The sequence below is a fragment of the Stigmatopora nigra genome, chromosome 2 (genome assembly GCF_051989575.1).
Source record: "Stigmatopora nigra isolate UIUO_SnigA chromosome 2, RoL_Snig_1.1, whole genome shotgun sequence".
Taxonomy (NCBI): domain Eukaryota; kingdom Metazoa; phylum Chordata; class Actinopteri; order Syngnathiformes; family Syngnathidae; genus Stigmatopora; species Stigmatopora nigra.
The window spans coordinates 19,204,309-19,488,705 of NC_135509.1; the positions used below are offsets into that span (position 1 = coordinate 19,204,309).

Below are 284,397 nucleotides of genomic sequence, written 5' to 3' on the forward strand. Positions count from 1 at the left end.
TTAAAAAGATCAAATCACACAACTAAATTCTCTAAAAAATAAAAGCTCCAAGTGCATTTTAAGGTCCTACCTCAAAGACAATTGTAAAGTTCTCAGGGTAATTGAGTCTTATCTGGCTGGACCCAAATGATTAGCCATTGTCAACAGGAGTGTACAATGGACAAGAAGCTTTCAACCAATGAACCAACTCTCAGTCACATGCGCAAGCTCCACCCAATAATCTTGTATTTGCAGGAGGGTTTGATCATACAGATCCTCAAAAGCAGCTATGTGCACTGCCAGGCTTGTTATCGTTTCTGGGTGGATTTGAACCACCAGCCTCTCGGTTAACAGCCGAGCGCGCTGACCGATTGCGCCACAGAGACCCTGGGCAACAAGAGATAGGTCCATCTGAAAAAATAACCAACAACTAGCTAAAGGGACATTAAAAAAGGAATACAATTCCTATGTCTTAAAAAAATATTCTGCTCAAATACCGGATCTTGAAAAAGAAAGGAGTATATGTGAGATGTTGAAAAACAGTGGTAAAAAGGTAACATCGACATGTCTTCTGATTTTAGAGCAAAGTTAGGGTTCAATCTTGTAATGTTCAAGTGGAACTACTAATATTAAGAGCTAGAGATATGTCTCTGTAGCAACCTTTTAGTTATTACACAATGCAGCATGAAGGGCTAATCAGGTACTGCACAGAGTTGAACCCAGGATCACCTGATTACAAGACAGGTACTTTGACCAGCTAAGCCACAGCACCGACTAGTGTGCAGGAACATTAAAATTAAAAAGATCAAATCACACAACTAAATTCTCTAAAAATAAAACCTCCGAGTGCATTTTAAGCTCCTACCTCAAAGACAATTGTAAAGTTCTCAGGGTAATTGAGTCTTATCTGGCTGGACCCAAATGATTAGCCATTGTCAACAGGAGTGTACAATGGACAAGAAGCTTTCAACCAATGAACCAACTCTCAGTCATATGTGCAAGCTCCACCCAATAATCTTGTATTTGCGGGAGGATTTGATCACACAGATCCTCAAAAGCAGCTATGTGCTCTGCCAGGCTTGTTATCGTCTCTGGGTAGATTTGAACCACCAGCCTCTCGGTTCACAGCCAAGCGCGCTGACCGATTGCGCCACAGAGACCCTGGGCAATATGAGATAGGTCCATCTGAAAAAATAACCAACAACTAGCTAAAGGGACATTAAAAAAGGAATACAATTCCTATGTCTTAAAAATATATTCTGCTCAAATACCGGATCTTGAAAAAGAAAGGAGTATATGTGAGATGTTGAAAGACAGTGGTAAAAAGGTGACATCTACATGTCTTCTGATTTTAGAGCAAAGTTACGGTTCAATCTTGTAATGTTCAAGTGGAACTACTAATATTAAGAGCTAGAGATATGTCTCTGTAGCAACGTTTTTGTTTTTACACAGTGCAGCATGAAGGGTTAATCAGGTACTGCTGGGAGTTGAACACAGGATCTCCTGTTAACTAGACAGGCACTTTGACCAGCTAACCCACAGCACCGACATTTCCAAGAGGACATTAAAATCAAATAGATCGAATCACACAACTAAATTCTCTAAAGATAAAACCTTCAGGTGCATTTTAACCTCCTACCTCAAAGTCAACTGTAAAGTTCTCAGGCTAATTGAATTTTATCTGGCTGGACCCAAACAATTAGCCATTGTCAACAGCTGAATACGCTTCCAACTTATTAGGGATAAGTTTGTTAAGCCCACCTGTTGCACAGTGGCCCATGCGTACTTTGGTGTCTGTATTGTTGAACTGTTGGTTCAAAGTAATAGATGTTAACGGATGACTGTCCTGGCTCTCTTCTTCAATGCGGTACAGGTGAAAAGATATCCTCTTGTACGTTGGAAGCAAAAAACCTGCACCCACTGCGCCCCTTTGTGGATTTATTTTGCCCAGGTTTGTGTGCAGTTTTCAATCTCCTTCACTTCAAACCTTTTACGTTCAAACTGTGCATAGTCACAATGGCTAAAAAAGTATAAATAATAAAATCTTTGTACCTTTTACGTTCAAACTGTGCATAGTCACAATGGCTAAAAAAGTATAAATAATAAAATCTTTGTCTTGTTTTTTTATGAATCGTTCGGTGAACATGACTGCCTCATGTCAACCCAGACGGTACTAGAATTGCATTTGAACCGTTTACACTAATTCTTATCAGAACAAAAACAAAACAAAACAAAAATCACCACCTGATAATAACCAATTTACTCCAGTATATTGGTCCCATGTTCAGGTTACCACCTCTGGAATCTGGAAGATACGTAATGATTTCGTAGTTACTTGAATGCATCACCGGTGAATGGGCGTGTCTCCATTTGAGCCAAAATGTCGTCGCCCGATGTGGAAAAGTTCTTATGAATCTTTTGGCCCTTTAGCCACTACTCGTTACGATGTTTAATCGAAACGCGGATGCACTCGTCTCTTTTTATCCCACTTTCCCCTGTGTTTATTTTGTCGTAGTTTTATTTTTTAGTTTTCATCTCGCCAAGTGTGAAAAAATTAACCCAGAAAGTTGCCTCATCTGGGGTCCAGGACTTCATCCCAATGCAGTTCTCCCAGTGCGCTACTTAGTCATCCAGGCCGTCAATTTTAAAGGAGAAAATCTGAGTTCATCTCCAGGTAATTTACACTAAATAAATAAATTGCCACGGAAATGATAGCTTTCTTTGAGATACTATCGATTGCCAAAAGTCGCTATTTTCGTTAAAATTACTCGCTTGTTCATTGCGTTATGAACTGGTTTATATTTCTCGGTACCATTTATATTCTCAGATAAAAATTACAGGAAAATGTCCCAGACCTAATCAACGTTATTACATACCTGAAGCTTTTTTCCTTCAGCGTGAAAGTATAGTACTAGTAGCGCTGGCTTTATGACAGAGGTGGCCAAATCCGGTCCTCGAGAGCCCCTATCCAGTCTGTTTTCCATGTTTCCCTCCACCAACATACCTGAATCAAATAATCGGGATTGGTGTGAAGGTTGTGGACAGCTTGCTGATGATCATTTGATTCAAGTGTGGTAGAAGAGGGAGATATGGAAAACAGACTTGATAGGGCTTCTCGAGGACCGGACTTGGCCACCCCTTCTTTATGGACTTGGCACTGAAAATCACTGTTTGGATCAAGGCAAAGACACCTTTAAAGTGAAGATAACCTCACTGGGAAATAAGGAGCATGTCCGCATCCACGTCCCTGCACCAATGGACAGAGGAGATGGATCCTTCTTAGTGAAGTACCGCCTGTACAACAGTGCACAATCGGGCCTCAAAGTTGACATCTTCCATCATGAAACGGCTGTTGCCAAATCTCCCTACCTCATCCAAGGTCAGTATTATTAAATTGAATTTAATTGAATGCTTTTATTATATTTATTCAAGTATAATGTGATTCAAAACATTCAGCGCTAAGTGCACAGATAACAAAAACAAATAGACAAATTAATAATCAATAAATAACTAACAAATAAATATGTAGTCCAAGTCAGATCAACAGAGCAAAGCAGCCTTGTTCCGTCTGAAATCCAGGATTTGTTCCATGGTTTGTCAGATGTTCAGCGCCAAGATGTTGACTGTGAACCACTCGCTCGCTAAATCTATGGACTCATCAACAATCAAACAAACACATTGATAATATCGAGAAATGATAAATAAATAATCACTATATATGTTGGGGCTACTGGCCAACACTTAAATAAACTCAAACACAGGAACACACACTGAGGCAGATGGAATGAAAGTTAAAGGCCGCGTCTGGAGAGGCGGGGGAGTGGACCATCCTGAGGCCCGAGAGTGTGACTACTCTCCAAGCTCCTCGAAGCTATCTCCCGCCGAAAAGCTGCTTCAACGGTGGTTTTATTAGAGATAAAACAAGTCATAAAAATGGGAGGCGTTAATACAAATGAAGGAGGTGGAGTGCAAAAGGTGTAGTGCACATTTTAAACAATAGGTGTAAGTTAAATTCTATTCTAGTAACATTTAATACATCATAGTGAAAAGGGTGCAAGACTAAATATAAGAATACAAATATATTTCACAATATAATTAATGGATAAACAAGTGCCGTAGCAGCCCGGTGGTGCGAGTGGTTAGCGTGTCGGCCTTACAGCTCTGTGGTCCTGGGTTCAAATCCAGGTAATGTCCATCTGTGTCAAGTTTGCATGTTCTCCCAGGCCTGCATGGGGTTTCTCTGGGTACTCTGGTTTCCTCCCACATTCCAAAGACATGCATGGTAGGCTCCCTGGACACTTTAAATTGTCCCCAGGTGTGAGGGTGAGTGTGAATGATTGTTTGTCTCCTTGTGCTCTGCAATTGGCTGGCCACCAATTCAGGGTGTCCACTGCCTTTGCCACGAAGTCGGCTGGGATAGGCTCCAGCGACCCTAGTGAGGATAATGCACCTGTTTATGTTTGTTGGTATAAAATATGAACAGAAAATGATTACTCTACATGTGTCGTTGTTGATTAAACATGATCTCTATTATCAGAGGAAATTTAAATTTGTGATTTACATAAATATTTTAAACAATCATCTTTCATATGGTCATTTATATACTAGGTGTTGTCTGTCCCTATGGCTATTATTGAAACAAAAGATTAGAGTAACGAGGCCGGGCCGCCTCAAAAACATGTTAATTTTGGGTCTTTCTTATGTTGCATCCCTCCCATTTACACAAACCACACCTTCAACAAACATTACCTGAACCATGAGATAAATAACTCTTCTGAGACCAAAAAAACATGTGGCACAGGAACTCACACATGCAATGATGAGCGTCAATCACTGGCTTGAAAAATCGCAACTACATTTAAACATATCTAAGACTGTCTTCATGTAGTTCTCAAGAAGAGTGACAAAAAACAGCAACCCCAACATTTTTATCCAAGGATAACCAATCAATGTAGTCCAAGAATTGAGACACTTAGGAATCACTCTAGGCCAGTGGTTTTCAAAGTGGGCGGTACCGCCCCTCGGGGGGTGGTGTGAACTTTCAGGGGGGCGCTGACAAATAAACAGGCGAATGGGGGGCGTTGAAATAGTGAAGGGGGCGATGGAGCAATTACAGTAAAATGTGACGTTGGTGTTTGTAGAAAGACCGGAAAAATTGATTGTCTGTAATAAAAAGTCGACAAAAAACAAACTTTCCAACCCTATGGAAAGCCATCAAGTTGTTTTTCATTGCTTTTCCGACTTCCTACCTGGTTGAAAGGGGGTTCAGCGCTGTGACAAGGCTCCTCACCAAACAAAGAAACAAACTTAACATCACAGAGCGCGGTGATCTGAGACTGCTCCTGACAAACCTTCATCCTGATGTTGACAGTCTGATTGCAATGCACCAAGCCCACCCATCTCATTAGGCAGGACAGTTGTTAATGGTTACTCGTTCAGTTTTACAATTTATTTCAAGTTCAGTTCAAGGTGTTGTAATTGAAGAATAAATGATAACCATTTTTGTTTATTAAAATTGTTTTTTTTAGTCTTCAAACTGTTTGTGATTGAAGAATCAACTAATTCTTGTGACATTTAGCAATATAGTCGTTCTAGCGTTCGTTGGAAAGGGGTAAAGAGGGGGGCGTTGGCATTTTGGCCCAGCGGTGAAGGGGGCGGTGGCCAAAAAAGTTTGAAAATCACTGCTCTAGGCTCTCAACTAGCATTAAAACGTCAAATAAAATACAATTCTACTCGTCTAATTTTAGGTTCATTAGAAACAATCTAACACCTGAGTCAGAGAAATTATATTTTGACACAATGATCATATCACACATGACTTACTGCCTAACAAGGTGGTCCTTGGCCTGCAAAACAACGCTGAAACCAATTAAAACCATTTATAAACAGGCTTTGAAAGTACGACGAAAAGCCGAAAACACACCACCACTGTCAGATATTAAAGAAACACAAAAGCCTGAACTGGAACAGTACTGTTAAATATGCAGATGCCACCGTAGTCTACAAATTATTCCAATACAAAGCTTCTCCCCCACTGCAAGATGTGGTACAAAAAAATTCCAATGAATCAACAAGGCTGGCTTTAGAGGTGACTGTTTAGTTCCCTTCAAAAACAGTGCTTTCAGCCAAAGCACCTTCTCTGTACGGCCCGCACATACCTGGAACTTAATACCAATTAACATACATAAACTCCTGTCTCTGAAACTCTTCGCCAATCATCTTAAAGCTTGGCTGTTAGATGAACAAAATTGAGATCATAGTGCTGCCTAAAATTGTGCTATTTGTATGTGTCTAGTGTGTGTTTTTGTTTATCTTGTACCTACACAAAGGACTAAAGATTGAAATTACCCGGCGGCTACAACCTTACATATTTACATATTTATGTTCACTAACATGAATATAAATATGTTCATTAACATGTGCTGTCTCTTATCAGATCAATCAATCATTCATGGTACCAGAGTCATGCTAACTGCTTCATATTTTGATGTTATAGGTCCAGTGTATCATGAATACTGTGACTGTCCTGAACCTGATACCTCCATCTGGCAAAGAATCATGGAGTGTCCACATGATGAACCTCAGATTGACGCGGACTTCCATTCTTTTCCGACTATTAACCTTCAGTTTCTAAGAGAGCAAGGGCCTCAAAGATTTGGAAACAGAGGTGGTATTATTCACTATGCCATCATCAAAAATCAACTGTTCCGCCAAACGCTGGGAAAATACACCGACTTCAAAATGTTCTCTGACGAAATGTTGCTCTCGCTGACAAGGAAGGTATGGATTGCAGAATGTTTTTGCACTATTCCCATGAAAGTCTTTATACAGTGGTATCTCAACATACGAGCACCACAACCTACGAGCATTTTGAGATACGAGTAAATTTCGAGAAAACAATTATCTCGAGATACGAGAAAGCCAGGTGGCCAAGACATTAGAGGCTATTTCCGATTTTAGCGCACTGTCTTTCTTGCCGCATCTCTTTCGTGTATAACAGATATCTACGAGCACTTTTTTTGTGTTTTTTCCCCGTCACTCAGCGCGAATGGCCGAGCGATCGCTAATACGAGGAGTATACATTACTTCTCGTTGGCAAGTGGTCGTGCGTTATCCAATTGTGAGGACATTTGTGTGCATCATTTTCAGAATATTTTGAAGGGAATACAAAAGCAAACAGCCCATCAATAGTTAAAGTCAGGGTGGAAGCGGGTGTTTGCCCGGGTGTTTGCCAACCTGGCCGGGAGAAGAAAGTTTTAAAAATGTAAAACAAAATTAGAATTAAGTTTAGTGTAAGATTAGATTACATTTATTTCTGAGTGTGTCTGCATCGTAATTCAGGTTTATTTAAATGTGTTTATGTTATGAAATGAGTGTGTTGCCGCGCAAAAATCGCCCTCCTCTCTTGCCGTCTCTCTCTCTTTTCCCCCTTTGAAATCCTTATCATTTTAGTACTATTATACATATTATAGTAATATTAAACCACTATTTATGTGTTACTTTGTTAATAGATGGCGAATTAGAAGAAATCTAACTTTTTTCAAATTGAATACCTTGTTTTGGTATTTCTTCAGAGGGTTGGAACAAATGAATTTGTTTTTATTTCATTTCAATGGGAAATGTTCGTTCGACTTACGAAAATATCGACATACGAGCTCAGTCCCGGAACGAATAAAGCACGTATCTCGAGGTACCTCTGTATTTGGAATTTCAAAGTGACTCTTGTAACGTTATTTCATAACTGGCTGTATCGAAATCTACTACGAAGGTGATGGTGCCAGATGTGGAGTTTTACCTCAATGTTGGTGACTGGCCCTTGGAGACAAGATTGGCAGAGGCAAGTCCTATTCCAGTCTTGTCATGGTGTGGTTCCATAGACACACAAGATATCGTCCTACCTACATACGAGGTCACACATTCCACCCTGGAGACCATGAGAGGTGTCACCAATGATCTTCTTTCCATTCAAGGAAACACAGGTAATGCACATTAGCCATTGTTATTGACAAGAGAAAATGGTCACATTTTTACTTAGAGTTGTTTTGTTGCATATTTTCAAGTTACATGAACCAGATGTTGATCATTTTCACATTCTTCAACATTTGGTGACATGAGGTAGGTGTGAGGAATTAAATTTTGATATACCGTGATCCTTCACCATTCCACGGCTTAAAAATGTCCGTTTATTTTTTTATATTAAGTAAATAAAAATGTTCTTAAAAATTTGAAATTTCATTCAGAAACTCACAAGCGGAAGTCAGGGCACTGGTTCTTCTTCAGCGCTAACATGGGTGGCACTGTGCACAGAAGAAGAAGCGAAATTTCTTTACATGAGGAATTGATTCTTGGGAGTGTGTAAATTCTTTGCAAAGAGATAGCACCTTTGTTCCTCACATTCCCCACTACATGAAAGTTTACATCTCTAAAATGTCATGGATGATGTCTGAATGCAGAAACACTTATGTATCATTACTTAACCTAAAGATGAATTATATTTATGAGGTAGGGGTTGCTTTTTTCTGTTTGGACAATGCATAATTTCCACTGTGACCGGACGTTTGGTCGATGGACGTTTGGTCGATGGACGTTTGGTCGATGGACGTTTGGTCGATGGACGTTTGGTCGATGGACGTTTGGTCGATGGACGTTTGGTCGATGGACGCTTGGTCGATGGACGTTTGGTCGATGGACGTTTGGGCGACGGACGTTTCGCCGAATGGACGTTTCTTTGCCGCGGGATTTGCGCGCTCGCCCCACCCCCATCGTGTGTGAACATGCTTTTAAACCTAGAGCCCGTTAGGATTTTTCATTCGACCGTCCCGGCGTTGTCCAAATTATAGTAACAATCAATGACCTTATTCATTTCCCTTACCGTTCATCGTTCAATTTAAAGACTGCTCTTATTCGTTCTTAATGTTGAAAGTAAATTTGAAAATACATTTTCACGTTCAATTGTCTTTTTTTCTTATATTTCAATCCCCTACCTTTGATAAATTACATTGCGTGTCCAAATGCCATGGCGGCGAAACGTCTTTTTGCCCAAACGTCCGTTTGGCGAATTTGTTTGCCCAAATATCCGTTTGGCGAACTGTCCGGTCGCTTAGACGTCCGTTCGGCGAACTGTCCGGTCACCCGAACGTCCGTTCGGCGAACTGTCCGGTCACCCAAACGTCCGTTCGGCGAACTGTCCGGTCGCCCAAACGTCCGTTCGGTGAACTGACCGGTTGCCCAAACGTCCGTTCGGCGAACTGTCCGGTCGCCCAAACGTCCGTTCGGTAGACTGTCCGGTCGCCCAAACGTCCGTTCGGCAGACTGTCCGGTCGCCCAAACGTCCATTCGGCGAACTGACCGGTCGCCCAAATGTCCGTTTAGCGAACTGTCCGTCGCCTGAACATCCGTCAACCAAACATCTTTCGCGAATCGTCCAAGTACCAATTTCTATATACATTAAGGCCTCCCTATTTGAATTTCTCGAAGACCAACAGATCAAAGAAAAATTATAAATTACCCCCAGTTTTGAATTACTAATTCACAGTGCCTTCATTACTGAAAGAGAAATGTCTTTAGAAGTGTATTTGTGTTTTCATAAAATTTAGAAGATCTGAATATTGAATATTTGGTGTAACATTCAAGAAATGTTATCGATGCCATTGCTTTTTATTGACATTCTTCAATGAGACCAGGCAGGCTTGATGTGTTTGAAGGGGAATTACCTCAAGTGGTCGAGTGCTCGCTTATCGGAAAATTATAGTTGTTCTCTTTGTCAAAGCACCAAGTGTGTTTGTGTTTTCAATTTGTATTACTGAAAATAGTCTAAGGCAGTATCAATTTGCAGGATTTGAGTATGTCCATTGTTGATGCATTTTTAGTAAAAGTAAAAAATCATAAGTGAAAGAACTGCTCACACATTGGATTAGCTAGCAGTCCATCACCTTAACCTCTTGGAGAGGAAGTGGGGTTTAATAACAGTCAAGGTATTTTAACAATAACAACAGGAAACTAAAACCAACCCTCATTTGTATTAAAACAATCACGCTTTCATTTGACCTAACAATCATATGACAATTACATGAAGAAGCCCGAAGTGCGTCACGAGGTATGCACACCATATGAGTGTTATGGAAGTGGCAGATATCCCGAGTCCTTGCTGCCTCCCGATCAACAGCCCTCAGGGCCCGATACTGGGTGAGATGTAGGATAAATAATCCTTGAATAAGAAGTCCACGTGAGACTGGACCAGGCGGCTGGCTGTTTATGACCTCGAGCCGAAGAATTGGAAGAATGATTTAACAAAAAAATGAATTAATACACATATATGTATAATACTAATACAAAATAAACCCAACAGATTCTTATTTCAGAAAAAAATTCAAAGACGCAATGTTTTGCAACAAAGTCTCTTACATAAAGGTGAATTGTATTTAAAAGACAGGTGCTGTTTTTTTCTGTTAGGACAATGCAGCATTTCCACAAACATTAAGGACTCCACATTTGAATTTCTAGCAGACCCACAGATCAAGGAAAGTGGCAAATTACCCCCAGTTTCAAATTGCTTATTCACACTGCCGTCATGACTGAAAGAGACAAATCTTTAGAAGCATGTTTGTGTCTTTGTGAAATTTATAAGATCTGGACATTGAATATTTGGTGTAACATTCAAGAAATTTGATCATTGCCTTCATTGAGTTCCTTCAATAAAATGGCCAGACAGGTCTGGTGTGTATGAAGGGGAATTAGCTCAAGTGGTAGAGAGCTCGCTTAGCATGTGAGAGGCAGTGGGATCAATGCCCACATTCTCCAATGGAAAGTCTCAGTTTTAATCTTGGTCAAAGCACCAAATGTGTTTGTGTTTTCAATTTGTATTTCGGAAAATAGTCGAAGGCAGCATCAATTCGCAGGAATTGAGTAGGTCCATTGTGGATGCATTTTTAGAATTGTGGGCACAATGAAACAGAGTAAAATTCATAAGCAAAAGTAACACTCACACTTCATAAGTGTAGGTAAGTCGCTTTCTAACATAGTGTTATGTTGTCAAATACCAAACTTCACCCATTCATACTGGCACAAAAAGACATTGCAGGGATCACACGATGAGGATGAGATTCGAACCCATGCGTGCAGAACACAATGGATTAGCAGTCCATCACCTTAACCTCTCGGTCACCTCATCGCCCGTGCCTTCGAGGTACGTGGGGTTTCAATGGCAGTGACATATTGTGCTTGAATCCATAGAATTTAATAAACTTTTATTTCCTTTGCAAAATATGTACATATCAGAGGAATTAGCTGGAGTGATAGAGCATTCGCTTTGATCGTGAGAGGCAGTGGGGTTTATGCCCGCATTCTCTAATCAACTCCTTGTTATCGCCAGGATGATTTAGCAAGCTTGGGTTTTTTGAAAATTTGACTTTCAATATGTCTTATAAATGTATCATTCATTCATTTTAACAATGTTTTTTTTTCTGTTCAGGGTAGCAGGGTTCTTGAGCCTATCCGTGGAGACTTTTTACGATGAAAAACGATACCCTAATCTCGTGACTAGGCTAAACTATTCCTGTTATGAGGGTTTTTGAGCCTATTCCAGCAGACTTTGCACAATGAAAAACTATACCCTAATCTCATGACTTGGCTAAACTAATCCAGTTTTTGGGCTTTTATGATTATTATATCTGAAAGCATTCAAAGACAAAATGTTTTGCAAGAGTTCTGTTGCCCCATAAAGTGGCCATCGTTGTTAAGCTTGGCAATTTGGACCAGAGTCAATACCTTGGTTAAAGTTAGCACCCATGCTAAACAAAGTATGTAATTTATGTAATACTTTGCCTTACCAAGTATCTGTACTTGAGGAGTTGATTATTGGGAGAGTGAAAAGTCATTGCAGAGGAGAGATAATACCCTTGGTCCTCACATTACCCACTACATGAGAGTTTACTTGTCTAAAATGTTGTTAGGAATGTCTGAATGGAGAAATGCTTTTTGTATCATTACTAAACAAACATAAAGGTGAATTGTATTTAAAAGGCAGGTGCTGTTTTTTTCTGTTAGGACAATGCAGCATTTCCACAAACATTAAGGTCTCCACATTTGAATTTCTAGCAGACCCACAGATCAAGGAAAGTGGCAAATTACCCCCAGTTTCAAATTGCTTATTCACACTGCCGTCATGACTGAAAGAGACAAATCTTTAGAAGCATGTTTGTGTCTTTGTGAAATTTATAAGATCTGGACATTGAATATTTGGTGTAACATTCAAGAAATTTGATCATTGCCTTCATTGAGTTCCTTCAATAAAATGGCCAGACAGGTCTGGTGTGTATGAAGGGGAATTAGCTCAAGTGGTAGAGCGCTCGCTTAGCATGTGAGAGGCAGTGGGATCAATGCCCACATTCTCCAATGGAAAGTCTCAGTTTTAATCTTGGTCAAAGCACCAAATGTGTTTGTGTTTTCAATTTGTATTTCGGAAAATAGTCGAAGGCAGCATCAATTCGCAGGAATTGAGTAGGTCCATTGTGGATGCATTTTTAGAATTGTGGGCACAATGAAACAGAGTAAAATTCATAAGCAAAAGTAACACTCACACTTCATAAGTGTAGGTAAGTCGCTTTCTAACATAGTGTTATGTTGTCAAATACCAAACTTCACCCATTCATACTGGCACAAAAAGACATTGCAGGGATCACACGATGAGGATGGGATTCGAACCCATGCGTGCAGAACACAATGGATTAGCAGTCCATCACCTTAACCTCTCGGTCACCTCATCGCCCGTGCCTTCGAGGTACGTGGGGTTTCAATGGCAGTGACATATTGTGCTTGAATCCATAGAATTTAATAAACTTTTATTTCCTTTGCAAAATATGTACATATCAGAGGAATTAGCTGGAGTGATAGAGCATTCGCTTTGATCGTGAGAGGCAGTGGGGTTTATGCCCGCATTCTCTAATGAACTCCTTGTTATCGCCAGGATGATTTAGCAAGCTTGGGTTTTTTGAAAATTTGACTTTCAATATGTCTTATCAATGTATCATTCATTCATTTTAACAATGTTTTTTTTTCTGTTCAGGGTAGCAGGGTTCTTGAGCCTATCCGTGGAGACTTTTTACGATGAAAAACGATACCCTAATCTCGTGACTAGGCTAAACTATTCCTGTTATTAGGGTTCTTGAGCCTATTACAGCAGACTTTGCACAATGAAAAACTATACCCTAATCTCATGACTTGGCTAAACTAATCCAGTTTTTGGGCTTTTATGATTATTATATCTGAAAGCATTCAAAGACAAAATGTTTTGCAAGAGTTCTGTTGCCCCATAAAGTGGCCATCGTTGTTAAGCTTGGCAATTTGGACCAGAGTCAATACCTTGGTTAAAGTTAGCACCCATGCTAAAGTATGTAATTTATGTAATACTTTGCCTTACCAAGTATCTGTACTTGAGGAGTTGATTATTGGGAGAGTGAAAAGTCATTGCAGAGGAGAGATAATACCCTTGGTCCTCACATTACCCACTACATGAGAGTTTACTTGTCTAAAATGTTGTTAGGAATGTCTGAATGGAGAAATGCTTTTTGTATCATTACTAAACAAACATAAAGGTGAATTGTATTTAAAAGGCAGGTGCTGTTTTTTTCTGTTAGGACAATGCAGCATTTCCACAAACATTAAGGACTCCACATTTGAATTTCTAGCAGACCCACAGATCAAGGAAAGTGGCAAATTACCCCCAGTTTCAAATTGCTTATTCACACTGCCGTCATGACTGAAAGAGACAAATCTTTAGAAGCATGTTTGTGTCTTTGTGAAATTTATAAGATCTGGACATTGAATATTTGGTGTAACATTCAAGAAATTTGATCATTGCCTTCATTGAGTTCCTTCAATAAAATGGCCAGACAGGTCTGGTGTGTATGAAGGGGAATTAGCTCAAGTGGTAGAGAGCTCGCTTAGCATGTGAGAGGCAGTGGGATCAATGCCCACATTCTCCAATGGAAAGTCTCAGTTTTAATCTTGGTCAAAGCACCAAATGTGTTTGTGTTTTCAATTTGTATTTCGGAAAATAGTCGAAGGCAGCATCAATTCGCAGGAATTGAGTAGGTCCATTGTGGATGCATTTTTAGAATTGTGGGCACAATGAAACAGAGTAAAATTCATAAGCAAAAGTAACACTCACACTTCATAAGTGTAGGTAAGTCGCTTTCTAACATAGTGTTATGTTGTCAAATACCAAACTTCACCCATTCATACTGGCACAAAAAGACATTGCAGGGATCACACGATGAGGATGAGATTCGAACCCATGCGTGCAGAACACAATGGATTCGCAGTCCATCACCTTAACCTCTCGGTCACCTCATCGCCCGTGCCTTCGAGGTACGTGGGGTTTCAATGGCAGTGACATATTGTGCTTGAATCCATAGAATTTAATAAACTTTTATTTCCTTTGCAAAATATGTACATATCAGAGGAATTAGCTGGAGTGATAGAGCATTCGCTTTGATCGTGAGAGGCAGTGGGGTTTATGCCCGCATTCTCTAATCAACTCCTTGTTATCGCCAGGATGATTTAGCAAGCTTGGGTTTTTTGAAAATTTGACTTTCAATATGTCTTATAAATGTATCATTCATTCATTTTAACAATGTTTTTTTTTCTGTTCAGGGTAGCAGGGTTCTTGAGCCTATCCGTGGAGACTTTTTACGATGAAAAACGATACCCTAATCTCGTGACTAGGCTAAACTATTCCTGTTATGAGGGTTTTTGAGCCTATTCCAGCAGACTTTGCACAATGAAAAACTATACCCTAATCTCATGACTTGGCTAAACTAATCCAGTTTTTGGGCTTTTATGATTATTATATCTGAAAGCATTCAAAGACAAAATGTTTTGCAAGAGTTCTGTTGCCCCATAAAGTGGCCATCGTTGTTAAGCTTGGCAATTTGGACCAGAGTCAATACCTTGGTTAAAGTTAGCACCCATGCTAAACAAAGTATGTAATTTATGTAATACTTTGCCTTACCAAGTATCTGTACTTGAGGAGTTGATTATTGGGAGAGTGAAAAGTCATTGCAGAGGAGAGATAATACCCTTGGTCCTCACATTCCCCACTACATGAGAGTTTACTTGTCTAAAATGTTGTTAGGAATGTCTGAATGGAGAAATGCTTTTTGTATCATTACTAAACAAACATAAAGGTGAATTGTATTTAAAAGGCAGGTGCTGTTTTTTTCTGTTAGGACAATGCAGCATTTCCACAAACATTAAGGACTCCACATTTGAATTTCTAGCAGACCCACAGATCAAGGAAAGTGGCAAATTACCCCCAGTTTCAAATTGCTTATTCACACTGCCGTCATGACTGAAAGAGACAAATCTTTAGAAGCATGTTTGTGTCTTTGTGAAATTTATAAGATCTGGACATTGAATATTTGGTGTAACATTCAAGAAATTTGATCATTGCCTTCATTGAGTTCCTTCAATAAAATGGCCAGACAGGTCTGGTGTGTATGAAGGGGAATTAGCTCAAGTGGTAGAGCGCTCGCTTAGCATGTGAGAGGCAGTGGGATCAATGCCCACATTCTCCAATGGAAAGTCTCAGTTTTAATCTTGGTCAAAGCACCAAATGTGTTTGTGTTTTCAATTTGTATTTCGGAAAATAGTCGAAGGCAGCATCAATTCGCAGGAATTGAGTAGGTCCATTGTGGATGCATTTTTAGAATTGTGGGCACAATGAAACAGAGTAAAATTCATAAGCAAAAGTAACACTCACACTTCATAAGTGTAGGTAAGTCGCTTTCTAACATAGTGTTATGTTGTCAAATACCAAACTTCACCCATTCATACTGGCACAAAAAGACATTGCAGGGATCACACGATGAGGATGGGATTCGAACCCATGCGTGCAGAACACAATGGATTAGCAGTCCATCACCTTAACCTCTCGGTCACCTCATCGCCCGTGCCTTCGAGGTACGTGGGGTTTCAATGGCAGTGACATATTGTGCTTGAATCCATAGAATTTAATAAACTTTTATTTCCTTTGCAAAATATGTACATATCAGAGGAATTAGCTGGAGTGATAGAGCATTCGCTTTGATCGTGAGAGGCAGTGGGGTTTATGCCCGCATTCTCTAATCAACTCCTTGTTATCGCCAGGATGATTTAGCAAGCTTGGGTTTTTTGAAAATTTGACTTTCAATATGTCTTATCAATGTATCATTCATTCATTTTAACAATGTTTTTTTTTCTGTTCAGGGTAGCAGGGTTCTTGAGCCTATCCGTGGAGACTTTTTACGATGAAAAACGATACCCTAATCTCGTGACTAGGCTAAACTATTCCTGTTATTAGGGTTCTTGAGCCTATTACAGCAGACTTTGCACAATGAAAAACTATACCCTAATCTCATGACTTGGCTAAACTAATCCAGTTTTTGGGCTTTTATGATTATTATATCTGAAAGCATTCAAAGACAAAATGTTTTGCAAGAGTTCTGTTGCCCCATAAAGTGGCCATCGTTGTTAAGCTTGGCAATTTGGACCAGAGTCAATACCTTGGTTAAAGTTAGCACCCATGCTAAAGTATGTAATTTATGTAATACTTTGCCTTACCAAGTATCTGTACTTGAGGAGTTGATTATTGGGAGAGTGAAAAGTCATTGCAGAGGAGAGATAATACCCTTGGTCCTCACATTACCCACTACATGAGAGTTTACTTGTCTAAAATGTTGTTAGGAATGTCTGAATGGAGAAATGCTTTTTGTATCATTACTAAACAAACATAAAGGTGAATTGTATTTAAAAGGCAGGTGCTGTTTTTTTCTGTTAGGACAATGCAGCATTTCCACAAACATTAAGGACTCCACATTTGAATTTCTAGCAGACCCACAGATCAAGGAAAGTGGCAAATTACCCCCAGTTTCAAATTGCTTATTCACACTGCCGTCATGACTGAAAGAGACAAATCTTTAGAAGCATGTTTGTGTCTTTGTGAAATTTATAAGATCTGGACATTGAATATTTGGTGTAACATTCAAGAAATTTGATCATTGCCTTCATTGAGTTCCTTCAATAAAATGGCCAGACAGGTCTGGTGTGTATGAAGGGGAATTAGCTCAAGTGGTAGAGCGCTCGCTTAGCATGTGAGAGGCAGTGGGATCAATGCCCACATTCTCCAATGGAAAGTCTCAGTTTTAATCTTGGTCAAAGCACCAAATGTGTTTGTGTTTTCAATTTGTATTTCGGAAAATAGTCGAAGGCAGCATCAATTCGCAGGAATTGAGTAGGTCCATTGTGGATGCATTTTTAGAATTGTGGGCACAATGAAACAGAGTAAAATTCATAAGCAAAAGTAACACTCACACTTCATAAGTGTAGGTAAGTCGCTTTCTAACATAGTGTTATGTTGTCAAATACCAAACTTCACCCATTCATACTGGCACAAAAAGACATTGCAGGGATCACACGATGAGGATGGGATTCGAACCCATGCGTGCAGAACACAATGGATTAGCAGTCCATCACCTTAACCTCTCGGTCACCTCATCGCCCGTGCCTTCGAGGTACGTGGGGTTTCAATGGCAGTGACATATTGTGCTTGAATCCATAGAATTTAATAAACTTTTATTTCCTTTGCGAAATATGTACATATCAGAGGAATTAGCTGGAGTGATAGAGCATTCGCTTTGATCGTGAGAGGCAGTGGGGTTTATGCCCGCATTCTCTAATCAACTCCTTGTTATCGCCAGGATGATTTAGCAAGCTTGGGTTTTTTGAAAATTTGACTTTCAATATGTCTTATAAATGTATCATTCATTCATTTTAACAATGTTTTTTTTTCTGTTCAGGGTAGCAGGGTTCTTGAGCCTATCCGTGGAGACTTTTTACGATGAAAAACGATACCCTAATCTCGTGACTAGGCTAAACTATTCCTGTTATTAGGGTTCTTGAGCCTATTCCAGCAGACTTTGCACAATGAAAAACTATACCCTAATCTCATGACTTGGCTAAACTAATCCAGTTTTTGGGCTTTTATGATTATTATATCTGAAAGCATTCAAAGACAAAATGTTTTGCAAGAGTTCTGTTGCCCCATAAAGTGGCCATCGTTGTTAAGCTTGGCAATTTGGACCAGAGTCAATACCTTGGTTAAAGTTAGCACCCATGCTAAACAAAGTATGTAATTTATGTAATACTTTGCCTTACCAAGTATCTGTACTTGAGGAGTTGATTATTGGGAGAGTGAAAAGTCATTGCAGAGGAGAGATAATACCCTTGGTCCTCACATTCCCCACTACATGAGAGTTTACTTGTCTAAAATGTTGTTAGGAATGTCTGAATGGAGAAATGCTTTTTGTATCATTACTAAACAAACATAAAGGTGAATTGTATTTAAAAGGCAGGTGCTATTTTTTTCTGTTAGGACAATGCAGCATTTCCACAAACATTAAGGACTCCACATTTGAATTTCTAGCAGAACCACAGATCAAGGAAAGTGGCAAATTACCCCCAGTTTCAAATTGCTTATTCACACTGCCGTCATGACTGAAAGAGACAAATCTTTAGAAGCATATTTGTGTCTTTGTGAAATTTATAAGATCTGGACATTGAATATTTGGTGTAACATTCAAGAAATTTGATCATTGCCTTCATTGAGTTCCTTCAATAAAATGGCCAGACAGGTCTGGTGTGTATGAAGGGGAATTAGCTCAAGTGGTAGAGCGCTCGCTTAGCATGTGAGAGGCAGTGGGATCAATGCCCACATTCTCCAATGGAAAGTCTCAGTTTTAATCTTGGTCAAAGCACCAAATGTGTTTGTGTTTTCAATTTGTATTTCGGAAAATAGTCGAAGGCAGCATCAATTCGCAGGAATTGAGTAGGTCCATTGTGGATGCATTTTTAGAATTGTGGGCACAATGAAACAGAGTAAAATTCATAAGCAAAAGTAACACTCACACTTCATAAGTGTAGGTAAGTCGCTTTCTAACATAGTGTTATGTTGTCAAATACCAAACTTCACCCATTCATACTGGCACAAAAAGACATTGCAGGGATCACACGATGAGGATGGGATTCGAACCCATGCGTGCAGAACACAATGGATTAGCAGTCCATCACCTTAACCTCTCGGTCACCTCATCACCCGTGCCTTCGAGGTACGTGGGGTTTCAATGGCAGTGACATATTGTGCTTGAATCCATAGAATTTAATAAACTTTTATTTCCTTTGCAAAATATGTACATATCAGAGGAATTAGCTGGAGTGATAGAGCATTCGCTTTGATCGTGAGAGGCAGTGGGGTTTATGCCCGCATTCTCTAATCACCTCCTTGTTATCGCCAGGATGATTTAGCAAGCTTGGGTTTTTTGAAAATTTGACTTTCAATATGTCTTATAAATGTATCATTCATTCATTTTAACAATGTTTTTTTTTCTGTTCAGGGTAGCAGGGTTCTTGAGCCTATCCGTGGAGACTTTTTACGATGAAAAACGATACCCTAATCTCGTGACTAGGCTAAACTATTCCTGTTATTAGGGTTCTTGAGCCTATTACAGCAGACTTTGCACAATGAAAAACTATACCCTAATCTCATGACTTGGCTAAACTAATCCAGTTTTTGGGCTTTTATGATTATTATATCTGAAAGCATTCAAAGACAAAATGTTTTGCAAGAGTTCTGTTGCCCCATAAAGTGGCCATCGTTGTTAAGCTTGGCAATTTGGACCAGAGTCAATACCTTGGTTAAAGTTAGCACCCATGCTAAACAAAGTATGTAATTTATGTAATACTTTGCCTTACCAAGTATCTGTACTTGAGGAGTTGATTATTGGGAGAGTGAAAAGTCATTGCAGAGGAGAGATAATACCCTTGGTCCTCACATTCCCCACTACATGAGAGTTTACTTGTCTAAAATGTTGTTAGGAATGTCTGAATGGAGAAATGCTTTTTGTATCATTACTAAACAAACATAAAGGTGAATTGTATTTAAAAGGCAGGTGCTGTTTTTTTCTGTTAGGACAATGCAGCATTTCCACAAACATTAAGGACTCCACATTTGAATTTCTAGCAGACCCACAGATCAAGGAAAGTGGCAAATTACCCCCAGTTTCAAATTGCTTATTCACACTGCCGTCATGACTGAAAGAGACAAATCTTTAGAAGCATGTTTGTGTCTTTGTGAAATTTATAAGATCTGGACATTGAATATTTGGTGTAACATTCAAGAAATTTGATCATTGCCTTCATTGAGTTCCTTCAATAAAATGGCCAGACAGGTCTGGTGTGTATGAAGGGGAATTAGCTCAAGTGGTAGAGCGCTCGCTTAGCATGTGAGAGGCAGTGGGATCAATGCCCACATTCTCCAATGGAAAGTCTCAGTTTTAATCTTGGTCAAAGCACCAAATGTGTTTGTGTTTTCAATTTGTATTTCGGAAAATAGTCGAAGGCAGCATCAATTCGCAGGAATTGAGTAGGTCCATTGTGGATGCATTTTTAGAATTGTGGGCACAATGAAACAGAGTAAAATTCATAAGCAAAAGTAACACTCACACTTCATAAGTGTAGGTAAGTCGCTTTCTAACATAGTGTTATGTTGTCAAATACCAAACTTCACCCATTCATACTGGCACAAAAAGACATTGCAGGGATCACACGATGAGGATGGGATTCGAACCCATGCGTGCAGAACACAATGGATTAGCAGTCCATCACCTTAACCTCTCGGTCACCTCATCGCCCGTGCCTTCGAGGTACGTGGGGTTTCAATGGCAGTGACATATTGTGCTTGAATCCATAGAATTTAATAAACTTTTATTTCCTTTGCAAAATATGTACATATCAGAGGAATTAGCTGGAGTGATAGAGCATTCGCTTTGATCGTGAGAGGCAGTGGGGTTTATGCCCGCATTCTCTAATCAACTCCTTGTTATCGCCAGGATGATTTAGCAAGCTTGGGTTTTTTGAAAATTTGACTTTCAATATGTCTTATAAATGTATCATTCATTCATTTTAACAATGTTTTTTTTTCTGTTCAGGGTAGCAGGGTTCTTGAGCCTATCCGTGGAGACTTTTTACGATGAAAAACGATACCCTAATCTCGTGACTAGGCTAAACTATTCCTGTTATTAGGGTTCTTGAGCCTATTACAGCAGACTTTGCACAATGAAAAACTATACCCTAATCTCATGACTTGGCTAAACTAATCCAGTTTTTGGGCTTTTATGATTATTATATCTGAAAGCATTCAAAGACAAAATGTTTTGCAAGAGTTCTGTTGCCCCATAAAGTGGCCATCGTTGTTAAGCTTGGCAATTTGGACCAGAGTCAATACCTTGGTTAAAGTTAGCACCCATGCTAAACAAAGTATGTAATTTATGTAATACTTTGCCTTACCAAGTATCTGTACTTGAGGAGTTGATTATTGGGAGAGTGAAAAGTCATTGCAGAGGAGAGATAATACCCTTGGTCCTCACATTACCCACTACATGAGAGTTTACTTGTCTAAAATGTTGTTAGGAATGTCTGAATGGAGAAATGCTTTTTGTATCATTACTAAACAAACATAAAGGTGAATTGTATTTAAAAGGCAGGTGCTGTTTTTTTCTGTTAGGACAATGCAGCATTTCCACAAACATTAAGGACTCCACATTTGAATTTCTAGCAGACCCACAGATCAAGGAAAGTGGCAAATTACCCCCAGTTTCAAATTGCTTATTCACACTGCCGTCATGACTGAAAGAGACAAATCTTTAGAAGCATGTTTGTGTCTTTGTGAAATTTATAAGATCTGGACATTGAATATTTGGTATAACATTCAAGAAATTTGATCATTGCCTTCATTGAGTTCCTTCAATAAAATGGCCAGACAGGTCTGGTGTGTATGAAGGGGAATTAGCTCAAGTGGTAGAGCGCTCGCTTAGCATGTGAGAGGCAGTGGGATCAATGCCCACATTCTCCAATGGAAAGTCTCAGTTTTAATCTTGGTCAAAGCACCAAATGTGTTTGTGTTTTCAATTTGTATTTCGGAAAATAGTCGAAGGCAGCATCAATTCGCAGGAATTGAGTAGGTCCATTGTGGATGCATTTTTAGAATTGTGGGCACAATGAAACAGAGTAAAATTCATAAGCAAAAGTAACACTCACACTTCATAAGTGTAGGTAAGTCGCTTTCTAACATAGTGTTATGTTGTCAAATACCAAACTTCACCCATTCATACTGGCACAAAAAGACATTGCAGAGATCACACGATGAGGATGGGATTCGAACCCATGCGTGCAGAACACAATGGATTAGCAGTCCATCACCTTAACCTCTCGGTCACCTCATCGCCCGTGCCTTCGAGGTACGTGGGGTTTCAATGGCAGTGACATATTGTGCTTGAATCCATAGAATTTAATAAACTTTTATTTCCTTTGCAAAATATGTACATATCAGAGGAATTAGCTGGAGTGATAGAGCATTCGCTTTGATCGTGAGAGGCAGTGGGGTTTATGCCCGCATTCTCTAATCAACTCCTTGTTATCGCCAGGATGATTTAGCAAGCTTGGGTTTTTTGAAAATTTGACTTTCAATATGTCTTATAAATGTATCATTCATTCATTTTAACAATGTTTTTTTTTCTGTTCAGGGTAGCAGGGTTCTTGAGCCTATCCGTGGAGACTTTTTACGATGAAAAACGATACCCTAATCTCGTGACTAGGCTAAACTATTCCTGTTATTAGGGTTCTTGAGCCTATTACAGCAGACTTTGCACAATGAAAAACTATACCCTAATCTCATGACTTGGCTAAACTAATCCAGTTTTTGGGCTTTTATGATTATTATATCTGAAAGCATTCAAAGACAAAATGTTTTGCAAGAGTTCTGTTGCCCCATAAAGTGGCCATCGTTGTTAAGCTTGGCAATTTGGACCAGAGTCAATACCTTGGTTAAAGTTAGCACCCATGCTAAACAAAGTATGTAATTTATGTAATACTTTGCCTTACCAAGTATCTGTACTTGAGGAGTTGATTATTGGGAGAGTGAAAAGTCATTGCAGAGGAGAGATAATACCCTTGGTCCTCACATTACCCACTACATGAGAGTTTACTTGTCTAAAATGTTGTTAGGAATGTCTGAATGGAGAAATGCTTTTTGTATCATTACTAAACAAACATAAAGGTGAATTGTATTTAAAAGGCAGGTGCTGTTTTTTTCTGTTAGGACAATGCAGCATTTCCACAAACATTAAGGACTCCACATTTGAATTTCTAGCAGACCCACAGATCAAGGAAAGTGGCAAATTACCCCCAGTTTCAAATTGCTTATTCACACTGCCGTCATGACTGAAAGAGACAAATCTTTAGAAGCATGTTTGTGTCTTTGTGAAATTTATAAGATCTGGACATTGAATATTTGGTGTAACATTCAAGAAATTTGATCATTGCCTCCATTGAGTTCCTTCAATAAAATGGCCAGACAGGTCTGGTGTGTATGAAGGGGAATTAGCTCAAGTGGTAGAGCGCTCGCTTAGCATGTGAGAGGCAGTGGGATCAATGCCCACATTCTCCAATGGAAAGTCTCAGTTTTAATCTTGGTCAAAGCACCAAATGTGTTTGTGTTTTCAATTTGTATTTCGGAAAATAGTCGAAGGCAGCATCAATTCGCAGGAATTGAGTAGGTCCATTGTGGATGCATTTTTAGAATTGTGGGCACAATGAAACAGAGTAAAATTCATAAGCAAAAGTAACACTCACACTTCATAAGTGTAGGTAAGTCGCTTTCTAACATAGTGTTATGTTGTCAAATACCAAACTTCACCCATTCATACTGGCACAAAAAGACATTGCAGGGATCACACGGTGAGGATGGGATTCAAACCCATGCGTGCAGAACACAATGGATTAGCAGTCCATCACCTTAACCTCTCGGTCACCTCATCGCCCTTGCCTTCGAGGTACGTGGGGTTCAATGGCAGTGACATATTGTGCTTGAATCCATAGAATGTAATAAACTTTTATTTCCTTTGCAAAATATGTACATATCAGAGGAATTAGCTGGAGTGATAGAGCATTCGCTTTGATCGTGAGAGGCAGTGGGGTTTATGCCCGCATTCTCTAATCACCTCCTTGTTATCGCCAGGATGATTTAGCAAGCTTGGGTTTTTTGAAAATTTGACTTTCAATGTCTTATAAATGTATCATTCATTCATTTTAACAATGTTTTTTTCTGTTCAGGGTAGCAGGGTTCTTGAGCCTATCCGTGGAGACTTTTTACGATGAAAAACGATACCCTAATCTCGTGACTAGGCTAAACTATTCCTGTTATGAGGGTTTTTGAGCCTATTCCAGCAGACTTTGCACAATGAAAAACTATACCCTAATCTCATGACTTGGCTAAACTAATCCAGTTTTTGGGCTTTTATGATTATTATATCTGAAAGCATTCAAAGACAAAATGTTTTGCAAGAGTTCTGTTGCCCCATAAAGTGGCCATCGTTGTTAAGCTTGGCAATTTGGACCAGAGTCAATACCTTGGTTAAAGTTAGCACCCATGCTAAACAAAGTATGTAATTTATGTAATACTTTGCCTTACCAAGTATCTGTACTTGAGGAGTTGATTATTGGGAGAGTGAAAAGTCATTGCAGAGGAGAGATAATACCCTTGGTCCTCACATTACCCACTACATGAGAGTTTACTTGTCTAAAATGTTGTTAGGAATGTCTGAATGGAGAAATGCTTTTTGTATCATTACTAAACAAACATAAAGGTGAATTGTATTTAAAAGGCAGGTGCTGTTTTTTTCTGTTAGGACAATGCAGCATTTCCACAAACATTAAGGACTCCACATTTGAATTTCTAGCAGACCCACAGATCAAGGAAAGTGACAAATTACCCCCAGTTTCAAATTGCTTATTCACACTGCCGTTATTACTGAAAGAGATAAATCTTTAGAAGCATGTTTGTGTCTTTGTGAAATTTATAAGATCTGGACATTGAATATTTGGTGTAACATTCAAGAAATTTGATCATTGCCTTCATTGAGTTCCTTCAATAAAATGACCAGACAGGTCTGGTGTGTATGAAGGGGAATTAGCTCAAGTGGTAGAGCGCTCGCTTAGCATGTGAGAGGCAGTGGGATCAATGCCCACATTCTCCAATGGAAAGTCTCAGTTTTAATCTTGGTCAAAGCACCAAATGTGTTTGTGTTTTCAATTTGTATTTCGGAAAATAGTCGAAGGCAGCATCAATTCGCAGGAATTGAGTAGGTCCATTGTGGATGCATTTTTAGAATTGTGGGCACAATGAAACAGAGTAAAATTCATAAGCAAAAGTAACACTCACACTTCATAAGTGTAGGTAAGTCGCTTTCTAACATAGTGTTATGTTGTCAAATACCAAACTTCACCCATTCATACTGGCACAAAAAGACATTGCAGGGATCACACGATGAGGATGGGATTCGAACCCATGCGTGCAGAACACAATGGACTAGCAGTCCATCACCTTAACCTCTCGGTCACCTCATCGCCCGTGCCTCCGAGGTACGTGGGGTTTCAATGGCAGTGACATATTGTGCTTGAATCCATAGAATGTAATAAACTTTTATTTCCTTTGCAAAATATGTACATATCAGAGGAATTAGCTGGAGTGATAGAGCATTCGCTTTGATCGTGAGAGGCAGTGGGGTTTATGCCCGCATTCTCTAATCAACTCCTTGTTATCGCCAGGATGATTTAGCAAGCTTGGGTTTTTTGAAAATTTGACTTTCAATATGTCTTATAAATGTATCATTCATTCATTTTAACAATGTTTTTTTTTTCTGTTCAGGGTAGCAGGGTTCTTGGGCCTATCCGTGGAGACTTTTTACGATGAAAAACGATACCCTAATCTCGTGACTAGGCTAAACTATTCCTGTTATTAGGGTTCTTGAGCCTATTCCAGCAGACTTTGCACAATGAAAAACTATACCCTAATCTCATGACTTGGCTAAACTAATCCAGTTTTTGGGCTTTTATGATTATTATATCTGAAAGCATTCAAAGACAAAATGTTTTGCAAGAGTTCTGTTGCCCCATAAAGTGGCCATCGTTGTTAAGCTTGGCAATTTGGACCAGAGTCAATACCTTGGTTAAAGTTAGCACCCATGCTAAACAAAGTATGTAATTTATGTAATACTTTGCCTTACCAAGTATCTGTACTTGAGGAGTTGATTATTGGGAGAGTGAAAAGTCATTGCAGAGGAGAGATAATACCCTTGGTCCTCACATTCCCCACTACATGAGAGTTTACTTGTCTAAAATGTTGTTAGGAATGTCTGAATGGAGAAATGCTTTTTGTATCATTACTAAACAAACATAAAGGTGAATTGTATTTAAAAGGCAGGTGCTGTTTTTTTCTGTTAGGACAATGCAGCATTTCCACAAACATTAAGGACTCCACATTTGAATTTCTAGCAGACCCACAGATCAAGGAAAGTGGCAAATTACCCCCAGTTTCAAATTGCTTATTCACACTGCCGTCATGACTGAAAGAGACAAATCTTTAGAAGCATGTTTGTGTCTTTGTGAAATTTATAAGATCTGGACATTGAATATTTGGTGTAACATTCAAGAAATTTGATCATTGCCTTCATTGAGTTCCTTCAATAAAATGGCCAGACAGGTCTGGTGTGTATGAAGGGGAATTAGCTCAAGTGGTAGAGCGCTCGCTTAGCATGTGAGAGGCAGTGGGATCAATGCCCACATTCTCCAATGGAAAGTCTCAGTTTTAATCTTGGTCAAAGCACCAAATGTGTTTGTGTTTTCAATTTGTATTTCGGAAAATAGTCGAAGGCAGCATCAATTCGCAGGAATTGAGTAGGTCCATTGTGGATGCATTTTTAGAATTGTGGGCACAATGAAACAGAGTAAAATTCATAAGCAAAAGTAACACTCACACTTCATAAGTGTAGGTAAGTCGCTTTCTAACATAGTGTTATGTTGTCAAATACCAAACTTCACCCATTCATACTGGCACAAAAAGACATTGCAGGGATCACACGATGAGGATGGGATTCGAACCCATGCGTGCAGAACACAATGGATTAGCAGTCCATCACCTTAACCTCTCGGTCACCTCATCGCCCGTGCCTTTGAGGTACGTGGGGTTTCAATGGCAGTGACATATTGTGCTTGAATCCATAGAATTTAATAAACTTTTATTTCCTTTGCAAAATATGTACATATCAGAGGAATTAGCTGGAGTGATAGAGCATTCGCTTTGATCGTGAGAGGCAGTGGGGTTTATGCCCGCATTCTCTAATCAACTCCTTGTTATCGCCAGGATGATTTAGCAAGCTTGGGTTTTTTGAAAATTTGACTTTCAATATGTCTTATAAATGTATCATTCATTCATTTTAACAATGTTTTTTTTTCTGTTCAGGGTAGCAGGGTTCTTGAGCCTATCCGTGGAGACTTTTTACGATGAAAAACGATACCCTAATCTCGTGACTAGGCTAAACTATTCCTGTTATTAGGGTTCTTGAGCCTATTCCAGCAGACTTTGCACAATGAAAAACTATACCCTAATCTCATGACTTGGCTAAACTAATCCAGTTTTTGGGCTTTTATGATTATTATATCTGAAAGCATTCAAAGACAAAATGTTTTGCAAGAGTTCTGTTGCCCCATAAAGTGGCCATCGTTGTTAAGCTTGGCAATTTGGACCAGAGTCAATACCTTGGTTAAAGTTAGCACCCATGCTAAACAAAGTATGTAATTTATGTAATACTTTGCCTTACCAAGTATCTGTACTTGAGGAGTTGATTATTGGGAGAGTGAAAAGTCATTGCAGAGGAGAGATAATACCCTTGGTCCTCACATTCCCCACTACATGAGAGTTTACTTGTCTAAAATGTTGTTAGGAATGTCTGAATGGAGAAATGCTTTTTGTATCATTACTAAACAAACATAAAGGTGAATTGTATTTAAAAGGCAGGTGCTGTTTTTTTCTGTTAGGACAATGCAGCATTTCCACAAACATTAAGGACTCCACATTTGAATTTCTAGCAGACCCACAGATCAAGGAAAGTGACAAATTACCCCCAGTTTCAAATTGCTTATTCACACTGCCGTCATTACTGAAAGAGATAAATCTTTAGAAGCATGTTTGTGTCTTTGTGAAATTTATAAGATCTGGACATTGAATATTTGGTGTAACATTCAAGAAATTTGATCATTGCCTTCATTGAGTTCCTTCAATAAAATGACCAGACAGGTCTGGTGTGTATGAAGGGGAATTAGCTCAAGTGGTAGAGTGCTCGCTTAGCATGTGATAGGCAGTGGGATCAATGCCCACATTCTCCAATGGAAAGTCTCAGTTTTAATCTTGGTCAAAGCACCAAATGTGTTTGTGTTTTCAATTTGTATTTCGGAAAATAGTCGAAGGCAGCATCAATTCGCAGGAATTGAGTAGGTCCATTGTGGATGCATTTTTAGAATTGTGGGCACAATGAAACAGAGTAAAATTCATAAGCAAAAGTAACACTCACACTTCATAAGTGTAGGTAAGTCGCTTTCTAACATAGTGTTATGTTGTCAAATACCAAACTTCACCCATTCATACTGGCACAAAAAGACATTGCAGGGATCACACGATGAGGATGGGATTCGAACCCATGCGTGCAGAACACAATGGATTAGCAGTCCATCACCTTAACCTCTCGGTCACCTCATCGCCCTTGCCTTCGCGGTACGTGGGGTTCAATGGCAGTGACATATTGTGCTTGAATCCATAGAATGTAATAAACTTTTATTTCCTTTGCAAAATATGTACATATCAGAGGAATTAGCTGGAGTGATAGAGCATTCGCTTTGATCGTGAGAGGCAGTGGGGTTTATGCCCGCATTCTCTAATCACCTCCTTGTTATCGCCAGGATGATTTAGCAAGCTTGGGTTTTTTGAAAATTTGACTTTCAATGTCTTATAAATGTATCATTCATTCATTTTAACAATGTTTTTTTCTGTTCAGGGTAGCAGGGTTCTTGAGCCTATCCGTGGAGACTTTTTACGATGAAAAACGATACCCTAATCTCGTGACTAGGCTAAACTATTCCTGTTATGAGGGTTTTTGAGCCTATTCCAGCAGACTTTGCACAATGAAAAACTATACCCTAATCTCATGACTTGGCTAAACTAATCCAGTTTTTGGGCTTTTATGATTATTATATCTGAAAGCATTCAAAGACAAAATGTTTTGCAAGAGTTCTGTTGCCCCATAAAGTGGCCATCGTTGTTAAGCTTGGCAATTTGGACCAGAGTCAATACCTTGGTTAAAGTTAGCACCCATGCTAAACAAAGTATGTAATTTATGTAATACTTTGCCTTACCAAGTATCTGTACTTGAGGAGTTGATTATTGGGAGAGTGAAAAGTCATTGCAGAGGAGAGATAATACCCTTGGTCCTCACATTCCCCACTACATGAGAGTTTACTTGTCTAAAATGTTGTTAGGAATGTCTGAATGGAGAAATGCTTTTTGTATCATTACTAAACAAACATAAAGGTGAATTGTATTTAAAAGGCAGGTGCTGTTTTTTTCTGTTAGGACAATGCAGCATTTCCACAAACATTAAGGACTCCACATTTGAATTTCTAGCAGACCCACAGATCAAGGAAAGTGACAAATTACCCCCAGTTTCAAATTGCTTATTCACACTGCCGTCATTACTGAAAGAGATAAATCTTTAGAAGCATGTTTGTGTCTTTGTGAAATTTATAAGATCTGGACATTGAATATTTGGTGTAACATTCAAGAAATTTGATCATTGCCTTCATTGAGTTCCTTCAATAAAATGGCCAGACAGGTCTGGTGTGTATGAAGGGGAATTAGCTCAAGTGGTAGAGCGCTCGCTTAGCATGTGAGAGGCAGTGGGATCAATGCCCACATTCTCCAATGGAAAGTCTCAGTTTTAATCTTGGTCAAAGCACCAAATGTGTTTGTGTTTTCAATTTGTATTTCGGAAAATAGTCGAAGGCAGCATCAATTCGCAGGAATTGAGTAGGTCCATTGTGGATGCATTTTTAGAATTGTGGGCACAATGAAACAGAGTAAAATTCATAAGCAAAAGTAACACTCACACTTCATAAGTGTAGGTAAGTCGCTTTCTAACATAGTGTTATGTTGTCAAATACCAAACTTCACCCATTCATACTGGCACAAAAAGACATTGCAGGGATCACACGATGAGGATGGGATTCGAACCCATGCGTGCAGAACACAATGGATTAGCAGTCCATCACCTTAACCTCTCGGTCACCTCATCACCCGTGCCTTTGAGGTACGTGGGGTTTCAATGGCAGTGACATATTGTGCTTGAATCCATAGAATTTAATAAACTTTTATTTCCTTTGCAAAATATGTACATATCAGAGGAATTAGCTGGAGTGATAGAGCATTCGCTTTGATCGTGAGAGGCAGTGGGGTTTATGCCCGCATTCTCTAATCAACTCCTTGTTATCGCCAGGATGATTTAGCAAGCTTGGGTTTTTTGAAAATTTGACTTTCAATATGTCTTATAAATGTATCATTCATTCATTTTAACAATGTTTTTTTTTCTGTTCAGGGTAGCAGGGTTCTTGAGCCTATCCGTGGAGACTTTTTACGATGAAAAACGATACCCTAATCTCGTGACTAGGCTAAACTATTCCTGTTATTAGGGTTCTTGAGCCTATTCCAGCAGACTTTGCACAATGAAAAACTATACCCTAATCTCATGACTTGGCTAAACTAATCCAGTTTTTGGGCTTTTATGATTATTATATCTGAAAGCATTCAAAGACAAAATGTTTTGCAAGAGTTCTGTTGCCCCATAAAGTGGCCATCGTTGTTAAGCTTGGCAATTTGGACCAGAGTCAATACCTTGGTTAAAGTTAGCACCCATGCTAAACAAAGTATGTAATTTATGTAATACTTTGCCTTACCAAGTATCTGTACTTGAGGAGTTGATTATTGGGAGAGTGAAAAGTCATTGCAGAGGAGAGATAATACCCTTGGTCCTCACATTCCCCACTACATGAGAGTTTACTTGTCTAAAATGTTGTTAGGAATGTCTGAATGGAGAAATGCTTTTTGTATCATTACTAAACAAACATAAAGGTGAATTGTATTTAAAAGGCAGGTGCTGTTTTTTTCTGTTAGGACAATGCAGCATTTCCACAAACATTAAGGACTCCACATTTGAATTTCTAGCAGACCCACAGATCAAGGAAAGTGACAAATTACCCCCAGTTTCAAATTGCTTATTCACACTGCCGTCATTACTGAAAGAGATAAATCTTTAGAAGCATGTTTGTGTCTTTGTGAAATTTATAAGATCTGGACATTGAATATTTGGTGTAACATTCAAGAAATTTGATCATTGCCTTCATTGAGTTCCTTCAATAAAATGACCAGACAGGTCTGGTGTGTATGAAGGGGAATTAGCTCAAGTGGTAGAGTGCTCGCTTAGCATGTGATAGGCAGTGGGATCAATGCCCACATTCTCCAATGGAAAGTCTCAGTTTTAATCTTGGTCAAAGCACCAAATGTGTTTGTGTTTTCAATTTGTATTTCGGAAAATAGTCGAAGGCAGCATCAATTCGCAGGAATTGAGTAGGTCCATTGTGGATGCATTTTTAGAATTGTGGGCACAATGAAACAGAGTAAAATTCATAAGCAAAAGTAACACTCACACTTCATAAGTGTAGGTAAGTCGCTTTCTAACATAGTGTTATGTTGTCAAATACCAAACTTCACCCATTCATACTGGCACAAAAAGACATTGCAGGGATCACACGATGAGGATGGGATTCGAACCCATGCGTGCAGAACACAATGGATTAGCAGTCCATCACCTTAACCTCTCGGTCACCTCATCGCCCTTGCCTTCGAGGTACGTGGGGTTCAATGGCAGTGACATATTGTGCTTGAATCCATAGAATGTAATAAACTTTTATTTCCTTTGCAAAATATGTACATATCAGAGGAATTAGCTGGAGTGATAGAGCATTCGCTTTGATCGTGAGAGGCAGTGGGGTTTATGCCCGCATTCTCTAATCACCTCCTTGTTATCGCCAGGATGATTTAGCAAGCTTGGGTTTTTTGAAAATTTGACTTTCAATGTCTTATAAATGTATCATTCATTCATTTTAACAATGTTTTTTTCTGTTCAGGGTAGCAGGGTTCTTGAGCCTATCCGTGGAGACTTTTTACGATGAAAAACGATACCCTAATCTCGTGACTAGGCTAAACTATTCCTGTTATGAGGGTTTTTGAGCCTATTCCAGCAGACTTTGCACAATGAAAAACTATACCCTAATCTCATGACTTGGCTAAACTAATCCAGTTTTTGGGCTTTTATGATTATTATATCTGAAAGCATTCAAAGACAAAATGTTTTGCAAGAGTTCTGTTGCCCCATAAAGTGGCCATCGTTGTTAAGCTTGGCAATTTGGACCAGAGTCAATACCTTGGTTAAAGTTAGCACCCATGCTAAACAAAGTATGTAATTTATGTAATACTTTGCCTTACCAAGTATCTGTACTTGAGGAGTTGATTATTGGGAGAGTGAAAAGTCATTGCAGAGGAGAGATAATACCCTTGGTCCTCACATTACCCACTACATGAGAGTTTACTTGTCTAAAATGTTGTTAGGAATGTCTGAATGGAGAAATGCTTTTTGTATCATTACTAAACAAACATAAAGGTGAATTGTATTTAAAAGGCAGGTGCTGTTTTTTTCTGTTAGGACAATGCAGCATTTCCACAAACATTAAGGACTCCACATTTGAATTTCTAGCAGACCCACAGATCAAGGAAAGTGGCAAATTACCCCCAGTTTCAAATTGCTTATTCACACTGCCGTCATGACTGAAAGAGACAAATCTTTAGAAGCATGTTTGTGTCTTTGTGAAATTTATAAGATCTGGACATTGAATATTTGGTGTAACATTCAAGAAATTTGATCATTGCCTTCATTGAGTTCCTTCAATAAAATGGCCAGACAGGTCTGGTGTGTATGAAGGGGAATTAGCTCAAGTGGTAGAGCGCTCGCTTAGCATGTGAGAGGCAGTGGGATTAATGCCCACATTCTCCAATGGAACGTCTCAGTTTTAATCTTGGTCAAAGCACCAAATGTGTTTGTGTTTTCAATTTGTATTTCGGAAAATAGTCGAAGGCAGCATCAATTCGCAGGAATTGAGTAGGTCCGTTGTGGATGCATTTTTAGAATTGTGGGCACAATGAAACAGAGTAAAATTCATAAGCAAAAGTAACACTCACACTTCATAAGTGTAGGTAAGTCGCTTTCTAACATAGTGTTATGTTGTCAAATACCAAACTTCACCCATTCATACTGGCACAAAAAGACATTGCAGGGATCACACGATGAGGATGGGATTCGAACCCATGCGTGCAGAACACAATGGATTAGCAGTCCATCACCTTAACCTCTCGGTCACCTCATCGCCCTTGCCTTCGAGGTACGTGGGGTTCAATGGCAGTGACATATTGTGCTTGAATCCATAGAATGTAATAAACTTTTATTTCCTTTGCAAAATATGTACATATCAGAGGAATTAGCTGGAGTGATAGAGCATTCGCTTTGATCGTGAGAGGCAGTGGGGTTTATGCCCGCATTCTCTAATCACCTCCTTGTTATCGCCAGGATGATTTAGCAAGCTTGGGTTTTTTGAAAATTTGACTTTCAATGTCTTATAAATGTATCATTCATTCATTTTAACAATGTTTTTTTCTGTTCAGGGTAGCAGGGTTCTTGAGCCTATCCGTGGAGACTTTTTACGATGAAAAACGATACCCTAATCTCGTGACTAGGCTAAACTATTCCTGTTATGAGGGTTTTTGAGCCTATTCCAGCAGACTTTGCACAATGAAAAACTATACCCTAATCTCATGACTTGGCTAAACTAATCCAGTTTTTGGGCTTTTATGATTATTATATCTGAAAGCATTCAAAGACAAAATGTTTTGCAAGAGTTCTGTTGCCCCATAAAGTGGCCATCGTTGTTAAGCTTGGCAATTTGGACCAGAGTCAATACCTTGGTTAAAGTTAGCACCCATGCTAAACAAAGTATGTAATTTATGTAATACTTTGCCTTACCAAGTATCTGTACTTGAGGAGTTGATTATTGGGAGAGTGAAAAGTCATTGCAGAGGAGAGATAATACCCTTGGTCCTCACATTACCCACTACATGAGAGTTTACTTGTCTAAAATGTTGTTAGGAATGTCTGAATGGAGAAATGCTTTTTGTATCATTACTAAACAAACATAAAGGTGAATTGTATTTAAAAGGCAGGTGCTGTTTTTTTCTGTTAGGACAATGCAGCATTTCCACAAACATTAAGGACTCCACATTTGAATTTCTAGCAGACCCACAGATCAAGGAAAGTGGCAAATTACCCCCAGTTTCAAATTGCTTATTCACACTGCCGTCATGACTGAAAGAGACAAATCTTTAGAAGCATGTTTGTGTCTTTGTGAAATTTATAAGATCTGGACATTGAATATTTGGTGTAACATTCAAGAAATTTGATCATTGCCTTCATTGAGTTCCTTCAATAAAATGGCCAGACAGGTCTGGTGTGTATGAAGGGGAATTAGCTCAAGTGGTAGAGCGCTCGCTTAGCATGTGAGAGGCAGTGGGATTAATGCCCACATTCTCCAATGGAACGTCTCAGTTTTAATCTTGGTCAAAGCACCAAATGTGTTTGTGTTTTCAATTTGTATTTCGGAAAATAGTCGAAGGCAGCATCAATTCGCAGGAATTGAGTAGGTCCATTGTGGATGCATTTTTAGAATTGTGGGCACAATGAAACAGAGTAAAATTCATAAGCAAAAGTAACACTCACACTTCATAAGTGTAGGTAAGTCGCTTTCTAACATAGTGTTATGTTGTCAAATACCAAACTTCACCCATTCATACTGGCACAAAAAGACATTGCAGGGATCACACGGTGAGGATGGGATTCGAACCCATGCGTGCAGAACACAATGGATTAGCAGTCCATCACCTTAACCTCTCGGTCACCTCATCGCCCGTGCCTTTGAGGTACGTGGGGTTTCAATGGCAGTGACATATTGTGCTTGAATCCATAGAATTTAATAAACTTTTATTTCCTTTGCAAAATATGTACATATCAGAGGAATTAGCTGGAGTGATAGAGCATTCGCTTTGATCGTGAGAGGCAGTGGGGTTTATGCCCGCATTCTCTAATCACCTCCTTGTTATCGCCAGGATGATTTAGCAAGCTTGGGTTTTTTGAAAATTTGACTTTCAATGTCTTATAAATGTATCATTCATTCATTTTAACAATGTTTTTTTCTGTTCAGGGTAGCAGGGTTCTTGAGCCTATCCGTGGAGACTTTTTACGATGAAAAACGATACCCTAATCTCGTGACTAGGCTAAACTATTCCTGTTATGAGGGTTTTTGAGCCTATTCCAGCAGACTTTGCACAATGAAAAACTATACCCTAATCTCATGACTTGGCTAAACTAATCCAGTTTTTGGGCTTTTATGATTATTATATCTGAAAGCATTCAAAGACAAAATGTTTTGCAAGAGTTCTGTTGCCCCATAAAGTGGCCATCGTTGTTAAGCTTGGCAATTTGGACCAGAGTCAATACCTTGGTTAAAGTTAGCACCCATGCTAAACAAAGTATGTAATTTATGTAATACTTTGCCTTACCAAGTATCTGTACTTGAGGAGTTGATTATTGGGAGAGTGAAAAGTCATTGCAGAGGAGAGATAATACCCTTGGTCCTCACATTACCCACTACATGAGAGTTTACTTGTCTAAAATGTTGTTAGGAATGTCTGAATGGAGAAATGCTTTTTGTATCATTACTAAACAAACATAAAGGTGAATTGTATTTAAAAGGCAGGTGCTGTTTTTTTCTGTTAGGACAATGCAGCATTTCCACAAACATTAAGGACTCCACATTTGAATTTCTAGCAGACCCACAGATCAAGGAAAGTGACAAATTACCCCCAGTTTCAAATTGCTTATTCACACTGCCGTCATTACTGAAAGAGATAAATCTTTAGAAGCATGTTTGTGTCTTTGTGAAATTTATAAGATCTGGACATTGAATATTTGGTGTAACATTCAAGAAATTTGATCATTGCCTTCATTGAGTTCCTTCAATAAAATGACCAGACAGGTCTGGTGTGTATGAAGGGGAATTAGCTCAAGTGGTAGAGCGCTCGCTTAGCATGTGAGAGGCAGTGGGATCAATGCCCACATTCTCCAATGGAAAGTCTCAGTTTTAATCTTGGTCAAAGCACCAAATGTGTTTGTGTTTTCAATTTGTATTTCGGAAAATAGTCGAAGGCAGCATCAATTCGCAGGAATTGAGTAGGTCCATTGTGGATGCATTTTTAGAATTGTGGGCACAATGAAACAGAGTAAAATTCATAAGCAAAAGTAACACTCACACTTCATAAGTGTAGGTAAGTCGCTTTCTAACATAGTGTTATGTTGTCAAATACCAAACTTCACCCATTCATACTGGCACAAAAAGACATTGCAGGGATCACACGATGAGGATGGGATTCGAACCCATGCGTGCAGAACACAATGGATTAGCAGTCCATCACCTTAGCCTCTCGGTCACCTCATCGCCCGTGCCTCCGAGGTACGTGGGGTTTCAATGGCAGTGACATATTGTGCTTGAATCCATAGAATGTAATAAACTTTTATTTCCTTTGCAAAATATGTACATATCAGAGGAATTAGCTGGAGTGATAGAGCATTCGCTTTGATCGTGAGAGGCAGTGGGGTTTATGCCCGCATTCTCTAATCAACTCCTTGTTATCGCCAGGATGATTTAGCAAGCTTGGGTTTTTTGAAAATTTGACTTTCAATATGTCTTATAAATGTATCATTCATTCATTTTAACAATGTTTTTTTTTTCTGTTCAGGGTAGCAGGGTTCTTGAGCCTATCCGTGGAGACTTTTTACGATGAAAAACGATACCCTAATCTCGTGACTAGGCTAAACTATTCCTGTTATTAGGGTTCTTGAGCCTATTCCAGCAGACTTTGCACAATGAAAAACTATACCCTAATCTCATGACTTGGCTAAACTAATCCAGTTTTTGGGCTTTTATGATTATTATATCTGAAAGCATTCAAAGACAAAATGTTTTGCAAGAGTTCTGTTGCCCCATAAAGTGGCCATCGTTGTTAAGCTTGGCAATTTGGACCAGAGTCAATACCTTGGTTAAAGTTAGCACCCATGCTAAACAAAGTATGTAATTTATGTAATACTTTGCCTTACCAAGTATCTGTACTTGAGGAGTTGATTATTGGGAGAGTGAAAAGTCATTGCAGAGGAGAGATAATACCCTTGGTCCTCACATTCCCCACTACATGAGAGTTTACTTGTCTAAAATGTTGTTAGGAATGTCTGAATGGAGAAATGCTTTTTGTATCATTACTAAACAAACATAAAGGTGAATTGTATTTAAAAGGCAGGTGCTGTTTTTTTCTGTTAGGACAATGCAGCATTTCCACAAACATTAAGGACTCCACATTTGAATTTCTAGCAGACTCACAGATCAAGGAAAGTGACAAATTACCCCCAGTTTCAAATTGCTTATTCACACTGCCGTCATTACTGAAAGAGATAAATCTTTAGAAGCATGTTTGTGTCTTTGTGAAATTTATAAGATCTGGACATTGAATATTTGGTGTAACATTCAAGAAATTTGATCATTGCCTTCATTGAGTTCCTTCAATAAAATGACCAGACAGGTCTGGTGTGTATGAAGGGGAATTAGCTCAAGTGGTAGAGTGCTCGCTTAGCATGTGAGAGGCAGTGGGATCAATGCCCACATTCTCCAATGGAAAGTCTCAGTTTTAATCTTGGTCAAAGCACCAAATGTGTTTGTGTTTTCAATTTGTATTTCGGAAAATAGTCGAAGGCAGCATCAATTCGCAGGAATTGAGTAGGTCCATTGTGGATGCATTTTTAGAATTGTGGGCACAATGAAACAGAGTAAAATTCATAAGCAAAAGTAACACTCACACTTCATAAGTGTAGGTAAGTCGCTTTCTAACATAGTGTTATGTTGTCAAATACCAAACTTCACCCATTCATACTGGCACAAAAAGACATTGCAGGGATCACACGATGAGGATGGGATTTGAACCCATGCGTGCAGAACACAATGGATTAGCAGTCCATCACCTTAACCTCTCGGTCACCTCATCGCCCTTGCCTTCGAGGTACGTGGGGTTCAATGGCAGTGACATATTGTGCTTGAATCCATAGAATGTAATAAACTTTTATTTCCTTTGCAAAATATGTACATATCAGAGGAATTAGCTGGAGTGATAGAGCATTCGCTTTGATCGTGAGAGGCAGTGGGGTTTATGCCCGCATTCTCTAATCAACTCCTTGTTATCGCCAGGATGATTTAGCAAGCTTGGGTTTTTTGAAAATTTGACTTTCAATATGTCTTATAAATGTATCATTCATTCATTTTAACAATGTTTTTTTTTCTGTTCAGGGTAGCAGGGTTCTTGAGCCTATCCGTGGAGACTTTTTACGATGAAAAACGATACCCTAATCTCGTGACTAGGCTAAACTATTCCTGTTATTAGGGTTCTTGAGCCTATTCCAGCAGACTTTGCACAATGAAAAACTATACCCTAATCTCATGACTTGGCTAAACTAATCCAGTTTTTGGGCTTTTATGATTATTATATCTGAAAGCATTCAAAGACAAAATGTTTTGCAAGAGTTCTGTTGCCCCATAAAGTGGCCATCGTTGTTAAGCTTGGCAATTTGGACCAGAGTCAATACCTTGGTTAAAGTTAGCACCCATGCTAAACAAAGTATGTAATTTATGTAATACTTTGCCTTACCAAGTATCTGTACTTGAGGAGTTGGTTATTGGGAGAGTGAAAAGTCATTGCAGAGGAGAGATAATACCCTTGGTCCTCACATTCCCCACTACATGAGAGTTTACTTGTCTAAAATGTTGTTAGGAATGTCTGAATGGAGAAATGCTTTTTGTATCATTACTAAACAAACATAAAGGTGAATTGTATTTAAAAGGCAGGTGCTGTTTTTTTCTGTTAGGACAATGCAGCATTTCCACAAACATTAAGGACTCCACATTTGAATTTCTAGCAGACCCACAGATCAAGGAAAGTGACAAATTACCCCCAGTTTCAAATTGCTTATTCACACTGCCGTCATTACTGAAAGAGATAAATCTTTAGAAGCATGTTTGTGTCTTTGTGAAATTTATAAGATCTGGACATTGAATATTTGGTGTAACATTCAAGAAATTTGATCATTGCCTTCATTGAGTTCCTTCAATAAAATGACCAGACAGATCTGGTGTGTATGAAGGGGAATTAGCTCAAGTGGTAGAGCGCTCGCTTAGCATGTGAGAGGCAGTGGGATCAATGCCCACATTCTCCAATGGAAAGTCTCAGTTTTAATCTTGGTCAAAGCACCAAATGTGTTTGTGTTTTCAATTTGTATTTCGGAAAATAGTCGAAGGCAGCATCAATTCGCAGGAATTGAGTAGGTCCATTGTGGATGCATTTTTAGAATTGTGGGCACAATGAAACAGAGTAAAATTCATAAGCAAAAGTAACACTCACACTTCATAAGTGTAGGTAAGTCGCTTTCTAACATAGTGTTATGTTGTCAAATACCAAACTTCACCCATTCATACTGGCACAAAAAGACATTGCAGGGATCACACGGTGAGGATGGGATTCAAACCCATGCATGCAGAACACAATGGATTAGCAGTCCATCACCTTAACCTCTCGGTCACCTCATCGCCCTTGCCTTCGAGGTACGTGGGGTTCAATGGCAGTGACATATTGTGCTTGAATCCATAGAATGTAATAAACTTTTATTTCCTTTGCAAAATATGTACATATCAGAGGAATTAGCTGGAGTGATAGAGCATTCGCTTTGATCGTGAGAGGCAGTGGGGTTTATGCCCGCATTCTCTAATCACCTCCTTGTTATCGCCAGGATGATTTAGCAAGCTTGGGTTTTTTGAAAATTTGACTTTCAATGTCTTATAAATGTATCATTCATTCATTTTAACAATGTTTTTTTCTGTTCAGGGTAGCAGGGTTCTTGAGCCTATCCGTGGAGACTTTTTACGATGAAAAACGATACCCTAATCTCGTGACTAGGCTAAACTATTCCTGTTATGAGGGTTTTTGAGCCTATTCCAGCAGACTTTGCACAATGAAAAACTATACCCTAATCTCATGACTTGGCTAAACTAATCCAGTTTTTGGGCTTTTATGATTATTATATCTGAAAGCATTCAAAGACAAAATGTTTTGCAAGAGTTCTGTTGCCCCATAAAGTGGCCATCGTTGTTAAGCTTGGCAATTTGGACCAGAGTCAATACCTTGGTTAAAGTTAGCACCCATGCTAAACAAAGTATGTAATTTATGTAATACTTTGCCTTACCAAGTATCTGTACTTGAGGAGTTGGTTATTGGGAGAGTGAAAAGTCATTGCAGAGGAGAGATAATACCCTTGGTCCTCACATTCCCCACTACATGAGAGTTTACTTGTCTAAAATGTTGTTAGGAATGTCTGAATGGAGAAATGCTTTTTGTATCATTACTAAACAAACATAAAGGTGAATTGTATTTAAAAGGCAGGTGCTGTTTTTTTCTGTTAGGACAATGCAGCATTTCCACAAACATTAAGGACTCCACATTTGAATTTCTAGCAGACCCACAGATCAAGGAAAGTGACAAATTACCCCCAGTTTCAAATTGCTTATTCACACTGCCGTCATTACTGAAAGAGATAAATCTTTAGAAGCATGTTTGTGTCTTTGTGAAATTTATAAGATCTGGACATTGAATATTTGGTGTAACATTCAAAAAATTTGATCATTGCCTTCATTGAGTTCCTTCAATAAAATGACCAGACAGGTCTGGTGTGTATGAAGGGGAATTAGCTCAAGTGGTAGAGCGCTCGCTTAGCATGTGAGAGGCAGTGGGATCAATGCCCACATTCTCCAATGGAAAGTCTCAGTTTTAATCTTGGTCAAAGCACCAAATGTGTTTGTGTTTTCAATTTGTATTTCGGAAAATAGTCGAAGGCAGCATCAATTCGCAGGAATTGAGTAGGTCCATTGTGGATGCATTTTTAGAATTGTGGGCACAATGAAACAGAGTAAAATTCATAAGCAAAAGTAACACTCACACTTCATAAGTGTCGGTAAGTCGCTTTCTAACATAGTGTTATGTTGTCAAATACCAAACTTCACCCATTCATACTGGCACAAAAAGACATTGCAGGGATCACACGGTGAGGATGGGATTCAAACCCATGCGTGCAGAACACAATGGATTAGCAGTGCATCACCTTAACCTCTCGGTCACCTCATCGCCCTTGCCTTCGAGGTACGTGGGGTTCAATGGCAGTGACATATTGTGCTTGAATCCATAGAATGTAATAAACTTTTATTTCCTTTGCAAAATATGTACATATCAGAGGAATTAGCTGGAGTGATAGAGCATTCGCTTTGATCGTGAGAGGCAGTGGGGTTTATGCCCGCATTCTCTAATCACCTCCTTGTTATCGCCAGGATGATTTAGCAAGCTTGGGTTTTTTGAAAATTTGACTTTCAATGTCTTATAAATGTATCATTCATTCATTTTAACAATGTTTTTTTCTGTTCAGGGTAGCAGGGTTCTTGAGCCTATCCGTGGAGACTTTTTACGATGAAAAACGATACCCTAATCTCGTGACTAGGCTAAACTATTCCTGTTATGAGGGTTTTTGAGCCTATTCCAGCAGACTTTGCACAATGAAAAACTATACCCTAATCTCATGACTTGGCTAAACTAATCCAGTTTTTGGGCTTTTATGATTATTATATCTGAAAGCATTCAAAGACAAAATGTTTTGCAAGAGTTCTGTTGCCCCATAAAGTGGCCATCGTTGTTAAGCTTGGCAATTTGGACCAGAGTCAATACCTTGGTTAAAGTTAGCACCCATGCTAAACAAAGTATGTAATTTATGTAATACTTTGCCTTACCAAGTATCTGTACTTGAGGAGTTGATTATTGGGAGAGTGAAAAGTCATTGCAGAGGAGAGATAATACCCTTGGTCCTCACATTACCCACTACATGAGAGTTTACTTGTCTAAAATGTTGTTAGGAATGTCTGAATGGAGAAATGCTTTTTGTATCATTACTAAACAAACATAAAGGTGAATTGTATTTAAAAGGCAGGTGCTGTTTTTTTCTGTTAGGACAATGCAGCATTTCCACAAACATTAAGGACTCCACATTTGAATTTCTAGCAGACCCACAGATCAAGGAAAGTGACAAATTACCCCCAGTTTCAAATTGCTTATTCACACTGCCGTCATTACTGAAAGAGATAAATCTTTAGAAGCATGTTTGTGTCTTTGTGAAATTTATAAGATCTGGACATTGAATATTTGGTGTAACATTCAAGAAATTTGATCATTGCCTTCATTGAGTTCCTTCAATAAAATGACCAGACAGGTCTGGTGTGTATGAAGGGGAATTAGCATAAGTGGTAGAGCGCTCGCTTAGCATGTGAGAGGCAGTGGGATCAATGCCCACATTCTCCAATGGAAAGTCTCAGTTTTAATCTTGGTCAAAGCACCAAATGTGTTTGTGTTTTCAATTAGTATTTCGGAAAATAGTCGAAGGCAGCATCAATTCGCAGGAATTGAGTAGGTCCATTGTGGATGCATTTTTAGAATTGTGGGCACAATGAAACAGAGTAAAATTCATAAGCAAAAGTAACACTCACACTTCATAAGTGTAGGTAAGTCGCTTTCTAACAGTGTTATGTTGTCAAATACCAAACTTCACCCATTCATGCTGGCACAAAAAGACATTGCAGGGATCACACGATGAGGATGGGATTCGAACCAATGCGTGCAGATCACAATGGATTAGCAGTCCATCACCTTAACCTCTCGGTCACCTCATCGCCCTTGCCTTCGAGGTACGTGGGGTTCAATGGCAGTGACATATTGTGCTTGAATCCATAGAATGTAATAAACTTTTATTTCCTTTGCAAAATATGTACATATCAGAGGAATTAGCTGGAGTGATAGAGCATTCGCTTTGATCGTGAGAGGCAGTGGGGTTTATGCCCGCATTCTCTAATCACCTCCTTGTTATCGCCAGGATGATTTAGCAAGCTTGGGTTTTTTGAAAATTTGACTTTCAATGTCTTATAAATGTATCATTCATTCATTTTAACAATGTTTTTTTCTGTTCAGGGTAGCAGGGTTCTTGAGCCTATCCGTGGAGACTTTTTACGATGAAAAACGATACCCTAATCTCGTGACTAGGCTAAACTATTCCTGTTATGAGGGTTTTTGAGCCTATTCCAGCAGACTTTGCACAATGAAAAACTATACCCTAATCTCATGACTTGGCTAAACTAATCCAGTTTTTGGGCTTTTATGATTATTATATCTGAAAGCATTCAAAGACAAAATGTTTTGCAAGAGTTCTGTTGCCCCATAAAGTGGCCATCGTTGTTAAGCTTGGCAATTTGGACCAGAGTCAATACCTTGGTTAAAGTTAGCACCCATGCTAAACAAAGTATGTAATTTATGTAATACTTTGCCTTACCAAGTATCTGTACTTGAGGAGTTGATTATTGGGAGAGTGAAAAGTCATTGCAGAGGAGAGATAATACCCTTGGTCCTCACATTACCCACTACATGAGAGTTTACTTGTCTAAAATGTTGTTAGGAATGTCTGAATGGAGAAATGCTTTTTGTATCATTACTAAACAAACATAAAGGTGAATTGTATTTAAAAGGCAGGTGCTGTTTTTTTCTGTTAGGACAATGCAGCATTTCCACAAACATTAAGGACTCCACATTTGAATTTCTAGCAGACCCACAGATCAAGGAAAGTGACAAATTACCCCCAGTTTCAAATTGCTTATTCACACTGCCGTCATTACTGAAAGAGATAAATCTTTAGAAGCATGTTTGTGTCTTTGTGAAATTTATAAGATCTGGACATTGAATATTTGGTGTAACATTCAAGAAATTTGATCATTGCCTTCATTGAGTTCCTTCAATAAAATGACCAGACAGGTCTGGTGTGTATGAAGGGGAATTAGCATAAGTGGTAGAGCGCTCGCTTAGCATGTGAGAGGCAGTGGGATCAATGCCCACATTCTCCAATGGAAAGTCTCAGTTTTAATCTTGGTCAAAGCACCAAATGTGTTTGTGTTTTCAATTAGTATTTCGGAAAATAGTCGAAGGCAGCATCAATTCGCAGGAATTGAGTAGGTCCATTGTGGATGCATTTTTAGAATTGTGGGCACAATGAAACAGAGTAAAATTCATAAGCAAAAGTAACACTCACACTTCATAAGTGTAGGTAAGTCGCTTTCTAACAGTGTTATGTTGTCAAATACCAAACTTCACCCATTCATGCTGGCACAAAAAGACATTGCAGGGATCACACGATGAGGATGGGATTCGAACCAATGCGTGCAGAACACAATGGATTAGCAGTCCATCACCTTAACCTCTCGGTCACCTCATCGCCCTTGCCTTCGAGGTACGTGGGGTTCAATGGCAGTGACATATTGTGCTTGAATCCATAGAATGTAATAAACTTTTATTTCCTTTGCAAAATATGTACATATCAGAGGAATTAGCTGGAGTGATAGAGCATTCGCTTTGATCGTGAGAGGCAGTGGGGTTTATGCCCGCATTCTCTAATCAACTCCTTGTTATCGCCAGGATGATTTAGCAAGCTTGGGTTTTTTGAAAATTTGACTTTCAATATGTCTTATAAATGTATCATTCATTCATTTTAACAATGTTTTTTTTTCTGTTCAGGGTAGCAGGGTTCTTGAGCCTATCCGTGGAGACTTTTTACGATGAAAAACGATACCCTAATCTCGTGACTAGGCTAAACTATTCCTGTTATTAGGGTTCTTGAGCCTATTCCAGCAGACTTTGCACAATGAAAAACTATACCCTAATCTCATGACTTGGCTAAACTAATCCAGTTTTTGGGCTTTTATGATTATTATATCTGAAAGCATTCAAAGACAAAATGTTTTGCAAGAGTTCTGTTGCCCCATAAAGTGGCCATCGTTGTTAAGCTTGGCAATTTGGACCAGAGTCAATACCTTGGTTAAAGTTAGCACCCATGCTAAACAAAGTATGTAATTTATGTAATACTTTGCCTTACCAAGTATCTGTACTTGAGGAGTTGATTATTGGGAGAGTGAAAAGTCATTGCAGAGGAGAGATAATACCCTTGGTCCTCACATTCCCCACTACATGAGAGTTTACTTGTCTAAAATGTTGTTAGGAATGTCTGAATGGAGAAATGCTTTTTGTATCATTACTAAACAAACATAAAGGTGAATTGTATTTAAAAGGCAGGTGCTGTTTTTTTCTGTTAGGACAATGCAGCATTTCCACAAACATTAAGGACTCCACATTTGAATTTCTAGCAGACCCACAGATCAAGGAAAGTGACAAATTACCCCCAGTTTCAAATTGCTTATTCACACTGCCGTCATTACTGAAAGAGATAAATCTTTAGAAGCATGTTTGTGTCTTTGTGAAATTTATAAGATCTGGACATTGAATATTTGGTGTAACATTCAAGAAATTTGATCATTGCCTTCATTGAGTTCCTTCAATAAAATGACCAGACAGGTCTGGTGTGTATGAAGGGGAATTAGCTCAAGTGGTAGAGCACTCGCTTAGCATGTGAGAGGCAGTGGGATCAATGCCCACATTCTCCAATGGAAAGTCTCAGTTTTAATCTTGGTCAAAGCACCAAATGTGTTTGTGTTTTCAATTTGTATTTCGGAAAATAGTCGAAGGCAGCATCAATTCGCAGGAATTGAGTAGGTCCATTGTGGATGCATTTTTAGAATTGTGGGCACAATGAAACAGAGTAAAATTCATAAGCAAAAGTAACACTCACACTTCATAAGTGTAGGTAAGTCGCTTTCTAACATAGTGTTATGTTGTCAAATACCAAACTTCACCCATTCATACTGGCACAAAAAGACATTGCAGGGATCACACGGTGAGGATGGGATTCGAACCCATGCGTGCAGAACACAATGGATTAGCAGTCCATCACCTTAACCTCTCGGTCACCTCATCGCCCGTGCCTTTGAGGTACGTGGGGTTTCAATGGCAGTGACATATTGTGCTTGAATCCATAGAATTTAATAAACTTTTATTTCCTTTGCAAAATATGTACATATCAGAGGAATTAGCTGGAGTGATAGAGCATTCGCTTTGATCGTGAGAGGCAGTGGGGTTTATGCCCGCATTCTCTAATCAACTCCTTGTTATCGCCAGGATGATTTAGCAAGCTTGGGTTTTTTGAAAATTTGACTTTCAATATGTCTTATAAATGTATCATTCATTCATTTTAACAATGTTTTTTTTTCTGTTCAGGGTAGCAGGGTTCTTGAGCCTATCCGTGGAGACTTTTTACGATGAAAAACGATACCCTAATCTCGTGACTAGGCTAAACTATTCCTGTTATTAGGGTTCTTGAGCCTATTACAGCAGACTTTGCACAATGAAAAACTATACCCTAATCTCATGACTTGGCTAAACTAATCCAGTTTTTGGGCTTTTATGATTATTATATCTGAAAGCATTCAAAGACAAAATGTTTTGCAAGAGTTCTGTTGCCCCATAAAGTGGCCATCGTTGTTAAGCTTGGCAATTTGGACCAGAGTCAATACCTTGGTTAAAGTTAGCACCCATGCTAAACAAAGTATGTAATTTATGTAATACTTTGCCTTACCAAGTATCTGTACTTGAGGAGTTGATTATTGGGAGAGTGAAAAGTCATTGCAGAGGAGAGATAATACCCTTGGTCCTCACATTACCCACTACATGAGAGTTTACTTGTCTAAAATGTTGTTAGGAATGTCTGAATGGAGAAATGCTTTTTGTATCATTACTAAACAAACATAAAGGTGAATTGTATTTAAAAGGCAGGTGCTGTTTTTTTCTGTTAGGACAATGCAGCATTTCCACAAACATTAAGGACTCCACATTTGAATTTCTAGCAGACCCACAGATCAAGGAAAGTGGCAAATTACCCCCAGTTTCAAATTGCTTATTCACACTGCCGTCATGACTGAAAGAGACAAATCTTTAGAAGCATGTTTGTGTCTTTGTGAAATTTATAAGATCTGGACATTGAATATTTGGTGTAACATTCAAGAAATTTGATCATTGCCTTCATTGAGTTCCTTCAATAAAATGGCCAGACAGGTCTGGTGTGTATGAAGGGGAATTAGCTCAAGTGGTAGAGCGCTCGCTTAGCATGTGAGAGGCAGTGGGATCAATGCCCACATTCTCCAATGGAAAGTCTCAGTTTTAATCTTGGTCAAAGCACCAAATGTGTTTGTGTTTTCAATTTGTATTTCGGAAAATAGTCGAAGGCAGCATCAATTCGCAGGAATTGAGTAGGTCCATTGTGGATGCATTTTTAGAATTGTGGGCACAATGAAACAGAGTAAAATTCATAAGCAAAAGTAACACTCACACTTCATAAGTGTCGGTAAGTCGCTTTCTAACATAGTGTTATGTTGTCAAATATCAAACTACACCCATTCATACTGGCACAGAAAGACATTGCAGGCATCAAACGATGAGGATGGGATTCGAACCCAATCATGTAGAACACAATGGATTAGCAGTCCATCACCTTGAGCTTGAGGTACGTTCAATGGGAGTGGATATTGCGCTTGAATCTGTAGAATGTAATAAACTATCTCTCGCTCAAAATTTTAATCATGAGAGAGAGAGTTTGTAATTGTCAGCATATTAATATCTAAATATCTAATATCAAAATTATCAAAAAGTTGAGTATTATTGGCGTGTGTGTACATGTTATTCGTCGCCGGATCCGCGCGCTCGCTCTCAAATTGATCAATAAATTGCGTGATATTGGCGTTTGTGTTCGTTTTTCAGAGTACGGCCCGTTAAGCTTATGGAGAACCACTACCAATTTCGACATACGCAGTTTCTGGGTATGATGAAAATTAGGCTTTTGTCGAGTCAATGATGATGACAAAGCCTATGTCCGATTATTATAATTATAAAAGAGGCAAGTTTGTCTATACTAGAGGTGGGCAAACTTTTTGACTTGCGGGCCAGAATGGATACTAAAATTTGACAGCATTTGGACACGCAATGTAATTTATCAAACCTAGGGATTGAAATGACATAATTGAAGGTGAAAGTTTATTTTCAAATGTACTTTCAACATTAAGAACATATTATTCAACGAAGGAAAGCAGTCTTTAAATTGAGAGTGATGAGCGGCACGTAGTTCTCCAAGATACACTCCAGCAAAGGTCTAGACCAGTGTGTCATCTATCAGGAAAACGAGCGTATTGCAGGGCAAAGGGAAATGAGTGAGGTCATTGATTTTTACTATAATTTGGAGAATGTCGGCGGGCCGGATTAAAAAGCCTAACGGGCCCGTCTATGGCCGTAGGTTGAAAAACATGTACACACGCCAATAATACGCAATTTATCAATAATTTTGAGACTGAGCGAATCTGGGAGCGAGTGAGCAAATTCGGCCATGAATAACTTGTACACACGCCAATAATACGCAACTTATTGTTAATTTTCATATAAGATATTTAGATCTGCTGTGACATTTCAAAACTCTCTCTCTCATGATTATAATTTTGAGAGTGAGAGATTACCTGGTTGATCGCTTTCAACAGTAAACTTTCTGTCTCACTCCCTCTCTCCCTCTCATGATTATAATTTTGAGAGTGAGCGAATATGACGTTTTTTTTCCTGTCAGATTTGGTGATCCATCTGTGGTAACGTTGGATAGCGCACTCCAAGGTAACTTGTGCCTCTGTATGACAGCTGACACATTCTCATTAATCCCTCTGATCAAAATTCAAAGCTGAGCGGTGTCATTTATATCATTGCTTTCGTGCAGTGCCAAAGAATATAATCTAAATAACTCCACTTTTTTATTTTGCTTACTTACTAGTGTTTGTGAATTTCTTAAATTTTTCAAATGTGTTCTTGCTCTCAGTACATAAAATACTTGCTTTCTCTACCATGCACTTTTTAAGAAACTTCCCTTCGGAGATAGGTTTGCTGTCTTTTGCTAGGTTGAATGAAAATAAATAACTTGTGTTTGTGCTTCCTCCTCGGATGGAAGTTGCTCGAATAAAGTTGTTTTGCTGAGCATGCAAACTAACCAACTTGTCAGTGGTGGTCGCATGTTCTTGTGCTGAAAGGTTGCTGGCGTATTTTGAATGCTTGGTGGAAAAATGATTTCTTGGCAAATAAGACCATGGACTGGATTTCAGTTTAAAAAAAAAGTATTTAGGTGTCCATTCTTTGTTAAACACCGGCTCTCACTGTCGACTTTTCTTTTCTTTGACATTGCTGCAGATGGGTACTGATTTGAGCAGTAGAAGAGCAGTAATTAGAAATGGGTCTTTCAAATCACTGTGCCTACATTCCACCCAGTTTTGAAATGCCATCATTTACAATTCCAAATGAAATAAATGCAACCATTTACATCAAATTTTAATTGTTACCAATCTTCCGCGGGCCAGATTAAAAAGAACAACGAGCCGGATCTTGCCCACGGGCTATAGTTTGCCCACCTCTGACCTAGTGGAAGAAGATTTAATGTGTGACACTCACACATTGGAAAATACAAATGAAATATCATTATAATCCAATTTAAAATGAACAAGTTTTAATTTTGGTTGTTATTCTGTTTTTATTGTTATGCCAATCATTTTACTCCTTAAGATTAGATGATAGAAACGTTGCGAAGGAGACCAAGTTTCTGTGATTGGTTAGAACTGAAGAAATTCCCATTCTTTATCTTTTCCAGGTCCTCTTTGGGCAAACAAAACCAATCGGGCATTTTTCCGTGGTCGGGATAGCAGAGAGGAGCGTCTCCACCTGGTATCTTTGTCTAAGAAACATCCAGAGCTTCTTGATGCTGGCATCACAGGATGGTTCTTTTTCAGAGACAGAGAGACACAAATCGGAAAATCACCGCTTGTTGGATTCTTTGATTATTTTAAGGTGAGACTTAAGCCACTGAAACCACCCGTGAAAGGATTTGAGTTGCATATTCATATATATTTTTCATACATCTTTTCTTCTCAGTTCAAGTACCAAGTAAATGTGGATGGCACAGTGGCAGCCTATCGTTTTCCTTATCTGATGCTTGGAAACAGCCTGGTTCTGAAACAGGATTCACACTACTATGAACATTTCTATAGTAGTCTTCGAGCTGGCACCCACTACCTTCCATTCAAAAGAGACCTTTCAGACTTGTTAGAAAAAATCAAATGGGCCAAAGAATATGATGCGGAAGCACAGAAGATTGCCGTCGTGGGGCAGGCTTTGGCTCGCGAACTACTGCAGCCAAGCAGACTCTACTGTTACTACTACAGAGTGCTGTTGACTTACGCACAGCGGCAGTCAGGCCAGCCCAGCCGCCTTGCAGACATGGAGCTGGTGCCTCAAACCGATGATCACACGTGCGAATGCCATCTTAAAAGCCACAAAGGCAAAAAAATTGTCAACAATGAACTCTGACAAACAATTACTCAAGTGTCCTAAACAATTGAATTTTATACTTTACTAAGAAGTCATATATACTGTAAAACCTCTATTTCAATGACATGCCTTTCTATTTTTAAAACATTCCCTGTTGTAGGTGTCCTCGTCATTCACATCACCTTCTGCATCAGCATTGAGTTTCTGAGTAAGTTCACGTTGATCGTCGATTCAATAGCCATGCAGCCACGCTACCTTTCTCCTCGATTCCACTCGTTCTACTGTTTCTGGTTTGGTTTCGTTTTCCGTTTCACAAGTCCTCGTTGTTTTGTAAGATCTCTTCCAAGTTATTAAAGTTTTTTGAAGCTGATTGCCTCTCCTCATCTTGCATACCCACGACTGGGTCCAAATCCATTCACAATCGCGTCACGACGATGCGGCGCGATCATAACAATCTAACACACCGGCTGCTGCCTATCAATAAGAGCACTCATTTAACACATCGGGTGCTGCCATTGACTGACATTGACGGCGATAGACGTCCAATAAACCTCCATTCTCTTTAAGAGAACTTGCAATGCAGAAATGTTGAAACATCAAAATATCAATAAGAGCACTCATTTAACACATCGGCTGCTGCCATTGACAGTAGTAGGCGTCCAATGAACCTTCATTCTTTTTGGGAGAACTTGCAATGTTGAAATACTTTAGATCAGGGGTCTCAAACTCAATTTACCTGGGGGCCGCTAGAGGCAGAGTCTGGGTGAGACTGGGCCACATGAGGATTTCCACAAGAAAAGCGCTGATAAAGCATTCCAACGTGTTAGGTTCATTAATAATTACCTTCGTCCGTAATTATCAATAACTGCAGGCAGACATCTTATTCAATTATTGACATTTAATTAAATAGAAATGGATAACAACAGGTAAAACCTCCGAAGGGGAGAGTTTCAGCAAGTTCCTCTTACAACTTCCGAACGTCTCCCCGAATAGACGTTCTCGTACGACTCTTATTGCCATGAATCAAAACAATTTACAGAGTTGTTGATCATTCCATCACGTATGAGTAAAAACAACATCTGGGACTACAATAACAATCAAATTATTTTACCAATAACAAAAACAGGAGACTAGACCTAAACAACATTTAGATTAGAACAATTATGCCTTCCTTGACCTGAGAATCATATAATAATTACATAAAGAAAAAACCCAAAGTGCGTCACGAGTGTTATGGACGTGGCAGAAACAATATCTTTGTTATGGGCTCCATTGCTGGAAATGGCAGATATCCAGTCCTTGCCCGATCAACAATCCTTGGAGAAGTCCATGTGAGAGTGGACTAGGCGGCAGTTCATGACCTCGCAACACTTTAGGAATAACAAGAGAATGATTTAACAAAGAAATGACTTAATACAACTATATTTATAATAGTAATACAGAATAAACCCAACACAACGTTATCAAATATCTTTATTTTTTAACAAAAAATAATGAATTAAATAAATTAACTTAAAAATGAATTAAAAAAAACAATCAATCAGTAATAAAAAAAATAATAATGAGCATACAGTAGATATACATTGACTGGCTGAGTAAAGAAAACTAATTATTTTTATTCCGTTTCAAATGCCTGAATTAACTGCTCTTTAACCTTTAACCTTCTGAACTTGATTGGAACATTGAACATGAAATATTCTGAACACGGCTTATCTTGCCTACCTCTTGCTGCTAGAGACCTGGCAGCGCTTCTTCTCACATAGCTGAGTCACATTTGGCTTGAGGGGGAAGCAGAGGAGAGCCTCAATAGAGCTTGAAGATGCTCATCAGTAAGTCTGGACTTATATTTGGACTTATTGAAGTTCAAGGTGGAGAAGAGCTTCTCACACAGTCATGTGCTCCCAAAAAGGCACATGGTCCGCTTGAACATTCGGGAAAGTTCAGGTAAGCTGGAGGTCAACTCTCTCAAAAAATGCCCAAGCTTGTCTGCTTCTCCACTCACATCCCTGAACTTGGATTTGAGTGCAGAGTTGCACTACAGGTCAATGAGCTCCATTTGAAGCTCAGGAGGGGCATCTTGCACATCAAAGGAGAAGGGGTTCGCAAAAATTTGAAATGTGGCTTTGTGTGTCTTGAAGTCTGCAAATCTGTGATCAAATTCCTCCTGCAGCTTCGAAATGGCCTCCACATATTTCTCACCACTGATTGGTGTGACTGTATCCACAAGAGCCTTGCATGCTTGGAAATGGCAAACATTTGTCTGAGAGAGCTGGGCTTTCCATAACAAGTTTAGTGCAGAATGCTCTCATGTTGTCATGGGCAGCACTGACAAGTTGCCCATGGCCTTGTAGCTTCTTGTTCAGTACATTAAGCTCATGTGTGATGTCAACAAGAAAAGCTAAGTCCATGAGCCATTTGGGATCACTTAGCACAGGAACAGCAACCCCGTCTATCTCCATGAAGTCTTTTACTTCTGCTCTCAACTCAAAAAATCTCTTCGACACATTTCCCCTGCTGAGCCAACGTAAAAATTCACAGATGGTGCTTTTATTAAAGCAGTAAAACTTACAAATTCTAGGAGTAAAACTTACAAATTCTGTACAAAAATTACAAATACAAACTTAAAAATTATGTACAAAGGACAGTTGGGAGTTTTTATTAAAACAGTAAAACTTACAAATTATACGCAATGGCTTGTAAGTACTGTACTTTGTTTGCAAATAGATTTGGGTTTTCAAAGTCCTCCGAGACCTTTTTCAACCGCTCATTAACAGCTGTGTATGCCTTTTTGGTGTCTCTGGGCATAATACAGCATGAACCCTATTGTATTGTTACTTCCCAGTCATTTTGCTCTAATTTGAGTTTGTTTATAAGACGACATAAATTTGGATGGACGACTGACATTCTACAATTGAAATGCACAGTTCCAACCTTCAACTAAATTATTTTTGCATGGTAATCCCATTAAGGTCTTTTCTCTATCATTCCATAAGGGGATAGCAAAATCTGGACGGTGTTGCCTTCCACTTAAAACAGCACCTAGGCAAGTAGCCTCAAAGTAGAGGAGAAATTCTGCTAGGACTTCATCTGTTTTTCTCCAAAGGCATTGACTGAAATGGAAAAAGCATCCAGATGTGTGAGAGTTTTGAAAAATTATTTTCTATACTACTTTAGGAGCCTTTTCAAAATCAACAGTAATTGAACGAGGCTCCATAACATGCCCCTCTTTAATCTTAGAAAATATAGTTTCATATGTTCCTTGAGTTTTTGATTTTGTAATACAGTATACAAGCGCAACCGTATACAGTGTTCCCCCGCTACTTCGCAGTTCAGCTATCGCGGACTCAGCTAAGCGGATTTTTTTTGGAAAAAAAAATACAAATATTACATTGAGACAACATATTTTAGTTTTTTTGTATTTTTTCCCTCATAATTTATTGCAGTTTCCCTTTAGTTCAAGTAGATGCTTGACAACAATAGGGACAGCAAAGATTTGTTGTTGAATTGGGATTGTTTGGCATTTCTGCATCCTCACCCTCTTGCTACGGTGACAACGAAATTTCCCAAATACGGGATGAATGAAGTTATCCAATCCATACACCCACCTCAGCCGACAAACAAAGCCTGAGAAGCATTATCAATTGGCCTGATGACGCCCTCCCCCGACTCCAAGAGTGCGTTGAACGGAGGCACTGGGAAACTTTCCACCATAAAGACCGGGACACATTCACAGACATAGTACTGTTTTACATTAAATAGAAGACCATCCAGGTGTACCCAAACTGGAAATCATGGATGATCAGCCAGGTATGATCACTCCTCCGGGACCATGTTGCAGCCATCAGATCCAGCAACAGGGCACTTTACAGCGCAGCTCACACCAACCTGAGTAGAAGTATACAAGGGGAAGATGGGAGGGAAACTCGACAACCCCTGAACGATGTGGTAGAACATATGTTTCCTCACCAACTATACAAAGTCTGTGCTGTGACTCCTGCAGACTCAGTTGTCTCATTATACTTGTATAATGACAACAAAAGCATTCAATACAATTCAACATGTCTAGAATAACATTACATTGACTTCTACCTCACATTTAAGATGCTGAACATATATTATACAATATTTCATCTGGCAATTGAAAAAAAAGAAAAAAAAATGAAAATGAAAATCAGACATAGGCATTGTCGTCATCATTGACTTGACAAAAAAGCTTAGTAGTCATCATACCCTCAGCAGCGTATGACGAAATTGTATAGTGCTGCCAGATTTCACAAACGGAGAAATGCTTGATTTTTTCCTTTTCGCAGTGGTGACACAGGTGGACACGGGAGGCAGAGATAATGGGTATGCAAAGCATTTATTTGCCAAGGAATTGAAAAAATATGGAAGTCCATAGAAGCTGTTGAACAGGCAGGTCGGCGGTCATAGAATCGAAGGAGGGCAAACAGAACAGGTCGGATAAAACAGATGGCGTTTGTCAGACTACGTGGTGGTGCGTTCACTGGACCTTTAAAGATGGCTCATCTCATTTTTTGAACCGCTTTATCCTCACCAGGGTTGCGGGAGGGGTGCTGGAAGCTATCCCAGCTGACTTCGGACCCTGAATTGGTGACCAGCCAATCGCAGGGCACAAAGAGATAACTAGGGCTAATTTATAGTGTCCAACCAGTCTACCATGCATGTTTTTGGAAAGTACGATGAAACCATCGTACCCAGAGAAAACCCACACCGGCCCAGGGAGGACATGCAATCTCCACACAGGTGGAGTGACCTGGATTCAAACCTAAGACCCCAGAGTTCATTTTGCGTCACTTCCTGTACATTTTAGATCATCAAATATTATTTTGGGGAATTCAGTGAATTATCTGAAATTAACAACACCGTTTTTACTCCAGGGGGCAAAAGAACAAATGTACTGGCGGATAAGAAATTGAACAAGTACAGTCGTGCACGCAATCAATTATGCAAATCACAAAATTCAGGTTTTATGGTGACTGTGCCAAACATTATTAAAGCATTTGATTCTGTATTAAAGAGCTGCAATTGCCTGTCAGGCATAAAAATTATCGTGGGCCGAATCTGGATTGGTGACAATGCAGCCTCTTCTTGGGTTGGAATTAAAACTGCTCTCGATACAGCCCTTCAGGACCGTAATTTTGAGTGTTCAACCAGCCTACCATGCATGTTTTTGGGATGCGGGAGGAAACTGGAGTACCTGGAGAAAACCCAGGCAGGCACGAAAACGACAGCGAACCACACAGGAAGGTCGGAGCCCACCAGTGATTGAACTCTCAATTTCAGAACTGTGAGGTAGTCATGCTAACCAGTGTCACCTCAAATAAAAAAGAAAAGACAGACAAAAACATCATAGCCCTGATATTGAATTCTAGCTGGTAGATGCATTGATTAAATTCATTGAAATAATAACCACTCAATACTCAACCAGAATTTTCAATTTTTTTTTTTTTTTTTTTATTTGAAAAACCTTTCTACAGTTATTTGCTCCACACCACTAAAACGTGACTACAATGTTTATTCACTAGCAGGTTTGGCACTGCATTGTAAATATTAGTAACCCTGTGGTCACATGCTAACGGGTTATTTGTATTCTCTCTAGGTAAACACTGCCTGACGCATTAGTCTTGTGTCAGGCGGAAATACAATGTGTCCTATTCAAATTTTCTATTTGAATTAAAGTCATGTTGTTGATATCTCTGCTCAACTTGAAAGGCCCACTATTCAAAGCAGTTGGACATTTACAGTCATACCTTGACATACAAGTGCCCCAACATACGAGGAATATTCCGAGCAAATAACGTGGGGCGGATAAGTATTTAATTTTTATCTTAAAATTAAAGTGAAAAATGTGAATATGGTTATCTACAAACAAGCAGGATTTCTGGCTAACTCCTTTTAACAAGGTCTCCACTCGTTACCTATATTAATGGCATCTGTTTTAACTCTATCGGTATAAAAGATACCTGTCCACAACCTCAGTCGCTCACACTCCAAACTCCACTATGTCCAAGACCAAAGAGTTGTTTAAGGGCACTAGAGACAAAATTGTAGACCTGCACCAGGCTGGGAAGACTGAATATGCTATAGGTAAAACGCCTGGTGTAAAGAAATTAACTGTGGGAGCAATTATTAGAAAATGGAAGACATACAAGACCACTGATAATCTCCCTTGATCTGGGGCTCCATGCAAGAACTCACCACGTGGCGTCAAAATGATAACTAGAATGGTGAGCAAAAATCCCAGAACCACATGCAGGGACCTAGTGATGACCTATAGAGAGCTGGGACCACATTAACAATGCACCGCCAGGGACTCAAATCATACACAGTCAGACGTGTCCGGCTGTTGAAGCAGGGGGTTGAAACATTATGTTTTTGGGCTGTTTTTCTGCAAAGGGACCAGGTCGACTGATTTGTGCAAAGGAAAGAATGAATGGGGCCATGTATTCGAAAGATGTTGAGTGAAAATCTCCTTCCATCAGCAAGGACATTGAAGATGAGACGTTGCTGGGTCTTTCAGCATGACAATGATCCAACACACAGCCAGGGCAACCAAGGAGTGGCTTCGTTCGAAGCATTTCAAGGTCCTGGAGTGGCCTCGCCAGTCTCCAGTTCTGGAGCCCATAGAAAATCTGTGTTGAAAGTCTGTGTTGCACATCGACAACCCCTAAACATCACTGCTCTAGAGGAGATCTGCATGGAGGAATGAGCCAAAATACCAGCAACAGTGTGTGAAAACCTTGTGAAGAGTTACAGAAAACGTTTGGCTTCCGTTGATGCCAACAAAGGGTACATAACAAAGTACGTATTGAGGAAGTTTTGGTATTGACCAAATACTTGTTTTCCGCCATTATTTGCAAATAAATTCTTTAAAAATCAAACAATGTGATTTTCTGGAGGGTTTTCCCACAAATTTTGTCTCTCATGGTTGAGCTTTATCCATGTTGACAATTCAGTGGCGGGCCGACAGCGCCTTCAAGGCCTTCTCTGCTGGTCTAAGAAATCACAAACTGGTGTTAATTATATTTTGTCCATAAAAAAATATTAAATAATTCCAAATTGTTTGTTAGATTCCTTTCATTGCTTTTCCACCTGGTTGCGCTGCTTCCAAATATGTGTTCTCATATTGAAGCATTTAACCAATCACATTTCAGCCATTATTTGTTGCCAGGGTCAGAAATCAGCAAGTTTGTCTATACCAGGGATGGGCAAACTTTTTGACTTGGGGGCCAGAATGGATACTAAAATTTGACAGAGGGGACAGCCATGAGCATTTGGACATGCAATGTAATCTATCAAACCTGGGGATAGAAATGTAAGGAAAAAAAGACAATTGAAAGGGAAAATTTAATTTCAACATTAAGAACATATTATCATTCAACGAAAGAAAGCATTCTTTAAATTGAGAGTGATGAGCGGCATGTTGTTCTCCAAGTTACACTCCAACAAAGGTCTAGACTAGTGCGTCATCTATCGGGGAAACGAGGGTATTGTAGGGCAAAGGGAAATGAATGAAGTCATTGATTTTTACTATAATTTGGAGAACGTCGGCAGGCCAGATTTAAAAGCCTAACGGGCCCGTCTATGGCCGCAGGTTGAACATGCCAATAATACGCCGGCTGGCCAGATTAAAAAGCCTAAGCCATATATGGCTGGTGAGCCGTAGTTTGAAAAACATGTACACACGCCAATAAGAGTCCGGGAGGGAGTGAGCGAATCCGGCGACCAATAATATGTACACACACACCAATAATACGCAACTTATTGATAATTTTGAGACCGAGTGAATCCGGGATCGAGCGAGCGAATTCGGCGACGAATAAGATGTACACACACGCCTATAATACGCAACTTATTGATAATATTGATATAAGATATTTAGATATCACTGCTCTTAAATTGTCGATGCAATTACAAACTCACTCTCTATCATGATTATAATTTTGAGAGCGAGAGATTACCTGGTTGATCGCTTTCAACAGTAAACCCTCTCTCTTATGATTATAATTTTAGACGAAATGTCTGGCGGTGAATCCGTCAACCAAACGTCCGTCAACCGAACGTCAGTTCGATGAAACGTCCATTCGACGAAACGTCGGGGGACCAAGTGTCCGTCAACCAAACGTCCGTCGACCAAACGTCCGGTCATGTGTAGATTCAGTCTAAACTTGTAGTACTTTGCATCCACACTATGGGCCAATATCATTAAAAGAATCAATTCAACTTATTGTTTGTAATATTCATTAGAAAATGTAGAATTTAGGGTCAAATTTGCATCCATTTGTATTGCAACTGGAACGGATTTGGCCGATAAGTACTAGAGAAGACAATGTCTCCTCACAACCAAGGACCCAATGTTGTACTTTCTAAGGATTCCATTGGGAACACAGTAGAGTTTTAATCATTTGAAGCTCAGCTAAATTTAATCATGAGAGTGAGAGGGTCTCCCTCACTCTTGGAGATGATGGCCTGCATCATTCCAGATGGGGTGTGCAGGTACCGAGACCCCTTGAAGAAATTCTCAAGGAGAGCTCTGTCGATCCTGTGGCACTTCCCAACAGCTGCTTCAAAGTTGTTGCTGAGAACGCCGTAGATATTGCCTTTGTCGTTTTTCCTACCTAAGAACAAAAAGAGTGCATAGCAGTCCTTGCCAACGGATGTGCAAAAGCCCACCATCCTCTCGTAAATGTTTTTGTCACTGGTCTCTCTCTGGGCCATTTGGACAGTTTCACTGCACGTCTCCTGGGGAGAAACACATTCTTCACCGCCCTCCTTGTCGGACAGGTGGATCACCTGTACAGCGATCTGAACACGAGGATTTTTTGTGGGTTTCTCCAGCACAGCCCACACCCAATCGGCCCCCAGCAAGATGCGTTGCTCAGGTGTCATGACCGTGCAATTGAAGATGTCGGTCAAGTTGAGATTGACGCTCTGGGAGATATAAGTCATAAGGAAGATCTGTGGGAAGAGAATAGTTTAGTTTTTTCTTAATTCTGTTGCTGACCATGAGCATCCGCCACCAGATGGGGAAGTGTGTCTTCCGCCTGACTTTGGTGCGGGGAGTCTGGGTTTGATTCCCACTCGGTGACGACATCAATCTGAGCATGGTGGTCTGTTTCATTGTGACCTGTAATTAGCTAGCAACCAATTCAGGGTGACCCCGCCTGCTCCCTGTAGTTGGCTGGGATAGCCGCCAGAGCCCCCGGCGACTCTCGTGAGGATAAGTGGTATGGAAGATGAATAAATGATGAGCACCTCTTGTTTTTCATTAGGTTATTGTTATTCATTTTGAAGTTAAATGAGTTGATTGTTGACAGTTCTGAGGTCGAGGGTTTGATCCCAGGTCGGGCCTCACTGTGAAGGTCACATGTTGTTCCACCCAAATCCCACAAGCTTGCAGGGTAGGCTAGTTGAAAACTTTGAATTGCCTCTAGGTATGAGTGTGAGCATGGATAGTTGTTAGTCTAGTTGTACCCTGGCAATCAGCCTGGCCACCGATACACACTGATACAGGGGGTACCGGGACGTTTGGTCGAGGGACGTTTGGTCGACGGACACTTCGTCCCCGGAATCACTCTCTCTCATTATGATTTTGTGAGCGACCGAATCCAGTGACCAAACGTCCGTTTGACGAAACGTCCGCGCGACGAAACGTCCGGGGACCAAGTGTCCGTCGACCAAACGTCCATCGCCTAAATGTCCGGTCACGGATACTGGGTGTCCCCCGCCTGGTGCCCATAGTTAGCTGGGATAGGCTCCCGTACCCCCCATGACTCTTGTGAGGATAAGCGGTTCGGAAAATGAATGAATTGATTGGAAAAGATCCTTCCTACCTGAGTGAGGGCCTCCGAGCTGGGGTGGAACTTGTCCTCTGGGTCTTTGAAGAGAAGGTACTCCTGAGTTTGAGATGAGGCCGCAGTGATGCAGTCACTGAAAAGAGGTATGAAATCATTGGGCTTGGAGGGCGGGGGACGTCTCAGCGTGGAGAAGATCGAAGGACGAGGGGGGTTGCTGTTATTGGTGACAGTAGGGCTATAGGGCTTGAAGGATGTGAAGAGGGCAAGGTCTTCAAAGGGCTGAATAGAGGGTTTACTCATGTTCTCCCCCATGGCAGATGGTCACAAATATGCTAGGAGAAAAAAAAGACTATGAATTTGCATAACTGGAAAAAAGCTATCTTCATTACTTTCATTTGTTCATGGGTGATTCCCTTTTTTTCGTGGCCGGTCTACTTGCGGAAACACATTTAGCCGACTGACGTCTGGGCGAGGGCCAACTCGCCGAGGCGGCATCTGGCCAAACGTAGAATTAGCCGAACGACTAATTAGCCGACTGACTAGCCAGCCGAAGGACGTTGTGCCGACGCTCTCCCAAATTCCGTCGGGGCAAAGAGTACCATTCTCTGGATGCAAGTATAATAATGGGTCATTTGGGAGTAAATAGACATGGTTCAAATGAATTAGTCAAGAGCCAGTACAAAGATAATCATTTTACTTGCTTTTTAATATTAAACACATTATCAATAAGCTGCGATTCTAAAAAATATTTCATAAAAAAAGGCAAAGTAAATACACAGATGATGTTTTATTAAAGCTGTAAAAAACTTACAAATTATGTACAAAAATTCCAATCATGTTGACAATAATGTTACTTTACAGTGGAAGCCATCTCGAAATTTACTGCCACCCGCTGGACATATTTCTAAATTCAAGTACGTAGTGCAATGTGCTGGCCTCAATTTTTATTCCATATTCTTATATATGTACTCATAGACATGCTCTTGCAACGTGAGAAAAAAACCTCTAGAAGACTTACTAAAATACAGACTAGAGGGCTTAGAGAACAATACCTGAAAATGCTATTGAACACACTAACTTCTAGTGTTGTGTGCCAACAATATTTTAAATTTAAATAATTTCCCATTAATCTAGGAAATATATATTCAAAATGATTCGCTGAGAACCTTGATTCAAATATTAATCTCAATGTTTTCTATGCTGGTGTAAATTACAGTATTTACTGTTATAACTACTTTTTTTCTTCTGTCATTATGGTACTTACTGTTATACCTACTTTTTGGCCGTGAATAAATGTCCTTGTTATTCTAAATGAATGTTGTTATTTGTAACTTGTTATTCTAAGTGAATGTTGTTATCTGTAACTTGTTATTCTAAATGTATGTTGTTATCTGTAACTTGTTATTCTAAATGAAAGTTGTTATTTGTAACTTGTTATTCTAAATGAAAGTTGTTATTTGTAACTTGTTATTCTAAATGAATTTTGTTATCTGTAACGGGCCATATATGGCCCGTGGGCCGAGGTTGAAAAACATGTTCAGTGTTCCCTTGCTTATCGCGGTGAATGGGGACCGGGACCCCCCACAATAGCTGCAGTTCCGCAAAGTATGCGTGTCCCTTCAAAAATGCTTAAAGAAACGTATAACACGTGCACAAAAGCACCACCAAGCAAAAACATCATAGTAGTCCGGATGGAAGATCTTCTGCAGTTTTTTTGCACGTTAGAAACATCGTGTTTGGGAGTTGTGAACATTGTTTTTTTGGGCGGTGAAGATGCGCCTGTAAACAGCCATGACGTCATCAATACGATTCCTGAACTCTCACCATGTTGTTGACCATTTCTTTGGCCTTTTTTGATGCAATTACTAATTCTTATTGAATATTTTGTTTCCACCTCTTGTAAAATGATGTAATTTATAATTTTAACTTAATATCTTAAAAAAAAAAATCCTGAAAAAAATCTGCGAAGGTCTGAGTCCGCGATAGCTGAAGCGCGAAGTAGCGAGGGAACACTGTACACACACGACGCGGGGTGAGCGCAACGGCAAAACATCCTTCGGCTGGCTAGTCGGTCGGCTGATTAGTCGTTCGGCCAGAGACCCCCTCGGCCAGATGTCAGTCGGCTAAATGTCTTTCGTCAAGGAGACCGTGTGCCCCCTTTTCTGGGCATAAATGTAGTCAAATGATTTTGTTTTTACTATTCGTCCTATATTACAGAAGTATATTGATTTACTTTTAAACCAAAACCCTCACCGCTTTTCAAATTATTATTTTTTTTCAGGTGGTTGCAACAACTAGCAGATATGAATGTGAATTTCTCGAGAAAAAGTTGCCTGCATAAGATAGACAAACTATAATAACAATCCCATTAATGTGCCATAATAACTAGGCTATCTCCCACTGTATTAGCCCCTTACCTAAATAAAACTTCATTGCGCTATATTGAAGCGACCAAGTGTCTTTCAGTCTAGAATTTGCCGAACGCAGCTCTCCAATGTAATTTCTAACAGCTGCTAGCTTTTTTTTGAATTTTTTATCTTTGCTGATGGCCAGAATAAAAAAATATATAAAATATGAAAAATGAGGGGGAAAAAGTACAAAAACTACTCTCATAATAAATTCATATGAAAAAACTAAAGTTCATTTAAAAAAATACCTTTAAAAAAGTTACCAAAGTATTAAAAATATTTCAAAAACATCTGATGAAATAAATTATTTAGAAAAACTGAGTTTTAAAAAATATTTCAAAAACAACTGCTAAAATAAATTATTTAGAAAAACTGAGATTAAAAAAAACTGCTAAAATAAATTTAGAAGAACTGAGCTTAAAAAAATAATTAATTCAAAATATAACCCCAAAAATAAATTAATTTGAAAAGGGTCAGTGATTTGTTTTTTATTTTCTAAAGTGAATGCAATATGCTTCCATTTAAACAGGTATGTAAAGATGCTAAGGTAGTTTTTACAGTGAAATGCTTCAAGTTATGTTCCACTGGACTTCATGACACTAAATAATGTCGCTATTAACTCGATGCATTACACATCTTTGTCCTGTCTGCACAGTAAATTTGCAAATCTGACATTTTCAGTAATAAAACGAAAATATATCTTAGATTCAGATTTTTTTTTTTACATCTTTTCAGGTTTGATTTGCTAAAACAGCTAATTTGAACATCTTGGAAGAGGGAATTATGAAATGTAAAAGTTGATTTATACCGTCATATGGACTGTTGCTACTGATACTTTCACTATCTTCGGTGTCAACAAATGAAAACAAACATACTACCCACATAAAAGAAGGCTTCGCATACCATATAAATCACTCACCAGAATGTACCTGGATGTTTTCTTTCGTTCCAAGTCCACTTCCTACACTCGGCTCCTTCTTCCCTGCCTTGCTCACCTTGCTCAAGGTTTGTGTGTTCGGGGTTTTGTCACATCAAGTTCCTGAAGTACAGCCCAGGACAACTACTTTCAAATGGGATCTGACAAATTTCGCATAGGTGCGGTGTTTGCAATCTATGACATTTTTGATTAAGTCAACAAAAAGTTATCTTTCCAGTTCGAAAGTCAAAGAAGCATTTTGTGGACTGGTTGGCCGGAGGGCGAAGGCTTTGAAGAGTAAGGACGTTTTCTTCCTCAGTTTTTAGAGTGCCCTTCGAATGAGGATCTTTCTTTTCAAAAGTGGAATAAAAGTTGTACTAGGGAGACTGGAATTTTCATGGCTTCCAAAGTTGATTTTGCAAACTGGCATAGGAAAGTAGTGATAACAACCTGGATCATTTCATCGATCGTAAAATGATCTTCAAATATCCAACTTCTCATTCACCAAACCATCGCCTTCGTCTTTATTGGGACAGGTAGCAGCTACAGCAAGAAAGCCCAGACTTCCCTCTTCTTTCTATTCATTAAGCTCCTCAAGGGGATCACGTGGCATTACCAGTCCAGTCCAGCTAGGGCGATGAATGGCGTCTTGGATCGTCCTACCAGTGGGACATGCCCAGAATGCCTGCATTGAGAAGGCATATCAATCAAATACAGAGGCCAACTCATCTGGCTGCTCTGAATGTGGAAGAGCACTTTTCATTTGGGCTGAGAACAAAGTTACAGGAGCAATCAGGATAAAATAAACACATTCCCTTCTGTTCAAATTCCCAAATGCCCATATCTGCTCAGCACCATATGAAGGGATATTTTTTTAACATACTGGTTAGACATGCCTACTTCTATTGCTATAGCACAATAAATAAAGATGTTAAAACCATAGCGCAGAGGTGGCCAACTCCGGCCCTCAAAAGCTGATATTCGGTCTGTCTTCTATATCTCCCTCCTCTACCACACCTGAATCAAACTGTCAACTCATTGGCACACTGTTCAGAAGCTTGATACCGATCCTGATTATTTGATTCAGGTGTGTTGGTGGAGGTTAATGTGGAAAATGGACGGGATAGTGCATCTCGAGGACCGCAGTGCCACCAACAATTTAAGAAATATAAGTGCATGACAAGAATATTTGTGGGCAGAGAAAAGAGTTTGTGTCCAAGAAAATGAGTAAAAGGTAAGAACAACAGTATGCTTTCCATTAACCAAACCATGTAGACATGATAAACGATAGACATAACGTTCTAAGACAGGAGTAGGAAACCTATGGCTCGGGAGTTACATATGCCTCTTTTGATGGGTGCATATGGTGCTGCGCCAAGGCTGCCAACTACTCCAGAATTTCAGGAGTTTCTCCGGAAATGCAACGCAAACTCTGGGCCTCTGGATAACCTCCCTAAACTCCGGAAATCCCCCCAAAAAATTACTTAAAGGTTTTTTAAGCAACCATTTCATAAAAGTACCAAATTTCCAATTTAAATCCCTCGAAATTCACACCATCAATATGGCTTCCACCATCTTGATTCAACTGTACGGTAAACCAAAATAATTCGGTAACACAGAAGCATTGTGAAATATAGAGTTAGTACGCATGATTCGTCTTGTGCGACCTAGCTTCTATCCAACATTTTTGTTTTCATTTTTTTTCACAAAGCTTTTTATTAAGGCTGACTAAACCACAAGTCTTTTGTTTTGATACAAATCCTATAATTTCTGGGGTTGTTCTAAAGGAAGTAGGCGTACACAGCACTGGTAAGTCTTATCAATATGCCTGCTCTGGTGAAGTGCAAAATGGATGGAAATTTGGATAAAACTTTTAATAAGAAACCCAGACATTCGCAGAAGTTTATTGGTTTATTGCGACTTCAGTGTGACACATGTTGGAATTACTGAATGTAAAATGCTCGTAGAAGGACTCACTCACAAAGTTAAACTTATTTTCATTATTCTGTACTTTTTATTTTTTTTGCAAAAACAATATTTCAATTAATGTAAAAACATGATGAGAAAAAGTCTGATTGAAATTGTCCTGTGCTGATTTTTTTTACACTTTATATGGATTTTGCATGAATCGCAATCACTCCGGAAATACTCCGTAAATGGGACAAGGGTACTCCAGAAACAGGGTCGACGGAGTTTAGCAGCTCTGCGCGCCGCTAACATGTGAAGTAAACTTCGGAAACGACTGGTGAGAAAGGGCAGGAATAGGAGTGTTAAGTTGGTATTCATGGAGTTGTCACCACCTCTAGCGTCTTTTAGTCATAATTTTCATTACACTCTTCTGCATGAATATTCTCATTGATACTCATTGAAAAGCAACAACGTAACAATTTTGTCTAAAGAATTTAGACTTTGTGTACTTTAAAAGCGGTGAAGTGACATACATTTTCATGTATGTTGACTTTTAAATTCGGAGAATTATTCTCAAGGATTATCATTTAAAAATAATATGAAAATGTTTATGGCTCTTTTCATCAAAAAGGTTCCTGATTGTTGTTCCTGGTTTAGAGCTTTTCTTCAGATCATAAAAGTTTGTGTATCTGGAGTAAGATAGTGGTCAGAATAAAATGAACACGGAACTTTTGGCTAAGAGACCTATCATCAATGCAGTGGGTTCAGGCTGTTTTTTAAATTGATCCAGCACAGGCAGTTTAACCAATGAGGTTTCTGCTGAAACGTGCAGCACCTGACTGAAATCAACTGATTGGTGAACATTTATCATCATCAGTTAGAATGAAAATCTGCACACATTGCGGCCCTTTAGGGCCGGTTTGAACACCCATGGTGTAACCCAGGGGTATGAAACTATACCACAGGTCCAGGTTTTTGTTCCAACGGATCCAGCACAGGCACTAACCAATAAGGTTTCTTCTGAAGCCAACAGCACCTGTCGGCAATCAACTGATTACACTTTAAAGATGCCAGATTGGTGTACCCCTCTTCATCCTTTGAAGAGACTACGGCCCTGGGAGAACAGTTTGGGAAATTATTTCCACAAAGTGAGTACAGGTTTTCAATCCAACACATAAGAGGAAACCTTTCCAGCAATAACGTACTACATATGAATCTGTTCAGAATTATAAACTTAGCCAACGCTTTAAAACAGGAGTCTCCAAACTATTCCAGAGGGCCGCAGTGGATGCAGGTTTTCGTTCCAACCCACCTATCTGGTATCTTAGAAGTGCAATCAGTGGATTGCATTCAGGTGCTTCTTGTTCCAGCAGAAATCTAATTAGTTAAACTGTCTGTGCTGGATAGGTTGGAACAAAAACCTGCGAGGACTGGATTGCCCAAGTCTGGTCTAAACCCTCTTAAGGCGGCTGGTGCCAGGGCCTCCGTAATGAGTTGAGTCAGAATCAAAACTGCCCAACCTTTCACACTAACTCAGACTTTCCTATAAAGAGGTGAAATGTCACCACCTGAGAGCAGGCTACTGATTGGACCACCGAGGTCTAAGCCTTTGGTTACTACCTAGCTCGATAAATTCCTAACCCATCTGGCCCAACCCACAGATTGTTGCTCAAAAGAATAGGAACCCACGTTGCCTCATTTATTGAATTCATCATAGGGTGTTATTGCACACAAAAGTATGTCAAACAAGCGCCATCTGGGATTGCCTCAGGTCCTTCTGCGCCTCATCGTGGTTGAGCAGGTACTGGAAGCAAAGCTTGGTGAGCCATGTTTCAAAGATTTCAATGAAGAAAGTCAAAGGTGTGCTGCTGCTTACTGTCATGTTGTTGATGCTTTCAGAGAGAATTCCAATTTCCAACATAGTGTCCCTTGTGATCTCCAACTGTAACACACATGCACCCATCGGAGCATGCACAAATAGTTGAGAATTATAATGAATTGATCTGTGAGTGAACAGCCTCCTCAGCTAATATGATAGTGATGAGGTTGGAGTGAGGATGTGTTTTGCTCGGCTTCTCTGCTCTGGGAACAACAGTATGGGATTTTTTTAATGCACTGCTACTTTTTTTTATACTATACTGGGATCAGTATGTATTTCGAAAAGCTCAGGTTTTCTTTGGTTCACCCATGCTGTATGAAATAGAGCTCTTTAATGCGTTTTAAATGAACAAAGCTGCAGCTCTGAAAGATTTTAATTATATTTGCTGACACTGGCAAGGCTTCTCATCTCACTGGCCTCCAAAGGTGAGTAGTATCCTACCGAGTGTCCAATCAGCCTACCATGGATGTTTTTGTGATGTGGGATGAAACCGGAGTACCCGGAGAAAACCCACCAAAGCCAGAGAACATGGAAACTCTACAAAGTGAAGACCAACCTAGGATCGAAACCTCGGCCCAAAAACTGTGAGGCCTATTTGCCAACCATTCGGCCGCCAGACCTTCCCAATGGTGTGTAAAAAGAACAAATGTGAGCATTTTAATGTGGGAAAGCACATTTTCAGTGTTGTAGCCAAATATAAAAATTGAGTAACTAAAAGCAACTTTTACTTGCATTTTTTTCATCATTAATTAAAATGTGTTTAAATATTTACATATACATCTCTATCTATATATATATCTCTCCCTCTCTCTCGCTCTCTCTCACTCTCTCTCGCTATCTCTCGCTCTCTCTCGATCGATTGATATCTCTATCTCTCAATATCTATCTCTATATATCTATGTCTTTATATCTTTGTCCATCTCTATATCTATATATCTCTTTATATATAAATATATATCTATATATATATAGGTCATTTAGTACCAGATAAGAACATTGTAGTAAAGAAAAAACAACGCCAGTCTTCTATCTCATATTTATCACTGCAATTGTGTAATAAATACAATTTTGTAAAGATAAAAGCAACTATATCACAAGTTTATTAAAACCGTATAGAATTGCATTTAAGATGGAAAATCAAAAGTATAAATGTTACTCAAGTGATGTCACATAAATATAAAGTCACTTTGTTTGAGCACAATAGTTAATACAACTACTTAAAACTAGGAATAGTGTCTGTACACTGAGGCCTGGTTTGTCAAGGACCTGATAAAACATGCGGACTAGATCCATCATGACTTGACTGCTGGCTGCGATTGGAGCCATCAGGCAGCTCACAGACACCTCTTCATTTGTCAAGGCACTATTTCACACTGTTGAGGAGCACAGGAAAGGGGTGGGATTATGTGCTGAGTTATAGAGGGCTGCAGGCAAAGGAACGGACAAGGATTGTGGTTGGCTAGTGGTAAATCAGGACATTATCCATCTTTCTGATTCATGGATGTCTACCTCGTGCACGGAGTGATCGGCCTCTCTGTCCAGGATAGGGCTGAGACCTCTGAAGTTGTTATTGTAGTGTTGTATCTGGGCCCCGTTTACCGTTGAAAGTCGCAGTAGATGACCGTCCGACTCCACGGGGCAAACATAGTCCGTGGATTCATCAGGACGCCTTCGCCGCAAATGTGTCAGGTTAGAGAAGCCCAACTTTTTGGGCTGCAATGAAAAGAAAAAAATGGCATTCTTTTACACTGTGCTGCTTGATACATTTCAAGACATTTCTATCTCAAGTCTTTTTCATACATTGAAACAACCTTGGTACCTCAACATACGGAATTTTCATGTTATGACACCCTTTAATATGCAAATTACTGTTGCAATCTATACAAAACCAAAGCCAAATTACAAAATCACCTAAAAACATAAATACATTTCCTCTATCCGTTATTTTATTTTGAAATTAGTGCTGTGTACAACTTTACTTGCTCCTTTACACTTAAGTCTTAAATTTCTGAAATAGACGGGGTGCCTTATAACCTAGTGCACTTTATACATGGACCAATACTAAAATTGTTATCACGATAAAATAAAGTAAATCAGTCGATAAGGTACACTATCCTCTACAGCTCTGACACCTACGGCCAGTGGCCCCCAACTCTACTATTTTCCCCACAGAAAAAGTACTGCGCAGTGACTGCTGGGATGTATAGTTCTTTTGTCAATACACCCAGTATGACGGCGAACACACTCATTTGGTGCTCGAATCATTTCTGCTGGATTTACAATAGAACTCCTGCCGCTAGCTACTAGCGATCTCTCTCTCCAACTCTCTAATGAATGTATACAGTAATGTATGTATTCTCTCCATTTTATTAAATGTTTTTTTCAGTACAAACCAATCCTGGTTACTTATACAAGCCTTAGACATACAAATGCACTTGTATAAACCTTCAATATACTTATATAGGCCTTAAACATAAATTAGAATACTAAATATAGCACTGAATCAACTTCAATTTGAACAATTTCAACTTATGAACACTTTCAACTTATGAACAAACGCTCGGAACCTAACTTGTTCGTAAGTAGGGGAGCGTCTGTATTTTGTATTTTGAGCGACGCATTGTTATGCGACAAAACACATGAATGTAACGTTAGATTTAGTACATTACACATTGAAAAGGAAAGTTTAGTTAAAGATAGCAGGGGTCGACTTTTTAAAATTACCTTCAATGAAAGGAAAGTGACAAGTCACAATCTTGAATCAACAAGACAAAAAAAAAATACGAATCAAATAAAACACAAAATGAAATGGAAAAAAATATATAGAAAAAAGAAAAAGGTCCATGAAAGATGGAACTAGCATTCATATTACTACATGCAAATTAGAGTTCATCCCAACCTCCTGGTCCGAGCCATAGAATCGCACATGATGGAAATGTACTCACCGCAAGTGCAAAGTAAATCATGAATTCCTACTTCCTTTTATTAAATGTTTCCAGAAAAGGGAGCAGCTGCTTTTGGGCACGAGTGCAGCATAGCAATGAACAAATTTGTATAATTATACATGATTATGTGGAATGTGGAAATATAATCTTTCAGTGTTCATTTTAAAAATGGTTGCAAACGTTGGCAAGAAAATGATCAAAAGTTAAATACAACACAATGAGTCAAAATTGTGTGTGCTACTTTCAGAAGGAACAGCAGTGGGGATTTCAGCTGAGCCTTCAAGCTATGAGGAGGAGGAGCAGAGAAGTTCCCGCCTTGCTCTATCACATTGCAAATATATGCAGCTTAAACTGAGTTGACACATTAATGGCTCATCCCTTCCTCGTAACAGGAAGCAGAATTAGGTTTGTCTTATCCAATTGGGTTCTGATCTTTACTATCAAATACAGAATTTCCTTTTCTAATGTCTCACCTTGACTTTAGCAGTGATGCTGAGGGGTGTGTAGCTCACTGCCTCTGTGTAGTCTTGCTTCTCCTGTTGGGCCTGCGGTCCCACCAGGTTGCTGAAATTGGTGGTTAAGTGGCGTCTCAGCAGCGTTTTCTGAGGAGGGATGTTAAGTAGCATGGCCAGTGAATCGGAATTAAACCGAGGCTCCAGCATCTATCACATAAGAAAGAAGGAGAAGTGAATTCCTGGATTTTTTGTCAAAGCAGACCGCATAAGCCTACTCACTATTAGTCCACCATGAACGCCACTTCCCCTCAAGTTTGGTGCGTACTCTGCCAGATCCACAGATCTTAACCACTCCATTACTCTGTGGTTGGACCACTGGATGACCTCATTTGGAGTAAAATTGTTCTGAATCATAAACATAAAGAATAACTATTTACTCAGTGACCAGTGAATCAACACCAAATTCCATGAGGACATATTTATTCATGCTCACATCAAGTCTCTGAAAATGTATAGAAAACACATGCTTCATTTTTAAACATGCATGCTCAGGAAAAATGAAGAGCGAATACTACTTGAACCAAAATAATATTGCAATAATGTAGACGTCAGCATACAATGTAAAATAAATGCAATATACACCTCTTTCTTACTGACCTCAGTGCCGGGTCTGCGCTTGAGGCAAAAAGGGTTGAACTTGTTAACATGTAGAACATGAATTGCACACTTGATGCTGAGATGATGTAGCTGGCTGGTCACTTTTAGGACTAACAGGTCATTCTGAGACAAACAAGGTGGATAGACAAGTAGAACATAAAGACATGAGAACTGACTGCTCTCTAATAGTGATCGACTGATATGGGTTTTTCAGGACCAATACCGATTATTAGTAGTTAGAAGAGACCAAAAACCGATATCTTGAGCCGATATTCATTTGCAATAAAAGTGTTAAAAAAATGCAAGAACATAGAACTTTATTTGATCAGACTAATGTAGAAGGGACAAAGTCAAAATGATCTATTATAACCCTATATTCACCATATTTTCTAACATATAAGGCTAAAAAAATGACTCATGGGTACGGCTTATATGCTCACAAGACTAGATATACTTATTTTCACCAATAGATGTCAGCAAAGGAACATTTACTATTTGTTTTTGTTTGGCAGTAGGAAAACAACTATTAGTGGATTAATACATTCCTTATGATATTGATGCTAAGAATGTGCATTTGATTTCTACAGTATCTCAGAAATACCTTGTGTGATGATTTTCTCAAGATTTTCCCTTCAAAGTAAAACATTCGTACTCATTAAAACTATGAATATGGAAGTGAAAATTGTGAATCAAGGGTCGGCTTGTACACGAGAAATTGTAAAATTCAATGATTTTAAGACAATTCTAAGGGTGCGACTTATACGCGGGCGGGTGGCTATATGCGAGTGATTATGGTATTGAGAAACATATTGATGACTCTTAGAATTTATGTTGATGTGTGTTATTGAATGTACAATTTGAGTTTATTTGAATGGCGGCAAGGCAACCGAGGGTTAAGGGGTTAAATTTGCATTGGTGCTGCTATGTCTCTGTGTGTGTTTATCGCCAGTAAAGTCCACCACGGAGTGAGGAATAGCAGCCGCAACAACATCAACGCTATACGCACTAGCTAAACATAAATTATGGCTTTGGGGACTAGAGACCAGACAAGGCATCAGTGTCAAACAAGCAAGTCAAGATATCATAGACTGAGGATATAACCCGAGAACTAACTTAACTTTCTATAAAACTTACCACAGTAAGGTACTGCAACATCTGTCCATCCACTCTTCCTTGATTAAATTGGTCCTTGTACTGTGGAAGTCCGATATCATCCAGCCAGCCTTTGGGACAAAATGTCACATTCATTTTCATGTATTATGTTCACAAATTTTAAAAATCTGAGTTATTTTATTTGGTACATACGAGTGACCCAGAGATAATCGAGTTCTGCAGACTTTTCGTGGCGCTTGCTACTAAATGTCTTGATTGTTAAATGCAGTTTCTTCCTGTGCAATGGATTTTTCATTCCCATTTCCTAGAACGAGGTAAAAAGGGGGTGGAATTCAATTTTGGGTCATAAGTATATTTGATGGTTAACACATTAAAACTGCACCTTCAAAAGAAAAAAAAACACATCTTGATGAAAAAGACCAAGCAGATGAAGCGTAGCTTCCTAGGTTTCATTTACTTGGTCTTTTGAAGGATTTGACGTGACATTTTTGAAGGCGGAACTAAAGTGCAGGTTGAAAATCAGAGACAGGTGTTACTAAATACCAAGTAGACAGACAGACAACAACAGTGAGGAGACGTGTACAACTAAAAACAATTAACACGCCCTGCAGAAGACTGGTCTGACGGCTAACCAAGCAGATCTTTCAGAAAAAAATGTGTGTGTACCTTTTCTAGGTCCTGGGGAGAGGCTGAAAGTAGCGTCTGACCGCTGGTGACCCACTGGTGAGCCATGATAGCGTACTGGCCAAGTCCAATGTCTTCAATCCACTCACACACCTGCTCTGTATTCCACTTAGAAAAAGGCAATTTCAGCTCTCTGTGATTCAAATTGAAGAAATAAAGAAAAACATTGTGGTACTGGATCATGATGCTATTGAAATAAATGTAGTCTCCTGAAGAATGAAAGGCAGTTTAGAGAAGTTTTGAAAACGACTAATATTTAATAAACTAGTATTCACCGCTTTTTCTGACAAGCGTCGCGGGGGGTGCTGGAGCCTATCCCAACCAACTACGGCCACCAGGCAGGGGGGGACACCGTGAATTGGTGGCCAGCCAATTGCATGGTACAAGGAGATGGACAACCATTCACGCTCACACTCATACCTAGGGGCAATCTAGAGTTTTCAACCAGCCTACCCTGTGGGTTCTTGGAATGTGGGAGGAAACAACGGGACTACCCGGAGGAAATCCACGCAGAGAATTTTCAAAATCCAAATAGGTGGACCGACCTGAATTTGACCCCAGGACCCCCACCATGAGGCCGACGCGCTAACCCCTCAGCCGCCGGGCAGCCCAGTGTAGAAATTATGATATTTAATTTTCTAATGAATGTATAACTTCCATACCGATATTTTGCTGAACGTAGTCCAAGTCTTGGTGCAGCTGTGGCTCTTGTGCCTCCCCTCTTGAAATCGCCTAGCTCCGGATCATTTATCTGGACTGCATTCCCTGATTGGCCACGCCGAATTCTGCAAAGAAAAAAGCCCACATACAAAAAAACTTTAAGAAAGACGCAAACTTTAAAAAAAAAAATAATAATAATAATTTGCAGGAGCTTTTTTTCTTGTGATTACTTACAACCCCCAAAGTTTCTTTAGTCCTCTTTGACTTTTCCTGTTTTCTGTTGAAATAGGAGAATGCAGTCCAGAGTCCATTTCATAGGACAACGGAGACTGATCTGATAATACACACTCTTGTAGCTGCTCCGAACATTCTATCAGACAAAGAATGGATAAAAATATTAATTACACGTCTTCTCGATGCATGTTTAATGCATCAGAGCCTGCAGAACTGATTGTGAAGGCCTTGGGGCAGATTTCTGACCCTGGCAACAAATAATGGCTGAAATGTGATTGGTTAAATGCTTCAATATGAAAACACACATCTGGAAGCAGTGCCACCAGGTGGAAAAGCAATGAATGAAAGGAATCTAACAAACAATTTGGAATTATTTAATAATTTTTTATGGACAAAATATAATTAACATCAGTCTGTGATTCAGATATTTCTTAGGCTAGTAGAGAAGACCTTGAAGGCCCTAACGGCACACCACTGATATATATATATATATATATATATACACACAAACACACGTGCATGCATGCACACACACATACATAAATATAATACTAAATCCTATATAAAGTCATTTATTGAAGATGCACCTTATAGAGTGGAAAATAAAATAATCGAGATATATAGATAAGTGTACAATACCCACCCGTATAGTAAATATCATACTTTACAGGAGTTCCTGGCCAGGTTAGTGAATAGTGAGAAGAAAACAAAAGCAGGAATTAATCACATTCCAAATGGCCAGTGTTGCTCACTTGATTAAAACAAACAAAAAATAAATAAAACAAAAAAGACGGTCAAAATTTTTAAATAAGGTTTCGGCCACGGGTAATAATGCATCGATACGAATTTACAAGTAGTGTGTCAACAATGGTCAAGTTCTTCATGAATAGGACTATTTAGTACAATGAACTGCTCATGTTCTGTTTGTATTTAATTTGTCTGTTCAATCATATTCATGGTCTAAAAGATTACTAGTTTAACCTCCTCAGACCCAAACTCTTGCAAGGCATGCATTTTTATTTCCTTTTTGATATTTTAGGCTAATTGGGACCTGTGGAGTGTAAAAACAAGGACTTTTGCATGATGTAGTTTCTGAGAAAACGCCAGGCCCTTGTAGACCTAAATTTAACATTGTAGTCTTGTCACACCAGGGTCCCTAGGAAGTTGATAAGGGGCTGCTGTAAGAAACTCAAAAGCGTCCATTACTTGAATAACTCCGGAAATGTATATGTTAACAGTGCAATGTTTACTACTTTGTATTTCTGTAATGTCTTTTGCAACGATAATGCCACATTATGCATTGTAAGCGGGCAAGATATCACATTACATGATTTTAGTTTACTATTTATACTTGGGTAAAGATGCAGTGCACACTTTTGTAGGCATTAAGGCGGTCGTCCCATCAAAGAGCTCATGAGAAACCTCTAGCCTCAAGCTCACCCTTGTTGAGGGAGACTCATATTTTCGCTGAGTCTTCTTAAATGCGTAGCCAAAAGAAAAAAATAAAATTATAATAACAATAAAAAATAAAATTAAAACAAAATTCTTTAAATTAAATTCAAATTAAGCATTTTTGAAGGGGCATCCCTACTTTGCGGAAATTCACTTATCGCGGGTGGTCCCGGTTCCCATTAACCGCGATAACGAAGAGAACACTGTAGAGTGAATTAGGAGTTACAATCGAGATGTCAGATTGATTTCTAATATGCTAACTAAACTTCTGTGTGAACATTCAGTACCTAAAACTGGAACACTGGCACTCCTGAAGCGAACTTGAGCCAGAAAAAAAGACAGGGAAATGGACAAATACAAAAGTAGAGCAGGCAAAAAAGAGAAGGCACAAAAAAGCTGAAGTTGAATCCACAGGTAAGCAACAGGCTGATTACAATTGTAGTTTTTCTTTTTAAAATATTGAGTAGATCATCAAGTTGCAGGACAGAAAACAGACTAAATTAAACCAAAAGATAGAAACTCACTTTGACTGTAGTCTTGGTCATGGCTATGCAGAGGTGAAAGTATTCCGGGAGATAAATACTCCTCTTCCATTTCTCTGTCACCATTAAAATTGCTTCTGAGCTCACTTCTTTGACTCAACTTTCCTGGTAGCGTCTGGTATTTGCTCAGCTCCATCTGGGGATTCTGACCAAAGACAAATGCATTTGTTTCGTTTTATAATTGAGACTCCCAATTGAGTGAATTTATATACTGCAACATCAAATGGTTTCAAGATGAAGTTTATGTAAAGTGATGTGGGAAAAGTGTTTGCCAGGTTTCAGATCCCCCTACCCATTTTACATGATCTAACAACTTAAATTATCAGTCAGAGAGAAAACAAGCAAAATGTAGCTCTTAAGTGAACTCATAAGACCCTGAGTGGAAAAATTATTCCCCCTAAATTTAAGCATATTAGGCCACCCTTCAATGCATCAACTGCCATCAAGTCTTGTTGAATTTCCACCGCTATGGGGATCATTCTGGTTTTAAGCATTAGCCAAATTTTTCGGTCATCACATTGCAAATCTTTTTGGTCGGGACTTGGACTGGTCCACTCCAATGTCTATACATTCAGAATTGGACCTCCTACAAAACCCAAGTTTGTTTCAGAGACCACAAACAAATGCATAAATATTTTGCTCCAGGATGTGTTTTTGTGAATAATAGAACTTCTGGTTCCATTAAAAGCATCAAGTCTTAGCGGCGCTAAGGTAGTTAAACAGCATAATACATAACTACACTACGTGCTACCATATTTTACTGATGATTTCATTCATTCATTGATTTTCTGAACCGCTTTAACCTAGAGTCGTGGGGGGTGCTGGAGCCTATGCCAGCCGACTTCAGATCAGAGCGGGGGACACCCTGAATCGGTGGCCAACCGATCAAGACCACGAGGTCCATAGCTTGCTTTCTTTGATCTGGACCAAAATACATTTGGTCTGGATTTTTAAAAACTGTCATTTCACATTGCAGTTTTAACAGGAGCCACAGAATTTGACAACAATCCAATGCATGTGCAAACCAAACATCATTTAATCATCGGACAAAATGGGAAAGGAGCTCAAGCTTGCAGCAGCCGAGCTCATATTGTCCTAGCTAAGTGGAACATTTGGCAAATAAGTCTTAAGTGCATCAACAAAAGCTAGAAAAACATTCAAATAAAAGCTGCATTTTGTTTATCTGTGTTGCCTTAAACTAATATTTAAATTATTTTGATGAAGTAAAGTAAATGTATGGGGAAAGAGCAAACACTTTTCCACATTGCTGTATCTTTCTTTACGATGTGTGGTTAATATGCTCTTATGTTAATTCTGATGACTGTAAATATACATCAAGTGTTCGTCTACGGGTCAGCGAGCAACACATCACATTTGATCGTGACGATGATTCGATGTTGTACTTTGTTCTGTTGCATAACGAGAAGGTTGAATGTGGGATGCGGCATCAGAGTCATCGGGGCTATGAAGAAATAACAGGAGAAAGGCCAACTGGAAAAAAAGAGCTGGGAGGAAACTTTGACGCTAAGCATTTTTGACAGCTACTTCATGTGGATTCTGCCTCTATGCGTGTGCATAGAAGATAATAAACAAGATCATGAACTGTACAGATGAGAAACAGAATTTCTCATGATTTGTTAATGTAAAAATAGATATATAAAAATCTTAATACTAATCTAATCATCTAATAACATGAGATGGAAGGTGTACAGTATGTGGGTGCAGTATAAGCTATGTAAGAAACACCTGACTTTATCCATTAGTTCTGGCATGGTTTTAACTGACTAAACCCAACTCATTTTGTCTCTCATTTTATGAATAAACATTCACGCTTCCTGTTTCAAATGGACAGCATCTGAGTGCACGGTTAGGTTAGTCCATTTTAGCATGAGCAATTATTTTGTATATCATTTTTAATTTTCTGAAACTTGGAAGGAGGAACTTGAGCCATTGGAACATGAAATGCACATGACCTTAAGTCGTGCATAATATGTCCCAGGGCATTCTTGTACAACAAATTCAGTCATAACTTGACCTGATAGTGTAAGTTGCTCTTTTGTGTTTTACAATGAACAAATGTATATTCTCTGTTTGGGTTATAAAGCAGTGTGTTAGAATGTGTTATGTCATGCAGCAGATAAATACCTCTCCCGCTATGTCTGATTCATTTTCATCTGGCAGGATCTCTACACACTAAGAACCACACAGATACACAAATGCACATGCAAGCATAAAGAACACATTCAGTTAAAAAAAGAAGCAAATCTGTTAGAACAATAACAATGCTTTATATTGATTAGTTAAATTAGATAAGAGCAATATGGAAGCCAAACATGCGGAGTAATACATCTCAAGAACCTTTTGTAAAGATCTGCTCTGCAATTCCTCAAGACTGCTTGACTGCAACCTGCGCTGATGCCTGGAAAAATAACGCAGTATTATCGATTCATCCACATGGAGTTGATGCTTATTTTTCTTGTAGATGTATACATAGGAGTCAAGCAAAGAAGGTTCACCATGATCCATTGAAGAAGCTTGAATCAGCAGTAGAAAGTGATACATCCATAGAGTTCTGAAAACTGATACGCAGGGCACAGAACAGTTGAGATTTGCATTGTACCTGGTGGAATGTTTAATATTGCAGTATGTGTGTTCTTTTTTTGTACATGTATTGTACCATGAATCCAGTTCTCTCTGGAAAGGTAAAGTGGATATAGGAGAAGATCCTCTAGAAGAAATCTATGGACAAATAAAATGTCTTGTCATTTTGTACACCGCTTAACCTCGTCAGCATTACAAGAGAGACTAGAGTCGGTCATAGCCGAATGGCGGTGAAATGTTGACTGCTCTGTACCAATCCTTTGAAATTGAGTTTAAGTTTGATTTATTTAATAAGGGACAGCTTATATTAATGAAAATATTTATATTCATGTTAATGAACATACTATATAGATATAAATATGTATGATTGTAGCAGAGGCCTAATTTTCATCTTTAGTTCCTCTTGTAGGTTGAATAAACAAGGACACATACTAGACCAGAGTTGTTAAACCGATTCCGCAGAGGGCCGTAGTGGGTCCTGGTCTTTGTTCCAACCAAACCAGTGCCGTCAGTTTAATCAATGAGGTGTCTTCTAAAATAAGTAGAACCTGACTTTAATCAGGACGGACTGGCAGCTGAATAATTACCGTGTCACCCTCTAATTGGGAGACCTGGATTCAAATCCTGGTTGGTCCAACTGTGTGGAGTTTGCATGTTCTCTCTGAGCCATCGTGGGTTTTCTCTGGGTACTCCGGTTTCCTCCCACATTCCAAAGACATGCATTGTAGGCTGATTGGACACTCTTAAACTGCCCCTATGTATGAGTGAATGGTTGTTTGTCTCCCTGTGCCCTGCGATTGGCTGGCCACTAATTCAGGGTGTTGTCCCCTGCCTCTGGGCCAAAGTCAGCTGGGGTAGGCTCCAGCCTCCCACGCTGCACTAGTGATGATAAAGTGGTTTAGAAAGTTAGATGAAATAAGGAGACTATAATCAACTGATTAGCCTTGCAAAAGGTATCCTCAGCTCAGTTGTAATGAAAACCTGCACCTATTCTGCCCCTTTAAGGCGGTATTGACAAACAACTTGCAAAAACACGCAAAAAGCAAAAAAAGTAAAAAATTAGCGAGCGTTTGAGGCTACGTGCATTGCCGCCGCCATCTTGTATCTTTCCTTGATTGTTATTGTTACTGTTATTGTATTGTCAATGTATTGTAATCTTTTGGTGGGATCTGTGTGACCTTACCTCTGACCTATTGATATCACAATGGGCTTTGTGTGTGATGGCTCTGCGTCCTTTTAAACAGCCACTCAGCTCTTCTTCACTACTTGCTGGAGTACAAGATAATATTTTAACATTTGTGAGTCAATTAGTCAGTTTTAGCTACTAAAAAAATAATTTTAGCCAATGGGTAGATGAATCTTTTACCATGTGTGAGTGCCATGAGCTCGTTGATCTTTCTGTATTGGCCAAGCAAAGTTGTCAGTTCCTCAATGCGTCGTGTCTGTTTGTGCAAAGAAGGTAGGATTTTTAAGAAGCCAAGCATATCCTAATTATCATTATTTGACTCTTAACACTGTAAAAATATGTTTGGTCACCTTTTCGTCGTTTGAAGCTAAAAGAGACTCCATCCCCACTTTTAGTCTTTGGTATTCCTGGTCTGAAAACATGAGAACATTATTTCATACATCTTTGTTAATGTCAAGTTCATTTAATGCATCCAATGAGCTCTTGACAGGATGATATTTGTGACAGACATGACAACCATGCCAATATGATGCAACAAACAAGAAATGCATGCTGACAGGAAGCGCAACCGCCTGTCATCTGAGACAAAAGACATTTCATAAAAGGGGTGGCATTTGGTCAGGAACAAAGGTACACTAGATAATGCCAGAGATGTTCATTATTTTGGTGGTCAGCAATATAAAAATCAAAGCTGCCAAATTCCGTCGACACTATTTCAGGAGTACCCTTATCCCCTTTACGGAGTATTTCCAGAGTGAATGCGATTCACACAAATTTGAAAAAAAATGTATTAAAAAAAATAACCTTAGGACAATTTAAATCAAACTTATATTATCATGTTATTATATTAATTGAAATATTGTGTTTTTGCAAACTATTGTAAAAGTACAGCACAATGAAAATAAGTTTATCTTTGTGTTTGCATTTTACAGTCAGTAAATCCAACATGTGTCACGCTGAAGTCGAACTTGCATGTTTTGCAATGCGCAAATGTCGGTCCAATTGGAGACGGCTTCAACATGGGATATTTTGTCGAATACAAACCATAAAATTTCTGTGAATGTCTGGGTTTCTCATTAAAAGTTTCATCCAAATTGCCATCCTATTTCCACTTAACCGGAGAAGGCATATTGATAAGACAGTGTATGCCTACTTCTTTTAGAACAACTGCAGAAATGATAGGATTTGTTCAAAAACAAAAGACAGGTGGTACAGTCAGCCTTAATAATACTTACTTCCCTTGTGAAAAACAAAATGAAAACGAAAATGTTAAAGCGATAAAAGCTACCTATCCATTCCGCCTCCAAAGCGATTACCATACTTAAGTCGCACAAGACGAATCATTCGTCAGAACTTGTAATTTGGACGATTCACAACACATTCATTTTACCAAATTCTTCTGGTTTACAGTGCAGTTGAATCAAGATGGCGGAAGCCGGAGCCATGGTGGGAATTTTGAGGAATTTAAATTGGAAATGTGGTACTTTTCCGAAATGGTTGCTTAAAAAAAATGTAAGTGAAATTTTTGGGGGATTTTAGTGAGAGTTTAGGGAGGTTGTCCGAAGTCCCGGTGTTTGTGTTACATTTCCGGAGAAACTCCTGAAATTCTGGAATAGTTGGCAGCCCTGAAAAATCAACAGCATGTGGCTGGTCTTCAAATTTTTGATCATCTCATTTACCGTACTATGGGAATCTTAATCGCACTACTCAAAAATTGCATCATGACGCATTAAAAAATCAAAGAAAATATTTTGGTGCAAATGTAAGTGTCGGTCATTTCTCCTTGTCAATTCCAAATAATCACTCGTATTACTTTAGCAACAGAAGAGCAGTTCAAAATTAAAGAATAGTTAGCAAAATAAATGCAAAAAAATAGCAAAGCCTCCTGAGCACCCGGGCCACATCCAGCCACGCATCATGCTATTCTTATACTAATATAATTGTAAGTAATCTTAACAAGAAACGTTACAGCAATTCTGCCTAACAGCTGCCATTTAGTCCACTTTCAACTTTCATAGCATGCACACCAGCTTTTACTAGCTGTTTTGGATAATACTTCGCTCATCAACAGTTTAATTAGTTTAGCTAGCTAGTTTAGCTTCACCAACTTCGCGTTTTCTTCCGGTTGCAATTTATCTGCTGCAGCTGAAGGGTCATATCTTCTTTTGGTCGCTTACAGAAACAATTAAAAGCCATTCAGACTTCTATAGCTGCTTTATATATCTTTAACAAATTCCCTGTGACCGTTTGTCAAAAAAAAAGGTATAACTGTAGCCATCATTTTTTTTCTTTTTAAAACAAAAGCCAATGATCGATCACAGACTTGTTTACAGAGGCTAGGATTAGAAATGAAAAGTAAAAATGCTCAAAAATAAATTTTAATGAGGTAAATGCAGCTCGTAGCCCGCTCACTATACGCATATACTGTACAACCTCTTAAAACATTTTTAAAAAAACAAACCAGTCCAAATTGATAATCCTTAATTAATTTAATTATTATTTAATGTATAAATATAGTGGTTTGATTCAGATCTGTAATATAAACGCTCAATTTAAGGTTCTTTTCTCCATACAACTCCTTGTTCACTGAATGAAAGGGTAAAAAAAAATATGTTAAAAACATGTTAATTTCTACATTTTAATCACGTCCATATCACAGTTCCAAGAATTGTGAAATAAGCCCGCTTTACTCTGCTGACCTCACTTGGACTACTTATATATTCATTTCATATGTATTGATTATTTATTTGTTTGTCTGTTGTTATTTGTGCATTACTTTGTTGCGGGCAGACACGAGCTTGATTTTCGCATGGGAGTGCGGACGGTCGTTTGTCTCTCTGTGTGCCTGCCGACTGACTGGCGACCAGTCTAGGTTGTTATATGCCTTTCGCCCGAAGAGAGCTGGGTTACCGGCCAGCAACCCCCGCAACCCTTTTGAGGATTGGCGATATGGAAGATGAATGAATGAATGAATGAAAAAAAATAAAAATGTCCCCAGTAAAAAAATCTGCGATGTAGTGAAGTAGCGATAAACGAAGTGAAATAGCGAGGTGCCTCTCTATATTGAAATTGCCACTCTGGTGATGGGATATTGACAAAGAGACACAATTTACAGAGGCAGAACCTCATGAAAATTCTTCATAATGGATAATTAGACCAGTGACATGATCAAAGCATCAAGAGGAAAACACAAAACATTGTTGATACAACAGGCAGATGACCTGAATGAAAATGAATCAAGAACAAAAACAATGCGTGTCTTACATTTGTTTATCAGCTGTTTGATATGCACCTCCTCTACAGCAGAGGGAGGGCAAAGTTGTTCTTTGAAACACAAGATATTAAAGTTGACAGATGTAAAAACACACACACACGCGCATTTACAACATTCTCACTGTACTGTAGATGTGATGTGACAGACAATCTGACATCGGCATGTACCTCTCTCTTCGTTGTGATTGGCTAATATGCTGCCTCTGGTCAGAAGTTGGGTCTGGAGGCATTGAATCTCGGCATCTTTAGAAGCGAGAAGCTGCTGAAGGTCAGAGATTTCTGTCTGTGGATGGAGTAGTAGAACAAAATCAGAAAGTTTTCCACGTATTTGCGCACAGTATGTACATACAAAGATGAAATTATGTGCTTCCATACCGAAGCATAAAAGAAATAAAAACCCACATTAGTCAGCACAAATTGTCAACTTGAAAAAACTAAGTGTAGGAGGCATATTCAAGTGTAAAAAACAACATGAAAATATGTTGAGCTAATATAGATTACATAAATCTTGTGTAATCATACTTTAAACAAGAAAACCCCATTCTAAACTGAATTTGAGTACAGTGTTCCCCCGCTACTTTGCGGTTCAGCTATCGCGGACTCAGAGCTTCACGGATTTTTTGGGGGGAAAAAAAAATAAAAAATACAAATATTACATTGAAACAACATATTTTACAATTTTTTTTGTTATAACATGAATTTCACTCTCTCTACCCGTATTCTATATGGTGTACTGTATTTTTTTTAATTAAATTCAAATTAAGCGTTTTTGAAGGGGAATCCCTACTTTGCGGAAATGCACTTATCGCGGGTGGTCCCGGTCCCCATTAACCGCGATAAGCGAGGGAACACTGTATCACTATACTCCATTCTATTCAAACATATTTCTCTATGTCAGTGTTATTGGAGAATTGGAATTGGTAAATTTACAAATATAATTGTGTCTTCTGTTGTGTTAATTCTGTAATACTATTATATATGTGTGCAGTTAATCATTTTTGTATGAAAGCTTCTTCAAATTGTCTGAAGAGAACTCGGGATCGTAACAAGTTACCGAGTCCTCGTTCCAAGGACTGTTTACTGAACTTCTACCCAGGGAAAGCAAATCTTAAGAAGATGCTAATGCAGCCTAATTGCTATCCAAACAACCTTCGGGATTACTCGCATATATATTGTCGTCTATAATGACGCTCTTTTCGCATCTTTATGAAATTGTTTTGTCGAATGAAGGCTTGTTTGTTTAAATTCCAATGGCGTTTGTTTCTAGTTTCCCTTAATTGTTATTATTGAATACCTGATATGTTATGATTGTTGCAGGTGTTGTTTTTGATTAATCAATAACATTGTAATTGTTTTGATTTATGGCCTTAAAGCTGTACGAGAAATGATTGCACGGGAGAATAATCTGGGACGGAGACGAGGTCAGGATGTATTCTCACTTATAAATTTGCTCATCAGAGAGGCTAAATTAATTAAATGTCAATAATTGAATCAGATGTCTGCCTGCAGTGTTTTATAGTTATATTAAAGTTTAATTATTGATGAATCTAACATCTTTTGTGTGTGATACTTTAAATTTTACATCAACTAAACATATGAGCAAGGCAGTGGTGACCCATCAGGGCCTACAAGGCATGTTTATTTGATGAGAAAGACCATTATCCAGAGGCTATTAGGAGAAAACCTGAATGAATAAAGCTTGGATTGTCACCGAAGAATGGATTCCTTGGCTTGCCAAGTGGTTTATGTACCAAAGCAAAAAAAAAAAAAAAAAGTTAAAGAGATTAAGAAAAGCACATACAGGAATCCCTGGATTATCCCGACTTCAACTATCGCGGCTTCACTACATTATGTTTTTTTCCTGGGGGAAATATTTTTTTCTAAGTTCATAAAAATGTGAAAATCCACGCTGAAACTCGCAAGCGGAAGCCACTCTCCTGTCCTCTGCTTGCTACTAGAACTAAGGTAAAAAATAAATAAATAAATAAATAATAAATAAATAAATAAATAAATAAATATATATATATATATATATATATATATATATATATATATATATATATATATATATATATATATATATATATATATATATATATATATATATATATATATATATATATATATATATATATATATATATATATATATATATATATATATATATATATATATATATATATATATATATATATATATATATATATATATATATATATATATATATATATATATATATATATATATATATATATATATATATATATATATATATATATATATATATATATATATATATATATATATATATATATATATATATATATATATATATATATATATATATATATATATATATATATATATATATATAAATATATATATATATATATATATATATATATATATATATATATATATATATATATATATATATATATATATATATATATATATATATATATATATATATATATATATATATATATATATATATATATATATATATATATATATATTTATTTATTTATTATTTAACCGTGATAATTGAGGATTACTGTAACAGTGAAAAGTTAAAAAGGCAACAGAAACAGAGCAAGAAGAGGAAGCTCACGAAGGAGAAGAGGAGGCACCTGTGCATTGCGCCACCGCTCTTCCCACTGTTGCTTCTCCAGCTGTGTGTGCCCCACAGTCATCTTGAGACTGGCGAGCTGAGTCATGAGTGACTGGTAACACGCATGGAGAGAGTAAGAGATAGAGAGCTAAAGGGGAGGGACACGTGCATGCACACATAGCAAGAGGGTAATGATGGAAAAGATATCAAGATGGCAAGAATAGTGAAGCAGAAAAATGACAGCAGGCAACATGGAGGGGTTCAGAGAGGAGACAGTAAGTAGTCAAGGAAAAAAAGGGGGAGCAATGTGAGTAAAGAAGATGCAAAGGCAATAAAAAATGTGTCAGCTGGGTGAAGGCGAATTGCACGTGTGGTTAACTCAGTTTCAGCTTCTTTCCTTTTTTAGTGTTTTTATAATTGTATTTTAATGTTTACATTCGCGACTGAGTAGTATTTTACAGGAAAATGAATCAGATTTCAGAAGACAATTATTTTAAAATTTTCCATAACATTATGCTGATACATTACAAAAAAAAAAACACGTTATACCTCTTTTTGGTGCTTTTTTCAGATAATCGCGCCCTGGATATTGAATGTACAATTTCATAATGAACGATTTATATCATGCCCGGTGGTGTTGCAGTTTTGTAATTATGTACTGTTCTGTACTGTACCTTAGTCACTTGTAGTTGCCGTTTATACTGTCCCTTCTCCCCCTCCAGCTCTTCTACTTTATTCTTGAGTTGCATAACTTCTTCTAGTAAATCCTGCTGGGATGTTAAAGAAAAAGAAATGTATTATTTAAAAAGATTACGGCACATATTTACCTTTGAAAATTGAATCAAATGGTTAATTCTGATACCAAACGGTGCACATGCTCATATGGGGAAGGGGTATCTTGAGTTTAGCACTTATAGCAGTCACACTAGCCAGAAACATTGGTTAAAACAGGTAATCCGATCTCCTGGAAAGAGACACCGCAGCCTGTGGTTATCAAAAAGAAAGGAAAGTTTGAACTGTAAAAGTGGTAAAAAAAAAATTAGGAAGATGAGGCTGCAGATCTTAAACACCAAAAGCAAGCTGTAATTATTATATGAACCATGCTATTTCTATATCAATACATTTCATGAATCTGTTGGCAAACAGTGAACATGCTAAAATGAGCTGGGAGGGATGGTTAAATCCAGCTTTATATCACTTAATGCAGTTATAGAAGTCACCCTAGCGAGAAAATTAGGTTGATACAAGTAATGCGATCTCTAAGAAAAAGACACCAGAAAGCGCGGTCATCAAAAAACAGGACAGATTGAACCCCAGAAGTTGTCATAAGAATGAGGAAAATGGGACTGCACATCTTAAACACCAAACGCAAGCTGTAATTATTAGATGGTCTTTCTATATCCATTCATTGCCAATAGTTTTTCCTTTCCCCCATGAATCTGTTTAGTATGAAAATTGTGTCATGGAACTTGGACATAAGTACAGTAAAGCCACACAGTTGTATTATCTATTTTTTTTTTTTTAAATGACCTCAAGTTACCTGGTGCACTAAAACTACATTTCAAGTGATACTCTTTGGACCTCGTACAGCCATTTGCCATCAACCCCAAGAATGAAAGCATTTGGGAAACCTCAAGTCTCAATTTTTGCAAGAACCAGAGCACATCTTGACCCAACCATCCAACAGAAATGAACACTACAGAATATGACAAGAGTTAATAGTTAGGTTTTCTGGAAATGTTGAAATACCAGGTGCAGAGTGGACTGGTTAAAGTAGAACGGTGAGGATGTAAGGAGAGTTTGGGGTGCAGCAGGGAGTAAGACACAGTCATGCATGAAGTCTCCCTACATTTGCACTGAGTCCTCCATTGTGCGTCCAAGCACGGGGGCCAGACAAACTCAGGTTTGGGCCACTTAGCCTGACCATCTGTCTGTGACCCTGGACCTGGTCAACTTGAAGCTCTCCAAGCTGGCCACCATCATTTTCCAGAGCCCGTTTTTCCTGAATGCGTGTGCTGATTTCCTCTTGAAACCTGCACATCTGCTCCTGGAGCTCGCTGATGAGATTTACCACACACTGGCATGAAGCAGTTCATGAACCATGGCAGGTCAAGGTGTGGTTGAGGAGAAAATTATGTAGCCAAGGAAAAATATGAAAAAAGCAATCAGTTATATTTTTTTCTGCTTTTTTTGCCCCTTTCTTTCCAAAAGACAACAAACAAAAATATAGTATATGCCAAAAACATTCAGTAAAAGTTTAAAATAATTGTTGATATTGAATGAATAATTTTCCACTCCAATCTATAAATGTGTTTAAGGGCAGGAGCAGGAAAAAGGCGGTATAAGGAACATTTCATATGCAAAGAAAATAAAGGCAAGAGACTTAGCTTAAAACACACAAATACCATCTGGTATTTCATTTCTCAATAAGTCAGAAATGAAGAAAAATCAGATAAATAGTGGTACTTTTACGTACGATTGATTCTACATACAAAATATTCAGGTTAAGAAAGGCCTCAATTGGGAAATTTTGTCTCGGGATAATAAATTCAAAGTTACAAAACTGGAAATCGGGAAATCTGAAAATTTCAAACACCCTTTTGTAGCATTCTTTATTTTATTTGGTTAAATGGTTGTGATAGAGTTGCTCTCCTATCGCCCAACACTCAGATGGCCTCCCGATTGTTAAAGGGAGATGAAACCTCTCCATAATGCCAGACCCAAGGTTAGGGCACTATAGACAGATGCTAGATGTAGCAGACACTGGCAGATTATGAGTGCGATCATCCAACAACAACAAAAAACTTTCAGGGGAGCTTTTTTCTTTCTATTACTGAATAGCTGAGTATTCAGCCCGAATGAAAAATGTTTTTACAGTAATACCTTGAGATACAAGCTTAATGCATTGCCGGACCGAGCTCGTGTGTCGATTTAATCATAACTCAAATCAACGTTTCCCATAGAAATGAACTAAATACTGAATTCAAGATTTTGTAGACGCTGTATGACGCTGACCGCTTGATTGATCGTAATGATGCACACAAATGTCCTCACAATGCGATAACGTACGACCACTTGCCAACGAGTAGTAGTATATACGCCATTCGCACTGATCAACAGGACAAAAGAAACACTGAAAAAATGCAATGCTCCGCCCAATGCTCGCAGAGATATTACACAAGGGAGTTGCGACCACAGAGACACGAGGGAGTTGCGGGTAGATAGGAGATAGTGTCCATGATATTCTTATGAGCAGCCTCTCACGTCCGCTGTCTGCTCGTATATCAAAATTTGTCTCGTATCTCAAGATAAATATTTGCTCAAAATATTAATCATATGTCAAATTGCTCGTATGTCGGGGCACTCATATGTCAAGGTACCACTGTACACACATACAAAGACCAGCAGGCAGAGTTGGGCCAGTTATGCGACAATATGTTAATAAATTGTGGATGCCTGGTGTCGGGCAACACAGTTGTTCGAGCTTTTGCCAAAGCTGGCATCAAGTTCCCGGAATACCACGGCGACTCTGACGCTGAGATGGAGCCCGCTTGGCCGAACTCTTTATATCAGATACAGAAGATGAGGAGTTTTTTGGTTTTGGAGATGTTTAACTGCTTTGACTTCTATTAGCGTGACTACCTTTTACCTCAATAAAGCACAATCAAACTTACAATATTTTGCTGTTTAATATATACCTGGATATATTAAATGGCACACAAATGGGAGGCTCAAAAAAGCAAAAATCATTTAATATACCCGGTTATATTAAACAGCAAAATACAGCAGTTTTGCTCAAGGTGCCTTTAATAAAATACACTAGAATAACATACGCTAGCATAGCGCCCTTTGGGCCAAAGCGCCTTATCTATAGGCAAAAAACAGAACATACACCCACCCACAACAGAGACAGTGCGTCTTATTGGTGTGAAAATACAATACTGCTGGGCGCAAATCAATTTAAAAAAGGGGAAAATCTCGCCTTAATCATTGAGAATCGTGAACTATTTCCAACAAGAATGTTTCTTTATTATTTATTGAAATAGTAGGGTCATAGGGTCATTATTTGGTAATCGAGTGCAAATTTGATATTCGTTGGCTAACGTATCATCTGGATGCCATGTGATCTTTGAACATTCACACACTTCCACACTACAAGTGAGGCTTTGTGATGGAGGGATACAGCAACTGGGTGTCACGATGAGTAAACTCCAGATAAGACATGCACAACAACTTAACCATTTTGTACAAGGCTGATTTTACTCTGTTACATTAAGTGAAATTTTAAGATCAAATGTAAATTCAGGGTGGATAAGGTGCAGTTGCAGTATGAAAGAGTTTCTTTATAAAGTCGCATCACACGTTGAATTGATTAGATTGAACATAAGACTATATTCAGACCATTGAGTGAAAAAATCTTTTCAGTTTTTGTTATTCTATTAATGATAAACCATGTAGTCAAGGTTGATACCTTGTATTTCTGCATATAGCTAAATTTTGATTAAATGAATCTGGAACTTAGTAAAAAATGACTTTACTATGGTTGCTTTAAAGTGGCAATACGGAAACATGCATTCACAGACCTTTTATTGTTACCTTTGACTGTGATGACAGGGACATTCAATGGGGGAATATGGCAGGCTGGGGGCCATCTGCTCATTGCTTGTCTGTTTAGAATTTGGCTGACGCATTTGGCTTCCAGCAAATGTGTGCTTGGGAAAACTATTCATCAGGTGAATGGAGGATTTTAACTTTGGCCATGACTAGGGAGAGCATTGCGCAAAAAAATGTTTGCGACTAGTATTGCCAAACGTTTCGGGTTTACTAAAAGTGCATAGTGGAGCTAAAAAGATCAAATTTGAACACAACATTTAGGATGCAGTGTCAAATATAAGGTTTACTTGCCAAATTGGCAAATGGTTTGATCTTCCATCATAAAACAGGTGACATCAAGTAAACATGAATTACTATGTGTGGAATTTGTGCCAAGCATTCCAATATTACTCGGCCATTTGGCCCCCATTAAGTAAGACTTATACTAAGCTTAATATATAAAAAGAGCATGTTGTTGTGAGAACACCAGGATCACTTTTAACCGGGTTATATTTTATTTTTACACATTTATAACTACAAAAACATTCATTAAAGTGGTTCTGCACTTGAAAACCCAAGCAGATACACTCACCACCTATGGCTAGAGCACAGACACAATTTTCCTACCTCTGCCTTGTTCTGATTTGTGTCCATGGAATCTTTCAGGTGTGTGTTGTGGGTTTCCTCAATGCTGACAAACTTCAGCTTCAGGCACGAGACTTCATCTAAGAGATCTAATTTCTGCGTTTCAAGAGATGTCCTGCTCACCAGCTCCTGAAAAAAAAGGGATATCTTGATTAAACAGCACAGCCATAGTATATATGCAAATTACAACATAATAAAATGTACGGTTGCAGCGTTGAGAACACTTGATGAGTTTAGTGTCCTTCCCTCACCACCAGATCAGCCTAGACTAGAGGTCCAGACTCCACCAAGCTAAATATACACACACTAGCATTCAGTGGAAGGCGCTATTAATACAACTCAATGCCTCCGTGGTGGGGCAAGAGAAAAAGATGTAAGAATCAAAACTTGACAGCAATATATACTTTCTAAGCCTTGAGTCAGCATACACACCATGTATTGCTAAGTGTTGCTTTCGTTTCCCCTTGAAAAGTAATCCCAATTCCTCTTTTAAATTGCAGTAGAAAATACTTTGAAATGCTATAAGAACTTTAAAATGATAGCAGCTTATAGCAATGTATATATTATATGGGCTGCTATCATTTTATAGTCCGTATATAATTTCATAGCATTTTCTACTGTATAGGTACACACCACACACACATCAGCCATCAGCCTTTACAACCCTATATTGGTCGACCTCTATGAATACTTGTTTGACGCTAATGCAATGATTGCTCCACAGGTCTGCAAGTACAATAGTGTTCACAGTGAGACTTGTAGGTATTAATACTAACATAAAAAGATGGGTCCAATGACCAGTTAACCTTTAGATGCATTTCGGCTTGGTTATAGCTACACCACAAAATATTATGTCAAGATGTCTGTGCCATTCAAAAATTATTATTATTATTTTTTAATGTTTGAGAAAATTTAGTTTTTATAAACATTTGACATGGTTGCGCGTCTAGGGAAATCTGTCTGCCTCTAGCTAGCTATGCCAGTATTAGAAGTTGTCTTTAGCATGAGAAAATGTTTGAGTTCTAACACCAAATTGTCACTTCACATGGCGCATCTCCAAGGTAACAGTTTCACCGCATCAGAACACGCAGCTTGGCAGAAATTGTTCAACCAAACTAGCAAACACATGCAAGGTCTTGCTTGTATTGCATTTGGGCAAGGGTTCAAGTGTGTACAGTACTAAACAAAATAGTTCTCAGTAAATGCACATACAGAGGCTCCCCTACTTACGAACTTTCAAATTACGAACAAACGTTACATACGAACATTTCTGCAAATTGCGTTTATGTCGAAAAATGTTTGTTAGTTTGATTTTGTATTGCGCGCCTTTTTTGGATTGGATTGGATTGGATAACTTTATTTATCCCGTAATCGGGAAATTTCTTTGTTGCAATAGGAAGAGGGTGAGGATGCAGGAATAGGAAAGGCATTATACACAAATAGGTACTTAATAGTAAGTTAATTCCCGAGTAGTGCTTCATTCCGCCGCTAATACCGACGCCTGGCGCTGTGAGCTCAGCTCACCCAGCATCTACCTTCTTCTGCCCAGTTCGTTGCAATGCGGAAGTGCGTGACGTATCTCCAGTGGGCAAAGAACCCTTTTCATTTCTATTATTAAATATCTTGTGCATCCATTATTCAATATGGTTGATAAAAACCGAAAGGCTTCTAGTGAGGGAGGTGCATGGAAGAGGCAAGCCATTTCATTTGAAATGAAAGTGGCAATAATAAAGAAGCTTGATGCGCATGAGAAAGGGGTGAGCGTTGCACGGGAATACAACTTGAATCGTTCGATCGCCAGTACCATTTATAAACAGAAAGATCGGGCAGCAGGACCCAAATATTGAACGTTGCACAAAGGTTGCAAATCAATTGCCATACAGTGCTACCGCATCATTTATGATGAAACGGTGCAATCGTTAGATAGAGAGCTTCTTTTGGCCAGTTTCTAGAAAATCTCTCTCTCTCTCCCTCTCTCTCTAATGTATGTATACAGTACTGTATGTATTCTCTCCATTTTATTCAATGTTTTTTACAGTACAAACCAATGCTGGTTACTTATACAAGCCTTAAACATACAAATGCACTTATATAAACCTTCAACATACTTATATAGGCCTTAAACATTAATTATAATACAAAATATCGCACTGAATCAACTTCAATTGGAACAATTTCAACTTATGAAGAAGTGCTCTGAACGTATCTTATTCGTAAGTAGGGGAGCGTCTGTACTTTATATGTAAATACTCTATTTCGTTCCACAGTACCCATAAATTATCAACCAAATCTTTAAAAAATCATGAAAGCGTCCCGATTTTGTAGGAGAATGGTGAAGAGACACAAAAATTAGAGAAAATGATCATAAAATTATTTAATAAGCCTTTAAAATTCTTAAACATGCAAAATCTATTGTGTCAGGAAGCTAACATTAGGTGAAAAAAGCATAAAAGAATCTTAAAACATGAAGAATTGTTGTCAACTGTGAGTTTGTGAAAGGCACTCGGCGGCCACAGCTTCCTCCAAGAAAAACTTCAAGACAACAAACAACGGTGAAAAAAAACATAAAAGAATCTTAAAACATGAAGAATTGTTGTCGACTGTGAGTCAGTCAAAGGCACCCGGCCACTATATGGCCTAATGTATTGTCTTCGATACTTGAATTTCAAACAATTTTATATTTTCTTTTTCTTGATTAGACTAATGTATTGTATAAATGTTGAAGTCATTTTGTTCGGAGGGAACATTATAGGCTCAGAATTTGACATTTTAATTTGCTATCAATTATTTAGTGGTTTGGGTTTTAAAGGCATAAAATGGAAGGAAAACTTCCCAAGGATGATTTTTAAGTCTGATTCAGTGGAGTGTCAAGTAAGGTAACGCCCTAAAAATTGGTTGAAGTCAACATTTTTCAGGCTCTTTTACTAGAGTACTTTTGGATGTGTGGGTGTGGACATGAAACAGATTTATATTATAGCAAAGTGGGCTCACTTATCCTCCAAATGGGGAGCACATGGTAAACAAACAATGTCAACACCACAGCCACCCAGACAGACAGCTAATCCTCCCTCCCCCTCACAAATTACCCCAACACTTCAGCCAAATGACCCCCCACACACAGCATTCATGTACGTAATAATGACAGCTGACTATTACTTTGCAATCTGACACCAGTCTCACTTAGAGCAGGATAAGCAACAGTCTTAAGAAATAATTGATAAAGTCAGCTGCCCTCATGAGAAAAAAAAGCATGAAGTTAATTGAACTCTTACCAGCATTTAGAGTTCTAGGAAATAGAACAGATTATTCTATGACACTTTATTTATGTTTTACAGATTACTGAATTACATGATCCGAGCACCGACTAAAAATATATTGGCGTAGAGATTGTGTACCTTTTGTAGCAATAAGCTATAGGTCAAAACAATGAGAAAACAACACAGAAACCAACTTTATTACTTTCTGCCAACTACTCCGGAATTTCAGGAGTTTCCACGGGAATGCAACGCAAACTCCGGGACTCTGGACAACCTCGCTTAACTCCAAACATGCTAAAAAAAATTTCACTTACATTTTTTTAAGCAACCATTTCGCAAAAGTACCAAATTTAAAATTTAAATCCCCGAAAATTCACACCATCACTACTGCTTCCGCCATCTTTTTTCAACTGCACTGTAAACCGGAATAATTAGGAATAATGACTGCATTGTAAATGATTCAAGTTACGCATTCTGATGAATGATTCGTCTTGTGCGACTTCAGTGTGGCAATTGATTCGGAATCGATTGAATAGGTAGCTTATAGCGCTTTAACATTTTCATTTTCAGTTTTTTTTCACAAGTATTATTAGGCATACTAAACCTGTCTTTTTTCTAAACAAATCCTATCATTTCTGGAGTTATTCTAAAGGAAGGAGACGTACACAGCATTAGTAAGTCTTATCAATATTCCTGCACGGCTTATATTTTTCTGTAACGTGACTCAGAAGTTGTTTGGTTTCAAAAGCATCCACTTTTGCCAAGACTGTGAGCAGAATGTTGCTTTTCGCGTAAAATTAGAGGATTTAGGGTGGACTGTGGGGCGAATGGTAAGCGCGTCGGGCTCACAGCTCTGGGTTCAAATCCAGGTCGTGTCCATCTGTGTGGAGTTTGCGTGTTGGTCCGTCTCCTTGTGCCCTGTGATCGGCTGGCCAACGGTTCAGGATAGGCAGTTATTCTTTTCAATACACCCAGTATGACGGCGAGCACACTAATTTGGTGCTTGCCGTCATTTTGCCTGGATTGACAAAAGAACTCCAGCTGCTAGATTGGCGTCAACAGACCATTCAAAGCTAGACTGCGAAGTATATATATAAATATTATATATGGATCAATATTGAACCGCAACAGCTCTCGCAACTACGGCAAGCAGTCCCCGACTCTATTTCCGGTTGACAGACGCTCCCCACCTTACGAACGAGTTACGTTCCGAACGATCGTTCGTAAGGTAAATTTGTTTGTGTTTAAGGCCTATATATGTATATTGAAGGTTTATATAAGTATGTTTAAGGCTTGTATAAGTAACCTGTATTGGTTTGTACTGAAAAAACCATTTAATAAAATGGAGAGAATACGTACAATACTATCCTACGTATGTTAGAGAGAGAGAGAGAGAGAGAGAGAGAGAGAGAGAGAGAGAGAGAGAGACAGTGTGTACATGTACATAAGATAAATAAAATGAAGTTTAACTTACTTTTGGAAGATGTAGTCGATGCTTAAGGAGATGATGGAGGAGGAGAAGGAGGAGGAGAAGGAGGAGGAGGAGGAAGAAAAGGATTTTATATCATGAGGATCGAAACTGGCCGAAAGAAGCGATCTATCGACGATTGCACAGTTTCCTTCTTTTTTCCATCATAAATGATGTGGTAACACTTTATGGCAACGTTCAATTGATTTGCAACCTTTGTGCAACGTTCAATATTTGGGTCTTGCTGCTCGAAGAGTGCAATGGCTTTATCTATGAGCGAAAACCCCTGCGTTAATCAGTGCAGAATTAAGTGAAAAATCACTGGTTCCAAAGCAAGCCGGTGCAATGAAGGGTAGTGAGAAGAAAAATTATACGATGACAATCGATATCAAGTATGGAATAATAGAAAAACATGAGTGATGTACGCGTGACTGAGCAGGCTCGCTAACCTAAGATTAAAACTTATTTTTAAGTGTGTGTATTTAGTAACTCGCGAGTTTGAAACCCCTGATTTAAGATAAATTTAAAATGTGTTACGTTACGAGGGTGTTGCCATCAAGTCTTTCTCTCTTCCCGCACACCGTTACCCGCTACCGTCTGTCTAGAACAGTGGTCTCAAACCGGTCCTCAAGGGGCCGCAGTGGGTGCAGGTTTTCATTCCAACTCAACAAGGATACCTTTTGCAAGTGCAATCAGTCAATTAGAGTCAGGTGCTACTTATTTTAAAGACACCTGATTGGTTAAAATGTCGGCACTGGATCGGTTGGAACAAAAACCAGGACCCACTGCGGCCCTATGTGGAACCGGTTTGAGACCACTGGTCTAGAAGGTAAGAATTCCATACAGTACCGTACATAACAATGTCACATTTTATTGCAAATCATAACTACTAAATAGGTATTTGTTACTTTGTGAGCGTAGGTGATGAATTAGAAAAAAAATACATGTTTTTTTCATTGTAATGTCCTATTTTTAAGTATTTTTTCAGCATGCTGAAGGGTAACACATGAATATTTCTTTAGTTTTGGTCATTTCATTCTCATAGCCAACTGCCACCCTAGCTAAATAAAAGATCTGAGTAAAATCTGATCTGCTGAATGCACTGTGTTTCAGAGGGATATTTATTATTTGGCTGTTACTTTTACTGCTGACAATACAGAAGACAAAGGGTCTCTTGAGAAGTTTGAACAGAGAGTAGATTCACTACAACACTCTGTTGTGGTATTGTTGAGCCTCGGCTGGCTTTGATCAAAGGCTTGCCCTAATGCCGAGGTCAAAAATAACACTTGCAACGATAAAAGTAGCAAACAACATTTAAAAAATCTAACAATTCAAAAGGATTGCCAGAAACCGATTTCAAAAATCCAATAATTGTCCATATCGGCATGTATTATGACTATTGTACTGGTATACGATATAATGTTTTTTTGTTTCTTTGTTGTTTTTCAGAAATGAATGACTTCCAGTGAGAGTGTCACCTGTTGCAGCATTTCCTCAGTGGATGCTAGTTTTCGTCTGTGTTCCTCTAAGGAGCTTTCTAGATCTTGGATCTTCTCCCCTTGTGCCTCAACCTGGTCGGTCAGTACACTCACCTAATAATTGACAAAGTATAGGAAATAAAGTATGAAGAAAAGACAGGAGTAAAGTGTAATAACATAATGCAATATGACATTAAATTGCATGACAACACCCTTTCATTCTTTTAATCATTCAGAATTAGCAAACATGTACACAATTTAACAACACCACTTAGCAGGTCTGCCACATTGGAATCCGTCAAACATTTACAATAATCCCCTTGACATAGCACCTCCTGCCAAAACTAGATGGAAAGAACAAGCATGCACACAGACAGACACACTTTTTCCTACTAAATTATGTTGCACTCCTCTGACAGCAGCTGATTCACTGTCATCTTAACTCCCATTGCATCTCACCCCAAAGCCTTTTCCTATCTTACAGCTGTCTTGTTAAATTGAGACTACTTTTTCTGAATTGTCTCATGGCAGACAACCAAAAATCTACAATGAACTGCATATAAAATGTTGCTTCCTTGTAAACACTAGCCGACAATTTAAGAAAAAACATTCTTGTATGACATCACCAACACAGATGTTAAATGACGCAATGCAGTCGTGAAGACATTTCAAATTTAGATAAAAACACCACGATTATAAGTGTAGTAGTAAAGGTGATCTAAGAAGACACATTGTGTTGTTGCGCAAGGCTACAGTATATAATTTTCTCCTGTTACAGCACCGGCTGAGTGTGAATACTTGTACATGGTTGAATGGATCAAATTAGTTCAGGCATGTTGTATTTGGAAACACGTGATACGCATCTTCAAAAACAGGAACTGAGATACCACGGCAGCAGCCATTACGAACTAGTCCTATTTCCGGTAACAAGGACTACATCATTGCAAACAAGCAAAATAATGTTTTTAGATGTGGATCAAATTAAAAGGAAATTCATGCAAGAATGTAAGCACAAACACATACACACACACCCAAACACACATTCCTAACACATCCAAACACAAAATGTTTACCTGTAACACTAAAGACTCTTTGTCCCCCTCGAGCCGGAGTAGTCTCTCTTGGTATGTTTCATTGTTGGCAGGAGGACACAAGTTCACCTGAAATACCACAGGGTAAAAATATTCTTGTAAACATGTCAGTTGAGTTGACTTTGTACTCCGAGGTCACAAAGACAGGAACCTCCGTTATCTGTAAATCAAAGTAGCTAGTCTACTATTACTACTAATACTAATAATACTACTACTACACTTTTTGGCTTGTCCCTGGAAGGGTTGCCGCAGTGAATCATCTACTACTATTATCAAAGTAGCTACTCTAATTAGCTTTCAACCTGGTGCACTAAAACTTTCCCATAGAAAAGAAATTACTCGTGAAAGCATTAAACTACATTGAGAAAGAGGTGCTCTGTTATAATACATTTTAGTTTAGAAAAAGTTAAGAAGAAAAAAACTCAATGAATGTTTCAAACTTTCATTAACAGTGATGTAGGGCTGGGTTATAAATCCTAATCTGAGATATACATTGTGAAATGACTTTTTTTAAATTATCTGCTGCTTTTTAGCGGAAATTGTTTTTTGTTATGCTGATCTTCCGCTCATAGGCATTAGCATTTTATTTGTATGAAATGTTATATAAAACGTTAGCTGTGCTGCTGCCTTTTGTTGCAGAGGGCTATACACAAATTTAACAATTTGCAGCCACTTCAACTACACGTGTACGTAAAACTATTTTTCTTGTTGGCAGACAGGCAGGATGCTCGTTGAATGTCACATGTGATGTGCATTTAAGACCCACAGTCACAGTTGGAGTGCTGTTGCATATGTCTTTTTCAATGTATTTAGAAAGCAACACTATAAGAAACTACTACAAAGTCATATTTCTTTATACATACACACACACACACGCACACACACAGACACACACACACATGCAGCTACAATAATGGTATTATGTGCAACACTACGTATTTGAAGCCAATTTTTAAAGAAACGCTCATATCTCAAATTGTACTGAATTATGCAATATTGAAATTCCTAAACTATCACAGTCATGTTCGTCCAATGCCTTTAATTATGTGCTTTCCGACTTTATTTATCAGAACAATCATTATTTCAAGGTCCCCATCATCATAGTCATTAGCAATGCTTTAACTTGCCACTGGCTCATAAAATGTGTCCAATTTAAATAATAAAGCCCCCAAAGCTCTTCATCAGACAACATTGTGCTAGAGCGCTCAACAAATACGATTCTCAGTCAACAAGAACACACATTTTGTGTTTAGTGGTGAAATCCAGCAGTATCAGATGGTGATTCAGCAGAAGTCAGCTGATGGATAGTTTGCGGAATCTAAATGCACAACCCTTGTGATACATGCCTTCCAAATACTCTGACTATTCCACTAAGTAAAATGTCGTACGAGCTAAAAATAAAATCCAGTTTATTGAAACCAATTGAATAGTAGTCCAAGCTATAAAAAAAATAGTCATCTCCAGCCAGAAAAAAACTTCCTAAAACCATATTCTTATACAGTTATCTTGTCCACACATCGATTATAGCATAAGAAATCAAGTGATAAACATGACATTAAAATGACAAACTCAAGCACATACCTTTCTGAGCCAGGAGAAGTGCTTGTAGACATCAATTGAAGTCTCCATGCTCCCAGCCCATTTCTGCTCTGTCTATTTCCTCTAGGATTTTATCTCAGCCAGTCAGAATGTGATCCCAAATGTGTCTGTTTGTCGCTCCCATACCCTCCCTTCCTCGGTGTGAATTTAGACCAAGCCTACATTGAGTCTTGAGTTTACAAAAAGTATCATCAAGTGTGAAAACGCATGACTGCAACTTTCACAGCTGTAGTGTTTTTTTCTTTTTTTCTTTTTTTTTACAATCTCTACCGCCGTCCTAAGGGAAAGCCCCCTCCCAGTATTTTGCCTCCTTTCGACTGCTGCTTGCTTCACTTATTTGTTTTACAAAAACAGATTTCTTTCTTCTACATTCTGTCAGTTTTTCCCACAGTTCATTTTCAACTATTGTAACAATAAATACTGTTTCTTTGTTGTTTCTCGTTACATGATCTCTTTTCTCAGCTCCCTTCTCTCACTGTTGCTGTTACAGCCAAATGGCCAAGCCCAAAAAGAGGGGGTGGTCTAAAATGTTTGCCTGTTTTGTCATCTGTTTTGTGTCTATCTACGACTAATTTCTGTCCATCCCAAACTCTCACACTCACGCGCACACACGCACCCACACATACACACGCACACACACGCCCACAGGCAAACACAGGCACAAACAAACATCTATTTTACTTTATATATTGTAAATTGGCGGCCCAACAGCATGAGTGGTTAGCATGTCGCCCTCACAGCAGGGTCCTGGCTTCAAATCCAGGTCGGTCCACTTGTGTGGAATTTGCATGTTCTTACTGGGCCTATGTGGGTTTTCTCCCGGTACTCCGGTTTACTCCCACATTCCAAAAACATGCATGGTAGGCTGATTGGACACTCTAAATTTTCCCTATGAATGAGTGTGTGCATGATTGCCTGTGTCCTCGTGACCTGCGATCGGCTGGCCACTGATTCAGAGTGTCCCCTGGCACTGGCCCTAAGCCTGCTGGGATGGGCTCCAGCACCCCCACGAGCCTAATGATGATAAAGCGGTTCAGAAAATGAATGAATTAATTAATACTGTAAATCTTTGTCATCTCTACAGTCTATGCATACATAATTTTGATTACATTCCGCCCACATCCTCTGGGACAATTCACAAGAACTATTAGTTATTAATCTCAATGCATTAGGGAGAGAACCTGCATTCATAAATTGCCTGTAAAAAAATCTTAAAAATATATATTTACACGCGTATAAGCTGCCATCGGGTATGAGCCGCACCCTTAAAATTGCCCTGAAATGGCCTTAAAATTGTTGAATTTTACAATTTCTCATGTGTAAGCTGCCCCTGATTCAGTACAAGTACAAATGTGTTACTTTGAAGGGGAAATCTTAAGAAAAATCATCGCACATGGAATTTCCGAGATACTATATGAATTAAAAGCCCATTAATAGGGTCAATGTCATAAGGACGTTAATATGCCTCTTTTGAAATGCACAATATCAAATTATTCAATTTGAAAAAAAGTAACAAGTCTATCTTGATGAGAATCTGATGCTTTTTACTGACAGAAATTACATTTTTTTTAGGAAAAGTTTAGGAGGTTGGGGTGGCCAAATTGCTTCTCATGTCGAAATATCACTTTTTTTTCAATGGTTCATATTATTGCAATAGTTGTCACTTTTGAATAAGAAATAAAAAGAAATATAATCAAAGCCATTGAGAGCATGCTGACCTATGCTGTGTCAGTGTGATACTCGAGCTGCACAGAAGCCGGCAGGAAAGGACTGCAAAAGGTGATCAACACTGATCATCAACTGCCCCCTACCTCCTCTGGCCACCATCTACAAATCCCAGTGCTAAGGGGAGGGCAAAGAGCATCACCACTCTTCAACCTCCATACTCAAGTCGAGTTCTGCACCTAGGGGGGCTTAATCAAAACTCATCTTGTACTGTACTAAAATGCCATAGGCTGCTAACCACTTGAGTCACTTTTTGTGAACACTAATTCATGTTGACTATTTATTTATTAATTATATTAATTGATTATTTATTTATTATTATGTATTGATTACTCATCAGTTTATTTGTTGCTGTGTTAACGACTAATTTATTTATTACGCATTTGTTGATTATTTATTATTATTCATTGATCATTTATTTGTCTATTTGTTTGTTGTTGTAATTTGTGCACTACATGGTGAAGCTTTAAGTCTAAAATTCAATGCAATTCAATTTAATTACTTACATCTCCACTTTGGAGCCAGTCTTTCAGGGCCTTTGCTGTTTCTTTCGGCAATTTTGTCCTGAGGTACTCTCTCTCTTCCTGGTTAGGCTGGCGCTCCAAAGCAACTTTGAGGTCCGTAGCTAACTGAATGACCTGCAGTGGTTTGGGACGGATGGCAGAACCAAGGTCATAAAAGGCATTTGTGAGGTCCAACTCTGCTGCTTTTGAACCTGGAATATAGGTGATAAAGAAGAGGGAAAAACATACTGTGATACATCTGAAATAAATTCTATCTACAAGATACGCTGGTCAATATAAATAATCCCACCAATATATGAAAGACAATCCATAGAGTAAAACATCAAACGAAATCAAACATCCACTAAATTTAATTAAATACATTTTCTGTATCTTGCTACTGTCACAATGAAATTTCCTGAATACGGGGTGAATAAAGTTATTCAATCCAATCCAATCCAGTAATTGAAAAAAAGAAAGAAAATTATGTACTTGAGTTGCTTTCCCATTGGTTGGCCTCCCATTCGCTACCAAGAAGCTGGGACTCCATTATGCCAAAAGCTCAATTGTGTGACAAAATACCCCTTTTCCATCACTCTTTAATACTTTATTTAATATTTTTTCCAAGATGGCGCCGTTCAAGCGGGAGCCAGTGGAAGTAGCTCTGTACACTCTTATGTTTTTCATGTTTTACAGCCCTTCCATCTTTTTAAAAATTTCATTGTAATATTTCTTAATACATTCCTTTTTTACTTTACTTTGTACATTATACTTTTTACTTTAATGTTTTTACAACTTTCCTTTTTCTGTTAGCCTGGCTTCTTTCGGCTACTTCTTTTTTGGAACCAGTCGGCCATGCCTGCGCTGTCACACACATGGGACTAGCTGTTACACACATGGGACTAGCTGTTACAATACGCAGCAGAAGGAGCAAAACCTCGGTGCCGCCCAAGTTACGGAGCTGGACAAAAGTGTCAGGAGAAGAGGCAACGCTTCCGATCAACCATTCCAGCGTGGGATAGGATGGAAGAGCTGTCGGCGCTTACCAGCAACGGAGTCGGGGAGTTCTGCCCTGCTTCTGTTTTCTTCAGCTTCAGACTACTGATCAACTGTGCGGATATACTTGAAAGAGCGACTCGGCAATATTCTCCACCTCGGTCACAGTCTGCAGAAGTTCCCCATCTCATGGAAGACTTCCTGTGTTTGGTTCCAGTTTTTGTCCAACTTTACAACGTCTTTTTGAGTCCGTTTCAGCTACCGCAACCAAAATGGCGCTGTTTAAGCGGCAGCTGGTGGCAGCTCCGTCCACTCTTGCTCGTTTTGTGTTTTTGCTGCTTTTATGTTTTATTGATTTGATGCAATGTCTCAATTGTCTCAATTTTTGAATGTATATAATTGTGTACCACATACTACAATTGTTATGTAGTCCCAAAGTGAGCCAAGCCCACGCCCTCTCATCTCGGGTTGCATCAATTGTGTTCAAGTGCCCAAACCAACCATTCTTTAGGAGGGAACGTTCCCTTTTTCAGAACAAACACACCAAAGAGGACAGCTTGACAAGTTGAAAAGTGTTACCATTAGCCAAAACCTCAAAAACTAATGAAAAAGAAAAAAAGTGTCACTCCAAATTAAGTATCAAATAGAGGGATGTTCCAACGACTGACAATATTCAAGTTGGAGCAATTTCCTGCACAACACATACTATTAAATATTGTCCTGTACAGAATTAGTAAAAATGTTCTGATACAAATGATTGAAATTCTTGAGGGAAAGAAGTAAATAAAAAGTAAAACGCTCACTACCATGGCAATGAAACCAAATGGACGTGGGCGATGCGCACAAAAACTTCTGCCTTTGTTTACGTCAGACCAAGTTATTGACTGTGACCTCATGGTGAACAGCGAAACAGGATTTAAACTGTTTTGCACCTTTTTGAGTGCATTATGCAAACAAAAGCATCACAGGCTGTGTTTCAGTGCAATCTTAGCTGACAGTGGGACTTTAAATATTGTTTCCATTAATTAATGCAATATAATGTGATAACATTTTCCACAAACACCAAGCAAACAGACAAGCATATAACACACTAATTCAATACCTGCAATGATGTCATCCATCTGCTCCAGAGCCACCTCGAGCATGTGACTTGCATCGGTTTCCATGATAATGTTAGGCTTTATTAGATGTCAGATATGCATCTGCAGGCGAGATATTTGAGAGTCCAAATGTGTTACTTTGAAGGGAAAATCTTAAGAAAAATCATCGCACATGGTATTTCTGAGATACCTCATGAATCGAAAGGATCGTATACTGGATTGCATATTTCTAAACGGTGTATCCTGCACGTAGACAATTAAAAAAAGAAGTCATGTGAGCAGTACAACCAGGAAATGTCTCCGTAGCAGTCTAGTTTGTCATCCCTGGGTATGATGGCGGCGCCCTGAGCGAGCAATGGTAGGCACAAGTGAGTTTTTTCACGTTTTATGCAAGATACGGTTTATTTTTTCTTGATTTTCATTCATAGACGTTAAAATTAATTTTGCTAAGGGTTTAGCTTTTCTCTATGTTGAAATAAATGACCACATTGTCTTGCGTTATGGCGTTTTGCGCATGTCAACTCATATAAGCCATACCCTCGATTCAGTCATAATTTTTCTGAGCGAGTAATACGTCACATATGCGAGAAAATTAGATTTAGAAAGCACCAGAATTTTTTCATGGGTTTAAGTTGGTAAACACCATTTTATCATACTTTTTGTTTTTACAACTTTCTTTGTTCTGTTAGCCTGACTTATTTCTGCTCCTTTTTTGAAACCATTCAGCCATGCCTACGCTGTCATACACATTGGACTAGCTGTTGCAATATGCAGCAGAAAGAGCAACACCTCAATGCCGCTGGAAATTCAGAGCTGGACAACCATTCCATCATGGGATAAGATGAAAGAGCTGTCAGCGCTTACCAAGCCGTAAACGGAGTCGGGGTTCTACTCTGCTACTGTTGATTCTTCGGCTCCAGACTACTGAGGAACTGTGTGGATAAACTTGGAAGAGTGACTCTGCATATTCTCTAACTCGGTCACAGTCTGCAGAAGTTCCCCATCGTGTGGAAGACTTCCTGTGTGTGGTTCCAGTTTTATCCAACTCTACAACGTCTTTTTCTTGAGTCCGTATCCGTTTTTGCTCCTGAACCAAGATGGCGCCACTCAAGTGGCAGCCGGTAGTGGAGAGCGGAGGATGCTGACCAGGATGATGTCCATCATGGACAGCATCTCCCAAACCCTGCATGAGTCTGTGGAGTCCCTAAGAAGCTCTTTCAGCAATAGACTGCAGCACTCTCATTGCAGGAAGGAGCGCTTCCGCAGATCCTTCCTCCCATCAGCTGTTAGGCTCTTTCACAAAAAAATGGCTGTGTTAAGACCTACTGTATGCATGCATGTACATCTATGTGTATGTATATATGCGCCTATATACTATATGTACGTGTATGTATATATGCAGCTATATACTATATGTATGTGTATTTATATATGCGCTTATATACTACATGTATATGTATGTATATATGCGCCTATATACTATATCTGTGTATGTATATATGCGCCTATATACTATATGTACGTGTATGTATAAATGCACCTATATACTATATGTACGTGTATGTATATATGCGCCTATATACTATATGTACGTGTATGTATAAATGCACCTATACACTATATGTACGTGTATGTATATATGCGCCTATATACTATATGTATGTGTATGTATATATGCGCATATATACTATATGTACGTGTATGTATATATACTATGTATGTGCATGTATATATGCGCCTATACACTGTGTATGTATATATGCGTATGTATATACACTGTGTGTATGTATATATGCACCTATGTATATATGTATATATGCACCTATATACTATCTGTAGGTGTATGTATATATGCGCCTATATACTATATGTATGTGTATATATGCTACATGTAGATGATGTAGATGTAGATATGTATATAGGTATGTGTATATATATATATATATATAGGTATGTGTATATATATATATATATATATATATATATATATATATATATATATATATATATATATATATATATATATATATATATATATATATATATATATATATATATATATATATATATATATATATATATATATATATATATATATATATATATATATATATATATATATATATATATATATATATATATATATATATATATATATATATATATATATATATATATATATATATATATATATATATATATATATATATATAATATACACGCTTATTTATTTATATATTTATTCATGTATTTATTTATTAAATTACTTATTACCTATCTATTTTGTCTAAAATGCCTGCATCCTCATCCTCTTACTACTGTGACAACCAAATTTCCCGAATACAGGATGAATAAAGTTATCCAATCCAATCCATCCGCTCTTGCTGTTTTTTTTTTTTGCTGCTTATCTGTCTTAATGATTTGATTTAATGATTTTTAATGATCCCAAATACTTTGCTTTGTACTTTGTGCTTTTGCTTTGTTGTTCAGCGGCCTTTGCGACTGTAGTGTAACTTGTAACTATGTGTAACTATGCCTTTCTTGTATCTGCATACTCACCCTCTTGCTACTGTCACAATGAAATTGCCCGAGTACGGGATGAATGAAGTTATCCAATCTAATCCAATCCAATCAGACAAGTCCCACAAAGAGTAACCAAAGTAATTAACAGGTACATGTTCTTTAATTCTAACTAAAAAATAGGGTTTTTGCCTTTTTTCCACAACTCTCCCAGGAGACACACTGTAGTCATGGGAAACAATGCTGACTCATGGACAGTCCATTCCTGCCCTGGAAAAATATGAAAAGAAAATAACTGTCCCCAGACCTAACATGCCTCAAAGTGTGCTCATCCACAAAATGGCAAATGGTTAAACTAGGTCTGGGAATGTTACTATACAAATATCCGCTGCGGTTGCAGGTTTTCATTTTAACCAGGACACCTTTTCAGTCTGACGGTTTACAAGTGTGATTAATCGTTTGCAGTCAGGTGCTGCTTTCCGCAGAATGCCATTGTTAGGTTCTTCATGCTGGATCGGTTGGAACAACAGCAGCACTTCAAAATCAGTTTGGGAAAACTATTGATTTAAACGATTGGGGTGTTTTTGTTTTTATTGTTTATATAAGCTACCATGAATCATTACAATAATGCCCTTAATTGTGAGAATGGAAAGGAACTGTGATCAGCTGGCCACCAATTCAGGGTGTCCCCCGTCTCTGACCCGAACTCAGCTGGAATTGGAGATTTAAGTATAACACGTCGAATGTATCCAGTTTGGGATTATCCTTCTATCTCTCTTTGATACTACCTACTCTAATTGATTGGCCGGAGGCTTTGTCAGCTGGCTTCAGGCAAGATGCAGTATTCACAATGGACTAATCGTGAGGCAATTAATTACAAGGTACATACAGTTGTGGTCAAAAGTTTACATACACTTGTGAAGAACATCTCTGGAGTTTCCAGTTATTTCTACAACTCTGATTTTTCTCTGATAGAGTGATTGGAACAGATACTTTGTCACAAAAAACATTCTTAAAGTTTGGTTCTTTTATGACTTTATTATGGGTTAACAGAAAAGTGATCAAATCTGCTGGGTTAAAAATATACAGACAGCAACACAAATGAGCAATTTTGGTGACTTAGAAATTTGTGTCAGTGAAATGAGCTTCACAGCATGGCCTCTTAATTATTTGAGTGATTATGAGTGACTACAGCTGGTGATTTTTCTGAGGCCATTTAAATAGGGCTCATTGGATGCAAACGCTACATTGGGAAAGTCAAAGGAATTCAGCATGGATCTGAAAAAGTGAATCCTTGACTTGAACACGTCAGGAAAGTCACTTGGAGCCATTTCAACGCAGCTGCAGGTCCCAAGAGCAACAGTACAAACAATTGTTTGTAAGTAAAAAGTTCATTCTATTTTGTCACTGCCCCCATCAGAAAGATGAAAAGAAAATGCAAGCTATCACCTGCTGCTAAGAGAAAACTGGTCACCAAAAAGCAGATCTGCCAAAATTAGAAGCTGCTGGAACACAAGTGTCAGTGTCCACAATCAAGCGTGTTTTGCATTTCCATGGACTAAGAGGCTGCCGTGCAAGAAGGAAGCCCTTGCTCCAAAACTGGCACCTTAAAGCTCGACTGAAGTTTGCTGCTGATCACATGGACAAAGATAAGACTTTTTGGAGGAGAAAAGGTGAGGCCTTTAACCCCAAGTACACCATGCCTACCGTCAAGCAAGGTGGTGGTAGTAATATGCAGTGGGGCTGTTTTCCTGCCAATGGAACTGGTGTTTTACAGAGAATAAATGGGATAATGAAGGAGGATTACCTTCAAATTCTTCAAGATAACCAAAGGTCATCAGCCTAAAGATTGGGTCTTGGGTGCAGTTGGGTGTTCCAACAGGACGATGACCCCAAACACACATAATAAAATGGTAATGGAATGGCTAAATGAGCCTTCAATTAAGGTTTTCCCTGAGTCTTGACTTAAACCCCATTGAGAACTTGGAAGACAATGCTGAAGAAACAAGTCCGTGTTAGAAATCCATCAAATTAACTGAACTGCATCAATGCTTTCAAGAGGAGTGGTCAAAGATTCAGCCGGGAGCTTGCCAGAAGCTTGTGGATCGCTACCAAAAGCACCTACCATATTTTCACGACTATAAGGCGCACTAAAAAGTCTAAAATTTTCTCCAAAATAGACAGGGCGCCTTATAATGTGGAGCGCCGTGTGTATGCTTCAAAGCCTGACTGAGAGCACTTATTGCCGACACGCTTCTTATGTAGAGATAAAGCGGACGTGGGTGGGGTAAGGCTTGCGGAGGGTATGTGTGTGAGAACACTTTAAAGGCACGCCCCAAACAGGTACCCGTACATAGTGTGGTCATGTGTTTTATTGCAAAACAATTTCAGTTTGGTTTCTGAGGCCCCCCTGAAAAATGAATAACACAAATAGACAGACTTACAAAGCTCAGTTCAAACTTCAAGCCATCAATTATGCAGGGGGACATGGGAATAGAGCAGCCACGAGGTAATTTTATATCCACGAATTAGGTTAGCAAATGGAGGAATCCTGAGAACGAGCTTTGCCAATTCAAGAAGAAGAAGCTAAGTTGATTAGCGACTCCAAGCATGCCCATCTTCCAGCAGCGGTGAAAAACCAAGTCACGAAAACGAACTCTGAATTTGCCGTCATTCCTGGAGGCTTAACTAAAGAACTTCAACCGCTAGACATTAGCGTCAACCGGGCGTTCAAAGCAAAGTTGCGAGCGGCATGGGAACAATGGATGATAGGTGGCGAACACAGCTTTACGAAGGGTTGCAGGCAGCGCCGGGCTAGTTACACCACTATTTGCGAATGGATTGTGGCCGCTTGGACTAACGTGTCTGCTTGCACTGTTGTTCGAGCTTTTGCCAAAGCCAGCATTTTTAAAAACGTATTTTTAGCGTGTGTGCGTATGTTTAAGCTGATGTAAGTTTTGCCATGACTGGCTGCGTTTATTAGAGTCAAGCGCCTTGTGTGTGTCAAATACAGAAATAGCACTTGTTATCGAGACTACGCCTTTAAATGCGGTGTGCCTTATATTCGTGAAAATACTGTAATTGAAGTGAAAATGGCCAAGGGACGCGTTACCAAATATTAGCGCTGCTGTCTGTATATTTTTGACCCAGCAAATTTGATCACTTTTTTTCTGTTCACCCATAATAAAGTCATAAAAGAACCAAACTTCATGATTTTTTTTTGTGACAAAGAACTATCTGTTCCAATCACTCAATCAGAGAAAAAAACGGAGTTGTAGAAATAACTGGAAACTCCAGAGAGCTATGACATTTTGTTCTTCAAAAGTGTATGTAAACTTTTGACCACAACGGCATCTAGACAAGCATACATTCATAGCTAAGGATAGTTTAGTGTCTTCAACAAATGCAACAGATTACTAATGCCAAGTCAAAACCTTTTCCCCATTCAGTTTCTGTATTGCTTATCCTCAAAAGGTTTGCGAGGGTGCTGGAACCTATACCAGCCAACACAGGTGGGGGACATCCTGAATTGCTGGCTAATCACACTCTTACGTACTTACAAGCAATTTTGAGTTTTCAATCAGCCTACCCTGTATGTTTTGAGGATGTGGTGGGGAAACAGAGTACACGGAGAAAACCCACACAAGCCCAGGAAGAACACGCAAACTCCACACAGGAAGGTCCGGACCTGGGATCTAACACGTGGGGACCACTCAGTCACGGGGCCCCAAATAAAGACCTAAAAAGTCTAAAGTTGGTCAATGTAATATTTTTCCCAAACTGATACATTTGCTCAGTCCCCACATTGATGTTATTTTTCATATTGTGGACTATTTTTCCCTAAGACGGGTAGGCAAACCGGTCCTCAAAGGTCCCTGGGGGTTCCAGTCTTTGTTTAAACTGATCAATTGCAGAGTTTAACCAAGAAGGTTTCTACGCAAACAAGAAGCACCATTCACAGTTTGCACATTTTCACCAGATAGGTTCAAATGTGTACACTTGATGGGTTGCAACAAAAACCTGCACCAAAATCCACCCTTTGTGAAATAGTTTGCCTATCCCTGAACTATTACGTTCATGGCACAACAAAGTAATGTGGGTTACCCAACTTATGGAATGTATATGTCCCCTAGGGCTGTACAGAGCAGTCAGTTTTTCCAAATACACGTAGAATTTTCAGAAACGATTTTTCAAGAGACGCCTGATGGTGTAGTGGTTCGCTCGCCTGACTTCAATGCGGGCAGGACCGTGCTCAATTCCCACTGGTGGCGCCATGTTTATGAGGGCAAATTACCATTTGTTTGTCTGTTTGCCCGACAGCAGACTGGCGACCAGTCTAGGGTATATTCAGCCTTTCGCCTAAAGTCAGCTGGGATAGGCCCTGGCAAGGCCCACAACCCTTATGACATGTGCGACAGAATATGAATAAATCTTTCAAGACACAAGGCAGCCTATAAAAAGCCTGTAAAAATTACATAATTCATACATGTTGCTTATACAGAATAATTGTAATGTGTTGTCTTTAGTCTGCCACTTTTCATATCTGCTACTTTATCAAGTCAAACTGTCAAACGAGCTCAATAACATGAACTTGAATGACTAAAAAGGGATGATATGATGTAATATTGCTTTGGGGAAAATCAAGTCTGCTACACATCATCCTAATGCTCAACAAAATTAGTAACTATTGTGACAACTCACATTAACAATCCACGCACATTCACAATTGAATGGCTGCTGTTGCAATTGTGACTCAGATCTTGCGAAATGCTGTAGATGGTTGCACAAATGTTTACAGGTAACATTGTCGTGCTGAGACAGGTGAATGCACAGCGAACAAAGACTGATTTTATCACCACCAGTGTCAAAAAATGACATTTGCTGGACAAAAGTGCATCTACTTCATATGTTGGGTGTCTGTGGGTGTGCAACTGTTTCGAATATAATGCTTGCAAACAAGAATATATTTTTTCCACATAATTAAACTTCTGTTTTCTTTTTATACTAAGAAGAGTTTAGGACAGGGTGGCTCTGTGGAGCGAGTGGTTAGCTCATCGGCCTCACAGCTCTGACGTCCTGGGTTAAAATCCAGGTCACGTCCACCTTTGTGGAGTTTGCATGTTCTCCCCAGGTACTCCAGTTTCCTCCCACATTCCAAAAACATGCATGGTAGGCTGATTGGACACTCTAAATTGCCCCTAAGTATGTGTGAGCGTGAATAGTTGTTCATCTCTTTGTGCCCTGCGATTGGGTGTCCCCCGCCTCTGGCCTCAGCTGAGATTAGCTCCACCACCCCCGCGACCCTAGTGAGGATAGAGCGGTTTGGAGAAGGAGATCATCGGTGGTCGCTAGATATGGATAATGACAAAGAATACAAATGATATGGGAAGAACTGAGAAGTTTCTTCTTCAATGACCTGCCATTGAATATTGAACTTGGGTCTGAGTCTGTAACGGTTATTGTCAAATGTTTTACTTGTACAAATTGGGTCCTTTCACAATAAAATCTAAGTCTTAGTCCATATGTGGTAACAATTGTATCCTTTTTTTCTTTGCTGCTATCTAATATATCAAAATCTTAAAATGCTCACCGTGCATTTCCTTTAGTTTTACATTCACACAGGGTGACCCTCCTTTTTCCAACTGAAGAGGTAATCTAGAAAAACTAGTTAAACGACGTTACTTATTTCTTAAAGTTTGCTTAGAGCAAGAGATACACTGCTATGAAAATTCTTGTTCCAAACCGAAACTGAGGCAGAAGGAAAACAACACTAACTGAAAAAAAATGTATAATGTATTTATCATATCTTATAATTCACCATCTATTAACAAAGTAACACATAACTAGTGGTTTAATATTACTAAAATGTGTTTAATAGTACTAAAATTAGGGATTTTCGAAGCGGAGAGAAACGGACAGAGAAGGGGGGGGGGTGCTTTTACACATACATATTAAGGTCAATATCATAAGGAGGTTATTATGACTGTCTTTGTAAATGCACAATATCAAATTAGTTTAAGATGTTGTAATGGCTATATCTCTTCTAATGTCAAAATATCTCGATTATTTTGATGGTTCATTCTACTGCAATTGTTGTCACTTCCGAACAAGAAATAAAAAGGAAAAAAATAAATCTAAATTTTGTTTTATTTCATAATCACAAATGTACAATCATGCAGCTAAACCTTCAAAATCATTGTTCTGCCCTTTGTATTACTTTGCCCAACCTTGGTATATGGTTAAATTTGCATTCGGGCTGGTGTGTCTGTGTGTGTGTTCATTACCAGTCAAGGGTGCCGAGAATTAAAACATGGCAGTCGCAACAATATCAAAGCCCTTGACTTAATGAGCAGATGGTCATTTATCTTAGAGTCGGAGAGAACAGGCAGGAGAGACCGCCAGTCAGATTAAACAAAAGGACGGATTCTGATATACGTCAAATTCTCGAATATCGGTGGGACATATCGCCCAGCCGACTGGCTTAGTCTATAAATTCTGTCCGGCACAAAACTTACAATCCTGAGAACCATCATCATGGAACTGAGTGAATGTTAAAAAACTGTCAAGACACTAATGTTTAGAGAAATAACTAGTTTAGATTGATTAGATTAAGCTTTATTCATCTCAAACTCGGGAAATTGACTTTGTTGCAGTAGCAATAAGGTAAAAACAGAAAGACAACTTATATTAAATAGCTACGCTCAACCAAAATTTTTTTTTTTTGATATGCTGTATTAAAATTTTCATTATCAAATAATGATAATCAATATTATGCAACAACATATACTGTGCAGTGGTACCTCGACATACGGGCACCACGACATACGAGCAATTCGAGATACGTATAAAATTTCGAACAAATAATTATCTCGAGATACAAGACAAATTTCGAGATACGAGAAAGCTAGGTGGCCAGGACACGAGAAGCTGTTTAGGATTTTAGCGCAATCTTTTTTAACGTCTTTTTTGTCGCATCTCTTTTGTGTATAATAGATATCTACGAGCACTGGCGGAGCGGTGCATTTTTTTCAGTGTTTTTTTTTACCCATCACTCAGCGCGAATGGCGTAGCGAAGTATATACTACTTCTCGTTGGCAAATGGTGGTTCGTTATCCTATTGTGAGGACATTTGTGTGCATCATTTTCGGAATATTTTGAAGGTAATACAAAAGCAAACAGCCCATCGAATGTGAAAGTCAGGGTGGAGGCAGGGCAAACTGCCAAACCGGCCGGAAGAAGAAAGGAATAAAAATGTAAAACAAAATTAGAATTAAGTTTAGTGTAAGGTTAGATTAAACTTACTTTTGAGTGAGTCTGCATCGTAATCCAAGTTCATTTAAATGTGTCTATGTTATAGAGGGTTAGAACAAATTAATTTGTTTTTAGTTCATTTCAATGGGAAACGTTCGTTCGAGTTATGAGAATATCGACATACGAGCTCAGTCCTAGAACGAATTAAGCCTCTATCCCGGGCTACCACTGTACATACATTTACAAAAAAGAAAGCCATGAAAAGCTCTGTTTGAACACTTGTGGAACATGTACAGAGATCCCAGTGGAAACAGGAAACTGGTCACCACTGAAGATCTAGTTACACCAAAACTTTCACAATGAGAAGGAGATTCCCTATGCATGTGAACCAACGTGATGTATACAGGATAAGTTAAATTTAAACACACTTATCTACACATACGCACACAAAGGGGTGTTTGTGTGAGCCATTCCTCCTCATTTGATTTAGCCTGTTTGGATTAGTGTCAGCAGCAAGAGGCCAAATCTTTGCCTTAGGCCGTGAATAGATCTCTGCGTGTGTTTGGTCAATCTCAAAAAGAAGAGCTAATGATTCTTGACCAATTAACATAGAAAAGACCGCATCTCTGACATTTAAGTTTTGGCTTTTCTTCATTATATCCTTCATCTCATCTAAAATGAAAAAGTAAATTCATCTCTGTTTACTGTTTTTGTACATAGATGAAAATCTTCTCCGTGAAAATACATGGGGAATATTGCTTCATCCAGACTATCTACATTCGTATGAAAAAGTTTGGGTACCCCTAATTAATTTCAAGATTTTCGTATATATTTCGTATATTTGGCTGTTCGTTCTACAATTTCAGTTAAGTACATCATAGAGCAGACAAACACTGATATTTGAGAAGCAAAATGAAGTTTATAATTATAATTACAATAATTAGTACTTCAAAGAAAGTAGGCAGGTGCAAAATTTTGGGCACCCTTGTTGTTATATTGATTTGAATGCCTTTAGCACTAATTATTGAAACTTTTTTTTGGTAAGCTCATTGGCCCTTGACACACATACAGAGTTAAAGTCAATCATATATGAGGATATTTAAGGTGGCCAGTTGCAAGTTGCTCTCTTTGTTGGATCTTCTCTGAAGATTGGCAAAATGGGAACTCTAAAACAACTGTAAAATGACCTGAAAACAATGATTGTTCAACATTATGGTTAAGGGAAAGGATACAAAAAGCTACCTCAGCAATTTCAGCTGTCAGTTTCCACTGTGAGAAACAGAGGAAATGGAGGCAAAGGATGGTGAAAACAGTTAAACTCAACCCAGAGACCAGCTCCAAAGACCTACAACGTGATATTGCTGCAGATGGTGTCACTGTGTATCAATCATATATTCAGCACACAAGGAGATTATGTATGGGAGAGTAATGAGGCAAAACTTTTTTCTGTGCAAGGGAGTCGCTTGAGGCATGCTAACGCCCATTTGGACAAGCCAGCTTAATTTTGGAATAAGGTGCTATGGACTGATGAAACTAAAATTGAGTTATTTGGATATAACAAAGGGCAGTGTTCATGGCTGAAGAAGAACCCACAGTAAAATGTGGTGGTGTAGGGCATTGTGGCCAGTGCAGGTGCTAGAAATCTTGTCAAACTTGAAAGGTTACATGTCATACAGTCAATATGGCAGATACTACTTACAAACAAAATTTAAGAATTAGTGACAAAGTTAAAGTTTCCTTGGGACTCGATACTTCAAGACAATGTCACTAAACACTGCTCAAATTCTACTAGAGCATTCATGCAGAGGAACAAGTACAAGATTCCTGAATGCCCAACATAGTCCCTAGACCTACATATTATTGAAAATCTATGTTATTTAAAGCAGGCTATCCATGCTCGAAAACCATCAAACCTGACTGAACTGGAGATAATTTGTAAAGAAGAATGGTCAAAAATACCTTCAACCAGAATCTTATAACCCTTTTTTAAAATCATCACATTTTATATTGTTTTAATAAGTAAGGTAACATTCACAGAAGTTTGAAGTTTCAGATTTCAAAACAATAACTGATTCATTCATTTTCTGAACCACTGGATTTGAACCAAGGTCCCCCAATGTGAGGTCGATGCGCTAACCACTCAGTTGCCAGGCTGCCCAATTTCAACTCATCTCATCTAATCTCATCTCATTTTCTGAACAGCTTTATCCTCATCAGGGTCACGAGGTGCTGGAGCCAATACCGGCTGTTCCGGGCCAGAGGCGGGGGACACCCCGAATTGATGGCCAGCCGACCGCATGGCGCAAATCGACGGAAAACTATGCACACTCACACCCATACCTAGGGGCAATTTAGAGTGTCCAATCAGCCTACCATGGATGTTTTTTGGAATGTGGGAAAAACTGGAGTACCAGATGAAAACCCATGCAGGCCCCACATGCAAACTTCACACAGGTAGACCGACCTGGATTTGAAGCAAGGACCCCAGAGCTGCGAGGCTGATGTACTAACCAATCAAGCCGCTGGGGCGCGGGTAGGCTGATTGAACACTTTAAATGCCTTTAGGTACGAGTGTGAGCATGAATGGTTGTCAGTCTCCTTTTGCCCAGCGATTGGCTGGCCACCAAACCAGCTTGGTGACCGTAGTTGGCTGGGATAGGGTCCAGCAACCCTCCCTCCCCCGAGATCCTTGTGATGATAAGTTGGATGGAAAATGTATGAATGTACTACAGGCCATGGTAACTAGGCGACATGAGGATACGATTACACAAGCAGCCAATACAAGCTCCAAACCAAGGTGGACAACACCACATCAAGATCAGATGACAGGATAATGTTCCAGTCACATGGAATAAAGCTATGTGTTCTTCTCGTACTGATGTTCTGGGGTAAAACACACTAATCATCAAAGACACCCATTCATACTTGAACCACTTGAGTTTTTCCCACCTATCGTTTTTTTCCTTTGTCATTTAAAAGACGAAGAGCAACCCACATTTTAAGGGAAAAGTTAGGGGTGTGACAATAAATCTGAATGTTTTGATTTATAGCGATACATTGAATCCCAAAAGGTTAATGATTTGTTTCTGCCAAGAATCAATATATCATTCTAAAAAGGTGTCACTGTTGAACAAATGAACCAACAGTTTGCTACTAAAAGCTGCCTTCATTACCTCATTTGCTTCCATTGGGAAGACGTCTAATTGATTTTGACTGAGAAATGGTGTATTAAAACACAAATGGTTTTGGTTGGGTTTTGTTCAGGGGGACTTTCCACGACAACGCACTTGTAACCAAACAAACATTTAAATTAACTTGGATTAATATATAGAGAAACACACAAACATATGTTTAATGTAACTTTACACAAAACTGAATTCTAATTTTGTTTTACATTTTTATACCTTCTGGCCGGGTTAGCTGTGTGCTACGCCTCCACCCTCACATTCGCTATCGATGGGCTGTTTGCTGTTATATTCCCTTCAAAATATTCCAAAAATGATGCACACAAATGTCCTCACAATAGGATAACGCATGACCACTTGCCAACGAGAAGTAACTATCTATAACTACTATTGCCCTATCCCTACCCTAAGCTGTGTGTTTAGACTACCCCATTGGCCACAGAAATAATGACATGATGGGGTGCCTATCTAAAGAGCACTGACCCAATTTGTGCCATGAGGGTTGCTTATCCCTGCAAAACACATACTGCATAGTTAGCTACTGAATTGATTTTCCTTGGACACTCATCACATTTTTATAGGCAATTTGTTTCTGTTTCACTCATGTATCCAAAATATAAAGTCATTTTGTCAACCAATTGGACCAGTTTGTTTCAGTCAATGATTGGTTGGAATGGTTGGTTCCAGTGGCAATAGACATGCCTGGTGATTGAGGCAGAAACTATTTTTAGTGTCCGATTTATATAATATGTTTTACTTATTTTGAGGACATTAGTTGACCAGCTGCTATAAAAAATATCAACATTTTATTTCTGGCCAAAAAGCACTTTATATGGCGGCACCTTAGACAGCAATTGGAATGGGAAGGGGTTGCTAAATACCAAAAACACACTTTGTTTCCTGAGCTGCCATTCATTGTGTTTCAAAGTTTGTTGACCGTGTTATTCATATTCTCTGAATAAAGCCAGCTAAACAAACAGAATGACAGGCAGACAAACAGATTCTCGTGAATAATAGACAATGACGATTATCATTCCAATTTGATCTTTCGCAGGAACAAATTGGAACGGGCTCATTATATCATGTCTTGGACTTATTATTCTGTACTTTCTCCATTTTTATATTTCCAGCAAATGAGATAACAGCTAGAAAAGCAGTCGATTCAAATTTTGCTTCTTTCTCTATTTCTGATACTTTTTACCCTCCAGGTTCCGAGATTGAAGAAATGGAATTTCATTTAGCATTTCACTATCAACAACCGGGACGGCTTGGTGGTGTGAGTGGTTAGCGCATTGGCAGCACAGCTCTGGGGTTCGAGGTTCAAATCCAGGTCACATCTCGCCTGGGTGGAGTGTGCATTTTCTCCCCGAGCTTGTGTGGGTTTCATCTTGGTACCCCGGTTCCCTCCCACATTCCACAAACATCCATGATAGGCTGATCGGACACTCTAAATTGCCCTGAGGTACAAGTGTGAGTGTGCATGGTTGTCCGTCTCCTTGTACACTGCGATCGGCTGGCCACCAATTCGGAGTGCACCCCACCCGGCCTGGAGACAGCTGGGATTGGCTCCAGCACCCCCGCAGCCCTAATGAAGATAAAGCGCTTCAGAAAAATTGATGAGTTGAGACCATCAACACCAAATGTATCAGCTGTTGTTTTTAAGAACCAATTCTATCCCATAGACGGTCTTAATTCACTTTTATAGTGCCTTTCAAACTATCAATTAAATGAGCTATGCAGTCGGAAGAGATTTCACCAGTTGTGGTGGTGGGTATGCATGTTCTGTCTTAGATGCAGCAGATGCTTGAACTCAGGGGAGCCACACATTAGTCTTAATCTGCACCATCATCTCCCCCAAATGTGTGTCAACCTACCCTTGCATGTCAGAAATTGATGAGATACAACTACAGTGCATATGTCATGCAACAGCACCTCATTTTATATGATAAAGATAACAGTGCACAAAACAGCAAAGTGAGAAATGAAGATAAACTTAAAAATATATATATATTATTTTTTATTCTCAGGCTAATATAATGCAGTCAGCTGCGATTGGCTGGCCACCAATTCATTATTTCCCCTACCTTGTGCTCATAGTTCGCCTGGTTACGCTCCAGCACCCCCCCCCCCCCCCCCCTGACAACTCGCGGGCGAAATCTGTATAATCTGGTTAGTGTTTATGATTTTAGACTTAATAAAACAAAATTTGCTCGACTGTCCAACGAGGACGCAGAAGGGGTAATGGTGGTAGCTTTCATATTAAAGGAGCAACGTAAAGTGACCAAAAATATGTAAGTGACTGAGTACTAAAAAAAATAATAATGGAAATATTGAAATGGAATAACAATAATATTTTAGTCCAAGATCATTTTTTTTCAACTGTGATCAGACAGATTTTGTCAACGCGTTCGCAAGTCACGGGTTTGTTTTTGCAACAGAGACGGTGTTAGAACACTCGATTATTTCCCATGGACGTCAATTTCACATACAAAAATCAGTAAACAGATGTAGCAAATGTATTTACCTTAGTTTCACTTAGAGTGGCGTAAAATCCAGACAGTTCTCGAACAATATCTTTTAGTATGTACGTTTGTAAACGCCTCCCAAACAAACGAGTCCGCGCGGAAACACAAACATTCCCAAAGTGACACAACCGCGTCGCACACGAGGTGAGAGGAAGAGTACACTTCTCTTGTCCCCCTTGTAGTCGCTCAACCGTAGCGCGAGCTCCATCAACTTCACTTGCCATGTGACAGCCACGATGCATTCAAATACCCCTCGGAAATAGTACAAGGCTGCCCATGAGACATTTCGTGACCCTGGTCATCAATAATTCAATTCAACTCACCTCATCTCATTTCATTTTCTGAAACGCTTTTTCCTCATTGGGGTCGCTGGGGGTGCTGGAGCCTATCCCAGCTGACTTCAGGCCAGAGGCGGGGAACACCCTGAATTCATACCTGTCAACCTCTGCCGATAACTGCCCTTATAAATGATTATGATTCCCCGTACAAACCGCCAAAAAAAACGTACAAACACCGTACGATGCATGTTTACTCGATGTAACTCGTTTCTTACTAGGTGGCTCCTCCATGCTTGCTTCCACGATATTTACTCTATGTATATCTACGCATGCGCATGTCATCCTTTATTGGTATTACCGTACGCACCGCTAAAAAAAATACATATGATTGAGGATAATTTTTGCTGGTATACCGTGACAATAGTAACGATTGATGACCGTAGCGTTGTTGGATACCAACCTACGAGACTATCTGGATTTTAGCCAAAACGGTTTTGTTGAGATCGGTTTTCATATATATTGGCGATTTTTTTTAAACAAAAATGTTCCCGTACAAAAGTCGGTGTACGGCGTACATGATTTGAAATGGTAAAAAAAGACATAAAATACGTGTAAAACGTACAAGTTGACAGGTATGTGAATTGGTGGCCAGCCAATCGCAGGGCAAAGGGAGACAAACAACCATTCACGATCACATTCAAACCTAGGGGCAATTTAGAGTGTCCAATCAGCCTAACATGTCTTTATGTGGGAGGAAACCAGAGTACCTGGAGTAAACCCACGCAGGCCCAGGGAGAATTTGCAAACTCCACACAGATGTACATGACCTGGATTTTAACCCAGGACCCCAGACCTCTGAGGCCGACTTGCTGGCCACTCGCGCGACCGGGCCGCCCTGTTTAAAAATCTATGAAAATTTTATTCATTCATTCACCGAAAATGAAATTCAAAATGAATATCAGAAACCATCAGATCAGATAATGTTAGTGTTTTTCCTTTCGCTTTTCAATGTCTCATTTAACAATTTCAGACACTCGTCATTAGAAAGTTATTTCTGGTAGGTTATACATATAGTATTAGTAAAATAGTATACAAGTGTGAGCATAGTGGTTTAATTTCCCTTATGAAATTACTGATTATCAACACCTGTCTATGTGCAGTCATACATCCACTTACAAATGCCTCCGGGTACGAAAAAATTCAGGCTACGATTTTTTTATATGCAAATGAGTGACTCGAGATACGAAAAAGATCCAATTTACGAAATCCCCCAAAAAGTAAATGTATTTCCTTATCCATTTTTTATTTTGAATTCCCCTTAACAAGCGATTGAAATCTATAAATGCATTGTGACACATATTTTCACACACACACATACACACACACGCACACACACACACACGTATATAGGGCACACGTAAAACTCTAAAATGTTTTACAAAGTGCACAGCTTTCGGCCCCGGTAGGACGGGCTACTGCTACCATCTGGCGGACTTACACGGGTATTACACGGTGGGCGATATTTCAGCGGCACGGGGCATATTTTCATAAGCTTTATTTATTTTAAGACATTAATAAATCGGTTTCCTTTTAACTTTCTATCATTTTATGTGTTTTCTCACATCTTTCGTACAAAATTGGGACACTTTGACCAATTTTAAAGGGTCTAGTTCAGGGGTGGACAAACTTTTCGGCCCGGGGGCCACATTGACTTTAAAAATTTGACATATGGGCCGGGTCAGCACAAGAAACGATACTTATAAAAAACTGCATCTGTTAACAGTACACATGAAACATGAACAGAAAAAAAGGACTAAAGTATTAATATATTCATCACTCATCATTAAAGTAAAAAGTATAAAGTACAAAGTAAAGTAAAAAGGAGGGTATTAAGAAATATTAAAATGTCATTTAAAAAAAGATAGAGGGGCTGTAAAACACGAAAAACAAATAAGAGTGGACAAAGCCACTGCGCCTGGCTCCCGCCTGACGGCGTGTTGGAACCTATTAATTTTGTAAGTAGAGGTATGACAGTATTTTAGAAAGATGAGATTTTTCTTTTTCTTTCATTTATATTGTGTAACTACAAACAGGCAAAACCTGTTCTTTATGTTGATTTTTTTTTTCAGACCGAGGCCCACAGTCTTTGGTCCCTGCCAGCATGCGCTGCCTCCACGCCGCCCGAAACCGGTCTTTCGAGCCTCGGCCTTGTCTCTCACTCTCTCACTCTCTGTGGTAAACATTTTTCCCACCGCTGGATCGTGGGAGGTCCCTCCAGTAATGACCTTTCCGCAGGTTCACCTACGGAAACCTTGTTCCAACTTTTACTTCCTCTAGAATAGATAGTCAAGTTTGATCGTCTTCTCGGCGCTGCACCAGGACCGGCAGTGACCCCGACGGGGGCGATCCATGGACCTCACTAAACCATCCAATCGGTAGTAGCGATGGGCGGCGCGTACAAAGTGCAAGTACTTTATCAATGCGATCTAATGACCCGTGCTTACTGGGATTCCTCATTGGAGGGAAATAGTTGCAATCCCCAGTCCAGTGGTTCTTAACCTTATTGGAGCTACCGAACCTCACCAGTTTCATATGCCCATTTACAAAACCCTACTTTAGTGTGAAATATAATAATATTTTTCTTCTAATTCAAGATACAGTATTAACTTGACATACGAATGCCCCGACATACGAGAAATTTGAGATACAAGTAAAATTCTTGAGAAATATTGACCGAGTTACGAGCATACAAGACAGCCAGGTGGCCACGCCGCGAGAGGCCATCTTTCCCTCGTACAAAAATCACTACGAGCACCGGGCAGAACGTTGCAGTTTTTTCCTTGTTTTTTTTTTTTTTTTTTTTGCGTTAGTCAGTGCAGAATTAAGGGAAACACAATGGGTCCAAAGCAAGCCGGCGCAATCAAGGGTAGTGCGAAGAAAAGGCGTATGATGACAATTAATATTAAGCACGAAATAATCGAAAAGGTCCAGTCCTTCAAATTCCTGGGGGTCAACGTCAGGGACAAGCTCTCCTGGTCTACCAACACCATGGCAGTGGTGAAGAAGGCTCAGAAACGACTCCATTTCCTGAGTGTACTCAGGAGGAATAACTTGGACACTAAGCTTCTGGTAACCTTCTACAGAGCCACTGTGGAGAGCATCCTGGCATACTGCATTACAGTATGGTACGCCGGAAGCACAGCAGCAGACAAAAAGGCCATGCACATAGTGATCAACACCGCCCAGAAGATCATTGGCTGCTCTATGCCATCACTGAAAGACATTGCCAGCCCTCGCTACCTCAGCAGAACATTGTCAGGGACCCATACCACCCTGGTCACAACCTGTTCCAGCTGCTCCCCTTTGGCAGACGCTACAGGTCTCACAAAGCACGGACAAAGAGACTTAAGGACAGTTTTTTTTTCCCACAGCAATAAGAACTTTGAACTTGCGTTAGCACAACACACAATCCCTTCTGTGCAATAACTTCGGAATGTGCATTAACAAAGTGCAATATCTTAGATTGTGCAATATTTTATAATTTACCTTAATAGGATGTGACTCTTTATATTTTTATATTACTTAATTATGTTCTTATACTGGGAAAATGCACTTTGTGGAGTAGCGCCACCAATTTTGTTATACACAGCTGTGTATGATGACTAGTATGGACAGGCATTAAGTTCGCCTCGAAAGCCGCTGTGAAAATACATTAACCTCTTAGCCTTGTTTATTGCACAAGAAGGTTTAAATTTAGTGCAACGTAAGATTAAAATCTTTTTAAGTGTGTGTATGTTATGTTACGAGCGCGTCCGTCAAGCCTCTCTCTCTCTCTTTCTCATCCATCCGTGAAATCCCCCTTGTATTGAATAATGTCTCATTTTATTATTAAAGATCATAACCACAAGTTATTTGATACTATGTTAGAAAATGGAGAACCATCTCATCTCATTTTCTGAACTGCTTTATCCTCATTAAGGTTTGCGGGGGGTACTGGGGCCAATCCCAGCTGTCTCTGGGCCAGAGGCGAGGACACCCTGAATCGATGGCCAGCCGATTGCAGGTCACAAGGAAACAGACAACCACGCACACTCACATCCAAACATAGGGGCAATTGAGAGTGTCCAATCGGCCTACCATGTTTTTGGAATGTGGGATGAAACCGGAGTACCTGGAGGAAACCCAGAAAGGCCACAGATTACCTGGATATGAACCCAGGAGCCCAGAGCTGTGAGGCCAACGCGCTAACCACTCGCACCACCGGCCCACCCCACAATGCATTCGCGTTACTGCATTCTTTCAATCAAATGATGGTGTGAATTTTGAGGCCTCTATTGGGGTAGACCTGCCAACTGGTTTAATAATTGTTTGTTCATGTCCAGCCAATGTGGCCAAACTGGTTTTACAATTGTTTGTTAGGACAGTGGAATGTAGGAAAAGCCAACTACCTGGCCTTGCAATTGTTTGTTTGCACTACGAATTGTAAGATAGCGAACTAGCTGGCCTTGCAATTGTTTCCTTATATTGTGGAATATGGCCAACTCACTTTGGAACTGTTTGTTCGAAACGCGCAATACAAGATAGGCTGCGGCAGTTTGTGTGTGCTATAAAAATATCATGTTTGCATACAACTTAAACCTGCTAATGTCTAACCATATTAGCCCAAAGTTTTGTTTACAGAAGCTCTGTCCTACACCACTGTCTTAGAAATATTACCCTATAGTTCCTATAAAAAGACTGAGCTCTGTTCATTCAGAGAGAATTGTGAGGAAGGCAGGCTGTGAGAGGTTCACAGCTGTCGGAGCATTCTCCAACCATCCTGTAGTCCGGTAATAAACCTATTTCCTATTTAAATTGAGCTCACTCGTTCTTAACCTGCTCCTGAATTTGTATTTTCAGACCTATCACTTTCAGATTGGCAACTTGGTACTTTTCAGAAATGATTGCTTCAACAAAAAAAAAAAAAATTAATTTTTGGGGGGATTTCCGGAGTTTAGGGAGGTTGTCCGGAGTTTGCGTTACATTTAAGCCTGGGGAACAGGATTTTATTTGGCCGTACTAGTATAAAGTGTAATTGCGCATCCACTACAGTAGCTGGCAGTGGCGCTCTCATTTATTTTTTATTTCAGGCATTGATGCACTTAAAATCTTTTCTGTTGCAGAATTAAAACAAGATTTAATAAAGTCATTGTTTGTAAGTTTGACTATATTTCTTTCTTTTTTTCCATTTTATTTAATGTTAATAAGGATAAAATGTTGTACTTATAACAATTTTATAAAATGATTTTATTTATAGTCACGGTGGGAAGTGTGTGTGTGTGTGTGTGTGTGGGGGGGGGGGGGGGGGCGAATAGTTTTCTTCTTGCTAGGGGGGGCCTAACAGAAAATAATTGAGAAGCACTGGGTTAAAGTGTCTTTGCTGGATTCGTTGCAACAAAAACAGGGCCTCGAATGAGTCCTGTATTATCTTTTGTCACTAACTCCCCATATCGGTAGTGGGTAATTTGCCTGCCTGCTGCTTTCTTTGGATGTGGTGGCCGTTTCTCAGGCTCCCTCTCCGAAATTGTAATCGGACATAGGCTTTGTCATCATCATTGACTCAACAAAACCCTAATTGTCATCATACCCAGTTGCGTATGACCAAATTGATAGCGCTTCTCCATAAGATTCGTTTGTCTTCCAGTAAGGGCAGAGAGCAGTCGACGATCTTCTGGGCAGTGTTAATCACTCTCTGCATGGCCATTTTGGTGGCTGCCGTGCTACCACCGTAACACACTGTGATGCAGTATGCCAGGATGCTCTCCAATGTGGCTCTATAGAAGGTTACTAGAAGCTTAGTTTCCAAGTTGTTCCTCCTGAGTACCCTGATCGAAATGAAGTCGTTTCTGGGCCTTCTTCACTAATGCCATGGTGTTGTTAGACCAGGAGATCTTGTCCGTGTTGTTGACCCCCAGGAATTTAAAGGACTGGACCCTGTCTACACATACTCCATTTATGAGGAGTGGGGCCAGATCTGTGCTGTGTTTGTGAAAGTCCAGGATTATTTCTTTAATTTTCGTGGTGTTCAGTGTGAGATTATTCACCGAGCACCACAAAGACAGTTTGTTGAACTCATCTCTGTAGGGCGACTCATCCCCTCCTGAGATGAGTCCGACCACAGTGGTGTCATCAGCCAATTTGATGATGGAGTTAGACTGGTGGGTTGGTGTACAGTCATATGTGTGCAGGGAGAATTTTTAAAAGGTCTGGTTTATTTTTTACAAAATTTTTAAGGAGGATATCAATAAGCCTGGATGGTTGAAACCAGTGGTGTGCCGTCAGAGCCTTCAAGGGATACTCTGCTGGCCCAAGAAATATTTGAATCACAGACTAATGTTAATTATATTGTGTCCATTAATACTTATTAAATAATTCCAAATTGTCTGTTTGCTTTTCCCCCTGGTTGCACTGCTTCCAGATGTATGTTTTTAAATTGAAGCATTTAACCAATCACATTTCAGCCATTATTTGTTGCCGAGGTCAGAAATCTGCCTCAAGGCCTTCACAATCAGTTCTGCAGGCTCTGCTGCATTAAACAAGCGTCGATAAGACTGTTGCTTTAACCACTCAGAATTCGATTTGTTGACACCAAGGCCGGCTCGCGGGCGTAGGGATATGCCATTGCCTTCTCACATGCGTAGGGATACGTCATCGCTTTCACTAACTATGATTGGCTAGTGATAGAATGGACAAGCCAGAGCTACCAAACTGTATCTGGAGCAACCTGCACAAGCAAATATTTTGTTGTGTTGATTTAATAGCGGTTTTGTCAACCCGCAATGGCTGAAGGGGGAGTAGAAATGGATTTGTTTGCATATTTACTGCCAAAGCTATTTTCAAGAAAAAAAAACTGGACATCATTAAAAAAGGTCGGACAACTCCAAAGCAAGCAATCCTATTACAACCGGGAATAAACATTTTCAGCACTAAATTGACTAAAAACGTATGCCAGAAATACGACAGGACCGGCTCAACTTTCAGGAATCGCTTTGAAGGCGATAGAAAATGAGGGAAGAAAGGAGGATGGATATTGTGTTCAGTTAAAAAGGTTTTTTGGTGAGTAAAATATAGCTATATTGTTAAATGATATTTCAATTGTATGAGGTTATTGTTGATTAGTTTTTATGTGTCACAGCTGTAGCTGCAGTAGAGGTTTTAAAGCCATAACATATTTTTTTGCTGAAGGTGTCACTAGGAAATGCACGGACCGCCACTGGTTGAAACAATATGTCCTTTATATTTTTAATGTACTACCCACAGCTCTGACTTTTAAAAAATAACATCGTTTGTAAAAGGGTTCAAATCTGCTCAATTTATATATAGTTTCCCGTACACGCTCAATAAAAAAATGTTCTTTCGCTAACAGCACTGCCACAAAATGGCCGGTAATTAAAGATGCGAGTCCGAGTTGGCACACATTGTGTATTATGCATCTGACGTCTACATACATGTCATAACTATGGTCACCACCAGCACCACAAATTCGCGCGCAGGTCGCCTTTCCGTTCGCTCGACTGCAAGTTATAATTGGTCAACTCTAACGTCCGTTTTGTTTTAGGATCCAAATCGCGTTTCCGATTGGTTAGAGTCGGACCAATGGCGGGAGCGCTACTCCCATTGGTTGGAAAACTAGGTTAGTGGTCCGACAGGCATGACGCTAAAGAGAATCTGGGTCACCGATTGAAAATCGTTTATGTCACAGTTCTTTGACTTTCTATAACACATTACCCAGTGGCCTTAAATGGATAGTCAAATTGTCGCGGACGAAATGTAAGTATAAATGGGAAACTAAGATGCTAATTGCCTATGTTGTATTTCGGAGACTTTTCTGCTTATCCGGGGGCTCATCCATGATGTAAGTCGTCGATGTTTTCCCAGTCCTGGGAAGGAGGGATATTAGCTCGCTGCCCAGTTTCTGACAGAAGAGGTTTCATGGCTTGTAGATGAATGCTGATATTAGTCTACAAGATTAAATATTTGTTCTGGCAAAAAAATGGAATTCACCTAAAGGTTGGGTTTATACATTCATATAGCTAACTGCGTCTTTAAGAAAAACTCTGTTATGCAGTATGTTTGCTAAGTAGGTGCTAACGATCAGGTGAATAATGCTACCTAAAGCTAGGTCGCTAGCTATGTAAACAGGCCTTCGTGGGCCACCTGGAATGGTTTTCTTCGACAGCATCCTCTCTGTTCTGAAAACTTCAAGAGCTGACATGAACTATTTCCACCAAGCGGACGACTAGTTGTCCACCCTAAAGGCCGAAATGCTTTCTTGATATGACGACAGGCTCATATTTGGTCATGAAAATCGTGACAGCGTTGGCACTGGCTGGAAAAAGTGGCGACAGTACTAGTTAGGCTCTCTGCGGATGATTTTTAACCCAGTCGGTGTTTAATTAGGATTGAACTACCCTTAATGTTTATTCTTCCATGGGCCACGAAATGATACGGAACTCTCTTTTAGTCGTACTCTTTTATTGTTTCTTTTTATTTTTTTTTCCTAGTCGTAGCTGACTTGATTCGTTTGTCAGATTTAGCCAATATTACACATTATTGTTCACTATCCATTCATTCATTGGGTGCATGTAACTAATTCCCTGATAAATGAAATAAATTAATACAAATAAAAAAAACCAACAGTTTGCTTAAATTGTTGTTGAGTTCGTTTGTGTTGTGAACCCGAGAGCTCAGTTCTGAACTTTTTTATTTCCAAACCGCTTTATCCTCATTAGGATTGCGGGGGGTGCTGAAGCCTATCCCAGCTGGCTTTGGGCCAGTGGCGGGAGATACCTTGTATTGGTGACCAGCCAATTGCAGGGCACTAGGACAGAGACAACCGTTCACACTCATCTAGGGGCAATTTAGAGTGACCAATCAGCCTGCCATGCATGTTTTTGAAATGTGGGAGGAAACCGGGGTTCCTGGAGAAAACCCACGCAGGCCCAGGGAGAACATGCAAACTCCACACAGGTGGACCGACCTGGATTTGCACCCAAGACTCCCACTGAGAGGTCGATGCGCTAACTGCCGGGCTGCTCAGTTCTGAACTTCAGACGGCGCTTTTTTGTGTCTTCCAGATAGTAATCATAATTTTTTTAAGTTGCCACGAAGTCACACTGATAAGACATAAATTACTGTGAGTCAGTCAATACTGTCAATTGCTAAATGACTTTTCTTGAATACAAAAGTTAAAGTTGTCAATGAAATCTTAACCCAAAAAATGAAGGTAGCCTATATTGTTACCATTTATCCAAAGTTATCTTTATTTGCTTTTTTTGTGATTAACTGCCTTGAAGACATTTCATTAATCTGACTAGTTATACAAATATCAACTGACAACTCTTAACTCTTTGGCTACACTTGTAATCACAGAATTTTACTGTTATATCATGTGTACTGCTGTAGATATTTTTGGCGGCACAACTTGGGTCAGAGTTTTATTTTGGTCACATTTGAAGTTTAGATGAGATTACCTACATCTTGAGAAGCCATAATGGTTGAAAATGTTGTCTTTTGTAAATTGACATTGGTTCATTTGCGCTACACTTGCTAATAATAGGCATTTCTGGCAAATAGCAGGATTAAACAATTTCAGGAAATGTGTACAGAAAAATGTAACCAGTTATGAGAGTACTGGCACAAGAACAAAGATTTAACTCGGGTAATTATAGCTACAAACATGTATATCAAGTAGTGTTTAAATCTTGTTGCTTGCCTCGAATACAAAACATTTTTGTATGGTTATTATTGTTGTGTAGAAATAGTTTGGAGTTCTAACGCTACACTCCTTTTCATTCAACAGCTTCTGATGTTATTTGAAACAGTTTTTTTTTTGTTTAGTTTGTTTTAGCACTTTCGAAAGTATATAAACATCGTGTTATGGGTCATCTTTGATCCAACCAGATCACTGTCCATGCTATAGCACACAGGTAATCTGCAGTTTAGATAACAAATTGTTGGGGGCTCAGGTTAACTACTGTATTTTCTCACATATAAGCCGTATTTGTAAAACAATGCGCACAAGACTTACATCATTGCTATACTCTTTTTCACCAGTATATATGTCGGCAATTTAACATTTACAGTTTCTGTTTTTCAGTAAGAAATCTACTGGATGAGTTACTAACTTTAAGATATTGACCCTAATAATGTGCTTTTGATTCATATAGTATATCAGAGATATCACGTGTGATGATTTCTTGAAAGATTTTCCCTTCAAAGTTACATATTTCTCCTCCTTTTAAAACCATGAATATGGAGGTGAAAATTGTGAATTGGGGTGGATTATATACGATAAATTGTAAAATTCAATGATGTTTAAGGCAATTTTAAGTGTGCGGCCCATCTTATATCCGAAAAAAATATGGTAAACCTTTTCACAAACAGATTACATTGTGTTGCTATGTTGGTATTCAGGTGCTAGTGTGTTTTTCGAAGTGTTGTCTGTTTATTGCTGAATGTTTCTTGGTTTGTGATTAGGCTTGATGTTTTTTTGAATGGGTGTTGACTAGAGTTGGGCGATAAAACGATAACGATAGTTATCATGAAATAATTTGTCAACAATAATGTAAAAAACTTGTTAAAAATGTGCTGACGATAAAAATTTAGGTTACAAAACGGATATGAAACTAAATGGATTGTTGACTATTGCACTATTCCGCGTCAACGCACTCTTAACAGAACAAACAAATTTAAATTAACTTGGATTAATATTTACAGACACATTCAAACATACGTTTGATGTAACTTTACACAAAAGTGAATTCTAATTTTGTCTTAATTTTTTTTACTTTTGTTCTCCCGTTTGACTCCACCCGGACGTTCAGTGGAATCTTTTAAAACGAACGCATCAAGAGTTGTTTGTTTTTGCCATCCCTTCGAAATATTTCTAAAATGATGCGCACAAATGTCCTCACAATTCGATAATGCTCGACCACTTGCCAGCTTGACATGGTGCCTCTCCAGAATCAGAAAACTCTTGCCATTTCGCTAGCATGTCTTTGATATCCTTCTTAGCCAGGTGGCCCCCCTCTTCCACTTACTCCTTTCTATGAGTTCCCGCAACACCTCCAAATGTTCACTCTCCTAGAGATCGATCGAGTGTCATCAGTTTTCCGTGGTGCTCCGCAATTAGATCATTCACATATGATAGATAGATAAATAACACTTCTGTGGAAAAATACATATATATATTTTTTTCCTTCAATGAGAGAGAGACATTTTGTTCATTGTCCGTTCTTTGAGGACTGGGAGAGTAGCAAGTTAATTTAAATTTGTCCATGTTATGTTACAAGTGCTTTGATGTGCAAAAAGTCCCCCCCTCCATCTCTCTGTCATTCTCTCTCTCCCTCTGCAAAATCCGTCTAATTTTAGTACTATTAAACCATTAGTTATTTGTTACTTTGTTAATAGATGGCGAATTAGAACAATTAAAAAAAAATCCAATCTAATATCCTCTTTTGGTTGTTTTTTCAGAGGGTTGGAACAAATTAATGTTTTTAGTTTATTTAAAGGGAAACTTTCATTTGAGTTAAGAGTAAATCGACATACGAGCTCAGTCCCGGAACGAATTAAGCTCGTGTCTTGAGATACCACTGTATTTAATGTTCCTTAGATAGTTGAATGTAAAAATTGAAGTTCAAGTTTTAATTTTGAAGTTATGTTAAATTTGACTTGTGAGTTTGAACACTTGGCTAAATTTTTTTTCAATTTCTTTTTAGTTTATTTCTATGGGAAACTTTCATTTGAGTTACGAGTAAATCAATATATGAGCTCAGTCCCAGAACGAATTAAGCTCGTATCTTGAGGTACCACTATATTTAAGATCAGATCCTTTCTTTGTTGTTAAATCCATGTAAATTCTGCTGGCTTTTTCACATATATTTGACTCGGTCACACTATCTCCTGCTAACCACTCAGTGCTCGTAGATATATTTTATACACGAAAGAGATGCGGCATAGTGCCATGGCCACCTGGCTTTCTGCATCTCAAAATTGTTCTCGTATTTAAGGCGAATTATTTGATCGAAATTTTTATTGTATCTCGAGCATCTCGTAGGTAGAGCTGCTCGTATGCCGAGGTACCACTGTAATAAAATATGTCATGATTTCTCTCTAATTAAGCTTTTCATCTCTTTCCAGAGTTACACTGGCTGCACCTCTTACCTTGGGACCAGATCAGATAGGGAGTACATGACCTACATACCAGAGACCACATAATATTGATTTTGATCACCCTGCTCTTTATCCTGATTGGCCAGCGAAGAAGGCCTGTTTCCGTTTCCAGGTAATGCAAGCATCCTTCTCCTAATATCTTGGTTACGCACTCTCAAATTCAATGCAGTGGAAGGCTCTCAAGATCTTATATTTACCGTATTCACTTGCATATAAACTGCTTTTGTCAGACAAAAAATGCTGACTGAATCGAGGGTACGGGTTGGTTGCGCATAAAAAGACATGCACGAAACTGCTATAACACCATGATGTCGTGGCGCCAAGACGCAAGAAAATGCGGCCGATAGGGTCATGCATTTCAAAATAGAGAAAACATAACAGATAATATGCTAAACAAAATGTATTTTGACGTCTATGAATGAAATTCAAGAAAGATAACTCAATTGTGCCTGTTACTGCTCGCTTGGGGCGCATCCATCTTACCTGGGGCGGTGTGCCAAATACGGTCGAAATCATAAAAACATGTTTATGATTTCTATGGGGATTGGGAGTAATAATAAAGACAGTGGAACAAATTATGATAATTCAATGTAAAATATGCTTCTACCTGCGAAAAGTCCAAATTATAAAACCACATTTGAAACAAATTAATTATGCAATTTGAGTTACCACTGTGCATAATGTATTTTATATTCTATATGCATGTGTACTATACTAAATAAAATGCTAAGCACTACATTAATGAAACTCAACAGAAGAAGACGAGTCTGTCATACACCAGCGACGTCACTCAGTAACAACTAGTTTTCTGGACGACAAAAATGTTCTGAGCTTTTTTTGGTTTATTTTACAAAGAATGTGTTGTGGGTCAGTGAAGTCCAAGCGATCAGAATCAAGCAAATGCAAACATTGTAGTGGAATTTTTATGTTTATTGAAATATTCCAGCCACAAATAATTGAATAATTGACGTTCACTTCTTGCATATGGCTGCTTTAAGATTCACTGTTTATTAGATTTAGTTGGTGTGTTTTAATACACTATTTAGAAATGTAACTCAAAGTTCATGCCTGCCAGGTTCAACATCTATGTCATTCACAATGACAAGGTTTTTCCTGCCCCTGATATACAATGACCCTTTTCTCTTAAGTGATAACCAGTATGTACATTGATTCGTTGTTTATCCTTGTGTTTTTGAGAAATATGGCATAGGTTTCTTAGTTGTTTTGGGCAGCAGTCAAGGGGAATTCTTTATGTGCATTCTATTATCACTAGTTTCAATCACCGGTAATCCTTAAAGCCAGATTGTTTTTGTTTTATGTTTACAGTTGAGGGTTAAAGAGTGGATGGACGGAGATGATTTTAACGCAGAGGCTGTGATGAACATCTGTGGTGAGTGTCAGTTAGTTAATTGGTGGCCTCATTTCCCAAACCTTTATCCATTCATTTTAACTTGTCCTGTTCGAATGCGTAGACATAGCGAATGGGAATCCGAGTCTCTTTATAGCAGTGTTTGCCAACCACTGTGCCGCGGCACACTTTTGTGCCATGAGCAATGGTCAGGTGTGCCACGGGGAATTGCAAGAAGTTAAACAATGTAATATTCAGAGAGAAAAACGAATCTGAATAAAAGGAGATCAAAATGTAACTATTACGAGGTTAAAATCAGTAAAATGTAAAAGTAATCCCTCACCTTTTCACAGTTCAACTTTTGCGCTTTCATTACATCCAAGATTCTTTTTTTTTATTTTTTATTTTTACAAATTATTATTATTATTTTTAAGTTCATGAAAATGTAAAAATCCATGCTGAATCTCGGAAGCAAAAGCAACTCCCCTGTCTTCCGCTTGTTACTAGGACTCAGAACTGAAGGAAAAAATGGTTTCACTATAATTATTCGACCGGAGGTCGTTGATAGGCAGGATTCAGTAAGTGTCTGCGCCCCGTCTGCGCGTCGTAAAATTCATGATTGGCCTGTCACTAGATGACGTCACTAGATGACGAATGTCGCGAGATTGTCCGCACCCCCTGCTGCGTCACTACGGTATTGCATCGACGATCAACAGAGCTCTTACATTGCTAGGATTCTGTAAGTGTCTGCGCCCCGTCTGCGTGGTAAAATTCATGAATGGTTCTTTCAATTGGTTCATTTTTAGTGGTTTATGATTCTTTTTAGGAATTTGGAATCTTACTCAATCACGGGAGTACAAAAATATATTTTTAGTATGGCAGATTAACAAAAAATAGTTACAAAAATATTTGGGTGCATAATTCTACGCAATTTTCCCACAAAAAAAGCATACGATGAAAATAGTCACAAAATTAAAATACAAAACCTGATCAACCGCCTCCTGTCGATTATGCTTACTATGTTACCTTTATTTTTTTAAAGTTCATATTAATGCGAAAATCCACACTGACTCATAACTAGAAGCCAGCTTGCTTCTAGGACTCCAGCCTGAAGGAGAATTTTTTTTTACCCTGTCTAATGGATATAAAACACAATCCCCTACTACTACTACCACCACCACTACTACTACTGTGTTTTATAATCTGATGATAATATATGAAACCATTTGTAAAGTGGGCCATTCATTGAAGGTGCGCCCTATAGGAGGGAAAATACAGAAATTCATATATTTTTCAAAATACATTTTCACTTTCATATATATTTAATGCCTACAGTATGAGTATCAGATAATAATTTCAACAGTTGTGCTATTCTGTCCCAGATGACCTGATGGCAGACCAAAGGATGGACATTACCTCTACAATGACTGACTTCATGTCCCCAAGCTCCACCGACCTCATCTCGAGCTCGATTAGCACTCCTGGCATGGACTACACGCGGAAAAGAAAGGGAAGCACCACAGAATACCAGTAAGCTGAATATGTCAAATAAAACTGGGGCCGTCACTGACCATTTGTTTCATCACTTGTTAGAAGCAATATTTGACAATATAGGCATTACCACAGTGTCTGACAGCCAGTGTTGTTTTTGGTTGCCCTTTAAGTTTTATTCCTTTGAACAAAAATGCCTATTAGTTTTAGACATGTTTTTGTCATTTATAAATTAGTCTGAAAGCCTAAAACGTTGTCATAAAAATATAAAGACCATGATTGTCACTGTCATTAAAATTTCAATTCTAAAATGTATTATTTTTATGTATTTTGTTAAACACATGGTAAACTACCTTTTATAATTGGAAAAAACATTTAATTTTAACCAAAACAAATATATTTTAATTTATGTAAGCCATATTTGTAACTTAAAAAAAGATGACTGAATCAAGTCTACGTCTTACATGTGCACAAATTAGACTTGGCATGCACTAATCTGCAAGGTGACAAAGACGAAACGCCGTAATGCTGGACAATGCGGCCCATACGGTCATTTATTTCAAAATAGAGAAGAGATAAACAGATAAAATGCTACACAAAATTAGTTTTGGCGTCTGTGAATTTAATTCAAAAAATAAATAAATCGTATCTTGCATAAAAGGTGCATTGCATGCAGAGACTTTGTAATTAGGGTAGGACAAAACTAGAATGCTCGCTGTTTGTACTGCTCATGACTTCCTTTTCAAATTTGTCCATGTGCGTGGATTTTCCCTTCATAGTAACACATTTGTACTCCCTATTAAAACCATAAATGTTGAAGTGAAAATTGTGAATCGGGGGGCGTCTTATACGAGAGAAATCGTAAAATTCAACGATTTTAAGGCAGTTTTAAGGTTGCGGCTTATACGCGGGGGTGGTCAATATGTGAGAAAATATGGTATTTATTATATACACAGTCAATATAAAAGTGAAAGTAAGAGTCAAACGTCTGAAAAGTATTAACTTTATTTACTCCATGTTTTATTAATAAAATTAGATGTATTGACGTCGTTAAAACAGTGACGAGTGGTTTGCTTATAAAATGTTACATGTTATACTGGAAGTTAAAACAACATCCGCCTGCAAGAGGAGCCACTCTTTTGATGCACACTCACAAATAGGATTTCCGGCTTCCTCCAACACGTGCATCTTGTTTGCTTGTCATATAGTCAAATTATATTGAGCCTTGCAGTTCACACAATGCTCAACCTTTGACCTATGTGGCTGGCTACATGTTAACGTTGTTATTGTTACATCATGGTCTTTTATCCTTTTCCACACCCCCAAGTACATTCTTACCTTTAATTCTAAAGAGGAAAGGGGAAGCAGACACTAAGATTTTTTTTTTTTTGCATCTAATAGTATACCACAATTACTAGCACTTCCCATGTTAATACCAGTTACAGCTGCAACAAAACAATATTTAATATGGTATTAAAGTATATATTATAAATTGTTACCACTTGCAACAGTCTGAAAACGTAATCAAAACTGATCCGTAAATGTCTTTCTTTACAGAATCGATGGCTTCTCATTTGAGTAAGTTCAAACATTCAGCAGTTATTAGCCACCATATTTCTGTTAAATAGCAAGAAAGTTAGCATGCCATACTATTTACACTTTTGAATGTTTTCAATTGTTTGGTTAACAAGTAATCTCTCCTTTTTGTAGTGATATGGACTCCGATAAAGATAAATTGGGAAGGTAAGTTCTCATTCTTACATAAAATGTTACAATTATTCATACTATTTTGAAAAGAATAAGAAAATATACTTAAATACATTGACATTAACCCTAACCATGTGCCAGCGTCAACTAACAAAGCAGCATGTTAGCCTTCATCAAGTGACTTTGTGTCAGGTTCTTATGCTGTACTGTATTTGCTAATACTTACCAGTAGTCTTTATTTGCTCAAATGCAATCTAGATCTAATATTTGAAGCGGAGAGTATTGGCTGTCTTGATATCACACCAGATCATCTTCAATACTACTTAGCTCATGCTATTTTGCAGTGGCGGTCCGTGCATTTCACATATAGGCCTTCAGTAAAGTCTAAAATCCAACCCACAATAACTATCTTATGGCTATAAAGCCTTTATTGCAGCTACAGTTGCGGCCCACAATAAAGCAATAATAATAGCCTCATAAAATTGTAATGTTATTAATGAATATAGCCATATTTTACTCCCCAAAAATCCTTTTTATTTGCGCACAAAATCTGTCCTCTCTTCTTTCCCCAAGATTTCCATTACTCTGTCATACAGATTATTTTCAGTTTCAGTTCCATCAAGAAGTTATTTTGTATCGCCATTGAAGCTAATGCTGAAAGTCGAGTCTGTTCTGTCGTATTTCTGGCATTTGTTCGATTTAGGGTTGAACAGATCCGTTCCAGGTTGTAACAGTTTTGTTGACTTTGGAGTTGTCCGACCTTTCTTAATGATGTCTAGCTTTTCTTGAAAAGTCTGTCTTGAAAATGGCTTTGATGGTAAATCTGCAACCAGATCAATTTCTTCTCCTCCAGCCATTGTGGGTTGACAAACCTGATATTAAATCAATACAACAATATATTTGCTTGTGCAGCTCGAGGAGATCGCCATACTTAAATCAATATATTCAATAACAATATTTCAGTCATTTTTGTTAGAAATTATTGGTGTTGTGGAGGTATATATTTAATTTTAAAATAATTGAAAATTATTATAATTTTTAAAAGGAACAGTATGAAAATAACAATGGAGTATATGTATTTGGCCATATTTTCACTATGCATTTTTTCTTTTTTCAGCGACCAACCAGGGCGAATAAAGAATGCCAGGTATAACTTTCTTTTCTCTTTAACTTGACAACGCGTTCGTCTTAAGTCGTCAGAATCTAATCACTGTAGTACAACTTGGACTAAAAATATAATACATTTCAACGTGGACAGTATGTGCTATTGTTAACTTTCCTCTACGCTTCTAAACAGAGAGGCTCACAGCCAGATTGAGAAGCGTCGAAGAGACAAGATGAACAGTTTTATTGATGAATTGGCATCATTGGTGCCAACATGCAATGCCATGTCCCGTAAACTGGATAAGCTCACAGTTCTTCGCATGGCTGTTCAGCATATGAAGACACTCAGAGGTTAGAATGGACTGCATCACTCGAGGCTTGCATTTGGACAAAGTCCATGTTTTAGTTTACTAATCCTAAAAAAAAAAAAAAAAAAATGGTGTACATTTTACACAGATTAGCTTTTGTATTGACCTCGACCGGTGGCTCTTAACCTCTTTGAGGCTACCGAATCCCACAAGTTTCATATGCGGATTCACATGCAACATAAAGCTAGCACACAAACATAAACACTCATTTAATAAACACATCATTAAGATTTCAGACAACATTAATCAACATCAAACATTAACATTTTATGATTTCTTTGAAATTTTATTTTGCACCAATTTTATAAGTCACTACTGGTTCTTTCTTACTTGCTTCTGCTATGCTAGTTGATGAACATTTTGGAGGGAAAAAAAACTATTCAAAACGATTGCCGTTGACGACTAATATTTCTGAAAATGCACAAGACAAACGTCGTCAAAGTGGGAACAAATAGTAGACACTTTTTCAGGATGTTTTCTCCACAAAGTCGTAAAGTTTGTTTATCCCCCATTTTTTCTAATTTATGCTGTTGCTGCCTGGTGGCTGCCTCCTCGTTGAATTCTTCGTGTAATGCGGAGCGTTACATTTACTCAAGATCCGTCTTGGTGCACATCAACCAACTAACTACTTAACGTCCGTATTACTGACCATAATTTCACCTACTGATGGCTGCGGTGTAGGTCGCAGCACTCGACCGCAGCTGCCCCAATCATAAGTTTAAGCAGACAATGGGTTAAAGAAAATGGAGGGTTGCTGCGAGACAGCCCATGAGAAACAAGTACATGCTGCAGTGAGCTTTTAAAGCGAGAATCTTTACATCCATGACAATGTTTTCAAAATAAAATAAAGCATAAGGAATGCATGTACTTTTTGGAGTTTTTTGTAACTTGGATATTGTTCTTATCTCGAGCTACTCATTTGCATATAAAAAGTGTTTGTAACCTGGAAAATTGGCACCTGGAGGCATTCGTAAGGTATGACTACAATCATACCTTACGAATGCCTCTAGGTGCGAAAAAATTAATGTTCTTGCTCTTTCAAATATTTTTTAATTATTATTGGTTATTGTTCAGTGAAATGCTGATAATTATACAAAAGACAATGATTTTTAATGACACTTATCCTCGCTGCTAATTGGTTGTCACTTTGCTGAATGGAGTGTTTTTATTTTAAATTGTGCCCTGTGTAAAAAATGTTGGCGTTGTAGAAAAAGGATATGCAATGGGATTTGTTAAAATTTGTTTTTGGTTTGCGATACTTGAATTGAATTGAATGCTTTTATTATCATTATACAATTATAACAAGATTTAAACTACATTTTTTATTTTATGCAGGAGCAGCAAATCCCTATACAGAGGCCAACTACAAGCCTTCCTTCCTTTCAGATGATGAGCTGAAACATTTGATATTAAGGGTGAGTGCTACACTTTATATGCAGTTCTGCCCTTTACAAAATATAATATAAATATACAGTACTGGGTGATTCAAAAACAATGTGCCAAAATCATAACATATAACCAACAAAGATGATTCCATTTTAAACTCTTTAAAATAAGCATTTTTTTGCTACAATTCTTTTGACTGACAAGTACCATTGGAAAATTTACTCAACGTAATTAGCGGCAATTATGAGTATCTCTACTTCTCCCCCTCAGACACACAGTATATTAATATGTGCTAGCTTCGCACAGCTTTTAATTGCTGGATTTGTTTTAGTTAACTAAATTAAAAGAGAAACATTACTAATTAATGTAGTAAACTAGGTGAAACTGCAAATTCTAAATGTTTTGTGTGCATGTGTTCATTGATGCAGGCTGCTGATGGTTTCCTATTTGTGGTTGGATGTGATCGTGGAAAGATTCTTTTTGTTTCTGAATCAGTTTACAAGATTCTTAACTACAGCCAGGTATGTATTGAATGTTTGCAAAATACTGGTGAATAGATTTAAAAAGCTCACCGTGATTCCTCTTCTCTCATACGTGTACAAAAACTGGATTTTGTTTAACGGAAGATGCTCAACAGAACTACAATTTAACATGCAGTAAATTGGAGTATGACCAAGTGTGACTGTTTACGTTTGTTTTCTGTTATCTTCTTTCAGAATGACCTCATAGGTCAGAGTCTCTTTGATTACCTTCATCCTAAGGACATTGCCAAAGTCAAAGAACAGCTGTCTTCTTCCGATACAGCCCCCCGTGAGAGGCTTATTGATGCTAAAAGTAAGCAAATTCCTTATCATTGTGTTTTGAACACCCCTGAAACAAATACAGTGGTACCTCGACAGACGAGTGCCCCGTTATACGAGCAATTTGAGATCCAAGGAAAATTTTGAGCAAATATATCCAAGTTCATTTAAATTTGTTTGTTATGTTACGAGCACATGCTGTGAAAAAAAAGTACCCCTTCACTGGTGCTCTCTGTCGTGCAATTCGCCGAGCAACTTTTATTTTCAATGGCGTAAGGTCGCAAGGGGCTCACATTTCTGATAAAAATCTATATTTAATACAATTACTAATAGGCAAAATTACGACCGGAGGTCTCAATTGTGCTGAAGGATTAAAAATAATTCTACATCTATTGTAATGGAAATACGATGGACTGGATTAATTTTGTTGTAGTCATGAAAAAACATCCTGAAGTGATCTTTTATTGACTCTCTGTGTTTTGTGGCATTTGTTTTGTTGTTTTTTGCAGCTGGTCTTCCAGTGAAGACAGACATCACGCCTGGGCCGTCAAGACTATGTTCTGGTGCCAGACGATCATTTTTTTGTAGGATGAAGTGCAACAGGCCGTCTGTCAAAGTAGAGGATAAAGACTTTCCCTCAACCTGCTCTAAGAAAAAAGGTAATGTTTTGGAAAAAAATATTTTGTATCACTGTATTTCCCATAAATGCAATTATTTCAAATTCACATCATCAGCTTTACATTCACTTGATTTAGCTATCTCATAAAATCATTTCTTTCCCTGCATTGATCCCCTTTTTTTCCTTTTTAACGCCACTTCCTCGTTATAGCCAGGAATCACGCTTCACTTTGCACATGGATTACACAATAAAGGGAGTTGGCCTTTTAAGTGCATATTCATGTAGTCTAAAGAAACAGGGAGAAATTTTACATGCCAAACCTTGATCATAGTAATAATTAGACAGCCTATGCACAACCTAAAATCTGTTTTTGTTATTAAAGCTGTAAAAATAGTCATGGCAATTGGTACTTTGAGCAGATATGTAGTTTTCCGAAGTAGTAACTTTAAATCTTGTTTTTTTCAAACGTACAGTAATCCCTCGAATTTCGCGGATAATGTAGACCAGACATCCAATAAATATGAAGTAGGATCACCTTTGTTGTTACTACCATACTGTTTTCACGCCTATACAAAACTAAAAGTACAATTATCAAAAAGTTATCTGATATTACAGATATCATTATATGAAATGACTTCTGTTTATCTAGTATAATCTATTTATAAGTATAATCTATATATTTTAAAAAAAAGTCAATACTTTAAGTACTGTTCTCACACTGAAAACAGTTCCTCTCCATTTAATTTAAATAATACAAAAACAAAAAACTGTTTATTGGGAGCTTTGGTCCCAGTCTTAGTTTTTCAGATTCGAGAAGCATTTTTAGGAGGAGCCTTTGCGAGAGTAAGATGTTCATAGGGAGTTGTGATCGCTGTTTCTTTTATGGTACAAAAATGCTTTTGTACAAGGACATGATTACGCTGTCAAGGCGATTGCCATATTCAATGGTGATGACCATGTTGTCATCAATCTCTGGGACAGTTTGTTTCAAACTGTGAGCCATATCAAAAAATTCTTGCCGATTTCTTGAAGTACCAAGACCACATTGTTCATCTTAATTGCCGTCATTGCTTTGGGGGAAATTAAACTTCCACTTTACTCCTCTGTGCCGTGCAGCCATTTTACCTGCCCTGCTGTCATTTTTCACAAAGGACCTGAACATAATTTATCCATCAGTGCTTATGTACCCAAACTTCCATACTAAAGTCAAGCAATTATATCATAAAACCTACAATTTATTCAGTCATCATACTAATACAAAAATAAATATATATTCATTGCATTTCTTGGTTGGTGATAAATACTGTGGGGAAAAATAAATGTATAAACTTGACATCTTTGTGACTAATCTGACTTGTATTTTCATTACAGATAGCCGCAAGAGCTTCTGCACCATCCATAGCACAGGGTACTTAAAAAGTTGGCCGCCTACAAAAATGGGTCTCGATGAAGACAATGAGCCTGACAATGAAGGATGCAACTTGAGCTGCTTGGTAGCCATTGGTCGGCTGCACCCGCATATTGTCCCGCAGCCTAGCCTGGCAGACATCCGAGTGAAGCCCACTGAGTATGTTTCCCGTCATGCCATTGATGGAAAATTTGTCTTCGTTGATCAGAGGTAAGCCAAGAGAATGCAAATCAGCAACGTAATCATTTATCATCGTAATTGTTGATTTTCCATTGAGCTCAACTATATTTTTTATTATATTATCATGCACAATTAGTTTTATAGACTAAATAGACACTTTCATAAAAAAAAACTTTAATTGTACAGGCAATTAGTCAGTCAATGAGTAAATCCATTAAGTGAAAAAGGCACACACTTTTCACCAAAGATGAGTGGTCAGGGATAACATACACTTCTTACTTGGCAAAAATATGGATTGAATAGTGCACCAGCCCTTTATGCTTCAGATTTTACCTGGTTTATTATTTGATACATTTTTACAAAAAGATCTAATTTTAGCAGTTATTGTGAAACATTGGAAACTATTTCTTGAGATCTAAATTGCCTTACAAAACTGAGATCAACCAGATCCATTACAGAGTCACCGGTTTGTTTACAACAGTGACCTACATAGAATCCCGCCCTGCTGATAGAAATGAGTGTACCAGGTTATGACGCATATCTTCGTTGACAGAAATATATTTCTCTTCCCCATTTTCAAACTTTATTGAAAAAGCAACAGGGATCCGCTAGTGGGCACTGCTATAGAGCCGCATGCCGCTGTAAAATTTATGGTTGCCGACCCTCGATCTAGTGGAGGCATAACGCAACCACCCCCAATCGCCACTTCCGCCGCGTCTGCTGTGCCTTTTAATGCAGTGCAACCTTTATGTGGAAAGTTTTAAAATAGGCCATCTATTGAAGATGCACATTTTAGCGAAGAAAACACGTTACTCTTTGATAAGAATCTATCATTTAATAAAGCATAAATATCTGTTAGTGTGACATTAACTGCAAAATTAAGTTTTCTTTATTTTCTCTTTAACAGAGCAACAGCAATCCTCGCCTATCTGCCTCAGGAGCTTCTTGGAACTTCTTTTTATGAGTATTTCCACCAAGATGATATTGGCCATCTGGCAGAGTGCCACAGACAAGGTATTTGGAAACGCATTAGTCTTAATAAATCAAATCCACCATTTTCTTTTCTTTTTTTTTTAATCCCAGAAATCTTTTCATCTTTTCAATATAGCTGTCTCAGATATCTTCGAATTGCTCTCTTTCGATTTTTTCTGTAAATCTAGAGATAAAGGTTAAATAATTGGGAGCATATATGCAGGCATTTTTTACACCTATTCCTCCAAAAACCAACAAAGAACCACATTCATCGGCAACTAAAATGTTAGTTGCCAGCCATCTGCAACGATTTTAATTAGATTTCATATCTGTGAAGCCATAGGCAGTTAATATGCTTAAATACTTCTAGACACCTCGTGTAGAAGCAACAAAGACAAATTGGTCGGACATCTTTAATTTAGGTCAAATCCATAGTTTAAATCCAAAGGTTTGATATTAATACTAGTTTGGGAAAAAATATTGCACATAAACAGTAAAATGTAATTTAAAAAAAAGAACCGGTCAGCTATATTTAAACTAAAGCTTGTTTTTTTGCAGTTGCGCAGTTTCTGGGTGTGATGACAAGTAGGCTTTTATTGTTGATTATGACGACAGAGCCTATGTCCTGTTATTATTATTAGTATTATTATTATTATTATTATGTGCAATTTTTTTCAGTGCATTCAATTTTGTATGGTAGAAAAAAACAAAATCTGAGTAAAAAGAATTTTTTTGGAGCAATCTTGTACAATTTCATAAAAATCGGGGCTTATTATTTATCTGTCTAGTCTTGTATTTGACAAAATTATTGCCCTGGTTAATGTTCATATCTGAACCCATATTTTTTCATTCTTGCTGAGCACGGGGCAGTATTGTGAAATGGCGTTTTTCAAAAGACAATATGTTGTTTAAGTAGGATAACTTGCACAATTGGTGGTTGTCTAAATACTTATTTGCCCGACTGTATGTGTTTGTGTGTGTGCGTGTATATTTCTATATATACACACATTTAATTAATTTATGTGGTATGTTGTAGTGCTGCAAATGAGAGAGAAGATTAACACCAACTGTTACAAATTCAAAATCAAAGATGGTTCTTTCATCACGTTGAGGAGCCGATGGTTTAGTTTTATGAACCCGTGGACCAAGGAAGTGGAATATATTGTCTCCACTAACACCGTTGTGTCGTAAGTAGCAAAGGGCAAATAAAGGACGTGAAAAAAGTGTTTCAACAGATGACTTCCATATATGGTTGTTTCTCACTAGGTGTCCCTTGATGGAAGGATCAGAATACACTCAATCTGCTGCCTCCCCACAGAGTATGGATAGTGTTCTAACTTCAGAGGGTAAGCTGACAATACTTCTTGGCACACTACAGGGTGCAACAATGAACATTAGTGATTCTTGAGTGGAAAAAAACTAATCTCCATTCCGTGTTTCTTTTGAAAAGTCGGTGTAGGAAGGCGAGCATTGCAGACTGTGCCTGGTATTCCTGGTGGCACAAGAGCAGGAGCTGGCAAAATTGGAAGAATGATTGCAGAGGAAGTGATGGAAATCCAAAGGTAAGACAATATTACTTTTATAACAACATACTGTAATTTGGTGGCAAAAAAAGTAGTAAAATAAAGAATTATCGAGAGCAGTCAACCAGTGGCTCAATGTGTAAAATAATGTAATTATTTAAAATACATGGGTTTATAGGTAGCATATTCCTTTTTGGGGGGTAGAGTTTATCTAAAATTTATTCTAAAAAAATATATTTGAATGCTAACAGGTCGATTGTAATTTAGTAAATAGTAAAACGTTTTTAACTGCTTTAATATAGTTTCATTTATATTGTGCCTTTAATAGATGTTAATTTGTGATTTATCCCTGTCAAATTTTTCAACTAAAAGTAAGATTTTTTTTTTCTCTCTGGAAATTATAATTGAAATATTCAATTTACATTACATCATTCACTGCCATGTCCTCAGAGTTAAAATGGATTTCATATATATCACTGTCAATTGCAATTAATGAAATAACTTAATTTGATAATATACATTCATATACAAATATTGACATTTGAGGAAAAATAATAATCAAGACCTCAATCTTAGACCTTATTGCTCAACACTTGTTTGAATACACTATTAGCTATTTACATATCATACATTTGATTGCAGGATCCGAGGCTCCTCTCCTTCCAGCTGTGGTTCGAGCCCATTGAACATCACTAGTACCCCTCCGCCGGACACCTGCTCTCCTGGAGGAAAGAAGGTGACACGAGTGCACACAGTCACACAATACCTACTCCAGAAGAAAGGCCTGATGTCCTAATCAAGTTATTCATACATGGCCCAACAAACTAACAAAAAGGCACTTGGAAATCCAATGCGGACTGATCAACTGGGAGTCTCCTTCCAAAAATAATTGCTTGAGAAATCAGTCTGCAATTTTTAATTAAAAGGAGGTTTGATACTCCAATTTTCATTGAATTGCCAAAGAAAAATACATCATGATATAGATATAGATGTAGCTCTAGGTACAGATACAGATAGACCTGTATTCTATTACAGATAGACCTGTATTCTATTACAGATAGACCTGTATTCTATTATCCAGTAAAATATTGCTTCTTCTGCGCTGAGTGCCACCAATTACAGCGTCGCAGAAGCGGTGCCCTAACTTCTGCAATTTTTAATCTCCTGTCTTCCGCTTGGGAGTTTCAGCATGAATTGTAACAGTTTTATCACAATTGTTTCATACTTAATATTATAAACGCAATGAACTGAAGCTGCGAATGTTGAAGCCGCGAAGTGGCAACGGATCACATAGTGTTATCTGATACTTAAGCCTATGGTGTGTTATGTTTATAGATTCATAATGGAGGAACCCCTGAGCTGGGCAACACTGGGATCCTCCCCGGACCTGATTCCGTCGGCTATCCCTACTCCAACCAGTCCATCATGAGTGAGTATTACAATTACATATTCATTACAGTTCCAACTCAATTACAAATTATATTCCCCAAAAATTGGGACCTCATAGATTTTGAATATAAATTGAATGCAATGATATGGAAGAGCCTAAAATGCAATATATAATTCAAAATAAAACAAACGACAAATTGAAATTGTATCTAACAGTTGAATTTTATCTGACCGTTGTGAAAGGTGTCAGAATAGAGTGCTCTATGAAGTTATTTTCCCATATAACAAACAGCTAAACGACAATTTACGCTAAATAGGTCCATGGGTGACATGATTTAGTGTAAAAATAGCTTTTCAGACTGAAAGTCTCTCACAATGGGTCAAGAATTACCAATCCCCAAACGCTGCGCGTAAAGATGGTAGGGCAATATCACCAACGTGCTTCCCAGCAATGTGTTGTTATTTGAAAGGGTTAAAGCGAGTCGTGGCTGATTCGATAATTTTTAAAAACAAACTGGGATATACTCGGTTGTGAGGCATGCGAAAGCAGCAAGTTCCGACTCGGAAGCTGTGGCAGAGTTCATTAACACCTTTGGTCATAGCACAACACAGGTGTTTGTTTCGTGAGCCTAGTTCATTTAAGTTAAATGTAAAGTTTATGTTATGTTACGTAGTGTCAAAAAAGTGTAGCAAACTGAACGTGTTGCCCTCAAGTCTCTCTCCTCCAATGCTGTTAACCTTTTCTTATACAGAAGACCCTGCATTTTTCGTGCACGCTCTTTATCTTCATGCTCAGACTCTAATCGGTATGCCTCGTTCCAGGCGACAACTCCCACCTGAGTATCGATATCATGGACGAACCTGGCTCCAGCAGTCCCAGCAATGACGAAGCAGCCATGGCTGTCATCATGTCCCTTCTGGAGGCGGACGCAGGCTTAGGCGGCCCCGTGGACTTCAGTGACCTACCTTGGCCCTTGTGAAGAAACTCAAGGATGAGACCGAAATCCGCTTCCAGCACCAGAGCCACCAGTAAAGACTTCAGTCAAAAGGAAATGATTTGCCTCTCATAGTTTCCTTTTTCTTTCCTGCACTTTCCTGCCAGCTCCACTGCAAAAATCTCATGGCAAACCAAAAGATGGAAAGAGGAGCACAAGCACCTTTTCAGTGAGCATTGCATCCGCAACAACCAAGTGACACTACGAGTGATCATTGGAATGGGGTCTTTCTTTAAGCTGCCAGGGTAAAAAACAAAACAGCCAAGTCTGGCACATTGGTGGGCTCAAGTCATGTCCACTTAAGATAATGTGTGGAAACTGGCACATTTTACCCTATGGATCATTATTGCTAAGAAGACACTTGACTCCACAATTTCCACATGGTGTATTCCATGTCTCCATATAGCAAGGGAGACATCATGCTGAAACTTCCACTTGTTAAACTGCGCATTGCGCCGGGTTTGATGGACTCCTTCTAAAAGTTCCCCATTGCTTAACTGCGTGCATTTGAGTGGGCAATCTTGATGGAGAAATATATGTCATGGCATTTTCAAGACTCTCCAAACAAAGACCACCTTAGAATTTAACAATTTGAGTAGACTGAAGGGCATTTAGGTTTAAAATTGCCCCCACCCCATCATTTTTTATGTTAGCAAACGGTCCCGTCACAGACTTTCTGTAAATTTCTAATGAACGTCCAACTGTGTTTTCAGTCGCTGAACCATTTCAAGACATCTAAAAAAGCCCATATTGTTATGATCCTGGGTTGGGCCCCAAAGCAGGCAAGATATACAAGTCGAGCTCTTGGTGAACCTTTATTAGGAATATGCTTGGTCAGCAACAAGGGCGGGGTCAGTTAAAGTAACGTAGACTTGGAACTAGTATTCCTGATGCGTAGGTCTGTCCGTGTCCTGGGTAATTGGCCTGGCGTGGTCCTTCTCCGTTCCTGGTCTATGGCTTGGCGTGGTCCTTCTCCGTTCCTGGTCAATAGCTTGGCGTGGTCCTTCTCCGTTCCTGGTCTATGGCTTGGCGTGGTCCTTCTCCGTTCCTGGTCAATAGCTTGGCGTGGTCGAATACCTGGGCATAAAAGGGTCGTAGAATCTAAACATGGAACAATGGGGTTTTCACGAGATAGTACTTCAGCAAGCTGAAAAGACGATCCGGTACATGGTCCAGTCTCTGGTGGCCTTATAACCTGGCAGACCGTTGATGGCCTCCACCTGGCGCCACTCCGCTCGTTGGGGCTGTGCCTGTGATTGGTCGAACTGGCACACCCAGCCACCAGTCTAGTCGGAGGCCTGACACATATTTGTTTTTTTCTTTCTTTAAATAAACCAACGAGTTTTAGAGGCACATTTAATAAACAAAAACAGTAATACTACAATTTCAATTTTTTGAGGGAGTATAAATACATAATGTTTAAGTTTCTAATTGTTAATTTTTGAGAAACTAGAAACGATCTGGCAAGAAGTCTTAACATTTAATGAGAACAAAGTCAAATTGAGTTATTGTATTTGTGGCTTTTCAACCCTCGTGTAATATAATTTAAAAATTTTTTTTTAAATTAAACCAAAAAAGTCCAAGCTCACATGTGGGTGAATAGTGTAATGTTGGAAATTTTAATTGTATTTGATCGTGATTATTTCAAAGGAAAACTTGGTTCTGTAATAGTGGATGAAAGAAAATCTACAAATATTTTTACTTTCATTTTCTAGTATTATTACACGCTACTTATAACATTACAAGTTTCTTATCGTAAATTTCCAAATGTGATCTAGCATTGCTTAATTTTTCTTGCTAAACTACAAGTAAAATGTTTTTTTTGTGAATCAGCATGGCCCTAAACTCGTGTGAATTTGGTCCATTTAGTGGGTAAAACACTAGCATACTACATGAAACTGTCACTGTAACACTTAGGGGAGTAAAATAAACTCCACTTAAAATCAATCCGAGTGCGTGGAATGGGAGTATTTCATGAATGTGTGTCATTAACAATGTCCTCGAGGGTATTTTGTTTTTATTTGAGAATCACTATTGAAATCTCACCAATGTGACCTCTTTACCCGCCCGCCTCGAGGTAGCGGGATCATAAAAAGGCGTTTTATTTGAGATAGGACGCTGTAACACTAGGCAAGAAAAATGTCATAAGTGAAAAAAAAAATTTTTTGGGGCGAATTCTGAACTTTTTTCCCCCAAAATTGAATTCTCATTCAATAGAATGAACAAAATCTATAATGCACAATTATTATTTTTCTGGGATATTTTTTTGCTTTATTAAAGGGATGGACAACACTCACCAACCATATTTAAGTATTTAATTTGTAAATTTGTCAGATTTTTTTTTTTTTAAACTTAAAGAATTTCCCTGATTTTGCGAATCAGTTGTAAGTCCACTTCTTGCATAAATAGTGCAGCCTTCGCCCATCAAACGTCCTGAACACAGTGGCATTATGAAACTAGCTCATTTTATTTATTATGTATGAAACAAAGGTTGTTAATTGACAAGAAAAGTCAAAAAAATGTGGAATACTTATTTACTTAATTAGCTAAAAGAGCACTGGAATTTTCAAAGCTCCCCCAATACTAATTATGGCTGCTTCTACGAAAATAAAAACTTTTAATGTTTTTACCACTATTAAACATGAGAAAAAATATATATTTTCAATTGATTTAACAAATTGTTTTTTCTGCCAGAATGCACATGATAAAGGTGTTGTCTTCTCCTTTAATGCCGCAGTGTCTACTCAAAAGTTGGGATAAGTTTTTTCCATTGTTACCTGGATCAACCGTATAGAAGATAAATGAATGTTTGCTTGCAAATTCCCAAACCCTATGAATGCTATTCTTACAAAACACTCAATGTTGTTATTGCCCCATTGTCTGTTTCCCTAGAAGCTTCACATTATTTCTGAATAAGAGAAAAATATTTTGTATACAGAGGGGAAAGTCAATTCAGTTGAAGAAAGTTGCAAGTGGGCTTTTACTTCAACCCCAGTGCACTCCGAACGCAGTTTTACAAGCCAAAGGCGAATTTACAAAATGAATTTGTAACATGCCACAAAAGCGAGTTCTCTTCACACGAGCAGGTTTATACTTTCTATTTATGTAATTACTGTCTTAAAGTCTCTGTATTCCTGTTTGCTAGCACTGCATCATCAGATTGTTAGTGCACCCCCAATTCCAAGCGCTCCTTTTGAGACAAACTAGGAGACAAACAGACCAGTGTCAGGTTGTCCACTTTCTGCTGTAGTGCTTTTTTCTGTGTTTTTAAAAGCTAGACACTACATTAAAGTGTAACCCGTGTCGATTACTCATCCCACTGGGACAATGTATCAAACTATAAATATTATGTTAAGAGTATACTTTATGGAAATATATGACTATGATGAGTGTATTGTATCGCAGTGAAATATTTTTAAAATAAAACTTCATTTCTGTCAGTTCATATGTGTCTTTGTATTATTTGGAATTTTCAGCCAATCAAAAACCTAACCCTGCCTCTGGCCCGGAGTCAGCTAGGACAGGCTTCAGCACCCCCCGCCACCCTAATGAGGATAAGGCGGTTCAGAAAATGAATGAATTAATTTATTCCGGCGGGAGAGTGGTTTGTGCAGTGGTGGTTAAGTCTGGTCCTCGAGAGCCCCTATCAAGTCTGTTTTTCTTATCTCCCTCTCTCATCGGCCTCACAATTCTGGGTCTCCCTTGCCTAGTGTCCATAGTTAGCTGGCATTCCCTTGGATAATATAAGAAATAAGAAAATATATACATACTGTATTTAGATGTCGAATCAAGTGGGCTTCTTTCATTAAATCTTTGCAGTGAGTTTGAATGCACCCTGAGAGTCTCAGTTTCTTTGTTGATTCCGTGTACCAGCCAAACCTCCATAGAAGAAAACGAGCACATAGGTACGAGGTCTCGAGCCAACGCTAACATTACCCACATTATTTATAACGTTATTCACCTTCAAAACCGCTCATCTTGTGATTCCCACCTAAGATGACAAGATCAATGTCGAGAATAGCACAACTCGACCACTGAGCAAGCAGCCAAATGTGATAAATTAGTTCCTGACCTTTAATCTTACAGACATCCTGCAAATTTGGGAATTTGACCTTTGACCTTATCACCTCAAAATTTGATTCCCTCTCTCTCTAATATATATATATATATATATATATATATATATATATATATATATATATATATATATATATATATATATATATATATATATATATATATATATATATATATAGATATATAGATATATAGATATATATATAAATATATATATAAATATATATAGATATATATATAGATATATATATATATATATATATATATATATATATATATATATATATATATATATAATATATATATATATATATATATATATATATATATATAATATATATATATATATATATATATATATATATATATATATATTATATATATATATATATATATATATATAATATATATATATATATATATATATATATATATATATATATATATATATATATATATATATATATATATATATATATATATATATATATATATATTATATATATATATATATATATATATATATATATATATATATATATATATATATATATATATATATATATATTATATATATATATATATATATATATATATATATATATATATATATATATATATATATATATATATATATATATATATATATATAAATTAATTAATTAATTAAATATTCTATTTTGTTTTTATGTTATATTTTTTATTTTTATTTATTAATATATTTGGTAGGATTTTTGCGTGAAAGTCGCTTATGTGCAGACCAGAAACTCGTCCAGGTCAGCCTAACAATCAATGATACAGGTGATGAAGAGCGGGGGTCGCTGAATTAATTTTGCAATCATTAGTTTCACTACAGAGTCCGGACACATTTACCGTTGAACCAAACCCGGAACTACCAGCTAAGATATCCTATATGTATATTGGACTAGATATACAAAAAAATAAAAAAGGACTCGGCGGCTTAGTGAGCCGCTTACACAATACTATACAGGTGACTTAAACTTTATGTTTTTAATTGTGTTGTCGATAATATATCCACGTATAAATAATCTACTGGGTCTTGAAAAATATATTAATTTTAAAATATTTTGTTCGTACTTGAAAAATATTTAAAAAAACAATTCATTGTAAAACTGGTTGAAAATGTATAAATATTTAAAAAAGAGACGCTCTCTTTCGTGTTTGATTTTAGAATGGCACTGACGCAAAATGGCCGGAAATTGATACAGGCCACCTGAGTAGCTTTCAGTGAGCATTTCGCGTCTATTTGTGCTTACATGAGATATCTATTCAGTAGGCTGCACTCAGGCTGCTATGTAACCTTTGGCTTTAAAAAAAATGGGCGTTTAGCCAAAATAGAAGGACAAAAAGTAAATTATGTTTAACTTGAAAGCACTACAGAAGAACAAGACAGTTAGATATGGAGTGCCAATGCTCGTAAGTATGTGTTTGTCTCTTTGAATCTCAATGTCGTTATTGAAGTTTTGTAATTATTATATTTTGGGAAATTACAATAAATGTGCTGATTATTGATTTCAATGTGAAAGTGATAGTGTGCTATAATTTTTAAGTTACTACAAAATGAGAATACGTCTTGTTGAGCCATAACAATGAAGTAGCTGATTTAAACTGATGGTGGGGAAGAAAACGTAAATATTTGTTTGATATCAAGAAAAATAAAATGGATCATTAAATCATCAAGTGCTGGAGCCTATCCCAGTTTACTTCGGGCCAGAGGTGGGGGGGGGGGGGGGGGGGGGGATACACACACAGGAGACAAACAACCATTCACGCTCTCACTCATATGTAGGGCCAATTTAGAGTGTCCAATCAGCATACTTTGCATGTCTTTGGAATGTGGGAGTAAACCGGAGTACCTAGAGAAAACCCATGCAAGCCCGGTGAGAACATGCAAACTCCGTACAGGGGGACCAACCAGGTTTTGAACCCAGGTCCCACACTGAGATTAACACGCTAATTATTCAGCCGCCAGGCCACTTCATCATTACATATATCATGTACATGTATATTATTTTAGTTATTTTTTTAATTATAAATAAATGCATGAATTACTCCAAAGTTCATTCATTTATTTTCTGAACCAATTTATTCTCACTAGGGTCATGGGGGGTGCTGGAGTCTATCCCAGTTGACTTCGAGCCAGAGGCTGGGGACACTCATACCTAGGGGCAATTTAGATTGTCCAATCAGTCTACCATGCATGTTTTTTTAAATGTGGGAGGAAGCCAGAGTATCTGGAAGAAACCAACACAGTCCCAGGGAGAACATGCAAATTCCATAGAGGTGGACTGACCTGGATTGGAACCCAGGCTCCTAGAACTGTCCCGCCGGGCCGCCATTACTTCAAAGTTAATTCACAGAAAATCGTGTATTTAATATGAATTCAAACACAAATACATACTGGTTATGGCTGGAAATTTCCATTCTGGACAGTGGCGGGCCGTGCATTTCACACTTAGGCCAATTGCTGTGTGTGAATCAATCCAACCCTCAATAAGTATTTTATGGCTATAAAACCTTTAATGCAGGTAAAGCTGCAACACATACAAAATATAATCAATAATAATCTAAAAAAATGAAATATTTAGGAAAATAGAATAAAATAAATATTTTACTCACCAAAAAAATATTTTTATTTATACACAAAATCAATCCTTTCGTTTCTCAAGAAGATTTCAATTACTCTGTGGTACAGATTATACGTGCGTTTCAGGTCCATCAAGAAATTCTTTTCTATCGCCATCAAAGTTAATGCTGACAGTCGAGTCTGTCGTGTTGTATTTCTGGCATAAGTTTTGATTCTGCTTCAGGCTGAAAATGTCCGTTCAACAGAAGCAGTGGACACGGCGATGGTCAATGTCAAACCCACTGATAGGTTCATCGCTAATGACACTTCTCTATAATTATCAATCACTGCAGGCAGACATTTCATTTCATTATTGACATTTAATTAAATAATTAGCATCTCTGGTACTAACCTTATAAGGGTATATACATTTTAAGACTTCCTCCGATCTCCGAAGGATCTCTTCGAACAGTAATTTCTCGTACGGCTTTAAAGCCATAAATCAAAACAATTACAAGGTTATTGATTAATCCAACATGCGTAAGCAATAACAACATCTGTAACTATAATAACAATTAAGGTATTTAACAATAATAGAAAGAGGAAACTAAAAACAAACTCTGTTTGAATCAAAACAATCACGCCCTCGGCATAACAATTACATAAAGAAGCGCAAAGTGCGTCACGATGGAGGAACACTATGCGAGTGTTCCTGGGAGTGATTGATATCCATCTGCTGGTAGCAAGAGTCTTTGACCACTCTTCGCTGCAAGCCCAGATCAACAGTCCTCGGACCCTGACTGAGTGAGATGTCAGAAAAACAGTCCTTGTGAGAGGACTAGGTGACTGGTTACGACCCGAGTTCTCTTCGGACAATTGGAAGAATGGTTTAACAAAGAAATGATTAAATACACACATCTATAATAGTATTACAGAATAAACCTAACACCCACTAATGTGTACAGCCGCCCCATGCTCTCACTCAGATTTTTCTGCTGAAGGAAGTCAAGGAGGTCAGTGGGAGATTTTCCTGTAAAATTATCCGCGGCATACATTAAAATCAGTTCTGTTCTTAGCCGACCGATGCAGATCGAAAAGAGTACCGTGCCTCTGCGTTAAGATGGAGAAGGCTGCATGTGGGAAAGTTCTCTGGTATTTCCAAAATTTTTGCGGGTCGAGGAGGGAGAGAAACATCAATCTTTCGTGTTCTTGAAATATGGTCTGCGTCTGGCAAGTAATATTGTTCAGAATCCTGTGGAGTTGGTGGTAGTGCGCGTGAGAATCTTGCGCCTGACTTCTGCTTGGGGCACCCGTACTGCATTCAGTGGCCTCGTAGATGTCCTCAAATCGGCTCCTCTCGCGCTCAACTGTGTGAGACAAATTTTGAGATACGAGCATTCGAGACAGCCGTGAGAGGCTGCTTATGATTTCAGCGCACTGTCTTTCTAGCCGCATCTTTCTCGTACAAAGATCTCTACGAGCACTGGGCGTAGTGTCGCATTTTTTTCTGTTTTTTTTTCGCGTTAGTCAGTGCAGAAGTAAGAGAAACAATGGGTCCAATGCAAGCCGGTGCAATGAAGGGTAGTGCGTAGACGTATGATGACAATCGATATTAAGCACAAAATAATCGGTAAACATGTAGTGCACGCGTGACTGAGCTAAGTTGCCAATACGTATGGAGTAGCAGGAAGTTCACCTTGAAAGCCATGGTGGAATACACCTCTTTGTCTTGGTTAGTGCACAAGAAATTTTACTTTTTGTGTAACGTAAGATTAAAACTTTCTTTTAAGTGTGTGCTAAGTTAATTTAAGTTAAATTTAAAGTTTAGGTTACATTACGAGCGCATTCGTCAAGTCTCTCCCATCTGCGAACTCCCCGTTGTATTGAATAATGCTTCATTTTATCAATTAATGTTAATTCATTTTAACATTTTAACATCATAACCACTAGTTATTTGTTACTCTCTTAGTAGATTGTGAATTACAACCAATAAACATGTTTTTCTATTATTAATATCCTGTTTTTGGTTGCTTTTTTTCAGAGGGTGGGAACAAATTAATTTGCATTTAGTTAATTTCTATAACGTTGATTTAAGATACAACATTACGCTCCTATTTGAACTTATCACCGTATTGCAATCAACAGCAGACAATGAGTTAAAATTATTTTGAAAACTATTAGCTATAAAAAAGAAATCAAGTCGATTGTTACTCTCGCCATTAAAAAGTGCATTATGTTAAATTAATTTATATTAACAATTTATTCATAATTTTATTTAGTAAAACACTACAAGATTATCTAATTTTGAATGCAGATATGCACAGGTTTTACATTTTTCAGTTTCCCTTGATTCAGATATTAATTATTATAATTTATGGAGCACTTGTACAATTGTATTACTTTCCATATTTATTCATTGATGGAGCTACACGTTTATTCCATTTTGGCTCCTTTCATAAGATTCATACATAGAATAGTCATGTAATATATGTAAAATGTACAATTTGAATATTTTTGTGGTTTCAGCTTCTGGTAGTTGGCGGTTCTTTTGGCCTGCAGCAATTCACGCAGATTCGCTACGACGCCCAGAAGATCAGGAGAAAAGTGGGTCAAAGTTCTTTGTTTAAAAAAAGGCTTGCAAAAAGTGACACTTTTATTTCAAGAGGGCTCTCTTTTGTAAGCCATTATAACACTGCACCTCATTAGTGGTTAAATGAAAGTGTTAAATAGATTTAATATATACAGTATCTCATAAAAGGGAGTAAACACCTCTCATTTCTCCATTTTGTTTTTATGAAATCTTTCCATGGGACAACACTGAAGAAATGACACTTTAATGAAATGTAAATTAGTCACTGTAGAGCTTGGATAATAACAGAAATGTAATTCATCTTCAAAATTACTCAAAACATAGCAATGGATGTGTAAAATGCTGCCAACAAAAGCCAGTAAAACCCCAAGTGAAGGTCTCAAAATTAGCCAAACATTGGGATTTTATTTAGGTAATCTTGTGAGAACAGTTAGAAAATGTTATCGTTTTATCGCCCAGCTCAAATTACAATGTATGACTTCTTGGCCAGTAATTTTCTGCAGCTCACCTGACCATCGCTCACAGTAGAGTAGTCGGGAAACACCAGTGGGACATACAAATAAATGTGAAATTTGCAAAACTTTAAATCTGATTCTCCTTGATTGCGCTCTTTTTGTCCAAGCGTGGCCCTAATACTCCCCTAATACAGTTTTGGTGGTTTCAGCTGGATCCCTCATTAGAGGCCAAAGTGAACATGGAGAAACAGTCGGTCGTTTTGGAGCAAGAGTATGAGGTGAGAAAAAATATTTTGTTCGGACTTGTGGTTTTTGATCAAGTCACTACATTAGTACATTATGAAATTATAATTTCTTCAAGACAAAATAAAAAGAAAGGATTGCACAAAAATTGTGTGAGACGCCGACACCATATTTTGAGAAGTACTGCAACTTTAAACAACCGTATTTATTGTATATTTATTCGAGTATAGCGTGCCAAATTTTCTAACAAAAAACTGAACCCAAGTTCGGGTGCGCGTTATTCATGAGGGATACACTTTTATGACCAAATTCTGGTGAAAAAATGCCCTCCGCCGATGGAATATGTCCCCTCCACAGCAGTTATAATGGGAGACATAAAACCTCTCTTTGTCCGCCAGATGGCGCACAATATCCCTTCTACCAGGTCCCAAAGAAGGGAAATTTATATCCCCGTTCTAATGGGATATAATCGACTTTCTTTTACAAAAGCCAGCCCTCTCCAAATAGCCTTCAACAAGATTATAGGGGAGGATAAAATAAAAAAAAGTTGCTCCCGAAAAAAGTCAGCCACTCACTCGAGTCCACCCAGGGAGCGCTATCCTTGCTCAAGAAGAAGGGAATCACTGAATCTAATGATGATGAATCAGACTTTGAAAAAAATTAAATATTATGATGATGAATCAGACTTTAAAGAATTAAAATTGTAAATTCTATTTGAGAATTGTGTTCAGACTGGTAGTTTGTTTTACCGGGTTTCCGTAACCTAAGTAAAGGTTTCGTCATGGGGATGTGTGTTAAGTAAGCATTTGCCAGTTACCAGTACCGGTGCAATCCCTGGTGTGAGCTGAGAAAAAGTGGGGCAAAAAATGATACAAATGTTTTGTTATAAATTATGGGTGACAGTTATACTCGAATAAATATGGTACTGATATCCCTTTTCTGATTAGTGATTGGAAACAGGTTTTTTGTAAGTTTCGACAAGTCAAATTTAAGGCTTTTCAAGACCACAACATTTAATGCCAGAAACATATATTCAACCTTTTACTGTGAAAAATGTTTTTTTTAATATATATGCTATCAATATTTAGTGCTATCTCTACTTTTTCAATGAAATAGTTTCAGAAGTTTTTTTTAGTAACTTTTTTTCTACCGTTTTTTCACGACTATAAGGCGCACCGCATTATAAGGCGCATCCTCAATGAATGACATTTTTTTCATATATAAGGCGCACTGTATTATAAGGTGCACTGTATTATAAGGCGCACTGTATTATAAGGCGCACAGTATTATAAGGCGCACTGTATTATAAGGCGCACTGTATTATAAGGCGCAGTGTATTATAAGGCGCAGTGTATTATAAGGCGCACTGTATTATAAGGCGCACTGTCTATTTTGGAGAAAATTTAAGACTTAAGTGTGCCTTATAGTCGTGAAAATACGGTAATTGCTATTGACTTCCAGGTATGAAGCACTCACTACACAGTCACCTCTAGAGCCAGCCATTGTTGACGTTTTGGATTTTTTTGTATAAAATCTTGCAGTGGGTGAGGAGCTACATGATGGAAGATTTTGTAAACTAAGAGGGCATCTGCATATTTAACTGTATTGTTTCAGTTCAGGCGTTTGTGTTTTTTTAATATCCGACATTGGTGGTTTTTCGTTTTTGGTTTTCTGTTTTTTTTTCCATATATAAGGCGCACTGGATTATAAGGTGCACTGTCTATTTTGGAGAAAATTTAAGACTTTTAAGTGCGCCTTATAGTCGTGAAAATACGGTAAGTAGAGGCATATTTTACATTGAATTAGCATAATTTGTTCCACGATCTTATATATTGTGTATATATGCAAAAAAAGTAAAAATATAAGAAAACTATTAAAATTGGAGGTAAAATTGGAGTCTTGCAAAGTAGTAAATTTGCAAAAAGTGACCACGCGATAATCGAGGGATTACTGTAATGTCTTTAACTGCCTTAGCCGTGAATGAGTTAAGGACTACAAGCAAGGAAATAATACAGAGGTTTAACAATTAGCAATGTTCCTGATTTGCTCCCGTCAATAGAAATCAGGTATATTTTAGATGTGTGCCAAAGATTGAATTTTTATTTTTTTTTAATTTTGCTGCAAAGCAATAAAATAAGATACATTAAATATATTGAATGAAGCAACCCTGATTGTACCAATAAAGGGTTGAGTTTGTGAAAGGATGTGCGCTGTCTTTATCACAAATGTTTTTGTTTCCGCCTGCATATCCACCATCTTGTTTTGTGGGAACAGAAGATGAAGGAGACCAATTTGGATGAGTGGAGGAACGTCCGTGGCCCCCGGCCATGGGAGGAGTCTCGGCAATACCAGGAGCAGATACGCCGCAACATCACAGCAGAGAACTAACACATATGGAGATATGAGTTTATTTGTTCCTCAACTTAAATCACGTGTCAAAAAGGGTTTTGGGCTTAGATAACTAAACTTCTTACGTCGCAAACAGAAGAAAAGATTGTCTGGTAAATTAAGGGATTAGAGTTAAGTCTCTGAATAGTAAAACTAAATGCGTCTAATCTTTGCAATTCCCTTCTTTTGTTCTCAATACTCTTGAGTTGTTCTGTCAATGCCAGGCTTTTCGCTTGTGCCACCAAACTTTCTTTTCTGCCCATAAATAAGTTCTACTTTGCCGTTTTCCATCTTTTAAAATATGAAGGCATTTCTGGGACACTTCTTGCCTATTGCCATCAATTTTAATTAAAAAAATAGCTTTTACCCTATCTCTCTGTGTTTGTGTACTTTAAGTCCCCTTTGTTCATTTCTCGTTGCGTCCTTTTCAATGACACGGCAGTGGTAGGTGTGCATCTCAGGTATGTTTTGTTTTGCTCTTTTTGGTTGATGTTTCTAATTTTGGATTCCCTGCTTTTTTGCCCTGTTTTTAGTTTCTTTAATCTATACACCCACAATACATGAGATGCCATGTCTCAAGAGAATCAAGTTAACATATCAAGATCAGTGTTTATTGACAAAAACATATTAATTGACATCAGCAAGTGCAATATTGTCAAACCAGGCAGTAAAGACCCTTCTGCTTGGTTAGGACTCAAATAATAGACCCTGCTCACTAGTGTAAAAAAAATAGCAGTGGTGTGGTTTCAGTCCAAGAACAGTGTAAAAAGTGACATCCAGTGGTCATATTCAACATGGATTAATGAAGAAAAGGAAAACAAATTTCAGTGACTCCAATTTTGCCACATTGCAATGACGTGCACAATATAATGGATTATTCCGTAATCGGAGGCTATTTTACGTCTCATCTCATTTTCTGAACCGCTTTATCCACACTAGGGTCACGGGGTGTGCTGGAGCCTATCCCAGCTGACTTTGGGCTAGAGGCGGGGGACACCCTGAATTGGTGGCCAGCCAATCGCAGGGCACAAGGAGAAAAACAACCATTCGTGCTCACACTCATACCTTGGGGCAATTTAGTCTCCAAACGGCCTACCATGCATGACTTTGGAATGTGGGAGGAAACCAGAGTACCTGTAGAAAACCCACTCAGGCCCAGGGAGAACATGCAAACTCAAGACAGGTGGACCAACCTGGATTTTAAGCCCAAGTCTCACACTGTGAGGCCGAAACGCTCCCCTTCTGTGCCACCAGGCCACCCCTTTTTACGTCCTAGCCTTCAAATTTAAAATGCAGTTTCAGATTAAATTTACTAGTCTTGAAAACTGATTTAAAGGAGGGTGGGGGGCTCATTCCTATTTCAGCCAATTATGGGTTGGTTGTTTTCTCAGGCAATCCTATGGCACAAGGAGACAGACAACCATTCACGCTCACACTCATATTTAGGGGAAATATAGAGTGTTCAATCGGCCTTTGTGGGATGTGAGACTAAACTGGAGTACCCAGAGAAAGCCAAAGCAACCCCAGGGAGAACATGCAAATTCCACATAGGAAGGTCGTAACCCACCTGCGATTGGACCCTCGATCTCAGAACTGTAAGGCTGACGTATTTAAACTTTGTTAGATTTTTTTTAACCAATACAAACAATTTACAAATAAAAAACAAGAAAGTATGCGGTTAGTTTTTGCCAGATACACCAAAAATTACACAATAAGGACTCAGTGACCCACAAATTGAGATGTAGTCAGTTTTCCAAAACCTACAGAAAATTACTCCAAATCAACGTAAACACCTAATTAATTTAAATTGGAATAGCTGGCAGTAAATGCTTATATTTGAGTGTGAATTACTTTTATTTGAATTTAAATTGGACCAATTTTTCGTCACAAATCAAGGGTGCGCGTCATACTCTAATAAATAAAGTAATCATATAAAAATGTTACAAATGATATGTAATACCAGCTAAATAAGACTGATAATTTCCCTTTTATTGATAAATATATAGCAGAAAAAAAGTCAAGTTCAACTTTCCAACTATTTTTAGGTAAAATGTCCTCCAGTTCTGGAATGACCCTCATATCCAATATGATTGTATAGTCGAACAAAACACACAGCGCTCCACTTCGGTCTAATAAATAAAAATAAAAAACTTTTAAATCCTGAGGCAAGGTGCTCCTTTTATGTGCTGTTTGTCCTCAATAAAAAGCTCTAGTGAAGTTGCAACGACAAGGCAAATTGGTTTCTTGCCAGAAAAGGGGGGGAGGGGACTTATGTTGCGCATGACCAAGGTCAGTCTGTAGTTTACTGTGCTTAAAAAAATGATTCACAGTGCCTCAAAGAATCATGTGACTTGCGTTGGATGTATACACCAAGTATTCTGTGATTTTTTTTTCTTCTTATGTCACAGAAGGTACTGCATTCTCAAAACCACTGGTCTAAACAGGATAAGGGGCTAAAAGTGGCACCAAGTGTGAGAAACTTGTTTTTTCTATTCATATATACTTAAAGTAGCAATTTGGAATAATTGCACTTCATTTATCAAATAAAAGGTAAGACAAGTATATAAACTTGTACCTGTACTGCAAGTACATCAATCCTTGTAACAGAGGGATGTGTATTTGAGTATACATTTACTACAGGTATCTGTACTTGTTTGTGCTTGTACTGCAATTACGTGTACTTGTACTTATTGGCCAGCAGACCGAAAATGCGACACAATTTCTCACAAAATTGCATTGTCTAATTTCTGATTGAAATGCAACATTAATATGAAAATGCACCTTGAATCTTCATTGTGAAGCATTTAGGCTAAAGGTGGAGGGAAGTTGTGCGTTTTCCCAAATTGTTATCCAGGAGTACCATTTTTGGCCACCAGTCTTACATATTGCTCTTTTAAATGGACCATAAACTGGGTAAGTACATATAAGTATTTTGAATAATTTTGGAACGCCCAAGTGTGATCTTATAGCCATCTCGTAAAGAGGCCAGGATCTCATGCAGAGGGCGAAGGAGGGTCCAGATCGGGCTCAAGGTGGTAAGATGTCTAAGTGTGCCGCGGGTCGCTCGGCGGCAGACTGTGAACAAAGAGGTCCAGCAAGTCTCGAAACTGCCGGGAAGCTTCGCCTTCGGCGGCTTGAAGCAACTGCGTCGGTCGGTGAGTCTGCTGGGGCACGTCCAGCTCGTCCACCTGCGGGCCCGACGGGCGCATGACCACCAACTGGTCTTGTGGGATGTCCGCGGCAGCAGCCGCTAGGTTGGTGTTAGACTTGGACTTGACACACTGGAAGTCTACATGGCGACTCTTGCCTTCCTCCTTCTCCCAAGACATACGGATGAAAGGGCGTTGGACGTAATTGTAGATAACCTCCGGACGACCTCCAGGACGTCGCTTCACCTTGTCTTTGTAGGTCGGGTAGCCTGCAGAGAAAGAAATCCAAAGAAATCAGATATATTTTCTTTAAGGTTAACTTATTTAAACTTGTTAAAACAATGCAATGTCTACATACCTTCTATTCCCAGTCGGATCTTCTTCAGTCCTCTGTCTTTCAACACCGACTTGGCCACGTCTCTGTTCTCAATGTATTTGAAAAAACGGTATAGTTTGGTGCTGTAGAGTACTGTTAATAGACAAAGACAATTGGTTTAGTGAAAGTCATCAAATCAGGACTCTCAAGGTCTGGTGAGTTGAGATAGTGGGGCTACATTCACTGGGGTCGAGAGTTCGATTGGATTTGTCCCACATCGCACAAACATGCGGGTTAGGCTGGTTGTACACTCTAAATTGCCCCCAAGTATGAGTGTGAACGTGAATGATTGTCTGTCTCTGTTACGTCAGTCAGCCTGGACACACACACACTATGTAGTAGGGTGTGTGGTTTCTTTTCATTTGAGGTACATGGAGCTGTGGCTCCACCCCTGTGACAAAGCCCTTCCCAGGCCAACACAGCTGTGACTACTTCCCCATCAATCAAGTTTCACTTCCTGTCCTTATTTATTTATTTATTATTCATTTGAACACCTGTCTGGGAGGGTGTTTTTTACTGTGTTTATTTGAGGGTGCCACTTTAATATCTTTTGATTTCCCTATGTTATCCCGTAGTCCAGGTTTTGGGTGGACTTTGTTGTATATAAAATATCACTGAAGGCTACTTGCATTGTTTGTCTGACTCATCCTTGACCGAACCCTTCTGCTGAGATAGTTGCGACTGCCTGGTATATCTTACCCCACGGGGAGTCGTAACAGTCTCCTTCTTCCCTGCGATTGGCTGACCACCGATTCAAGGTGTCCATAGTTGGCTGGGATCGGCTCCAGCACCCCATGCGAGCCATGGGAGGATAAGCAGTTCAGAAAATGAGTGAATTCACACTTGAATATTATAAGCTTGGTGTCCACAAGAGCAACAACAATAGCTTGAGTGGCACTTTGACAGGCTAGCATGTAAAAACTACATTACGTATTTGAGCCTTAATTTACAATATTAGTCAAATGTCTTACACATTTTCATTATGAAAACACATATAATATTGTTAGACTCACCTATAATTGCCAGGCCTCTTTAAAAAACTGTCATACACAAGATATGCTTTAACATAAAAAAAGACCGCAAACCGTTCAAATTAAAGGTGAAGCAAAATATTTGTGCATGTGACACCATGGCAATTTTGGCAGTACCTTATCTTGTTTGCATATAAATTAGTAAAACGTTTTCATAGCCATCAAGCTTAGTATTTAATAATTTTTTGAATAATAGGTTATGACTCAATTTTGCCCACTGCTAAAACCATTGTTCCTTTTCCAGTTTTTTCCACCCCCAGGAGTAATGGGTTCACTCGGGTTCAATTCATTTTCTATGGCACCACCGATGAGGAGAAACGACACGCAACATATAGTGCATGTACGTGTACGGGAATAAAGAGAATAGGAAAAGGTTGTATTGCGGTGACCTGTCACTACAACCAATCACCAACAGGTTTCTTTTTATCAACAAATCACCTGCGAGGACACTGGCTAATGTGTATAGCCACGTTCCATACTTTCCCAACAAAGAGGATTAGATCAGATAACTTTACTTATCCCGCATTTGGGAAATTTCACTTTTCACATCATTTTAGCAGTGTGCGACCAGCACATACTTAATTATACTTCTCGGCATGCTTTCCAAGATGAAAATAAAACAACAAAACAACGGTATGGAAAATTGTTGGTGTTCTTCATTGACTGGCATAGTTTTCGAGATAGGGTGGATCAAGGATCATTACTTTTAAAAATATTTTATATACTTCAAATTTAAAAATGCCCCAAAATCTTCTACCCTTGGGTAGTTTTGATTTAAAAAAAAACACCAGTTCCCTTGAAATGAATAGCTAATCAGAAGCAAGCGATGAGGCAGAGCGCAGTGTGTGTTGTGTCGCCTTGTGTGTTAAATTTCAACTCAATGGTGATAATGTTTGCATTTCGCCATCACATCGCCTCCTGGGTGTTTTGCCCACAAGTCTGTTGAATCATCTAGTACAGTGCTTCTCAAATAGTGAGGCACGCCCCCCGGTGCGATACCTGTGGGGGCGCGTGTAACCCTGGGGAACAGGATTTTATTTGGCCGTACTAGTATAAAGTGTACTTGCGCATCCACTACAGTAGCTGGCAGTGGCGCTCTCATTTATTTTTTATTTCAGGCATTGATGCACTTAAAATCTTTTCTGTTGCTGACTTAAAACAAGATTTAATAAAGTTATTCTTTGTAAGTTTGACTATATTTCTTTCTTTTTTTCCCTTTTCTTTAATGTTAATAAGGATAAAATGTTGTACTTATAACAATTTTATAAAATGATTTTATTTATAGTCACGGTGGGAAGTGGGGGGGGCGCGAATAGTTTTCTTCTTGCTAGGAGGGGCCTAACAGAAAATAATTGAGAAGCACTGATCTAGTACGACACTCCTATACCTAGGGACAATTTAGAGTATCCAATTAGCCTACCATGCATGCTTTTTGAATGTGGGAGGAAATCGGAGTACCCTGCGAAAACCCACACAGGCCCGGGGAGAACATGCCGACTCCACACAGGTGGACCGACCTGGATTTGAACCCAGGACCTGAGCTGTGGGGATGACGTGCTAACCACTCAAGCCGCCGGGCCATCCATAATATAAAACAAAAACATAAACTCATAGGGAATATAAATAATCTATAACAAATAGAAAAAAAATATAAAAGTAATAGGAAAGCGGAGTAAATATATTTACACACGTACGTAAACAGACTAAAGATAGACTGATTATCGGCACTGATTTTGGCAATTTGACTTATACTGACCGGCTTTCGGCCTTTCAATTTGGCACCCTTTGTTTGGTAATGATAATGAGGAAAAAGTCTCACTCTGAGAATACTCTTCTCCCATCTGTGGAGGGTACTCTTCATCCCAGTCGACTACGTCATCATCAGTAAGCACCACCACGTGACACTCCCTTTCTCCGCTGTGTGCGCTGGCCACCATCATAGGCAGCACCATCTCCTCCAGGTAACACTCAAACTGACGCCTGGCACCGTCATTGGACAGCTCATGCATCAGGGCACCTACAAGGACAATGCCAATGAGGAAGGTTAGAATCTAAATAGGCTTTCTTAAACAAATGGTTTGAAGTATCACGTGATCAGACATGTTTGACTGCCATTGATGGTGATATATGTCCAATCCATTTTGACTGGGAGGGTTTGCAGTGATCATTCGATGGCTGTGAGTGACATTAAGGCTAGAGGCAACAAAATAATCCAGGGGTATTACGCATCATGTCATTTTTAGGTAAGCAGAATCACGTAAACAAATTTTGGTTTTCCAATTTTATTTATTTATTTATTTTTTGAAAATGGACAAGCAAAAGTCACATCGTCAAACTGGGCTATGGCGCAACTCGTCAACACCTTGATAACAGCCCATTTCTTCTTTTCACTCGCATCGGGAATCTTTTTTGGGGCCCATGATGAAAAAGAAAGACTAAAGTTGCATAAAGAATATTGAGAAAAAGAAACCTCAAGACATAGGGTGTTAGAACTACGTCACAAAAAAGTATCGAAGGCACACAAAAAGCATCACAGAGATGCAAAACCCTCTTAACAAATGGAAGGGCAGCATGGTGTTATTGACAGCACTATGTGTATGTGTGAGTGTGTCAAGGATTTGCTTTTTTAGACCCATGCTGAGCTCCTTTGACTTTCCCATTGTAGCGTTTGTGGGCGTTTGCATCCAATGAGCCCTATTTAAATGCCCTCAGAGAAGTCACCAGCTGTAGTCACTCATAATCACTCAAAAGAAGTTAAGAGGCCATGCTATGAAGCTCATTTCACTGACAACTTTCTAAGTCACCAAATTTGCTAATTTGTGTTGCTGTATGTATATTTTTGACCCAGCAGGTTTGATCACTTTTTCTGTTAACCTATAATAAAGTCATAAAAGAATCAAATTTTATGAATGTTTTTTTTGTGACAAAGAAGAATCTGTTCCAAACACTCGAGAAAAATCAGAGTTGTAGAAATAACTGGAAAGAGAGCCATGACATTATGTTCTTCACAAGTGTATGTAAAGTTTTGACCACAACTGTATACAGTGTTCCCTCGCTTATCGCGGTGAACGGGGACCGGGACCCCCCGCAATAAGTGCATTTCCGCGAAGTATGCGGGCCCCTTCAAAAATGCTTAAAGAAACGTGTAACACGTGCACAAAAGCACCACCAAGCAAAAACATCATAGTAGTCCGTATGGAGGATCTTCTGCAGTTTTTTTGCACGTAAGAAACATCATTATTGGGAGTTGTGAACATTGTTTTTTTTGGGCGGTGAAGATGCGCCTGTAAACAGCCATGACGTCATCAATGCGATTCCTGAACTCTAACCATGTTATTGACCATTTCTTTGATGCAATTACTAATTCTTATTGAATATTTTGTTTCCACCTCTTGTAAAATGATGTAATTTATAATTTTAACTTAATATCTTTACATTTATTTATTTTTTTCCTGAAAAAAATTCGCGAAGCTCTGAGTCCGCGATAGCTGAAGCGCGAAGTAGCGAGGGAACACTGTATACAGTATTTGCGCACCTACAGGGCGAACGAACTTAAAAGTCTAAAATTTTCTCTAAAATGGTCGGTGCGCCCAAACGGTGAGTGCGTTTTGTCTGTGCACTAAACTCAATTTTTGTATGGCCCTGAGCGCTTGAGTGACTGGTTTTATTTCTTACCGGCACGCACCTTATTGCGATCAATCCAGCGGATGTTCACCCTAAAAATAACCTGCCCGCGCATTCCAAGCATTACGGTATCCCAGGGGAGTGGCAAGGCAATTGGACTTCCGTGTAACCCTCAAAGAGACGCTCAATACTCCAAGAAACATCATAATATAACTGCACAGGGGAAATGCCTGACATGAATGACAACAGAATGCTGGTGTGAACGCTTGTAAAATGGACTGAAGCCATGGATCAAACACAATTTAACAGCTTTGGTAATGGATGCCCATCATTGTAGATCGGACAGGCAGCGACGATTTGGAATGAATTGTCGATGCTTGTATAACAGTGAGGAGAATCAAAGGCTTGGGAGTGATGCATGTCACAATTTACAATGGATTGTGAATGACTGGGCTCAAGTGTCGGCCAGCACTGTTATACAAGCTTTCGCCAATGCTGGAATCAATTTCCCGGAATACACAACCCCTACTGACAGTGGAGCCTAACATGTTAAACGCCAAATTCTTTATATCAGAGTGTACCTTTGACCTAAATAAAGCATTATCAAACTCTGCTCGTGCTGTCTTTCAAAAAAACACACTATTGCCAAGCCTAACATACGCTTGCAGGTAGCATAACATACACTAGCGGACAGCACCCTTTCTGAAGTAGCGCCCAAAGTATTGACAAAAAAAAAAAGAAAATATACCTGAAAAACAGACTGCACCCTATCAAACGGTGCGTTTTATAGGTGTGAAATATATAATATATAATATATATATATATATATATATATATATTATATATTATATATATTATATATATTATATATTATATATATATATATATATATATATATACATATATATATATATATATATTTGTATATATATTTTTTTGTTAATAAGCATTTCCATCCAACACCCAACAAATGAAGATCAATCTAATACTGATAAATCAGAACCATTTCATAGTTATCTCAGAGAACTCTGAGAATCAGACAATGTGAGTTTGTGTTGTCCCGTGTTAAAACAAACTAAAGCGCTCCGCTAATCATGACCTAGCTAGGCCATCACCCCGAAACACACAGGAGAAGCAAAGGTTGCAAGTGGCCCCTCCCACACACTCAAGAACAAGCAGATATGATATTCAGACTGAAAATCACGCAAAACATGAAACCATGCATGACTGCAACAGGCCCATTTTATGTCAAAACTTGCAAGTTGCAACCTTTTAATGCAGTTGATGTAAGTGTCAAATTATTCATACGCTACGATTAACACTAAACAAAGTCAAAGCGGACTGCAGCGGCACTTACCGAAACCAGCACCACAGCAAAAGGCAAGTACTACATTGACGTGCAGCTTCACAGTCTGTACGGTGTGGGTACTTACTGAGGTCTCTGCACTTGATGGTGCTGCAGTTGAAGGAGATACACAGGTAGTCACATGCCTCCCTCAGCTCAGGAATGGAAATACCGTCAGGGCAGCGGATTATCCCCGATTTGTAGTAATCCTGCCAGTTTCAGCACCATGCAGCCAAGTGAAGCAGGAAGCGGGAGACGGGTGTTCATAAACAGACACACACAGAGGATGGTAAACAAAACGCCATTATTGATGCTGCTTCACTTGCCGAGGGAGGCAGATTGAGAGAAAGAGAGAGAGAGAATGTGTGTGGGAAAAAGAGGAGGGCAAGTGGAGTAGTGACGAACTTAAAAAATGTGTTGCGTCATTAGCAGTGAAAAGGGACTCTGAGGGTAGGGTGTGAGTAAGGATAAAGGGTGAGGAGGAGGAGGAGGAGGAGGCTGCTGTCGTCATAGTGCCTGGTCCACTTTCCCTGCCTTCAGCCTGTCTAAACGTGGCAGAGGAAACGCCCTCAACTACAAGCAACTGATCACTGATGCCACAAAATGTATTAGATATGCCTCAATCCATCGGCCTGATGGCATATTTGTTATGACTGGATTGTTGGTTGTTCTGAGTTACGTGTTATTGGTATGCGATAGAATTAGGAAATTTTAAAATTACCCAAACAAATTCCACCAATCAGAAAAATGTACTTTTATCAATTTCAAACACTATCAAGGCATGGTTAAATGAAATTAGTGTGAATAAATAGAGTAAAAATGTTAAGTGTCTTCCCTCGAAAATGCACTTCTGGTACTTTAATGATTGAGGACAATTTTTAGAGAAGATATATGTATTATAGGTGGCCCGGTGGAGCGAGTGATTAGCGTGTTGGCCTCACAGCTCTGGGGTCCTGGGTTCAGATCCAGGTCAAGTCCACCTGTGTGGAGTTTGCATGTTCTCCACGGGAATGCATGGGTTTTCTCCGGGTACTCCGGTTTCCTCCCACATTCCAAAAACATACACAGTAAGCTGATTGGAAACTCTAAATTGCCCCTAGTTAAGGGTGTCAGCGTGCATGGTTGAGCGTCACCAGTGGACGTTTGGCCGCTGGTCTTTTGGTTGCTGGTCTTTTGGTTGCTGGTCTTTTGGTTGCTGGTCTTTTGGTCGCCGTTGGTCGCCGTTGGTCGCCGTTGGTCGCCGGTCTTTTAGTCAACGTTAGGGTTGTCAAATGTACTTGGATATTAAACCCTAACCCTAACGGCGACCTAAAGACCAACGAGCGTCACCAATTCAGGGTGTCCCCCACCTCTGGCTCAGAGTCAGATGAGGATAAAGCGGTTCAGAAAATGAGATATGTATTATTAGTATTTTCTAAAATGGAGTTTAAATTCTCAGATTGGGTTCGGAACAGAGCTCTAAGCAAATTGCGTACTTAGCCAATCATTAAATCAAAGCAGAAGCAAAGAGAAACAGGAGCACAACCTAGATGGGATAAAGGGAAAAGGAAGAGTAGCGTGGCAAAAGAAAACAGAAGGGGGGAGAAATGAATCAAGACTACATGTGAAACTGAACTGCAGTTCTTACCAAAATGGCTCTAAAAACCGTGGAGCTGATACCATCAGCGACCTCAAACTCTCCTTTTTCATTGGGCCTAGTGAAATTGTTCTCCCGCCCCGAACCAAACATCCTGTAAACAGACGAGAAAGAAAAACTAAGCTTCTTTGACTACATGTAAAAAGTAGCAAAGGTTGGAAACTGCTTTTGAAGATTTGTTCAGCAGAATCATTCAAATGATATCTGACAAACACACCAGCCAGACAAAAGTAACATGTTTACACAAAAATAGGCTACAGAAAGCAAACTTATTTACGACAATTCAGTTATCTTTCATCCCGGTTATCTTCCCGAGAGTTGCGGAATTGCTGGAGCCACTTACATCTAATTATGGTCAGTAGTACACTGTAAATTTTCCAATTCAATATTCTGTTTTTGGTGTTTTTTCAGAGGGTTGGAACAAATTAATTTGTTTTCAATAGGAAACGTTCATTCGAGTTACAAAAACCTCGACATACGATCTCAGTCATGGAACGGATTACGATCGTATGTCGAGTTACCACTGTATGCTAAAAGTGCAACTATTACTGCATTCCTTTGTTTGTCCATCAATTTTCCAACATGACAACAGCCAATGCCATAGTAGCATTTCTTAACAAGGGCTTAAGAGTGATTCAGTGGCAAGCATGTCTCCTGGTCTGAACCCAATTGATCACCTGTAGGGAATTCTGAAGAGACAAGTGGAGCGGGACTCTCTCCAACAATCGGCAATTTAAAACATGAGATTTCTGAAGAACTGAAAAATGTAGATGTATCCCGTCAGAATCGTGCTATTCAATATCTCAGAAACCTGATGTCTTAAGTCATGGAGGTCATACAAAATACTAGCTACGGCATTTCATAACAGCAAAAAAGGCAAAGTTACACTCGGCACACAAACTCAGACAAAAAAAACCACACTTTCTTTGAAGAAACCATGGCACTGGGGACTAAATAGTGGATGAGGCACAGGTGCCTTAAAGTTGAAACATTGTTGTTCTCTAACATAGTAATGTAAAGACTTGTTAACAATTGTATACAGCGTTTTTACCAAACGTTGGCACGTACTAAAGTAAAAGTACATCGTATTTTTGTTGCATCCATTGTGCCAAAAATAGAAACAATATCCAAATAGATATATATGAAGTGAGAGACAAAGAGAAAACCTCTTAGTTTTTACCTGCCGAGCATGGTGTTGGGTTGAGCTGTAAAGATGGTCGGATCCACGACAAATCTTGTATTGTCAACAATAAGAGTCACTCGCTTTCCTGTTCGATGACTGCCACGGTGAACCTCTTTATTGCTCAGGTCATAAATATAGATATCACATGGTCCTTGGCCAGGGGTCTTGGGGAGATTGTCATCAACAGCAAAGGAGCGAGGTAGATGCCCCACAAACAGACCTCCTCCAGCATTTGTACAGGGAAGTGAACTCCTGGGTGGACGTGGACTGGAGGATCTGGAGGATGTACCGCCATCACCACGTTCTCGATCTGTGGAAAACAAGAGTATGTGTAGGTGTCTTTTATACCGATAATGAGGTAAAACAGATGCTATTAAAACAGTTGAGTGGAGACCTCGGTAGAAGAAGTTAGACCTCTTTGATAGCCAGAAATCTTGCCTGTTTGTAGATGACCAAATACCTTATTTTCCACTTTAATTTGGAAATAAATTCTTTAAAAATAAAACAATGTGATTTTCAGTTTTTTCCCCACATTCTGTTTCTCATGGTTGAGGTTTACCCATGTTGAGAATTACAGGCCTCTCTAATCTTTTCAAGTGGGAGAACATGCACAGTTAATTGGTGGTTGACTAAATACTTATTTGCCCCAGTGTACCTATACTTCAAATCTTCAGGTTACACATTTTTAATATGCAAATGAGTGACTCGAGACTCGTTTTGTGTTTTAGCTGCTTTTCTGTCTTTTTCTATTGCACTTTGGCAGTGGTGGTGCATTTTCTCGTAGCGCCTTCAACGAATCAATCCAACCCTCAAAAACTATTTTATGGATAAAACCTCGACTGTAGCTACAACTGCGACACATAAAAAATAATCAATATATCAATGCACAAAAATGGGCTAAAATCCAATTCCTATCCACATTTAATGATTAAATACAAATACTGGATCTTTTTAGACATTAGCAGAGGGGTGATTTTACCGCGAATGAACGTCAATGGCGTACAAACAAACATGGCCCGAAAATGGGGCAAAATCCATATTGAGAGGAAAAAAGTCGTAAATTAAGAGATTTAAGTAATTTTCCTGTTTTCACAGTATGTGAACCGGAAGTTGTTTGGATTTGCGTAATATAGGGAGAAATATAAAAAAATTAAAAATGTTTTTCCATTCCAATATCCTGTTTTTTTGTGGGTTTTTTTTTACAGGGTGGGAACAAGTTTATTTGTTTTGATTTGAGATACGAGTAAATTGACATATGAGCTTGGTCCTAGAATGCATTAAGCTTATATCGCAAGGTATTATTGTACTCAGAGAAAATAGTTCTTCTCTGCTTGATATAAAAAAAAATTTAAAAAATGGAAGTTTTAGTCAAAATTTGTCCACAACAGTCCAGACCTTGAAGGGCATCCCCCTTTCAGCGAGGTACATCTTTGCGTTCGTGATTAAACAGTTTAAGAGCCAGTTCTTTGTGAGGGCTTCTGTGATCCAGGCTTTAAGGCTGCTCATCCAGTAGACAGCCTGCAAGACTTTTTTTTCTAGTTTTGTAAAGCATGAGGTCAATCGAACTTGTAGATTAAGGTAAGCTTTACAATGAAGGCAGAAGCATTCCCACGCATGATGATCCACACTTTCAGTTCATCTTTGCATAAGAATGTCCGGGAAGGCATCCTCTTCCGAAAAAGGCCAGTCTCATCCATGATAAAAACTTTGTCCGGAAGATAACCTCTTGAATGATGTGTTATGTTCCTCAACGTACCATTTCGCTGCCTCTTCGTCAGGCGAGGTGGTCATAACTTTTCTTAAACTTTTCAAATCAGCCCTTGCCTGCAATAAAACCACAACCCTCACCTGTAGCACTGGAAATGGCCTGGGTTCATCTTCATTGTCTGTGAAATATATTTGTATTCTTATATTTAGTCTTGCACCCTTTTCACTATGATGTATTGAAAGTTACTAGAATAGAATTTAACTTACACCTATTGGTTAAAATGTGCACTACACCTTTTGCACTCCACCTCCTTCATTTGTATTAACGCCTGCCATTTTTATGACTTGTCTTATCTCTAATAAAACCACCGTTGAAGCAGCTTTTCGGCGGGAGATAGCTTAGAGGAGCTTGGAGAGTAGTCACACTCTCGGGCCTCAGGATGGTCCACTCCCCCGCCTCTGCAGACGCGGCCTTCAACTTTCATTCCATCTGCCTCAGTGTGTGTTCCTGTGTTCGAGTTTATTTAAGTGTTGGCCGGTAGCCCCAACATTGTCTATGTCAGGAGCCAAGCTATTGTAAAAGGTCTTGGCTTTGATTCTAATCATGTTGGAATCCACATGAATCTTTTCCCTCCTTTCCAAGATCCAGATCGATAGGGCATGCTCCATCTCAACAGTGATTTTATTCCTTTTGGTTACCATTTGCTTGGTGTCCTTGGAAAGGGATAACGTTACCATCGTCCAAATGTTCTCTTGGTCCTTCTAGATGTAACGCACAGTAGATTCATTTGTGATGCCTAAGATGATGCGGGACGTTTACGCGGCATTTTTGACGGCTTTTCAAAATCCAAACAATGCTGGAATAGGCTCAGCATAGTCTTTGTGTGCGTGATGCAAAAGAGGGAATGGCAACATGACGTGCTTGTTTGCTGTTTGGATTATTGGGCACGTCATTCTTCTAAGGTTAAATTTTGCTTCTTGTTCTGCGCCGAATGCCACCCATTTTACCGTCAAAGAAGAAGCAGTGACCTGACTTCTATCATTTTTTATCTCTTCTATACTTAATATAAAAAACATGATGTACTGAAACCCCAAAGTGGTGAAGGATCACAGCAGATACTGCAACATGCTACATAGCTACCAAATTATAATGACAATCAGTTGACGAATCACGGAAGAGTACGAATCCAAAGTTAGTGTCTACAAGTAGAAGAATTACTAATTGACTGGCGACTTCATAGGCCTTTAATTTGTAAACGATCCATTGTTTTGACTGCTGTCACTTATTTGTGCATTTACTATTTGAATGTATTTATTTGAAATTGGTTGTGGATTTTTTTTTTTATTTGGAAGTTATTATTCTAATGGATAATTTGTTTTGATCCTTTTCTATGGATACATAACTGGCCATCAGTGTCTTCATCTCTTCACTGTTCTGTATGGCTCACTGGGTTAGGTGGGGTTAAATGCGTGATGCCTCCTTCCAACTATGCTGCCAAAGAACACGAGTTGTCTGGCATGATTTACCTCTGAAGTACAGTACAGTGTTCCCTCGCTTATCGCGGTTATTGGGGACCGGGACCACCCGCGATAAGTGAATTTCCGCGAAATAGGGATTCCCCTTCAAAAATGCTTAAAATAAATTTAATTCCAATTTTTTTTAAATTAAAAAAAACAACAAAAAAAAACAATCCCCACCCTGTATACAGTACACCGTATAGAATACGGGTAGAGAGTGAAATTCATGTTGTAACAAAAAAAAACCCTGTAAAATATGTTGTTTCAATGTAATATTTGTATTTATTTATTTTTTCTCCAAAAAAAATCTGCGAAGCTCTGAGTCCGCGACAGCTGAACCGCGAAGTAGCGAGGGAGCATTGTATATCAACTATGTTCCCTCTACAGTCACAGTAAAGTTATTACAGTTAGAGTGTAAATACAAAAGAGTATGGCTGATAGAAATGTACTTTTTTCTGGGTTCCTCACCATGATGTCGAGTAGGGGATGTTACATTTCGGATGCATGGTGTCAGCTGACTCTCTCCTCTCTCGTGAGACGAATCACGTGAACGGTCACTGGAGCGCCGTCGCTGGTCCCAGTAATATTCGTTTCCTCCTTTCACTATACTGCTGGCATCAACAGCAGAATCCTCCTCATGCAGACTCATTGTCTCAGTCCACCTCTGCGGTTGCTGGTCACAGTCCACCACTGACACACCACACTGCCTATGATTAAGAATGCCACACAAACATATTAAAGACAACAGTGATAAAGTAAATGATCATAATGTAGAATGCAATTTGTTGTAGTAATTGAATCATATACTTAAAGTTTTGTTTCAAAGAAGGACTTAAGTCACAATTACAAAGTGAAACGTTAACAAATGTAAATTGTACCATAGTAATAAAATATTGTATACTGTATAGCCAATATGATACTCATAATTGGTATCAGTGCCTGATGCAGCTATTCTGGGAGTATCGGACTGTATTGGATTTGGTCATAAGATTCGAATTCAGAAGTCACGTGTGTTTTCAGTCCCATCTTGCTTTTCAGCTGCTGTAAATTAAACCACCAAGCAAATATATCCGCTGAGTGGGAATTCTAAATATAGTAACAGAGCATCATGAAATATTTGTAAACAGAGCATTTTCTGGGGAGCTAAAAGGAGGGCTCAGTTCAATACAAAATACACAGATTTGTTTGCTGAATACATTATTTTACTAGTGTAAAACTATCTACAAAACAACTTGGACAAAATCGGATCCTAAGTCAGAAAATTTGACATCCCTGTTAAATAGAAGACACAATATAAATTACATACACAAATATACTGTGGCACTCGGAAGCATTATGTAAAACAATAATTGTGAATATTTTTGTTGTGATTTCCTTGTGCTTATGACTTTAACTAAATGTAAAAAAATATACTTAACTTTTGTGTCCCACCTTCTTATTATTTGTAACTATATTGGTCCTTTCATGTCTGAGAATGCTCCAAGAAGAGATTTTGTGCTAAAGAAGTCAATCATACAAGCTTGGATGAATCGCATGAGATCTGGGCAAGAACGACATTTGACTTGCTTTGATGTATGTCAATGAAGACCATATGCCATTGGAGGGCAGGTAATAGGCTAAGGGCACTCGAACATTGGTTACTCTGCTAAAGCCTGAGCGTTTTAAATCAATTGAAGGAAAAATCTAATTGCGATGGGCGGATACCGCCACGTTGTATGTACACGATCAACAAATTACAACTAACATATTTTCTCAGATATAAGCCGCCCCGTGTATAAGGCATACCCTAAAATTTGCCTTAAAAATCATTGAATTTGACAATCCAAGAAGACACCCCCTGATTCACTATTTTCACCTCCATATTCCTGGTTTTATTAGGGAGTACAAATCTGTTACTTTGAAGGAAAAATCTTATGAATAAACATTGAACGTAGTATTTCCGAGATACTGTATGAATCCAAAGGACCGTCTGCTGGATTGCATATTATTTGGGTCAATATCATAAAGAACTTAATATGCCTATCTTTATAAATGCAAAATATCAAATTATTCAATTTGAAAAAAGTAATAAGTATACTTTGATGAGAACCTGGTACGTTTTTAATGACATAAATTACAATTGTTTTACCAAAAGTTGAATATGTTTTGGTGGCATTACTGCATCTAATGTCGTAATACCTCGATTATTTCGATAGTTTATAAAAATCAAATAGTTGTCACTTTGTAACAAGAAATAAGAAAAAAAGTTATAAGTGGAATTTTGTTGTGTTTCATAATCACTAATGTACAACTAAACCTTCAAAATATTTTTTCTGTGTTCCGAAAGGGTATTGCCTGCATCTGTACAGTGTGTCTGTAGCGGTCTACTTTTCACCAACTCTGATGGTTCAATAACAGCATGAGATACACATTACACAGGTATTGAGGCTGATGTTTTAATGATCGACCACATAACCTTCTCCATAACCATCAGTATGTACAGACATGGTAAACGCTACGAACACAACTATCAAGGCTGCTTGCATCTGGCCAGTCAGAGCACGATTAATTATGGTAAGATGGCGACGCCCTGAGCGAGCAGTGACAGGCACAAGTGAGTTTTTTTCATGTTTTATGCAAGATACATTTTTTTCTGTAAGTTCAAGATGTGTTATAGATGCAGTTATAGATGTGAAAATACATTTTACATCTGTTCATCTTTTCTCTATTTTGAAATAAATTACTGTATTGGCCGTATTGTCTTGCATTATGGCGTTTCGACTTTGTCACCTTGCAGTTTTGTGCATGTCAAGTCTAATTTATGCACACATGAGCCTTTCTCTGGATTCAGTCATCATTTTTTTAGCGACAAATGCGGCTTACATGCGAGAAAATACGGTAATTTTGAGATGCTGTTTTTTGAGAATTTTTTGCGAGTTGGGCCCCTCGGCTCTTAATTATTATGTTACACATGAATGATAATCATGTGGTGAGATAGAGAATCTTCTTGAAGGAATTTGTAAGAGTAGAAAAAGAAAAAGATATGTGGAAAAAGCAAGTAAGATAAAAAACTTCAAAATGTCCTTGTGTGAACTCCATGGCAATGGAACACAAAAAGTAGACACCACTGACTTGTTCATAATTTAGAAATCCAAATAACAGGCTGTTTGTTTAATATATTATCAGGTTTCAATCATAAATAATTTCCATATCCATGACAACATAACAATTTTCTGCCTTTAACCATGTAGAAAATGTAAGTTATTGAAACTCGTTGATTTTTTATGTGCAGTGGTAAAAATCTGATTAAGGGGTACCATCACAGAGTCCAAAATCCACTGTGAACATGTTTAACTTATTTTCTTGATAACATTGGCTGAGCTCCTGCTCTAATTGGACAGGAACCATCTGGCCTGTCATAATATGCCACAGACTTCAGTACTGTTTAATTTCTCTTCTAAATTCAATACAGAACTGAATGTAAATGTGAAAACGAAATATACAAGTTATTGCATTTTAGACCTCAATTATAAGTACATGCCTGTCAACGTGTACGTTTTACCCGTATCTTACAAGTTTTTTGATCATTTCAAATTGTATACGCCATGTATCAACCTTGTAATGGGGAAAAAGATGTTTATAAAAAAAAGTACATTTTTTGTAAAACCGATTTTGTCTTCCCATCATCATCGTCGATTGCTAATGTTGTCATGCTTTGAGCATGTATTTACCATATTTTCATGACTATAAGGCGCACTTAAAAGTCTTAAATTTTCTCCAAAATAGACAGTGCCTTATAATCTAGTGCGCTAAATATGCAGATGCCATCTTAGTTTACAAAATCTTCCATCATATAGCTCCTCCCCCACTGCAAGATTTTATACAAAAAAATCCAAAACATCAACAATGGCTGGCTCTAGTGGTGACAGTGTAGTGAGTGCTTCATACCTGAGAGTCAATAGCAATTACAGTGTTCCCTCGCTTATCGCGGTTAATGGGGACCGGGACCCCCCGCAATAAGTGCATTTCCGCGAAGTAGGGGTGCCCCTTCAAAAATGCTTAAAGAAACGTCTATCTAACACGTGCACAAAAGCACCACCAAGCAAAAACATCATAGTAGTCCGTATGGAGGATCTTCTGCCGTTTTTTTGCACGTAAGAAACATCGTTATTGAGAGTTGTGAACATTGTTTTTTTGGGCGGTGAAGATGCGCCTGTATACAGCCATGACGTCATCAATGCGATTCCTGAACTCTCACCATGTTATTGACCATTTCTTTGATGCAATTACTAATTCTTATTGAATACTTTGTTTCCACCTCTTGTAAAATGATGTAATTTATAATTTTAACTTAATATCTTTAAATTTTTTATTTATTTTTGCCTGAAAAAAATCTGCGAAGCTCTGAGTCCGCGATAGCTGAAGCGCAAAGTAGCGAGGGAACACTGTACTGTATTTTCACGACTATAAGTCTTAAATTTTCTCCAAAATAGACAGTGCGCCTTATAATACAGTGCACCTCATAATACAGTGCGCCTTATATATGGAAAAAATGTCATTCGTTGAGGGTGCGCCTTATAATGCGGTGCGCCTTATAGTCGTGAAAATATGGTACCTTGAGGTACGAGAATTTTTTTTATATGCAAGCATACATGCAGGTGTGGCCAACACGAGAGGCTGCTTTTGAGAAGAACAAGGGCGCTGTCGCAATTCCCTCATGGTTTTTTTTCCCCGTTAGTCAGTGCAGAATGGCGGAGCTAGCTCACAAAAACAAGAGGAGTATACAACTTCTTGTTGGCAAGTGGCTGTGTGTTATTCTATTGTGAGGACATTTTTGTGCATCATTTTTGGAATATTTTGAAGGGATGACAAAAGCAAACAACCCTCGATAAATTGCAGGTAAAAGTCAGGGTGGAGGCGGGACAAATGGCGCCAACCCGGGAAAAGGAAGAAAAATGTGAAACAAAATTAAGTTAAGTTTAGTGTAAAGTTAGATTAAACTTATTTTTGAGTGTCTGTATTGTAATCCAAGTTCATTTAAATTTGTTTATGTTATGTTATGAGCATGTTGCCGTGCAAAATGTCTCTCTTGCTTTCACTCTCCCCTTCGCGAAATCCGTCTAATTTTAGTACTATTAAACATCATAACCACTAGTTAGTTACTCTGTTAATAGATGGCGAATGAGAACATATAAAAATGTTTTTCCAATCCAATGTCCTGTTTTTGGTGTTTTTTCAGAAGTTTGGAACAAATTAAATTGTTTTAAGTTCATGTCTATGGCAAACGTGGATTTGAGATAAGACAAAATCGACATACGAGCTCAGTTGCAGAATTAATTCAGCTCGTATCTCAAGGTACCACTGTATCTTAAAAAAATGTCTCGTATCCCAAGGCAAATTATTGCTCGTAATTTTACCCATATCTCAAATTCCTCGTATGTCGAGGCACTCTATTGTATAGGGGTTACTGTATAAATTTATAGTATCTTGGAGATGAGAACTAGATAGATGTGTCAAATTCTGACTGAAGGAGCAGGTGACTCAGCTCATTTCAAAATCCAAGACAATGCAGTCCATTATACTGCAAAGTATCCCAACTAATGTTGGACATTTGATGGAAATTCTCAAAAATACACATTTTTTTGGTACACAAGAAAGCAAGGTTACGAACAGTAACATGTTTGTCATATAAAATACATATAGTATGTAAAACTCTTATTGGGGTAAATTGTGCTGACATAATACATGAGATATAAGGGAGATAGGTAAGAATAATAATTGTGTTTAAAAGAATGAATACTTTTCATCACAGCTGCAATGTCCTTGAAGAAAAGGGTCAGAGCAGTACATTACAGTATAAAGACTCAATAACCTCCTGTGCCATAAAAAGAGGAGAAAATGCACTCGCTTTGCTTGTCCATATATTCAAGTGTATTCTTAGAAGTGATTCTGATCACTGACTGAAATTGGATAATAAAAAGAAAAGCAGACAAACTGGCAGACAGCCATTCAGTCAGACCCGCTCGGGGAGGGGAACAAAGGAACTGAGGCTTCTGCATAAATATATCCTACATGAAAAGATGCACGTATAGATAAATCTTCACAAAAAAAGCTTTTACTCATAAGTGCAGGTGCCTCTCTAATAGAGAGCAGTAGATATTTGTGCCTTTTATGACAATTTAACATCATCCTTACTAGGTCCATGCCTCCAAAACCACGTGGGTGTGTAGATGTAAAAGCATCACTATACCAAAGAGAAATTTAACTTGATCATAATACCGGCTGTCATGACTATCTATTAAAAGTAAGAAGTAAAAGACTCAGGAGGTGAGGGCACCATTAATAATTTAGAGGTTGCTGACACAGACCCACAGCCAAAAGCGATTTGAGCACCAGCGTTTAAGAGGGATATGCACAACAGAACATCATTTACAACAGTCAACCCAAATGTAAAATTTTGAAAAATCATATTTTAAATGGAAAGAATGTTAGCGTTTTCATCAATGACGATTATTGTAAGAAGAAAGTCAGATTGGGTAGTGTAGTCAGTGCCTTAATAGGAGCACCGTAATACAAGGGTAGTGGGGTGGGAGGGAAATGCAGAATCTTAGCCAAGTGTGAGCATGATGGAAAAGAACTCGATCCAACTTACCGGTGTCTATAAGCGGGCCATGTGTAGACAAAACAGCAAGGGATGAGACATGGGACGACAGCGGCACATAAGCCTCGCGCTGCTCCGAACAAAGCGGGCTTGCCGTCAGTTTCAGCATCCTCGCTCATTACTTTCCAACTTCGTCGGCATCGTTTCACAAACTACACTTACAGCGGTCCTCCCAAACCTTCCTAGTTGTCTCCGTAAAATATATGGATGGAGCGTTTCAAAGCCTGCGAAGGACTGTAATCAAGCCAGCGGACGTTCACGTTTTCGTGGTCAAAAGAGCAGACGCTCAAAATAGCCTGCCCGCTTAGTCCAGGCATTACGGCAATTTCATTAAGAACAGAAGAGTTGTGACTTCCGTGTGTTCGTAGCGATTTTGAACCCTCAAAATTACTCTGAACAGTCAAAAAACAGCATCGCATAGCTCATAATTTCAAATTGAAATAATGTAGCTCGATTCAATAATACAACACTTCGCTCAACAAGTACCGTATTATGTGAATCCCCCTGAATGTTTTTATACTGTAACTGTAAATAAAGATTTTTCCATAATTTTAAGCCAAGGTGTTTCAACCCTAGTACAGTTCCATGACTACTCACATACTCGAAATTATGCAATTTCACAGTTTACATTTTTAAAAAGGCAGCCGGCTGATGCTAGTGGTTAGTGGAGCGGTCTCGCAGCTCTCTGGGTCCTGGGTTCAAATCCAGGTCATGTACATCTGTTCTCCCTGGGCCTGTGTGGGTTTTCTCCGGGTACTCCAGGTGACCTTCCACATTCCAAAGACAAGCATGGTAGTAGAGCTCTCTCACACTACACAAAATTATGCAATTCTAGTTTAAATTTGGGAAAAAAATGGAATTAAAAGTTGCTGCATGCATAATTTGTTTAAGGTTGCAGGTCCCATTTTTTGTGGTACTGTAAATCAAGATTTTTTCATAATTTCTAGGCAAGATGGGCCAATCATAGTAGTAGACCTCTCTAACTGGTAAAATACTAAAAAAAATGGAATTTCACAGTTAAAAAAATTAGAGGAAATTCATATTAAAATTGCTACATGTATACATTATCATAGTTGCTTTTCTATTTTTTGGTATTGTAAATAGATTTGTTTTCATAATTTCAAGGAAAGGCTGGTAAAACCCAGTAAAACTTCACATTAAAAAAAATCCAAATTTTAGTTATACTTAACGACACTAGTAGTTAATATTCTTTCAATAAACACACGTGGACATACTAGCCTTTTTACTCTTAAAGCTTGGCCAAGTCGTCTTGGTATGAACTACAATACACATTACTATAGTAGTTAGGGTTTGTTGTGGTTGCCGATCTGACATCTCACGAGACATCACGAGAGAACATTGACTTTAAAAGTTTTCATAGTCTCAAACCAGAACGGTGGTTATCAGTTGGCGGCCATTTTACAACAGTACCATTCCGTGCTACATAACTTTAGCGCTGTAAACTTCGCACCTAGAGACACTCGTAAGTAGAGGTATGACTAGTTATATAGTTTGCAGTGGAAAGCGAATATAACAAAAAATAAAAAAATAAAAATATTTTAAACAATTAAAATTATAAAAATATTTTAAAAATTAAATTAATAAACATATTTTAAAAAAATAAAAATATATTGCCCCCCCCCACACCCCCTCTCTCTCTCTCCAAATGAAATAATCACAAATGCAAGAATTTGGTTATTGTAAAAAATATATAATTTTAATGAGGTTATATTAATGACATTATTGTCCCACCAAATCTTAATTTTTCATTTTGCAAATAAATAAATACAAAATAAACAGAATAAAGTGCCTACTCAAGTCATTGCTCTGTATGCATTGTATGCATTAGTCGTTTCTTAAATACGAGTTTAATAAATACAACTACAAGTAATATGGGAAGATAAATGCATAAAACTTACAGTAGTGTGTAGAAATGAGACCAATGAGGAACAGGATAACAATATGACAACATAAACCCAGGAATTGTTGCAGTAGTTGGTTTGATTGTCTTGTGTCGAGGTAACTCTCAGGCTCACGTGTATTTGGAGTTGAGCAGCTTCTCAAATATTTTCAAGGCTTCCTGGAGCTCCTCTGTTGTCATGCCGGCGAATTCGGGCAGGTCGTCCGGAATCCATCTCATGCTCGGCCGGCCCACCTCCCATCGGCTGTGACCCGGGGTAGTGAGGATGCCCTGGAGCCTCAACTGCAACCAGTCCCGGCGCTCCTGCACTTGTTTGTGCTCCCCGAGGTTGTGCATGAGCTGGACTTCGCTCACTGTTCTTTTCCTAGATAGCATGTATTTTGTCTTAGTTGTACCAATGTGAAAACCATGCCCAATTTCCTGTGAATGTTAAATAAATTTGTACGCAGCGGTGTTACCTGAGGAAACGCCCTTCGGTGAGAACAGAGAGGTTCAAAATGCACAGAGATATGAAGAGGACCTGACGTAGAAATCTTTTCATGATTAACTTGATAACCTATTTAAATAAAACAGAGATGTGTAGGCCTACAATACATTTGGTTTTCCTAAACAGAATGAGTTTAACATACCTGCCGTGGGCTTTATCCTGAGTAATTAATATATTAAACCAGTACAATAATAGTTCAATTCTACTTTGGTTAATAGTGGCTATCTGTGATAACAAGAGCTCTGGACTGGAGTTCCTTTTATAGCCAGTTGGTCCAGCCATTGATGACTTAGCGTCGTTAGTAATGATGTCACACCACTCACTGGTGGCGGCAGCAAAGGAATGGCAACACCTCCTCCTTGCTGTGGGCTTTGACCGTTCTCATACCGATCCAAAATACCCACACGCACCAAAGACACAAACTTTTAGCACCAAAAATTCCAAGCTTTACAGCAATGCATGCTTTTCACAGGCCAGCACCATCCACCTCATCCTTCTATTGATATTGTAAAAACATTTGAACTGTTTTCCACACTGCGATAATGCATTATCTATACAGTTTTATTTGCCAAAAATAGCTTAAAAAATCTTCAACCTCAATATTCAAGAGTAATTATTTTCTATGACGTGGACTTGCCATTTCAATTTGTTCACATCTGACGCCCTTTGTCTGACTCTTAACCTTCCACACAACAATAGTTCCCACATTCGGATGGATTTATGACTGTCTTTGACCATTAGCAAGTTTCCTTGGTTACATTGGATCTTTACCCAAGAATTAGCATTGTTTAAATAGTTTGCCTACAGAAAAGGAGCTTTCACACTGATTTGACGTCAGAGAAAAAGTTCTGAATGAAAGAGTATGTAGAGGTTTGCTGGTGGCGTCAGTGGGTATCCCGTAGATCGTCACGCTCATTATTATTGCTGATGAGTGTATGTATCCGCACGGCTTTTAGTAACAAAGTCATTTTTGATTCATTATATGGTCGTCATGTTTCAGATTTTAATCATTTGAGTTCAAATAGCTTATTTCATACAGTTTATCATCTATAGATAAATAATTACATTATCTAATCATGGTCATATTGGAATCAAATTACTGTTCTAATTTGTTGAAAGAATATTGTTAAGATGCAAATGACCCCCCCAAAAAAAGAAGCTGTGTACCAATCTCAATGACAAATGTTCAAAATAAAGATGCAGCTATTTGAGGTTAAGTTGAAGAAAAAGAATTCTTGAAACTATATCAATGTAGTAAAGAACAGCCATTTATTGATTTGCTACTTTTTATGTCTGGAAAAAAAATCCATCCGAAAGGAAGCAATAGTCATAGTAAAACTTATTTTCTGTCCCCAACAAATGGCTAGACTTGAGAGGAAACAAGACAAAGTTTGATTTTTTGAATGCCTTTATTTGACTTTGTTTCGTTTTTCGACATTTAGATTTTTTCAAAGCTGCATCTATGTGAATGAAAAACTATGAGCAACTTGACACACATTTTGACAATAAATTCCTTAAAATAAATCTACTGGAGGTTAGATGTCAAATTAGTCCAATTGTTACGTAAAGTTTGTATGTCAAATTAACCTAGTTTAGCTTAGTTTAAGCTTCAACTATCTGGCCACGACGCGGTGGTCCATTGTAGATGGCCTGACGGGAACTCAGGTAGGGGTCTGTGGGAAAAGTAACAGGTGAAGACTCTCCAGGTGACGATGTCACTGTCTGAGACCGAGGCCGAAGTTAACAGATCTACCAGCTCCGGACCGTCCTCATAATCTGAAGAGCCTGAGTCCAAATCAAGATAGCAAGGTCGATTGGCAGAGGGAGATGGAGGTTCAGTATTATATATCGTGGTCAGGAGACTAGGTAGGAAAGCGAAAGTGGGGGGAAACAGCGGTGGATGACTGGGAGGCTTTTCCTGAGTGTTTTTCTATACTTAAGTTAGACAATTTAGGTATAAATAAACTTGATTTTTACTCTAACAATGAGTTACAGTGACTCATGGTATAATTGATTACGACACTGATTTTGGCCATTCGGGGTGAATGAGATAGGCGCTATTTCACTGGTGCAGGACGGGGAGAGCGGAGTTCTGTGGATTACTACTTTTTCAGGGTTTTCATAACTTGGATATGTTTGGTATCTTGAGGCACTCATTTGCTTGTAAAAAGCTTTCGTAACCTGAAAATTTCACACCTGGTGGCATCCGTAAGTAGAGGAATGACTATATGGCTCAAACTAAGCACATAATATATTAACTTTTAAACTCACAGGATGATGTTAACCACAGTAAGAAGTTGTGAAGCAAATTAGGCTCGTTGTCATGATTCTGCTTCCTACTTCACTATTAGGAAGATTTCATCCACCACACCCCACTGCCATTCCACCAATGTGGAAGCCAATTACACCTAAACACAACCACCTTACATTGTTACCAGCCGCTCTACTTGGGGTACTTGAGGACCAGTTTGTCTGCAAATCACCTGTTCTTGTTTGTTGGCTTTCCTTTATTGATGTTCGCCATATCTGGATCAACCACACCTGCTCTTTGGTCTACCTACCTGCTTCCAAGCTCTGTTGCCGTGTCTCCTGCTGCCCACTCCACCCAGCCTCTGATGATCCCAATTCAAGCCTGAACTACAGATGGGCCAGCGCTCAGCAAACTTTGGAGTTTGTCTTCATTTTTGGTTCTTCCGTCCCACTCTGGAAAGCTACTTATTCACACAGTCAATGGTTGAGACCCATTGTCAATTATTATAATCTGACTAATATCATAAGTGATGCTGAGGAAAAATTATTGCAATGTTTTTTTTAATTTTTAATTATAATCCACTCCATTTTGTCATTTTCTGACCCGCTTTATCACTTTATCCTCCCAGCCGACTTCGGGCCAGTGGCAGACACCCTGAATTGTTGGCCAGCCAATTGCAAGGCACGAGAAAACAAACAACCATTCACGCTCACATTCATACCTTGAGGTAATTTTCGAACGTCCAATAAGCCTGCCATGCATGTATTTGGAATGTGGGAGGAAACCGGAGTACCCTGAGTAAACCCACTAGACCCACCCAGACTAGATAGGGTCCCTCGAAGTCTGGATTTGGGAATTCCTCGTGTAAGGTATTCTTTCATTTTTCTTGTTGTTTTGGTTTTCAGACACTAGCAGGGGTGGGCAAACTATTACACAGAGGGCTGCAGTGGGTGTGGGCTTTCATTCCAACGTCTAAAGAGGAAACCTTTCTGTCTGTGCTGGATCGGTTGGAAACAAAAACCTGCACCCATAGTGGCCCTTGAGGTCTGGTTTGTCCACCCCTGCGCTACAGCCCTGATGGGTGTTTACATCTAACTACATTGCTGACATACAATGGCCACCTTGGCCAGTTCTTCCTTCATTGCATACAAAATGAATTGAGTATATGGCCCTATGGAATAACTTTTGTGGGCAATAAAGAGTATGTGTTTGGTCAGTCTATGCATTTTGAGTCTATCACTATTCAACCAACTGGTTTACAATCTACAAAAGAGAGTAAAGGCCAGGAATTTTAATTTGCATTTCGATTAGACATGAAATGCCCGTGTTTTGTAGATTATATAATACGAAAAGGCAAAAGCAATTGATTCTGATTTGTTATAATTGCTTTATGCAGCACATGGGAAAGGGTAAAAATTAAAATGATAAACAAACAATAAATTAAATGAAAAACAAAATTATGTGACGGATTGGATTAGAGTTTTGAGATCCATTGTGCGATTCCCGGGCCGTCCTCATTATGTGGAGTTTATATGTTATCCCTATACTAGTGTGCGTTTTCTCTGGGTACGTTGGTTCCCAAGGCGTATTATTGTCAGGGACGTGGATAAAATTTTATATATAGTTATAAATAAATTAAATGTTAAACATTACATTTTATTTAACCATTTCAGGAACATTAGGAAAATTTGTAACGCATACTGTCGCAATTAACAATACGGCGTTGAAACAGCATTAACATGTCCAAAAATTGTTCTCTAAATGTTTATACATTGTTCCATTGTTTTTTTTAAATTGGAACTTCATTTTTAATTGATCTTTCAATGTTACACGACGTGAACTAACTGGGCGCGTTATGTTCTTGAATGCAACTCTCTCTATGCAGTTGAGCGGAACATTTTGATGTCGACTTGATCCCTCCCTTTTGCAAAATATCAGGTATGCTCATATTTTTTATACCATAAAACAATACTATCTGCTTGCATTTGCGTGTAGAAGGAAGATGTTAAGGTGTGGGTAAACATAATCTCGAAAGGTGTACAATCGTGGTAAATCTGGAACTTTTACCGAGGCTCCGTTTTCGTAATTGCTACACTCCCACTCTGCACGTCGACTTCTCATTATTTTCACGTATTTAACAACGCTTTGAAACAACCGCCTGTAGCAACTACATTCTTTGCACTCTGCGTAATCCGTGTAATTGGGTCTCTTAATTGGACTTCACAATAGTCGTTTTGGGGTCTTCGTGAAAAATCGAAAATTGGAGGAAGTTTGGGCCTCAAAGTTCTTTTAAAATGATGTTTACCCGTTAAACTTTTATTTTCTTCCATGTTCATCTACAATAGCTAATAACATACTACCAAAGTTCTGAGTAACTCATTTTACCAATCCATGGTAGCCTACACATTTTAAGACATGATTTGTATAAGCAATACATAGCACAATAATAAGGTTGTGATTATTCATTAATTTATTTTCGGAACTGCTTTAACCTCACAAGGGTTGCGGGGGTACTGGAGCCAATCTCAGTTGACTTCGGGCACAAGGCGGGCGAAAACCCTGAACCGGGTTATGTATGAGCATGAATGGTTGTGTCTTCTTGTGTCATCCGATGGGCTGGCCACTGATTCAGGGTGTCCCCTACCTGGGGCCAGTAGTTAGCTGGGATAGGCTCCAGCATCCCCCGCGACCCTTGTGAGGATAAACGGTTTGAGAAAATAAATGGGAAAAAGTTTACAATTTTGCATAAACTAAACAAACTCCCATTGGTGTTCTTTAAAGCACTCTATCATTCCTGTTTTACAGGCCAATGTCGGACGAGGTGTTCTTTTGGGAGTCGTTTTCTGCGGACAAAAGTAAAAAGGAAAGGAAATCAAAGAAGAAAAAGAGGTCAAAAATGAAAGATGAGGTAACTCTAAACATGAATGACATCCTTAACAAGAAAAATTCAAGATTGAAAGATGTAATGAAATCAAAGAATGAAAAGAAGAAAAAGAAGAAGAAGAAGCTGTTATTTGATGCAAACAGTTTGCTTGGCAGTAGCAATTCTTCTATAACACAATCATCAAATCTTGATATGTCATTTCTGAGCAGAAGCACGAAGAAACACAGTTCAGACCGTGACGCCAAGAAAAAAAGCAAAAGAAAAAAAGTAGTGTTTCATTTGCCAAATGACTATTTGAGTGTCAAACGTCCCAATTTTTCCAAACCACTTCATGAAAACTCTGCAGAGTTGATGAAACCTTGTTTTAGAGATAATGAGAATTCTTCTTTGCTCAATGAAATAGTGCAGCATCAGTCCTCAAAAGAAGATGACATTCAGATGGAAGATAGCAATAGCCAGGACTTGTTTATTACGCAGAAAACGTTCAGACCCCCCTCCCCAGACTTCACTTACAACCCTAGAAATACAATATTAGAACCAACAGAAGTATTACACAACTATCCGCCCCAAAAAAAAGACCTAAAGAAGGATACTTATCAGTATCCCAGAAAAAAGAAGCTGAAGAAGGTGGAGAAGCACAAATCAAGCTTCCAAAAGAAGACCTATTCCTTCCAGACAGAAGAAGCAGTCCCCAAATGGGACATAGATCCCTTATGTTCTCTGCCATCCAGGCCATTCGCGATGAAATCTCACATGGATGAAAAGGGAGTAGCAAACAGATCACCAAATGTTGCGAAGTCAATTCAATCTCACACTGAGGAAATTCAGCAGGCTTTTTCAAGCTCCCCCCGAACACCCCTCAAGGCCACAACATGCACCTCAACTCAGACTGAGAACTTTTTCACTACTGAATTGTCCTCCTACTTCTCATTCTCCACAAAGACACGAATGGCTGCGGGATCTGTTTGTGAGAAACCTCTGGACCTAAGTTTGCCGCATAGGGCCAGGAAAGACCTCGACGGATTTTTCCACGCGAGTGAAGTCACTCAAAACAAACCCTCATCTGGAGAGAGCAATGCAACTCACCGATGTCTATCAACACTGAAAGATCTCAAGTTTAAGAAAGCGATTAGTGTTAGTGACAAGAAGAAAGGAGAGACCTTGGCGAGTCTTATGGAGTCTGAGCCCAAGTCCGGAGACACGAAAACCTCCAGCGAGTGCAATGAATCATTGTGCCGAAGCATGAAAAAAGACTCGATCAAGGTGATAACAACAAACATGCGTGTTTCCGTTATTCACGGTCATTTTGATACATTTTCTAGTCTGATAATTTTTTTTAGTTACATTTGTAGAGACTGAAGGCCTGTCAAGTCACCACTGGAGTTGTAGATGTCGACAAATTAACATTTACTATTTGTTGGTTATTTTCTGTTTTGCAGTAAGAAAATAACCTTACTGGATGAATTAATAACTTTGATATTGAGTCCATTAATGTGCTTTGATTCATACAGTATCTCAGAAATACCATGTGCGATGATTTTTCTTAAGATGTTCCCTTCAAAGTATAACACATTTGTACTCCCGATTAAAACCATTAATATGGAGGTGAAAATTGTGAATCAGGGTGGCTTATACGCGAGAAATTGCAAACGATTTTAAGGCAATTTTAAGGGTGCGGCTTATACGTAGGGGAGCTTATATGCGACAAAAAACAGTAGTCTTAAAAGTGTATCACTGTTAAAAAAAAAAAAAAGAACCAACAGATTCCTTCTGAACCTTTCCTATAGAATAGTGCCTAGTATGGTAACTCATTGGCTGCCATTGATAGCAGTAGACGTACAAATCATTTTGACTGGGAGGGAGGATTCATTTTACCTTTGCTTCCTAAAAGAAGGGGAAGAGCAAATTTATGACCTCTCCTATTATTTTTTTTCTTTAAAATATATTTAACAAAAGTAGTTCGCCTTGATTGAACGTTTCACTTTAACTCTAACAAGCTGTTAGGCATATTAGAATAAAGTCATTATTATTTTTTTCTTGGGAGTATTTGCTTGGTTAATAGCAACAACTAGATTTGCAACATTATTACTGATAATACCTAATATTATAAACTATCTCCCCAAAAATTAGGCAATACAAATACCTTTTATAAGTTAATCACAGCTTTTAAAGTTTTATTACCTGTCCTTGCAATTTTTTTGTATTTGAATAACACAGTATGTATATTTAGGCGTAATTAACAATGTCCATTGACATAAAAAATTCACATAAATGTCTTGTTTGCTTCCAGCAGATGAAGTTGAATGAATCATTCTTCTTCAAGACCAAAGGAGATGCAGGTTCACCCAGAACAGAGTCACCACTGTTGAAACTTTCTGAGACCAGAGAAATTGAGAAAGACAGGAAAGGCAAAAAGCGACAAGGTTTTTTTCATAGTGTTCATGGTATCAAAAATTGATTTGTGTGAGTCTAAGGAAACTTGATTTAATGTTCGAGTTGGAATGGCAATTTAATTATAATTACTTTTGTTTAAAAGAGCATGGAAAGACTGGCAACAATTTCAGCTCAAGTAGTCTTATGCTAAAGTGTTTGTGCCCAAAAATTACACCCAACAAATAATTCTGTATTAAAACTTTAAATGACATCTTATGAGCAGTTTATTTTGTGATACCATCACTCAAAGTTGCACATGTTGGTGTTCATTTTTCCTAATAAAGCAACACATGATTTGAAGTGCTCGAAAAAATAAAAGGAACAATGTAAATAAAAAGGTGGTGCTTTAATGTTATAAAGATTTGACTCAATTACATTTGGACACCTGGGTTCAAATCCAGGTCAGTCCACCTGTGTGGAGTTTGCATGTTCGTCCCGGGCTTGTGTGGGTTTTCTCCAAGTACTCAGATTTCCACCCACATTCCAAAGACATGCATGGTAAGCTGATTGGATACGCTAAATTGCCCCTAGGTATAGGCGTGAGCGTGAATGGTTGTTTGTCTCCTGCGATTGGCTGGCCACCAATTCAGAATGTCCCCCATCTCTTGCCTGGAGACAGCTGGGATTGGCTCCAGCACCCCCCCCCCCCCCCCCCACGGATAAAGCGGTTCAGAAAATGAGAGAGACAATGCAAATAACCAGTTGAAGCTTTAATGTTAGACATGATTTGACTCAATTAGTTAGTTATGCCTGAAGAGCTTAATTCCCATCCAGCTCCACAGGTGGAAGAAGACATACACTGGTATGGTGACAGGAAGCAGCAGACTGTAGAAACAAGGATTGTTGCTGCTAGTGCAGCCCTGAGGAAAGTCATCATCCACTGCGGCCGAATAGAACAAACCAAAGAGGGACACAAGGGGGACCAATCCTACCATCATTGACAAGGAGAACATGATGCAGGTGGGTAAATGAACTTCAAATCAACAATCCTAATGAAAGTGGTCTAGTTAGCAGGACCCCTCACTCTGCTTTTGTCAATGTTGTGTATGATTGGGGAACGTCTATTCTTGAACAGGTGGGTTTGAATCTGTTTTTACGAGTCTGGCCTCCTGGGGTATCATGTTGGGGATTCCGTCAGTGATGGAGTAAGCAATGCCGAGCTCGTCGTTGATCAGCTCATTAGTATTGGCTTCAAATCTGGAAAGCATAAGACATGATGCACTTTGAAATGAGTTTTGCTTATTGGAAGGGATGTTATGTGTCACGTGATCAGGACAACATTGGATACTACTGTAGCAAATACAACCTATTCAGGTGTAAATATATTTTACCTTAGTGGCTTCTTGGACAGTGGACATACTAAAAATTTGAGAAGGGACGTGTCAAATGCCTGCTGGGCCTCGTCCTTCCATTCCGTGTAGTTTCTCACCGAAGGAAAAGCGAATAAATCTTTCCGAATAAAAAGTGTAGTTCTCACGTCGCAATGCACACAAACCGACTGAGTCAAAACTCTGCCCAAAAAAGAACGCAGCATGACCACAATAGACAAAGAATTGTTTACTAACCAGTTCCGGAAGTGCGCTTGCGTGCAACTTTAATTGGGGTCCATTTCCGGTTAACATAGCTTTTTTAAAATTTATTTATTTACGACAGTAATGCATTTTTTTCAGGAAACAAATCCCCATTTTTACTGAGTTTTTGCTCTTAAAATCACATTATGTTTTTTTTAATTAAACACTTAATTTTATGTTATGGCATTTTTGAAGGCAGACACATGGTTGTATGTTTCCGCATTTGTCCACCCGATGGCAGCATTATTCTGTAACGGAGTGTTACCCAACCCTTATTGAGGTGGGACAGTTTTTTGCATTGAAAAATCTCATGGGACACTATCATCTGAAAATCTTTTAATTTAAAACTATGTCGCCCATATTAAAAATTGTCATTCTCATCAAAATTTTAGCAGCAATCACATAAACCACCAAAATTATTCCAAAATCTAATTTTTCCACATTGACCTAATGTCAGCAAAAGTTGACATCTGCGGACCCTGAACAACTTCCGGTTTGAGTGATGCAAAGGAAAATAATAGAAAAAAAAATCGCCCAATTTTATGACTTTTTTTTTTTTTTTACAAAAATATTACCTAAATCTCCCAATATTACGCAAAAAATATAGTGCTCACATATATTTTACGTCGCCAAAAGTTGGTGACCTAGAAACAAAGCAACTTCCGGTTCATGTTAGAGAAAATTAAGTAATAAATGACCGTTTCGACATCTGAATCTTATAATAGTCTCTCATTTTCTGAACTGCTTTATCCTCACTGGGGACACGGGGGATGCTGGAGCCTATCCCAGCTGACTTCGGGCCAGAGGCGGGGGACACCCAATCGCAGGGCAAAAGTAGACAAACAACCATTCACACTGACATTCATACTAGGCGAAATTTAGAGTGGCCTATCAGTCTACCATGCATGTCTTTGGAATGTGGGAGGAAACTAGAATACTCGGAGAAAACCCACATAGGCTCATGAAAACTCCACACAGGTGCACTGAACTGGGATCAAACCCAGGACCCCCACTGTGAGGCCAACGAGCTAACCACTCACCCACCGGGCCACGCTTTTAACAGTGTAATCTATAATTTAATGTTCATCACATTTTGATTTTTCATATTATTTTTTCTCTCTGAATAATACATTGTATGACCTTGCAATTTCCCCGCGGCATACCTGACGATTTCTCAGGCAGTGGTTGGAAACACTGCTGTAACACACTGAAGAATATTTTTCATTAGTACTTTTATTTATTTCTTGCATTGTAACCATGGGCACAATAACATTGCTTAATTTTCACATTAGAGGCAGCAGGTGAACACTTAACTCTCCAACAGATCAGTCAAATAAAACAGAGCGAACAAAGATAAATGTAAGGTCATGCATGACAATGGGCAATTCATGTCTGTCACTTTGTGCCCTGCGATTGGCTTGCGACCAATTCAAGGTGTCCCACGCCTGGTGCCGTTAGTTAGCTGGGATAGGCTCCAGCACCCCACATGACCCTTGTGAGGAAAAGCGGTTCACAAAATTAATGAATGTATGAAAATATACTTTTCAAAACTAATCTGTACTTAACAAGTGGTTTCAAATCCAGGTTGGACCACCTGTGTGGAGTTTGCATGTTTTCCCTGGGCCTGCGTGGGTTTTCTCTGGGTACTCCGGTTTCTTCCCACATTCCAAAGACATGCAGGGAGTCAGCTGGGATAGGCTCCAGCACCCCCTAATCTTACACTAAACTTAATTCCAATTTCGTTTTAAATTTTGATACCTATCTTCTCCCGGTTTGGCATCAATTGCCCCGCCTCCACCCTGACTGCACGGCAACACACTCGTAACATAATACAAACAATGAACTTGGATTACAATGCAGACACTCAAAAATAAGTTTAATCTAACCTTACACTAAACATAATTCTAATTTTGTTTGAAATTTTGATATTTACTATTTGACTTTCACATGCAACTAAAAGGAAACTATCGAGAGTTGTTTGCTTTTGTATTCCCTTCGAAATATTCCCAAAAATGATGCACACAAATGCCCTCACAATAGGACATCGCACGATGACCCTAACCCTAACCCGTAACCCTAACCCACTAGCCAACAAGAAGTAGTATATATGCCATTCGCACTGACTAACGCGGAAAAAATTGCAATAACTGAATCACCTCGAGTTCTGCACCAAGGAGGCCCACGAGATTAATTTCTTATATTGTACTTGCACTAAAACTCTATAGGCTGCTAACCACTTTAGTCACTTTTGTACCTGACTAATTATTTATGTGACCACTTATTCATGTTGATTGGTAATCTATTTTGACTGCTAATTTATGTTGACTTTTTTACTTTACTTTATTACTTATTTATTGATTATTTAGTGATTATTTATGTGTACTTCATGGTGAAGCTTTAAATCTAATTGTACTTGTATAATGATAATAAATGCATTCAATTCAATTAACCATCAAAGTGTTCAGCATTTGCTTCAAAACGCTTCTGACGCCATGCACTTTTGTGAATGGGTAAAATGTCTAGATCCTGATTTTAAGATGAATGACACTTTTTGAGTCTCCTCTCAATGCAAAAAACATCATATTATATTCTATATAAAATATCCTGAAAATTATGCACACAAATGTCCTCATAATAGGGTAACGCACGAGCACTTGCCAACGAGTAGTTTATACAACTCTTGTATGAGCGATCCCCTCGTCATTCGCAATGACTAACGGGGAAAAAAAAACACTGAAGAAATGCAACGCTCCGCCCAGTGCTCGCAGAGACATTACACGAGGGAGTTGCGACCACAGAGACATTACACGAGGGAGTTCTGGGAAAAAGACAGTGTGTTGGGTTTATTCTGTATTACTATTATAAATATAGTTGTATTAAGTCATTTCTTTGTTAAATCATTCTCTTATTATTCTCAAAGTGTTGCGAGGTCACCAATAACCGCCAAGTCATCTTTAACCTGGACTGCCTGTTCCAGGAGTTCTACAAACAATTCACCCAATCTGGGTCTTCGAGATTCGGTGGTCCCTTTTGTAACGAGGCCAGGGTCATTTGGCCAATAACAAGAATGTTGCTTCTGTTATTTACAACATAGTGACTATACCTCGTGACGCACTTCGGGTTTTTCTTTATGTAATTGTTATATGATTCTTAGGTCAAGGGAAGGCATAATTGTTCTAATCCAAATGATGTTCTTATGAGCAGCCTGTCACGTCCGCTGTCTGCTCGTATATCAAAATTTGTCTCGTATCTCAAGATAAATATTTGTTCAAAATTTTACTCGTATCTCAAATTGCTCATATATCGGGGCACTCGTATGTCGGGCACTGGTATGTCGAGGTACCACTGTATTGAATTTTGATGATGGAAGAACCCCACCCCACACCACACAAAATACAATTCTTTCTGAGACTTGTAGATTTAGAACTTGTTTTTATCTGAGCACAGTAATATATATTACCTTCTCCCCCCCCAAAAATGACGGTTGAACCATACTGCAGTCTGCATTATTTCTTTTCTTTTTGGATTCAATTTATTCATGAGCTGTATCACTCAGCTGTCTAGAGCATTGGGCTGAAATTACGCTGACACAGAAGTGGAATGTATACAAAATGCGCAGATGACTGAGTACTTTATAGATGGCAGTTATTGACAAGTAACTGGAGACTAAAAAATAACTAATGCAGTATGATACTACTACAGTCTCCTGCAAAATAACTTTTGTTAATGTATGAGTTTTATATTTGAAACACACGTGAAGACAAGTTTATAATCACTTCTTGCTCAAGTATTATACACTGTATTGTATTGTTTTCTTAATAAATTGCAGTTTAATTTTTAGTTTTTGCAGTTTCATTTTGAACGAGGAAAGGCTAGAGTTGGGAGGCGACCAATTTTTTGCCTTGTCCAAAGTCAACAGGGACAGAAATGGATAGATGAAATGGAGGAATATAAGGTGAGATCAGTTTTCAGATCAGAAAACTGAGAATAACCTGAGAAAAAGAAAGTGATTTCAATTTGCTTCTATTAATGGAAATTGGCACATGAATCAGTGATGGGACAGCCCGCATTCTCAAACATTTGTGGCTGTGCAGCAGTTATCCCCTCCTCGCCAGAATGCTTCAAATCACAACTGTCAGTCACAATCTCTCTGCCAACAGCAGAAATACTCTAATATATTGCACGTTGCCAACAACTGGCTTTCCAGTCAGTCTCTCTCTCTTTCCAAAAACAAAAACAGTGTAGATAGGTAAGTGATCCATTTTATTCTTGTTGGCATCGGTGAGGAAACTTGCAGTCGCCGGATTGATGGCGCTCAAGAGGTGATGCGATGTTTCCATCCTAGCAGAGTGCTAACAAGTCTGAATATGTCATTTAATGGGTCTTGCCTGGGATGGCGAACTTGGGGAGAAGCACTATCCAATTTCGTCATACGCAGCTGGGTATGATGACTATTAGGGTTTTTGTCAAGTCAATGATGACGACAATGCCTATGTCTGAATTATTATTATTATAAAATTATATTGTTATAGATAGGGCGGCCCAGCTGCTGAGTACTTAGCACGTCTGTTAGGTCTGAAAATACAACTTCAGGAGCAGGCTAAGAAAGAGTAAGATCAATTTAAATAGAAAATAGATTTATTACCAGACTGCAAAGTGGACAGTGAGAGTTCCTACAGTGGGGTCCTGTTTAGCGCGATGTTCCTGCAACTCTAGTCGAATGACCAGTGAGTGTGTCTTAAATACAGGCAAAACTTACAGTTGTCACTAAGACTTTGGACAGATCAGTTTCAGTCATTTGCAGGGCAAAAAGTAATTGATCAGTGTCGGACAGTTGAGTATTTGTGCTGATATGTCGACCCAATCACAAGACAACTCACAAAAACTAATACAATATGAACAAGGAATTGCAAAGAGACTTTGTCTTATCTTACAACGTCGGCCTCACAGTGGGGGGCCTGGGTTAAAATCCAAGTCAGTCCACCTGTGTGGAGTTTGCATGTTCTCCCTATATAACTATATATACAGTGGAACCTCGCTAGTTCGCGGTTCCACTTTCGCGGGTTCAGAGCTTTGCGGGTCTAAACATATTCAAAAATGAAAAATATCAAAAAATATTTAAAAATTGATAATAATGAAATATATTAAATTAAAATTAGAAATTACATTATTTCACAAAATTTGAAAACAAAATATTCAATTAGAATTAGTAATTGCATCACTTTACAAAATTTTGAAACACAAAGAATGCACGTATGCGCAAAGCATCACGGGCATAAACGTAAAGCTCTTCATGCCCCTGTGCAGTCATTCATCGTTATTACCTCATCGTACTGCACAGGTCTTTTCATCAACTACGCTTAGAAGAACTTATTGTGAGAGGTAAGTTAAATGTTGCTTGATTGCTCAACACAAATCTCTCTACACCCATTTTCTATATGGTATGGTGCAATTTTATTCTTGTGCAGGTATTACTTAAACCCCCAGAAATAGAAATTATAAATGTTAATATGTTGCGCAAAATGACAGACTAATTATGTTAGCTAATTGTAGCGTTTGCTTGTTTTTGAAAGCTGAATAACGATAATTGGTTGTTCGTAAGTAAATTGTTCGGTAGAACAGTGTTCTAGACGCTCAATTGTCATTGTAAACAGATAACATATTTTACAGTTTTTTTTGTTATAACATGAATTTCACTCTCTCTACCCGTATTCTATATGGTGTACTGTATACAGGGGGGTGTACTGTATACCTGTATACGTTTTTTTAAGCATTTTTGAAGGGGCGCCGGTACTTCGCGGATTTTCAGTTTTCGTGGTTGGTCTCGGTCCTTATTAACCGCGATAACCGAGACTTCACTGTAATGCTATTTAATGATTACATGTATTTAATGTATTCTTATCGACTGCTGTCATCAATCCACACAGTTGCAGGTTGTATGTTTGTTTTGCAGTGTTTTGCTACTGAGGTTTCTATAAGGCCAGAGAAATGGTGGGTTTCATCGACAAAATAGCAATTAACTGAAAAAGAATATCATAGAAATGGCTCATGAGGACTATTTGACCACGAGCATATTGGAACCATTGTTATTGAATTTGCTGTCAAGTACACGATAATGGGAACATGGATGGTTCAAACGTGCTCAGAGTCAAAATGTTCTTTCAAGCAGAGTTTCTGCAATAACCGACGGGGTTACAGGATTTACGGAAACTGTATTTTTTATTCCCACTGCAGAGTAGGTAATTTTGACTTTCTTGTGTCATTGGTATAAAATGGTTACAAAGGGACTAATAAATAGTATGTTTCTCATTGGAAAATCCTTTTTTAAAGCTGGGTCTAATTAAAAATATGATGCAGATAAAAGCTTGTTTATGAACATTTTTTCAGCTTTAAAAAATGCAGGAGACTTATTTTCAAAACAACTCAAATATATTCAAAGTAAGCCACAGCTGTCCGTTTTTGGATTTCATTGGAGCTGAATTGTCTTTCTTTCTCCACCCCGGTAAAAGTGTCACTATATATGTTTATTTGGGCAGAAGAGTGAGGATGTTAGTGATTGTCCATTTCTGTCCGTTGCAGTCTTGAATGGCCAGGCGTAAACTAAACTCTGACTGAGTGCTTTCCACAATTTCAAGACAGCGCTGAGACTCTATGTTCCGGATGGAACCGTCCTAGAAAGAGAGACAAAATGAGAAGACAAGTAAAGGGTTATCTGTGATAAGTATTAGTATACTTAAAATGATTCTGCTTCATGGCTACATAATTTAGACAAAAAGAAAAATGTTTTTGTGGGGATATTGCACAAAAAAAAGTTTATGCATGGCTGACGCAGATTAAATTTAGGGATATTGAAGTTTTGGCACATTATTCAGTAAAGTGCTTCATATAAAATCCAATACTATACTTGTTCTTTTACATTGACATAAAAAATAAAAACAATACTAAGTGCTTTGGTGTCACAAAGATTACATTTACCTTGACTTTGGTAATACATTATTAATTGTGATAGGGTATTTACCGAAAATGGATAAAACAAACACTGCTTTCTTTTCCTGATCCTTTGATCAAATATTTGTGTTGTTCAAAAAGACAAAATCTCTCTTTCAACATTCTGTTTTTCTTTCCAAATGATTAATACATTTCACGTTTGTGGTAAATGTTCCTTTCATGTGTTCGCTGTTTAATATGCATCACTGTATTTGATTTGAGCTTTCACTGTGCCTCATAGAGGTAGGGACAAAGTATGAATGCAGAAATGTGTTTGTGTTCTGAGCTTGTTCCCACCACTTTGAATAAGTGAAAAGCTTTCCTATAATTTATTATGAGCTTGCACACCCCTACCCAAGTGCTCTGCACATAATTGCAGGAGATTTTAATTAGGCAAATATCAAACCTGTTCTGCCAAAAGGCTACCAACAGACTTGGGGGAGACAAAGTTGGAAACCTTCACGTGGTGTCTCCTGAGAGGCCGCTCGCTGCGGCCTGCGAATTCCAACAAATACCACTCAGAGCTGCCAACAAGGACCGTGGCACCCTACGTTTTTCATCCAGCCGGAGACATTTGACTGCCCCTCACCTCCGACTACCCCCCGGATGAAATAATCCGCGTTCCAGTGGCAGCTCTAGCGCTATCTGAGGGCAATCCTCAGGCGCTTGTAGTGCAACAACAACAACAACAACCAACAGACTTGGTGCTTTCACCAATGGCACAATAGCAGATTTCTCGTGTAGAATACTAGCGTTGATCCCACTGCCTCTCACTTGATGAGCGAGCACTCTACCACCTGAGAAAATTCTCCTTCAAACCCTCGCTGCCTGAGCACAAGGCAAATGTAACTCAAATGTAAGGATTCAGGTGCTATTTGTCACTCCCATTGACTTGCTTTTTTAATCAGTGCTCTGCAGTGAGGACCAACGGTGCTAGCTCTGACATGCAAAGAAATTATCATATTTTGATATATAGGGCGAACTTAAAAGTCTGTTTTTTTTCTTAAATGGTCGGTGTGCCAAATCGGTCGGTGCGCCTTGTTTGTGCACTAAATGATTTTTTTTGTATGACCCTGACCTTTAATGCAGTAAGTTTTATAGGTGTGAAAACACAGTACAATTTCCCAAAAATCAATACTTCAAGTAGAGAAAACTGGGTAAGACTAATTCTTGGATACATTCAAGATGTTGTTAAGCATGGGTGCTAACTTTAAAGAAGGTATTGACTCTGGTCCAATCTGCCCACCATAACAGCAATGGCCACTAATTGGTGCAACATAACTCTTGCAAAACATTGTGTCTTTGAATGTTTTCAGAAAAAAGAATCATGAAAGCTCAAAAACAGAAATAATTTAGCCTTGTTACGAGATTGGGATATAGTTTTTCATCGTACAAAGTCTGCTGGAATAGGCTCAGGAACCCTACTACCCTGAACAGAAAAAAACATTGTTAAAAATGAATGAATGATAAATTTATAAGACACATTTAAAGTCAAATTTTCTCAAAACCCAAGCTTGCTAAATCATCCTAGTGACAACAAGAAGGAGTTGATTAGAAAATGTGGGCATAAACCCCACTGCCACTCATGATTAAAGCATGTGCTCTACTACTCAAGCTAATTCCTCCGATACCATACAGATTTTGCAACAGTAAAAAAAGTTCATTACATTCTAGGGATTCAAGCACAATATGTCACTGCCATTGAACCCCACGTACCTCTAAGACACAGGCGATGAGGTGACCGAGAGGTTAAGGTGATGGACTGCTAATCCATTGTGTTCTGCACGCATGGGTTCGAATCCCATCCTCATCGTGTGATCCCTGCAATGTCTTTTTGTGCCAGTATGAATGGGTGAAGTTTGGTATTTGACAACATAACACTATGTTAGAAAGGGACTTACCTACACTTATGAAGTTTGAGTGGTACTTTCGCTTATGAATTTTACTCAGCTTCATTCTGCCCACAATTCAAAAAATGCATTCACAATGGACCTACTCAATTCCTGCGAATTGATGCTGCCTTCGACTATTTTCCGAAATACAAATTGTAAACACAAACACATTTGGTGCTTTGACCAAGAGCACAACTGGGACTTTCCATTGGAGAATGTGGGCATTGATCCCACTGCCTCTCACATGCTAAGCGAGCGCTCTACCACTTGAGCTAATTCCCCTTCAAACACACCAAACCTGTCTGGTCATTTTATTGAAGGAACTCAATGAAGGCAATGATCAAATTTCTTGAATGTTACACCAAATATTCAATGTCCAGATCTTATAAATTTCACAAAGACACAAACATGCTTCTAAAGATTTATCTCTTTCAGTAATGAAGGCACTGTGAATAAGCAATTTGAAACTGGGGGTAAATTGTCACTTTCCTTGATCTGTGGGTCTGCTAGAAATTCAAATGTGGAGTCCTTAATGTTTGTGGAAATTATGCATTGTCCTAACAGAAAAAAAACAGCACCTGTCTTTTAAATACAATTCACCTTTATGTTTGTTTAGTAATGATACAAAAAACATTTTTGCATTCAGACATTCCTAATGACATTTTAGACAAGTAAACTCTCATGTAGTGGAGAATGTGAGGACCAAGGGTATTATCTCTCCTCTGCAATGACTTTTCACTCTCCCAATCATCAATTCCTCAAGTACAGAAACTTGGTAAGGCAAAGTATTAGATACATTACAGACTTTGTTTAGCATGGGTGCTAACTTTAACCAAGGTATTGACCCTGGTCCAAACTGCCAACCTTAACAACAATGGGCACCTTATGGGGCAACAGAACTCTTGCAAAACATTGTGTCTTTGAAGGTTTTCAGAAATAAGAATCATAAATGCTCAACAACGGGTAGGGTATAGTTTTTCATGATACAAAGTAGGCTCAAGCAACCCTGCAGCTCTGAACAGAATATGCAGTTGTGACAGGGTAAAGTGAGTTAAGTTATAAATGATTGCATGTGTGAGGTAAAACTAGTTTTGGGATGGATGTTTATAGTCTTTGATTATTGATGCCTCCAGCCAAATAGCAAGGATATGGATCGGTATTCGATTTTTTTATGTCTGGGCTCATGTAGTTGAAACGCAGGGGAATCTTCAGGCATATCAGTAAAAGTTGGCTTGAAGATAACAACAACTGACCTGTCTGGTTATTTCTCCGTGTTTTAAAGGTATGTTGTTTTGTTGTAGAGACCGATTGAGTGTGGGGTTTGCAAGAGACAATAGTTAGCATGTGAGAAAGAACATAATGTTTAGTAAGGTTTCTTTACTTTTTATGTGTGGGCGTGAATGAGCGAGTCTCGGATGGAGGACATGTATAGCCTTTAGCAAGCTACCTTCGGCCACCATTATAGCGTTAGCATGAGTGTGCAGTATATGACGGCCGTAGCAAAGGAAGCTATGCTATTGAGATTTCACGAGCCTCGAGTAGAGTACATGTAATAGCATTAGCAACGTACCCTCGGCCTCCATTAGCGTTAGCATTGTGATGTGTATGTGTGTATGACGGTAGTAGCAAAGGGAGCTAAGCTATGCTATTGAGATTCCTTTGTTTGCCCTGCTAACTAGCTGAGGACTTTGTTAAGTTGGAAAACAAAAGGTAATACAAGTTACAATAGTCATAAGTTATGACCGTTTATGCAACAAGTACATTGTTTTGGGTTATAACGGGTTGTTAATATATTTATATGTGTATATATATGGGTGTTATTGTGTATTAGGTTTTTTTGTGAATTGATTATTATTTTCAGTAAAAGTTGGCTTGAAGATAACAAAAACTGATCAGTCTGGTTATTTCCCCTTGTGTTTTAAAGGCAAATAAATTGCCGAATTCAGGGGTACTACACAGTGTTAAAAATGAATGAATGATAAATTTAGACAACATATTTAAAATGAACTTTTCATAGAATCTATGCTTGTTAACTCATCCAAGGGATGACTAGAAGGAGTTGGTTGGAGAATGTGGACATCAATCCCACTGCCTCTCACATGCCTAGGAAGCGTTCTACCACTTGAGCTAATTCCCCTACTGCTGACTATTCCTGGCACCACATAAATTATATTCTACGGATTTGCGGGCAATATGTCACTCCCATAGATTCCATGGCATTTTAGCACAAGTAAACACTCATATATTGGGGAATGTGAGGATCAAGGGTGCTAGCTCTGACGTGCAAAGAAAATATCATATTTTCACACCTATAGGGCGCACTTAAAAGTCTGTTTTTTTCCTTAAATGGTCGATGCGCCCAATCAGTCGGTAAGCCTTGTGGGTGCACAAAATATTTTTCTTTGTATGACCCTGACCTTTTGTGCGGTGCATTTTATAGGTGTGAAAATACGGTAGTACAAATTCTTGGATACATTCAAGATGTTGTTAAGCATGGGAGCTAACTTTAAAAAAGGTATTGACTCTGGTCCAATCTGCCCACCATAACAACAATGGGCACTAATTGGTGCAACATAACTCTTGCAAAACATTGTGTCTTTGAATGTTTGAATGTTTTCAGAAATAAGAATCATACTTGCCCAAGGACTGGTAAGGTTTAGTCTAGTCAAGAGTGTAGGGTTCAGTTTGTCATTGTACAGAATCTGCTGGGATAGGCTCAAGCACCCCGCTTCACTCAACTACCACTTAAGCTAAATTCCCTCATGTTGCCCATTCCTGGCACCACAAAAATGTATTATATTCTATGGATTTGGGGGCAAATAGTCACTCATATTGATTCCAACATACCTCAGCACATAGGCGTTGAGGTGACCGAGAGGCTAAAGTGATGGACTGCTAATCAATTTTGTTCTACACGCATGGGTTTGAATTCCATCCTCATTGTATATTAGTTGTAATGTCTTTCTGTGCCAGTTTGCATGGGTGAAGTTTGATCCTCAAAAACATAACATTAGGTTAGAAAGAGACCTGGTCAAGTTTGGTACTTGACAACATAACACTATGTTAGAAAAGGACCTACCAACACTAAAGAAGCATGAGTGGTAGTTTACTTATGTTTTTTACTCTGCTCACAATACTTAAAATTTGTATACAATGGGCTTACTCAATTCCTGCAAAATGATGCTGCCTTCGACACTTTTCAGAAATATAAATTTAAAACAAAACAAACTTGGTGCTTTGACCAAGGGAACAACCTTAGGTTTCTCGTAGTGATTGTGGGTATCAGTTCCACTGCCTCTCACATGCTAGTTGACCACTGTACCACTTGAGCTTATTTCTTTTCAAATCTTCCCTGCCTGCCTGGTCTCATTGTTGAAGGATGTCCATGGAAAGGATAGGCTCGACTTTCAGCATTAGCTTCGATAGCGAAAATAATTTGAAATAGGCAAAATAACATGTTATTTCTCTCAAATATATTGTTTTAATCAATATAGTTTCGGAAGTACTGTCATTATTTTGTGTAGAAAAATAGAATTTGGTGTTCAAAAAGTATTTTTTCAAAGACTTTGAAAGAGAGGGGGTCGTCTTATATTTGGGGCGGTAGGGAAAAAGGTTTGTAGGTTTAAGAGCAGATATGGTTAACAGGTACTAAATCCCAGATAGATCTGGCATTGTCCTTGTTAGAGCTGCTTGATTTTATGCTTTTTTCACCCTGGTGTCCTGTCTGAGTGATTGCCCATTGTGTTCAGCTGTTGTTTCTCCGCCACTGGAGTATTTTCTGCCTGCTCCCTCGTGTGTTTCCCAGGTGTTCCTAATTGTCTCGTCAACCCATGTCAGTCTATTAAAAACCCACCCATTGTTGTCATTTGTAGGATCGTCATTTCATTGCCATATGTCTGCATTACCTCGTTACTCGATTCCCCGTGTTTTCCCTAGTCAGGTTTGGGTTTTGTGATTTGATTTATAAGTCATTGTTATTTTCTAAGATATTTTCTAAGTTACTAAAGTTTTGGTAAGAGCATTACTTCCCTCGTCCTTGCCTGCTTCCCCGTGTTTGGGTCCTGTCCCCAGTTACCTCGCCGCGAGGTCTTGCCAAAGATTTAACAGTCCTTTTATCTGCCACAGTGTCACAGCAATGTGCAACATTTGAATATTTGGATAATATCCTTTTTCAATTAGAATTATCCCCAAAAGAAAACACTGTACTAATATCTGGTAAATAAGTGGCAGACAAAGCTAAAAAAAAGTGCATACAAAAAACTTTAAGAAGCATAGAAGCAGAATAATAAGAATACATTTTGAACAGAAATGGATTTTGTGAACATCAGATATTTTAATTGAATGAAAGTTGTCGTTACCGGAGTGAAAATCCAGGTTAACTTCATGTGCTTGGTGGCTGCGTAGGCACATTCCAGCAATCTAGGTTTGCTATTTACATCCACCAAACACTTGTTGTCATCATCATCGATAGTTGGACTGAGCACTCCCAGACGAAGCTGCTGGGAACTAGTGTAGTACACATTCTACATGGAAACAGAAACACTTGACAACATATTATAGTAGCCAGCACAACATTAAAAAACAGGACTGATCGACAACAGTTACTCAATTGTTCTCAATATATTCACTCTTCATTGAAATTTCTGTTGTGGTGAATATCATTTTTTTGGTTTCAAAAAATAGCCACTGTTGCCATCACGTCATTTGAGCGAGCGGCTGTGTAAAGGGAGATTGACTGAATCACAGGGAAAAAGAGGGGAGCAACTGTGGCGGTAACTCAAATACTGTGTTCCCCCGCTACTTCGCGCTTCAGTTAACGCGGACGCAGAGTTTCGCAGATTTTTTTGGGAAAAAAAAAATACAAATATTACATTGAAACAGCATATTTTACAGTTTTTGTTATAACATGAATTTCACTCTCTCTACCCGTATTCTATATGGTGTACTGTATACAGGGGGGTAAAAAAAAAAAAATTGGAATTAAATTCAAATTAAGCATTTTGGAAAGGGAATCCCTATTTCGCGGAAATGCACTTATCGCGGGTGGTCCCGGTCCCCATTAACCACGATAAGCGAGGGAACACTGTAGTTTAATTTAAGAGACCACACAAAGGCAGTGATTTAAAAAATACCATGTGAAAACAAAAGCTACAGTATGAAACATACCAACACTGATGTGAATGGGAATTGGAGTGAGATGACAGTTCACTAACCTGTGCTGTTATGCCATGACAAAGATACATGATTGGAATGTTGTCAGTGTTTTGTCCTTGGTCCAAACACAAGTCATTTCTCAGACTATTTTTCAACTGGAAAAATTCAGGAGGAGTGAAAAAGAACAAAGCAGAGATGAATAAAAGATAAGAGCCACTCTCTTATAAAAAACATCTAAAAATTGCTACTCTGCAATGTTATAATGGTTTGTCAAACATCTGAAGGGAAACATATGGACAAAAACATTGCAATTAAAAATACTCGCACGTCTGGCTTATTAAAGGATTTCTTTATGACTGAAAATGTGCCCATTTACCCACAGTTCCTTTTGGCTCATTGACAGATGGGTATTAGACTTAATCCCTTATCTGTACCCACTTTTTAAAACGACATATTGTAAATGTTGCTAAATAGCAGAAAGACCTCTGCCATAAAACATAAAAATGAACTCATTTGCCTTTTGACCAATCTTTCAAACATTGTGATAAAAATTAATATGCCTGAAAACTTCTCTTCTCTATCAGTCTTTATAGACAAGAGTGAAATATTGTTTAATATGGAAGGTGGATAATGCTAGCACATGGTGAAACCTAACTTTTAGAACAAAAAGATCACAAAGGGGAACGAGACGGCCTACAGAGATGAGTTGCGTAGACTCACCGAGTGGTGCGCTCTCAAGAACTAACTTTTAGAACAAAAAGATCACAAAGGGGAACGAGACGGCCTACAGAGATGAGTTGCGTAGACTCAGCGAGTGGTGCGCTCTCAAGAACTTCACGTCGAGCGTTTCCAAACGCCGCTCCTATACCCCTGTATATTAACGTCAAATGTGTGGGGCGAGTTTAGCCTTGGGTCCATGTTTCTGCTGACTTCACTTGCGCAGCAAACACTACAGTACTCTTCAAGAAGGTGCAGCAGAGGCTCCATTCCTTGGAAGTACTCAGGAAGGAGCAACTCAACATCAACCTGCAGAGTCTTCATCACAACTCATCAGCATCAGATCATCAGCTCTTCCCTAACTCCCCTGTCCACCATCTACAATTCCTGGTGCCTAGGAAGGGCAAAGACTATCATAAAGCACAATACACATCCTATCTTCCACCTCTTCAACCTGCCCCCATGGCAGGGGCCAGAGACGAGACCAGCTAAAACAGACCCGGACAGTTTCTTCATAAGAGCCATCACCACACTCAAAGCGCCTTTTGCACCACGAACCTAATCCAGACTTAGTTAAGTACTGTCACTGCACTATACGTAATATGCATAACACTGACAGATACTTATCAATAAGGAATGGTCTCAGATTTTTACTCCAGTCTTAGCACAGCAAATTTTGATACACTTGTACTTTGATACATGCTTTAAAACTCAGTAACATGCTGCTAACCACTGTAGTCACTTTTTTTTACCTCACCACATTTTTATTGTATACAGTGTTCCCTCGCTACTTCGCGGTTCAGCCACCGCGGACTCAGAGCTTCACGTTTTTTTGGGAAAAAAAATACATAAAAATACAAATATTACATTGAGACAACATATTTTACAGTTTTTTTGTTATAACATGAATTTCACTCTCTCTACCCGTATTCTATATGGTGTACTGTATATGGGGGGGGATTACATTCAAATTAAGCATTTTTGAAGGGGGATCCCTACTTCGCGGAAATTCACCTATCGCGGGTGGTCCCGGTCCCCATTGACCGCGATAACCGAGGGAAGACTGTATAAGTTATTGTGAGTACTTATACATGTGTGCACTCTACGTCAATGTTTTAAATCTCTTTGTACATGTATAATTACAAAAAGCTTTCTTTTTCTTTTTCTAATTTTCACCTCCATAGTCATGATTTTAATAGGGAGTTACTTTGAAGAGAAAATCTTAAGATCATCGCACGTGCTATTTCTGGGATACTGTATGAATCAAAAGACATTATTAAGGTCGATATCATATGGGAGTTTATATGCCTGACTTTATAAATGCAAAATATCAAATTATTCAATTTTAAAAAAGAAATATTGATGAGAACCTGATGGTTTTTAATCAATTACAATTTTCTTACCAGAAGTTTAGGATGTCGTGGCGGCCAAATTGCTTGTAATGTCGAAATATCTAAAAAAAATTATGGTTTATATTACTGCATTAGTTGTCATTTTCCACCAAGAAATAAAATGAAAAAAAATCAAAGTGTAATTTTGTTTTATTTAAAAATCAAGGCTAGTCGCATCTGGCAAGTCAGAGCATGTTTAACTAGGTAAGACGGCAGCGCCCCTAGGTAATATGGCAATGCCCCTGGGCAAGGAGGGACAAGCACAAGTGAGTTTTTTCATAGGTTTTTCCACGTTTTTCCCCTTTTTTTGAAAGTTATGATTACATTCATGGACGTCAAAATAAATTGTGTATAGCATTTTATCTGTTAACCTTATCTCTATTTTGAAGTAAATGACTTTATCGGCCGCATTGTCTTGCGGTAAAGTGCTGGTTATGGTGATATGGTTTTTTGTCTTTGTCACCTTGCAGTTTCGTGCATGTTTTCTTTTTATGCGCATATAAGCCATACTCTTGATTCAGTCATCATATTTGTCCAACAAATGCATCTTATAAGCACCCTAGACTGGTCTCTAGTCAGCCAACGAGCACTCAGAGAAACAGACATACCAACTGCTCTCACAGTCATACCGCTACCTAACGGGAATCGATCTCACACTTGCTCACACCGAAGTCAGGCGAGTGAGCCACTACACTACCCGGTGGCTAGAAGAATGGTTAGCTATCTACAATTTTAACTTTTATGGAGATGTGCTAATCAGATTTGCTGTGCTATATAACCTAGTTATTTTATTTAATATCAGACTTGGAGTCCTTATTGGTGTTGAAGTCGCATGCAAGTGCACTACACCTGAGCAATTAGCGTTGTACAAGACCAAAGCATTTGCTCTTGAGACCCATTAAATGAAGGCACATCATTTTGCATGAAATAGCTGCAATTCCCAAGTGCTCAATGCCCTATTTATGTGAGACTGTTTGAATTAAAGCTAGAAGTCAACACAGTAATATTTTGATACATCTCACACAAAACATTTTCAAAATCTATGTCCATGATACTCCGATCATCCTCATCGTGTTTTTCTTACAGAATGTAGACTATAGCAAATTACCGTATTTTCCGCACAATAAGGTGCAACGGAGTATAAGGCGCTCCCCCAATGAATGGTTCATTTTATTTTTTTCCATAATCAAGGCCCACTGCATAATAAGACGCACCCACAATGAATGGTTCATTTTAAAATATTTCCATATATGAGCCGCACCGCATTATAAGGCGCACCGCATTATAAGGCGCACCGCATTATAAGCCGCACCTCATTATACGGGTCTACAGTAGAGGCTGGGGTTACTTTATGCATCCACCTGCCAAAATCTATCAATAGATTATAAATCAGCTTTCTGACAACTCAATTCACTCCCAAAATGAATAAACCAAAGGTTTTTTTTATTTTCTCAAATGTGTGACACAACAATAGTATAACTCATGTTGAACAGGTGAGCGAATGCGACATCCAACATGTACGTGTGACAGGGTGAAGTAAGTGAAGTTATAAATGAGTGCAGAAGTTATGATAAAAATTGGACTCACACAGCTATGACGCGCGAAGCGTGCGCAAAGTACGCAGATTTGACGCGCGAAGCGTGCACGAAACACGCAGCTATGACGTAATGGGTACGCGCGAAATACTCAGCGATTACGTAATGGTCATAGACCTGTGTATAGAATAAAAGCGGGCTAGTCAGACATTTCACTAAGTTGGCTTGAAAAACAACAAAGGACCTGTCTGATTATTTCACCCGTCTTTTTAAGGTATGTTGCTTTGTTTTGAAGATCGAATGAGTGTGGGATTTGCAAAAGACAATAGTTAGCATGTGAGAAAGAACGTAATGCTTAGTGATGGTTGTTTACTTTTTTTTATGTGTGTGCGTGAATGTGCGAGTCTCGGGTGTATTGTTTACAGCAAGCTACCTTTGGCTGCCGTTATAACGGTAGCATGATAGTATGCATTATATGACGGCCGGAACAAAAGGTAACAAGTTTCAATACTCATAATTTATAATCGTTTATGCAACAAGTACATTGTTTTGGGTTATAACGAGTTGTTAATATGTTACTATGTATATATTCGGGTGTTATTGTATATTATGTTTTGTGTGAATTGCTTTGATATAACTAAAGTTGGCTTGAAAAACAACAAAGGACCTGTCTGATTATTTCACCCGTCTTTTAAAGGCAAATACAACTACCCCGTAAATTCAGGGGTACAACATACGGATTAATCGTGTCAGTAATTCCTGCCTTCCTCGAAACTCAGACTACAGCTCAGACTTCCACCGGGAATAACGGTGAACATAGAATTATTGTACTAGATCGAGCTCAACCAAAATGAATCATCGTTTTATATATCTCAGCATTCAGCGCGCACCGCAAATAGAGTCGTGGGCTGCTTGCCGTAGTTGCGAGAGCTGTTGTGGCTCAATATTGATCCATACGTATATAAGATATGGTTCAGGGTCTAGCTTTGAATACTCTGTTGATGGCAATCTAGCGGCTGGAATTCTTGTCTCAATCTACTCGGAATGACGGCGAACGCCAAATTAGTGTGCTCGCCGTCATCACCGGTGAATTGACAAAATAACTATATATCCCAGTATGCACCACGCACAGGGGAAAATGGAGTCTCCAGCTGCTTACACTAGTTGCGAGACCTGTTGCAGATCAATATTGATCCATTTATAATATATATAGTTAGCAGTCTAGTTTGGAATGCTCTGTTGACGCCAATCTAGTGGTTGGAGTTCTTTTGTCAATCCCCCCAGAATGATGCGAGCACCAAATTAGTGTGCTCGCCGTCATACTGGGCGTATTGACAAAAAATACTACATATCCCAGCATGAACCGCACATGGGGGAAAATGCTGCAGGCTGCTTACTGTAGTTGCGAGACCTGTAGAGGATGATTTACCCTATCGTCTGATATCGACTGATTTTTTATTTTATCATGATAACAATTTTGATATTGGTCCATATATTAGGCTTTTAAGGCTTTTGAAAAAAATGGAGGCTTTTAGGTGCGCCTTATAGTGCAGAAAATACGGTATTCAGATTCCACAGTCCAGTTTAAGTAGTAATAATAGTAAAAATGAATAAAATAAGTAACTGAATATAAAATGAATCTCACCACCCCATAAGCAACTGTGTTGTTGTACGATCGCAGCTCCGGGTAGATATTGGCAAGGAACCAGCTGAATGGTTGGCACTTGAGTCTGGTTCGCAGGGCCTTTCTCTCAGTCATGTCCCCAATATTGATTCCGGAGTTCTATCAAAATAACAAAAACATCAATTCAATTACACATCATTTTCCTCTATGTTGTAGAATTTGCTGTTTAAACCACATTTTTTTGAACAGGGAAAAATACCTTTCAACAGTAGAAAAATAAATCTTATGTGAAAAATGAATAAAATATTGTGACTGAAATTAGCTACTTAGATACAAAAAGTCTGCATCGTCAAAAGAAAGCTAGTTATTTTGAAAATATTGTCACAGATTCTTGCGCGTCAGCCTCACAGCTCTGGGTCCTGGGTTCAAATCCAGTTCGGTCCACCTGTGTGGAGTTTTCATGTTCTCTCTGGGCCTGCGTGGGTTTTCTCCAGTTTCCTCACGCATTCCAAAGACATGCATGGTAGGCTGATTGGTCACTCTAAAGCACAGGTATCAAAGTGGTGGCTCGGGGGCCAAATCTGGCCAGCCGCATCATTTTGTGCGGCCCAAGAAAGTAAATCATAAGTGCCGACTTTCTGTTTTAGGATCAAATTAAAATGAAGAGTATAAACGTATATTACATTTCCTGATTTTCCCCCTTTTAAATCAATAATTGTTATTTTTTAATCAATTTTTTCCGTGTTTTTAGTTCAAAAATCATTTTGTAAAATCTAAACATATATATAAAAAGTCTAAAATAAACATTATTTTAGATTTATGAAAAAAACGGAATAATCAAGGCTTTTGATCCAGTTCTTTTAATCAATTCATAAAAAAAAAATAATAATAATATATCTAAAATGGTCCGGCCCACATGAAACCGAGTTGACGTCAATGCGGCCCGCGAACCAACCCAAGTTTGACACCCTTGCTCTAAAATTTCCCCTAGGTATAGATGTGATTGCAACTGATTCTCCATCTGCTTGTGCCCTGCAAACCACTGGCCAGCGGTTTAGAGTGTCCCCCGCCACTGACCCTAAGTCAGCTGGGATAAGCTCCAGCATCCCCCCCATGATCCTTGTGAGGATAAAGCGGTGCAGAAAATGAATGAATGAATCAGATTAAAGAGGTTTGTCAGTTGGTTATCTTTTGAAGGTCTCCTGTGAAATTTAAGACATTATGTAGTGTTCCATCTGACCACCAAGCTCAGTGTTTTCTTAAGAATTTGTATCAATATAATCTGTCTAACTGAGCAGAGAATTTATTTCCCTAATTAATGTAAATCATAAACAACGCTTTGGATAATATGTTCAAACAACAAGAAACACTTAAATGAGAGAAGTAAGTAGGCTGCCTTGGCCAGCCAGGTTTTCTCATCTGAAATGATTAGCAGTCTGGAATCAAATTTCTTACTTAATGGTGAAAATGATCTGGTGTGAAGAAGCCCATTATTTCTCATGAGGGAAAATAACATTAGTATTAAATAATAGTAACTGAATATCAGCACATTGTTTGAGATCATTTTGGTGATTAAGCTTAATTTAAAGCTGCTCCCTTTTACTAGCACATGTTCCATGGCACCAGATTTTTCTTTTGCTAGTTGTCTCATTGCTACCAACCAATTTAACTACACAAAGATATTATCTGTCATTGATAAATGTTGCTTTCTTTGGGGTACACCTGATGGTGCATTGGTTCTTATTCTGACTTTGGTGCAGGCTGAGTAACATCGATTTCCGCTCAGTAGAGGTGTGAGTGTGAATGGTTGTCTGTCTCTATGCGTGCCCGACAACTGGCGGGCACTCAGATTAGGGTGTAGCCCACCTTTTATCAGATGGAATAGCCTCAAACGACTCACGGCCCTGACAAGGGTAAGCAGAGTTGAATGAATGTTCTCTCCGTACCCGAAATGGAATATTCCAAGCCATGTAGACATGATTTTTATATTCGTCCATCCAGACCTCTGCCACTCTTAAAGCATTACGACGCACAAGGGCTGTCAGGTTTTGTGTGTAAGGCTTGTGAGCTCTTTCGATGTGTGCAATCCTAGAGCAGGGAAGAACCTCAATGCTTCCACCACACAGCCATACCTTGATGAAAGCGAGAGAAAGAGATAGAGAGAGAGAGATAAATTAGTTTCAATCACTAAGATACAATAATGTATACATTGCTAGAAATAACATTATCATTATTTAAAATTAGTAAGAAAGTCATAATTCATATAAGTGTATTAATAAGCACAAATGCATGTATGTATAGCCACAAAACAATTTGCAATCCTTTTGATATGGTAGACGTGGAGTCTAAAGTTCCATTTTCATCCTCAACAAGATAAACCTGTGGTGAATTGCTAAAAAAAAGCCTTTTCTGTTTGTGTGCAATAAATATTTGCAACTGGGCCTTCCCTCCCACACTTTGTAACAAATGGACCCATTGCTGAACAAACAATAGAGCAACGCGAGGCCCGTGGCCTGCAGAAAATCAATCCCACAAAATAAATATATTGTCTGCGTATCTTAGCATTCTCGATACATCTGTTCATCCAATTATTTTTATTAGGGACAAGGTCATATCCTGAAGCTCATTTTTGGAGACAAGATACTACACCCTGAACTTCTTGCCATACAATCGCATCTTGGTATATATGTATATATGTGTATGTATGTATATACGTGTATGTATATATATATGTGTATGTATGTATATACGTGTATGTATGTATATATGTGCATGTATGTATATACGTGTATGTATGTATATATGTGCATGTATGTATATATGTGTATGTATGTATATATGTGTATGTATATATGTGTATGTATGTACTTATGTGTATGTAATTATGCTGGTATCAAGGCTGATATTCAAGATATTCCATCAGCCTTAACAATTATTGGAATGTGCTGACATGGTAAACATGGTAATTTTTAGTGTGTAAAAAAAATAGTGACAGTGGGACTTTAATCGGCATGCTGAAAATGTTCCAGAATACCTGATTGTGTATGCTGATGACCTCCTTTTAAGTCTAGGCTGTTTTTAGTTTTTAAAGGACATTTCTTGGTTCTTAGAGGCACATTTTTTCTTAATGCTGGCCAAAGAATGGATGCTTTTTAAAGTGTATGAACTCACCCTGATACTCAGTTCCACATTCTCCCCTCCATAAATGTCCATTCCTTCATCTAATAAGCCAATTTCCTCAAAGTACTTCCTGTCAACCACAAAGCATCCAATCAGAGCAGGACTCCTAAAAGGAGAAAAGGGTAATCAATCAAAAATTATCAATCAAATGAAATGAAATAACTTCTTGACATATTTCTCATCAAATCTGAGTCAGTCAAAAAAGTTTAAATCCCATTCCGCTGTTGGCGAGAATACTACAAAACCACTACCGAATGATGTAATGAAGAGATGGGCTTTTCGCGTACAATTCCTCTTCCATTTTGTTTCATTACTGTGGTGCTCAGTGTTTTTAGGGTTTCCCCCAAGAAATTTAATTGTTTTATCAGAAAATGCTAATACACGTTCTGTAGAAAATTGGAACAACACGAACACTGGCAATAATCCTCTTTCTGTATAACAAGGGGATCAACTAGGTGAACTGGACACATACACGGAAATGAAGAACCTGGTAATTCTATTCTGCTGTTTTAACTTGAATATTTTCTTCAAGACTATTTTGACCAAGTGACAAACGAGTTAAGGCAAATGAGTTTTTTTTTGTAAACCCAAGGCTCGTAAATGTAAGATATTTACTTTCCATTAGCCCTTATGGCTCTGAACTCGAACTGGCACGACACACAATCCCTTCTGTGCAATAACTTCGGGGTGTGCAATAAAATGTGCAATATCTTAGATTGTGCAATATTTTAGAACTTCCTTGTCCGGATGTGACTTTTTAAATTATTTATTTATTTTTTACTCGGAAACACTTTGTGGAGTAGCACCACCAATTTCATTTGTTTAAAAAAAAAAAAAATAAAAAAAAAATTAAATTAAATTCAAATTAAGCATTTTTGAAGGGGCATCCCTACTTCGCGGAAATTCACTTACCGCGGGTGGTCCCGGTCCCCATTAACCGCGATAACCGAGGGAACACGAAATTCAAATTAAGCATTTTTGAAGGGGCATCCCTACTTCGCGGAAATTCACTAATCGCGGGTGGTCCCGGTCCCCATTAACCGCGATAACCGAGGGAACACTGTATACGACATGTTTTTGTTTTCTATACAGTGTATTTATGAAATATTGGTTATATAGGCTTACAAAAGGACTGTAATGTATTAATATCTAAATATAATCTATAAATAAACAAATCGTCAATAGTTTAAGTACTGCACTCATAGTAAAAATAATTACTTTACGCTTGATTTAGATAATTCTAATCAGACAAAAACATGTTCAATTGGAGCTTTAGTCCAAGTCCTATTCATCCGATTCAAGAGGCATTGGATCAACGATGGAATCTTTAGCCCTGACTTTCGTTGTGAGTTTCAGTGTGGATTTTGGCATTTAAAAAAAAACTTAAGATATAAAAAATATGATGTACTGAAGCCGGGAATGTTGAAGCTGCGAAGTGGTGAAGAATCAAAGTACCTCTATGATTCCTTAATCAATAAATAATTTTAAAAAAGGAGCAAATAATTACATCATAAAATTGTTCAACGACAAAACCTTGGATGGGAGTTAAACGGTTGGAAAAAATAATTCTCCATGTCTTTACCTGATAGGTACTGTGTGATTATGCATTGTCCACCAAGATTTGGGTGGGTTGAGGTACCGACACCATAGCTCCCAGTCGAAGCCTTGAGCAGACAGCGGGTACTCTTCCATTTCAAATGTGTCATATTTAATGTTGTCAAAAGAGGGTGACACCACACGAGTCCGCTTTTCTTTTATCCGCTGAAGAACTGGCTCTGACCTGTGGAAGGCCAACCACAGACTTAGCTAGATGTTTGAAACTTTAATTCAGAAAAGTTTAATTCACTTAAATATTGTAAACTTGACCCTCTTTTAATGAAACATAAGAATACAGATGAAACATCAGAAGCCAATATAATATATATATATATTTTTTTTAAAGAATGTTCCAAAGGTGGACAAACATTTCTCATTTTCAACTACAAGCGTTTAAGAGTTTTAAAGGAACCTGGTATACGTGGGTTCCAAATACCTCCTGCCTTTCTGTTAATAAAAGAAAACCCCTCAGTGGTGACAGAAATGTCCAATGGGTTTGTCAGGGTCAGTCTAGACAGAAGAACCACAGGACTATTTTAAATGTGTAATACAGACAGATGTGACCTAAGTGAAAATAGCAAAATTCTCAAGTGAGCACAGCTGCCCTACAGTGAAAAAGCTTAGGTTCAAATCAAAGATTGGGCCAGTCGCACTTATTTATAATTATGTGTTTTTCTAACTCTTCCACCTATCGGCTTTTAATCATGTAGAAAGGTCATTTCAGAATTGATGGACACTTTGGCTCCAAAATTTTTGAAAAAATAAACCTTCACTTTCATACCACAAAAAGTGTTATTCCGATCATATGCACAACAGGGACAAGCATGCATAAAGTAGAGTGAGATATAGTATTATGAAGTCTATTTTTTTCCAAATGTTCACTTCTTTATCTCCTGCGGATGTCTCATCATGTCAGCTTCGTGGACATATATGAAGTGTAAATCCCTTATAATGCTGGTTATCTTTTTATACATGGGGGTTACCACTTGGTGACTGTCCTTGGAAAAGGACATTGAGGCCGTCTTCCAAAGGATCACTTCTTTTGTGGTAGATTCATTTATGCCGAAATGGCATGCTACGCCTTTAGCATAGAAACGTCAATTTCCCCTGACAATGTCATCATGTCTTATTCTTTTTTGGGCTCATTGACACTTAGGAGGCATTTTCATGGATGATTCAAAATCCAAACAAAGCTGGAATAGGTTCAGCGTAGTGTTGGAAAGACCCCAAAAAGAATTGACGTGACATAACAACTCAAATGTCACATTGATTCTTTTTGCGGTCTTTCCAAACGTGGAGCGCTCAACGTAGGAACGGTTTCGTGCGTAGTGTGTTAAGAGACGAGCTTATTTAGTACTTGCACACGCCCAAATGTTAATGTATTTGTGTTGTGGAGCTTGAAGTTTTTGCTGTATTATTTTCTTTAATAAAGAATATTATGAAAATGCAGGGTGCAACATGAATTCCCTTTGTCTTCTTTTTAATAACATTTTTAATGAAATAATTTTATTTATTTTAATGAAATAATTGTATTTATTGCCTTAAAAAAAAAAAAAAAAAACAATCGTTTGCGAGTCCGGCGATGAATTGTCCGTCGACGAAATGTTCAGCGACGATATGTCCGTTCGATGAACTGTCTGGGGTCGAAGCGTCCGGCGACAAAGTGTCCGTTGACGAAATGTCCGGTCATGAGTTGGACAATGCCATAGTTAGCAGAGTACTCTTGTCAGCCAGTCATTGCATTGTGCTTTTTGAATGGGACATGATTTCAAATCTGAGAAACTGCCCCAGCTTATTGATGAGTTTAACTGAGTCTGTAAATATTGTTCGATGGAGTGCAGGATTGATATATTCTTTACAGAGTCGTTGTAGCACAACAGCATTGGAGCAGGGGCTGCCAGTTGTCCTGAATTGCAAAAATCTACTGGTAAAACTCCAGTCCATGCTCATGATGCAGATCCAAACCCTTTGAGCAACATTGCTTGGATGACTCTCTTCATATCCATTTAGCAATCTAGGAATTTTAGGATCACCCTGATTGGCGACATCTTTCCAGAGGGAATGCTAAAATTTTAAAAAGTTGTTCCTGAAGTTAAACAGACATTTCTGTGGGGCGTGATAAACGTAATCGAGTTTCCTAATAGAAATTCAAATGGAGGTCAATTACATTTGTGATTTTTTGTTGCAAATATTGTCCTATGGGGAAAATATAAGTCCAAACAAAAAATACTTGGATACTTTTTTTTTTTTTACACATTTAAAAGAAGTAAAGTCAAACTCACCACCCAGTATTAAATTCCACATGTGCGTCAAAAAAAGCAACCACGGCTGCTGAAGCAACCCTCCACCCACTCACTCTGGATCTGATAAGTCCTTCCTGTTTCTGGTGATGGACCACTTTGATGAACTCAGGTCCATGTTGATCATTCATCTCATCTACAAAACTTTGAAGGTGCTCTTTGAGTTCCACTGGGGAAAAAGGTTACGCTGTTTCAGTGTAGCTAATAAAAATATAAAAGACTCAATTTCCATGACTAAAACCTTAACAATGATCAGTTGTAACATTACTTGTGGCTATGGCATGGAGAAAACAAATACCGAAAGAAAATGTCATCATTGTTGTTGACATCGCAATACACTCTTTGTATTAATGTATTTTGGTTGTACTGCTAGGCTTCGGGTCCCATCTGTTCAGCCATTAAAATTTTAGATTTTTATATATATATATATATATATATATATATATATATATATATATATATATATATATATATATATATATATATATATATATATATATATATATATATATATATATATATATATATATATATATATATATATATATATATATATATATATATATATATATATATATATATATATATATATATATATATATATATATATATATATATATATATATTCATATATGTCATATATATTCATTTTTTTATTATTATTATTTTTCATTGTGTATTCACTGGCTGGGCCGCCTTGTGGTGTAGAGGTTCACTCGCCTGACTTTGGTGTGGGCTTTCGAGGATTGGCGGTATGGAAGATGAATGAATGAATGAATGAATTAACTGGGTGGTCCGACTTATTCTTAGGTGCAATCTATCACCCGACAATGTATATGATGTTATCAGTCTTAAATCAAGATAAAAAGTAGGGAGAAATCCTAATCATCCTTACTATTGGTGCTGTGGTCGTCCACTAGTATTATTTCCTTGAGTATATGTGATGGAGTTCTCTGGATGGCAGTGTTCACAGAGCGTAGCAACACAGACAAGGCCTCATTGACAAAGATGAAGATGATACTCAGTTCAGGAAGGTCAGAAGAATACCACATGTTCTTACATCTGAGACATAAAAGAGAGGGATTAGACTATATCACACGCTTTAAGAGTAGATACCACCCATTTAGGCAGCAGTCAGCGATGTGACTGACTGACCCGTCAGGGCGAAAATCCGGGATGGGCCGTGTGATGGAGAGCCTGTCACTGAGGTAGCTGTTATAACCAAAATACCGAAACTTTTTGATGGCAACCTTTCGACTCCCTGGGCCCAGGTGGTGACCCCAGTGATCAAACATTGAGGAGCTGGAATCTGTGGCTAATGAAGATGAATCATCCTCATCTTCCTTCTTGGGTTTATCTGTGGGCATAAGAAAGTACATGATTTCGTATTTCAATGCTCCAGTTTTCTCCACCTCCACTCCTCACTATTGGATTGTATTTGGTTCTGGGACAATTGTGTCTCCTGTGCAAACAGAAGATGAATAATACAATTCTGAATTGTGCTGCATTTAAATTATGATGTTAAGTGACGGTAAGCCAATTATTTTCTTGTGTTCATTTGAAGGGTGGCTTCATACATGAGTTATTTTAACTGATCACTTGTTTTGCTGTTAAGATTTGAAGAGCTTTAGTATATAAAATCATTGCATACTGCTTTATTACAAAAGATGGGGTAGCTGCAGTTGTCGTCATGGCAACATTTGAGCAGTGCAAGCGAAAACATTTTATGTGGGTTGAAGTTGATTTGCTTTCAAGCACCACATGCAGTTCCTCTGATGTAACAACAACAGTGACATCAATGCCACTATTACTTGAATCCCCTCGCCTGCAGAGACAATGTTTCCTTCCTCCACTGTTCAAGCAGCTACTTCAAGTGAGGGTGGCTTTTTTGTGAGTTTGAATATGATTGTGGGCCAGTTATTCGAAACATTTTGCCCCCTCCAAAAAACAGTTGCAACAGGTAACGAAATCCCCCTTTTATAAACAAAGTTTACGCAAAAGGTAAAAAATATTTGACTTATTTAACAGAAGGGACACTCAACAGGTTGATATGTATACAAGCAGACAAATACACACTTGGTTTAAATTTCTTTTCTGAAACGCTTGATCCTCACTTGGGTCGAGGGACATCCTGAATTGGTGGCCAGCCGATGGCAGCGCACGAGGAGATGGACAACCATTCATGCTCACATTCATACTTAGGGGCAATTGACAGTGCCCAATCAGCCTTTTCAATCTGTGGAGAGGGCTTTCAGGCCGAGGGCAGAGACCCTCCTGGTAAGATCTTTGAGGTCAAGAGCGGAGACCCTCTCGACGAGGACTTTGATGCCGAGAGCGGAGACCCTCTCGACGAGGACTTTGATGCCGAGAGCGGAGACCCTCTTGGCGACAACGAGGCGGAGGGGTGAGACCCTCTCGGCGATGGCGACAATGACGACAACGAGGCAAAGGGCGGCGACCCCCCTCAAGTGAGTTGCTCTGCCACTTCGCTGTAACCTCTCCATGGACCGTCCAGGGCAAGACGGACCGCTACTGCCTAGCGGCACTGCCTGTATGACTTCTTGACAGATTAGCTTGCCACTTCCTCGCGGCTCGGCCGGGGAGACCGCCTGACGGGTCAGCTTGCCCCTTCTTCGTGGGCCGGCCGGGAGGACCACCTGGAGGTCCAGCTCACCGCTTCTTCGCTTCTTTGCGGGCTGGCCGGGACCTCCCAATTGAAGATTTTTTTCTTTCGCGTTTTAAACATTCGGGTGTTGTTTTATTTTTCCCCACACACTGCATGTTTGCTCTTCTCCGGGTCCCCTGCTACCCTCCCTTTGTTTGAGGGCATTGTAGTTTGATCTTTGGATATCTGGAATCCGTCCCTAAAGGGGGAGTTACTGTTCCGTGTTTTTGGTGTTCTGGTGGAGGTGTGTGTGTCTGCGTTGATGTTTTCCTTGTGTGAGCTGGCTGGGTGATTGTGTGAGTTTTTCGCCTCCAGGTTTTCCTTTCCTTTAGTAACCAACTGCGTGTATTTGGTAATCAGCCAGTGTCGATGTATGTAAACAAGATTGTTCTGTAATAATGTGTGGGAGTATTACCTTGTGTACCTTGTGTGTTGGATTTTGTGTGGTCTCTGTTCAAGTAAGACATGTATTTTGCCTCTTTGTAATTTTGCATTTTTCCTCCTTTATCTGTCACTTTTGTCCAACCATTTTTGTCATTAAAATCCTAAATTGTGCACCACCACCAAATCCCTTGCTTTTTCTGCCTCCCGCATCCTAGGTTCTCTCTCACTACGCACCCGAGGAAATCATGACAAAAATAGTGGACACAGCAAACATCCTTGGGGCGAGCTAGTGCTGAGGGTGTGGGTGGATGAGAGGTGGCGACCCAGCGTCATATACTCGGGTTGTTTCACCAGAAAGTCCTTAATCCAGGATCAGATGTCCGGTATTATTGTGTTAATATGTTAATTGAGCCCAAGATCCATCCGTGCCAGCATGGTGACTCTCCTTTTCTGAGTCACGGGTGCCGTGGTATGGTGCTTCAGGTCTTGTTTTAATTTGTGCAGTACAATTTAATGTTCTCCGGGATCCATCTTCCCACTTTCAATGTTGTAATCCATGCTTCTATTGAAGAATACGCCCTTGCTGTCTCCTCTCCTTTTGTGATGTTGCTTTTTTAAATAGTTGAAATGTCTCCTACATAATTTTTGGGGGCAATTCCAATCTATAGTTACGGATAGTTGAGAGTCTTAATTGGTGTTAGAATCTGTGAAAGTGGGACTTTAATGGTTTATTTTTTTGTTGAAAATATTTCACCATTATTGCACTCCACATTGACAAAAACTGGGGTCACAGGCTATCACCATTGCGTTTTGCTTTGTATTGTAATTTATACTGCGTTTGCAAAACCCGCTAAACGATTGAACCGGTTTCTAAAGCTGTCATATGACCCAGGCGGGCAGCACAGCTTTATCTCTTATAATTTCAGTTTTTTTTGTGTTTCACAATGTCAATGATCATCACGGGTATGTTCGAAATTATTTTATCTTTTTTGAATGCAGTAAGTTCCATAGACCTCAGTATTGTCTCTTAAACACAATAAAAACGAAAAAGTACAAGTATTTTTAAATTAATTGGTAATTGAACTAACTGTTTTTCCCACTTAATACCGTGTTAAGGGTTAATTTGTATTTGTAATTTTGCATTAAACTGAGGCAGAATAATGGTTTGATTAGGTTAGATTAGAAATGTATTTCATCCCGTATTTGGGAAGTTCCCTTAGGTTGCAGTGGCAAGAATGTAGCAAACACAAATGCAGAAGACATTGTAGACCTAGGTACAAATCTGGAGCTACTCTCAGGAAGTGCACAAGGTGGGGATCTTCTGCAGACTGAGTCTGAGGTTAAATATGCAGAATCATGCTTTCAATATGATCCACACATTCCCTCAGTATTCTGGAGCTGATCATCTTCCTTGCCTAGATTTTCCTAAGATGTCCTGTCACCCAATTAGCCCCAGAGAAGAGGCCTGTCAGGGGATGAAGCACACAACTCCCATTGGAGACCGGCAAGCACCGACAGCTCCCATAACAATGATGGAATGCTCGGTCTGGAGCGTCGCCTCTTCTCCCGGAACTATCGTCCACTGCTCACAGCTGATCCCAGACTCATGATATCGGAGGGACGGCTGAACGGCTCCAAAGACGTCTAGGACTAGCACAAAGAAACCAACGTGCGGAGTCAAGTTGTAAAGGTCGCAAAAAAACTAAGCAAAAAGCGCAAAATACAAAGCAAAGTATATGTGGAAGCATTAAGAAATACTAAAATGCAATGAAAAAAGCAGCAAAAACACAAAACAGCAACAACAACAAAAAGTGTGGTAGCGTGTTGTCCTCACTGTGGGGACCTGGGTTGGTCCACCTGTGTGGATTTTGCCTGCATGGGTTTACTTTGGGTATTCCTAAGATCTTGCCCTTCCTTTGTGGCTATTTATTTCTGGTGAGGAAAATACCTTGGAACAATATTTTACTGTGACTGCCAATGAAACTCAGATCAATTTGAGTAAATGTCAACTTTACACAAATTTTTAAAATTGTCCACCACATAACATAATGTCCTCCCTTACTTAAAATACACACCAGTGTCAGTTACTGTTTGGATATTTTAAAATATGCAACAAAAAATGAATGACTTTTACTCCTCTGAACAACAAATTTGCATTTGCGGAAATATGTTTTGGCTCTGACAATACAATGCACTTAAATTCTGTGGGAGGTGGAAAACAGTGCACTAGAAAACATGTTTGTTTTAACAAGCTTATGAAAAAGAAAAGAAACGGGAGACAGAAGTCGATCTGCAACGGCTAAACGCTCTCCAGGTTGGTGTAGTTAGTTATTTACTAAACATCTGCGAAGCAAACTTTTTCTACAGTCGCCAGGATCTAATTACTCTCGGAAGGAGATGCGATATAACAATTGACTACCAACGGACCTATGATATCCCCGAGGACATCTCGAGCCCTCTTGGATCTCCGTGGATAGTCAGCCCACTCAGTGTACGCCGGAGGCGGCGAAGGGAAAGAAAGCAAAAGCCCGGATGCCGGACGGGCCTATCTAAGGCAGCAACCACATCGGGCACTGCTTTCGAGTATCTTTTTGACCAACGCCAAATCCATCACCTACAAAATGGATGAGTTGGAACTTCTGATTGCGACTGGTAGAGCTACCAATAAGTACTTCCAAGTTCAACTTTCAATAATGGAGGCATCTGAGATCATATCCTTTTATTCATGCAAGAAGAGAATCCATCCACACGCGCCCCCGGTCAGATGATTCTGAAGACCCCGGTGTCTCCTTTGCTAATATATTCATAAGATTTAAACAACATGCATAACAGAAGTCTAAACATTATTCAGAGTCAAAACTATTGTAAATCTGTCGAATCTTCCTGAGAGAAAATTGATGCGGACCCCCTTGAAAAGCCACGCTTCCAAAAACAAATCCAAAGTTCCATAGAGCTTGTTGTTGAACCGTAGTCTCGAGGAGTCCAGGTGTGAAAAAGTTACCTCCAAAGGTGTTTTGGTTAACTTTGGAGCAAGCATTTCTTTTGCAAGAGATGTATTAAAACGTCTTGTATTAATGTCACATTTATAATAATGATGAATCTAAGATTCCTAATAAGCAAAGCGTTCATATATGTAATGTTTAATATACAAAATAAGGCAAAGTGTTCTTCATTGCAAGCACATATATAATGATTATATTACAAGCAAATATATAATAATGATAAACCTAACAGCTACCAATCAGCATTGTCAGGAACTGCAACATTATTCTTATCACGGAAACGTGGCCAGACCCGCAAATCCCAGACGCCGCGGTATTGCTAGCTAGCCGGATGCTATTTTGAAACGATCGTTCAAAAGAATTAACAGGGAAAAGCAAAGGAGGGGAACTTTGTGTGTTCATACACAATTAATTGTGTTGCGACAGTAGGATCATTAACACTCCGTGCTCCCCGGATTTAGACCTATCGGCGATACAGTACAGGCCCTTCTATTTACCTAGAGAGCTAACGGTCTTCAGAGTAATGGCGACCTATATACCCCCGGATGCTAACATTAGCACGGAACTTAACCTCCTGCTAACGGCTGTAAACAAACAGCAGCTTTACCACCCCGATGGAGTCTTTATTGTCGCTGGATACTTCAACAAAGCGTGTTTACAGACTGTTCTGCCTATGATTATCCAGTACGTGAAGTGTCACACCAGAAGAGACAAAATTCTATGCTATGTTTATTCTAATATCAAACATACTTATAGAGCCACTTTCCTCCCTCACCTGGCTGGATCAGACCATCTCTGCCTGTCCCTCACCGCCGCAGACACTCCATTGCGGAGACTAACAAGGCCACAAATAAAGATAATAAAAACTTGGCCAGAGGACACCCTTTCTCAGCTGCAGGACTGTTTTTTCCCGCACCAACTGGGAACTTTTTAAACACCACAATATCCAGGACTACACGGACACCGTACTTTCCTACATCAAAAACTGCACAGACAACTTTGCTGTTAATAAATGGATATGGGATTTTCCTAACCAAAAACCCTGGAAAGCAAAGCATCATGGGGGATCACGGCAGCAACACGACCCCATCACGGCCGCATCACGGGCATGAACGTGCAAGCTGATTGCTCACTGAATGTACTCGACTCCCCATTGGCCCATTCACCACGGAAGCCCAAGCTTCTCCCGATGCCCATTCTCAGTCCACGCTTATCTCGTGCTGTACAGTACGCTTCTCGCCAAGTGAAGCGCAAAAGTTTTGTGAAGCCCTTCGTGATGCCTCCCAAACGCTCTCCATCCCTTGGTGCTTTTAGTGTGCCAAAGAAAAAGCGAAAGATGTTGACAATTTCCGAAAAAGTGAGTTTATTGGACAAGTTGAAAGCAGGAAGTAGCTACGCTAGCGTAGCCCGACTTTGCGGCCTGAATGAATCCACGGTGCGGTACATAAAAAAGGAGAAGAACATCCGCAAAACTGCTGCAACATCTTTCACGAAAGATGCCAAAAGGGTTGTGAACACCCAAAATAAGGTCATGGTGCGAATGGAAAATGCACTGGTTATTTGAATCCGGGATTGTAGGGTGAAGCAAATCAGCCTGGACGGAAACTAAATCCGTAGTAAGGCTAAATCTTTGTTCGACGCCATGGTGCATGCGAGTGGTGACGACGACGTCAGCGTTCTGGACGAGGAAGAAGACGTCGACGAAGGTGATCCTCTGCCCGGTGCCTCAAGCCAGACTAACCCACGACAACCACGTACGGCTTTCACTGCCAGCAAGGGCTGGCTTGAAAGGTTTAAAAACTGGACTCTACTGGAAAAGGATGCCGTCCCGAACCTTTCTCTTCAAGGATGAACTCCAGAAGACAGGTTTCAAAGTCCACAAGGATCGAGTGACTCTGCTCTTGTGTGGCAATGCAGCAGGATTCATGCTGAGGCCCGGCCTGATCTACAGGTCACTGAATCCTCGCGCGTTGAAGAACAAGAACAGGGCCTTGCTGCCAGTCTACTGGATGTCCAACAAAAAAGCATGGATCACCAAGGCCCTCACACACGACTGGTTCTTCAACTCATTCGTTCCGCAGGTAAAACTTTACCTGGCCAAAAAGGGCCTGCCCTTCAAAGTGGTTCTACTCATGGACTGTGCAGGAGGACATGCAGCTAATTTGCACCATGAAGGGGTGCAGGTGGAGTTCCTTCCCCCCAACACCACTTCCCTCATCTAGCCCATTGATCAGGGGGTAATCAGGGCCTTCAAAGCCCTCTACACCAAGGCGACAATGGAGGGTCTCATCTCCTCCATTGAAGAGCCCGACGAGACCTTCAGCATGAAGTCCTACTGGAAGGACTACAACATAGTCACATGTCGGACCAACATTCAGAATGCCCTAAAGGGCATGAAAGAACAGACACTTATATCCAGCTCGAGGAAATTGTGGCCACAGAAAATCACTGAGGACTATGAGGGCTTGACTCCCAACGAAATTCAGTACTCAGCCGTTGATAAGGCTGTCAGGCTGGCTCGGTTGGTGCAGACCGAAGGCTTCTCAGACATGATCGCTGATGAGATTACAAATCTCATCGACTGTCACTCAGACCCACTGACATAGGAGGACCTACAGGAGATGACCAAGTCGGCGAGTGAGGAGGAAGAGGAGCCTGCTGCCGACGACGAGGGTGACCAAGCTGACGAAGGTGGCCTTACTTTGCATAATTTGCAGGACCTCTTTAATACTGCCAAAGACATCCAAAGAAAGGCCAGAGAAATGGACGATAACATGGTGAGGGCAGTCGAGTTCAGCAATTGCATCGGGGAGACAAAGTTGGAAACCTTCACGTGGTGTCTCCTGAGAGGCCGCTCGCAGCGGCCTGCGAATTCCAACAAATACCACTCAGAGCTGCCAACAAGGACCGTGGCACCCTACGTTTTTCATCCAGCCGGAGACATTTGACTGCCCCCCACCTCCGACTACCCCCCGGATGAAATAAGCCGTGTTCCAGTGGCAGCTCTAGCGCTATCTGAGGGCAATCCTCAGGCGCTCGTAGTGCAACAACAACAACAACAACAGCAATTGCATCGATGAGGTAATGGCTGTTTACAGGCACATCCTCACCGACCAAAAAAAACAACGTTCACAACTCCCCATAACAATGATTCTTACGCGCCAAGAACTGCGGGAGATCCATCCGGACTGCTGAGATGTTTTTGAATTTCTGATATGATGTTTTTGAATTTCTGAATTTTCCGAATAAAAGTTTACATTAATTACATTTGCAGTGATTTTTTTGTATGCACCAACATAACACCTGCATTCTAATGTGGAATAAAACACCGGAATGAACAGCATATTAGCCTGGTGGTGGTTTTGTGCACGTGTTATACATTTCTATAAGCGTTTTTGATGGCGCCCGGCTACTTCGCGGATATGCCGCTAATGCGGTGGGGTCCGGTCCCCATTAGGCGCGATAAGCAAGGGATCACTGTAGAGCAAATAGGTCCACTGAGGACGCCATTGCCATAGCTCTACACAGCACTGGGCCACCTGGAGCACCATGGAAGCTACGTGAGGATGCTTTTCATTGACTATAGCTCAGCCTCCAACACTATAATTTCGGACATTCTGACTGACAAACTCTCCCACCTTGGACTATCCTCTTCAATCTGTTGCTGGATAAAGAACTTCTTAACCAACCGACCACAAACTGTTTGACTTGGGCCCCAACTCTATTCCTCCATTACACTGAGCACTGGTTCCTATCAAGGCTATTACTGAGTCCTCTTCTGAACTCTCACTACACATACAACTGTACACCAACCAGTCCAACTCAATCATCAAATTTGCCGATGACACCACTGTGGTCGGACTCATCTCAGGAGGGGATGAGTCGGCCTACAGAGATGATATCAACAAACTGTCTTTGTGGTGCTCGGTGAACAATTTCACACTGACCACCACGAAAACTAAATAAATAATCCTGGACTTTTGCAAACAGCACAGAGCCGGCCACACTCCTCATAAATGGAGTATGTGTAGACAGGGTCCAGTCCTTCAGATTTCTGGGGGTCCACGTCACGGATAAGCTCAGCCTGGTCTACAAACACCACGGCAGTAGTGAAAAAGGCACAGAAACGACTCCATTTCCTCAGAGTACTCAGGAGGAACAACTTAGACACTAAGCTTTTGGTAACATTCTATAGATCCACTGAGGAGAGCATCCTGGCATACTGCATTACAGTGTGGTACACTGGAAGGACGGCAGCAGACAAAAAGGCCATGCAGAGAGCGATTAACACTGCCCAGAAGATCGTCGGCTACTCTCCGCCCTCACCGGAAGACATTGCCAGCCCTCATTACCTCAGCAGAGCCAGGAACGTTGTCGAGGATCCAGACCACCCTGGTCACAAGCAACAACCTGTTCCAGTTGCTGCCCTCTGGCAGACGCTACATGTCTCACAAAGTATGGACAAATAGGCTTAAGGGCAGTTTTTTCCCCACATCAATCAGGACTCTGAACTTGCGGTAGCACGACACACAATCCTTTTTTGTGTAATAACTTCGAGGTGAGGTAACACGAAAAGATTTTGGGGGGTGATCTGCCAAATACTGGCTGGCTGAAGGTAAGTGAAGGAGACAGTGAGAGGTAAGTGATCTGCTTGGGGGTGATGCGATGTATCTATCACGGCAGAATGCCAATTAGTCTGAAATTATCATTTATTTGGTCCTTTTGCCGGGAAAGCGCACCTTATGAAGAAGCACTACCAATATCGTCATATGCAGCTGGGTATGATGACAAATAGGCTTTTGTCAAGTCAATGATGATGACAAAGCCTATGTCCGATTATTATTATTATCAATCTGGACAGGACCAATGGAGATAAAATTAGATGTCTAGTGAAGTTTGTTTCATTAAATTCAACCACACAAAGCAGATGACTGTTTTTGTCTGATGAAATACTATTACAGTTGTGTGCCTTCAGGGCTTTCAAGCCCTTCTTTGCTGGCCTAAGAAATATCTGAATCACAGACTGATTTAATTATATTTTGTCAATGAATACTTTTTAAATAATTCCAAATTGTCTGTTAGATTTCTTTCATTGCTTTCCCCCCTGGTTGCACTGCTTCCAGATGTGTTTTTTCATATTGAAGAATTTAACCAATCACATTTCAGCCATTATTTGTTGCCAGGGTCAGAAATCTGCCTTAAGGCCTTCACTATCAGTTCTGCAGGCTTTGTTGCATTAAACAAGCGTTGATAAGACTAGCTTTAAACAATCAGATTAGCATAGGGATATGCCATTGCCTTGTCGCAGGTGTAGGGATACGTCATCACTTTCACCAACTATGATTGGACAACTCCAAAGCAAGCAAGCCTGTCACAATCCGGAATGAATGATTTTAAGCACTAAATCGAATAAAAATGTATGCCAGAAATACGACACGACAGGCTCTACTTTCAGCATTAGCTTCAATGGCGATGGAAAAGGAGGAAAGAAAGAAGGATGGGTATTGTATACAGTTAAAAAATGTTTTTGGTGAGTAAAATATGGCTATATTTCTAAATATTTCTATTGTATGAGATTATTATTGATTATTTTTTTGTGTCTCAGCTGTAGTTACAGTAGAGGTTTTATAACCATAAAATAGTTTTTGCTGAAGGCGTCACTAGGAAATAAACGGACTGCCACTGTGAAATAGTAATCCTATGCCAACTGAGGTTCATTGTTTAAGGAGGTTAGGGCTGTTACATAATCCCGATGGACATTGTCTTAGGCAGACAGAATCAAGGGAAAAAAACAAGCCAGAAGATTTAGGATGTTATCTGAAAGGTACAGAGATGCTTGGTAAATTATAGCCCATTGAGACTGCAAAGCCGAGTAAGCAGAAAGAAAGAGTGTCACAGGTTGTGAACACAGATAAACAATGTGTTGCATCCACCATCTTTGTGAGCTTGTTCACCTAAGAAAAGGGCAGATGGCTTACACTAAACTAAACCAATTACTAGATAGTTGTAAATGTATAAGATCAAGAGAGTACCGATCCTAAATCATCAATAATCATGAGTTCCATAAAAATGTGTTTCGGTGAGAGAGTAACTGCTAAAACCCAGACAGATTCATCACAATATACATCTAACATTAACTTGACTGTTTTTCAAAGCATGAAAAAATATCTTTTACCTGAGGGTCTGGAAATTTTAAAAGTTTCTGTAAGGTCGAATTATTCATTCATTCATTTTCTGAACATCTTATCCTCACAAAATAAAATAACGCATAAGGAAATGCATTTACTTTTTGGCATATTTCGTAACTTGAATCTTTTTTAGGATCCAAAGTACATCATATGCATATAAAAAATTGTAACCTAAAATTTTCGTACTTAGAGGCATTCGTAAGTAGAGGTATGACTATAGTTTGGCAGCACCGGCAACTAATACTTAAGTACGACTATTTTTTTGTCATTGAGGCCACCGAAATGGTATGTTGTGTTTTAGACTGTAGTTATCTGATAGACTGTTATAGTAACTGATCCCTATTTAGCCATTAATCCGTTTTGCTATTGTCACGTTAATAGATTTCACTCGATTTAAGCTCATGTGAAAAATTGCCGTCCATAAAATGTGACTGAAACATATATATTTTTCCTCTTCCTTCTTCATATTCATTGGCTGCTGCGAGTTTTACTTAAATGCAAGTCTGAAAGATATGCTAACTAATTTATAAACTACTCAAGTTTGGCAGTTGACACAAATCTTTCCACTTGAATGCAGTCATGACATATTATAATTCAAGTCAGATCCCCGCGATGAGTACCTATGCAGCATGTGTGATGTGAGCACTAGTTGCTTGAATAATAGAGAATAATAGAGAACTCTATGTATTGTTATCAAGTTTGACATTCAAGAGGTGCACAGTGAGACAAGCAAAGATTCCCGATCACACTCATACCAATGGACAATCTTTATTGTTCAATGAAGTGTAGGCTTTACAAATGCATTGTCACAAGTGCAAATATAACATGAAAAATGCAAAATGAGTGGAATTTTATTTTTGCTTATAAGAGGAATGAGGATGGAAAGCCAATAAATGTTGATAAACCTGTTTGCAAGTGGTGGATCATAGCAATGGTATATTTTTTGTATGTTATTTAAAAAAAATCTTATTTTTATATAAATTGCTGTGGTAGAGTTGTTTTCCCATTGGCTATCTCCCAACACCTTGCTGCCCTCCCACTGGCTGTTGTTTTTGCATTTATTGCACTATGCATGGACTAATAGAAAATGTTGTTAGATTTTTCTCTTTTTGCATGCATACAATTGCATACAAATTTGTATACTTTTATAATTTAGTAATAATTTTATAATTTAATAATGTGCAGTATTACGATATACAACCCCAGAACAATAAGATGCATGTCAGGAGTGGCTGGAATGCCTTTCCTGGCATGACGTCACGATAACTATCAGCTGTCACTAATTACGTGATTAGATTATTTTTGGTATTTAAGCATTATGATTTTCTGTGGACGCGGTCGGATCGTCTGGTTTAGTTCTGGTTTCGGTTCCTGTTAATCCTCGTAGTCATTGCTGTTTCCATTGACGCCACGCCGCATGTACTTTTCGTTTGTATTGAGTGGTCAAGCCAAGTTATTGAAGTTATGTTACCCCGTTTATTAAATCAACCTACAAGAGCTACAGATCTGCCTCACCTTTCCATTTACTTCGGCGACTCTGCATCTGGGTTCAACTTCTCCAACGATCCAGTCGCACTACGCGGCGAGATCGTAACAGCACGATCCGACCAACATGGACCCAGCGGAGCGCCACCCACGCTCGCGCCGACGCACTCGGCGACGCAATCCATCCCCCTTGAAGACACCGGACTGCTTGGAATGTATAAGAAACCCCTCAGAATCGTTTAGGAATTTTGTAATGAACACACCGTGGTGTGGGGCTCTCAGGCACATCATTGCTAGAGATGAGCCACAGCTGGTTGGAGAGTTAGAGCCGCAGCGTACTCATACGCCCCACCACTGCTATGCACGTCGCCCTGGGAAGCCTTTACCGTTTCATCATGATGCCCAGGTGCGTACAACCACCAGAGAGCGCCCAAGTTATCTTATGCCTATGCCCAGAGGAATTGATTCACCATGGAGGGAGCCTGAGGATTCTGGTGAGGAGGACATCGTTGAGGAAATTAATTTTTTCGCTGGCGTTTCGGAATCTGATGATGAATTCTTTGACCAATTCGGACCCCGAGACCTTCCACTGGAGGAGGATTATCCCGATTGTTCCCCCGATAATTCCTATTACAAATACCCCGACCAGCAATTACAGAGTGGGCTAACCACCAATTATGGGGCACGACGTGATGGCGGGGGTGCTGTGCAATCCTCCCAGAGGAGGCGCCGAGCGCCACGCCGTAGAGCGAAGCGAAAGCAATGCCTGGACACACTAACCACTGTCCAAGTTACGCGCCCGACCACGTCCGTCCAAGCTCCTTTTCCGACCACGTCCCTCCAAGCTCCTTTTCCGACCACGTCCCTCCAAGCTCCTTTTCCGACCACCACCACGCTTTTCCAAGTGCCCGAAGTTACTCGGCCGACCACGCCCTTCCAAGTGCCCGAAGTCACTCGGCCGACCACGCCTTTTCAAGTGCCCGAAGTCACTCGGCCGACCACGCCTTTCCAAGTGCCCGAAGCTACTCGGCCGACCACGCTGTACCAGCAGCTCCTAAGGACTATGCAGCCCTCCCCGTTCCAAGTGGCCGAAGTCACTCGGCCGACCACGCTTGTCCAAGTGGCCGAAGTCACTCGGCCGACGACGCCTGTCCAAGTGGCCGAAGTTACTCGGCCGACCACGCCTGTCCAAGTGGCCGAAGTTACTCGGCCCAGCGCGCCGTTTCAAGTGCCCCAAGCTCCTGTGCCAAGGCCACGCAAATTACTCCCGTTGCCTTTGGGGTCGCCGGTCGCACCCGTACCAAAGCCACGGATCAGGTTTCTGGTGACGGACGGCCATTCTAGCACCGCTCCCCCAAGCACCGCTCTACCAAGCACCGCTCTACCAAGCACTGCTCTACCAAGCACCGCTCTACAAGCACCGCTCTCCCAAGCGCCTGCCCGTCCAGCGCCTGCCCGCCCAGAAGTGGCGACGATGCTCCGGCGCTCGAGGAAGACGGGGCCGGCGACGTCGAGAGTGGTATTTCGCCGGAGTCCCTGGAAGAAGGGACTGGCGACGTCGAGAGTGCCAATTCGCCGGCGCCCCTGGAGGACGGGGCCGGTGACGTCAAGAGTGGTAATTCGCCGGAGTCCCTGGAAGAAGGGGCTGGCGACGTCAAGAGTGGAAATTCGCCGGAGTCCCTGGAAGTAGGGGCTGGCGACGTCAAGAGTGGTAATTTGCCGGAGTCCCTGGAGGAAGGGACTGGCGACGTCAAGAGTGGTAATTCGCCGGAGTCCCTGGAAGAAGGGGCTGGCGACGTCGAGAGTGCCAATTTGCCGTTGCCCCTGGAGGATGGGGCCGGTGACGTCAAGAGTGGTAATTCGCTGGTGCCCCTTGAGGAGGAAGCCGGTGACGTCGAGAGTGGCAATGCGCCAGAGTCCCTGGAAGAAGGGGCTGGCGACGTCAAGAGTGGTAATTCGCCGGAGTCCCTGGAGGAAGGGACTGGCGACGTCAAGAGTGGTAATTCGCCGGAGTCCCTGGAAGAAGGGACTGGCGACGTCAAGAGTGGTAATTCGCCGGAGTCTCTGGATGAAGAAGCCGGCGACGTCGAGAGTGGCAATTCGCCGGTGCCCCTGGAGGACGGGGCCGGCGACGTCCAGAGAAGCAATGATCCGGGTTCCTGGGAGAAGAGGGTTGTCCACCCCCCGAGCAAACAGGGTAAGGTGCCCGACCGTACTAAACTTCTAATATTTCCTGAAGGCAGGCAGTTTGGCAAAGACTTAAGGGACCAGCTGGGATGCCTGCCGGACCGACCACTGCCTCGTCTCGTTTCTGGCCGGCGCGGACGCCCGCCGGATCGACCTCAGCCTCGTCTCGTATCCGGCCTGCGCGGACGCCCGCCGGATCGACCACAGCCTCGTCACGTTCTTGGCCGGCGCGGACGCCCGCCGGATCGACCACAGCCTCGTCTCGTTTCTGGCCGGCGCGGACGCCCGCCGGATCGACCTCAGCCTCGTCTCGTTTCTGGCCGACGCGGACGCCCGCCGGACCGACCACTGCCTCGTCTCGTTTCTGGCTGGCGCGGACGCCCGCCGGATCGACCACAGCCTCGTCTCGTTTCTGGCCGGCGCGGACACCCGCCGGATCGACCTCAGCCTCGTCTCATTTCTGGCCGACGCGGACGCCCGCCGGACCGACCACTGCCTCGTCTCGTTTCTGGCCGGCGCGGACGCCCGCCGGACCGACCACAGCCTCGTCTCGTTTCTGGCCGGCGCGGACGCCCGCCGGATCGACCACAGCCTCGTCTCGTTTCTGGCCGGCGCGGACGCCCGCCGGACCGACCACTGCCTCGTCTCGTTTCTGGCTGGCGCGGACGCCCGCCGGATCGACCACAGCCTCGTCTCGTTTCTGGCCGGCGCGGACACCCGCCGGATCGACCTCAGCCTCGTCTCATTTCTGGCCGACGCGGACGCCCGCCGGACCGACCACTGCCTCGTCTCGTTTCTGGCCGGCGCGGACGCCCGCCGGATCGACCACTGCCTCGTCTCGTTTCTGGCCGGCGCGGACGCCCGCCGGACCGACCACAGCCTCGTCTCGTTTCTGGCCGGCGCGGACGCCCGCCGGATCGACCACAGCCTCGTCTCGTTTCTGGCCGGCGCGGACGCCCGCCGGATCGACCTCAGCCTCGTCTCGTTTCTGGCCGGCGCGGACGCCCGCCAGACCTGCCACTGACTCGTCTCGTTTCTGGCCGGCGCGGACGCCCACCGGATCGACCACAGCCTCGTCTTGTTTCTGGCCGACACGGACGCCCGCCAGACTTGCCTCTGCCCCGTCTTGTTTCTGACCGGCACGGACGCCCGCCAGACCTGCCACTGACTTGTCTCGTTTCTGGCTGGCGCGGACGCCCGCCGGAGCGACCTCTCCGTCTGTTCTTGGGTTGGTGTGGAAGACCACCGGAAAATTCTAGATCTCCCACCCACCCTCCCTGCTTGTTTCCGTTTCTCATATTGTAATTGACCTTGGGACGTCTAGAATCCGTCCCTTAGAGGGGATGTACTGTCAGGAGTGGCTGGATTGCCTTTCCTGGCATGACGTCACGATAACTATCAGCTGTCACTAATTACGTGATTAGATTATTTTTGGTATTTAAGCATTATGATTTTCTGTGGACGCGGTCGGATCGTCTGGTTTAGTTCTGGTTTCGGTTCCTGTTAATCCTCGTAGTCATCGCTGTTTCCATTGACGCCACGCCGCATGTACTTTTCGTTTGTATTGAGTGGTCAAGCCAAGTTATTGAAGTTATGTTACCCCGTTTATTAAATCAACCTACAAGAGCTACAGATCTGCCTCACCTTTCCATTTACTTCGGCGACTCTGCATCTGGGTTCAACTTCTCCAACGATCCAGTCGCACTACGCGGCGAGATCGTAACAATGCAACTCTGAGTTGTTCATCGCATTGCTCGTGTCCTGTGAATGGCTGGCCACCAATCCGTGATGTCCCCTGCCTTGTGCCCGAAGTCAGTTGGGAAAGGCTCCAGCACTCCCCGCACCCATTGTGATAAAGCGGTTCAGAAAAAAAACCTCTAGCCTCGTGTGGCGGGTTTGAACATTTTAGGAAAAGCACTGGGATCCACTTAGGTGTGAGGCATCGAGTGTAGGCAACAAAGCGGCAGAAGAATATATTTTATAAATCGAATTGAAAAAATGTTCATGAGTTGTGCGATCGCCCACTTTGACAACGTTTGTCTTGTACATTGGATTGGATAACATTGTTCATCCCGTATTTGGGAAATTTCATTGTGACAGTAGAAGGATTAAAAATCGTCAAAGGAAATGGTCTCTAGATCGATTTTCTCAAAATGTCAATCAATAAGCACTGCTGAAGGGGAGCTTAAAGCCAAACGGGTACAAACGAGTGGCCAACAACAAAATGGGTGAAAAATTATATGCCAAATAAATCCTAAAAGGTTAATAAAAGATATTCAAAGTTCAATTTAATTCTTAATTTTAAGTATATTATGTGTGTGTTCCTATGTTCGTGTGCTCTGCCTCTGTTACCCAACATTAGCTTGCTCACTTTAGTGCACCTGCACTTCAACATGAATAGAATATGTATGTCTATTATTCATTTTAATGGCTTATTAAATAATGTTCTTATAACTTTTACTAATGTTTATTTTTTATTTAATGTTTATTTGTGTTACTCACATCTTTCATATAAAATTGGGACATTTGATACATTTTAAAGGGTTTGTTTTTTTGGACTGTGGAACGAATTAGAGAATTTACATGTAAAAGTACTGCTCTACTTACGAAAAATTCAAGTTCCGAAAAAAGTTCTGGAACCAATTAATTTCGTAAGTAGAAATACGACTGTACAGTGTAATACAGTAGCTAAAAAAAGGCAAAGTTTAGTCGAAAAATGAATGAATAAAATGATTAAAAAAAATAGCTCAAATATGATGTAAAACTTTTTATACAGCACTGTAGCCACAACAAGGATCAACATACAACTATATCGCGTTGCTGGTCTGTCGGAACAGAATGTGCCCGTAAGTCGACGATTGTCTGTATACGAATGCAGTAGTACCTCGAGATACGAGCCTTATTTGTTCCGGGACTGAGCTTGTTTGTCGATATCCTCGTAACTCGAACGAACTTTCCCATTGAAATCAACTAAAAACTAATTAATTCATTCCAACCCTCTGAAAAAACACCAAAAACAAGATATTTGATTGGAAAAAATGTTTTATTTCTTCTAATTCATCATCTATCAACAACATTACACATACCTAGTGGTTTAATAATACTAAAATGTGTTTAATAGTACTACAATTATACAGATTTCGAAGGGGGGAGAGAGAGAAAGAGACGCACTGAGTGAGAGGGGTTGCACAACAACACCCTCGTTTCATAACATAAACAAATTTAAATGAAATTGGATTAGATGCAGACACTCAAAAATAAATTTAATCTAACCTTGCACTAAATTTAATTCAAATTTTGTATTAATGTTTGATACCTTTCTTCTCCCGGGTTGCCTATTTGCTTCACTATCGATGGGCTGTTTGCTTTTGTATTCCCTTCACTTAGCAACGAGAACTAATATATACTCCTCGTATTAGCAAGTGCTCCTCCATTCACGCTGAGTGACGGGGAAAAAAAGACTTGAAAAAATGCAATGCTCCGCCCAGTGCTCGTAGATATCTGTTATACACGAAAGAGATGCGGCAAAACACAGTGCGCTAAAATCATACAAGCCTCTCATGTCTTGGCCACCTGGCTTTCGTGTATCTCAAAATTTGTCTCGTATCTAGAGATAATTATTTGCTCGGATATTTACACGTATCTCGGGGATATGTCGGGCTGCTCGTATGTCGAGGTTCCACTGATTTTTTTCGAGAGTGCAATTCAGTTTACAAGGGAAATTCTCTTTGCATCTCTGTGTTCTTAGAGGGATTTCTTAAAGAGCAGCTTCAACCAACAAATTAATAAACAATGACAAGGTGACTGCTAACTACAAATTGCTGTTATATATATATATATATATATATATATATATATATATATATATATATATATATATATATATATATATATATATATATATATATATATATATATATATATATATATATATATATATATATATATATATATATATATATATATATATATATATATATATATATATATATATATATATATATGCCGTAGAAAATAGTTCCTTCATAGCTTGGTTGGACACTCAATACCCAAAACCTACTCTCATTTGTGCTCTTACCAAACACCATTGAACCTTTTCACTTGTCCTTGTCCTCTCTAATTCTCTTTAACTTGCTGCATGAGTGACAGCAGGGAATATCAAAAAAACTGAGGGTCATTGCTCCCTTAATCCAGTCTGATTTTGTGTGTCTGTGTGTGTGTGGCTGGTGTTGAGGGAACTGTGCTTGTGTAAGTGTGTAAACGAGTAGGAAGAGACAGGGTGACATAGAAGCAACTGAGTCTGGACTGGTGAAGCGACATTGCTTTAGGCAGCGCAATGTCCTTGGCTAATACCGCCAGAAATTAGCTGACAGCCTTCGTTTACAAAGTTTAGGAAATGTAAACGAATGCCTTTTCTCAAGTAAGCTAATCACAATTCTTGAAATGGTTAATAAAATGATAAATGGAAAAAAAGATTAAATATAATACACACGTGGAGAGAGGCCGCATAGCCTCATTTACATTTCTCGGTATTTAGTCGAAAGAAAGATTGGAGTTCAAGCAAATCCCTAATTTAATTTTTCTCATTTAATACAACATATAACATTTACCTTTATTTTTTTTAATATAGCTTTTAGTTTTATCACACGAATAACTCTCAGACTCCCTAAAGATCCTATAAAAATGTAAAACTTGAACACATGGCAAATGAGCCAAAATTTACCAGCATTTATTTGACTGTCGGGTATTTTTTAATTCTTGCCTCACTTGTACACCAGTAAGAACACATTTTGACACATTTTAAATACATGCATCATAGATTAAATTAAGGCTAAATTCTCATTTAAACATTTTATATGTTTTTTGATCATTTCAAATTGTGTGCGCCGTAAAATAACTTTTGTATGGAAAAAAACAGTAAATTTTTTGGAAACCGATCTCGTTTTCCCAATTTCGGCTATTATCCGGATCATCTCGGTCCCTGGTAGCTGACAAAAACATTATCAGCGATTGCCAATGTTGTCATGGTTTGAGCATCATATGTGCGCGTGCATCAGTTACTTCCGCCTTTTCACTACATAAACATAGCTAATGCATCACCAAGCAATGTAACCAGACAGTCTATGTGTCAGTGATGTAGGGGCCAATCAGAGTTTGATTGAGTCATGTTCCTTATTGGTGTACTGTTTTATATATTGTTCCTTTAATACAGTGCTTCTCAATTATTTTCAGTTAGGCCCCTCCTAGCAAGAAGAAAACTATTCGCGACCCCCACTTTCCACCGTGACAATAAATAAAATCATTTTATAAAATTGTTATCAGTACAAAATTTTATCCTTATTAACATTAAAGAAAAGGAAAAAAAGAAAGAAATATAGTCAAACTTACAAAGAATAACTTTATTAAATCTTGTTTTAAGTCTGCAACAGAAGAGATTTTAAGTGCATCAATGCCTGAAATAAAAAATAAATGAGAGCGCCACTGCCAGCTACTGTAATGGATGCGCAACTACACTTTATACTCGTACGGCCAAATAAAATCCTGTTCCCCAGGGTTACACGCCCCCCCCCCCCCCCCAGGTATCGCACCGCGCCCCCCCCCCCAGGGGGGCGCGCCCCACTATTTGAGAAGCACTGCTTTAATATGTTCATATTTGATCATTTAGTTAAAAAGAGTGATACAGTGAAATCTCGTAACTATGCCACCTTGTTACTATGCCACTCTCGCTATTATGCCACTTTTGCTCGGTCCTGACATTATTCAATACAAAATACATTTGGTATGCCACCCCAATGTTTCCTCTAGGCTGCGCGCGTGCGCAATTGCGGACTACTCTCGTCTTCTCTGCGCAGCAGCAATCATATGGCGCGCAGGAAATAAAATCCAAACTTTCCCCATGATGGCGCCGTTTACGTGGCAGCCAGTGGCAGTAGCCCTGTTCATGTTTTTCGTGTTTTACAGCATGTTTTCCATGAAAAATTAGAGGGAACATTGACATGCACCTGCTTATGGCAGGTGTGATACTGGTGTGCCCATAGCGAGCAATGATGATATCGCTCACACTGGTACTCAGTGCGCTCAGAACGGTTGTCTTTCTACCCAGACCAACGAAAATTTAGAGGGAACATTGGACACCTCCTAATCTCACTACTACGCCACTATTATGTGTGTGTTGTATTTTCCAATTCATTTATTTTTCAAATTGAGCCCACAATGTCAGCTCAGAAACGCAAAAGGATCGACTTTATGCTGCAAGAGGAGATAATTGATGGTGCGAAATCGAATCTGTCCAACCTAGCCAGGGACAAACGCAAGAAATCGGGCATCGAATTTAAGAGAACCACTGTGAAGGGCATTCTCAGACAGAAGGATGCAAGGCTATTTATTCTAATCAGCCCAGTTAAAAGATTTTGTGTTAAAAACATCATACCTAATCCTTTCCCCGTTGTTTTCTGCCTGCTTCTCACCTCCTGGGTTTTATTTCGCAGTGCACCCTAAGCGGATCATGGCAGGTCATTCAACTATCATCTAAACCTAACCTATCTCATGAAGTTAATTTTGTTCTTAGATGTACGATGCATAATGTACATATATTAAATTAATAGCTGAACAAAGAATAATCAAATGATTGATTTAAAGGATTCTATAACATCTCTGTTAAAACAGCAATTAAAAGCATTTTTATCATCACCCTCGAGTGCTTCGTCTCCTACAACGCACTGACAATGTGGGTTGGGGCCGTTGCAGTGATATTAAATCATTCAGATAATGTGTTGACCTATGGGAGTGCAAACACAGATGACTTCAGTAGTATGTCAGCAGGAAGAGAGGATGGACAGGACAGTGAATAAACACTGCTCTTCAACAACATGCATAATGTATACTAAAGTGTATGCAATAGGCAAACACCTAACCCATATTGATGGATTCATGTATATTATGTAGTCTTGCTGGGACAGGATAACTGTTTTCTCTCAGAGGGGCCTGTGTTTCTTTTGGGATTGGTTAGTTTATTTAGAGGTGACTACGGCCTGGTGTGAAATTGTTACTTTCTGGATGTCATAAATAATTTAATATCTTAGATCGGTGGGCAAGTTATTTGGAAACATAAGTACATTAGTGCCTTGCGTTGTGAGTTTCTTTGTTCATTGATCTCATCCATAGCTAAAAACTGACGAAGAATGCCATTAATCTGGTCAAGCGTCCGCCAAAATAATGGTAATTTATCAACATAAAAAATTGGCAGTATTTTCAAGATAAAATGGTAAACTCTTTTAGTACATTTGTGAATACCAAATAATAATAACAATTAATTAGCGTGGCTGCCTCGTGGTTTAGAGGTTCACTCTCTTGACTTCAGTGCGGGCTTGATTCCCGCTGGTGTTGAGATAATTGTAAGTGCAGATGATGCTTGTTTGTCTCTCTGCGTGCTTTGCGGTTGATTGGCAACCAGTCAAGGGTGTAGTCTGCCTTTCACCCAAAGTCAGCTGGTTTAGGCTCCAGAAACCCGTGCAACCCGTTCAAGTATGTGCAGTGAAAGATGATTGAACAACTATGAAACAAGCGGCCAGCGACTCCCCCAGATAACTTCCATCGGCCGGGAGTCAAAAACTACTATGTTGCCTGATGTATGAAAATTATTGTTGAGGACCCAGAGCCTTAACAAAGAATCACCAAATCAAATCATTAAGGTAGAAAATGCAGGAAAAACAGAAAAACAAAGGAGAGTGGACAGAGCTACCGCCACCGGCAGCCACTTGAACGGCGCCATTTTGGTTGCAGTAGCAAAAATCGGAAACAGACTCAAAAGACGTAAAGTTGGATAAAAACTGGAACCACACACAGGAAGTCTTCCACAAGAAGGGTAACTTCTGCAGACCCTGACCGAGGTAGAAAATATGCAGTCACTCTTCCAAGCTTATCCGCACAGTTGCTCAGAGGTCTGGAGGTGAAGACAACAGCAGCAGAGTAGAGCCCCTCGACTCTGTTGCTGGTAAGGGCTGACAGCTCTTCCATCTTATCCCATGATGAAATGGTTGGTCAGGAGCGTTGCCCCTTCTCCTGGCACTTTTGTCCAGCTGCGAATCTCCGGCGGCACTGAGGTGTTGCTCCTTCTGCTGCATATTGTAACAGCTAGTCCCATTATGTATGACAGCGTAAGAATGGCTAAATGGTTCCAAAAAAGAAGTAGCCAAAAGAAGCCAGGCTAACAGAACAATGAAAGTTGTAAAAACATTAAACTGAAAAGTATAAAGTACAAAGTAAAGTAAAAAGGAATGTATTCAGAAATATTAAAACGTAATTTAAAAAAAGATAGAAGGGCTGTAAAACACAAAAAGTATGAGTGTACAGAGTAAATAAAAATACTTTTTTCAAAAACAAATGAGTACAACTTTTTAGAAGAAATATGCAAAACAAGTGACAAAATAATCTTTTAATAAAGGCGTACTTTATATGTAAGTTGTGGAATAACATAACAAGGAGCAATTTAGAGTGCTCAATCAAACTAACATGAACGTTTTTGGGATTTTTGGGAGGAAATATGAGTATGCAGAGGAAACATGCAAACTCCACACAGATGGACTGGGATTTGAACCCATGATCACAGAACTGTGAGGCTATTGTGTTAACCACTTGTGCCACTGGGGGACCTCATTGGACCTTTAAACAAAAAAGATTAAAATGCATCATAACTAAACAAAAAATATTAAAATGCATCATAACAAAACCAAAAAAATGCTACTTTCCATGTCGAATGAAGACATGCCCTTTTGTGGGTACACACACTTTTTTAATCAATGTTTGTGGTACAACCATTTGATTATTTTTCCTCTATGTAAATATGGAATGTCATAATATATGACAAATGATCATATCCGTTACATGAATTGCAAAAACATAACATTCAAAATAAAATCAATTGCCTGGCACTCAAATAATTGGAAGTACCCATATATGAATCTTATCATTATTATCGATCAGCTATGTTCATCAAAATTAAATGCAATAATACAATTGTGAAACAGTTTGTTGTATTTTCTTAATTTTGCTATACCAAGTAAGGTTTGGTGGGAAATGTGACAAGAGTAGAAATTTGTGTATTCAGAGGGAGAAAAGACAATCTTTTAGTACACGCCCAAAGACGTGGAGTTTTACAGAAATGTGTGGTGTGCTATATCCATAAATTTGAATGAAATGCCAGGAACCCTCTGAAATCATGTAATCTGCCTGTGAGGTCAGCCGGTGTTTCCTCATCCACTCATGCAGTGACCTTTAACTGGAACAAACCAGTTTCTCCTTCTAGGAGGTAGAGGATGAACAGCCCCCCTTAAGTGCTTTGTGTTAACTATGAGTATTGTCAGCTTTTTTTTCCACACTTATTCATCAATTGAATCTTATTTAGAAAAAAAACACTATTTTATGACCCTTATGATATTTTATATATACTGTGGCTCTTTGCCTCATTTCACATTGTTACATTTGATGTGAGTTGAAGATGGACAATTAATTTGAACTTAACACATCCTTCTTTTGCAGGGGCAAGAAAGTGTGGTTATGGTGAATGATATGGTTTTAATTGTGTGTGTGGCGGCCCAGTGGAGCGAGTGTTCAACGTGTTGGCCTCACGGCTCTGAGGCCCTGGGTTCAAATCCAGATCAATCCACTTGTGTGGAGTTTGCATGTTCTCCATGGCCCTCAGTATCTTCTGGGCACTCTGGTGTCTTCCCACATTCAAAAAACATGCATGGTAGGCTGATTGGACACTCTAAATTGCCCCTAGGTATGGGTGTGTGGTTGCTTGGTCATCCGTCTCCTTGTGCTTTGCGATTGGCTGGCCACCGATTCAGGGTGTTTTCCCCCTCAGGCCAGCTGGGATTGGCTCCAGCACCCCCACAGCCCTAATGAGGATAATGTGGTTTAGAAAATGATGAGATGACAATTGTGTGTGTATTTCTTTCTATTTTGGCAGGTCACTGCGTGGTGTGGCTCTTTGACTATCGGAGTTTAAATTTTTTGCTCTATGTGTCTAACTTCAGGGCGGCCCAGGAGCTGAGTAGTTAGTGGGTCGGTCTCACAGTGGGGCACCTGGGTTTGAATCCAGGTCGGGCCACCTGTGTGGAGTTTGCCTGTTCTTCCTGGGCATGCATGGATTTTCCCCTGGTACTCTGGTTTAATCCAAGATTCCACTGACATGCATAGTAGGCTGATTGGACACTCAAAATTTCCCCCAGGTATGGGTGTGACCGTGTATGGTTGTTTTTCTCCTTGTGCCCTGCGTTTGGTTGGCCACCAATTCAGGATGTTGCCCACCTCTGGCCCAAAGTCAGCGGGCCCTAGTGAGCATAAAGGGGTTCATAAAATGAGATGATATATTTTTCATTCAGTATTCAGTCAGTTCCACAGGGTGAAAATGGAGCAAAAGCTAATGAATCCATCATTTGCAGCATGCCATGGTGATTCTGCCTCCATTCGAACCTCTATGTTTGAATCCCTTGGGAATCATGTTCTTTGGGACTTACTTCCTCTTCTGACCCACTTTCTATTTCATATTCCAATTCATCGCAGGATGAAGTCAACGATTCTAGACGACTGCTTTTCATTGCCTCATATAATCGTCCTGCAATCTTTCCCTTTTCATATTCAGTTTTAACTATACCGAGGCAAATTCGTAGCTACACATTTTTTTTGGAGGGGGGGGGGCACATTTGAATTGTTATGTATTGGTTTGAGAGTTTAGAACAGATTGTTTTTTCATTTTGACAAGATGTATTAATTGTCTGAATTTGTGTGGAAAAACGGTGAGTACTTTTATGTACATTACAATAAATGGGTTTAATATGGCACAGAACATATTCCACCTATATATGTAAATGCATATTGTGTTTCCTACATCCAGTTCCTTTTAATTGGACGTTCCACATGTATGTCCAAAATCTCTTTTTCTCGTTGTTATTCTTGCTCTTCTTCTAGGGGTGGACACTAACCTAAATTGCTCCTCATATAAACGTGGATGAATCTGTATGAAATTTTCCAGGTATATTTTTAGGATTCATAAACATCAATCCTCTAAGCCTAATGTTTTTATATTTTATTTATATCTCTATATTTTGATTAATTAATTGCAAAATTAAATTTGCCAATCCTCTGTTAATTGTGAACATATGAGAATGAAATTAGTTTGGCATATTTAGGACTTGTGTCTGTATGCTTGTGCGTGTGTGTGTGGGGGGGGGGTAGACCTACCAACTGGCTTAAAAATTGTTCATGTCGAGCCATGTTAAGACAGTGGAATGTAGGATAGGCTAACTAGCTGGCCTTGCAATTGTTTGTTCGCACCACAAATTGTAAGATAGCTAACTAGCTAGCCGTGCAATTGTTTGTTCGCCTGACGAAATGTAACATAGGCTGGCTAACAGTGTTTGCAATTTTTTCTTTTTTTTCTTTATATTGTGGAATGTGGCCGCTTTGGAACTGTTTGTTCGAATCACACAATTTAAGATAGGCTGCGGCAGTTTGTGTGAGCTATAAAAAATATCGTGTTAGCATACAACTTGAACCTGCAAATGTCTAACCATATTAGCCCAAAGTTTTGTTTGCATAATCTCTGTCCTACATCACTGTCTTAGAAATATTACCCTGTGTCCCTATATAAAGACTGACCCAATGTTCATTCAGAGAGAATTGCGAGGAAGACAGGCTGTGAGAGGTTCACAGCTGTCTGAGCATTCTCCAACCATCCGGCAGTAATAAACCTATTTCCTATTTAAATTGATCTCACTCTTTCTTAAACTGCTCCTGAAGTTGTATTTTCAGACCTATCAGTGTGTGTGTGTGTGTGTGTGTGTGTGCATATGTCTAATCGTTTACCTCCAACCTGCAGAAAGGACTAAAGATTAAAATCAGCCCTTGGCTACAATCTTAAATACATAGACATCAATATGAATATGTTCAGTAACGTGCTTCCCCTGATAAAATATATCAACCTGAACTGTTGATTGTGAGGCCTTAAGTTTGATGCCCAAAAGAAAGTTTGATAAAGACATCGGAGAATGTAGGTGCCATGGCTTAAGTGGTCAAAGTGCCTGTCTGGGAAAGAGGAGATCCTGACTTCCAGCAGTACCTAATTGTATTTAAATGCTGCATTCAAAACAGGACGTTATTGTTGAAAAGGGACCTCAAGAAAAATAGTATCTGTTGACCTATAACAGATTCCACCCTTACTCTCCTCTAAAATGAAAAGACATCAAAATGCAAATGTTCTAACACTGACCTCCAACACCCCTTGTTTTTTCCTGTCTATTTCAGGGTCTGATTTTTCACAAGAACATTTTTTAAACTCATTAGAACGTTGTTCAATATTGGTGTTTCATTTCGCTAGTTGTTTTGTAATTGTTTTGAATGGGCACATTTCCCAGCAACCAGTGTGTCTGTAGAGTAAACGGGTTGCTTTGGCAATAGAAGTATTTGGATACCCGGGTTTTTAAAATTGGTAGATTATTTCACGCTGGGCTTGAAATCTTCAAATTTTTTGAAGAAAGTTGTATTCACAAGCCTTAAATGCGATGCACCAAACAAAGATTTATAAAGATAGTAGTAAATAGGTAAATAAGGAAAAAGTACAAATTAAAACAGACCGGGATGGGCTCTTCCCAGGATTCAAAAAAATCCTTCCCGGTCAAGCACAGTAACAAGTAAGGTCCAAAACAAAGTTCTCTCGTCCCTCCTCAGTATTCTTTTATCTTGGCTCTGCTAATCCACAACTTGGTTTTTGCAACTAAGTGTTAACAAAAGGCCTGAATGTGCCAAGCATTCCCCAGACCGACAGACTAGTTCGGGATCTCAGCATAGACAGTTTAACCAATGGGGTTTTTGCTGAAAAAAGAAGTACCTGAGTCCATTCCACTGATTGCGCATGTAAGATACCAGATTTGTGGAAAGGTTTCCTCTTTAGAGTTTGGAACAAAAGCCCACGGACCATTGTGGAATAGTTTGCCCACCTCTCGGCTAGAGCATGAGATAGCAGGCAGTAGAAATAGGAAAGAGGTACGGGTGCATCTGAGCCAAAATAACCTAGTTTTAATTTAAATTCTTCATATCGACCAGTCAAATATATAAAGGCCATTACCGATATGTGTCAAATGTCCAAATATCAATGCTGATAATTCTAGGGTCAGCCCTAGGGGCAATTTAGAGTGTTCTGTATTCCAACATCTAAAACTCAGGGAACATATGAGATGATATTTTCCAAGATTAAAGAAAGGCCTGTTACGGAGCCTAGTTCAATAACTGTTGATTTTGAAAAAGCTACAATAAGTAGTATAGAAAATAATTTTGCAAACTCTCACACACCTGGATGCTTTTTCCATTTCGGTCAATGTTTTTGGAGATAAATTCAGATAAATTTATTAAATGAGTGCTCTCATTAATAATTTTGATATTTTAACCCCTTGCTGTATTGCATGTTGCTGTATTGCAAGTTCTCTCAGTTAGAAATGGAGAATGAAAGTTCATCGGACGTCTACTGCCGTCAACGGCAGCCGTCGTGTTAAATGAGTGCTCTTATTGATAATTTTGATATTTCCACTTAGAATTAGAGGGAATGAAGGATCATCAGACATCTACCGCCGACACCAAGGCCTTCTCAGAGGCGTATGGATACGTCATCGCTTTCACCAATTATGATTGGCTAGTGATAGAGTGAATTAGCCAGAGCTACCAAACTGTATCTGGAGCGAGCTGCGCAAGCAAATATATTGTGTTGATTCAATAGCGGTTTTGTCAAACCACAATGGCTTTAGGAGGAGAATGATTTGATTTGTTTGCAGATTTACTGTCAAAGCCATTTTCAAGACGGAGTTTTCAAGAAAAGCTGGACATCAATAAGAAAGGTCAGACAACTCTGAAGTTAGCAAGCCTGCCACAACCGGGAATGGACATTTTAAGCTCTTAATCGAATAAAAACTTATGCCAGAAATACGACAGGAAAGGCTCGACTTTGAGCATTTGCTTTGATGGCGATAGAAAATATGGAGAAAAGAAAGGAGGATGGATTTTTTTGTACGGATAAAAAGGATTTTTGGTGAGTAAAATATGGCGGTATTCCTAAATATTATTTTCAATCGTATGAAGTTATTATTAATCCTTTTTTATGTGTCACAGCTGTAGCTGCAGTAAAGGTTTTATAGCCATAACATAGTTTTTGAAGGTTGGATTGATTCAGATATAGCACCGAAGGCGTCAATTTGAATTTCACGGCCTGCCACTGATTTTGGTCATGTACCTTTTGTGACCTGTCTTTGTGATTTCCCATTCACTCCACCTATTTTATCCCACAAACATACTCCACGCAATGATGATGCACCAGGTAACGAAACCTCGACCCCGGGCTATATAAATATAATACAAATCTTTAAAAACAATAAACTTTATCAATCTTTGTTGACGTTAGTAAATACTTACCTATCCTTCAATCTACTTCAGGATTATACCAGTTTTATGATAAATCATGTCAAGATTGTTTTGACGAGCAATATTTATAGTAATTCATGTGCTCATGTACATGTCACATGAACACATAAATTACAGTGGCACTTTGAGATACGAGCTTGATGTGTTGCGGTACTGAGCTCGTATGTCCATTTACTCGTATCTCTAAACAACATTTCCCATAGAAATGAACTAAAAAACTAATTATTTTGTTCCAACGCTCAGAAAAAACACAAAAAACTGGAAATTGGAATGGAAATACTTTTTTATTTTTTCTAATTTGCCATCTATTAACAGAGTAACAAAAAACTTGTGGTTATGATTTTTCATAGTCCTAAAATTAGACGGATTTTGTGGAGGTGAGAGTGAGGAGCTAGTGAGCGAGAGAGAGACTTTTTGCACGGCAACGCACTCGTAACATAACATAAACAAATTTAAATGAACTTGGATCACGATACAGACCCCCTCAAAAATAAGTTTAATCTAACCTTTTACTAAACTTAATTATACATTTGCTTTACATTTATATACCTATCTTCTCCCAGGTTTGCTCTATTTGCCCCGCCTCCACCCTGACTTTAAGATGCAGTTTTTAAAAGGAAACTAACGAGGGTTATTTGCTTTTGTCTTCCCTTCAAAATATTCCGAAAATGCTGCCCACACAAATGCCTCCATAATAGGATAATGAACAACCACTTGCCAACGAGAAGTAGTATACTCCTCTCGTATTGGCGAGCAAGTTCAGCCACGTCTACACCATTCGGCACTTTACTATCCGGAAAAATTCAACACTCCACACAGTGCTCGTAGAGATATTTACACGAGGTAGTTGCGACTGTAAAGACACGGCCCATGTTGTTCTCAAAAGCAGCCTCTCGTGTTGGCCACACCTGACTGTCTGCTCGTATATCAAAATTTGTCTCGTATTTCAAGGTAAGTATTTGCTCGAAATGTTACTCGTATCTCAAATTGTTCGTATGTCGGGGCACTCGTATGTCGAGGTATTACTGTACATATATTACTTGTCAAAACAATCTTGACAATAATGTGACATGTATATTTAAACAAATTCAAATTATAAATTCAAAACACCTTAGCAATAAATAGAACCCCAAAAGAGTAAAAGTTTTTCTATATTCTCATTCAGTACAGAGAGGATATGCCAAGGAGTCGTCGCTTTTAATGCTTCTTTCTGCTTGAATAGAGTAGCGACGCTAATTGGTGCATCACAGCCAGTTGCATTACCTTGAAATATCAGTTAAACGCACGCCACTTACACCTCTTCTGTTTTTCTATGAGTAACTGGGCACATTAGTTCTTAAATAAAGAACTAAGTGACGACAAACAGCAGTCAAAAGACAGTTGTTGTTGTTCTGGGAGTGTCCAAGCGGAAGTAAAAAAAGCTGCAATAATGTTACCAGAATAATTTAAAAACAAAATAACGGATGCAGGAAAATAATTTACGTTTACAGGGATTTCATAACGCGGATCTTGTTTTCCTATGTTGGGATGGTCATTCGCATATCAAAGGGGTTTGTAACCTAAAAATTGCGTAACTATAGGCATTTCTAAGTCGAGGTCGACTATATTATTCAATGGGCAGCAACCGATTAAGGGTGTCCCCCGCCTAGTGTCAATGGTTGCCTGGTAAAGGCACCAGCATACTTGCAACCCTTGTGAGGATAAGAAAGATGGAATATTATTGAAAAGGAAGGTATTGTTTTTGCAAACTTTTAGAACAAATAATAATGTTTTGGATTATTAATCTATTCCAGTGGTCCCTAAACTGTGTCAGAAAGGTGCGTGTTTTCGTTTCAACCCACGAAGAGGAAAGCTTTCCGCCAATCTAGTATTCTAGAAGTAAAATCAGCTAATTGCTGTCAGGTTGCTTCTTTTTTTTCAGCAGAAACCTAATTGGTTAAACTGTTTGTGTTGGATCGGTTGGAACAATAAATGGCACCCATAGCGGCCCTCGAGGGCTGGCTTGGAGATCTATTCTATCTTTTAAAAAAAATAACGTAAGAAAACATCCCTTTAATATAGTCATGATAGTTCACAATATTCCTCATGTATCATTAAGCCCAAGTGTGTGAGGCTGCTGGGGGAGCAATATCAATCTGTTCCATAATGAACTCAGACTGAGAGCAAAACATCCCCGAACCACATGCGCTGACCTTTGATGTGCTCATTGACGACGCTTTCCAGCTTGTCCAATCTCTCCATTATCCTCAGGGTCTCCCCTTTGCTGTCCTCGTCCAACTTTCTCTCCAGCTCGACGTCCGTCTCTTGAACTTTAGAACCGCTGTTCGCCATAAAGTTGGTGATCCAGCCGACGTAGAGGAGACAAACGATGTTGGTCATGCCACTCAGAACCACGCATATTGATACCAAAGTTTTAGTCCTCCTGCAGAACCACATCGCGACATGCCTCCTCCTGTTTCCGAAGCGCGCGGGTTGTCGGTGTGAGGCAAAAACAAAGAAGTAGAGTCAGAAGTCCTCTGCTTTCACCGATCCCGAGTGTGATGTGGTCCAATTTTGCCAAAACTCTTTTAACTTCACAGTCAAAATAACAGAAATTCGTCCAATAGCACTAACATGAGAATGCTGCTCCTCGATGGCTGAGCATCCAGCAAGTCAAGCTTTGCCAGCCGTTGCAAAGCTGTCTGATGATCCCTCTCTAATCCTCTGCTCCAATAGGATGGAGAGGAGGCGGGCACAGCTGGAGCACAAGGTAAAACTAGGTGGGGGTTGTGTGGGACGACAAGAGGATGCTGAAGTGTATCTACATAAACATTGGAAGGCTTGGTTAAAGCTCAGAAGGAATTTTTGCTTAGGGTCATTCTTTAAAAATAAGCTTTCACAGCTCTGATTTTCTGCTGGATATTCATCAATAATAAGTAATGTTAGGTTTATCATTATTATATATCTGCTTGTAATATAATCATTATATATATGTGCTTGCAATGAAGAATGCTTTGCCTTATTTTGTATGTTAAACATTACATATATGAACGCTTTGCTTATTAGGGTTGTTAGGTTCATCATTATTAGAAATGTGAACGCTTTGCCTTATTTTGTATATTAAACATTATATATATGAACGCTTTGCTTATTAGGAATGTTAGGTTCATTATTATTATAAATGTGACATCAATACAAAGCATTTTAATACATCTCTTGCAAAATAAGTGCTCACTCCAAAGTTAACCAAAACACATTTGGAGGTCACTTTTCCTTCACACCTGGACTTCTCGAGACTATGGTTCAACAACAACCCCTTGGGAACTGTGGATTTGTTTTGGGAAACGTGGCTTTTCAAGATGATCCGCATCAATTCTCTTGGGAAGATTCGACAGACCACAAAAGTTTTGAGAACTGAGACTAATTGTTATGAGACTGAATAATGTTTAGACTTCTGTTATGCATGTTGTTTAAATCTTATGAATATGTTAGCAAAAGGGACACCGGGGGCTTCAGAATCATCTGACTGGAGGCACGTGTGGATGGATTCTTTTTATGATCTCAGATGCCTCAATTATTGAAGGTTGAACTTGGAAGTACTAATTGGTAAATCTATCAAGTAATAAACTAATAAAGGCTGGATTAGTATTCTATAAGTTTGCAGATGATTAGTAAAATTATAATTGCATGATTTTTTATTTACAATACTGGGCATTATCAGTAACAGGAGAAAATAACTTAATATGCCTGACTTCGATGTGGGCAGACGCGTCTCAATTCCCGAGGGTGGCAGTATGATTGTGAATGCGGATGGTCGTTTGTCTCTCTGTCTGGCCTTTGACTAGCTGATGACCAGTCTAGGGCAGTGGCGGGCCGTCACGGCCTTCAAGGCCTTCTTTGCTGGCCTAAGAAGTATCTGTATCATATATTATATTTTGTCCATCAATACTTATTAAATAATTCGAAATTGTCTGTTAGCTTCCTTTCATTGCTTTTGTTCCTGGTTGCACTGCTTCCATAAGTGAGTTTTCATATTGACCAATCATATTTCAGCCATTTTTTTGTTGCCAGGGTCAGAAATCTGCCTCAAGGCCTTCACAATCAGTTCTGCGGGTTCTGCTTCATTAAACAAGCGTCGATAAGACTGTTGCTTTAACCAATCAGATTTCGAGTTGGCAACACCACAATGCATTGTCGCAGGCGTAGGGATACGTCATTGCCTCGTCGCAGGCGTAGGGATACGTCATTGCCTTGTCGCAGGCGTAGGGATGCATCATCGCTTTCACTAACTATGATTGGCTAGTGATAAAGTGGACTAGCCAAAGCTAACAAACCTTATCTGGAGCGAGCTACGCAAGCAAATATATTGTTGTGTTGATTTAAAGCCATTTTCAAAATGGACAATGCCAGTAATATGTCAGGACAGGCTCAACTTTCAGTATTAGCTTCGATGGCGATATGAAAGAAGGAAGAAAGAAAGGAGGGTGGATATTGTGTACAATTAAAAATGATTTTTGGTGAGTAAAATATTTCTATATTCCTCAATAATCCCAGAGACGTCAGCGAGCCTGGCAGAGTACTTCTATTTCTGAGGGACTGTATGGTCAAACCCTCCTGGAAGCACAAGTATGTCGGATGGTGCTTGCACGTGATACTAAGAGTTAGTTCGTTGGTTCAACTCCCCCTGATCGAAAGGTTCCTGTCCAGTGTAAATGGCTGTTGACAATGGCTAATTAATTGGGTCCAGCCAGATGAGACTCAATTACCCTGAGAACTCTACAGTTGACTTTGAGGTAGGAGGGTATAATAAACCTGGAGGTTTTATCTTTAGAGAATTTAGTTGTGTGATTTGATCTTTTGGATTTTAATGTTCCTGAACATCTGTTGGTGCTGTGGCTTAGCTGGTCAAAGTGGCTGTCTAGTGAACAGTAGATCTTGGGTTCAACTCCCAGCAGTACCTTTTGTGCCTTCCATGCTGCATTCTGAAATAACTAAAATGTTGCTAGAGAGACTAAGCTCTCAATGAAAGTAGTTTCGCTTGAAGTGTATTAGATTGAACCCTAACTTTCCTCCGAAATCACAAGAGATGTGAATGTTAAAATTTGACCACTGTCTTTTAACATCTCACATGTATTCCTTTCCATTTCGGGATCCGATATTTCAGCAAAATATTTTTTTAAGACATAGGAATTGTATTCACGTTTTAATGTCCCTTGAGCTAGTTGTTTGGTTATTGTTTCAGATGGACTCATTTCTTAATGCCCAGTGTCTCTGTGGCGCAATAGGTCAGCGCGCTCGGCTGTTATTCAAGAGGCTGGTGGTTCAAATCCACCCAGAGACGTCAGTAAGCCTGGTAGAATACATAACTTTTTCTGAGGGACTGTGTGATCAAACCCTCCTGGAAACACAAGTTAGTCGGATGAAGCCCGCACGTGTTATTGCGAGTTGGTTCGTTGGTTGAGCTCCCCCTTGATTGAAAGGTTCTTGTCCAGTGTAAACGGTTGTTGACAATGGCTAATTATTTGGGTCCAGCCAGATAAGACTCAATGACCCTGAGAACATTACAGTTGACTTTGAGGGAGGAGGGTATAATGCACCTGCAGGTTTTATCTTTAGAGAATTTAGTGTGATTTGATCTTTTTGATTTTAATGTTCCTTGACATTTGTTGGTGCTGTGGCTTAGCTGGTCAAAGTGCCTGTCTAGTAAACAGGAGATCCTGGGTTCAACTCCCAGCAGTACCTTCTGTGCCTTCCATGCTGCATTCTGAAATAACTAAAATGTTGCTAGAGAGACTAAGCTCTCAATGAAAGTAGTTCCGCTTGAACTTAACAAGATTCAACTCTAACTTTCTTCCGAAATCTCAAGACATGTGAATGTTGACTTTTTACCACTGTCTTTAAACATCTCACATGTATTCCTTTCCATTCCGGGATCCGATATTTCAGCAAAATGTTTTTTTAAGACATAGGAATTGTATTCACGTTTTAATGTCCCTTGAGCTAGTTGTTTGGTTATTGTTTCAGATGGACACATTTCAAAATGCACAGTGTCCCTGTGGCGCAATCGGTCAGCGCGTTCGGCTGTTAACCGAGAGGTTGGTGGTTCAAATCCACCCAGAGACGTCAGGATGCCTGGCAGAGTACATAACTATTTCTCAGGGACTGTGTGATCAAACCCTCCTGGAAATACAAAACTCTGATGGAGCTCGCACGTGTGACTGAGAGTTTGTCCGTTGGTTGAACTCCCTGTTGCACCCCTGAATTCCGGGCAATGTATTTGCCTTTAAAAGACAGGGGGAAATAATCAGACAGGGCAGTTGTTGTTAACTTCAAGCCAATCTTTAGTGATATGCCAAATGTATTCACACAAAAACACTATATACAATAACACCTAAATATACACGTAAATATATTAACAACCCGTTATAATCCAAAACAATGTATTTGTTGCATAAACGGTCATAACTTCTGACTATGGTAAATTGTCACCTTTTGTTTTGCAACTTAGCAAAGTCCTCAACTAGTTAGCAGGGCAAACAAAGGAATCTCAATAGCATAGCTTAGCAAAGTCCTCAGCTAGTTAGCAGGGCAAACAAAGGAATCTCAATAGCATAGCTTAGCTTCATTGCTACGATCGTCATACACACATACACATCACAATGCTAACGCTAATGGCGGCCGAGGGTACATTGCTAACGCCACTACCCGTGCTCTACTCGAGGCTCGTGAAATCTCAATAACATACCTTCCTTTACTACGGCCGTCATATACTGCACACTATCATGCTAACGCTATAATGGCGGCCGAAGGTAGCTTGCTATAGACTATACACCCGAGACTCTTACATTCACGCACACACAAAAAAGTAAACAAACATTACTGGACATTATGTTCTCTCTCAAATGCTAACTATTGTCTCTTGCAAACACCACACTCAATCGGTCATCAAAACAAAACAACGTACCTTTAAAAGACAGGGGGAAATAATCAGACAGGTCCGTTGTTGTTTACTTCAAGCCAACCTTTAGTGATATGCCTGAAAACCCCCTCTGCTTTTAGCTACACCCCGCTACATGACCACCACGCATCATCTGCATGTCTCCCACATGACCGCTGCATGTCTCCTGCATGTCTCCTGCGTGATACCTGCGTGATTACCACGTGATAGCTACGTGAGTCCATTTTTACACATAAACTCGAATACCCCTCTATACCCTTGCTATTTGGCTGGAGGCATCAATCGAAGAATGATAAACCCCCAATCCCAAAACCATTTTTTCATCACACATGCACTCATTTATAACTTAACTCACTTTACCCTGTCACATCCCCCTTGATTGAAAGGTTATTGTCCAGTGTAAATGGCTGTTGACAATGGCTGATTGTTTGGTTCCAGCCAGATAAGACTCAATTACCCTGAGAACATTACAGTTGACTTTGAGGGAGGAGGGTCTTATGCACCTGGAGGTTTTATCTATAGAGAATTTAGTTGTGTGATTTGATCTTGTTGATTTTAATGTTTCATTGTAATTGTCGGTGCTGTGGCTTAGCTGGTCAAAGTGCCTGTCTAGTAAACAGGAGATCCTGGGTTCAATCCCAGCAGTACCTTATGTGCCTTCCATGCTGCATTCTGAAATAACTAAAATGTTGCTAGAGAGACTAAGCTCTCAATGAAAGTAATTCCGCTTGAACTTTACAAGATTGAACTCTAACTTTCCTCCGAAATCTCAAGACATGTGAATGTTGACTTTTTACCACTGTCTTTTAACATCTCACATGTATTCCTTTCCATTCCGGTATCCGATATTTCAGCAAAATAATTTTTTAAGACATAGGATTTGTATTCACGTTTTAATGTCCCTTGAGCTAGTTGTTTGGTTATTGTTTCAGATGGACACATTTCAAAATGCACAGTGTCCCTGTGGCGCAATCGGTCAGCGCGCTCGGCTGTAAACCGAGAGGTTGGTGGTTCAAATCCACCCAGAGACGTCAGGATGCCTGGCAGAGTACATAACTATTTCTCAGGGACTGTGTGATCAAACCCTCCTGGAAATACAGAACTCTGATGGAGCTTGTATGTGTGACTGAGAGTTGGTTCGTTGGTTGAACTCCCCCTTGATTGAAAGGTTCTTGTGCAGTTTAAATGGCTGTTGACAATGGCTGATTGTTTGGGTCCAGCCAGATAAGACTCAATTACCCTGAGAACATTACAGTTGACTTTGAGGGAGGAAGGTCTTATGCACCTGGAGGTTTTATCTATAGAGAATTTAGTTGTTTGATTTGATCTTGTTGATTTCAATGTTTCATTGTTATTGTCGGTGCTGTGGCTTAGCTGGTCAAAGTGCCTGTCTTGTAAACAGGAGATCCTGGGTTCAATTCCCAGCAGTACCTGGCGGGCGTTCCATGCTGCATTCTGAGATAACTAAAATGTTGCTAGAGAGGCTTAGCTCTCAATGAAAGTAGTTCCGCTTGAACTTTACTGGATTGAACCCTAACTTGCCTCTGAAATCACAAGACATGAGAATGTTAAATTTTGACCTCTGTCTTCCAACATCTCACATGAATTCCTTGTCATTTCGGGATCCGATATTTCAGCAAAATATTTTTTTAAAGACATAGGAATTGTATTCACTTTTTAATGTCCCTTGAGCTAGTTGTTTGGTTATTGTTTCAGATGGACTCATTTCTTAATGCCAAGTGTCTCTGTGGCGCAATAGGTCAGCGCGCTCGGCTGTTAACCGAGAGGCTGGTGGTTCAAATCCACCCAGAGACGTCAGTAAGCCTGGTAGAATACGTAACTATTTCTGAGGGACTGTGTGATCAAACCCTCCTGGAAACACAAGTTCATCGGATGGAGCCCGCACTTGTTATTGCGGGTTGGTTCATTGGTTGAACTCCCCCTTGATTGAAAGGTTCTTGTCCAGTGTAAACAGTTGTTGACAATGGCTAATTGTTTGGGTCCAGCCAGATAAGACTCAATGACGCTGAGAACATTACAGTTGTCTTTGAGGGAGGAGGGTATAATGCACCTGCAGGATTTATCTTTAGAGAATTTAGTGTGATTTTATCTTTTTGATTTTAATGTTTCATTGTAATTGTCGGTGCTGTGGCTTAGCTGGTCAAAGTGCCTGTCTAGTAAACAGTAGATCCTGGGTTCAACTCCCAGCAGCACCTTCTGTGCCTTCCATGCTGCATTCTGAAATAACTAAAATGTTGCTAGAGAGACTAAGCTCTCAATGAAAGTAGTTCCGCTTGAACTTTACAAGATTGAACTCTAACTTTCCTCCGAAATCTCAAGACATGTGAATGTTGACTTTTTACCACTGTCTTTTAACATCTCACATGTATTCCTTTCCATTCCGGGATCCGATATTTCAGCAAAATATTTTTTTAAGACATAGGAATTGTATTCACGTTTTAATGTCCCTTGAGCTAGTTGTTTGGTTATTGTTTCAGATGGACACATTTCAAAATGCACAGTGTCCCTGTGGCGCAATCGGTCAGCGCGTTCGGCTGTTAACCGAGAGGTTGGTGGTTCAAATCCACCCAGAGACGTCAGGATGCCTGGCAGAGTACATAACTATTTCTGAGGGACTAAGTGATCAAACCCTCCTGGAAATACAAGAAACTCTGATGGAGCTCGCACGTGTGACTGAGAGTTTTTTCGTTGGTTGAACTCCCTGTTGCACCCCTGAATTCCGGGCAATGTATTTGCCTTTAAAAGACAGGGGGAAATAATCAGACAGGGCAGTTGTTGTTAACTTCAAGCCAATCTTTAGTGATATGCCAAATGTATTCACACAAAAACACTATATACAATAACACCTAAATATACACGTAAATAAATTAACAACCCGTTATAATCCAAAACAATGTATTTGTTGCATAAACGGTCATAACTTCTGACTATGGTAAATTGTCACCTTTTGTTTTGCAACTTAGCAAAGTCCTCAACTAGTTAGCAGGGCAAACAAAGGAATCTCAATAGCATAGCTTAGCAAAGTCCTCAGCTAGTTAGCAGGGCAAACAAAGGAATCTCAATAGCATAGCTTAGCTTCATTGCTACGATCGTCATACACACATACACATCACAATGCTAACGCTAATGGCGGCCGAGGGTACATTGCTAACGCCACTACCCGTGCTCTACTCGAGGCTCGTGAAATCTCAATAACATACCTTCCTTTACTACGGCCGTCATATACTGCACACTATCATGCTAACGCTATAATGGCGGCCGAAGGTAGCTTGCTATAGACTATACACCCGAGACTCTTACATTCACGCACACACAAAAAAGTAAACAAACATTACTGGACATTATGTTCTCTCTCAAATGCTAACTATTGTCTCTTGCAAACACCACACTCAATCGGTCATCAAAACAAAACAACGTACCTTTAAAAGACAGGGGGAAATAATCAGACAGGTCCGTTGTTGTTTACTTCAAGCCAACCTTTAGTGATATGCCTGAAAACCCCCTCTGCTTTTAGCTACACCCCGCTACATGACCACCACGCATCATCTGCATGTCTCCCACATGACCGCTGCATGTCTCCTGCATGTCTCCTGCGTGATACCTGCGTGATTACCACGTGATAGCTACGTGAGTCCATTTTTACACATAAACTCGAATACCCCTCTATACCCTTGCTATTTGGCTGGAGGCATCAATCGAAGAATGATAAACCCCCAATCCCAAAACCATTTTTTCATCACACATGCACTCATTTATAACTTAACTCACTTTACCCTGTCACATCCCCCTTGATTGAAAGGTTATTGTCCAGTGTAAATGGCTGTTGACAATGGCTGATTGTTTGGGTCCAGCCAGATAAGACTCAATTACCCTGAGAACATTACAGTTGACTTTGAGGGAGGAGGGTCTTATGCACCTGGAGGTTTTATCTATAGAGAATTTAGTTGTGTGATTTGATCTTGTTGATTTTAATGTTTCATTGTAATATTCGGTGCTGTGGCTTAGCTGGTCAAAGTGCCTGTCTAGTAAACAGGAGATCCTGGGTTCAACTCCCAGCAGTACCTTATGTGCCTTCCATGCTGCATTCTGAAATAACTAAAATGTTGCTAGAGAGACTAAGCTCTCAATGAAAGTAGTTCCGCTTGAACTTTACAAGATTGAACTCTAACTTTCCTCCGAAATCTCAAGACATGTGAATGTTCACTTTTTACCACTGTCTTTTAACATCTCACATGTATTCCTTTCCATTCCGGTATCCGATATTTCAGCAAAATAATTTTTTAAGACATAGGATTTGTATTCACGTTTTAATGTCCCTTGAGCTAGTTGTTTGGTTATTGTTTCAGATGGACACATTTCAAAATGCACAGTGTCCATGTGGCGCAATCGGTCAGCGCGCTCGGCTGTTAACCGAGAGGTTGGTGGTTCAAATCCACCCAGAGACGTCAGGATGCCTGGCAGAGTACATAACTATTTCTCAGGGACTGTGTGATCAAACCCTCCTGGAAATACAAAACTCTGATGGAGCTTGTATGTGTGACTGAGAGTTGGTTCGTTGGTTGAACTCCCCCTTGATTGAAAGGTTCTTGTGCAGTTTAAATGGCTGTTGACAATGGCTGATTGTTTGGGTCCAGCCAGATAAGACTCAATTACCCTGAGAACATTACAGTTGACTTTGAGGGAGGAAGGTCTTATGCACCTGGAGGTTTTATCTATAGAGAATTTAGTTGTTTGATTTGATCTTGTTGATTTCAATGTTTCATTGTTATTGTCGGTGCTGTGGCTTAGCTGGTCAAAGTGCCTGTCTTGTAAACAGGAGATCCTGGGTTCAATTCCCAGCAGTACCTGGCGGGCGTTCCATGCTGCATTCTGAGATAACTAAAATGTTGCTAGAGAGGCTTAGCTCTCAATGAAAGTAGTTCCGCTTGAACTTTACTAGATTGAACCCTAACTTGCCTCTGAAATCACAAGACATGAGAATGTTAAATTTTGACCTCTGTCTTCCAACATCTCACATGAATTCCTTGTCATTTCGGGATCCGATATTTCAGCAAAATATTTTTTTAAAGACATAGGAATTGTATTCACTTTTTAATGTCCCTTGAGCTAGTTGTTTGGTTATTGTTTCAGATGGACTCATTTCTTAATGCCAAGTGTCTCTGTGGCGCAATAGGTCAGCGCGCTCGGCTGTTAACCGAGAGGCTGGTGGTTCAAATCCACCCAGAGACGTCAGTAAGCCTGGTAGAATACGTAACTATTTCTGAGGGACTGTGTGATCAAACCCTCCTGGAAACACAAGTTCATCGGATGGAGCCCGCACTTGTTATTGCGAGTTGGTTCGTTGGTTGAACTCCCCCTTGATTGAAAGGTTCTTGTCCAGTGTAAACGGTTGTTTACAATGGCTAATTGTTTGGGTCCAGCCAGATAAGACTCAATGACGCTGAGAACATTACAGTTGTCTTTGAGGGAGGAGGGTATAATGCACCTGCAGGATTTATCTTTAGAGAATTTAGTGTGATTTTATCTTTTTGATTTTAATGTTTCGTTGTAATTGTCGGTGCTGTGGCTTAGCTGGTCAAAGTGCCTGTCTAGTAAACAGTAGATCCTGGGTTCAACTCCCAGCAGCACCTTCTGTGCCTTCCATGCTGCATTCTGAAATAACTAAAATGTTGCTAGAGAGACTAAGCTCTCAATGAAAGTAGTTCCGCTTGAACTTTACAAGATTGAACTCTAACTTTCCTCCGAAATCTCAAGACATGTGAATGTTGACTTTTTACCACTGTCTTTTAACATCTCACATGTATTCCTTTCCATTCCGGGATCCGATATTTCAGCAAAATATTTTTTTAAGACATAGGAATTGTATTCACGTTTTAATGTCCCTTGAGCTAGTTGTTTGGTTATTGTTTCAGATGGACACATTTCAAAATGCACAGTGTCCCTGTGGCGCAATCGGTCAGCGCGTTCGGCTGTTAACCGAGAGGTTGGTGGTTCAAATCCACCCAGAGACGTCAGGATGCCTGGCAGAGTACATAACTATTTCTCAGGGACTGTGTGATCAAACCCTCCTGGAAATACAAAACTCTGATGGAGCTTGTATGTGTGACTGAGAGTTGGTTCGTTGGTTGAACTCCCCCTTGATTGAAAGGTTCTTGTGCAGTTTAAATGGCTGTTGACAATGGCTGATTGTTTGGGTCCAGCCAGATAAGACTCAATTACCCTGAGAACATTACAGTTGACTTTGAGGGAGGAAGGTCTTATGCACCTGGAGGTTTTATCTATAGAGAATTTAGTTGTTTGATTTGATCTTGTTGATTTCAATGTTTCATTGTTATTGTCGGTGCTGTGGCTTAGCTGGTCAAAGTGCCTGTCTTGTAAACAGGAGATCCTGGGTTCAATTCCCAGCAGTACCTGGCGGGCGTTCCATGCTGCATTCTGAGATAACTAAAATGTTGCTAGAGAGGCTTAGCTCTCAATGAAAGTAGTTCCGCTTGAACTTTACTAGATTGAACCCTAACTTGCCTCTGAAATCACAAGACATGAGAATGTTAAATTTTGACCTCTGTCTTCCAACATCTCACATGAATTCCTTGTCATTTCGGGATCCGATATTTCAGCAAAATATTTTTTTAAAGACATAGGAATTGTATTCACTTTTTAATGTCCCTTGAGCTAGTTGTTTGGTTATTGTTTCAGATGGACTCATTTCTTAATGCCAAGTGTCTCTGTGGCGCAATAGGTCAGCGCGCTCGGCTGTTAACCGAGAGGCTGGTGGTTCAAATCCACCCAGAGACGTCAGTAAGCCTGGTAGAATACGTAACTATTTCTGAGGGACTGTGTGATCAAACCCTCCTGGAAACACAAGTTCATCGGATGGAGCCCGCACTTGTTATTGCGAGTTGGTTCGTTGGTTGAACTCCCCCTTGATTGAAAGGTTCTTGTCCAGTGTAAACGGTTGTTTACAATGGCTAATTGTTTGGGTCCAGCCAGATAAGACTCAATGACGCTGAGAACATTACAGTTGTCTTTGAGGGAGGAGGGTATAATGCACCTGCAGGATTTATCTTTAGAGAATTTAGTGTGATTTTATCTTTTTGATTTTAATGTTTCGTTGTAATTGTCGGTGCTGTGGCTTAGCTGGTCAAAGTGCCTGTCTAGTAAACAGTAGATCCTGGGTTCAACTCCCAGCAGCACCTTCTGTGCCTTCCATGCTGCATTCTGAAATAACTAAAATGTTGCTAGAGAGACTAAGCTCTCAATGAAAGTAGTTCCGCTTGAACTTTACAAGATTGAACTCTAACTTTCCTCCGAAATCTCAAGACATGTGAATGTTGACTTTTTACCACTGTCTTTTAACATCTCACATGTATTCCTTTCCATTCCGGGATCCGATATTTCAGCAAAATATTTTTTTAAGACATAGGAATTGTATTCACGTTTTAATGTCCCTTGAGCTAGTTGTTTGGTTATTGTTTCAGATGGACACATTTCAAAATGCACAGTGTCCCTGTGGCGCAATCGGTCAGCGCGTTCGGCTGTTAACCGAGAGGTTGGTGGTTCAAATCCACCCAGAGACGTCAGGATGCCTGGCAGAGTACATAACTATTTCTCAGGGACTGTGTGATCAAACCCTCCTGGAAATACAAAACTCTGATGGAGCTTGTATGTGTGACTGAGAGTTGGTTCGTTGGTTGAACTCCCCCTTGATTGAAAGGTTCTTGTGCAGTTTAAATGGCTGTTGACAATGGCTGATTGTTTGGGTCCAGCCAGATAAGACTCAATTACCCTGAGAACATTACAGTTGACTTTGAGGGAGGAAGGTCTTATGCACCTGGAGGTTTTATCTATAGAGAATTTAGTTGTTTGATTTGATCTTGTTGATTTCAATGTTTCATTGTTATTGTCGGTGCTGTGGCTTAGCTGGTCAAAGTGCCTGTCTTGTAAACAGGAGATCCTGGGTTCAATTCCCAGCAGTACCTGGCGGGCGTTCCATGCTGCATTCTGAGATAACTAAAATGTTGCTAGAGAGGCTTAGCTCTCAATGAAAGTAGTTCCGCTTGAACTTTACTAGATTGAACCCTAACTTGCCTCTGAAATCACAAGACATGAGAATGTTAAATTTTGACCTCTGTCTTTCAACATCTCACATGAATTCCTTGTCATTTCGGGATCCGATATTTCAGCAAAATATTTTTTTAAAGACATAGGAATTGTATTCACTTTTTAATGTCCCTTGAGCTAGTTGTTTGGTTATTGTTTCAGATGGACTCATTTCTTAATGCCAAGTGTCTCTGTGGCGCAATAGGTCAGCGCGCTCGGCTGTTAACCGGGAGGCTGGTGGTTCAAATCCACCCAGAGACGTCAGTAAGCCTGGTAGAATACGTAACTATTTCTGAGGGACTCTGTGATCAAACCCTCCTGGAAACACAAGTTCATCGGATGGAGCCCGCACTTGTTATTGCGGGTTGGTTCGTTGGTTGAACTCCCCCTTGATTGAAAGGTTCTTGTCCAGTGTAAACGGTTGTTGACAATGGCTAATTGTTTGGGTCCAGCCAGATAAGACTCAATGACGCTGAGAACATTACAGTTGTCTTTGAGGGAGGAGGGTATAATGCACCTGCAGGATTTATCTTTAGAGAATTTAGTGTGATTTTATCTTTTTGATTTTAATGTTTCATTGTAATTGTCGGTGCTGTGGCTTAGCTGGTCAAAGTGCCTGTCTAGTAAACAGTAGATCCTGGGTTCAACTCCCAGCAGCACCTTCTGTGCCTTCCATGCTGCATTCTGAAATAACTAAAATGTTGCTAGAGAGACTAAGCTCTCAATGAAAGTAGTTCCGCTTGAACTTTACAAGATTGAACTCTAACTTTCCTCCGAAATCTCAAGACATGTGAATGTTGACTTTTTACCACTGTCTTTTAACATCTCACATGTATTCCTTTCCATTCCGGGATCCGATATTTCAGCAAAATATTTTTTTAAGACATAGGAATTGTATTCACGTTTTAATGTCCCTTGAGCTAGTTGTTTGGTTATTGTTTCAGATGGACACATTTCAAAATGCACAGTGTCCCTGTGGCGCAATCGGTCAGCGCGTTCGGCTGTTAACCGAGAGGTTGGTGGTTCAAATCCACCCAGAGACGTCAGGATGCCTGGCAGAGTACATAACTATTTCTGAGGGACTAAGTGATCAAACCCTCCTGGAAATACAAGAAACTCTGATGGAGCTCGCACGTGTGACTGAGAGTTTGTCCGTTGGTTGAACTCCCTGTTGCACCCCTGAATTCCGGGCAATGTATTTGCCTTTAAAAGACAGGGGGAAATAATCAGACAGGGCAGTTGTTGTTAACTTCAAGCCAATCTTTAGTGATATGCCAAATGTATTCACACAAAAACACTATATACAATAACACCTAAATATACACGTAAATAAATTAACAACCCGTTATAATCCAAAACAATGTATTTGTTGCATAAACGGTCATAACTTCTGACTATGGTAAATTGTCACCTTTTGTTTTGCAACTTAGCAAAGTCCTCAACTAGTTAGCAGGGCAAACAAAGGAATCTCAATAGCATAGCTTAGCAAAGTCCTCAGCTAGTTAGCAGGGCAAACAAAGGAATCTCAATAGCATAGCTTAGCTTCATTGCTACGATCGTCATACACACATACACATCACAATGCTAACGCTAATGGCGGCCGAGGGTACATTGCTAACGCCACTACCCGTGCTCTACTCGAGGCTCGTGAAATCTCAATAACATACCTTCCTTTACTACGGCCGTCATATACTGCACACTATCATGCTAACGCTATAATGGCGGCCGAAGGTAGCTTGCTATAGACTATACACCCGAGACTCTTACATTCACGCACACACAAAAAAGTAAACAAACATTACTGGACATTATGTTCTCTCTCAAATGCTAACTATTGTCTCTTGCAAACACCACACTCAATCGGTCATCAAAACAAAACAACGTACCTTTAAAAGACAGGGGGAAATAATCAGACAGGTCCGTTGTTGTTTACTTCAAGCCAACCTTTAGTGATATGCCTGAAAACCCCCTCTGCTTTTAGCTACACCCCGCTACATGACCACCACGTATCATCTGCATGTCTCCCACATGACCGCTGCATGTCTCCTGCATGTCTCCTGCGTGATACCTGCGTGATTACCACGTGATAGCTACGTGAGTCCATTTTTACACATAAACTCGAATACCCCTCTATACCCTTGCTATTTGGCTGGAGGCATCAATCGAAGAATGATAAACCCCCAATCCCAAAACCATTTTTTCATCACACATGCACTCATTTATAACTTAACTCACTTTACCCTGTCACATCCCCCTTGATTGAAAGGTTATTGTCCAGTGTAAATGGCTGTTGACAATGGCTGATTGTTTGGGTCCAGCCAGATAAGACTCAATTACCCTGAGAACATTACAGTTGACTTTGAGGGAGGAGGGTCTTATGCACCTGGAGGTTTTATCTATAGAGAATTTAGTTGTGTGATTTGATCTTGTTGATTTTAATGTTTCATTGTAAATGTCGGTGCTGTGGCTTAGCTGGTCAAAGTGCCTGTCTAGTAAACAGGAGATCCTGGGTTCAACTCCCAGCAGTACCTTATGTGCCTTCCATGCTGCATTCTGAAATAACTAAAATGTTGCTAGAGAGACTAAGCTCTCAATGAAAGTAGTTCCGCTTGAACTTTACAAGATTGAACTCTAACTTTCCTCCGAAATCTCAAGACATGTGAATGTCGACTTTTTACCACTGTCTTTTAACATCTCACATGTATTCCTTTCCATTCCGGGATCCGATATTTCAGCAAAATAATTTTTTAAGACATAGGAATTGTATTCACGTTTTAATGTCCCTTGAGCTAGTTGTTTGGTTATTGTTTCAGATGGACACATTTCAAAATGCACAGTGTCCCTGTGGCGCAATCGGTCAGCGCGCTCGGCTGTTAACCGAGAGGTTGGTGGTTCAAATCCACCCAGAGACGTCAGGATGCCTGGCAGAGTACATAACTATTTCTCAGGGACTGTGTGATCAAACCCTCCTGGAAATACAAAACTCTGATGGAGCTTGTATGTGTGACTGAGAGTTGGTTCGTTGGTTGAACTCCCCCTTGATTGAAAGGTTCTTGTGCAGTTTAAATGGCTGTTGACAATGGCTGATTGTTTGGGTCCAGCCAGATAAGACTCGATTACCCTGAGAACATTACAGTTGACTTTGAGGGTGGAAGGTCTTATGCACCTGGAGGTTTTATCTATAGAGAATTTAGTTGTGTGATTTGATCTTGTTGATTTCAATGTTTCATTGTTATTGTCGGTGCTGTGGCTTAGCTGGTCAAAGTGCCTGTCTTGTAAACAGGAGATCCTGGGTTCAATTCCCAGCAGTGCCTGACGGGCGTTCCATGCTGCATTCTGAGATAACTAAAATGTTGCTAGAGAGGCTTAGCTCTCAATGAAAGTAGTTCCGCTTGAACTTTACTAGATTGAACCCTAACTTTCCTCCGAAATCACAAGACATGAGAATGTTAAAATTTGACCTCTGTCTTCCAACATCTCACATGAATTCGTTGTCATTTCGGGATCCGATATTTCAGCAAAATATTTTTTTAAAGACATAGGAATTGTATTCACTTTTTAATGTCCCTTGAGCTAGTTGTTTGGTTATTGTTTCAGATGGACTCGTTTCTTAATGCCAAGTGTCTCTGTGGCGCAATAGGTCAGCGCGCTCGGCTGTTAACCGAGAGACTGGTGGTTCAAATCCACCCAGAGACGTCAGTAAGCCTGGTAGAATACGTAACTATTTCTGAGGGACTGTGTGATCAAACCCTCCTGGAAACACATGTTCATCGGATGGAGCCCGCACTTGTTATTGCGAGTTGGTTCGTTGGTTGAACTCCCCCTTGATTGAAAGGTTCTTGTCCAGTGTAAACGGTTGTTGACAATGGCTAATTGTTTGCGTCCAGCCAGATAAGACTCAATGACGCTGAGAACATTACAGTTGTCTTTGAGGGAGGAGGGTATAATGCACCTGCAGGATTTATCTTTAGAGAATTTAGTGTGATTTTATCTTTTTGATTTTAATGTTTCATTGTAATTGTCGGTGCTGTGGCTTAGCTGGTCAAAGTGCCTGTCTAGTAAACAGTAGATCCTGGGTTCAACTCCCAGCAGCACCTTCTGTGCCTTCCATGCTGCATTCTGAAATAACTAAAATGTTGCTAGAGAGACTAAGCTCTCAATGAAAGTAGTTCCGCTTGAACTTTACAAGATTGAACTCTAACTTTCCTCCGAAATCTCAAGACATGTGAATGTTGACTTTTTACCACTGTCTTTTAACATCTCACATGTATTCCTTTCCATTCCGGGATCCGATATTTCAGCAAAATATTTTTTTAAGACATAGGAATTGTATTCACGTTTTAATGTCCCTTGAGCTAGTTGTTTGGTTATTGTTTCAGATGGACACATTTCAAAATGCACAGTGTCCCTGTGGCGCAATCGGTCAGCGCGTTCGGCTGTTAACCGAGAGGTTGGTGGTTCAAATCCACCCAGAGACGTCAGGATGCCTGGCAGAGTACATAACTATTTCTGAGGGACTAAGTGATCAAACCCTCCTGGAAATACAAGAAACTCTGATGGAGCTCGCACGTGTGACTGAGAGTTTGTCCGTTGGTTGAACTCCCTGTTGCACCCCTGAATTCCGGGCAATGTATTTGCCTTTAAAAGACAGGGGGAAATAATCAGACAGGGCAGTTGTTGTTAACTTCAAGCCAATCTTTAGTGATATGCCAAATGTATTCACACAAAAACACTATATACAATAACACCTAAATATACACGTAAATATATTAACAACCCGTTATAATCCAAAACAATGTATTTGTTGCATAAACGGTCATAACTTCTGACTATGGTAAATTGTCACCTTTTGTTTTGCAACTTAGCAAAGTCCTCAACTAGTTAGCAGGGCAAACAAAGGAATCTCAATAGCATAGCTTAGCAAAGTCCTCAGCTAGTTAGCAGGGCAAACAAAGGAATCTCAATAGCATAGCTTAGCTTCATTGCTACGATCGTCATACACACATACACATCACAATGCTAACGCTAATGGCGGCCGAGGGTACATTGCTAACGCCACTACCCGTGCTCTACTCGAGGCTCGTGAAATCTCAATAACATACCTTCCTTTACTACGGCCGTCATATACTGCACACTATCATGCTAACGCTATAATGGCGGCCGAAGGTAGCTTGCTATAGACTATACACCCGAGACTCTTACATTCACGCACACACAAAAAAGTAAACAAACATTACTGGACATTATGTTCTCTCTCAAATGCTAACTATTGTCTCTTGCAAACACCACACTCAATCGGTCATCAAAACAAAACAACGTACCTTTAAAAGACAGGGGGAAATAATCAGACAGGTCCGTTGTTGTTTACTTCAAGCCAACCTTTAGTGATATGCCTGAAAACCCCCTCTGCTTTTAGCTACACCCCGCTACATGACCACCACGCATCATCTGCATGTCTCCCACATGACCGCTGCATGTCTCCTGCATGTCTCCTGCGTGATACCTGCGTGATTACCACGTGATAGCTACGTGAGTCCATTTTTACACATAAACTCGAATACCCCTCTATACCCTTGCTATTTGGCTGGAGGCATCAATCGAAGAATGATAAACCCCCAATCCCAAAACCATTTTTTCATCACACATGCACTCATTTATAACTTAACTCACTTTACCCTGTCACATCCCCCTTGATTGAAAGGTTATTGTCCAGTGTAAATGGCTGTTGACAATGGCTGATTGTTTGGGTCCAGCCAGATAAGACTCAATTACCCTGAGAACATTACAGTTGACTTTGAGGGAGGAGGGTCTTATGCACCTGGAGGTTTTATCTATAGAGAATTTAGTTGTGTGATTTGATCTTGTTGATTTTAATGTTTCATTGTAATTGTCGGTGCTGTGGCTTAGCTGGTCAAAGTGCCTGTCTAGTAAACAGGAGATCCTGGGTTCAACTCCCAGCAGTACCTTATGTGCCTTCCATGCTGCATTCTGAAATAACTAAAATGTTGCTAGAGAGACTAAGCTCTCAATGAAAGTAGTTCCGCTTGAACTTTACAAGATTGAACTCTAACTTTCCTCCGAAATCTCAAGACATGTGAATGTTGACTTTTTACCACTGTCTTTTAACATCTCACATGTATTCCTTTCCATTCCGGTATCCGATATTTCAGCAAAATAATTTTTTAAGACATAGGATTTGTTTTCACGTTTTAATGTCCCTTGAGCTAGTTGTTTGGTTATTGTTTCAGATGGACACATTTCAAAATGCACAGTGTCCCTGTGGCGCAATCGGTCAGCGCGCTCGGCTGTTAACCGAGAGGTTGGTGGTTCAAATCCACCCAGAGACGTCAGGATGCCTGGCAGAGTACATAACTATTTCTCAGGGACTGTATGATCAAACCCTCCTGGAAATACAGAACTCTGATGGAGCTTGTATGTGTAACTGAGAGTTGGTTCGTTGGTTGAACTCCCCCTTGATTGAAAGGTTCTTGTGCAGTTTAAATGGCTGTTGACAATGGCTGATTGTTTGGGTCCAGCCAGATAAGACTCAATTACCCTGAGAACATTACAGTTGACTTTGAGGGAGGAAGGTCTTATGCACCTGGAGGTTTTATCTATAGAGAATTTAGTTGTTTGATTTGATCTTGTTGATTTCAATGTTTCATTGTTATTGTCGGTGCTGTGGCTTAGCTGGTCAAAGTGCCTGTCTTGTAAACAGGAGATCCTGGGTTCAATTCCCAGCAGTACCTGGCGGGCGTTCCATGCTGCATTCTGAGATAACTAAAATGTTGCTAGAGAGGCTTAGCTCTCAATGAAAGTAGTTCCGCTTGAACTTTACTAGATTGAACCCTAACTTGCCTCTGAAATCACAAGACATGAGAATGTTAAATTTTGACCTCTGTCTTTCAACATCTCACATGAATTCCTTGTCATTTCGGGATCCGATATTTCAGCAAAATATTTTTTTAAAGACATAGGAATTGTATTCACTTTTTAATGTCCCTTGAGCTAGTTGTTTGGTTATTGTTTCAGATGGACTCATTTCTTAATGCCAAGTGTCTCTGTGGCGCAATAGGTCAGCGCGCTCGGCTGTTAACCGGGAGGCTGGTGGTTCAAATCCACCCAGAGACGTCAGTAAGCCTGGTAGAATACGTAACTATTTCTGAGGGACTGTGTGATCAAACCCTCCTGGAAACACAAGTTCATCGGATGGAGCCCGCACTTGTTATTGCGAGTTGGTTCGTTGGTTGAACTCCCCCTTGATTGAAAGGTTCTTGTCCAGTGTAAACGGTTGTTTACAATGGCTAATTGTTTGGGTCCAGCCAGATAAGACTCAATGACGCTGAGAACATTACAGTTGTCTTTGAGGGAGGAGGGTATAATGCACCTGCAGGATTTATCTTTAGAGAATTTAGTGTGATTTTATCTTTTTGATTTTAATGTTTCATTGTAATTGTCGGTGCTGTGGCTTAGCTGGTCAAAGTGCCTGTCTAGTAAACAGTAGATCCTGGGTTCAACTCCCAGCAGCACCTTCTGTGCCTTCCATGCTGCATTCTGAAATAACTAAGATGTTGCTAGAGAGACTAAGCTCTCAATGAAAGTAGTTCCGCTTGAACTTTACAAGATTGAACTCTAACTTTCCTCCGAAATCTCAAGACATGTGAATGTTGACTTTTTACCACTGTCTTTTAACATCTCACATGTATTCCTTTCCATTCCGGGATCCGATATTTCAGCAAAATATTTTTTTAAGACATAGGAATTGTATTCACGTTTTAATGTCCCTTGAGCTAGTTGTTTGGTTATTGTTTCAGATGGACACATTTCAAAATGCACAGTGTCCCTGTGGCGCAATCGGTCGGCGCGTTCGGCTGTTAACCGAGAGGTTGGTGGTTCAAATCCACCCAGAGACGTCAGGATGCCTGGCAGAGTACATAACTATTTCTGAGGGACTAAGTGATCAAACCCTCCTGGAAATACAAGAAACTCTGATGGAGCTCGCACGTGTGACTGAGAGTTTGTCCGTTGGTTGAACTCCCTGTTGCACCCCTGAATTCCGGGCAATGTATTTGCCTTTAAAAGACAGGGGGAAATAATCAGACAGGGCAGTTGTTGTTAACTTCAAGCCAATCTTTAGTGATATGCCAATTGTATTCACACAAAAACACTATATACAATAACACCTAAATATACACGTAAATAAATTAACAACCCGTTATAATCCAAAACAATGTATTTGTTGCATAAACGGTCATAACTTCTGACTATGGTAAATTGTCACCTTTTGTTTTGCAACTTAGCAAAGTCCTCAACTAGTTAGCAGGGCAAACAAAGGAATCTCAATAGCATAGCTTAGCAAAGTCCTCAGCTAGTTAGCAGGGCAAACAAAGGAATCTCAATAGCATAGCTTAGCTTCATTGCTACGATCGTCATACACACATACACATCACAATGCTAACGCTAATGGCGGCCGAGGGTACATTGCTAACGCCACTACCCGTGCTCTACTCGAGGCTCGTGAAATCTCAATAACATACCTTCCTTTACTACGGCCGTCATATACTGCACACTATCATGCTAACGCTATAATGGCGGCCGAAGGTAGCTTGCTATAGACTATACACCCGAGACTCTTACATTCACGCACACACAAAAAAGTAAACAAACATTACTGGACATTATGTTCTCTCTCAAATGCTAACTATTGTCTCTTGCAAACACCACACTCAATCGGTCATCAAAACAAAACAACGTACCTTTAAAAGACAGGGGGAAATAATCAGACAGGTCCGTTGTTGTTTACTTCAAGCCAACCTTTAGTGATATGCCTGAAAACCCCCTCTGCTTTTAGCTACACCCCGCTACATGACCACCACGCATCATCTGCATGTCTCCCACATGACCGCTGCATGTCTCCTGCATGTCTCCTGCGTGATACCTGCGTGATTACCACGTGATAGCTACGTGAGTCCATTTTTACACATAAACTCGAATACCCCTCTATACCCTTGCTATTTGGCTGGAGGCATCAATCGAAGAATGATAAACCCCCAATCCCAAAACCATTTTTTCATCACACATGCACTCATTTATAACTTAACTCACTTTACCCTGTCACATCCCCCTTGATTGAAAGGTTATTGTCCAGTGTAAATGGCTGTTGACAATGGCTGATTGTTTGGGTCCAGCCAGATAAGACTCAATTACCCTGAGAACATTACAGTTGACTTTGAGGGAGGAGGGTCTTATGCACCTGGAGGTTTTATCTATAGAGAATTTAGTTGTGTGATTTGATCTTGTTGATTTTAATGTTTCATTGTAATTGTCGGTGCTGTGGCTTAGCTGGTCAAAGTGCCTGTCTAGTAAACAGGAGATCCTGGGTTCAACTCCCAGCAGTACCTTATGTGCCTTCCATGCTGCATTCTGAAATAACTAAAATGTTGCTAGAGAGACTAAGCTCTCAATGAAAGTAGTTCCGCTTGAACTTTACAAGATTGAACTCTAACTTTCCTCCGAAATCTCAAGACATGTGAATGTTGACTTTTTACCACTGTCTTTTAACATCTCACATGTATTCCTTTCCATTCCGGGATCCGATATTTCAGCAAAATATTTTTTTAAGACATAGGAATTGTATTCACGTTTTAATGTCCCTTGAGCTAGTTGTTTGGTTATTGTTTCAGATGGACACATTTCAAAATGCACAGTGTCCCTGTGGCGCAATCGGTCAGCGCGTTCGGCTGTTAACCGAGAGGTTGGTGGTTCAAATCCACCCAGAGACGTCAGGATGCCTGGCAGAGTACATAACTATTTCTGAGGGACTAAGTGATCAAACCCTCCTGGAAATACAAGAAACTCTGATGGAGCTCGCACGTGTGACTGAGAGTTTGTCCGTTGGTTGAACTCCCTGTTGCACCCCTGAATTCCGGGCAATGTATTTGCCTTTAAAAGACAGGGGGAAATAATCAGACAGGGCAGTTGTTGTTAACTTCAAGCCAATCTTTAGTGATATGCCAAATGTATTCACACAAAAACACTATATACAATAACACCTAAATATACACGTAAATATATTAACAACCCGTTATAATCCAAAACAATGTATTTGTTGCATAAACGGTCATAACTTCTGACTATGGTAAATTGTCACCTTTTGTTTTGCAACTTAGCAAAGTCCTCAACTAGTTAGCAGGGCAAACAAAGGAATCTCAATAGCATAGCTTAGCAAAGTCCTCAGCTAGTTAGCAGGGCAAACAAAGGAATCTCAATAGCATAGCTTAGCTTCATTGCTACGATCGTCATACACACATACACATCACAATGCTAACGCTAATGGCGGCCGAGGGTACATTGCTAACGCCACTACCCGTGCTCTACTCGAGGCTCGTGAAATCTCAATAACATACCTTCCTTTACTACGGCCGTCATATACTGCACACTATCATGCTAACGCTATAATGGCGGCCGAAGGTAGCTTGCTATAGACTATACACCCGAGACTCTTACATTCACGCACACACAAAAAAGTAAACAAACATTACTGGACATTATGTTCTCTCTCAAATGCTAACTATTGTCTCTTGCAAACACCACACTCAATCGGTCATCAAAACAAAACAACGTACCTTTAAAAGACAGGGGGAAATAATCAGACAGGTCCGTTGTTGTTTACTTCAAGCCAACCTTTAGTGATATGCCTGAAAACCCCCTCTGCTTTTAGCTACACCCCGCTACATGACCACCACGCATCATCTGCATGTCTCCCACATGACCGCTGCATGTCTCCTGCATGTCTCCTGCGTGATACCTGCGTGATTACCACGTGATAGCTACGTGAGTCCATTTTTACACATAAACTCGAATACCCCTCTATACCCTTGCTATTTGGCTGGAGGCATCAATCGAAGAATGATAAACCCCCAATCCCAAAACCATTTTTTCATCACACATGCACTCATTTATAACTTAACTCACTTTACCCTGTCACATCCCCCTTGATTGAAAGGTTATTGTCCAGTGTAAATGGCTGTTGACAATGGCTGATTGTTTGGGTCCAGCCAGATAAGACTCAATTACCCTGAGAACATTACAGTTGACTTTGAGGGAGGAGGGTCTTATGCACCTGGAGGTTTTATCTATAGAGAATTTAGTTGTGTGATTTGATCTTGTTGATTTTAATGTTTCATTGTAATTGTCGGTGCTGTGGCTTAGCTGGTCAAAGTGCCTGTCTAGTAAACAGGAGATCCTGGGTTCAACTCCCAGCAGTACCTTATGTGCCTTCCATGCTGCATTCTGAAATAACTAAAATGTTGCTAGAGAGACTAAGCTCTCAATGAAAGTAGTTCCGCTTGAACTTTACAAGATTGAACTCTAACTTTCCTCCGAAATCTCAAGACATGTGAATGTTGACTTTTTACCACTGTCTTTTAACATCTCACATGTATTCCTTTCCATTCCGGTATCCGATATTTCAGCAAAATAATTTTTTAAGACATAGGATTTGTTTTCACGTTTTAATGTCCCTTGAGCTAGTTGTTTGGTTATTGTTTCAGATGGACACATTTCAAAATGCACAGTGTCCCTGTGGCGCAATCGGTCAGCGCGCTCGGCTGTTAACCGAGAGGTTGGTGGTTCAAATCCACCCAGAGACGTCAGGATGCCTGGCAGAGTACATAACTATTTCTCAGGGACTGTATGATCAAACCCTCCTGGAAATACAGAACTCTGATGGAGCTTGTATGTGTAACTGAGAGTTGGTTCGTTGGTTGAACTCCCCCTTGATTGAAAGGTTCTTGTGCAGTTTAAATGGCTGTTGACAATGGCTGATTGTTTGGGTCCAGCCAGATAAGACTCAATTACCCTGAGAACATTACAGTTGACTTTGAGGGAGGAAGGTCTTATGCACCTGGAGGTTTTATCTATAGAGAATTTAGTTGTTTGATTTGATCTTGTTGATTTCAATGTTTCATTGTTATTGTCGGTGCTGTGGCTTAGCTGGTCAAAGTGCCTGTCTTGTAAACAGGAGATCCTGGGTTCAATTCCCAGCAGTACCTGGCGGGCGTTCCATGCTGCATTCTGAGATAACTAAAATGTTGCTAGAGAGGCTTAGCTCTCAATGAAAGTAGTTCCGCTTGAACTTTACTAGATTGAACCCTAACTTGCCTCTGAAATCACAAGACATGAGAATGTTAAATTTTGACCTCTGTCTTTCAACATCTCACATGAATTCCTTGTCATTTCGGGATCCGATATTTCAGCAAAATATTTTTTTAAAGACATAGGAATTGTATTCACTTTTTAATGTCCCTTGAGCTAGTTGTTTGGTTATTGTTTCAGATGGACTCATTTCTTAATGCCAAGTGTCTCTGTGGCGCAATAGGTCAGCGCGCTCGGCTGTTAACCGGGAGGCTGGTGGTTCAAATCCACCCAGAGACGTCAGTAAGCCTGGTAGAATACGTAACTATTTCTGAGGGACTGTGTGATCAAACCCTCCTGGAAACACAAGTTCATCGGATGGAGCCCGCACTTGTTATTGCGAGTTGGTTCGTTGGTTGAACTCCCCCTTGATTGAAAGGTTCTTGTCCAGTGTAAACGGTTGTTTACAATGGCTAATTGTTTGGGTCCAGCCAGATAAGACTCAATGACGCTGAGAACATTACAGTTGTCTTTGAGGGAGGAGGGTATAATGCACCTGCAGGATTTATCTTTAGAGAATTTAGTGTGATTTTATCTTTTTGATTTTAATGTTTCATTGTAATTGTCGGTGCTGTGGCTTAGCTGGTCAAAGTGCCTGTCTAGTAAACAGTAGATCCTGGGTTCAACTCCCAGCAGCACCTTCTGTGCCTTCCATGCTGCATTCTGAAATAACTAAGATGTTGCTAGAGAGACTAAGCTCTCAATGAAAGTAGTTCCGCTTGAACTTTACAAGATTGAACTCTAACTTTCCTCCGAAATCTCAAGACATGTGAATGTTGACTTTTTACCACTGTCTTTTAACATCTCACATGTATTCCTTTCCATTCCGGGATCCGATATTTCAGCAAAATATTTTTTTAAGACATAGGAATTGTATTCACGTTTTAATGTCCCTTGAGCTAGTTGTTTGGTTATTGTTTCAGATGGACACATTTCAAAATGCACAGTGTCCCTGTGGCGCAATCGGTCGGCGCGTTCGGCTGTTAACCGAGAGGTTGGTGGTTCAAATCCACCCAGAGACGTCAGGATGCCTGGCAGAGTACATAACTATTTCTGAGGGACTAAGTGATCAAACCCTCCTGGAAATACAAGAAACTCTGATGGAGCTCGCACGTGTGACTGAGAGTTTGTCCGTTGGTTGAACTCCCTGTTGCACCCCTGAATTCCGGGCAATGTATTTGCCTTTAAAAGACAGGGGGAAATAATCAGACAGGGCAGTTGTTGTTAACTTCAAGCCAATCTTTAGTGATATGCCAATTGTATTCACACAAAAACACTATATACAATAACACCTAAATATACACGTAAATAAATTAACAACCCGTTATAATCCAAAACAATGTATTTGTTGCATAAACGGTCATAACTTCTGACTATGGTAAATTGTCACCTTTTGTTTTGCAACTTAGCAAAGTCCTCAACTAGTTAGCAGGGCAAACAAAGGAATCTCAATAGCATAGCTTAGCAAAGTCCTCAGCTAGTTAGCAGGGCAAACAAAGGAATCTCAATAGCATAGCTTAGCTTCATTGCTACGATCGTCATACACACATACACATCACAATGCTAACGCTAATGGCGGCCGAGGGTACATTGCTAACGCCACTACCCGTGCTCTACTCGAGGCTCGTGAAATCTCAATAACATACCTTCCTTTACTACGGCCGTCATATACTGCACACTATCATGCTAACGCTATAATGGCGGCCGAAGGTAGCTTGCTATAGACTATACACCCGAGACTCTTACATTCACGCACACACAAAAAAGTAAACAAACATTACTGGACATTATGTTCTCTCTCAAATGCTAACTATTGTCTCTTGCAAACACCACACTCAATCGGTCATCAAAACAAAACAACGTACCTTTAAAAGACAGGGGGAAATAATCAGACAGGTCCGTTGTTGTTTACTTCAAGCCAACCTTTAGTGATATGCCTGAAAACCCCCTCTGCTTTTAGCTACACCCCGCTACATGACCACCACGCATCATCTGCATGTCTCCCACATGACCGCTGCATGTCTCCTGCATGTCTCCTGCGTGATACCTGCGTGATTACCACGTGATAGCTACGTGAGTCCATTTTTACACATAAACTCGAATACCCCTCTATACCCTTGCTATTTGGCTGGAGGCATCAATCGAAGAATGATAAACCCCCAATCCCAAAACCATTTTTTCATCACACATGCACTCATTTATAACTTAACTCACTTTACCCTGTCACATCCCCCTTGATTGAAAGGTTATTGTCCAGTGTAAATGGCTGTTGACAATGGCTGATTGTTTGGGTCCAGCCAGATAAGACTCAATTACCCTGAGAACATTACAGTTGACTTTGAGGGAGGAGGGTCTTATGCACCTGGAGGTTTTATCTATAGAGAATTTAGTTGTGTGATTTGATCTTGTTGATTTTAATGTTTCATTGTAATTGTCGGTGCTGTGGCTTAGCTGGTCAAAGTGCCTGTCTAGTAAACAGGAGATCCTGGGTTCAACTCCCAGCAGTACCTTATGTGCCTTCCATGCTGCATTCTGAAATAACTAAAATGTTGCTAGAGAGACTAAGCTCTCAATGAAAGTAGTTCCGCTTGAACTTTACAAGATTGAACTCTAACTTTCCTCCGAAATCTCAAGACATGTGAATGTTGACTTTTTACCACTGTCTTTTAACATCTCACATGTATTCCTTTCCATTCCGGTATCCGATATTTCAGCAAAATATTTTTTTAAGACATAGGATTTGTATTCACGTTTTAATGTCCCTTGAGCTAGTTGTTTGGTTATTGTTTCAGATGGACACATTTCAAAATGCACAGTGTCCCTGTGGCGCAATCGGTCAGCGCGCTCGGCTGTTAACCGAAAGGTTGGTGGTTCAAATCCACCCAGAGACGTCAGGATGCCTGGCAGAGTACATAACTATTTCTCAGGGACTGTGTGATCAAACCCTCCTGGAAATACAAAACTCTGATGGAGCTTGTATGTGTGACTGAGAGTTGGTTCGTTGGTTGAACTCCCCCTTGATTGAAAGGTTCTTGTGCAGTTTAAATGGCTGTTGACAATGGCTGATTGTTTGGGTCCAGCCAGATAAGACTCAATTACCCTGAGAACATTACAGTTGACTTTGAGGGAGGAAGGTCTTATGCACCTGGAGGTTTTATCTATAGAGAATTTAGTTGTTTGATTTGATCTTGTTGATTTCAATGTTTCATTGTTATTGTCGGTGCTGTGGCTTAGCTGGTCAAAGTGCCTGTCTTGTAAACAGGAGATCCTGGGTTCAATTCCCAGCAGTACCTGGCGGGCGTTCCATGCTGCATTCTGAGATAACTAAAATGTTGCTAGAGATGCTTAGCTCTCAATGAAAGTAGTTCCGCTTGAACTTTACTAGATTGAACCCTAACTTGCCTCTGAAATCACAAGACATGAGAATGTTAAATTTTGACCTCTGTCTTCCAACATCTCACATGAATTCCTTGTCATTTCGGGATCCGATATTTCAGCAAATTATTTTTTTAAAGACATAGGAATTGTATTCACTTTTTAATGTCCCTTGAGCTAGTTGTTTGGTTATTGTTTCAGATGGACTCATTTCTTAATGCCAAGTGTCTCTGTGGCGCAATAGGTCAGCGCGCTCGGCTGTTAACCGAGAGGCTGGTGGTTCAAATCCACCCAGAGACGTCAGTAAGCCTGGTAGAATACGTAACTATTTCTGAGGGACTGTGTGATCAAACCCTCCTGGAAACACAAGTTCATCGGATGGAGCTCGCACGTGTGACTGAGAGTTTGTCCGTTGGTTGAACTCCCTGTTGCACCCCTGAATTCCGGGCAATGTATTTGCCTTTAAAAGACAGGGGGAAATAATCAGACAGGGCAGTTGTTGTTAACTTCAAGCCAATCTTTAGTGATATGCCAAATGTATTCACACAAAAACACTATATACAATAACACCTAAATATACACGTAAATATATTAACAACCCGTTATAATCCAAAACAATGTATTTGTTGCATAAACGGTCATAACTTCTGACTATGGTAAATTGTCACCTTTTGTTTTGCAACTTAGCAAAGTCCTCAACTAGTTAGCAGGGCAAACAAAGGAATCTCAATAGCATAGCTTAGCAAAGTCCTCAGCTAGTTAGCAGGGCAAACAAAGGAATCTCAATAGCATAGCTTAGCTTCATTGCTACGATCGTCATACACACATACACATCACAATGCTAACGCTAATGGCGGCCGAGGGTACATTGCTAACGCCACTACCCGTGCTCTACTCGAGGCTCGTGAAATCTCAATAACATACCTTCCTTTACTACGGCCGTCATATACTGCACACTATCATGCTAACGCTATAATGGCGGCCGAAGGTAGCTTGCTATAGACTATACACCCGAGACTCTTACATTCACGCACACACAAAAAAGTAAACAAACATTACTGGACATTATGTTCTCTCTCAAATGCTAACTATTGTCTCTTGCAAACACCACACTCAATCGGTCATCAAAACAAAACAACGTACCTTTAAAAGACAGGGGGAAATAATCAGACAGGTCCGTTGTTGTTTACTTCAAGCCAACCTTTAGTGATATGCCTGAAAACCCCCTCTGCTTTTAGCTACACCCCGCTACATGACCACCACGCATCATCTGCATGTCTCCCACATGACCGCTGCATGTCTCCTGCATGTCTCCTGCGTGATACCTGCGTGATTACCACGTGATAGCTACGTGAGTCCATTTTTACACATAAACTCGAATACCCCTCTATACCCTTGCTATTTGGCTGGAGGCATCAATCGAAGAATGATAAACCCCCAATCCCAAAACCATTTTTTCATCACACATGCACTCATTTATAACTTAACTCACTTTACCCTGTCACATCCCCCTTGATTGAAAGGTTATTGTCCAGTGTAAATGGCTGTTGACAATGGCTGATTGTTTGGGTCCAGCCAGATAAGACTCAATTACCCTGAGAACATTACAGTTGACTTTGAGGGAGGAGGGTCTTATGCACCTGGAGGTTTTATCTTTAGAGAATTTAGTGTGATTTGATCTTGTTGATTTTAATGTTTCATTGTAATTGTCGGTGCTGTGGCTTAGCTGGTCAAAGTGCCTGTCTAGTAAACAGGAGATCCTGGGTTCAACTCCCAGCAGTACCTTATGTGCCTTCCATGCTGCATTCTGAAATAACTAAAATGTTGCTAGAGAGACTAAGCTCTCAATGAAAGTAGTTCCGCTTGAACTTTACAAGATTGAACTCTAACTTTCCTCCGAAATCTCAAGACATGTGAATGTCGACTTTTTACCACTGTCTTTTAACATCTCACATGTATTCCTTTCCATTCCGGGATCCGATATTTCAGCAAAATAATTTTTTAAGACATAGGAATTGTATTCACGTTTTAATGTCCCTTGAGCTAGTTGTTTGGTTATTGTTTCAGATGGACACATTTCAAAATGCACAGTGTCCCTGTGGCGCAATCGGTCAGCGCGCTCGGCTGTTAACCGAGAGGTTGGTGGTTCAAATCCACCCAGAGACGTCAGGATGCCTGGCAGAGTACATAACTATTTCTCAGGGACTGTGTGATCAAACCCTCCTGGAAATACAAAACTCTGATGGAGCTTGTATGTGTGACTGAGAGTTGGTTCGTTGGTTGAACTCCCCCTTGATTGAAAGGTTCTTGTGCAGTTTAAATGGCTGTTGACAATGGCTGATTGTTTGGGTCCAGCCAGATAAGACTCAATTACCCTGAGAACATTACAGTTGACTTTGAGGGAGGAAGGTCTTATGCACCTGGAGGTTTTATCTATAGAGAATTTAGTTGTTTGATTTGATCTTGTTGATTTCAATGTTTCATTGTTATTGTCGGTGCTGTGGCTTAGCTGGTCAAAGTGCCTGTCTTGTAAACAGGAGATCCTGGGTTCAATTCCCAGTAGTACCTGGCGGGCGTTCCATGCTGCATTCTGAGATAACTAAAATGTTGCTAGAGAGGCTTAGCTCTCAATGAAAGTAGTTCCGCTTGAACTTTACTAGATTGAACCCTAACTTGCCTCTGAAATCACAAGACATGAGAATGTTAAATTTTGACCTCTGTCTTCCAACATCTCACATGAATTCCTTGTCATTTCGGGATCCGATATTTCAGCAAAATATTTTTTTAAAGACATAGGAATTGTATTCACTTTTTAATGTCCCTTGAGCTAGTTGTTTGGTTATTGTTTCAGATGGACTCATTTCTTAATGCCAAGTGTCTCTGTGGCGCAATAGGTCAGCGCGCTCGGCTGTTAACCGAGAGGCTGGTGGTTCAAATCCACCCAGAGACGTCAGTAAGCCTGGTAGAATACGTAACTATTTCTGAGGGACTGTGTGATCAAACCCTCCTGGAAACACAAGTTCATCGGATGGAGCCCGCACTTGTTATTGCGAGTTGGTTCGTTGGTTGAACTCCCCCTTGATTGAAAGGTTCTTGTCCAGTGTAAACGGTTGTTTACAATGGCTAATTGTTTGGGTCCAGCCAGATAAGACTCAATGACGCTGAGAACATTACAGTTGTCTTTGAGGGAGGAGGGTATAATGCACCTGCAGGATTTATCTTTAGAGAATTTAGTGTGATTTTATCTTTTTGATTTTAATGTTTCATTGTAATTGTCGGTGCTGTG

At 39.4% G+C, this 284,397-nt stretch overlaps 8 protein-coding genes, 1 long non-coding RNA gene and 69 other non-coding genes across 103 annotated transcripts in view; 50 read left to right on the forward strand and 28 right to left on the reverse strand.

The window, feature by feature from the left end:
- Positions 1-1,065: 1,065 nt before the first annotated feature.
- trnah-gug (transfer RNA histidin (anticodon GUG)) lies at positions 1,066-1,139 on the reverse strand. The gene has a single exon. It is a non-coding gene; the product is annotated as a tRNA-His (tRNA).
- A 626-nt stretch (positions 1,140-1,765) lies between these two features.
- Positions 1,766-50,939, forward strand: poglut3 (protein O-glucosyltransferase 3). Of its 2 annotated transcripts, none has more exons than XM_077712244.1 (6): positions 1,766-1,930; positions 3,161-3,358; positions 6,476-6,759; positions 7,748-7,958; positions 49,893-50,089; positions 50,174-50,939. In XM_077712244.1, the coding sequence occupies exons 1-6, from the start codon at positions 1,807-1,809 to the stop codon at positions 50,606-50,608; spliced, it is 1,449 nt and encodes a 482-aa protein (XP_077568370.1). In that variant the 5' UTR covers positions 1,766-1,806; the 3' UTR covers positions 50,609-50,939. The 2 variants fall into 2 exon arrangements, with proteins under 2 accessions (XP_077568370.1, XP_077568369.1); XM_077712243.1 differs by lacking the exon at positions 1,766-1,930 and adding an exon at positions 2,350-2,653.
- trnas-gcu (transfer RNA serine (anticodon GCU)) lies at positions 11,068-11,149 on the reverse strand. Its single transcript has one exon. It is a non-coding gene; the product is annotated as a tRNA-Ser (tRNA).
- On the reverse strand, positions 12,661-12,742 carry trnas-gcu (transfer RNA serine (anticodon GCU)). The gene has a single exon. It is a non-coding gene; the product is annotated as a tRNA-Ser (tRNA).
- On the reverse strand, positions 14,250-14,331 carry trnar-gcg (transfer RNA arginine (anticodon GCG)). The gene has a single exon. It is a non-coding gene; the product is annotated as a tRNA-Arg (tRNA).
- Positions 15,843-15,924, reverse strand: trnas-gcu (transfer RNA serine (anticodon GCU)). The gene has a single exon. It is a non-coding gene; the product is annotated as a tRNA-Ser (tRNA).
- On the reverse strand, positions 17,432-17,513 carry trnas-gcu (transfer RNA serine (anticodon GCU)). The gene has a single exon. It is a non-coding gene; the product is annotated as a tRNA-Ser (tRNA).
- On the reverse strand, positions 19,025-19,106 carry trnas-gcu (transfer RNA serine (anticodon GCU)). Its single transcript has one exon. It is a non-coding gene; the product is annotated as a tRNA-Ser (tRNA).
- Positions 20,618-20,699, reverse strand: trnas-gcu (transfer RNA serine (anticodon GCU)). Its single transcript has one exon. It is a non-coding gene; the product is annotated as a tRNA-Ser (tRNA).
- trnas-gcu (transfer RNA serine (anticodon GCU)) lies at positions 22,211-22,292 on the reverse strand. Its single transcript has one exon. It is a non-coding gene; the product is annotated as a tRNA-Ser (tRNA).
- On the reverse strand, positions 23,804-23,885 carry trnas-gcu (transfer RNA serine (anticodon GCU)). The gene has a single exon. It is a non-coding gene; the product is annotated as a tRNA-Ser (tRNA).
- On the reverse strand, positions 25,392-25,473 carry trnas-gcu (transfer RNA serine (anticodon GCU)). Its single transcript has one exon. It is a non-coding gene; the product is annotated as a tRNA-Ser (tRNA).
- trnas-gcu (transfer RNA serine (anticodon GCU)) lies at positions 26,986-27,067 on the reverse strand. The gene has a single exon. It is a non-coding gene; the product is annotated as a tRNA-Ser (tRNA).
- trnas-gcu (transfer RNA serine (anticodon GCU)) lies at positions 28,579-28,660 on the reverse strand. Its single transcript has one exon. It is a non-coding gene; the product is annotated as a tRNA-Ser (tRNA).
- trnas-gcu (transfer RNA serine (anticodon GCU)) lies at positions 30,167-30,248 on the reverse strand. The gene has a single exon. It is a non-coding gene; the product is annotated as a tRNA-Ser (tRNA).
- On the reverse strand, positions 31,760-31,841 carry trnas-gcu (transfer RNA serine (anticodon GCU)). Its single transcript has one exon. It is a non-coding gene; the product is annotated as a tRNA-Ser (tRNA).
- Positions 33,348-33,429, reverse strand: trnas-gcu (transfer RNA serine (anticodon GCU)). The gene has a single exon. It is a non-coding gene; the product is annotated as a tRNA-Ser (tRNA).
- trnas-gcu (transfer RNA serine (anticodon GCU)) lies at positions 34,936-35,017 on the reverse strand. The gene has a single exon. It is a non-coding gene; the product is annotated as a tRNA-Ser (tRNA).
- trnas-gcu (transfer RNA serine (anticodon GCU)) lies at positions 36,525-36,606 on the reverse strand. The gene has a single exon. It is a non-coding gene; the product is annotated as a tRNA-Ser (tRNA).
- Positions 38,119-38,200, reverse strand: trnas-gcu (transfer RNA serine (anticodon GCU)). Its single transcript has one exon. It is a non-coding gene; the product is annotated as a tRNA-Ser (tRNA).
- On the reverse strand, positions 39,711-39,792 carry trnas-gcu (transfer RNA serine (anticodon GCU)). The gene has a single exon. It is a non-coding gene; the product is annotated as a tRNA-Ser (tRNA).
- trnas-gcu (transfer RNA serine (anticodon GCU)) lies at positions 42,885-42,966 on the reverse strand. The gene has a single exon. It is a non-coding gene; the product is annotated as a tRNA-Ser (tRNA).
- On the reverse strand, positions 44,471-44,552 carry trnas-gcu (transfer RNA serine (anticodon GCU)). Its single transcript has one exon. It is a non-coding gene; the product is annotated as a tRNA-Ser (tRNA).
- Positions 46,063-46,144, reverse strand: trnas-gcu (transfer RNA serine (anticodon GCU)). Its single transcript has one exon. It is a non-coding gene; the product is annotated as a tRNA-Ser (tRNA).
- Positions 50,940-58,770: 7,831 nt separating the features above from the next.
- On the reverse strand, positions 58,771-63,792 carry rep15 (RAB15 effector protein). The gene is made up of 3 exons (XM_077710905.1): positions 63,715-63,792; positions 60,424-60,719; positions 58,771-59,548 (listed from the first exon to the last, which is right to left on the reverse strand). Exons 2-3 carry the CDS (start codon positions 60,697-60,699, stop codon positions 59,003-59,005), a joined length of 822 nt encoding a protein of 273 aa, XP_077567031.1. The 5' UTR covers positions 60,700-60,719; positions 63,715-63,792; the 3' UTR covers positions 58,771-59,002.
- A 3,512-nt stretch (positions 63,793-67,304) lies between these two features.
- Positions 67,305-120,333, reverse strand: ppfibp2b (PPFIA binding protein 2b). 21 transcript variants are annotated; one of them, XM_077742573.1, is made up of 32 exons: positions 119,850-120,079; positions 104,372-104,471; positions 102,277-102,485; positions 98,429-98,515; positions 97,356-97,469; positions 95,884-95,904; positions 91,135-91,281; positions 87,764-87,991; positions 86,589-86,684; positions 83,469-83,583; positions 83,292-83,351; positions 80,378-80,439; positions 80,208-80,283; positions 80,025-80,110; positions 78,918-78,979; positions 78,757-78,819; positions 78,599-78,659; positions 78,386-78,433; positions 76,223-76,385; positions 75,986-76,018; positions 74,890-74,922; positions 74,247-74,382; positions 74,015-74,137; positions 73,335-73,485; positions 72,861-72,972; positions 72,690-72,778; positions 71,556-71,678; positions 71,178-71,303; positions 70,917-71,105; positions 69,008-69,211; positions 67,496-67,561; positions 67,336-67,423 (listed from the first exon to the last, which is right to left on the reverse strand). In XM_077742573.1, exons 2-32 carry the CDS (start codon positions 104,433-104,435, stop codon positions 67,361-67,363), a joined length of 3,210 nt encoding a protein of 1,069 aa, XP_077598699.1. In that variant the 5' UTR covers positions 104,436-104,471; positions 119,850-120,079; the 3' UTR covers positions 67,336-67,360. The 21 variants fall into 21 exon arrangements, with proteins under 21 accessions (XP_077598731.1, XP_077598642.1, XP_077598674.1 ...); XM_077742516.1 differs by lacking the exon at positions 119,850-120,079 and adding an exon at positions 120,174-120,333 and having other exon boundaries at positions 67,319-67,561; XM_077742524.1 differs by having other exon boundaries at positions 67,322-67,561; positions 86,589-86,681.
- A 7,422-nt stretch (positions 120,334-127,755) lies between these two features.
- On the forward strand, positions 127,756-151,076 carry LOC144213550 (basic helix-loop-helix ARNT-like protein 1). 3 transcript variants are annotated; one of them, XM_077742083.1, is made up of 20 exons: positions 127,756-127,937; positions 132,309-132,453; positions 133,668-133,731; positions 135,053-135,219; positions 136,738-136,758; positions 136,891-136,923; positions 138,005-138,034; positions 138,185-138,342; positions 139,695-139,774; positions 140,174-140,266; positions 140,462-140,579; positions 141,055-141,204; positions 142,536-142,782; positions 143,660-143,766; positions 144,761-144,911; positions 144,991-145,070; positions 145,175-145,286; positions 145,890-145,983; positions 146,583-146,676; positions 147,459-151,076. In XM_077742083.1, exons 4-20 carry the CDS (start codon positions 135,080-135,082, stop codon positions 147,614-147,616), a joined length of 1,866 nt encoding a protein of 621 aa, XP_077598209.1. In that variant the 5' UTR covers positions 127,756-127,937; positions 132,309-132,453; positions 133,668-133,731; positions 135,053-135,079; the 3' UTR covers positions 147,617-151,076. The 3 variants fall into 3 exon arrangements, with proteins under 3 accessions (XP_077598209.1, XP_077598197.1, XP_077598206.1); XM_077742071.1 differs by having other exon boundaries at positions 127,758-127,937; positions 135,072-135,219; XM_077742080.1 differs by lacking the exon at positions 127,756-127,937 and adding an exon at positions 128,043-128,177 and having other exon boundaries at positions 135,072-135,219.
- Positions 151,077-152,941: 1,865 nt separating this feature from the next.
- On the forward strand, positions 152,942-160,342 carry cox16 (cytochrome c oxidase assembly factor COX16). Its single transcript, XM_077742494.1, has 4 exons — positions 152,942-153,145; positions 156,822-156,899; positions 157,550-157,618; positions 159,858-160,342. Exons 1-4 carry the CDS (start codon positions 153,086-153,088, stop codon positions 159,969-159,971), a joined length of 321 nt encoding a protein of 106 aa, XP_077598620.1. The 5' UTR covers positions 152,942-153,085; the 3' UTR covers positions 159,972-160,342.
- Positions 160,343-160,566: 224 nt separating this feature from the next.
- LOC144213820 (BTB/POZ domain-containing protein 10-like) lies at positions 160,567-182,622 on the reverse strand. The gene is made up of 8 exons (XM_077742483.1): positions 182,172-182,622; positions 176,009-176,247; positions 172,313-172,625; positions 171,124-171,226; positions 169,585-169,705; positions 166,347-166,544; positions 163,479-163,589; positions 160,567-163,389 (listed from the first exon to the last, which is right to left on the reverse strand). Exons 1-8 carry the CDS (start codon positions 182,297-182,299, stop codon positions 163,016-163,018), a joined length of 1,587 nt encoding a protein of 528 aa, XP_077598609.1. The 5' UTR covers positions 182,300-182,622; the 3' UTR covers positions 160,567-163,015.
- Positions 182,623-188,691: 6,069 nt separating this feature from the next.
- Positions 188,692-192,367, forward strand: LOC144185248 (uncharacterized). Its single transcript, XR_013324795.1, has 3 exons — positions 188,692-188,777; positions 189,645-190,986; positions 192,014-192,367. It is a non-coding gene; the product is annotated as an uncharacterized LOC144185248 (long non-coding RNA).
- A 484-nt stretch (positions 192,368-192,851) lies between these two features.
- Positions 192,852-193,257, reverse strand: LOC144182894 (phosphatidylinositol N-acetylglucosaminyltransferase subunit Y-like). The gene has a single exon (XM_077710289.1). It carries the CDS (start codon positions 193,107-193,109, stop codon positions 192,897-192,899), a length of 213 nt encoding a protein of 70 aa, XP_077566415.1. The 5' UTR covers positions 193,110-193,257; the 3' UTR covers positions 192,852-192,896.
- Positions 193,258-194,992: 1,735 nt separating this feature from the next.
- LOC144184916 (polypeptide N-acetylgalactosaminyltransferase 18-like) lies at positions 194,993-253,150 on the reverse strand. 3 transcript variants are annotated; one of them, XM_077710441.1, is made up of 11 exons: positions 252,676-253,150; positions 221,259-221,460; positions 220,999-221,165; positions 220,086-220,272; positions 217,790-217,987; positions 216,199-216,277; positions 214,974-215,159; positions 213,049-213,186; positions 207,820-207,915; positions 206,965-207,129; positions 194,993-200,398 (listed from the first exon to the last, which is right to left on the reverse strand). In XM_077710441.1, exons 1-11 carry the CDS (start codon positions 252,917-252,919, stop codon positions 200,252-200,254), a joined length of 1,809 nt encoding a protein of 602 aa, XP_077566567.1. In that variant the 5' UTR covers positions 252,920-253,150; the 3' UTR covers positions 194,993-200,251. The 3 variants fall into 3 exon arrangements, with proteins under 3 accessions (XP_077566567.1, XP_077566566.1, XP_077566568.1); XM_077710440.1 differs by having other exon boundaries at positions 216,199-216,313; XM_077710442.1 differs by lacking the exon at positions 194,993-200,398 and having other exon boundaries at positions 206,975-207,148; positions 216,199-216,313.
- Positions 202,446-202,527, forward strand: trnas-gcu (transfer RNA serine (anticodon GCU)). The gene has a single exon. It is a non-coding gene; the product is annotated as a tRNA-Ser (tRNA).
- A 2,198-nt stretch (positions 253,151-255,348) lies between the features above and the next one.
- Positions 255,349-255,422, forward strand: trnat-agu (transfer RNA threonine (anticodon AGU)). Its single transcript has one exon. It is a non-coding gene; the product is annotated as a tRNA-Thr (tRNA).
- A 708-nt stretch (positions 255,423-256,130) lies between these two features.
- trnat-agu (transfer RNA threonine (anticodon AGU)) lies at positions 256,131-256,204 on the forward strand. The gene has a single exon. It is a non-coding gene; the product is annotated as a tRNA-Thr (tRNA).
- A 307-nt stretch (positions 256,205-256,511) lies between these two features.
- Positions 256,512-256,585, forward strand: trnan-guu (transfer RNA asparagine (anticodon GUU)). The gene has a single exon. It is a non-coding gene; the product is annotated as a tRNA-Asn (tRNA).
- A 1,412-nt stretch (positions 256,586-257,997) lies between these two features.
- On the forward strand, positions 257,998-258,070 carry trnat-agu (transfer RNA threonine (anticodon AGU)). The gene has a single exon. It is a non-coding gene; the product is annotated as a tRNA-Thr (tRNA).
- Positions 258,071-258,377: 307 nt separating this feature from the next.
- trnay-gua (transfer RNA tyrosine (anticodon GUA)) lies at positions 258,378-258,451 on the forward strand. Its single transcript has one exon. It is a non-coding gene; the product is annotated as a tRNA-Tyr (tRNA).
- A 328-nt stretch (positions 258,452-258,779) lies between these two features.
- On the forward strand, positions 258,780-258,853 carry trnat-ugu (transfer RNA threonine (anticodon UGU)). Its single transcript has one exon. It is a non-coding gene; the product is annotated as a tRNA-Thr (tRNA).
- A 308-nt stretch (positions 258,854-259,161) lies between these two features.
- On the forward strand, positions 259,162-259,235 carry trnan-guu (transfer RNA asparagine (anticodon GUU)). The gene has a single exon. It is a non-coding gene; the product is annotated as a tRNA-Asn (tRNA).
- A 327-nt stretch (positions 259,236-259,562) lies between these two features.
- trnat-agu (transfer RNA threonine (anticodon AGU)) lies at positions 259,563-259,636 on the forward strand. Its single transcript has one exon. It is a non-coding gene; the product is annotated as a tRNA-Thr (tRNA).
- Positions 259,637-259,943: 307 nt separating this feature from the next.
- On the forward strand, positions 259,944-260,017 carry trnan-guu (transfer RNA asparagine (anticodon GUU)). The gene has a single exon. It is a non-coding gene; the product is annotated as a tRNA-Asn (tRNA).
- A 1,414-nt stretch (positions 260,018-261,431) lies between these two features.
- Positions 261,432-261,505, forward strand: trnat-agu (transfer RNA threonine (anticodon AGU)). Its single transcript has one exon. It is a non-coding gene; the product is annotated as a tRNA-Thr (tRNA).
- Positions 261,506-262,214: 709 nt separating this feature from the next.
- trnat-ugu (transfer RNA threonine (anticodon UGU)) lies at positions 262,215-262,288 on the forward strand. The gene has a single exon. It is a non-coding gene; the product is annotated as a tRNA-Thr (tRNA).
- A 308-nt stretch (positions 262,289-262,596) lies between these two features.
- Positions 262,597-262,670, forward strand: trnan-guu (transfer RNA asparagine (anticodon GUU)). Its single transcript has one exon. It is a non-coding gene; the product is annotated as a tRNA-Asn (tRNA).
- A 327-nt stretch (positions 262,671-262,997) lies between these two features.
- trnat-agu (transfer RNA threonine (anticodon AGU)) lies at positions 262,998-263,071 on the forward strand. Its single transcript has one exon. It is a non-coding gene; the product is annotated as a tRNA-Thr (tRNA).
- Positions 263,072-263,378: 307 nt separating this feature from the next.
- Positions 263,379-263,452, forward strand: trnan-guu (transfer RNA asparagine (anticodon GUU)). Its single transcript has one exon. It is a non-coding gene; the product is annotated as a tRNA-Asn (tRNA).
- A 328-nt stretch (positions 263,453-263,780) lies between these two features.
- On the forward strand, positions 263,781-263,854 carry trnat-ugu (transfer RNA threonine (anticodon UGU)). Its single transcript has one exon. It is a non-coding gene; the product is annotated as a tRNA-Thr (tRNA).
- A 308-nt stretch (positions 263,855-264,162) lies between these two features.
- Positions 264,163-264,236, forward strand: trnan-guu (transfer RNA asparagine (anticodon GUU)). The gene has a single exon. It is a non-coding gene; the product is annotated as a tRNA-Asn (tRNA).
- A 327-nt stretch (positions 264,237-264,563) lies between these two features.
- On the forward strand, positions 264,564-264,637 carry trnat-agu (transfer RNA threonine (anticodon AGU)). Its single transcript has one exon. It is a non-coding gene; the product is annotated as a tRNA-Thr (tRNA).
- Positions 264,638-264,944: 307 nt separating this feature from the next.
- On the forward strand, positions 264,945-265,018 carry trnan-guu (transfer RNA asparagine (anticodon GUU)). Its single transcript has one exon. It is a non-coding gene; the product is annotated as a tRNA-Asn (tRNA).
- A 328-nt stretch (positions 265,019-265,346) lies between these two features.
- Positions 265,347-265,420, forward strand: trnat-ugu (transfer RNA threonine (anticodon UGU)). Its single transcript has one exon. It is a non-coding gene; the product is annotated as a tRNA-Thr (tRNA).
- Positions 265,421-266,129: 709 nt separating this feature from the next.
- On the forward strand, positions 266,130-266,203 carry trnat-agu (transfer RNA threonine (anticodon AGU)). The gene has a single exon. It is a non-coding gene; the product is annotated as a tRNA-Thr (tRNA).
- A 307-nt stretch (positions 266,204-266,510) lies between these two features.
- On the forward strand, positions 266,511-266,584 carry trnan-guu (transfer RNA asparagine (anticodon GUU)). Its single transcript has one exon. It is a non-coding gene; the product is annotated as a tRNA-Asn (tRNA).
- A 1,414-nt stretch (positions 266,585-267,998) lies between these two features.
- On the forward strand, positions 267,999-268,072 carry trnat-agu (transfer RNA threonine (anticodon AGU)). The gene has a single exon. It is a non-coding gene; the product is annotated as a tRNA-Thr (tRNA).
- A 307-nt stretch (positions 268,073-268,379) lies between these two features.
- Positions 268,380-268,453, forward strand: trnan-guu (transfer RNA asparagine (anticodon GUU)). The gene has a single exon. It is a non-coding gene; the product is annotated as a tRNA-Asn (tRNA).
- Positions 268,454-268,781: 328 nt separating this feature from the next.
- On the forward strand, positions 268,782-268,855 carry trnat-ugu (transfer RNA threonine (anticodon UGU)). Its single transcript has one exon. It is a non-coding gene; the product is annotated as a tRNA-Thr (tRNA).
- Positions 268,856-269,163: 308 nt separating this feature from the next.
- Positions 269,164-269,237, forward strand: trnan-guu (transfer RNA asparagine (anticodon GUU)). The gene has a single exon. It is a non-coding gene; the product is annotated as a tRNA-Asn (tRNA).
- Positions 269,238-269,564: 327 nt separating this feature from the next.
- trnat-agu (transfer RNA threonine (anticodon AGU)) lies at positions 269,565-269,638 on the forward strand. The gene has a single exon. It is a non-coding gene; the product is annotated as a tRNA-Thr (tRNA).
- Positions 269,639-269,945: 307 nt separating this feature from the next.
- trnan-guu (transfer RNA asparagine (anticodon GUU)) lies at positions 269,946-270,019 on the forward strand. The gene has a single exon. It is a non-coding gene; the product is annotated as a tRNA-Asn (tRNA).
- Positions 270,020-271,433: 1,414 nt separating this feature from the next.
- On the forward strand, positions 271,434-271,507 carry trnat-agu (transfer RNA threonine (anticodon AGU)). The gene has a single exon. It is a non-coding gene; the product is annotated as a tRNA-Thr (tRNA).
- A 307-nt stretch (positions 271,508-271,814) lies between these two features.
- Positions 271,815-271,888, forward strand: trnan-guu (transfer RNA asparagine (anticodon GUU)). Its single transcript has one exon. It is a non-coding gene; the product is annotated as a tRNA-Asn (tRNA).
- A 328-nt stretch (positions 271,889-272,216) lies between these two features.
- trnat-ugu (transfer RNA threonine (anticodon UGU)) lies at positions 272,217-272,290 on the forward strand. The gene has a single exon. It is a non-coding gene; the product is annotated as a tRNA-Thr (tRNA).
- A 709-nt stretch (positions 272,291-272,999) lies between these two features.
- On the forward strand, positions 273,000-273,073 carry trnat-agu (transfer RNA threonine (anticodon AGU)). Its single transcript has one exon. It is a non-coding gene; the product is annotated as a tRNA-Thr (tRNA).
- A 1,795-nt stretch (positions 273,074-274,868) lies between these two features.
- trnat-agu (transfer RNA threonine (anticodon AGU)) lies at positions 274,869-274,942 on the forward strand. The gene has a single exon. It is a non-coding gene; the product is annotated as a tRNA-Thr (tRNA).
- Positions 274,943-275,249: 307 nt separating this feature from the next.
- trnan-guu (transfer RNA asparagine (anticodon GUU)) lies at positions 275,250-275,323 on the forward strand. Its single transcript has one exon. It is a non-coding gene; the product is annotated as a tRNA-Asn (tRNA).
- Positions 275,324-276,737: 1,414 nt separating this feature from the next.
- On the forward strand, positions 276,738-276,811 carry trnat-agu (transfer RNA threonine (anticodon AGU)). Its single transcript has one exon. It is a non-coding gene; the product is annotated as a tRNA-Thr (tRNA).
- A 307-nt stretch (positions 276,812-277,118) lies between these two features.
- Positions 277,119-277,192, forward strand: trnan-guu (transfer RNA asparagine (anticodon GUU)). The gene has a single exon. It is a non-coding gene; the product is annotated as a tRNA-Asn (tRNA).
- A 328-nt stretch (positions 277,193-277,520) lies between these two features.
- Positions 277,521-277,594, forward strand: trnat-ugu (transfer RNA threonine (anticodon UGU)). Its single transcript has one exon. It is a non-coding gene; the product is annotated as a tRNA-Thr (tRNA).
- A 709-nt stretch (positions 277,595-278,303) lies between these two features.
- Positions 278,304-278,377, forward strand: trnat-agu (transfer RNA threonine (anticodon AGU)). Its single transcript has one exon. It is a non-coding gene; the product is annotated as a tRNA-Thr (tRNA).
- A 1,795-nt stretch (positions 278,378-280,172) lies between these two features.
- On the forward strand, positions 280,173-280,246 carry trnat-agu (transfer RNA threonine (anticodon AGU)). Its single transcript has one exon. It is a non-coding gene; the product is annotated as a tRNA-Thr (tRNA).
- Positions 280,247-280,955: 709 nt separating this feature from the next.
- On the forward strand, positions 280,956-281,029 carry trnat-ugu (transfer RNA threonine (anticodon UGU)). Its single transcript has one exon. It is a non-coding gene; the product is annotated as a tRNA-Thr (tRNA).
- Positions 281,030-281,337: 308 nt separating this feature from the next.
- Positions 281,338-281,411, forward strand: trnan-guu (transfer RNA asparagine (anticodon GUU)). Its single transcript has one exon. It is a non-coding gene; the product is annotated as a tRNA-Asn (tRNA).
- A 1,411-nt stretch (positions 281,412-282,822) lies between these two features.
- On the forward strand, positions 282,823-282,896 carry trnat-agu (transfer RNA threonine (anticodon AGU)). Its single transcript has one exon. It is a non-coding gene; the product is annotated as a tRNA-Thr (tRNA).
- Positions 282,897-283,203: 307 nt separating this feature from the next.
- trnan-guu (transfer RNA asparagine (anticodon GUU)) lies at positions 283,204-283,277 on the forward strand. The gene has a single exon. It is a non-coding gene; the product is annotated as a tRNA-Asn (tRNA).
- Positions 283,278-283,605: 328 nt separating this feature from the next.
- Positions 283,606-283,679, forward strand: trnat-ugu (transfer RNA threonine (anticodon UGU)). The gene has a single exon. It is a non-coding gene; the product is annotated as a tRNA-Thr (tRNA).
- A 308-nt stretch (positions 283,680-283,987) lies between these two features.
- Positions 283,988-284,061, forward strand: trnan-guu (transfer RNA asparagine (anticodon GUU)). Its single transcript has one exon. It is a non-coding gene; the product is annotated as a tRNA-Asn (tRNA).
- Positions 284,062-284,388: 327 nt separating this feature from the next.
- The window catches only part of trnat-agu (transfer RNA threonine (anticodon AGU)), a 74-nt gene continuing 65 nt past the window's right edge, over positions 284,389-284,397 (forward strand). Inside the window, exon 1 of the tRNA in view lies at positions 284,389-284,397. This exon is cut by the window's right edge and continues 65 nt beyond it. This is a non-coding gene — a tRNA (tRNA-Thr).

What these genes read in the sequence shown, in the direction of transcription:
- LOC144213820 (XM_077742483.1), bottom strand. Translation starts at nt 182,299, where the DNA reads ATGAGCGAGGATGCTGAAACTGACGGCAAGCCCGCTTTGTTCGGAGCA. An exon ending in CATCAAGTGCAGAGACCTCA is followed by an intron (nt 166,545 to 169,584) that starts GTAAGTACCCAC and finishes TTGTCCTTGTAG; the next exon opens with GTGCCCTGATGCATGAGCTG. An exon ending in GGGAGAAGAGTATTCTCAGA is followed by an intron (nt 163,590 to 166,346) that starts GTGAGACTTTTT and finishes GTCTATTAACAG; the next exon opens with TACTCTACAGCACCAAACTA.
- rep15 (XM_077710905.1), bottom strand. Translation starts at nt 60,699, where the DNA reads ATGGGGGAGAACATGAGTAAACCCTCTATTCAGCCCTTTGAAGACCTT. An exon ending in GCTCGGAGGCCCTCACTCAG is followed by an intron (nt 59,549 to 60,423) that starts GTAGGAAGGATC and finishes CTCTTCCCACAG; the next exon opens with ATCTTCCTTATGACTTATAT.
- poglut3 (XM_077712243.1), top strand. Translation starts at nt 2,425, where the DNA reads ATGTTTAATCGAAACGCGGATGCACTCGTCTCTTTTTATCCCACTTTC. An exon ending in ATCTCCCTACCTCATCCAAG is followed by an intron (nt 3,359 to 6,475) that starts GTCAGTATTATT and finishes TTGATGTTATAG; the next exon opens with GTCCAGTGTATCATGAATAC. An exon ending in GATTCTTTGATTATTTTAAG is followed by an intron (nt 50,090 to 50,173) that starts GTGAGACTTAAG and finishes TTTTCTTCTCAG; the next exon opens with TTCAAGTACCAAGTAAATGT.
- LOC144213550 (XM_077742071.1), top strand. Translation starts at nt 133,686, where the DNA reads ATGGACGGAGATGATTTTAACGCAGAGGCTGTGATGAACATCTGTG. An exon ending in GAAGTGATGGAAATCCAAAG is followed by an intron (nt 145,287 to 145,889) that starts GTAAGACAATAT and finishes ATTTGATTGCAG; the next exon opens with GATCCGAGGCTCCTCTCCTT. An exon ending in GCTCTCCTGGAGGAAAGAAG is followed by an intron (nt 145,984 to 146,582) that starts GTGACACGAGTG and finishes TTATGTTTATAG; the next exon opens with ATTCATAATGGAGGAACCCC.
- ppfibp2b (XM_077742516.1), bottom strand. Translation starts at nt 104,435, where the DNA reads ATGGAAACCGATGCAAGTCACATGCTCGAGGTGGCTCTGGAGCAGATG. An exon ending in CAAACAGCTGATAAACAAAT is followed by an intron (nt 80,440 to 83,291) that starts GTAAGACACGCA and finishes TCATGTTTTCAG; the next exon opens with ACCAGGAATACCAAAGACTA. An exon ending in GCGTTCATGGTGGACTAATA is followed by an intron (nt 71,106 to 71,177) that starts GTGAGTAGGCTT and finishes CTTATGTGATAG; the next exon opens with ATGCTGGAGCCTCGGTTTAA.
- LOC144184916 (XM_077710440.1), bottom strand. Translation starts at nt 252,919, where the DNA reads ATGTGGTTCTGCAGGAGGACTAAAACTTTGGTATCAATATGCGTGGTT. An exon ending in CTTGGAATATTCCATTTCGG is followed by an intron (nt 213,187 to 214,973) that starts GTACGGAGAGAA and finishes TTATTTTGATAG; the next exon opens with AACTCCGGAATCAATATTGG. An exon ending in GTCATGGCATAACAGCACAG is followed by an intron (nt 207,130 to 207,819) that starts GTTAGTGAACTG and finishes GTTTCCATGTAG; the next exon opens with AATGTGTACTACACTAGTTC.
- cox16 (XM_077742494.1), top strand. Translation starts at nt 153,086, where the DNA reads ATGTTTAACTTGAAAGCACTACAGAAGAACAAGACAGTTAGATATGGA. An exon ending in GATATGGAGTGCCAATGCTC is followed by an intron (nt 153,146 to 156,821) that starts GTAAGTATGTGT and finishes TTGTGGTTTCAG; the next exon opens with CTTCTGGTAGTTGGCGGTTC. An exon ending in CCCAGAAGATCAGGAGAAAA is followed by an intron (nt 156,900 to 157,549) that starts GTGGGTCAAAGT and finishes TGGTGGTTTCAG; the next exon opens with CTGGATCCCTCATTAGAGGC.
- LOC144182894 (XM_077710289.1), bottom strand. Translation starts at nt 193,109, where the DNA reads ATGTTCTCCTTGTCAATGATGGTAGGATTGGTCCCCCTTGTGTCCCTC.